Source organism: Sebastes fasciatus, chromosome 2 (genome assembly GCF_043250625.1).
Source record: "Sebastes fasciatus isolate fSebFas1 chromosome 2, fSebFas1.pri, whole genome shotgun sequence".
NCBI lineage: Eukaryota > Metazoa > Chordata > Actinopteri > Perciformes > Sebastidae > Sebastes > Sebastes fasciatus.
Window position 1 is genome coordinate 19188099 of NC_133796.1, and position 288358 is coordinate 19476456.

Sequence of the window (288358 nt, forward strand, 5' to 3'; positions counted from 1 at the left end):
ATATGCTGATAACTACTCAGCTGAAGCTCCATTTCAATGTGTCAAACATGGTGTATAGTGCTTAACTCCCATTCCACAGGCTCCGATTTCAATTGAGTTTATTGGCATTGTCAACCAGAGCATGCTTTTAATTTAACAATTTGGTAGTTGTGCAAGGACCATTTACTTCATGCAAGCAGTCCATTAGTAGAGGTTGAATGGGTGGGAGGAGACAGAGTACTGTGTGTGTGAGTGTGTGTTTGCAAGCTTGGTGGGTCCAAATGTTCCCAGAAGAGTATAAAACATAGCTTGTGTGACAGTTCTGGTTTCTGTATGTTGGGTTCAAGTTTGACAGTGATGATAAATAACACTGCAGAGGAGCCATTGGTAAGATCCCCATCTACACACTCCAGACTCAAAGTGCTGCTGAGCTGAGAAAAAAGAGTTAAAATGTTCTCTACTGGGAGATTAGTTTGTTTATACAGACGTAGGCAAAGTTGTTGGTAACGTTCCGTTAAAGAGAGAAAAACCCACAATGGTCACTGAAATAACTTGAAACTGACAAAAGTAATAATAAATAAAAATTCACTGAAAATTAACTAATGAAAATCAGATATTGTTTTTGAATTATGGTTCAGCAGAATCATTTAAAAAAACAAACTAATGAAACTGGCCTAGACAAAAATGATGGTAACATTAACTTAATATTTTGTTGCACAACCTTTTGAGGCAATCACTGCAATCAAGTGATTTCTGTAACTCTCAATGAGGCTTCTGCACCTGTTGACAGGTATTTTGGCCCACTCCTCGTGAGCAAACTGCTCCAGCTGTCTCAGGTTTGAAGGGTGCCTTCTCCAGACTGCATGTTTCAGCTCCTTCCACAGATGTTCAATAGGATTTAGATCCGGGCTCATAGAAGGCCACTTCAGAATAGTCCAATGTTTTGTTCTTAGCCATTCTTGGGTGTTTTTAGATGTGTTTTGGGTCATTATCCTGTTTGAGGACCCATGACCTGCAACTGAGACCAAGCTTTCTGACACTGGGCAGCACATTTCGCTCCAGAATGCCTTGATAGTCTTGAGATTTCATTGCACCCTGCACAGATTCAAGACACCCTGTGCCAGATGCAACAAAGCAGCCCCATAACATAACCGAGCCTCCTCCATGTTTCACATTAGGTACAGTGTTCTTTTCTTTGGATGCTTCATTTTTGCGTCTGTGAACATAGAGCTGATGTGACTTGCCAAAAAGCTCCAGTTTTGTCTCATCTGTCCAAAGGACATTCTCCCAGAAGCTTTGTGGCTTGTCAATATGCATTTTGGAAAATTCCAGTCTCGCTTTTTTATGATTTGGTGTCCTCCTCGGTTGTCTTCCATTAAGTCCACTTTGGCTCAAACAGTGACGGATGGTGCGATCTGACACTGATGTACCTTGACCTTGGAGTTCACCTCTAATCTCTTTGGAAGTTGTTCTGGGCTCTTTGGTTACCATTCGTATTATCCGTCTCTTCAATATGTCATAAATTTTCCTCTTGCGGCCACGTCCAGGGAGGTTGGCTACAGTCCCATGGACCTTAAACTTCTGAATAATATGTGCAGCTGTAGTCACAGGAACGTCAAGCTGCTTGGAGATGGTCTTATAGCCTTTACCTTTAACATGAAGGTCTATAATGTTCTTTCTGATCTCCTGAGACAACTCTCTCCTTAGCTTTCTGTGGTCCATGTTCAGTGTGGTACACACCATGATGCCAAACAGCACAGTGACTACTTTTCACCCTTTAAATAGGCAGACTGACTGATTACAAGTTTGAAGATACCTGTGATGCTAATTACAGGACACACCTTAGTTTAATATGTCCCTATGGTCAAATTATTTTACATCTTTTCTAGGGGTACCATCATTTTTGTCCAGGCCAGTTTCATTAGTTTGTTTTTTAAAATGATTCTGTTGAACCACAATTCAAAAACAATATCTGATTTTCATTAGTTAATTTTCAGTGAATTTTTATTTATTATTACTTTTGTCAGTTTCAAGTTATTTCAGTGACTATTGTGGGTTTTTCTCTCTTTAACGGAACGTTACCAACAACTTTGCCTACGTCTGTATGTATAAGAGTTTTGCTGATATACTTTTTGTGTTCAGCATTTTTCTACAAGATATTTATTCAGTTTGAGAGTGGTAAATAAAATCTAACAGCAAATAAAATCAGTCACTAAACTCTGGGCTAATAAAACACAAAAAAAAAACGTTTGGCTCAGGAAGGTGCACAAGATAAAAGACGACTGCCTACTGATAAGAATTGCTTTTGTAGCTATAAGCCAGTGGAGTGAAATAGTGTGGCCTGCCTCCGACAAGCCAGCACAATAAAGGTTTATTTATGGCTCTGTGTCAGGGTGTTAGGATTTAACCTGTTGGTCGTAGCTGAACCACAGTCGATGATGTGTCTAGTATTATTGAATGGGAAGATTACAGAGCCTCTCATAAACTTGCTTGATGTTGTTTACACTATCAACACGACTGGTTTCATTATAAGAATGTATAGTCGACTACACGACTATAAATATATCAAAATAGACAGCAGAATATAAAAATACCTAGAGACCATACTGTCTGCTTCTGTACCCATGCCAACCACACAGTCATGTAAGACACAGCGCAGCCCTGTACATCTGTCTGCTCACGTGGTTCACTGTGAACAGCTGAAGAGGAGAAGTGAAAGTCAAAGCGTAGACAGATTGAGAGTGAGACGGGCAACTCAGAGTCTCTCAGAGGAGAGACAGAGAGGGAGACAAACAGTCAGCAAGGTCAGTGACGGTCTGTCCATACTGTGCTGTAGATGCAGAGGCAGAAACAAGCTACTCTGTCTGATCTCAAATTAATAGTTATAATCACGCAGTAACACACACTCAAGGGAAACAGGAGGCAGAGTCAATGCAAGTGAAATAGGCATGGCAATGAAATGGCGCACATATTTCACACTAATGAAAGCAAATACTTCTTTTTTAATTTCATAACCACAACCTTATGGTGACTCTATTAGACTGATTCTGTGCAGAGTGAGAGACTGACTGCATCTACAATCGACAACAACAAACACAAGGCTTTCATCCAGGAGACCGTTGCTTGTGTCCCGTGCATTACATTTCACTTTCACTTTACAATCAGCTGTTCGTTTGTGTCCTGTGATCACAACGTCAAGTCACTTTTTCACTCTACAATCGTAGTAGTTTTAAGACAAACTATGTTGTTTTTCCCAAACCTAACTAAGTGGTTTTGTTGCCAAAAACTAAAGGACGCCAAAGGGCGTGACAAAGTGGCGGTATGTGACGAATTGGGATGAGAATGTGTTGTATATTGAAAACACTCTTGTCTGGCGAAAGGGTTGATAAGACCCAAGTACAAAACCTAGCATTTTCTTTGAACAGATTTTTGTCCTCATGAAGTTGAGGCCACAACCTTACAAGACAGATGGCTTAACTGGTAATATATCAAGACACATCTGGTCTCCTTAGGAGGCCGTGGACGAGGCAGGGTGGTCTACGGTTTTGGATGTTGATGAGATGCAACACACTGGAAATATATAACTATACATATTCTAATGAGCCTGTGGCATAGGAGGGGGTTTTCTGATCTAGACAGCCCACAAAAACCTGACTGAGTTGTCTTATTTCACAGTTGGTGGGTTGGTAGGTACTCCAGATACCCACATTTATGAGCACAAGCACTGAACAAGTGCATTTTTCATGATATGTCCCCTTTAAGCAGCTCATACATCTCATGCAAACACTGCTCTCACATGCTCGGCTACATGATCAGCATTTACAGGTGAATCTTGTGACTTCCGTGACAACACATGACTGCATATGACACACTGTAGGCCTCTGTGTCACATGTCAATTTATTCCGACATCTGATATACAGTAAGATGCAGCTTATATTGTGTTCATCTTTTCCTTTGGACACATGAAATTCCTGACAAAAATTAGTGGAAGAACTGCCGTTGCACAGCTGTGACTGTTGCTATGATCTTAAGCCTGAGACTGGGGGTGTTAATAATAACATATATATTTTCTCTGGTTGTGGAGTTGTAGAGAGAATGAGAGCATGTAGAAAGAAATCAAGTTATTTAAAGCTGTGTGTTGGTGGAGCAGAGCAACATGACCGCTCCTCCCAGACCGATTCACAACAGCTCCTTCCTTCATGGTTGGTGAGGTAGGAAAATAACTTCCTCCTCCTCCGTGGTGGTGGTAGGAGTAAAATATTAATAGGCTCCATCCAGCAGGAAGTCCTCAAAGCAGCAGGAGAAGCAGATACGAGTAGGAAAGAAAATACAACAGATAAACACCAAACCGCTGCACAAGTCCCAAGAGTTCCCTCTTCTTTGCAACACAAGCTCCTCTAATGTTTAGAGGAGTTGAAGAACAGTGACCAAGTAACGCTGAGATGACACACAGATAATGCCTGTGTATGAGAAGCACATGTTTTGCATGGTTTCTAAAGGAATCATATCAAAGCATAATCCGCCTTAATTTAAGTGAAAATTCAAATCAGCACCTTGATTCGTTTCACATTTTTAATACCCTCAAATTCTCATTCCCATAACGGATCGATTATTGAACACTATTCACTTATGTTTTCAATGTGAAGTAACAATGACATTTTGTTCTGATTTAACCCTTTGAACACTGCAATAGAAATAGTCCGCCAGTGCCTACATTGGTATTTTTGCTTATTGTGATCTTCAAATTCTTCATATCCCTAAAATATGTACAACCTTAACTAAAATGTTATATAGCCTAATTCAATAAACCATAATAATTGACAAAAGCATAGAAATTGTGTAAAAACAAAACAAAAAAATTCTGACATCTTTTTTCATAACATTTTACTTAATAAACACACAAAACACATTGATCCAAAAGATTTCTAAATGTGGAAACATGAACAAATATTTCTTAACACTCCATAAGTTATTTGAACTATGCACACTTTTTAGTTTTTGAGATATGCTCATTTTTATGAGCAGATTGAGTGCAAAGGCGTTTAGTTTTGTTATGTTCTGCATGTAATGTAACTTGACATCATCACGAGCGTACAACGTGATGACATAAAAGACAGAAGCTTCAGTTTTCTGCTGCAAAAAGAACGAATGTTCTAGCTGTTATGGTTTTTATTTTACATTGATTTAAAGCTACCGTGCATTTCAAGATTTGTTTTATTCATAAAACTATGTTTTTCTGTTTCCTAACCTTTGTCTTTTTTGCCTTTGATGAACTTGACTTCACTGAATTATTTTACCATTAAAAACAAGAAGAGATCTTTAGCATTATAGACATGAGCTAGTAGAAATCTCTGAACAAATTAATTCCCTTTCTCTATTTTTTCATCTGTACTGTATTCATACTCTGACCTTTCACATATAAATTTACATACGTTTGCATGAAAGATTTAGAGACTGCGTGTGACTCCAGCCTGCTCTAGAAAATACTCAGTGTGATACTGTATCAGCCATCATTTATTTAACAGCCTCCCAACCCCCAAATATCCCTTTACAATAGGAAGCTCTATGTGCTTCAGTCAACTCAAAGATAAACAACACAACTCATTAAACAGCATTAAATCATTTTATTTTACACCCTGAACCAGGCAAAACAACTTGACAACATACTTCTTTCAATAAATGTGGTTTTGTGCAACTCAATGAACTGAAATGCATCAAACTTTGAAAAATCTAACTTTTAAAAACAGATGATGCAATTCCCAGTGAGGCCACTCATGTACTAAATGTAGGCACTCATGTATAGCACATGACAAATGATGGCTTACATACGGGTGGTGTACTGAATGTCCTTGCAAACTAATAAGATAACTTTGCATCTGTGTCTACATCGTATTCCTTTAAAGTGACACCATTGGCACTTGGTTGTAGATTACAGTGATAGTTACAGAAAGGTCATCATTACAGTCACTGAAATATTCTTTATATCATGTAACATGTTTAGAAAACATCTTCCATGCTGTACACTTTAAAGGCGTCACTGTAAGGGCTTTTTTTTGGTTATAAGTATTATATTTTATTAATGAGAAAACAGGCCATAAAATGTAAAGAGCACTTGTGTTTTCTATCAGAGCTGGGTCAATTCATTTCTATCTTAAGAAAAAAAAAAGATGAAACAGATTAATACTGCCAATTCCCCTGATAACCTGCTAAATGTGTGATGTCTCGTTAATTAGCCAGTCGTTTTAATTCATCACTATTAGATATGTCTTATTTAATGAGGCGGACAAATTAAGGGACCTGGGTGGAAACAAAAAAGTCTTTACTTCCAAATCCATTACGCCATAAAACACAAAAACTCAGACATTTAACCAGCTAGAAACTGTCATACGTTATGTTGAATCTGATGTTTCCTGTTTACTGACACCAATAGAGATGCCTCAAAAAGCCTTAAAATCAGATGCTATGTGAATGCAGCCATACTGTAGGAGTGACGTAGGTAGTAACTGTAGCACATATTAAATAAACCCTTAACTAACGGATTATATACACATAACATAAACATGAAAAGACTCTTTTCTAATCGAGGCCTAACAGAACGAATCAGGGTGAGGAACAACCCAACATGTTAGTAACGCTTTTCTGCAGTAAGATGAACATGAGCTGAATTCATTTAATCTGGATTATTAGATATTTGGCTCTGATATGTGACTAATGAGGATAAAGTCCTGGCGATCTCTATTTAACCCTTCAGTGCAAACAAGACGTGTAAACCTTGGTAAATTCTGTTTGGCCTTGCATCCTGTTGAATAGCGGTGATGACTGAAAAGAACCAACTTGAAATGTTTGAAAACATGTTTTAGCAGTGTTGTAAGTACAGTACAGTATAAACTAATATCATTAAGAACATAAGGCCACATAAAGACACAAATAAAGGGAGATTTGAATTAAAACATATCTACTTCAAAAAGAATACGTATTTGGTCTCAGTTCATATCAAATCAAACAAAGTTCAGAAGCACATTAAATTCACATTATGCACTTGTGCAAGGGTTTTCTCTGTAAAACTAAAAACCACACTGGATTAAATGTTATAGGATGCTCTAATTTTATGGGTGGATAGAGGACGTACAAAGCACAGGACTGTATAGGTTGTGCTTCAAGTCACAAAGTTTTGTAACTTGAGGTATGCTCAGTGTTGAAAACATTTTGTCAGATTGATTAAAAAAAATAATGAAATCAGGTGGAATTGCATTGCGATGTTTTGTAGTTAGTAGTACATATATGTATAGGAGACAGGGTTGCTGTACTTAACAATAACCCTGCAGACATCCTCTTGCAGTGGCAGTGGCACAGCATTAGCATTCATCTTTCAAATCGATATAAAACTGATCATCTTGAAGAAGACTCTGGCTTTTTTCTCCTTCATTTTCTCTCTAGACCAGTAAATTGACTGAAGATGAACAGGAAATGTATTTTGAGGAGTCAAAGTTAAGGCTCTGATGAAGAAAATGTGAGCATCATAGACACAAACACTTGTTGTGCTGGACACATCATGAAGGTTCAGTGAGCACTTGTGGTCATAAGGGGATGTGCAGGGTAGTACTATATAGAAACATATTATACAGGCTCAAATTTCAAAATAATATTTAGTCTCAAAGTATTTCCAGTTCTATATACAAATAAGGCAAAAATGTCAGATGAGAGAAAGAGTGTCTTAGCCTACAATATCTTGCATTGCAGTTTTTGGCAATAGTAGTGGTTGTATGGAGGAGCCGAGCAAAAAACAAACAATGAACACAGGTATAAAAGTAAGAAAAAAGTCAGTGCTGCATATTGTGGTCGTGTGATGGAACTGAACGCACTAATTTCATGTCATATTATAAAACCAGAAGCAAAAGTGGTTGTACTGGTTTATCCCTGAGACTCTCTTGGGCTAAAAGCTCCTCCTATCTAAACAAGCTCTTATTTCCCACTCATGCATTAGTACACTGTAGGCTAACACAGAAATTAATAATTAAGACCACAGTGGGCTCTGCAAACATTTTTTTTGTGTTGTTACATACAATAAAACTGAAAAAGGAACACTTGAATATCAAACTCTCAATAATCTGGTTGAACATTTCCTTCTTCCCAAAAATACAAAAAAACAAACGTTTCTTTCTCCACAGTTGAGTGAGCAGGTGGTAAACCCGCAGTTCAAATGCAGGCTCCCCATTGGCTGCAGCACTATCTGGATCGACTGGAGTGATTTAACCAACTCTGAGTGTTAGCTTGAGTCCATTTGCTGCTTTTTGTTTTTCCTCTCCCCATCAGAACTCTGGCATACACTTAAACCACTTGGCCATGTGGCCCTGCCTCTTGGCTGGTTGTTGACGTCTGCCGGAGTCCTGCGTGTCCATGTAGTGACCGTACTCACTGATGGCGTCCTCAACCCGAGTGACGTACAGCCAGCTGACTAACACACCAAAAAACTGGAGACAGAAAGAGAGAGGAAAAGCTAAGTATAGGAAGGGAGGTCACCACTGGGTGCTTCTCATTTGTCTTAATGTCTCCTTGTTTCCTTCACTTCTGTCTTGTGTCTTAATCCCTCCCACGTTAGACACGAGGAAGAGACGCAAGGAGAGGAATCGCTTTTAGAGAAATGAGATGTCTTTTCCTCTGAAGCGTTATCTGAAGTCAGTTTTTGATGGCAAAGGTAGAGCTGGATCACCTGTGATCATAGACTGTATAAAATACGTACGTAGTCTAAGGAGACATCACCCGTAGGTTTCTGAAGAACCGTTGTGAAGCTCAATGTGGGTGACTCCAGCCGTCTCCATCTTGGCAGTGACGACACAGCCTCAGTCACGACAAATCCAAAGAGGTGGATTGTCGGTGGAGCTGAGGCGGGCAGACAGCTAGCAGCTAGCGACCTGAGACGGCACCCATCTGTCATTCAAAGCGACCGTGCCCTCAATTATGCCAAACTCTAAGCCTTAATATAATTTAAACGGGTGAGTTATATAAAACAGGGATATTAGCTATAGAGACCAAAACCGTTTTTTTCTACCAGGCTGTAAACATGTTTATTTCGGCTGTCAAGTTGGGCATTTTAACATGGGGGTCTATGGGGATTGACTCGCTTTTGGAGCCAGACTCAAGAGGCCATTTGAAGAACTGCAGTTTTTGGCTCTTCCACATTGGCTTCATTTCTCAGCACCGGAGGTTGCTGCTTGGTCTGCAGGTCTTAACAGCTCTGTATAACTTGGAGTCACCACTGCCACTGCAGTGGTGTAGTGACGTGCTCCAACATGCCAAAGGTGATTGTCAAATGTTTGCTTGTTTTCACTTAAATAACCAGCTTGACAAGCATCTGCACTATCATTAAAAACCTGTATTTTATATTTATATTGCAAAACTCAACTTGGTGGTTATATTGCACCTGAGTAGAATCTGTTATTTGTCCCGGTATAAAACTGACTACTAATAAAGTAGCGTGTCGGTCCAATAAAAGACTTCGGAGAAGGATGGTCTCTTGTGTTCTCGCTCAAGCCTCCCTGTTCCTCAATCGTCGCTCCTCCAAACAAAAATAAGTGAATTGGGACGTCCTTCACGATGGCGGGCCAGATTGATTTCCACAAAGAGTGAGGAGACATAAAATAAGGCAAATAAGAAGCACCCTACGTAAGGATGGGATGACAGCTTCTGCTCTCCTTTCCCAAACTCACAGCTCAGTGAAGTCCAACATGCTTATTAAAGTCAAGCACAATCTACATTCATAGCTGTCAGTGTGTGTCTGGATTTTGATGCAATATATGAGTTAAAATGAGATCTAAGAGAGCTTCTGCGTCCGTCACGCCCACATCCTCTAATGGATTTGTTAATAAAAAAGCTGGCTGTGGAGGGAAAGTGACAGATGTATAGTGGGAATGTATAATGTGTGTTTGGTGTCACAGTATCACAGTTTTTTAATGCAGAAAGTTTTGAAAAAAAACAAAAAAATAAGTACAGCAGACCTAAATGAAATGGACCAGCATGTAAAGAATTTTGTGAATACTGAACTGCATATTTTATCACTGCTGATGCAGTGGAGTTGTCAGATGTACCCAAGGTGAAGCAATTTACATTTTTCCGCCACTTAGTCAACGGCGTTGCTTGCCTGAATGTTTTATTTCAGGGTGCTGCTGATACTCCCGAACATACTGAAACTAAAGCTGCACTTGTTTAATCTCTGCCAGCTGTGAGAGTGTTTTTGGCAAATGTAACAAGCACAAAAGTTGTTTGGTGAAAGTCACAGGTACAAACAACACCTCTACCCTTTGAGTGTCGCAAAAAGTTCAGTTACAAGATGAAACAGGTCAGTTTTATATAACACGTGTTTGGGTAAGGAGATCAATACATTTGTGGGACAAGTGGGACATCTCAGTTGACTGTGTTGTGGGGACATAAATCTGCTTACACATAAATATTAATCTGTCTGGAGCCGCAAAACATTTGATCATTGTGATGAAGGTAACACAGTTTATAGTCTAGGTATATAAATTTAGTATATAAGTCCAATGCAGTGAGGGCCAAAGTGCAAATGTACGACGGAGTTTTAGGGCCACTTTGAGGGGGAAAAATCTGAGATTTCCAGAATAAAGTCGTAATATTACGAGAAAAAAATCGTAATACTACGGGAATAAAGTCATAACTTTATGATAGAAAAGTCAGAAGTTTACGAGAAAAAAAGTCGTAATATTACAAGAAAAAAAGAAAATAACACATAAAAATTACTACTTTAGAATATTATGACTTTATTCTCATAATATTACAACTTTTTTTCTCGTAAACCTATGACTTTATTCTTGTAATATTATGACTTTATTCTCGAACTCTGAGGTTTTTTTTTCTTCAATGTGGCCCTAATACTCTGTCGTACCATAGACCTACAACAATGATAAATAAAATTGAAGATGTAAACAAAAAAACAGTTATTAATTTCCACTAATCCACAGGAGAGGATCTAAAGAGCTGCATGTGACTCCGGAGCTGCAGGTTGGTGACCCCTGGGTTAGGGTTAGGGTTACGGTTAAGATGTAGTAGTTAAAGGGATAATTCAGGTGTTTTGAAGTGGGCTTGTATGAGGTACTTGAGGAAAACAGACAGGAGTACCAACACAGGAGCAAAGCAATGTACTGCTGTAGACGAGGACGGCAGAAAAACTTATTTTAGCCACCTAAAAGAAAGGCTCACCTTAAAAAATTTATATCCGTTTAAAGCTGAAGTAGGCGAGATTTGAGCAAATATGACTGTTTTATTTTTATAAAACGGTCGCTATATCCTGATGGTAGTACATGAAACAGGTAACCTGAAAAAAATTCATGTGCCTCTGTGTCCTCCGGTGCTCCTTTTATAATCATCATCCAGAAGAACTCATCAGAAATGGACATTTCACTAAAAAGAGTTGTCCTTCAATCACCACATACGGAACAATAAAACATGGAATGGACTTCATCCTCAATCCTGTCTCAATCCAATATCATAAGTCTTTTCTCTTCAGGCAGCCCAGTAAACCTTCCCATTTGTTCAGTTGATGGTAGTGTACTTTAACGTAACTGTGCACAGAGAGAGCTTTGCCTTTTAGTTCACTTATAAGGCTCTACACCGTAGTTGTTTTTCATCAGACTATATGTTCGTGATTTAGGTTTGAACCAAACACCAACAGACCACCTTTCCTCATATATGAGGAACAATTTGTGCTGAGCATCAGGAATATTAAACTGCCTTAAGCAATGTTTTGTGTCTATGTGTGTGTGTGTGCGTACCTGAGGTAGTAGGATCCCTAACAACAGTCCAGCCATGATCTTATAGTTGTCCATCAGCCAGTGGAAGAAAGCGTAAGTGCAGCCTCTGATATGGATGACTTGGATCAACTCCAAACGCTGCCAGACACAAATTACTGTTACTTCAGTTTTCACAGTTAGTAGTTAAAGTCAAACAAATGGTTATTAAAGTTGTTTTACTAGTTTAGTGAATTGCATGTGTCTAAAACAAGCAGCACATCATTGAACATATTCTGACTTATAATGCTACATTTCAAAATAAACATGTTTCACTTCATAAAATAACTGAAAAGGACCCGAACAGGGCCTGATCTCGACTCAGTCACTATAGTCGCTGTGTTGAATACACAACTATCTGACATTGCCACTTTAAAATTCAAAGCAAACTGCACTAAATATTTAAAACTGACATTAAAAGAGAGAAGCTCAGGAGATGAGAGGAGAGGAGGATCAGGAGATTTAACCTCTCTATCAACTTAATTCAGTCCAAAGGGGCTTTTTGGCATGGGAAACATACGTTTACAATACCTAGCAACTGTGACCTAAAAACAAAAATCAGATCCTCTCTCTAGGTTCCATGGTGGAAAGGAGGTCGTGTAGCTCTGGCTCTATCTATTTGGCGTGGAGAGGAGGTTGTGTTGCTCTGGGTATATCGATTTGGCGTGGAAAGTAAGTTGTGTTACTCTGGCTCTATCTATATGGCGTGGAGAGGAGGTCGTGTTGCTCTGGCTCTATCCATTTGGCGTGGAGAGGAGGTCGTGTTGCTTTGGCTCTATCTATTTGGCGTGGAGAGGAGGTTGTGTTGCTCTGGGTATATCGATTTGGCATGGAAAGGAAGTTGTGTTACTCTGGCTCTATCTATATGGCGTGGAGAGGAGGTCGAGTTGCTCTGGCTCTATCTATTTGGCGTGGAGAGGAGGTTGTGTTGCTCTGGGTATATCGATTTGGCGTGGAAAGGAAGTTGTGTTACTCTGGCTCTATCTATATGGCGTGGAGAGGAGGTTGTGTTGCTCTGGCTCTATCCATTTGGTGTGGAGAGGAGGTTGTGTTGCTCTGACTCTATCTATTTGGCGTGGAGAGTAGGTTGTGTTGCTCTGGCTCTATCTGTTTGGCGTGGAGAGGAGCTTGTGTTGCTCTGGCTCTATCTATTTGGCGTGGAGAGTAGGTTGTGTTGCTCTGGCTCTATCTGTTTGGCGTGGAGAGGAGGTTGTGTTGCTCTGGCTCTATCTATATGGTGTGGAGAGGAGGTTGTGTTGCTCTGGCTCTATCCATTTGGCGTGGAGAGGAGGTCGTGTTGCTCTGACTATCTATTTGGCGTGGAGAGGAGGTTGTGTTGCTCTGGCTCTATCTGTTTGGCGTGGAGAGGAGGTTGTGTTGCTCTAGCTCTATCTGTTTGGCGTGGAGAGGAGGTTGTGTTGCTCTAGCTCTATCTGTTTGGCGACGCCGGGAAGCTGCTTGACATCCTCCTGGATCCACCTTCTCACATATGTTCACATTATATGTATCATTTTTTGTCCTATGGATTGTCTATGTTGTATTTTCATTATGTTGTTACTCTGTACACACAACATCTATTTCATGTCTGTCCATCCTTGAAGGGGGATCCTTCTTCTGTTGCTCTTCCTGAGGTTTCTTCCATTTTTTTCCCGGTTAAAAGGTTTTTTTGAGGGGGGGAGTTTTTCCTTATCTTATGAGAAGGTCGCACTGTAACGGACAGAGGGTGTCGTATCCTGTACAGATTGTAAAGCCCCTTGAGGCAAATTTGTGATTTTGAGTTAGACAAATAAAATTAACTTGACTTGACTCATGACTCACTTTAATGAGACATCAGTCTTTTCTCAGTTCAGTCATGTAAGTGAGTCTTTGAGGTCTTACCGTTTTTGTCAACACCTGGTACCCACACAGAGTGTTGGCAACTTCATTAGGCTGGAGGGGAGAGAAGCAGAGAGAAGAGGTAGAAATAGTGTGTTAGATATATAACATCCTTCAGCCTCAAGAGGAGTCAACAGCAGACAGAAGAAGGCAGATTTTTGGTCGAAATTTAATTTTAGCGGTGTAAACGTCAAATAGACCACCAGGGAAACGCACACAATGACACACATCATAACTGCCTCTGTCATGCACACAAAAACACACAGATGACTGTCCTGAACCACAAGACTCCTGACTCACCAGAGAAACTGTGGGTGTGTGACACTGAGCTAGACACTGACCACTATACTGTTGACTGTTGAAAGCTCGGCTGTAATGTGTGTGTGTGTGTGTGTGTGTGTATATAAAAACTAAAAGTGTGTGTATGCGAGCAGGTGACTTTGAGCTCGTGGTTTTCCATATTCAAATATTCAAATATATTCATAAATTCAAATGAGACGAGACAAACTGCCGATCTCTCGTGGCCGTCTGGCAGAGGACGAAGAGGAAGGGAGGTGTGATCACCCTTTTTTAAGTCATTACACACATTTTATTAACCGTATTAATCAAATTTGTTTTAGATTTTCAACAAGTTACCACGGTATTATGATTAGTCAAAGGAATGGGAGGGTAACTCACAATACCAAACTGTCACTGACTGAAAAACGTTCTTCTATGATATATATCATCATGTGACAAAGATCAGTGTACAGTTATGAGCTTGACTGCAGCAGTAGTTGTCTCTGCTCGATACATTTCAGGGAATCAGGGGGGAAAACTTTCAACTCTTCTGTCTGAGAAGAAACGTGATGCTCGATCAAGTGGAGTTAATTGCCGCTTCGTGTTAATATGAACATACAGACCTGCAATTACAGAGATAATTACAAAGATTATATGGTAGAAAACAGAATTTTTGAGCTACCATCGCCTGATTTTGACCAGTCGTCGGAGCCGATACTAATGAGTCATTGATAATGTACAATGTATTGATGTGAACCTATATATCAACATTAGTGATGATCCGATACCATCTTTTCCACCGATTCCAATACTTGAACTTACGGTATTGGCCGATAGGAGTAACGATCAGATACCTGCGTGATTAAATAAATAGTTATTATTGTTATTATTATTATTTAACAGCTGTTTACTACCGGCCATGTATGGATGTGATATGATTACAATCCTTTGTTTTACGGCCTGGCTCAGTTAAAACCCTTTGTAAAACATGAAGAAATACATTTTCAATTTCCGATAAAACAAATTTATTTTTTCTGGATTAATAAATTGTCGATACCGAACAGAATTTTGGGCAGTATCGGACGCATTTCCGATACGGTGGCCTTCAGGTAACACAAAACCACGAAATGCTCTCTCTAGAGCCAGTGTTGGGTTTGTCCGTTCTGGGCTACTGTAGAAACATGTTGGACTCTGTGAAGAGGACCTGCTTCCTATTTAGATATAAAGGGCTCATTCTAAGCTAACAAAAACACAACGACTCTTATTTTAAAGTGATTATACACTAATGAAAACATAGTTATGAATATTATATTCCATTTCTGCTCATAGATCCCCCAAAATGTTACAAACCGTTCCTTTAATACTTCCAAGGCAAGAGTATTATGAATAAATTTCTGTTTCAAGAGCAACCGTCCTCAGTCAGGTGCAACAAGACATGCGTTCTGCTTCGGAGAGCTTCGGTCATCTACCATGTTCAACGTCTCCGGCATACGTGGTGGTATGTTTCACCAGTCTTTCTCATTCTTCACTTAACATATGTCAAATTTAATTAATTCATTCATAAAAGAGAACCACAATAACTCTAATATGATAATTCTAGTCTCAATATAGTTATATGGATGATAAGTAAGGGATAATGTACAGCGAGCCGGTCATTGTTGTGAAAGAATTCTCGACAGGGCGATGCTGCACACCGTGTTAGTGTGGGTTTTCTCCGGGTTCTCCGGCTTCCTCCCACAGTCAACAGACATGCATGTTACTGTAATTGTTGACTCTAAATTACCCATAGGTGTGATTGTGAGCGTGTCTCTATATGTCAGCCCTGTGATAGACTGACGACCAGGGTGTACCCCGCCTTCGCCTAATGTCAGCTGGGATCGGCTCCAGCCCCCCCGCGACCCTGAATAGGATAAGCGGTTACGGATAATGGATGAATGTTTCCTTTACAGGTAACAGTAATGAGCCACACTGCAAGAACATCTTATACTACAACAGTGGAACGGATTATCAATTAACCTCGTTGTCAAAAGTGACTCACAATAATGCAAAAAATATAACTGAATAGCTCATAGCAATACTGTTGTGATTGAATTTAATATTGAGAACACATACATAATAAAAGGAGTATATAGGAGCAGTGGTTTCATGAGTCCAGCTATGAGACAGACTTCATCAAACTGTTGTCCGTCTGACTAAAACGTTTCTGCTTGTTCTCTCTTTCCCTGTAAACTCTGGGGAGTGTAGGTGTATAAATTAAAGGGAGCACACACTCTGTTTTGTGTGGGAGAAAATTGCCTACGAGTGTGTCTGACATAGCAAAGGCTTAATCACCATCATAAGGATGATGAGATGTATTTTAAACGTACCTCCACACTTATACAGCTATTACCATAATGACATACAAACTGAACCGATTGTTCAGGACTTCACAGACTCATTATAAATAAATAGAGTCAGGAACTTTAGGTAAAGTTACAGACGCTAGTATCTAACCCTGATCTTCAAAATAGTTAACACACGTATACAGTACAAGTATGAGGTGTCCCTCTCAGCTCAGGGTGTTAATGACAGGTGTAGTAGTTAATGATACAGGGTAGAACAAAATCAGACATTAACTATCATAATGACCGCAATACATCTTTTTTTTTTTAGCACAAATTGCAGCAACTTCATAAAATATGCCACAAACATTCAATGGATTAGAATTGTGGCGCTTACAGTGACAGCATGGTACTAGCAGTAATAATAAAACATGTTATAACACCTGAATTGAAGCTGTAATAGTCATATATTTGCTGAAATGTAATGCAATAGTAATAGTTTAGCAGTAGTAGTGCAGAGAGGTAGAAATGGTTGTGATTGTTGTGGAATTTCTTATACACAGTTTAACTCATTCAGCAGGAAGGAAGAGGCGCAGGAACCCGATGATCTCTTATGGTGCCTTCAAATGGGGTCGTGTTTACCGCGTTTACGAGATGAGTCCATATGAACGCCCCTCCTGTGTGGTAGTCACGACCTCGTAAATGGAAAGTTTCTGAAAGCTCCGAGTTCATGACTTGTGACGTGTTTGTTTACGTTGTCAGAAACGGAGGAGGCCATGATGATAGTTATTTTTTCGGTGCATATTAAGTCAGTATATTGTAATTTTAGTTGTATATTGTTTTTCTGCGTAATTTTATAACATGTAAAATGTTGATATTCCCAACTGACTAATCTTTTCCCTCTGTCATTATGCCTTTGCATTTTCTGCATTATATTACCCACTTGCTTGCTAAATTGTCAGCCTCCGTGGCTTCTAGACGCCGACAGTAACGTTAATATTGCCGTTGCTTAGCAGCGATGTTCTCACGACTTAACCAATTGAACGCCAAGCATATCGTGTAGACGACTTCCCATGTTGTAAACACAAGCTCACGAGTTTCATTTGAAGGCACCAATACACAAAAGTTTTATTGAAGCTTGATCAAGGAAAATTGTCAGGTCTCCACCTTGAGGTTTCCTCTGTGTGAAGGCCTCACAACTGCCTGTCCCCCCCCCCCCCGGTGCTCAATGACTTAGCCTGCATAACATGCTTTGACTACAAGAGACTTCGCTTCTCTGTTAACTTGGTTGCCCCAGCAACAGGCTCCACTCCCTAACTGTAGAGCAGCTGCGCAGATAAGGTCTCACCATCAGACAGGATTACAACACGAGAGACACGCTGACCTCCGACCCAGGCGAGAGAGGATTAGATGGACAATTCCATCACAGTAACATTACCTGATACAACAGGAAACCCATAACAGTCAGGACATGCTACTGTATAACAGTAACAGCAGGAGGCAGATTATAGTAATGATAATACTAATAGTAATGGTAATGGTTATATACACCTACCTTTGTAGTAATGCAGCAGGTGTAAGGGACGCCGCAGGCCAATGGACCAGGTGCAGTACAGTTGTGGTACATGTTGACGGACCAGTCTGTGTACTGTTGACCTCCACAACACTTAAACTGCCACAGATGAGAAAGATGGCGGAGCAGAGACAAGCGCAGAAATTGGAAGAAGACAAAAAGAGAGATCAAGAGAGTGATGGAAGAGGATATGTAAGGAGAATAAGAGATAGAGAGAAGGGAGGCAGGGATGAGGGAGAGATAAAAAAGAAAGCAAACAACTTGATAAACAACATTTTTCAGATGCCAGTAATGTAACATTTTGGGATGAAATGAGCCATAATTAACAACAATTTGCATTAAATTATGAGTCTGTTTTATATATGTGTGTGTCTCTCTAACTTTGACAAAATCAGTGTGCAGGTGGTGGTAGAGCTGGGCGATATGGTTAAAATCAATATCATGATACTAGAATATACTGTAGTATAATATTATATTACAATATTATGATAACTTTTTTTCTGATATCAATATATCTCAATTTATTACATAACTTTGTTGAATCATCGATCGTGATTGGTCAATCACGTTTTCTTACGTCGTGTCATTTCTTTATAACAGACCCCGTCACTTTGTGTCAAAGTGCCGTATTGCCCTGTCGGGGTTTATTTCACAATAATGACCGGCTTGCTGTACATTATCCCTCACATATTATATTAAAATATCTGATATCAATATATATCTCAATATGGCAAATCAATCACAAACTTGTCACATGATAAAAAAATAATTATTATAATTTAAAACAACAACACATAATAAAACAACAGAAACAAAAATACATCTAAAAATACAGTTTTCAGAGGTTGTTATTCAGATTACATGCAAACAAATCAAGACTTTTGCAATTCAAGAAGCCTAAAGCCTCATTTGTCCTCTCACTCACATTAGAAATGAATTATTATTATTATTATTATTATTATTATTATTATTAATCAAATCAAAAAGTGTTCTACTAAAAAGCCTCTGCTACCTATCCTCCACAATCTCACTCTGAAAGCCTCACACACTGAAGTGTTTGCTCCTGAATCAATAACACTTGCAGCCCAAACCAACAAATTGATACCTGCACACAATAGTGTGACACCAACCAATTATTTCTCATTGCCCTCTATTTCAGCGATTACTGACAAACCCTGGAGAAAAGAAAATATTATGACTTCACGGGGAAAATAAAGGAGATTTGATAAGCTTTCTAGAGGACCTAATTATTATTGGTTTTGGCTGAGAGCTTTTGAGTCACATTGACTGAAGGCTGCTTCAAACAGCTTCATTATCAGTGTTGACTGAGCGTTGCAGGGTTTGAAGGCTGTTCAGGCGACCGTCCTGCAGGGTAATCGTGATAATATAAATGTTCATTTAATTACCATCAAAACATAACCTAAATAACCCTCGCATAGCAGCAGAAGCACTGGTGTAACAAATAGCATTAACGTGATGCAGCTTGTATTAATGTTATTAGTCACACTTGTGTTGTGAAAAGTCTATTAATAGGATAGATATGACGACCGTCTGAGACCAAATGATTTTCAATAATTTAATAAAATAATGTCCCAATTGATAGCACTCAAAATAAATTACACCGATCCTGTAATGCCCCATTCAGTATTAGATTTATATTTTCACGGGGGTAAACAGCGGCTGCATATCTGCCTCGGAGAGTAAACACTCGCAGAAACACCTGAAAGCCACACTATGAGCTCGGCTTCGTAGTCATTTACTGAGATAAATATTTGATTTGGGAGGCAGAAAGTTAGTTAGAAAGACAGTAAGAGAGAGAACAAATAGGACAAAAGGTCAGACAGTAAGAGAGGACGTGAATAAAGAGAGGATGAATAAATTAATACATATGAAGCTGCTCTTTGACATGATGCCAGTGTGCCAGGAAGTTACTTCCTCGTCTCGTTGGCGTGACTCCACAGAGCGCCGTTTATCCTGCACCGGGTCAGGACCCGAACGAGGGTCACGGGAAGGCAAAGCAATTATAATGTGATTAATGTCTGCAAGTGTTAGACGGTGTAGGTCCAAAAACATCAGCCGACAACTTCACACTAAGTTGCGTGCCGCTGTACCGTATAATGCAATGCTGCAGTAAATTCCATCTTTGGGGAGATTGATTTTAAATCCTCATGAGACAAACCTAAAGGACCAATCTCTCAAAACACCTGTCAAAACCAATGAGACTGCAGGGGACGACTGAAAAGACTATAGAAATTCTCCTTGTCACTTTCAGATTTATTACTGGATTAAACAACAATTTGTTTACTGAAGTTACAACACAAATCAGATTTCATGCATTCATCTTCATCTCCGTCTCACTCAAATACGGTTTCTGTTGGATCCCAATCTGGTGCCACAGATGAACCTTTCTTTACCTTTTTATCTTTTATTTTTCCGGTGGTTTTCTATTGTCTTTTTCACTGTTGGATGACAACCATTCGTCAGAGGTCAATTACTGGGAGACAGTCCCGAGAGTCAGTCGTGTCTCTGAGTCTGAAGGAGTGACTGATTTTGAAGCCAACTGCCTAACTGACTGATGACCGGCTGTTCGCTGGCAAACTGGTTGACTGAGTGTCTAACTGGGTGGCTAATTGGCCAGCTGACTGCTCAAAGTGTGGGTCGCAATACAGAAGTCAGCTCGCCATGTGCTCCCTGCATTCATTGATACATGGCATCCATTAAGCAATGTTGCAACAGATCTTTCATGCGTGATTAGATTAACATTACTTTAATAGTTTTCCAAAGAGTGTGAAACTTCTCATTTACTACCGTTCTACATCCAACTGAAAAAAGACAATTCAACTGGAGGGCTGCATACCAGAACATTGACTTCTTCCTTCTGAGTCTCTGATTTCTGTGTTTTTCCTTTTCCAAAACAAACCTTTTAACCACTAGCTGATGCTCTCTGCAGTTATGTTGGGAGCTGTCTTCTTTCCTTCACAACCCACTCAGTCCAAAAAACAAACCACAATAAAAAGCTTACTGAAGTTACAGTGTCCAAACTGAAAAGGGTACATTTTATACAATCCTAACCTTTATTACCAGTAATACGATTGGACGGATATATCGGCTATCGGATTTTTTTGGGGCGATTTTTGTCACTTTACTTTGCTAATTTAATGGTCTGCCTCCGAAGAACAAGAGCTGTACAGCGGACAGAGAGAGAGACACAGCGGGGGTAAAAACAGCGTGTACATTGACAATGAGTGTTAGTTGCTGCGCAGTGCTGCGTCGCTCGTGGCCAATTGGGACACGGTGTCATGGACATAATGTGAAAAAATAGATATTCAATAGTTAGAATGTTTTTTTTAAGAACGAATATTCATTCACACAACTTTTGGTAATTTTTGACAGCCCTATAATGAACCAGCAGAAAACAAAAGGGTCTCAATGCTACAACTGATCAACTGATCGATCAATTGTAGGGTTGAGACCCTTTAGTTGAGGATGGAAACTATGCAGGTAATCGCAGGTTCTGGTTACAAATACTGTATATTCAAAGAGCAGGCTGTTGAATTTTATAGTAAGGAATTTGTTTTAGATAGATAGATAGATAGACAGCTTTATTGATCCCCGTGGGGAAATTCGATTGCCACTAAGTCAGCGGACACCCAGGTATTTATAGGACTGGACAATTTCAATCGGCTGACCCTTGATTACCACTGGGGAGACCTCCTCCTTCTTCCTTCTAAAATCAATAATCAGCCCTTTGGTCTTCACTTGAGCATCAGAGACTACAAAAATGTCAACATTTTGCGAAAGAAGGATTCACTTAAAAATGATTTATAATGAAAATAGCCGTTTGGTGGGCACAGGACAACGTTTCTCTCAGCAGACAATACCAGCAGCGTGAGCGTACAGAGTGTCCTCTATTTCTCAAACCATCTGAACTGTAGAAAAAACACAATTCAATCTATTCCTGCAGACATTCCTCCACACGGTTTAATTTCCCTCCCTTGGGTTCATCTTTTGTCCCTCTCCTATTTCCTTTGTTTTCCCCGACAGGAGTGTGTCGCTCACACATTCCCTGCTTTATTCCTTACACAAATAAATAATCAGCACCTAAAAAAAACCCAAAGGAACCTGTGCACTGAAACAATCACAAGGTAATGCATTTGATAATTTGGTGGAAATGTATATTTTTGGTTGAATATGGATATATGGACATTTGTGCATATCTACAGTGTCTCGCAATAAATAAAAATAAAAAAATTCTTGCCAGTAAATGTATTTTAACAGCTGACACCACCTTCAACATGTAAGAGTTTGAGATTGTAGTATCTGTACTGCTAAAGAAGGGCGTTACTCCTGACTGCCTCATACTGATAAGCTAAAAAAAAATAAAAATCAGCCAACAGGCCAATGCTTCAGGACGGGGCATCATCATGATCATGAGCATCACATTACCAATGAGGTCCTGTTTACACAAGGATTTATGATGTCAAAATCTATCAATTTGTGCGAACAAGATGTAATTCAAGGCTTCAATTTCATTAAATCGTTCGCATGTTGTGGTTTATTTGTGCGCACAAGATAAGTGTAAAGAGAACTAGCATGACCGACCAGCCTTTCCCCCCGAAGCAAGAAGTGAATGCAGTGCACCTGCTTCATCCACCAGTAACCATGACGTTTTCCAGGGCCCTCCAATTGAATAACTATAAAGTCGATAGCATCCTCCAAGTCATCAATATAATCCACAGGCTCTTAATATCCTCATTATTTGGCATTTACTAACAATAATCTCTTGCAAAGCAAGTTGTCAGCATGTCTTGATAATTCATCCCCAAGCTAAAGTAAAGCTTAATTAAAAAAATCTATCTATAACTGCTTATCTACCACCAAGGACAAGTGTCTCAAGCAGGTGGCGGATGGAATGAATGACAAAATTATCTAAATATTTAAATTAATTTAATTTAATTTCTGCCCAATTAATCAAAATGTGGGAACGATTTAATTAAATTGAGGTAACAAATGATATCTCGCGAGTATGAATTAGTAAATCATAGCCTTGATATATATTTTTTTTCTCTTAATGGCCACTTCGTAATACTTAAATATAATAACACATTTTTTATTTATCTCTGCATATATCTCTGCTTACCAAAACAGTATACATTTAATAAATGTACTAAAATACATCTCAAATTTAATCATATTCTCAATTAGTATGTTTAAATAATACACATTTTAGGAATGTATTTTTAGAAATAGTACCAAAACCAATTTTACATTAGTAAAGGCATTATTTGTGGGAAATACACTTAAAGACAATTAAAAATGTTCTTAAAATCAGTGCACTTTTAGGTAAACTAAAATACAGTTTAAGTTAAATGTAGATTAAATCATACTTGCTGGAAATATGTTGTAAAATTACATAAAATACACTAATTAAATATTACTTTTAAAAGTAATAGAACATTTAGCAATGTATTCCAAAATAGTGCACTTTTAATACAGTAAGTATGATAATGTACTTGAGTTATATTGCTATGTTGATCTTCTTATTAGTAGTCCACTAAAAGTAGATTCACGTCATATTGATAACTTGTTGAATAAAATAATGTGGTTATAGAAATATACTGCAAGTATATCCACATAGTGGGAAAATATAGGACCAAACATTTACATGATAAGACGCCTTCAGAAGGTTTTATTAAACGCCTCCAATAACAGTCTATGTAGTTTCAACACATACTTGTCCACAAACTTGATGAATGCCAAAAATGATCATGCGACACTGAGATAGTAAGGCCCAGTAAGTATATTGTTGCAGTTCAAAAGGTACGTCATGTCTAATAAAATGGAAATGTCATGAAAATGTTTGATGTTGTATGAAATCCTTTAGGACTGGTTAGCTTACACTTTTAGCTTAACTATAGCTCTAAGTGTTAGAGATGCTTTATTGCAAAATCAATCTTCTGTTTTAAAAAGGACACAATGGACAAAATCAACCATTATGTAATCAAATCACTGACAGACTACTACTGCCACAGAATAAGTATGAACCTCCTCATACAATGATACATCGCTGGAGGATAATGGTCTATTACAAGCTCTTGTGAAGAAAAGAGGCAGCAACAGTGGGTCTAATACAACCTGACCAAACAATCTATCTGTTCCCACCAATGTGAAGCCAGCCTCCTATCTGATGGATGGACTCACTTTGAAGAACAAACGGATCAATCAGGGCTTCTGTAGGTGCAATAGCTGAAGCAGGTTTCAATAACAATCAGAGTGACTGATTTGTTCTTCACCTATCCATTTAAAGTAACTTTAATAACACCATACTTCAATTCTGTTCTTTTTGTGACGGGGAGGACATTTTCCCACCGGTTTATAAACTTGTGACAACACCGGTGTTACCGATTACACCAGACATATTACAAGAAAAGATGACGCTCAATATGTGTGGAGCGCTTACTTTGATCTTTAAGCGCTTACTTTGATCTTTAACGTTGGGTGGCTGTGTGTCTGGCCTCTCCGGTAGAGCTTTCATGGTGCTGCGTCGTGCATACTGGCTGTGACTGCTCCGTCCTCCGCATGGTGATGGTCATTAAAGTTATGGTTCCCTTATAGCATTGGGTTTGAATCTGAAGTATTGCCAAATACGCGCTTTTGCTTTTCGCTTCGACATCCGCCATCGTCTTATTTGTTAACTCTCTCTCGTCCTGTGTGAGTGAAATCTGACTCCTCCTACTCTGTGCTTAGACTCCGTACGTATACAGGCACTTTCACTTTCAGTTTGTAGCATCCGTCGTCCGACTATGTATTGAAAACACGCCGCTGATACACGAAAATGAACTAAATGGACTTTATTTCTGTAAAAAAAGCAAAACGACGATGGGTACGTAATGTAATCAGTGTGTGCCCGACCACCTTGTAACACAACTACCGCAGCAAGCCTGGTCGCTACCACGGCGTTGTCCGGTCTAAGAGTTGTCCATGTTTTCATCTTACAACTTTAATTTCATCAGTTACTGCCTGTGTAGGGCGTATTAATGTGTTTTGGTGTATTCTTCTACTTTCCTTTGTTTATTTTTATTGCATTTTCTGTAAATCCTTCATCATATACACATACAACTTGTTTCTGTATGCATTTTAACGTAAAGCACATTGAATTTACTTCTAATATTAAAAGATGTTGTGTAAATACAATTGCTTTGCCTAAATGCCACCAATGCCTCCTCCAAAATGAACTTATAAATATGCATGATCACTTTTGTGTCAAACAACCACACAGCGCTGAGGGAATGGAGTCAGTGTCTCTCCAAATGACTGAATGGCTTTGTTGTTTGCACTGCTGCAAGACCTCTTGATAATAAACCACAAAACCCTGATGTGACGGCGGTGACAACATTGAACGCTGTAAATTCTGATAAAAAAAAAATGGTCTGAAATATTTGAGCTCTGTGGCGTTATTGTGGATTCCCTGAAAATAGCAGTTTCTTGCAATAAGACATCGCAGTAGTTAATATTAGGATTACCTCATAATGTAATTGTGAGCACACAGAAGGCCCTCACTATCTTCCCAGGGTTGAATAAATTGGTGGAATAAATGTCAGGTTTCTGTTAAAATATGGAGGCAAAGTGGATGGAAAGGTCAGCTTGACATGAAGTTAATAAACGGATATAATATGACCTGTCGTTAAGCTACAGATTTGTGTTGTGGCTCCAGGATGAGATTTGGAGGTGCTCGTCAGATTGTCAATTTAGGAAAGTGTCACGGCCACAGCTTGTCTCATTGGCTGCCAGTCACAACACTAATGACTCTGTCAAGAAGGCGTGTCTTTTTGTGGAGACCATTATTGATGAGACATAATGGATGATAATGCTCATCTCTGGAGTATCTTTGTTTATTTTCTGTTTGCGTCTGTTTGTTTGCCTAAATGAACTGAAAATGACTCGAGGAGAGGACTGAGCTGGTCAAACCAGGCAAGTGCGAGCAATGCTTTGTGGACAAGTGGGGCGACGGCAGAAGGCGAGTCAAGCTGACCGAGGTTGAGTTTAAAGCTGGGGACACACCAAGCTGAAGAACTAGAGGGGACGAATGCCACCAGCTGCGTCGCCTCACGTTTACACACATTGATTAAACTTTACTAGGACATGGAAATAAAATATTGGAATTCTTACTTTGGGTGGTGTTCCCCTTTAAAGTTGCCGGTTTGCGGGTCGAGTTTGGGTGGTTAATTAACGCATATTTCTGCGGGTTGAGTGGTGTTGATCGGCTCTCATATCGGGACGGTTAGGTGCGGGTATTAAAAAACCATGACCCGTGCATCACTACTTGATAGGCTTTGAGTGTGAGCATCTCAGAATTGGCATATTTCAATATGTTTGGTTTAATAAATAGTCTAATCGTTTTGTTTGTATAACTGCTGGTGCATCCCCTTAGGACAGCTTCGACAACTCGTTCCGTTTTAGGAAATCATATGAATATGGTCAGGTGTAAGCTGGTTAGCTTTGAGTCTGCTGTTATCATTTAAATATGAAATAATATGGTTACAAATTGAATATGCTGCAAATAGCGTCAACCAAGATTTTCTTTGGGTGACTACAGCCCTAGACTGTGGCAACATTCAGGCCATTGTCTTTACAAACGCAGATAAATCCACAAAGTCCTTTATGTGTGGAAACAGCCTCAATCCCCACTACGGTTTTCTGATTGTTTCTTCCTCCAAGTCCTCCAGGAGAACACTTAAATCATTCCTATAGCAGCACACTTGCGCCAACCAGCAGCTTTACACCATGATAGGATAAATACTGTGGAAGAAGCCAAATGGCTTTCTACCATTACTGAGGCACTGTTTGTTGTTATCAGAGTAAGCAGGTCAGAGAGCCAGCGAGTTAAGATCTTCAAGAAATCACATCACAGGATAAACATTAAAAATCTGCTGCCAAAGCCAGCTGGCCTTCTTTTGTTTGGAGTGATAATGGAGTGGAACTGCTTATAAAGGTAATAAACTACTACAAGTTTGCCAAAGTTGATGAGAACCTCAAAATAAATATGGCAAAGTAATTTTTTTACTGAAATTTTGAACTGTACATGAATATCTTTTGATATCTCTCCAGCAACAACAACTATTCCTGGCAGCACTGAAACGACTGAGACAGATGGCAGAGTCTCTTCATCAATTAAGGGTGCTTTCACACTTTACCTGTTTGGTTCAGTAAAACAAACTCAGGTCTATTTGCCCAGTTAGTGCGGTTCATTTGGGCTGCTGTGAAAGCTGTCAATCGAACCCTGGTGCGGATTAAACAACCGAACCGAGACCGCTTAAAAAGGTAGGTCTCTGGTGCGGTTTGTTTGTGGTGTGAAAGCAAACAAACAACCACAGGATTTTAGCATGATTTCAAAAGCTAAACTACAAATAAATCCATCTGCTGGTCGTGAAATCTGTTAGGAAGCAATCTTATAATTGATCAGTATATATTAATAGGTCAAAAGCTACCGTTACTGGGTGAAGTGATCAAAGATTTGGCTGTTAAATGCCTGATGTTTCAAAAATATCAAAAATATAGTACATCATTAGAGACAGTCTACAACTACTATGGTTTATTGTTGATACTGTCAGCGGGGAACCACCTACCTAGCCAATATCACTTTATTCACTTTAAATTTGCAGTAAAATATTTGTATACAAGCATCCATTTGAAAAACTAGGTATATTAAATTGTTGTGCCTTGGGTAGGGGTCACATTGTTATTATTAAAATAACGATTATAGCATCTACAAGATAAGAGTTTAATGCTAAAAAACTCAGCAGGACTGTGTCAGTGCGATTTGATCAGATTTGATAGACAGTTACCTGGAAAAAAAGCCAACAACCCCACAACTGTAATCACACTTAGATTTGAATGATGTTAAATCTTGTTTGGTGCAGAGAAGCAAGTGACATCCCCTTTTTCCCAACTGAGCCCCGTCCTTCAAACCAGTGAGAAGAGACAAAAACACAGACAATAGAAATCTGTCATGTGTAATCGGGCTGCAACTAACGATTATTTTCATTGTCGATTAATCTGTCGATTATTTTCTCGATTAATCAATTAGTTGTTTGGTCTATAAAATGTCAGAAAATTGTGAAAAATGTCAATCAGTGTTTCCCAAAGCCCAAGATGACGTCCTCAAATGTCTTGTTTTGTCCACAACTCAAAGATATTCAGTTTACTGTCATAGAAGAGTAAAGAAACCAGAAAATATTCACATTTAAGAAGCTGGAATCCTAAAATTTGGCTTTATTTTCTTAAAAAATTACTCAAACCAATTCATTGATTATCAAAATAGTGACTAATCGATTTATCGTTGCAGCTCTAATGTGAACTAACCAGAACTGCTCTAACTTTGACAGAAAACACTGTGATCATGTAGGACCCCGTTGTTCATACTAAGAAACTAATATAAATGCTAGAATTGGACCGCCTTTGCAGACTGGACATCAAACATCAACTGAGGCAGGTGCTTGCTAAACAACCAAATTACCTTCCACACAACAAGAGCAAAGCAACAAGTAACTGCTTTTGGGCCTTCAAGCAGCCAAAATATCATTCAATCAAGACACATTGCTGCTCCGCTGGTAGTGTTGCTGGTCACTCTGCACATTCCTCAATAGCATGTGGCATGTAGCCTGCAGACTGACGGATCGTTTGTCTTTTCTCTTCTGTTAATCAGTGGGGTTTGCTGCAGGCTGCTTCTTAATTTCAATGTGAGATCAGTCTGCTGCCCCCCGGACACGGCATTGGTAAAAAGTTGGTAATGAGGTCTTCAGCTTCAGGCTGTGTTTGGCCCTGTTCACACCTGGTATTAACATGCGTCCTCAGTGATCGGATCACAAGTGGACAGCTTTAACTAGATCTGTTCACACCTGGCATTAGAATGTGTCTCCACATGCGTCTTCAGTGGCCACTTGTGATCCGATCTCACTTTCCCGCTCCATATGCAAATAAACACGTAGTAAACACATGGCTAATACAGCAGCCGCTGTGACGTAATATTACATGGATGTCAGTAGTAATATCCTCCATATTCGTGAATTCTGGTATATTGTATTAACATCAAAATAAAAGGTTACTGTCCCGGCGGTTCCCGGGGATCTCCGCGCCGCCAGTGCCAGTTCCTAGTCTACATGCAGTAGAGCACAGAGGCCGTTTCCTCACTGACAAGCGCCCGTGTCTGCCTGTTTATTCACCTGAGGGGCGCGGTGATCCAACAGAACAAGGCTGGACATCAGATGAGTAGGCGGTCCTTAATGCGGCCAGGATGCATTCGCGTACACACTGCTGAAAGAATGTGGTCATATGTGGCCCAGACCACCTCTGAATGTGGTCTGAAAGATCCGATCTCAATGCATCCTCAATGCGTCTTGAGTGTGTTCACACCTGTACTTAAAGCTGTCCACTTGTGATCGGATCACTGAGGACGCATGTTAATACCAGGTGTGAACAGGGCCTGTGTGGCTGTGATGTACTCTGGGAGCAGGTGCAGAGTGAGGGCTCTGCACAGCTCTCCGATTACTTTGGAAACAACTTGTTGGGATCATCCAAGATCACTACAAATCCTGACTCGACCCAACTTGTTATGCTAAACAGTTGTGTTGTGTGTAAAATATCTGATAAGCTCATACGGACCTTTCAATCCTGTCACCTGTTCAATGTGTCCTTATACAACGGTTTGAATGATATCTTACAAAAAGTTATTCCTCATTTTTCATGCGTTTTCCTACGAATACGCACATGTCAGTTTATGCTTGTTACATGCATACAGTCTTTTCCAAATAAACTTCGGTCTCACAGGAAACATCTTGGTCAGGTTTAGGCAACAAAAATATTTAGTTAGGTTTAGGAAAAGATCGTGATTTTACAATAACACAAGAGGTGGCGTAACTTAACTACAGAAGTTACGTCACAAATAAATCAACGCTGACTTCTAGTTTCACACGTGGTACGAACACCGGTCTCCTGGTCAAAAGTCTGGTGTTTCTTTGACCCACCCATCCACCCCGACCTCCTCCCCAAATGGAGTTTGTTGCTTTTTTTATACTTCTACCATGGTTTGTACTTCCTGGTTCACAATTACGTGGATTACATAAAAATTGATTTCATGGGATATATATGAATTACGGTGCATTACATTTCGTAGGTATAGCTACAAATGGTGTATGAGAACAGCCTGCCCTTGTTCAACAGGAATGTTCAAATGACAGAAAACTATGAGTGACGTAACCTTACCTTCTCCTGCACGAAGTCCATGATGTTTTTGAAGTCCAGGTCATCGTAGTAGTTCACTATGCCTCTTCGGATGTTGTTGTTCAGTACCTCCACCGTCTGTAACAGAAAAACAAACACAAGAGAAACAGTTTGTGTGTGTTAATGGGATAAAAGAGAGTCATGTTACCACATTTCCACGACAGCTGATCTACAATCAATGTGTCAGACCGGCAGCTCTACAGAGGAAATGCTCTGATTAGTCAAGGTGACTGATCCACTGAACTGGAATATTAAAATATGACAGTCTGACAGCTCACATCTGTCAGTCACAATCTGGTGCAGTGGGGTCACATTAGGTTAATGCACTAGTCCATCCAGAGGCTACAATAAATATTTGCAACTTGGAACTCCACTAAGTAGATTCATGAAGGGCTTTTTAGAGAACTAATCATTTATTTCACTTCACTCTTTGTTTGGGATACATTATTTACATTTCATTGGAGACGGGGGCTTACCCCCTTCAGGCTTGTCGATGCTCCGTCATTTCTCGCTTTAAACCAACGATTATTAAGGCTCGAGACTGTTCCCTCCCTTCATGAATGTCACAGAGATTAATTTCTTTTCTTCCTCCTTTGAACGTATCAGGTTTTCAAGGTAAATCTTTAGGGACAAGGCCGCCGCCACATTTAAACCACATTACAATAAGCAGATGTATTGGAGACTTGGAGTTAATCTACTGAGGAGTTTCCCTTTGAAACAGAAGATACTGGACCATTATTAAATAAGTCATCTTAAACAAAGTGTTCATGGAAATGAGGCGCCGAAGAGAAGAAGGCGTCTTTCTAGAAATCTACTTATACGGGAAATTAACTGAAATCTTATTCAAATGCATTGCCATATCTTTTTTAATCTCAAAGTAAATGTGACACCAGTAAAATAAAGATGTGACATATTAGAAGCTCGTTTTTTTAATTATATTTAAAAAAAAAAAAAAACTGCCATTAACACACTGAGATGTACAATTCTTGTTGAAAATTTGGATTTTCTTTTGGCAAAAAGGCATAAACATTAAAATGCACCACACAATATTACTGAAACAAGTTATTCCAAGACAGGCGATTATTATGTCTAATGTAATAGTCATGTAAATGAGATGATTGAAAGCATTAAAAAAGAGGTGTAAAGACAGACTGATAATCAAGCTTTTCCCCTCAGAGCCACATTAAGATATTCATGAATGACAAGACAACTGATAATGAATGAAATGTAATGAACATCTCTGTAGAGAACTGTCATAATCATACTCATTTGGCTCCGTAATCATGGATCACGGTCGCATGACCACATTAGCACCTCCTCACTCCTCAAGGTGTGATTTTTTTCCTTTGTAAAGTCTAATGACCCAATAAATCCATTCTTTACAGAATATACATAAAAGGTTTTCATCTGACAAATGTAATATGAGGCACTTTGATGCTTCATGCATCGTCGGTTGTAACATGATCTTCATGTAAATGAGATGAAGATAAAACCATTTAGAGAGACAAATTGCTAAATTTGGCTTTAGTTTTATTATGTTCACTCCTTTTACAAATGACTTCCATAATAAACACAAATGAAAGAGACAAAACAAGAAAAAAGTTCATGATGATGAGTAGTTATTCAACACACTGGGCTAATTTAGCTGCAGCAGGCGCATTACAATCTGATAAAGTCGGTTGGTGTAGAGCAGCAGGTCAGTGAACTGAGAGAGAGAGCGGCGTTGGTAGGAACAAAGCAGCGAATCAGAGAAATAAAATGTTATCTTTTGATTGTTTCATGGTGGTTACGATCTAAAACACAAATAATCACACAACTAACTCCGCACACCTCAGTAGAGCCCTGCGGGAAGTTACCGAGTTGCCGGATTTTGAATTAATGCAGCCAAAAGGCAGGCTGACCTCTCCCTAGTGTGTGTTCCTCGGTCAAACTGACACACTGATAGCAGCACACAACAGTCACTGCACACAGCAGAGGAGAGACAGAGGAACAGGGGAACTCACAGCGATGTAACAAACCCGTTCTCATCCGTCAAATACGGCCGCAAATCATCTAAAGGGGGACTTGTGCCCATCGATGTATAGCCTAATGCTTGTGCCTTGCTTGGTATCACAAGCCGACGGACGTGACAAAGGGGTGATATTTGAACACCTGAACAGGCTGCACACCCTGCGTGCTGTTATTGGCTGGGGGGTTACAACCCCACGTGGGGCCTAAAGGCTGTTGGCAGACGCCCAGAAGAGTCCAGACTAAAGCAAAATAAGAAGAAATGAGAAAATAGAGTCAGAGGGCTGCAGGGTCTGCAGAAACAGACACCACACACATCTAGTGGGGCATAAGTGGTGATTGAAAGGGATTATTTTTCTCTATCAGTCTATACATTGTTTTTTAGGAAATGGTTGCATATTATACCTATAAAGCAGTTTCATGCAGTTATGTGAGTTAGAGAATCATAAGAAAAAAATAATTTGATTTCACTCCTATAAAGAATCTACTAAAGGAGGTCACCTATTATAGGCACTATTTGTCTTGTGCTTACCAACAATTTTTGACGTGTACAGCAGTTGATAATAAAATAACATAAAGCTGCAACGATTAACTGATCAATTTTTTTTATTAATCGCCTACTATTTTGAAAATCAATTTGTTGAATTAATTAATTTATAATTTATTTAAATTAATTTATTTTATCATTTATTTTTATTTAAATTAATTTAATTATTTTTTGTTTGTTTTAATTTTTAATTGATTTTAATCAGTTTGAGTATTTTTTTTAAGAAAAGAAAAAGTCAAAATTCTCTGATTCTCGCTTCTTAAATGAATATATTCTGGTTTCTTTACTCCTCTATGACAATAAACTGAATATCTTTTGAGTTGTGGACAAAACAAGACATTTGAGGACGTCATCTTGGGCTTTGGGAAACACTGATCGACATTTATCACCATTTTCTGACATTTTATAGACCAAGCAACTAATCGATTAATCAAGAAAATAATCTACAGATTAATCGTCAATGAAAATAATACTTAATTGCAGCCCTAAAATAATACTGGCATTATGATTTGAGAATTTTGTCCACAAAATTTTAAGTAAAGTATATTTGTATGACAGTAAGTTGGAGTTTATAACATACACACTTGCTTTGCATTAAAAGGTGAATTACTGACCCTTCCTCCCTTAAAACAATCTAAAACTGATTCTCTACCAAAAAAGCACAGAAAAATGTCCATGTTTTGAGATCTTTGATGAGCGATGAGTTAGCACCATCACTGGTGACAAAGGAAGCACTTGTGAAGAGGCAGCAGGAATAGTTTGGCTTACATTAAAAGTAGATTTACAGCAGCGGAGTTCATTGTAGTTCCAATAACGCGGCAAATGAGAGTGTTTTTCACTGGCAGCCGGTCTAGACTCCACATTCAATGTGTCAGTCATTTAAAATGCCTAATCAATAGATAGCTTCCAGTCTTTATACGTCAGGGTTATTTAGGGTCTCTAGGTCACGTTAAAGTCGTTCATTCCTGTCTTTTTCCCCCCAAAGCATTGTTCATGATTGCAACCTGAGGAAGCAGCTGGTCTGGTCACCACAGCATAAAAACAACCAGTCATGCTGTGTTAGTATGCACGGGAACATTATTGGATATTATTGCAAGGAGGGAAATGAGATCCAAAACTGAAGACAGAGATAGGAAGCAAGACAATGGGAGAAACAAAGGAAGGATGCCAGAGGAGGTTTAGGAGAAAAGAGATATTAGAAGACAGAGAAGAAAGAAAGATACAGAAACACAAAGACGGGTCAGAGAAGCAGAACGTTTCATCAGCGTACTGATATCATTTAAATGATAAACAGATCAGTTCTGTGATTATACCGTCCTTATACCATTTACTGACTAGAAATATGAGAAGATTTAAATTTGGTGTAACTGAAGTCTCCATTTAATGAAAGATATTATATTATATCAGCTTATTAACTTGTCTAAAATATGCCATTTGGGTTTTATAAATGAGAATCATAATGACATAAATGTACTTTTATTTACTCTAACCCACTAAATCCTGCTATTTTCTATTAAGTGTAATGTAATGTAGTTGGTCATGGTTCATTCAGTCATTGTTCTGCCCTGAGTGCGTTTAAAATGCTGAAAAAAGACCAAGTTGACTGTTAAAAATGCGTTTGTATTGTTATTCTCAGAAAAGATTGTTGAGCCTGGAAAGCTGGAAAGATAGTGTAAACAGGAAGCGGGTAACAGGAAGTAGGAAGTATAGAGGAGACCTGAAAACAGAGAAAGAACATGGGTGCAGTTGTGTAGCTTCTCATGTTGAATCCAGTGTAATCCTGCATATGAATCCATAAGTGATATATGTTCTTTACATGTTTGAGAGTTGATATTGATGACTTTGATGGGCATTTTTCTAAGATTTGTACAAATGTAATAACTTTGTGTTAATGCTCATAAGACAACTTTACCGCTTATACTTACCTGTTACATACCTATTGAATTTATAAGTTAATGGTAGGTTGTTTATATTGACCTGTTTTTGTAATAGCAGTTCATTAAGTACATCTTTTGTATTTTCTTTTCTAGTTTCACTCCAATTCAATGTGTCATCCTGACTTGACCTGCTGTAAAAGAAGTCATTAAAGGGACTATTTGTAACTTTCAGAAATGCTTCTTAACAGCGACACCTGTGGCCGTGAAATCAACGAAAGTCAGCGTCGGGCTCGCGCTTGCTCGCTCTAAATATACCTGAACGAGCATCGCTCAAAACAGTGAGGCGACACACGTCAGCTAAAACCACAATATCACTCTATATTTCAGCTGCTTGGCAGTAATGTTAGCTGACCAGACGAAGGTCTCTCCATGAACATGATTTAGATCTGATCCTAGTGTTGGCTTTTCCTGCCTAAGTGCAGGCTGAAGCAGCGGGGCTCTGCAGCGTGTCTCCCTGCTCTCTCCGCCCGCAGCCGGAGAGCAGAGGAGACACCGGCACCCGGTCGGTAACGAGAAGACAACGTAAATCTCTGTAGAGCTCCGTCACTTCACAAGACACGGAAAACCTCTGTTGGTCTGGAGGAGCTGCAGCATTTATTTCTGCACAAACGTCCCCTGTGCATTCACTAGATATTCTCAGAGCTACTAACTCTTCTGCAGTGTGGAGTGAGCGCGCGTTCACGTCTAGATTTATTTTGATAATGATAATCAGTATGTCAGTGTCAGTTTACTGCTGCATAAAGCTCTGGTTGTTATCCTGCTTCCACACTACCTGCTGTGTGTTTCTAAATGTCAGGTTATAGATCGACACCTTGGGCGACTCACCTGGTTGCGGAACGCCAGCGCCAATATTCCTCCCAGCAGCTCCAGGATCAGACACACAGCCAGGGTGTACATGAACTGTTAACAAACAGGAAATAGAAAGGAAGAGTCATTACACACTTCAAATCTTAATATATATCCTTATCTTTTTGGAGCTACAGTTATCAACAAACTTAGACAGAATGAAATCAGGCTTTTCACCAATATGTCTCTGAACAGTTTGGATGCATACCAAGTCTTTTCTGCATCCGGCAACAACTGTAGTTGTTTAGTCCTACATTTGTAGTACTGTCTGTCTTCATTTATTCACCCCCTTTTCTTTGCACCCCTGCATTTGTCATTAGCATAAAAAGGAAAGCATAATGCCGCCATGCCCCGAGTAAACTGCTGTTTAACATGAAATGATTCTTGACAGCAAAAACTATTCTATACCTGCACATAACTGTAGAGACAAATTCATATGATGGCGCAAACTTTTACCCGTGTCCCGTCTACCGTATAAACATTAAAATGCACCAGATGATATTATGAAGAAAGTTATTCCAAGACAGGCGATTATTATGTCTAATGTAAAAGTCATGTAAATGAGATGATTGATAGCATTAAAAAAAGGAGAAAAGACGGACTGATGCTCAAGCATCTCAGTAGAGAACTGTCATAATCATACCCATTTGGCTCATAATCATGGATCACGGTCGCATGACCACATCAGCACCTCCTCACTCCTTTTTTTGAGTAAAAAGTCTAATGACCCAACAAATTAGTTCTGTGACTTCAATAACTATGAATAAAATGTTGACTTTACAGTTTAAAAGGTTTTCATCTGACAAAAACTATATGAGGCACTTTAATGCTTCATGCATTGTCAGTTGTAACATGATTTCCATGTAAATGAGATGAAGATAAAACCATTTAAAAAAAGAGGACAAACTGCCAAATTTGGCTCTAGTTTTATTATGTTCACTACTTTTACAAATGACTTCCAGAAAAAAACACAAATGTAAAGACAAAACATGAAAAAGTTCATGATGCGTTGTTATTCAACAGACTGCACTAATTCAGCTGCAGCAGGCGCTGATAATGAAAAGTTTAGCAGCAACAATGATGATGATGAAGGGTTCAGTGGCTCTCCTCATTTGGATGCAAATTTAAAGCAGTTTCATGCAGTTGTGCTTACCAACACTTTTTTATATTTATAGCAGCTGATGATAAACATATAATACTGAAATTATGATTTGAGAATTTTGGTCACAAAATTCAAACCACCCACTTTTATTCACAGATTAAACACAAATATTGTCCCTCATAAATATTATTGTGAGCTGTAGTTCACTCATGAACCCGTTTTATTAACAGCAACAAGCAGAGTATCACTTTACACTCACACGAGGAGGAAACTGTCTCTGATAGGGCACACTCATGGTCTAAAACCTCTGCTATAATAAATGCATGTGAAACTATGGGAGCATATCAGAATACACTGTAGAACCCACTCAAACACAATGTCACTAACATCGCAGGAAGACGCGTCACCATGAGACTTTAGGTAACCAGGGGTCCACCTACAACATGGTCACTTACATGATATGCAGGTGAAACATCTCATGCCCAGTCAAGTGATTTCTCACCCTCCATCTTCAACCTCTAATATACTGTTTCATTATAAGTGTTGCCAGGAAACAGCTTATCATTTTCTATCAGGTACTGCTGTTAGCCAACAAGACAAAAGGAAATTAACCCATTTAGTATATTTGAGTTTGCAGCATTGAAGTGGTCCATAGGAATCTGTTCACAGTGGGCTACCTCCGGGTCTGAGAAGTGAAGCCAATGTATAAGTGCCTTAAACTTGCATTATTTCTAATAGCTAGCAGGGGGCGACTCCTCTGGCTGCAAAAAGAAGTCAGATTGTATAGAAGTCTATGAGAAAATCTCAATCGCTAGTTTCAAGTCTTCTTCAATACAGCATGATGTTCATTTAGTAAATAATGGTCCCATTTAGAGTCAAATAGACCATAAAGCAGGGGATGCTTTAGTGCGTGGCTACCTTGTGATTGACAGGTCGCTACCACGGAGTTGTCCGGTCTGGGAGTTGTCCGTGTTTTCGTCTTAAAACGTTACCCTTTCACAGTATGTTTTCAGTTCATGAAAGTTAATTATAACATTTTTGGTTGCCTAAAAATGTCTTATTCAGCGTTCGGATGTACTTAACTCCACCTTCTCGTGTCACTGACGGTTGCAAATAACCAAGATGGCAACGGCCAAAAACCAAGATGGCACAAACCAATGGGTGACGTCACGGTGACTGCGTCCACTTCTTATATACAGTCTGTGGTTCTTCATCTGCACATTATCAGCCTTTTCCCATTTACAACACTTTCACACCTTGTTTTATATAGTGAAGCAACTATAACTAGTCTGAAGAACTGGCCATTAATACCAATTCACACCAGACAAGCACTGTGTTATACTGCAGCTATAGGTTTATGTTTTTTACAGATTTTATATTGTTTCAAACAGAGCTTTATTGGAACAAAAAATATTATAAATATTAACATAACTAATGCTGCTTTGTAAATTAGAAAATGAACACAGTGAAAGCACACATTTGCCTTAAAGTATGTCATTATAAAAAAACAAAGAATAGAGAACATTTACAGACAACTCCCAAGTATCCTGGAAGCCACTTTGTTTGTTAAAAAAAAGATAAATTACTTTGCTCACAGCACAACACTCACCACTTTCAGTAGGGTTAGATTATCCCTCAGTGAACCCAAGACTCCAATGAGTGAAACAATGAACATGATGATTCCCAGAAGGATCAGGATTATAGCCGGGGCCAAAAACACTCCCTCCAGTGTCTTGTAGCGTTGTCGCTCCACCTCAGCATAGATGCCAATGGCCAGGATGAAGCCGCCTATTAACTGGAAACACAACGGGGAGCAGTTAGGATTAGTCATCAGCTTGAACGTGATGGGAAACAAGCAGGTGTCCGAATTCATACAATTTCACACTCAGCAGACAGAAGCCAAAACTTAATGATTTCTTCACTTTGGTCCAGACTGAAATATCTCAACAATTATTAGATGGTGTGAATGATTAGAACTTTTCCCCAACTTTTAGTTTGGTTACTTTGCCACGGAATTAAACGGCCGCAGCTTGCTGAGCTCGGGAGCAGCCCCCGCAGCTTTTCATAGACATTACATTACACATTACAAGCATTCGTCTAAGTACATGACAGACACACACACACACACCCTCATTGCATTTTTGTCTCCAACATAATTTGATAATCAATTCAAGTCTGATTGTAGAATTGTTCAATGCTGTGAAGCAGATAATTGTCTAGACTGTGTATATACACACTTCTAACACTACGTCTTTGTGATTCTTTCTCTTTCAATCCTTCAGTTTTAGGTTTTCTGTATCCATAGATTTTTTAAACAGAATTATCTTGAACATCAAAACACTATATCAGTCTTCAATAACAACAGGTAGAAACGGTCTTTCTGTCTTCTCTTCTGTGCTCAAATGGCATCACAATTTCTTTTCAACAAAACTAGAAAGAACAATTTCGACGTTCTGAGAAAAGTACATTAATACTGTAATACTGTACAGTAAAATCGCCCCTATAATGATGGTGTCGTGGCTGTTCTGGTGTTCAAACAGCAGTGTAGCCTTCACTGATCTGTCTAATTTGGTTTTGTGCTACAGAAATAAAAGTAGTCTCAACAAGTATGGTATAGCTGCTAATGGATGCTAATTGCAGGCTTTCTTCTCAGTGCAGCCACAAGTGACTGAACATTAAGGTCTCTGTTTGATAAGCGTACTGGTTGGTTTTAATTAGCCTGGGTTGCATGGTGAGATATTCAGTATGAGTTTGCAGCTAAAGACCTGAAGAAAAACCTCTAAGCCGCAGCCGAGCAGCTACATACTGCTCCCGACTAACTGGAGGATACATCACATCAATACTCATTTACATAGAAATTTAAATTGTTAATCCGATCCTTTCTCAAAAGGTCAGTTTAATTAGATTGTAATAAACCCTTTCATTTAAGGACCACCATCTGGCAGATGTAATAATTGTTTCACACTGACGTTGTTAACACTGACAAGACAGATTGAGACAGAAGCTCGATTCTTCAGTCAAAAATAATTTGCTAACTATCCAGTCCAGTGTTTTGTGCCGCCGTTGCCCATCTTCATTAACATACATCAAAGCTGCATCTGCAATCCGCATTACATTAACATCTGGAAGCAGATAATTATGTAATCAGCAACAGCAACTGTCACTGCCTACCGGGGACGTTATGAGAGTGAAGAAAAGCTTTAAGGGTCAGTTCACCCAAATTACAGTCCTAATATTATCTAGCCATGCAGAGTTTTGGTTGCGTCTGAAATATCTGTTGGTGAGTGAATTTTAATTTGTGGTGCTCACAGTATTGTAAACAATGTCACACCTAGTCCGTATTTTTTGTATGCATTTTTTAAATCCTTCATCCGATAAAGGTTATGCACAGAAACCTTGCAGACTGAGACAGGTGCGTTTTATTATTCTATTTTTTGTGAAAATTTGCATTATAAGACAAATCTGATATAATTACGTGGGTGCAATGGGTAGCGCTTGTCCAAAACAGGGCTAATGAATGAATGACATTTGCCTATAGAGCACAATCACTGTCTACTCTTTCGTACAGCCTGTTTTGCCTGATTCTAAGCTGTTCTGCAATCACCTGCCACAATCTATCTTTAAATTCTGCATCTCTGAATTGTTTTATTTCTTAGTAAAGTGCTTTGTGCAGGGAGCACAGATTGTTTATCATGCCGTTTTGGATGATGACGTTTGCACAGACGGTGGCTTTGAGTGGTTAAACAACCCTCTTTTCCTTTTGACAGATGCGTATAAAAATGCAGAAAATCAAACCTGTTCCGAAAACGGACTAAAGTTGAGTAAGAGTCGATCATTTCAGACGAAAATTATGGACTTGGTGTGCAGAGGCCTTTACTCAGGATAATCCAAACACCTCGCTGTGAACCACACTCAATAGGATTACTTTTTACTTAAGACAGAATAGCAAGTTTGGATGATAACTGATCACTGATGAAACAGTCCGTCCATCTGCAACACAGCAGTTAACAGTGGCATGCAGTCTGCTAAAATGCAAGGACAAACTGTAAACTTTCTGTTAAGTACTATGTAAAGCACATTATCAACAGGCCGTGCACTCATACGCTCAAGTCTCATGATGCTTCATGGTTGCGGATGACTGTATTTCTACTCTTGATCTTAAAGGAGTTGTGAGGGCCGAAATGTTAACAAAAAAATTTAAAATTATGTTGAAGCAGGATGTTTGCAACAGCTTTTTTTTCTCCCTTTTAATGTATGCGTAGAAAATAAAAACGACATGAGAGCAAAGTTAAATGACCAAGTGTGTCCCTATAATGACTTGAGCTCTGGGCAAATCTAAAATTAAAAAGGCCACTTACAGATTCAATTACATGGCACATGAACAAATGTAGGACTGTAATGTGATCAGGCAGCTGAAGCAGTAACTGGCCAAACACCGATGACCCATTTATAGTACTGTAAATTATTATTATTTTTTTTATCCTTTAGGGAGGGTCAAGAGAGTCGGAAATTTACAACATCCACCTTTCATGTACAATCACACAAGTATACAGTCACCTGGAAGCTGCTAAACACAACACAGTTTATTAGAAACTTGGGTTTTATTTTCGTTCTGGCCATAATTTGTAATGGTTATGATTGATAACACGGTATGCATGAAAGTAACTGCTGGGCTCAAATAGGACCAAAGGAGCGACACAGACATGAGTGTTCAGATAGGTTGTAAACAAGCTGACAGTTTTGCAGCCGTTTGATTATCTAAACCACTTTATTTGTAGGTCAAACTGGGTACCTCAGCATGATGTTCATTTAGTAAATGATGGACCCATTTAGAGTCTAATAGACCACAAAGCAGGGGATGCTTTAGGGCGTTGCTACCTTGTGATGACAGGTCGCTACCACAGCGGTGTCCGGGCTGGGTGTTGTCAATGTTTTTGTCTTACAACTTTAACCCTTTCACAGTGTCTTTTCAGGTCCTGAAAGTTAATTATAACATTTTTGGTCGCCTGAAAACATCAGCGTTCGGTTGTACTTAGGTCCACCCTCTCATGCCACAGCCGGTTGCAAATTACCAAGATAGAGACGGCCAAAATGACGAACTCGAGGCTTCAAAATGGCAGTCCACCCGCAAATGGGTAACGTCACGGTGTATACGTCCACTTTTTTTATACAGTCTATCATTAACACTCCACACCAGCAGTCATTCAAAACAATTAAAAAAATTCAGTCTCCATTTTTTGATTGAAGCAAAGATGACTTCCAACACACGCACGCACTTCAGTAAAAAATGGAGACTGAATTTTTTTAATAAGTGGACGTATACACCGTGAAGTCACCCATTGGCGAGAAAGATGTTAGCTGTCGCAGACCGTTAGATCACAGCATGTTGCTACTGCAAACACCTCATTCTTTGACACGTTTGTTGCTAATGACTGTCTGCCTCCCCACGATTGATCTTCACAGCTTTTCCAAATTAAGACAGGCATGTCAGTGAAGAAGAGGAGAGGAGGAAGGAAGGAAGGAGGATGGAAAGAAAAGGAGTGTTTTTACATTAGTAGTCATCTGTGAGATCTGAAGATCCAAGTGCTGTTTATAATCCACCATAATGTCTTTCCCTTAAATGTCCCTGCTTGCTGTCTGTTATGGTATCTTGCTGCCGGCTGGTCGCATGCCCACCCTGAACTTCAATTCAGCCAAGAGGAGAGGGCGCACTTAGAGCCATAAACAGAGCCCCTTTCTAAATGTCTTTGTAAAGATGATCATGAGTGAGCTGCAGATGACTTAGTGATAATATCAGGGCATTAAGCCAAGGTTAAGTTGTATTATATAACCCATTACACTCTACTAAAACAATTTCACAGTGCTATTAGTGTGCTTGACTAACTGCATACATGGCATTGCTGAAACTCAGATAAAATCAACCAGGCTACAAGCTGCAGACAAAGGATTGAATGCACTTATACAAGGACTCACTGTAGGACTGTGACTTTGTCCTCAGAGCATCAGTGGTAAAATAGAATAATTGATATAATACTAGAAGATAGTAATCAACTAAATATGCATTGAAATGGTAGACTGGAAATACAGTATGTATCATGATTTCTTCTTTAAATTACAAAAAAATATGGCTTCATAAATAAATTCACAAATTGGTTTTGAGAAAGGCTTGTTTTGTTTTTTCCTGTCATGTCACATCTCTCAATTCAGTTGTCGGCTGCTTTACAATTTCACGCAAACTAATTTGAACAAGAATCATCAATGATTTAAAGATACCCAAGTTTAATTCAAACATGTGTAGCCAATGTGCATCATTAACAATGAAAGTCGAGCTGACAGACAAATAACCGTAGCTCATTGACTGTAACTTTTGTATTTTGTTTCCGACGACATGTGGAAGGATGCGAGGGAGGCTCTGAACACTGAGGATAGTGAATGACCAATCAGAGCTCATGTTACTTCTAAGTGGGTTTGTTGGCAATTATCAAATTTGAATGTGGCAAATCAAATACTTTCACATTATATAATGGGAACAGCAGTAGAAGCAGTAGAAAAATAGCATATGAGGTGAAATGCTGGGTCTTTAACAGTTGTATAGATTATGATCAGGAGTTAATCACATGCACATAGATATTTTTTAATAAAAGTGGCCTCATTATGTGTGTGGAGAATCCTGCAAAACGGCGATGTACGTCCCTGTGTGACTGGTGGCGGCTGCGCAGCCATCGGCCACTAATGGAGCCCAATTCCACCGATGACGATTTTGTTTGTACAAGTTTCTAAAAACGTCCCATCGGCATCAATTAATCAGCCAAACCAATTAATCAGTCAACCTCTACATTTAACGCCAGTAAAGGTTGCTGGTATGTCAAGGACTGAATATGTAGTGATTGCCTCACACAACAACAACTGTTGTTTAGTTAGTAAGGCACAAAGTCCCAAATTGACCCAGAGCACAGTGTAATTACAACTGCTGATGAGTGGTCAAAAGTCAAAGACCAGCGTTACACTGTGTGCATGTGTTTTAGTGTGTATCAGTATGAGCCACTGTCAAATGAAGTGTGCTCAACTCCCACTGGGTAAATAAAGGTTAAGAAAAGCAGATAACCTCCTACAGCAGACTGAAGTGAAATCAACCCACAGGAAGTTGCTGAGATCACAGATGTGTCTTCAAAACACAGAAACTCCAGTTGCTTCTGCATTAACATAACATAACATAACATAACATAACATAACATAACATAACATAACATAACATAACATGACATAACAACATCCGAGAATGAAAGTAAAACATGACCTTTGAAATAATCATCTTACAATTACTTCCTCATACTTTGCTTTTTTAGTAGTTTGTCTACTGTAACACGCTCGATCACACAGTACAAAGCTGGATTAGATTAAGTCATTGTCCTTGTGTGACTGAAATTTTCCACTGTGAGCAGGAAATAACTCCTGTACATTGTTCCCACAACATATGCTATTTTGCTTGGCTGTTTGCAGCGTCAGCAGCTGATTTCCAGCACATGGGCATCCTGTCCTGTGTATGAGAAACAGGTCATTTAATTAAAACAAGGAGGAATAAATAAAAATCTAAACGCAAGAAAGTAAGAGCCAATAATACTTGTACAGTTTCCTTTTTAGGTAGATTAAAAGATTAGTGGATTTTGAGAAAGCAAAGGTCTGAGGTTGAAAACATGCCACTGAAACGTTAATGGGCGACACAAACCTCCCAATAAATCACTACCAGAGAACTTGACCACTGCTGCCCATAACGCTGCCAGCATTTGTTGTTTCCACCTATAATAACAAGAACTGTGGGAACATCATGCAGTCAATTAAAAATATGTTTTAATTACTTCCTCACACCTGTTTAATGAAACATTATGGCAGACAACTGTTGGTGCTGATTTGAATAAAACACCATTTAATGCTGTATGTGTGAACATTTGCTACCGTCAACGTTTCCTGGAGGATGCGTCAATATGATCCAAACTGCTCTTTATTCTTGACTGTATCACGCTGAGATAAACCACATTCCTCAGAGACAGCGTGTGGAGAGAATGTCTCTTTAACATGACTGAATCAACAAGCTGTAGGAGCAAAGTAAATATAACTTGTTAATCTGTTTCACCTCTCCTATCAAGGCAGCATTCATTCTCCATAATAAACCCATTACGGACTCGCTCTGCCTCACCATCCCACTCTTTCTCCCCATGAATAAATGTTTCAGAAATGTCTCACAGAGGAAACAAATACGTGATTTTTCTTTCTACGGTAAGTGTTGTGTTAATCAGTCATCTGTCCTCACAAATGTGCCATGTTGTCTATGAGAGGGAGCAGCTGCGGGGTTTGGCTGTGTCGCACGAAAACCTTTATTCTTTAAAAAAACGGACATAATGTGAGCCATCAGAGGAGCTTGTTTCAGTTATAACAAGACATTTGTTGAAATAGGTGTCATCACCAGAAATTATACGTCTTTAAGTTAGTGCCTTTAAAAAATAAACTGATACAAGTAAATTATAATTATTAACGCATTTCACCCTTGTTTGGACAAATTGCAGCATTTTAGAACATAATAAAGCACTAAACCACAAAGATGTGTAACTGTTAGGCTGCAAAGGGTCTCTAACAATCAAATGTAGACCCTCTAAAGGTATTGATATGAAGATATTGGTATCATATGAAACTAGAAAACCTAAGGAATGGACCATGTCTAATAGCTTTTGGCGAGGAAAAACTGGCATGGCCACTTTCAAACGGTTTCCTTGACCTCAAGATATGTGAATGAAAATGGGTTCTATGGGTACCCACGAGTCTCCCCTTTACAGACATGCCCACTTTATGATAATCACATGAAGTTTGGGGCAAAGTCATAGTCAAGTCAGCACACTGACACACTGACAGCTGTTGTTGCCTGTTGGGCTGCAGTTTAACATGTTATGGTTTGAGCATATTTTTTATGCTAGATGCAGTACCTGTGAGGGTTTCTGGACAATATTTGTCATTATTTTGTTTTGTGAATTGATTTCCATTTGCATAAAGCAAGTATATTTGCTCACTCCCATGTTGATAAGAGTATTATAGAAACACAGCCGAGGCTTGTCTTCTTTTCGGTTTGTGCATCAAATTGAACAACAACTATCTAACATTTTGGCTAGTGCTTTAAAAGCTGAGCTGTTGTTGGTGGTTGTGGTTTATCCCTCCAGGTGGGCGTTCCCATAATAATAATAATAATAAAAAATGTGGCTTTTATAGCGCTTTTCAGGAACTCAAAGACGCTTAACAATATAAACGGGAAGCGGTGGGAGACAAACAGCAGACAAACGACACACAGGCGCACACTCATACACACACACACACAGACAAATGGGTAATGGTGGGGGATTAGGAGTAGGCGGAGGAGAAGAGATGGGTGTTGAGGCGGGACTGAAATAGTGAGAGGGATTCAGAGTCTCTGATGTCTTGTGGGAGGGACTTCCAGAGCCTGGGAGCTGCCGTGGAGAATGCTCTCCAGCTCTCCAGCCCACAGGGCCGTGACGTCCCGTGAAAACAATGAATACATCAGACCGGCAATACATCATCCAGATTTGGCTCGCATGACCACGCCCCCTTTTGGGGGAAAACAATCCTGTGTCCCTCATAGGCGGTTACAGCGTAAACAGAAGAACATGTTTCCAAAGTTCTACTTTAAACAAACCGGTAATAGTAATGACACTATGCTGAAGAGTTGCTGTGTAGTTGGTTTCACCAACAGCAAATCCAAAAACGTTGATCTCTGATTTTGTTCCCCTGCCGTGTCCTAAAAAATATATAATAGTGGGACTTTATGGATCCAAGCTATAGACCAGACCAGCATCGCATCATCGCCGACGCTGCGCTCCCGTTTGGGGAAAAAGAAACTCGCTGTCACAAGAGAGAAAATGACGTAAAGCTGTTGTGTAGTAGATTAACAGAGGCTTTCACATTGAGATTTGAGGCACATACGATACATGAATATTCACTGTCAGTGTTGTAAATCACTAAATGATGCCGGTGACAGTGACTTGCATGGCTAGCTAACATTAGCTTGAGTGTGAGGTTGCTGCAGTAATAGAGTCAATACATTAACGTCATAGCAGCATCAGACCTTCGTCTCCAACTACATCTCAGCCTATAGATCAAACAGATGTCTCAACGTGTTGTTGGTTATTTACAGACAACACATAGCCTAATATGATTCAATCAAATATGTATAGAAGTCTGGAAAAGCAATATCCGGCCACTGTGTGGGACGGGAGAAGACTGAAGGGACGATCAACCTTCATCTAGTAAAGTGGCAGTAGTCAGTATATTTTTGGCATCATTGGGCAAAAATTCTATAATAACCTTTCAGCATATTGTAATTCAAGTGTTCTGAGAGAAAACTAGACTTCTGCACCTCCTCATGGCTCTGTTTTCGAGCTAACGGCTGTTAGCCGCCGAGCTAACGCGCTCTGCTTGTGTAAACATAGCGGCGGTGGATGAGAGACGGCGGACAGAGCAGATTGAAAAGTTGCTTTGCTTCATGTTTAACCGTTTCATCGTGTTTATGCTTGTTGAACAGGTGTAATAACGTATCTTGGCTTTACACAAGTTTTATTGCACTTACAGCAACGAGCGTAGCGTCAACTCGTCTCTCCACCGCGGCCTCTCTGATCAGCTGTTCCGTGAATGCGCTGTGTGTGTGTTGATGTGTGTGGAGCTCCGACACAGAAGCTTGCAATTGGTTCAATTTCCGCGAGGGCAGACCAGATTTTACTGCACATGTGTTGAACACCAAGAGGCTGCAGCTTCAGCCCCGGAGCCGGTATGTACGTAGTACCTATTACGCCGTGATATCGCGATTCAGTTTTTCATCTCGACGATGCATATCGTCACGTTTTTATATCACGATATTTCGTGCCACGATATTTCGTCACACCCCTACCAATCACAGGTCATTTCATTGAGAGAGCGTTCCTATTGGCTGTGCTCCGGTCATGTGACTGGAACTTGGCGTTCCTTCAACAGATCCGTTGCGGCGTCACAAACTTTCTCATTTTACTGCTAAACCGCACACTACAAGATGATTCTGAAGACATTTGAGGCGAGAAATAGGCATTAACGTAACATAATATTGATTCATATTTGATCAGCGCTGCCTAGTTTGACCGTTTGATCGGAGTTCGCGAGTGATTAACAGCCGGCTCTCATAGACGGCAGCTGGACAGCGGACCTCAGATCAGCTCTTACTGCTTGTTTTCCTCCGGTATGTGAAATCTTGCAGATGCTGTTAGGAGCACTGGAGGACACCAGAGGACACAGAGGAACATGATTTTTATCAGGTTACCTGTTTCATGTACTACTGTCACGATATAGCGACCGTTTTATCAAAATAACTTTTTTTAATCATATTTGCTCCAATCTCGCCTACTTCAGCTTTAAGGTATCGTAAACACTCAGGTTGAGGCAAGGTCGCAAAATAATTATTGGACATGGACATGACTGACAAACAATCGTTTGTATATCAGAGATGAATGCGTACGAACTTTGTCAAAATTACAGTTCTGTTTTCTATCCCCTAAAAGGGGGCGCGGCATTGACTTTTTCGGTATGAAGTCTGATGTGTTAATGTTCTATCTCTTTAAAAAATAAAAGCGAACCAGAAAAAAAATAAGTTGAAAACTTCCCTGAATATGAAAACGTGATGCTATACCATGCAGTTATGTTGCTTGGTAAGATATCTGAACAATAGACCTGCAATTACTGGACCAACCCTGTCATTTAGAGCAATTTAATGCTTTTTCACTTCTCTTACATAATGTACTGAAATCTTTTGTTGCTGATCTGTCATCTTGTGGCCCACACACACATGACTCATGTCTGACCACAGCAGGACACGACCATAAAAATATATAGCCTATACTGTTCCTCTTTCTTTTTCTCTTTATCTGCTCTCTGTTGTGTTTACCCAGTAACGTTATGATTCAGGTGAGAGCAGGGTAAAGGTGCACAGAGGAAGGTGTGGCCACATAGCAGACAGACAAAGTGTCAAAGGTATGAGAGCCTGCAGAATCCCATTATACTCCACAGGTAACAACACACCTGTCGCTTCTAAAACTACACATCAAAACTGAACACTACAATCTGAAAACACAGGATGAAATGTCAGAAATGTTCTTGCAATGATCTATTCATACTTCTTTCTATGGAGCATTACAGCACACACACACACACCCTGTCTGTCTGTCTGTCTGTCTGCCTCCTCGAGCCTGGGTATATCTGTTAAAACACACTTTAGCACGCGGTTCTGGTTACTCACCCACCAGATGATGCCATACGCGAACAGGAGGAACTTGAGGAAGATGTAGGAGTAGCGGTGACAGTATCGGGTCTCGTCGTGTCGGGACATCGTGTCAGACTTCAGACTTCAGACTGAGGACAGTTTGACTACAGCGGCTCTCTCTGTGAGCTGTTGACACACTAACACACTTCCTGGTTGTCATCGTCACCACACCTGGGAGCGCACGCTGCTGGTGTGATGGATGGGTGGGGCGTTCACGGGCTGTGGGAAATTGATGATTACAGACAGAGAGGGAGTTTTACCATCTAGACATACCAGTATAAACTAGGGGTTTGCAACCAGCCCCTCTCCAGTGGCTCCCAGTGGATTTTTAAAAAAATTAGAGGAAATTAATAACAGTTTTTTTGTTTGAATTTTCATTTTTATTTATCATTGTTGTAGGTTTATGGTACGACTATTGGTACGAGTATTAGGGCCACATTGAGGGGAAAAAAGTTGTAATATTACGAGCATAAAGTCGTAGTATTATGAGAATAAAGTCATAATATTATAAAGTAGTAATTTTACGTGTTATTTTCTTTTTTCTCGTAAAGTTCTGATTTTATTCTCGTAACATTACGACTTTTTTTCTCGTAAAGTTATGACTTTATTCTCGTAAAATTATGACTTTCTTCTTGTAACATTACTTTTTTTCTCGTAAAGTTATGACTTTATTCTCGTTATATTACGACTTTTTTTCTCGTAAAGTTATGACTTTATTCTCGTAATATTACGACTTTTTTTCTTGTAAAGTTATGACTTTCTTTTCGTAAAATTATGAATTTCTTCTCGTAACATTACGACTTTTTTTCTCGTAAAGTTATGACTTTATTCTCGTTATATTACGACTTTTTTTCTCGTAAAGTTATGATTTTATTCTCGTAATATTACGACTTTTTTCTCGTAAAGTTATGATTTTATTTTCGTAATATTACGACTTTTTTTCTTGTAAAGTTATGACTTTCTTTTCGTAAAATTATGACTTTCTTCTCGTAACATTCCGACTTTTTTTCTCGTAAAGTTATGACTTTATTCTCGTAACATTACGACTTTTTTTCTTGTAAAGTTATGACTTTATTCTCGAAATCAGAGCTGTCCTGGGATCTGCTGTCTAGCTGCTGTCTATGAGAGCCGGCTGTCAATCACTCACGAACTCCGACCAAACGGTCAAACTAGGCAGCGCTGATCAAATATTAATCAATATTCTTTTACTGTAATGCCTATTTCTCTCCACAAATGTCTTCAGAAACATCTTGTAGTGTACTGTTTAGCTGTAAAATGAGAAAGTTTGTGACCCGGCAGCCACGTTGAGACCTCTTTGGGAACACCAAGTTCTGGTCACATGACCGGAGCACAGCCAATAGGAACGCTCTCTCTAAATGAAGTGGCCTGTGATTGGTCAAAGTCTCCCGTCACTGGCTAGATGTTCTAAAGCCTGTAAACAGAGCCATGAGGTGCAGAAGTCTAGTTATCTCTCAGAACACTTTTATTACAATATGCTGAAAGGTTATTATGGAATTTTCGCGCAGTGATGCCAAACATATACTGCCTACTGACACTTATATCGATTAGCTAACAATAACGACCGTTAGCTAGCAAGCTCCTGTCTGATGTTACAGAAGCAAACGTTTTGTAAAGATGTAGCTAACATGAACTTGAACAGTTGATAATGTGAAAAATGCTTAAAGGAAAATGTGATATGATAGTACTATTTTTTAATAATTACCTAATAATTGATTGAATCCCACCATATTGAAGGACAGACCGGTGATCCATGAACCGGAAGCAGTGACGTTAACGTATTTAAACAGTTTTTCACCCAAATCTTTGGGAAAAGAAAAGAAAAGAAAATCGTAGATCATACAATTTTGAATATAAAACGACTCATTGAAACCGGTTGAGAAATGTAGAAGTTATAGTGCTTCTTAGCCAGAGAAACGACAGCTCCCCCGTTCACTTGTATAGGGTTACAGACCAGCCTTGCAAGGTCCAATATGGCGCTCACGTTGACGTGCGAACCAGGAGTCAATGTGACGTCTATGTATATAAGTCTATGAGTTTACCCCGTTAAAACTTTTATAGGCTATGTTCATTGAGTTTTTCGAATGATTGATTGGTTGGATGATCGCTGAACAACATTGATCTGAATGCCTCAGGGGCATATCCAGGAATTACAGGCTCATTGCACTTTCTCCTCTTTTCCTTTATTAAAAAAAAATAAAAGTCTCATTAAGATTCGGTTATAAGTCTCTTTTTGAAAGATTTGGCCAATAAGACGGCATAAAAACAGTACAGCAACATAATGTAACACTGACTTTCCCTCCTCTACAGCTAGGTTACATGTGGATTCAGGAATTTGTCAAAAAGTGATAAATGATAAGCATGCTTTATTTATTTAAAAAGTTTAAAAAGAAAGTTTGTCTTGTGGTTATAAATGTGTATTTGTCTTTATACAAACAAAATACCAACTGACTTGTGTTGCCAATGAATATATATGTGAGATGCTGATACATTAATTTTAAAATGCATGGGCCTCAGATTAAGTGTGTAATCGTGGCAGACACATGAAAGGCATACACAATTTTATCTCTGCTTTATTAAGCAAGGTCTTTATAGCTTTCCTTGGTCTAATATAGCAACTAAGCAGCACATTATGGATTACACAGTAACAAACGTGTAACTTTGCCCCCTAGTGGTGAAGTACAGCAGAGAGACCATACAGGGTGTCAGGACTGGATCACCTCCAGGACACTGCCCTTGAATCCTTGAGAGAACTTGCCAAAATCTGGACTTTGGAGCCTCTGAAGTAGATCTTCTGAGTTTACTACCACTGCTTTTGTTTGAGGTCTCAATGCAGCGCCAACTTTGTTAAGCATCATTGATCACCACACACAGCTTAGAAACATAAAGCTGATCATCTTTAACTGTTAAATCAATTAAAGACTTCAAAATCACACATGCAAACTAACTTTTATTGTCTACACATCCCCATAAAAATGTATTTTTGAGAAGATTTTCAATGATAGGACTGCCCTTAAGCTAAAAGTGTGAACCACTTAATGAGTATACAGCTGTGGACCACATGGCCAACCATCGCCCTTAGTGTTTGCAGTGCGTCCAGCCTCATTGGCACTAGTCGACCCGTATCAGCAGCCATTCAGCCGATAAAGTGTGTTATAAGTGGGAGCTGTCTGAGAGGCTGATTAGTTTGGTTATTCCTTATTTCGTATTTCCTTTTTCACCTCCACCTTTCCTTGTCTTCATCCACAAGTAAAAGAGCTTTGCCTGATGAAACCAGCGCAAAGTAAAGCAATCTAGATCAGTTTCAGGTTTTATCAGAGATATTCTTAATTTGTATTCATGAGAATATCACAATACAGTTTAATCAGATTGAATTTGGCACAAACATGTCTGCTTTTGTTTGTCTTTCAGTGATGTTTTTCTGCACAAGGAACACAGACGGCTGACTATAGTATGTGCAAAAATGTTCATGCATGTCAGTGGTAAGATGTTTGAAATGTGCTCAGGTGCAACATTTAACAGAAGATGTGAGGAAGTGTTAGTCGATGCAGCTGTCTGTCTTTGTTTGTGCTAGTTCAGGGTAGACAGGATGTGTTTCAGTCCGTCCTCATTGGTGTTAGTACCTGGACAGTCACCACTCAGGCTTAGATTCACTCAGGAGACCACACATGTTATGTACACTTACACCAGCTTGGTAGAAACTGTTCATTCCCCTGCCTGTACCCTTCAACGTGCCCTTCGCCAGGCCCTGCTGGCCAATAAGGACTTGTGGTATGTGAAACTACACACATGCAGTGCGTACTGTACACACACGACAGAGAAAAGACAGAAGTCAGCAGGCTCTACCTCTATCTGCTCTTTGAACAGATAGAGTATTTCCCCTGAGAGGGAGGGAGAGTCACACAGAGCAGGAGAGAGCAGAGACACAAATGTGAGGACAATAACGGACAACAAAGGGGTACTTACTGTCGGTGAGAATAAAAGCAACAATGAGCAAGAAAATATATAATAGTAACTTACTGTTATTACTTTTCTCGTGCATTGTGTTACTTTTATTCTCACCTCTCACCTATCTGTCTTAGTAGAAGCCATTACACATTGAAAGCACAAAGCTAGCTACAACCTGCATCGTAGAGAAACACAATTAAAGTTACTGCAATGACCACACATCAGTACTTTGCAGAAATGTGAACATTGTAAAAGTACAGCAAGTATGAGTGTCCTTAGTGCAGCACCTTATGGTGATAAGCGGCCGAGTTTGAAAAAGTACATATTTACACTGTATATCTCTTTTTAAACACACGTGCATTGATGCAGTGCATGTGTTTGAAGAAATACCAGAACAATGGCAAGACTTTGACCAAGTTCCCTGTGTGTATTATGCCCTTTTGCATGCACTCAAATCATAATACTTTCATTTATTTTCCCATTATTTTTAAAAAACAGCAACACATAAACACTGACTCATACAATCTTTGTGGAGACATTTCAGTGTTTTGTCATGTTTCAGATGCCACAGCTCTAACTAGAAGGTGGAATGTAAGTACTATTTTGAGGTACTTGTACTTTACTTGATTATTTCCATTGTCTGCTACTTTATACTTCTACTTCACTACATTTCAGAGGGAAATAATGTACTTTTTACTCCATTACATTTATTTTTACTACTTACCTTGCAGATTCAGATAAGTTATGATGTATTCAAATAATTGTTTATTGATATTGGGAGGAAGTTCACAAACTTCCATGCAGCATATTAAGTAATTAAAATCAGCCCCACCTTTACCAGGTGCAACATTAAAGTGATGAACACATTAATGCTTCAATAATTATAACACAGTAATATATATTATTCTGATGAGGGCCATTCTATTTGATGAGTACGTTTTACTTTTGGTACTGTAAGTATATTTTGATGCTGAGGCTTTTGTACTTTTCCGTAAGTGAAATTTGGAATGCATGACTTTTGGGAGGGTGGTATTTCTACACTGTTGTATTGCTACTTTTAGTTAGAAGATCTGAGTACTTCTTCCACCACTGACTAGAAGTATACAGCAGTTTTTTAAATGTGTGAAAGCCAATAAATGCAAACACAGAGCTGTACTTTGCAGGTACTTCGGCATTGATTATGAGCCCCATTTTCAACTCTGTACAGTATCTCCCTCAGTTCATCTCAAACAAAGCACTGCATTTAATTCAAATATCAAGAAAATCACACATTGCAGCACCTCCTTGCTTTTTTTACGGAGAGTTTATTGAATGTGTGTGATCTGTGTAGCTCTCTTTAATATTTTTTTTTTCAAACCATGTCTTTATGTAGCTCTCTCCATTTCCCATCCAAACTGTCAGCCTCCTGCTGATTTGGTCTCTGTTTCAATCTACTCATCTCTCTCTTATGAAGTCGTGAACATGCCTTCATTTTCATTAATCTCTCTCTTTCTCTCTCTCTCTCTCTCTCTCTCTCTCTCTCTCTATCTCTGTAGATGGAGGTGGCGCAGCTCCACGCGCACAGTCTCGTGCCTGCCTGCCTGCCTGTCAGTGCGTCTCAGTCACTCTCAGCAGTTTGTACCATAATCAGCTAGTTAAACATTCCTGCAGAGAGAGAAAGAGTGTGTGCATGTGTGTGTCAGAGAGAGAGAGAGAGAGAGAGAGAGAGAGACAGAGAGAGAGAGAGAGTAAAGATGCCCTGATGGATTATTGGATGCACCTGGTTGTCCATTACGCAGAAGGAGTCTAATTTACGGACATTATGGATTGGACAAATTGATGTTAAAACTGACAGCTCAACAGCGAGAGGTAAGCCAGATGAAAGTAATAAACTGACAGAGATTTTGTCTTATTTTTTTGTACAGAACATCTTGCACTGGAGAATTCATCCCGTGTGTTGGAGGCTGTTGCGCACTGCAGCCAGAAACCAATCATTGTGTGTGTGTGCCAAATGCCCATGATGCATGTTGGCTGATGAATGTATTTGTATTAGAGACAGTTATTATATTTTCAATCAAATATGGGCTGAAACAAAGTTAATTTTAATTTCTTTTGTTAATTAAAACAAACTAACATGTGCTACTGTGAGATTAGGCTATCAGTAGATGTGGAAGTGGCCATAACAGTGATATGATGTATGATTATTAACTAAGGCGACTCTCAGTGAGCCAAATGCTCTCAAGGTGTAATTTAATACTTGCTTTAAAATCTGAAATGCATATGTTTCAGGGTTCAAAAACTTTAAAATATAATTAAATATCTGCTAACCAAATTGAACACACAGCAAGGCTTTTACAACAGTTTATAGCAAATTCCTAGTGTATACTTCTTACACCTGGCAATTAACTCGATTCTGATTCTGATTCTGATTCTGATTATATGAACTGCATGAGATTTATATTTTGGGTGACAGCCTTTAAGAAGGACATGGAAGATGGAAGATCACAGGAGGTTAAATGACTTACTGTAAATCTCTCATTAAGCATATATAAGGTTTGTGTCACCAGGTGAACAGGGAGAAGAATATGGACGTCGAGGGTGATATTCAGCACAAAGAAAGAGACATGGAGGGAACTTCACTGCCGTTTTCAGTGACCACCGACTGGCTGGAGGACGGAGGCAATGAGACGACTGGGAATCAGTTCCAGCAGCCGGACTGGCAGGTGAGAGATGTTACTGGTTGATGTTACTGGTTGATGTTACTGGTTGATGTTCCTGGTTGATGTGACTGGTTGATGTTACTGGTTGATGTTAGTGGTTGATGTTACTGGTTAATATTCCTGGTTGATGGTACTGGTTGATGTTACTGGTTGATGTTCCTGGTTGATGTTACTGGTTGATATTACTGGTTAATATTCCTGGTTGATGGTACTGGTTGATGTTACTGGTTGATGTTCCTGGTTGGTGTTACTGGTTGATGTTACTGGTTGATATTACTGGTTAATATTCCTGGTTGATGTTACTGGTTGATGTTACTGGTTAATATTCCTGGTTGATGTTACTGGTTGATGTTACTGGTTAATATTCCTGGTTGATGGTACTGGTTGATGTTACTGGTTGATGTTCCTGGTTGATGTTACTGGTTGATGTTCCTGGTTAATATTCCTGGTTGATGTTACTGGTTGATGTTACTGGTTAATATTCCTGGTTGATGGTACTGGTTGATGTGACAGGTTGATGTTCCTGGTTGACGTTCCTGGTTAATATTCCTGGTTGATGGTACTGGTTGATGTTCCTGGTTGACGTTCCTGGTTGACGTTCCTGGTTGATGTTCCTGGTTGATGTTCCTGGTTAATATTCCTGGTTGATGGTACTGGTTGATGTTCCTGGTTGACGTTCCTGGTTGACGTTACTGGTTGATGTTACTGGTTGATGTTCCTGGTTGATGTGACTGGTTGATGTTAGTGGTTGGTGTTACTGGTTGATGTTCCTGGTTGATGTTCCTGGTTGATGTTACTGGTTAATGTTCCTGGTTGATGGTACTGGTTGATGTCACTGGTTGATGTCACTGGTTGATGTCACTGGTTGATATTCCTGGTTGATGTTACTGGTTGATGTTACTGATTGATGTCACTGGTTGATGTCACTGGTTGATATTCCTGGTTGATGTTACTGGTTGATGTTACTGATTGACGTTACTGGTTGATGATCCTGGTTGACGTTACTGGTTGATGTCACCGGTTGATGTCACCGGTTGACGTCCCTGGTTGACGTTACTGGTTGACGTTCCTGGTTGATGTTCCTGGTTGATGTCACTGGTTGATGTCACTGGTTGATGTCACTGGTTGATGTCACTGGTTGACGTTACTGGTTGATGTTCCTGGTTGATGTTACTGGTTGATGTTACTGGTTGATGTTACTAGTTGATGTCACTGGTTGATGTCACTGGTTGACGTTTGTGGTTGATGTTACTGGTTGATGTTACTGGTTGACGTTACTGGTTGATTTCAGGGCCAACTTATTCTTACTGGGGAGGTTACATCCAGCAGAGCCTGGAAGCATTTAGAGGAAAATTTGATCAAATGAAACAGAATGAATGAAGAGTAGCATTCTCCTTTTGTCTTATTTTGTCTAAGTTGTTTTATAAGAACACTAATACAAACCAAACTAAACAAATGCATTCTTTTGTTTGTTTGTAGTGGTGATATATGTGGTCCTCAGGATGTTTGAAAAATGTAAAAAAAAAAAATCATCTGCCTGTGATCTAGTAGTATTAATATTTGTGTCTGGAAATTAGCTGAATCTGGTACAATATGTCTCTCCTCCGCTCCTCTCCTCTCCTCTCCTTTCCTCTACCTCTTTTTTCCTCTCCTCTCCTCTCCTCTTTCCTCTTTCCCCTTTCCTCTACCTCTTTTTTTCCTCCCATCCTCTCTCCTCCTCTCTCCTCTCCTCTCCTCTCCTCTTTCCTCTACCTCTTCCTCTCCTCTCCTCTCCTCTCCTCTCCTCTCCTCTCCTCTCCTCTCCTCTCCTCTCCTCTCCTCTCCTCTCCTCTCCTCTCTCAGGTGGCTCTGTGGGCTATAGCCTACTCCCTCATCATCCTGGTGTCCATCACTGGTAATGTCACAGTGATTTGGATTATTCTCGCTCACAGACGCATGAGGACTGTAACCAACTACTTCATCGTCAACCTGGCCTTCTCTGACGTTTCCATGGCAACCTTCAACACTCTTTTTAACTTCGTCTATGCGCTTCACAATGACTGGTACTTTGGCCTGGGCTACTGCCGATTTCAGAACTTCTTCCCCATCACAGCCATGTTTTCATCGATATACTCGATGGCTGCCATTGCAGTGGACAGGTAAGAAAGCTCTCTTATAAAATGTGCAAACACCATGAGCCTAATTTGAACTATTCAGTGTTTCTCAAAGCTAAATCACATTACAGTTGGGTGGATGCTCTCATCCAAAACTGCCGAAAATGAACCTAAGCACCAAGAAACTGTTTTGTAGCCGAAACTTGACACTAATGGGAGGACTAATCCTCATCTCCTGTAACCTCCCATTTAGGAGCTGCATTATGCAAACAGTAAAAAGTGGATGGATGACCACTTACTGAAACAGTCAACTCAGCAGTGTTGAAACCAAGTTGCATTTGCTAATAACCTACTTAAAGGTGGGGTTGGTAGTGTTGTTCAAAAACATTTGATCCCGACAGCAATCGATAAATCAAATGCTCTGACAAAAAAAAAAGAATCCAGTATCTCCGGCTACCTGCCTGTCTACATCCCTGCTCAACCCGTTGTCACTCCCAACTCATCAAATACCGCCGTTTTGTAAGTGCCCCTCAGCATAGGAAACCAATGCCCGGAGGCACCCTTTAGCAACAGTATGTGACGAACCGGGCTTTCAACTAACTCCAATGTAAACCCACCCGTGGCGTTATGCGATGGTCGGACAAGTGATGTAGTATTAATAGCGTGAGAGTCCATTCAAGGTGGGCGGGGTGGTGGATGGGTCGAACAAATACAAGACTTTCAACCAGGAGACCGGTGTTCGTGTTCTGTGTGAAACTAAAAGTAACGTTGACTTATTTTGTCATGTCAGTTTTTAGTCACGTGACTTGTCAGTATCGTCAGTCCTGTGAGTCCCGTGAGTCATTAGTCAGTCAAGTTAACGTCAACCACGACCGGTTCCTAACCCTGCCTAAATGGTTGTGTTGCCTAAACCTAATTTCCTGTGAAAACCGAAGTATATTTTGAAAAGACACTATTTATGTAACGAGTGAATATTGATACGCCATCCCTGGTCCGTCCAAAAGTAACACTAGAAGGCTACCCCGGTGGGCACTGACTAAGCGGCGGTATTTGACGACTTGGGTGTGAGAATGTGTTGCCCTGCCTGACTGCGTGCACTCACTGTGCGTTACCAGAGTCTTTCACAAACCGCTAGCTTGACAGCAGTGAGTACTAACAAAAGCCATGTTCATTGTTTACATTCATAATCATTTTGGGGGAGTGGCTTTGGAGGGAGGCCTGAAGCGACAGACTGTCGGTAAGTGCTGCCAACTTGGTGACTTTGTCGCTAGATTTCGGGACTTTTGGAGCTAGTGCTGCTAACTACTTTAATTGGAAAAGAGTTGACAACACTGGGCTCGGTGTTTTAGTTGGATAATTTTTAAAAACGAGCGTACTCTTGCTAGTTCCTCAACATTACCAACCCTACCTTTAACTGCTGCATCATTACACCATCTGCATTTTATATCTGTAATGTCTCTTTCTTTCTTTAAATGGTGGTGTATACATGTTGTAACATACTGGTTGATAAGTACAAAATATCCTCAACTACTCGTACTACCATGTATTTTGGTCTTTAATGGCAGATACGGGCTGGCCCACTACAATATTTTTCATCAGTTAATCAGTCAGTCAGGCTTTTGTCATTTGAGGTTGCACAGCAACTCCTTGTGAAATTACCATTCGTTCAGATACATGAGAATCACTTGATATCAGCAGCAGCAGAAACTGTACACTCAGTACAGAGGAAATGCTGAAGGAGATATGGGTCAACAAGCAGCAGTGATACAGATGTCATTAATGCTTATTGGAGCATGAACGGTCAGTCTGTTCTTAGTCTGGAGTGTCTAATGCAATACAACACAACATCCCTGCAATAAATACAGTATTAATGAAGCTGATGTTCAGTCTTAAGGCTGTGGGTAGACGTGGTGTTGTATAAAACTGCATTGCATTGATAGGTGTTTCTAATGTTTTGTCATACATGGAGTACAAAATGTTAATACAATTCAGTGGAATAAAACACCATCACTGATTAAATGTACACCTTTCTGACACAGTGTTCAACACAAACTGAACATTATAAACTTCACAAAGACAGGATTTATTGCTTTTAGGTGGAAGGACCCATATTCAGACTCAGGAGAATGCAAGTGGAAATTTCTTACCGAGGACTACCGAGCTAAGTACAAAAGAAAATGATTACTCTCAATGCAAAGCAGAAGCTGCAGAAAAAAACTAAAACAACTGAGAGGCTGAAAATACTCAGACTATCTGTTTGTCTACGGCAAAGTATACAACATATATAACTAGGCAATGAGCTACAACATACTGACGATCAGCCCACAACTTACATAGACTACTGATGAGGATCCTCCACGGGTGTGCTCTCAGCAGGAGTCCACTGACGACATTGCACACAGGTGTGCTACTCCACCCATGGAGAGCAATCAACTAGAGAGAGAGAGAAACAAAACACACCAGGCACAAAACATTCATACTAAAAGGAGAGTTAACAAATAAATAGAATACACACTCACACAGGGGCTCATGGGGGTGGGATTGTGACAATTAGACTGCATTTGATTAGTCGATTTGTTGATTTAATCGACAGATCAGGCACCCGATTCGACTGTTGTCAGGCCATTAAATAGGCATTATCAGTTGCTACTGTATAAGCACCATAGGTGTGGATCATTAGAGGCCTACTACGTTGTAAAAAGTGAAAGTGAAACTTAAAAGCAACACGTTCTAACACGTTGTAAAACTGAATGTAAGGCTTTTTTGGTTTTGGCAACAAAATTACAACTTCTTCTTCTCTTTGGTTTCACACAGGAAGCAAACTCCAGTCTCCTGGGTGAAAACCCTGTTTTGTTTTGTGTCCCATCCATCGTCCCCAACCTCCACCTCTTATGGAGTTTCACTCTATCTACTACAGCGCCTGACTTCTGCTCCTTTCAAAATTACTACGGTCGCTAGAGCTCGCTGTCGTCTTCTTTTAGAACTTCTTTCAGTGATCTATCATGTGAATAGATGATAAAACCTACTAGTGAGTGTAGAAGGCCCCTATTGACCCACATCTAGCGACTGATAACGCCTATTTAATGGCCTGACAACAGTTTAATCGGCTGGATCTGTAAGTTTTTCCACAAAGAATCTCACAAAAGCACCACTTTAAATCTTGTGTTTACCAGAGATGTGCTCATAAGTTCTTAGAAATCATTCAGCATGAAAAAGCATAAAAAACAATTAATTGACTAAAGAAATCTAAGTCGATTAAGACCAAAACGACCTAGCATTTCATTATTCTCTGCTTGCATGACATATTAATACGTGGCTCAGATGTAGTGATGAATTAGCCATATGCTAGTATCAGACCAGGTGTAACATCTGCTTATAGCTTGATTATTCCTCCTCATTACTTTCCAATTTGTGGCATCATTTTTCTTTAGTGTCACCATGCAGCTGCAGCAGCAAGCAGCAAACAATTAATCACATGTTAAACAGATAAACAATGAAACATAATCTGCATTCATAAAATGATTCTCTGCCACCTCCACTTCCCCTTTACAAGTGGGTGTGACATGTGACAACCAAAACAGGTTGATGAGTGAACTGAGATAGAAAATGAGAAGTGAGAGTTAAAGTTGTGTAATGTAAAAGACCTGAAAGTGTTTTACACAAGAGAGCCAGATTAACTGATCACATGATACAGCATTCTTCTCTCTTATTTACAGATTATTTGTGTCACTTGTACACTTTAGGGTTCACTTACATGGTGATAAATTCACTTTTTTTCTTTTCATTTATGCTCCACTTACTGAGCTAGTGCTGCTAACTACTTTCATTGGAAAATAGTTGGCAACACTGCGCTCGGTGTTTTAGTCAGATAATTTTTTGAATCTAGCGTACTCTTGCTAGTTCCTCAACATTACCAACCCTACCTTTAACTGCTGCATTGACTGTAATACAATACAACAGAATAAAATAAAAAAATGACAATGAAATCGCATTTTTAATGCAAATAATTTCATGTAAGATCACACAGTTTTCACTGTGATCTTGTGTTTCACTCGGTCCTGAATAATTCAAATGAATGATTCATAGTATTTTCCCTATAATGGTGATAATACTGAGTAATGTTGTTAAGCAAATGAATGTTGCATAAGATTCACGACTGATTGCCAGGCAGCACGGTTATTATTTTGTATTTATTATCATTATTCGTTACCACACAACTTCTTCTGCCATCAGTGGACAAACTATGTTGACACACCAGAGGGCACTATTTCTTTTCAATATAGTCCATTTTACATCTTCATGCATAAATGTTCTTGTTCTTGCACATCAGATATGCAAATAGACACAGTAGCTTTTGTCCATTATCAGTTATATGGCATATAAATGATCAGCAAGTCTTCAGTCGTTCACTCTTGAAAATTAATTCATTTGGTTAAAAGGATTCCTCTGATTCCATAAAACCAGATATATAGATCAGATATATTTCAAGTTTGATGATAAATGGTAATCGTTATACTCTTTGTAAGTTCATTGCATTTAGTTTCTGCCACACAGACGTGTAGGGAGGGATAAAATATTGTGATTTTATTACTTTGGCAGATGGCCAGGACAGAACCAGAGGCCGACAGATAGACACAAACATACAGTAAATAAATCAAATGCAGGTTTATTTATGAAGAAGCCTCTGCTTCTTTGCTATATAACTCTCAAACTACCCAGAGAAATAATTTACATACCACACTAAATATAGAGCTGGTCACTTTTTGCAGTGGGATCTTTCTGTGGAGGAGACCTTTCATTAAGCCGATCACCTCCACTAAAGCATTTCATTACCATTTCACTCAGAGTCAGTGCCTCCATTTTCAAATGAAAGCACCAATTGATTTTAAAGGTGATGGAGCCTTCATTCATCGTCAGTAGATTGAAGTACAGGATATTTAGCTATAAAGCTTTTTAGGTTGAGAATAACGCGTGTTCAGGATGATGGATGAAAAGGAAAGGCACCCCAGAGGAAACCACATTTTCTTTTTCATATAATTTAATATAAATACTGTGTATTGATAAATGATTTTGTTGGAAGAACAATCAACAAGAACTTTGTAATCACCTTGAGTGAAGAGATTTAAAATCCTTATTTCACAGCTAATGGTTCGATGGATGAGTGGCTAGATTTTCTCATTAAAAGAGAGCTTCACTTTTAACCATCCGTGGGACAAAAGCTCCTTTATAGAGTCTCTCTGGTTTCTTTACGCTTCTTGCTGTGGGTTAAACATCAGATTTATGTGTAAAAGATAGATATGAATGAACAAACCTTTTTATCTTCTTCCAGGTACATGGCCATCATCCACCCTCTGAAGCCCCGCCTCTCCTCCACCTCTACGAAGGTCGTGATCGCCGTCATTTGGATCGTAGCGATTTTACTGGCTTTCCCTCAGTGCTACTACAGCGTGACAATATTTTACTACCCCAGAACGGTGTGCTTGGTCGACTGGCCTGACGACTATGGAGGAACACATCAACTAAGGTTAAATAACAAGATTAATAATAAAAAACAAAACACATATAGACATGCAGACAGTGACATTTACAACAAGGCAGATTTGTAATATAAAACAAGTTATCAACATAAAGTTACTGTCTGTATGATTGATACACTTACTATTAAAGAGGACCTATTATGCTTTTGTGCTTTTTCCTTTCCTTTAGTGTGTTATATAGTTTTTGTGCATGTAAAAGGTCTGCAAAGTTACAAAGCCCAAAGTCCACGCCAAAGAGAGTTACTCTCTCCACAGAAACACTGCTCCTGAACTGCCTGAAACGCTTTGATTAAAGTCCCGCCTTTTATTACGTAACGTGGTGATGTCACCAAGTAACACATTTGCATAATACCTGACTAGCGGCTAGTTCGGCACGCCCTCAAACAAAGCTAGTTAGAGCGAAGCTGGAGTTTGGTTCGGTTGACCAATCATAACTGAGTGGGCCAGCTGACCAGTGCAGAATAAAGTAAAAAAATAAAATAAAGTATTTTTTAAAGCATGAAAAATGCATGAAAATGAGCATAATATGTCCTCTTTAAGGGATTCATAAGGTGACAATGCAAATCAGTACACAAGAAATTATTATAATGCCCAAATTTCTAAAAATGTGTGACAGTGAGGCTCACAGTGCTGAACTTATGTGAGTGTACATAATATGAATGGTACGGTCGGTATATATGGATGTTTTGTGTCCTCTGGTTTGTCTTTTTAGGACCCAACGTTTGATACCTTCTTTACTAAAAAATTCAAAACAAAAACTTTTTACTAATGACTTACTAACAGTTGTAATTGCAGGTTTGATTGACTTTTATAAAGGGTTAGGATGTTTTCCCCATTTTATAAGCTGTCAAGTCTTCACTTTGAAATGTTGGTAAGGCAGTAAATGGGGTTTGGTTTCGTAGTAAAGTAAGCTATTTTGGCAGAGGACCCTGCAATAAAACTTCACAATATATGAAACCATTAAACAATCAGCAACAATCTCTCTTTCTCTCTCTCTCTCCCCCTCCCTCTGTAGTTACCAGTTTGCAGTGATATTGCTGATCTACTTGCTCCCTCTACTGGTGATGCTGGTGACCTACAGTATAGTGGGCCAATCGTTGTGGGGCGGGCACATCCCTGGAGAGGCGACGGACCATTATCACAGCCAGATAACAGCCAAGAGAAAGGTCACACACTTTTTCTACTTTCATCAACTATAAAAAAAAAAGAAGAAAAGTGAGGGTGACACGTCAAAAGCCCGGACTGGCTTTTAACGTGTCACCCTCACTTTTTATAAAAATACTCAGATACTCAGAATACTCAGAACCTGGGCTAAGTTTAGCATATTGAACTGAACTATTAGACTAGAATTTAAAATCTGGCAATATTGGCCTACTTGTCCTCTCTCTGTGATGTCTCATAGGTGGTGAAGATGATGGTTGTCGTGGTGGTGACCTTTGCCCTGTGCTGGTTGCCCTACCACATCTACTTCATACTGGGATCATTTAACAGAGACATTTATAAACAACACTACATTCAACAGGTTAGCAGCTTCTTTTTTCCTTCTTATTAATTGTTTTTAATCTGATGCATTTATTTACTGGGCATCATGTTTCCTCTCTTTGTCAGGTGTATCTGTCCATATTCTGGCTGGCGATGAGTTCGACCATGTACAATCCTATCATTTACTGCTGTCTAAACCAAAGGTAAAAGACATATTCACACCCAGAAACTCCTCAAAACTCAACGCAGTAAACCAACTATCCCCTCTCTTTCTGCAGGTTTCGTGCTGGTTTCCGTCACGCATTTTCTTGGTGTCCCTTCATCAAAGTGTCGGAGGAGGACAGGATGGAGCTGCAGCACACGCACACCTTCAGAGTCACCATGACGCGCAGCCACCGCAAAGACAGTTCAATCGCACACACCTCCATCAAAATAAACAACACCTTTGGCACAAACGTGGCCATCAGCGCTGAGCTAAACACAGAGAGAGAGGCCTGCATGCAGCTAAAAAAACAGGCATCACTGAAAACATACAGCACGCACAACAAGAGGCCGGACGATACAAAATCCCCCGCTGCTAAACTGATGCAGTGACGACTGAATCAAATGACGATGGGGACATGCTCGATGGAAAAGCAACAGGGGTTTGTCTACAGCAACAGAGCTGATAATAAATAGACAATAAAAACAAAGGAGAGCCTGCTGACAAACAGAGTGGAGCAAACATTCATCCATGTGGAAAACCTTGAAACAAAGAGTTATTGGATCTGGCTTGAGACTAATTACCTTTTTCGTTAAAGAAGAATATAAAGGAATGTGAATATGTTGATGTATGTGCCAAAGTGGTCATATGAACATGTGAAAATAGTCATATATGAAGAAACTACACCTGCATACTGGACAACAAGATTGTTAATGGGAAAGTCCGTAGATAAATACATCCATCATTCATTTCTTTTACTGAAGCCCATGCTCCTTCCTCCTCCCACATCCTTTCTTCCATCACTGACTTTTTTTCTACTTCTCCTTTGGAGAAAAGCTGTTAACTGTGGATATAAACTGGAAAAACAAAGTTTGGAAACTTGTGTTTGGTGGATTATTTCTCTGTTGTTACAATGCTAATTGGCATTGTATTTTACATCGTTGGAAAGCCTGTTTATTTACCTTCGCAATGATGTCCAACTTGTAAGGATCATGCATTTGTGGGATGAGCAGCACAGCTGATTATGTGGGTAGCGCCCAAGAAAAATTTGCCAAAATGCTCCGTCAATGGTAAACAGTGTATTCTCCTGTTGGTGTTGACTCTTGTTTTGAGTTGTTTGGTGGATTAGATGATTGAACTCTCTATCAGTAACAAGGAACAAACAAGACATATTGGCTATTTTACACCTTATTCATTTAATACACCATCAGGAGCCTCAGTAGCGGGTGTGAAGATCCATACGCAGCCACAACAGCCTGGCACCTCCTCCTCATGCTGGTCACCAACCTGGTCACACGTTGCTGTGGGATGGCATTCCATTCCTCAACCAGGATTCATTGCAGGTCAGCCAGCGTGGTTGTGTTGGTCACTCTAATACGTACAGCACACCCAAGCTGATCCCACAAGTGTTGAATTGGGTTGAGGTCTGGACTCTTGGCAGGCCGTTCCATTCTCTCTACTCCCACATTGTGGAGGTAGTCTGTGATAACCCTGGCTCTGTGGGGGCGAGCGTTGTCATCTTGGAGGATGAAGTTAGGTCCCAGACTGTGGAGATATGGGATCGCCACTGGCTGCAGAATCTCATCCCGATATCTCACTGCATTGAGATGGCCTTCAATGATGACAAGCCTTGTTTTGCTAGTGAGGGAGATGCCGACCACCAAAAGCTGTTACTCGATCGGTGCAACAATCAGCATAGCGTTCTCCATGTCGTCTCCATACTTTGACCCTGCCATCCAACTTTCGCAGACAGAACCTGGACTCATCAATGAACATGACATTCCCCCACATGTTCAGGTTCCATTGTCTGTGTTGTCGACACCAGCGTAAACGGGCCTGACGGTGAAGGGCAGTCATTGCAGGCTTCCTGGTAGCCTTATGAGAATACACTGTTTACCGTTGGCAGAGCATTTTGGCAAATTTTTCTTGGGCGCTACCCACATAATCAGCTGTGCTGCTCATCCCACAAATGCATGATCCTTACAAGTTGGACATCATTGCGAAGGTAATTAAACAGGCTTTCCAATGATGTAAAATACAATGACCATTAGCATTGTAACAACAGAGAAATAATCCACCAAACACAAGTTTCCAAACTTTGTTTTTCCAGTATATTTGTGTAACTGTGTAGTTTTTGTGTGGTTACTGATTTTCAACACCATAGAATGGATGAACAGTCCACTGGCATCAGCACCAAGCCCTAATAATGTTCTTTTTGTGTGTTTTCTTCTTTTTATTGCCAAAGACATGGGACTTTTTTTTTTTAATTGGCTTTTTCTCAAAGGGGCATTTTCTATTTAATTTATTTTCTTCACCAATTATAATGCACAAAGTGATAATTAAAGCCATTCATTGGTAACTCAGTTTAACCTTGGCATTCAAAATTAGCACCAAAGTGCAGGTTAGCTCCTGTAGTTAGTGTAGGATCAGCCATATTGATGACCTTATTATAATGAAAGACTTTATGAAGGCAACATCTCTGCAGTTAACTGCAAAAGTGCAAATGTCAACTTAAAGGAACAGTGTGTAATCCACTGGCAGAAACATAATATAATATTGATAAGTATGTTTTCCTACCTGAAAATAAGAATCGTTGTGTTTTCGTGAGCTCAGAATAAACCGTTTATATCTATATATGGAGCGGGTGCTCTTCACGGAGTCCACCAGTAGCTTTAGAGAGGGCATTTCACATTTCTTACGTTTTCACGTCAGCCACCGTAGTTCTCCTACACGCTTGGCGCACGGGAGAAGTTTCAGTTGGTTGCAATCTGCAACCTCACGCTAACACAGTGGAGAACATGCAAACTCCGGGTTTGAACCCTCTTGCTGTGAGGTGCTAACCACTGCACCACCGTACTGGAACATACTCTTTTTCAAGCATACTAAATAGTAGTATGGGTACTGGAACGCACCATCCATCCATCTGCAACCGCTTATCCCAGTCGCGGGGGGGCTGGAGCCGATCCCAGCCGACATTGGGCGAAGGCAGGGTACACCCTGGACAGGTCGCCAGTCCATCGCAGGGCTGACACATAGAGACAGACAACCATTCACGCTCACACTCACACCTACGGGCAATTTAGAGTCCACAATTAACCTAACCTGCATATCTTTGGACTGTGGGATGAAACCGGAGAAAACCCACGCTAACACGGGGAGAACATGCAAACTCCACACAGAAGGGTCCCAAGCCGGATTCGAACCTGCAACCCTCTAGCTGTGAGGCGCCAGTGCTAACCACTGCACCACCGTACTGGAACATACTACATCTTTTTCTAGCATACTAAATAGTAGGATAGTATGGGTACTGGAACGCACAGATACTGTAATTCAACATTTTCTGAACACAAGACAGAACTTCCTGTGTCAAAGTCTCAGTAGCAGTGAGGGCGCCACCTCCTGCTGTGTCCAACATAAACATCAACGTTGACATTAACTGATTATTATACATTTTAGAAAGAAAAACCTTTTATTAATTGCATAGACTTTGCTGGATCTCCCTCCTTATTAGCTATATGGTGAGCATGTATCTGTTACTGTACAGTACTATTCCTTTAACATATCGGTCACATAGTGTGCATTCATACAGTGTGTTGTGACTTCACTGGTTCATACAACTGTGATTATTTTATGGTCAGTGTACAGTAGAGTCCAGATTAAAAAGTGCTGCTACTTAGAAGAATGCTATGTAAAATGTAATCTGTTGAGTATATTAATGTCAAATATGCTGATGAAGTGGAAATGTAAATATAGGATATGTGCGATGTTGTGCACACACAGTAGGATCATGATGTTGTAGATAATATAGCCTGTTTGCATTTCAGAATGGAGAGAAAACCTTGTGATTCCTTGTAACAACTTTTTGACTTTTAAAATACTCACAGTGACAAAGTGAAACATCTGTGTTTGTTGTCTACGCAAAACAGCAGGGTAGTTGTTTGTGGCCTAAATAAAAATCAATAATATGTTTAATAAATGTGTGTGCAATGGTCCCTCAGTTGTCCTCTACATATTGTAATATGTTACAGAAGGGTCAGAGGTCGGGTGCTGCAGTAGAGGAAGCAGGATCTGACCTGGTGTAGATGTAGTATTTTGCAAAAGGACACTTCAGAAGGCCTGATGCTGACAGAGCTTAAAGCTGCAGTGGGTGGAAAAGGGCAAATAGGATTAATTTTAAGCTATTTTTATAGAAAAAATCATGTGTCTCTGTGTCCTCCGGTGCTCCTAACGGCATCTGCAAGATTTCACAGACCGAAGGAAAACAACCAATCAGAACCGAGCTGGAGCCTGCTGTCTCTGAGCAGCTGTCAATCACTCGCAAACTCCGATCAAACGGTCAAACTAGGCAGCGCTGATCAAATATGACTCAATATTCTGTTACTGTAATGCCTATTTCTCGCCTCAAATGTTTTCAGAAACATCTTGTAGTGTACTGTATAGCTGTAAAATGAGAAAATGTGCTCCGGCTGGTGGGCGGTGCTTGGTATTTCATCAACTGATCTCAATATGGCTGCCGGGTAACAAACTTTTACTTTTAGGCATGACAGTAAAAAAATATTGATTCATATTAGATCAGCTCTGCCTAGTTCGACCGTTTGACCGGAGTTTGCGAGTGATTGACAGCTGCCTCCGTTGAATGAACAGCCAATAGGAAAGCTCTCTCTCTGAAATGACCTGTGATTGGCCAAAGTCTTCTGTCACGGGCTAGGTTTTTTAAAGCCTGAAAACAGAGCCATGAGGAGGTGCAGAAGTCTAGTTATCTCACAGAACACTTGAATTACGATATGCTTAAAGGTTATTATGGAATTTTTGCCCAATGATGCCAACAACTTTCTGCCTACTGAAGCTTTAAGTTCTACTAACAACACCACTAAACATCATCTATGCAAAAACTACAAGACTGGATTGACACAGGTTTGTCTTTATTTAGTGACTGATTGATTGACAGTGTTGGACAGATAGTTTGGGGTTTTGTGAACAGAAGCAAAGAGATTAAATTGTCTGTGTGATGTGGGGCTGGCTTTCAGACTTCTTTACTACACTGGAGAACATCTGAAGGCAGTAGGATAGTTTAGGACCTGCTGGAGAGGCTGGCCCTCTTTATCCTGGCAGTAATAAGAGTAGTAAGCTAAGTATTAGTCATTATAGGATTTCTTAACTGTACCAGTTTTGGATTGGTGCTAATCTGTCACCAAAAGCCAGAATCTTAACTGTAGTTAACAAATATGGCTGTAAAAAGTACTGTAGCATCTCACATCCTGGCACCACAACTGCTTATGACCTGTTAGCTACAGTGCCCTTATTTTAAAAGCTTTTTTTCCCTCTTATAGTCTAGGATTTGAAAAAAGGCCAGCCTCTACAATGAAAATATGTCTTTTAATGAGTATCATTAACAGCAATAATATGATCATTTGATTTTATTACAGAGAAAAATAAATATATTTTACTTTGCATGAATGGTGTTACTTGAATGAGCCGTACAGTAGTTCACTTAAACACCCTCCTGAGTCTTCAGGAGCATATTGAGTACAGTCACTGAGTACAGTGAAAAGCTTTATTTCCCCATAAAGCTTCAGCTACTGTAATAGTCTTATACAGTTTGACCATCGTTGGCATCTATGTTAGCACCGCATTCCTGTATCATGGCCGTTACTATAGTAACTGGTGAGTAGCCAGCACTTCTTAAGACAACAACTTATCAGTAGCTGTGATTTGAACCAACAACAGGATTTCTACTGAGTAAAATACAAGTGCACATTAGAGTAGAATAGGATTGCTGTCATAAATTAGACCAGATCTGCACATTTAGCAAGCATGTGACATCTCCTGCAGATCAAGAAGCATGGTTGAAGTCCCTCTTTTGTCACCTTTCTGCCCTGGCGTGGTTTATTAAACCCTCCACTATACAGGACAGGTACCGGCTGACGGTGACTTCCTCATTATTGCAACAGCAATATTTTTCAACATCGCCAAATACAAAAATAAAATAAATAGCAACAATGTATGTATAACATATTGTATCACATCTGGGTAAGATATTACAAATTTTAAAGCAAAAATATTCCCTTTCATCTCATTATTACACATTTATATATCACCTCATATCCCTTTTATGTCTTTGTCATAGAGACGGTGAGTAGCTTGCAGCAGACAGACTTTGGAAACTTTGGAATAAAACAGTGTTTTTACGTCCCTGCGTCCACTGAACATGTTGCAAGGATAAACGTTTCTCTGCAATGCTTTTGGAAATTGTCTTTCAGCTGTTGTGCTTGGTATATATTGTAACAGACTGCAGTTATTAGAGGACTCCTCCAGATGGCGATGATAGGCAGCTCATGGGAGCGTTACAGGAGTGTGTGGACTCTTTTTCTGACTTGCACATTTTGTACAGGACTTGAATGTGCGTGTTTTATCTCTATAGATAAGTTTAACCTCAGAAATCGTATGGGTATTGCTAGAACAGTTAATCAAACAATAACTACAACATAGTGCCTGACTCTCTACTCCCTAACACAGCAGAGAAAGCTATCTCCTCTCTCTGTCATGTCGACGAACTAAAGCAGCTACAGGAGCGTGACACGTTGACTGGACTGGTTGGATTCAGGAGTACAGGAGACAAGGGGAAAGGACAGAGAGGAAACACAGAGAGAAGCGGGGACATAACAGAAGAGATATTTCCTATTTATTGTTCAGCTCCTCTCTCAGCCGGCAGCCCACGGCTGTGATGAGTGCAGCTCCTTTCCCACTGCCGTCCTCCGACAGCAGGAAGTTGACGTTACACTGAGGAGCCAGTTCGTCTACCGTCTGGTGCATGATCCCGGAGAAACTAGACAAAAGATTTGACATAGTGTTAGACAGTGAAGTGATGAACATTGTACCAAATAGGAAAACGAGCCAGTGAAAATGCTATTTCTGTTATTTTTGCCAATAGATGCCCCAAAATGTTACACACTGTTCCTTTAATGGAGACTTTGAGACGGACACTGGCGTATAAGAAAGGAATTGGAGTGAGAGATTTCATTTAACTTAAGGTATCTCTCTTGTGTTGAGCAACAAATCCACACAGGATCGTATACATACAGTATTTAGTTGATAAGTAAAGCATGACTCAACATCTGCACACGATAATGCATGAGACATATACTCTACATGCCATGAACATTTCTTTTTGCTCAATTCGAATAAAAGGATCGAGTTACCACTTGAATGTACAACGATATATAACTGAACAGAGAAGCAAACCAGTCTGACAGAACCAGCTTCCTTCCATACTGCCATTTCTATTTTCAGATTTAGACAAGCAGGTAGCACACAACCTCTGTCATCAGCTGGAGTTATTTTCTGCCAAATGCTTTGGGAGGCTCAACAACAACACAGAGTTACATTTATCATGGGATGGGTGAGAACGAAACCTGTCATGACAACTTTAAAAGGGAGCAAACACAGAAACACTTATTTGTTGAGCTATAACGGCCTGCAGCTCTTCTCATCATTGTTGTCAAAAACTGGTTGAACCTGCCTTTGTCTGCACCTGCTTGTCTTCTGCATAGTAATTTCCACCCCAGGAATGACAAATACAATTGTCATGCAAATGAGGTTAAACAGAATAGCCTGGTCACCACATGCTACATCCTCTCTCCGTTTCTTAGGCACTTGAGTGGACAGTGAACAGTTTTTTCTGTCACTGATGAATTCAACTCACTGTGGATGTAGTTTGTAGAGTGTCCCGTCCACCGCTACAGTGATGTCCAGATGGTCCAGTCCTCGGTTCTCTCTGATCTTATCAACCACGGCCGCCATTCCTGCCCCACACAGCTGAGCTGCACGACGTGACACCGCCCCGCATACCTGCATATAACAATGAAAACCATTATCATTATTGCAACACTTAACAGACTGTTGGTGCCACAGTTTGCTCAGCAAGAAAACATAATATATCACTCCTCAAACATTGAAAACAAATATAACGTAACATGTCTGTTTCTGGTAACTCTTGTGTATAATCAGATACGCTTGCCTCTTTCACAAGACAAGCGTGATAATAACAATATATTGTGGGGCTCAGATTCTTTTACAATGTCCATTTTCTACACTCAGTTGCCAGTTTATGACGTACAAAAATGAATGCAGTCTAATACAACAGTCCTGTAATGAAGGTTATAATGTTCAGTTTCAGGAGTTGATTCACCTGTAGGGCTGCAACTAACGATTACCGAAACCAGTGAGAAGAGACAAAAACACAGACAATAGAAATCTGTCTTGTGTAATTGGGCTGCAACTAACGATTATTTGTATTGTCGATTAATCTCTCAATTACTTACTTGATTAATCGATTAGTTGTTTGGTCTATAAAATGTCAGAAAATGGTGAAAAATGTCCATCAGTGTTTCCCAAAGCCCAAGATGCAGCCTCAAATGTCTTGTTTTGTCCACAACTCAAACATATTCAGTTTACTGTCATAGAGGAGTAAAGAAACTAGAAAATATTCCCATTTAAGAAGCTGAAATCAGAGAATTTGGATGATTAATTTAATAGTTGTCAATTAATTGATTAATTGTTGCAGCTCTATTCAACTGTATTGTCAGTTTAGAGCTAGGTATGTGTACCTAATAAATTGGCTACTGAGTGTAAATTCTCTCCAAACTCTATCTGAGAAGCAATAAGGGTCAAGAGTTTGTGTTGATAAGCATGATTTTAATATAATTCAATATTTGTTATGCACACACAGATGTATCTCGCTATACCTCACCTCTTTAACTATGATACTGTCATCACAGGTGCTGTCCAGTCCTAAGTGTTGCAGGATGGATCTGACTTGCAGCAAAGCCAATCTGTCACTGGAGAAAGACAAAGAAATAAAGGCTGAGCGATTAGCGAAACAGAAATAAACTCAAGCAAAAATTCAACAGCAATTTTAAAGGATAAGAACATTAGTGGCCCAACAGGGAAATAAGCAAAGATGATTAGTTGCAGATGCTGTTCTATGAGGAGGTGCCAATGAGGTGCAGTCCAGTGGGACTGATGTTGTCACTTTCATAGTTTGTCCAGATGAGAGACAAAAGTCCACCTTACTTTTCACCTCCTTAAGTAGACACAAACCAAGTGCTCATTTTCTTACCTCTCTATCTGTGAGAGGAACTTTGTTTCGAAGATGCCTCGGGTCTTCAGTGTTTCAGAAATCTGTCCTCTGAACAGGAACCCTCTCTTGGTCATGTCTATCAGGATGTTTCGCACTATTTCGCCGAGATACATGCCGCTGCACATTTTCTCATATCTGTCAAACACATACAAGCACAAAACATGCACATGAATAGACATTTATGGGGATATTATTCCAGGAAATGAAGGGTTTCTGACTTGAAGAACTTGTGTTGAAGTGTGTGTATGAGGGTGATTTTAACCTTTGTTTGCCTGGATTGAGGGAGAAGTCGTCTACAACGCGGTCATACTCCGTCCTAATGTCGTCAAGACATCCGTTGTCTCCGAAAGCCCCCCACTCCATGTTGACACACATCCGCCCCTCATCTCCATCTAACATCTCGATGTTCCTCATCTCCTCCATGTAACATGCGTTACTACCAGTACCTACAATCAGACAGACATGTTAGATGGATAGAGAACAGTAAACTGAATATTTATCAAGTAAATATAAGATGAACTAACCGGCGATGAGTCCGATCTCACAGGTGGGTTCTTCGTAAGCGCAGGTCATCATGGTTCCCACGGTATCATTCACTACAGCCACCACATCCAGGTCAAATTCCTACAGAAGGAACACATAATAAGATTCATGGTCCACTTTCTTTACACACAGCGCCGTGTTTAACTGAATGATGATGCTTCATGTATCCTACCTCTCTCCTCTTAATTGCCTCCCTCAACAGACCCACCACATCTTCTCCTTCACAGTCTGTCGCCTTGAAGCCTTTGGTCCATGTCACCAGGATGCCCTGCGCACACACACACACACACACAATTGAAAATTATCATATCTTGTAGGATTTCATGGCCTGCTTGGGTCTCAGAAAATTCTAACAAAGCATTGCTAAATGCAAAAAACAACTTAAAAAGTTGATATTTTGGAGACATTTGGGGTTTCCTCTTAACGCTGGTTATATGTGTGCTTATCAGTGGACTCATTTAGCAGACACAGCTGATTTAAGACTCTCAGGAATTAAGAGAAAGTACAACATATCAGAGAGGAAGGAAGAGCTGCACACTCACAGCATCCAGGCTGGTCTGTCGGCAGGGGAACGAGAAGGTGAAGCCCAGAGGAAGACGAGTGTTCTTCATCCCCATGTAGTCCAGGAAGTCACTGATACACTGCACAATGTGGTCAAACAGCTGAAAGAAGAAACATATGACATTGTGTGAAACTACAGTATTTATATGTATTAAAAACGTTTGTCATACTTTTCTCCATTTTGAGCCTCCAGTACTTTTTTTTACCTCCAATATTATAAGGGGACATATCATGCTTATTCTCAGGTTCAAACTTGTATTTTGGGATTCTACTAAAACATGTTTACATGCTTTAATGTAAAAAAACATTGTTTTTCTCATATACTGTCTGTTTGAATATACCTTTCTTCACCTTCTGTCAGAAACGCTCTGTTGTAGCGCCTGTCTCTTTAAGCACCCTCCTGAAAAAGCTTGTGAGAAAAACATGTCGCACCTTTGCACAAGGCTATTGAATGGAGGCTGAGAGAAAAGAGGGTTAAAAGAGGAGATGTCACGGTGCCATATTGCATCAAAGATCTGGTCTGCACTTGCAGAAAAGGCTCACTAGCTGGCGCAGCTCCAGTTACACTGCACATGTGTCAGACCCGAGAGCTCAAGACCGTGTTCCAGCCTCCATTCAGTAGCCTCGGCTGGAACAAACCTTGGTCTATGTGGTATGACACATGCACAGTGTAACTGGAGCCGCGATGTTGGAGGGTTACAGTTCAAGAATGTGATGGTGTCCACTCAGGTGCTCTTTGGGGGCGCTCTCACTTTTTAATTACGTTCAAATGGATGGTGGCCAATAAATAATGACACCTTTCAACTAGAAAGCATTGTTTATGGTCTTTTATTAACGATCTTTTCGATAATTGCAGAATTGAAATTCTCACCCATAAAGTAGGCTGCTAGACAACGTCCCTGTGGATGTCTCAGTGAAACTAATCACTCATCCTCATGTTCTATGACTGGCGAGCCTTCGGCAAGTGCAAAAAAAAAGAAGATTTTACTGTGGATGTGTTGTTCCCCAATGATATGACGCAATATGGCGCCATCTCTTCTTTTAACCCTAGTTCTTCGAACCCTAGACACACCCTAGTTGAATCACATGTTTTCTGATCTACAGCCAACAGAAAACTGACTGGGTTGTCTTATTTCACAGTTTGTGGGTTGGTAGGCGCTCCAGATACCCAAATGTATGTGAATATTACAATATATATGTAACAAGCACTGAAAAAGTGAGTTTTTCATGATATGTCTCGTTTAAAAAAAGAATTACTCATAGGAAGTAAAAAATGAATCTCTTTGGTCTTTTCATGGATTTCATAGAACACATTAGTAATAGTAATTGCCCTCTATAAAACTACCTTCCCTATAACTAAACTGCGTTCTCAATTACGTTTCATGGGAAGTGTATTTTTCCCAGATTACGGTCGCAGTTTTAAACACGTGGTTAACGCTGTAAATTGAAATTAAACCAAACAAGAAATGCATTAAAACTACCTTGTTAGGTTTAGAAAATCATGGTTTGGCTTAAACTGACTAAGTTTGTTACGTTTTTAAGCGGTCTTCCACGGATGGCATGGTCATTACAAACGTATTTGCGATACGTCAAAAACAAACGTAACAACGAAATAAGATTCCTTTGAAATGTAATTCACAACACAGTTTCGTTGTATGGAAAGTTATTTTTAGGAGACAGGGCTGTATATGACTGTGGTTGCAGCCTTGTGGTTTACACATTTTAGAGGATTAATCATACAGAACGGTTATATAATTTGACTGATCTGCCTGTGACAGGGAAAGGTGGAATTTAGTGGACCCCTGTTAAATCTGTTGTTCATGTGTGTCACATACTTAACCAGGCAAGTTAGTACATGTATTCAGCAGTGGTCTGTAAGAGTAGTTGTTATCATTTGTACTGAATGACAAGTGTTGACCAATAAGCGGGTAAATCCACACTGAATCACATAGGTAAGAAAAGTGCTGCTCCATTGGTCAGTATGGATAATGTACTTCAGATCATACACACCCCCGTCAGTTATGTCACCGCAGATATGCCCTTTACAGCTAATGGAAAACACATGTTATGAGATCACTGGTTGAGGCCAGAGGAGCAACATGTTTGACTTTTAACTTGATGCATTGTGAAATAATTTGTCCACTACAGTACATAGGTTATATATACCATTTCGAGGACACACTGTATACTGGAATATGCGGTGAATAGTGAATAATTCACAAACCATTTCTCATTTCTACTATAACCTATGCTTTTCTGACTAATGTGAGGATTTAAACCACTCATTTAAAAGTCCCTGCACACCCCACACATCCTGAGAAATGTGAAATATCACCAAAACCACACACTAATAGAAAGATAAAGATCTCCCGTATGAGAGTGGGCACTTTGGTATTGACTTTAATTAGGCAAAATAAGTGAAAGCACCTGTGAAATTACAATAAAACAGTGCTATTTCTATTCTGGCTTTTGTGTATCTCAGGAGGAAGAGAGACACATGGCGGAGTGAGAGTGAGGATGAAAAGGCCAGAGGTGACAGACAGGATTAGCCTCAGCCGGTGCACAAGTTCAAATCTACATTTTAAAGACTGTCAACTCAATCAATTTCTATTTCGGTCTACCTCTTACCTATCGACCTTTTCTTTCCTGCATCTATCCTATCCACTTACCTCTGAGCATCACATCCCCGACCTCCGACCGGACTACCCTAATCTTTACAGCACCAACAATGTGACAGGAGGTTAAGTTCAATGTTTCTCACCCACCCTTCTTACTTTCGCTCGAATACATCGTCTGCATCATTTCAGTGGATCTCACCTCCTCTCCTGTGCCCTGCATCACTTCTAGAGGAATAGCATAGATCTTGTTGTGCATCTCCACTGATCTCCTCTTGCCAGAGCGAATCTTGACCAACAGAACTCTGAAGTTGGTTCCTCCTAAATCCAAAGCCAGGAAATCACCATTCTCTGGATAACAAGACAAGCAGGCAAACGGACAAAGAGACGGATTAATATATAATAAAAATAAATAAAACAGTAACCATATCAAACACACACTCACATAAGAGAAATGCCTTGTACAATGCTGCTGTGGCCTGTTTTTTTGTGTCACATTACAGGGCTACGGTTCTCAACTCTCACGTTAAAGAGGCCAAATAACAACTCTTCTGTTGCCCTCATTTGGCTGATTTATTCACTCTTTTCAACAAAATTAACAAAAACGTGATCAAGTCTAACATGAGGTCAAAGACTGTACCGATGCCCCATTCCATAAATTTACCACATTTGCTGAAAACAAAAAAAAAAAGAGACTCAGTCCCACCCCTTCCTTCCATCACAGGCACAGCAGATTATCACAATAGATCCAAAACAATCATTTCTCAGCATATTAAATTAGCAAATTAAGAGAATAGAAATTGTAATCAACACAAATAAATGTCTAACAGCAAAAGAATAGCTGAGGATGACAATATGAAAATCTAAATTTTTGATGCAATTTCAGTCATATGCTAAATCTGCAATTGCGCTTTGGTGCCCCATGTTAAACCATTGTTTGACTGCTTGGTTTACGTTCTCCTTCTAAAATGTTACGGTTGTTGTTATTGTTGGCCGCATTTGTATTCTCTTTTAATCTTTTTATGATTATGAAAACTTTTTGAATTTGAAAAAAAACAAAAAAACTATAATTGTTTAGCTTTGTTGTTGTTGTTCTGCTGCATGTCTTTTAGTGTGAAAGTTTATTGAGAGAAACAAAAAACAGTCAAATTCCTTGTATGTGTTCACATGCTTGGCCAATAAAGCTGACTCTGATAGAGCACAAGGTTGCAGCCATGACAGCAGACAATGCTTCAAATATGGATGTTGGTGCAAAGAAGCTACACATTATAAAACGTGGATGCTTCACACGCATCTTCAACCCGCGCCAGCAGAAGATCTATACAATCACCACAGTTTAAAGGTGGACCCCCAAGATAAGTGTCACCAATTCAGTATCCGACTAAATGTGAAATCAGGTCACAATCTGCCTTTCTGTTCCTGAGTTATGGTGTTGCATAATCGCCAGAAAAGTGTGTTTTTTCAGAACATTATGACATCACAGTGACCTTTGACCTTTTGGATATAAAATGACACCACTTCAGAATTTTATCTTATTAGACATTTTTGTTAAATTTTGTCATAATTAGCGTATGAATTCTTGAGTTATGGCCAAAACATGTCACAGTGACCTCTGACCACCAAAACCTAATCAGTTCATCCAGAGTTCCCTCATAGCGTTCCTGAGATATCGCCAGCTTGAATATGTATGTATATGCATGTGAGTGTGTGTGTGTTACCTGAGCCATCAGGAGTGCTGTTTACGAACGTTGGCAGCATTTTGACAGTAGCAGAGTCCTGAGTGCTCCTCGAAAGGCCATTTTGGATCTCTGTCCTCATTCTCTTCTTTACCTGGAGGAATTTAGGAATATCTTAAAGAGTGAAGTAACACACACACACACACACACACACACATATAAGAATACACACGCGTACTACAGTATCTGTCTGTCCTCACCTCCAGCAGTTGTTCTGTCGTCAGGCGGAATTCGGACAGCGTTTGGGCAATTTCTCGTGAGTGCTCTGCGAGTCTGTAGGCCACAGCTGTCACCATGGCAGCTCCTTTTGCACTGCCGCTCTCTGATAGGAGGAACCGAACGTCAGAGTCCGGGACCAAATGACGGACTGTCTTATGAAGACGACGGGCATATCTGAAATACACATAAGAGAGTTTAAGTCTTGAACTTTGAACATTTTTAATGAAAAATGTGGTCTTCTTTTGACAGTTTATATTACATACTGATATGTTACATGTATAATATAATGTAGGATGACCAGTAAGCCACCCAAAAGACTTGAAAGCAACTCTCAATGGGTTTTGTTGAAGCATTGAGATACACAATATCCTATTTAAGCACTGATAGAGCATGTAAAATAAACAGAAATGCATATATCTTGATGTTATCTTTATGTCACTCACTGTGGGTGCATCTTGTATAGAGATCCATCGATGCCTACAGTGGTTCGGAGACGTGCCACGCCTTTGTTCTCCTTTAGCCTCAGCAGGATGCCGGCCAGCGCAGAAGCAATCAGGTTGGCAGAGCGGAAAGACACAATGGCACAAACCTGAAAGAGGAGAGATATTCATCAAGCAGCACGTCCAAACTTAATGAACTGCAGAATAAGATAAGATATAAGATAAACAGAGCAGCTTTTATTTTAGGTAAACTATTTTCAGATTCTACAGCACAGATCTCAGATACGTTGACAAAAATGTATGGCAATGAAGCGGCATCTCTGAAAAGAGGGATTCGCAAGAGTGCTATTTCAGCTACAATACTCACATGCTGCACGGCGATGCAGTCGTCGTTTGAGGGCTCCACACCGAGTCTGATTAAAATCTCTCTGGCCTTGTTCAACCCCTCCTTACTCCTGAAAAGGAAAGACAGAGAAGCAATGATGGACTATAAATAAAGATCATTTCAAGTTTTATAATTTAGTTTAACTACTCAATTGAGAAAACGCATGAGGTTTACATGTAGTGTGACTTACTTCTCTATGGCTGAGATGTGTTTGGTCTCAAACTTCTCCTTAGTGAGGAGCTCAGGGGTGATCCTTCCCTCGAACAGCATGCCCTCTCTGGCCATCTTCACCAGGATGAGACGAACCAGCTCCCCCATGTACATCCCACTGACCATCTTCTCAAATCTACGACACAGTGAAAGAGAAAATGAGAGGCGGGTAAAACAAACACCCAGGAACTTCTGGTTAAATAGCCTGAGCTTTGGATAAATAGCACTATGACCTACTTGGTTGTTCTCTAATAGTTAAAGATGCCACTAGTTGAGTTTTTAGCAGCTGAACCTTTTCAGATGCTGCTCTTCTCATGGTGAGGATATACAAACATTGGCTCCCATGTGAGCCAACAAAGAGCATTGCCTTTATCTCTGCTAGTCATATAAACCACCGGATTCGACTGTTTTCAGGCCATTAAAGAGGCGTTATCGGTCACTATAGATGTGGGTCATTAGGGGCCTACTACGTTGTAAAAGTCAAAGCGAAACTTAAAAGCAACACGTTGTAAAACTGAATGAAACATTACGTTTTGAACACAAACAAAAAGGCTTCTTTAGGTTTAGGCAACAAAAACACTTGGTTAAGTTTAGGGAAAGACATAGTGTTTTAGCTTGAAATAACATAATACCATAACATTATAACATCATAATAATATGCTTCAAATGTAAAAACAAAACTTAATGCTTGTGAACACAATTACAATTACATGTAGTTGGTTTCACACAGGATGCGACACCCAGTCTCCTGGGTGAAAACTCTGTGTTTTGTGTCGGCTGTATTAACAGAGTGCACGACTTCTGTGACAACTTGTGTAAACAGCAAACATGCTGGATATTAAAGTAAAGATACATTCATGTGAAGATAAGGTTGGAGGTACATCACTGCTATCCTTAAAGTTTCTAGTAACTATATTTTGATTGTCAAATCATGTTAATCTTCTCTCTAACCAGAACAATAAACAACAGCTGGTTGAGTAACTGACAGTAAACCATCAGCTGATTCTGTGGTAGCTCATTTAGATTATCTCAGGGATGAACGAGGCTGTGCTAGTTTTGTTTTGACGTACAGCTGTTTGCCGGGGTTGAGAGAGCCTCGGTCTATCTCTCTGTCGAACTCTGTCCTGATGTCTTCCAGCATGCCGTCGTCTCCAAAGGCTCCCCACTCAGTGTTCACGCACATCCTGCCCTCGTCTCCCTCCACCAGGTCAATGTGACGCAGCTCCTCCATGTAGCATGCATTGGTGCCCGTACCTGATCACAGAGAAATACATACATATTTATTAGGGCTGCCCCCTCTTTTCAATTAGTCGACTAATCGATTGATTTGGTTTCAGTCGACCAAGATTTCTTTGATTTTTATGCTTTTTTCATGACTGACTGACTTATTTCTAAGAACTTATTCTGCACCACTAGAAAGTGGTACTTAAGTGTGATTCTTTGAGGAGAAACTCACTGTGGAGTTTTACAGATTTGTCGATTGAATCAACCAATCCATTAGTCTACGAAATAGTATGTTAGTCGACTAAGAATTTCTTTGGTCGAGGACAGCCCTAATCCTTACAGTTTAATGAATTTCCATTCTGCTTCTTTTGGTTCGGAGAGTATTAAATTCCATTTTACTTGTAAAGATGCCAAATATGATTCTAATTGGTCCCTTGACTATTCAAATGCACATTGTTGTAGTACGGATTAGGGCTGCAACTAACGATATCTTCATTGACAATTTGTCTGTCGATTATTTTCTTGATTATTCGATTAGTTGTTTGGTCTATAAATGTCAGAAAATGGTGCAAAATGTATATCAGTGTTTCCCAAAGCCCATAATGACATCCTCAAATGTCTTGTTTTGTCCACAACTCAAATATATTCAGTTTACTGTCATAGAGGAGTAAAGAAACTAGAAAATATTCACATTTAAGAAGCTGGAATCAGACTTTTTTTTCTTTAAACAATTACTCAAACCGATAAATCAAAATCAATTAATAGCTAATAATAATAATAATAATAATAATAATAATAATAAGCTCTCGTACCGATGATAATGCCGACTTCACAGCGCTGGTCATCGAAACCACAGGTCATCATCGTTCCCACAGTATCATTCACTACTGCCATGATGTCGGCCTCATAGTCCTGAGAGAAATGAAAGCACACGTCATGTTTGCTGTCAGCTGTGCCATTCTGCATCCCAGTTTGAATTAAACCAAATGCATTAGGATAAATAAGTTGATAACTTCAGACTGCTGTGTTGCAACAAATGAGACAAAAGATAAGACTCACTCCTCGCTTCTTAATAGCTTTGTTGAGCAGCTTGACAACGTCCATTCCCTCCACTCCACTGGCCTTGAAACGCTTTGTCCATGTCATCAGATAGCCCTGGAGACAACACAGAGAGGTACAGAGGGAAGTGAGAAAAGGAAAGGGATTAGATGCTTAATGGAGACTTGGTTTTATTGGGCAGTGCCTGGCACACGCATGATTGTGGATCAGGTCTCCATTAGGCTATAATGAACAACTGTAGCAGCTCATAATGTAAATGAACTGCATGGTAATTGGCAGATATTTGAATAAAAGATAAAACATGGAAAGTGTCACAAAGAAGTCAACTGCAACGACATCTACATCTGTTGATTAACTTTGTTTCACCTCATCTAGTTTGGTCTGCTGGCAGGGGAAGGAGAAGGTAAGTCCAACGGGGAGTTTCTTGTCTTTGATGCTGTGTTTTTCCATGAAGTCGCCGAGACACTCTGCCACATGGTCGAACAGCTGGAACAGAGGTAGAGAGAGGGAGAGGTCGTCTCAGGTTGAGCTGCAGAGACTCTGTGTGTGTGTGTGTGCACGTGTATTTCAGTATAAACATACTCTCGTCCCACTGCCGTGCATGATGTCTTCTGGTGTGTCATATATTTGACTCTCCATCTGAACGGTCTGTTTCTTCTCATGGCTCACTCTGACGCGGAGGATCCTGAAGTTACTGCCTCCCAAATCCAACGCAATGAAGTCGCCCTTCTCTGTCGAGACGGGAAGAAGTTGGAAGACGAGGGAGGGGACAAGAAGAGGAGAAGAAATGTAAATTTACAGTAAAAGGAAAGTGTTTTTGAGTTTCACTGAAGAACACACAGCTAATTACCATAGCTCTGCACAGGGACAGGACATGCATTATCAGTTCATCTCTCTTGTTAGTTTGGCAAACAAATACAGCTCTCACTATTATTCTACCGTGAATTAAAGTCACATAATATAACACGTGGAAGAAGCAGTGTATGGAAAGATAAAGCTGTTTCAGAGGGGTTTATCAGAAGTTATGTCTTGTCTTTAGGCTAAAGCTGTCAACTGTCAACTCCCACATATACAATATAGCAGTAAGTAAATAAACACATAGAAACCTCTGAATCTATCCTGTGTGGGTGAATTAACGTGGGGGCGGCACCACAGGGATATAAGTATACAGTATGTGTTGGGAATCTGGGGTGTGGATTCATTTTATTTATTTATATTTCTTTAATATATTTATATTTACTTTATTATTATTTATTTTATTTTATTATTTTATTTAAAATGTATTATAATTTTTTAAAACATATATATTTCATACTTATTATTTTTTATTTTTTTATATATTTTGTATTATTATTTTTTCTCCTCACTTGTTTTTGAATACTTTGTTGTTGTAATTATATGTATATATTACTTTATTTGTTATGGTTTAGGTTGTTGTAGTCATAAAAAGCATGATTAAAAAAATAGATTAATTATATAAATAAACAAATAAATGCATAGAAACTGAGGTTTGCAGTGTATATGTATTTTTTTATATGCAAGCATTATGTGTATGCTAGTGTGTATACTGTAGGTTTGCTTAAATCCTTTCTGCAAGATGAACTTCCTGTACAGTTATTGGTTAATGATTGCTCAACTCCAACAGACGCATTATGGCAGCCATATCAGCTAGTCAACAGCTTATCAGTAATGATAATGAGAAAATTAAACATTGTTTGCTTTTATTCAAACTGAAAGTGTTGTTTAAGCAATGACAAGTTGCGAGACAATCATTATGTCTTAAACATTGTAAGCAGTGATTTTCTCTAATAAATATGATCTGCATGAATGAACACTAATATGTTAAACTGTAAAAAGTGTGCTGTGTTGCTTCTGATGGTGTCTGTGACATGTGATTAGTTAAATCACATGAAATGCTGATGTATATCTAGTCCAGGGTCACTTGGCGGTAAGTAGTGACTATAGTTTATTCTTTCTGTCTGAATTGAGAACAGAATTGGCTTAAAGCTTTTCGATTAGATAAACTGCAGTAGTGTTTCACTGCTTTTCACTCCTCATTAGTAACGTGCCTCGGAGATCTCACTGACCTTTGATAAGAGTCGATAAAGCAGACAGTACCCCCTAACTCAGTGTAATTTCACATGACTATGATCTTGTGCCACAACTTTTTGTGCAGATCAGAATGCGAGGTCAGGTCAGTGGTGCAGACTGACTGATCATTTACCTGAGAGGAATGTAAATGCAGCAGAGATAACCAGTAAAACAAAATATAATAATATATTAATGCATTTCTTTTGAATTCTTTTCTAATTATTTTAAATTCTCTGCTGGTCGGTGGAAGCAGAGAGAACAGAGACATGGAATAACACTGTCATTGTTATTTGCCATGGCTGTTCATCGTTATCCGTGCACATTTTACTCTATAGTAGATGATGAAACATATTGTAGTGGCTCACAGTACGTTACCCGTCTTTACCAGCGATTCATCAGGTGAACACAACAAGCTTATTCCTGCTCTCTCTCTAACCAGACAGAATAATAATCCCATCCTCTGACAAACACAGCTACTGTAGCTCGGTCAAACTAAAGTAAAAATTGTATCAGGAAGCTGTAATGACTGAAATGCTCAATTGCCTCTTTGTCTCATATGTAAACTGACAATAAGGAGATCAAACTGACTGTAATGTAATAGAACCATTTATCTGTGAATTCATTCTTCACTCTGAACAAGCATTTCAGCACCCAACAGTGTAACTGCTGCGTCACAGAAGGAGTGATACCTAATCACTAATGAATCAGTTTACCGTCCTCAGGAGGCTGCTGGACAACGCATTTTAACCTTGTTCTTTTTTTAACGTTATGTTATACACAGTAAGTCTTTGTGTACATAAGGAAATATTTTTGATGTACGGTATCATTGATGAGAAAGATGAGAAAGTATGAGAATTACATGTACTTCAGTTACTAGTTAAAATCAGTTTTTCACATTATCATTTGTATTTCTTGAAAAAAGAAACACAAAAACAAAGATTATAATTTATTTTGTAATAATTCAGACTCAACGTATTGTGTTCGAGCATGTGTAACTTTAGGACTCTGACTTTCAGTGTCATTGCCTTCTCTAACAATGACAGTAGGATTAGTGCTGCTGTAATCTCTGATGTGTGTGTCTGGAGGTACAGCTCTCACGTTGTAGACTAAAGTAGATTCATTTTGTGCCAACCTCTGTTTGGAGCTTTGCCGCCATTATTATTCAGCTGACTAAGGTAATAAAAGCTGACAGACAGTCTCCTCCCAAAGTACAGCACGTACAAGAGTCGTTCATCAACATTCACCTGAGTGACAAGGGCAGAACGACTGCAGTAAATTAAGATTAGACAGCATGCTGCGTACAATGACATAATGACAGGGAGAGAGAGGGGATGAGCATTGTATATGTCACTCTACCATGAGGAAACAGTAGATTTGCCTTTTGAGTTCAGGTTGGATTAATGTAAGCAAGAGATGAGGAGTTAAAGGCACAGTATGGTACTTATTGTCACCCATTTCCTACAAAACAACATCTCTGCATAATACAATTATCCATCAGCAAGGTTTTATTTAACAGCTTCAATTATCATCAACAACTATGGGCAGATTTTAAGACAATGGGCCGCTGGGCACAGACATTCAAAAGGCCCCACCGCCTCTCCCTTTTTAGTCATTCATATCTCTCTGTGGTTATGTGTATCTTTGTAGTTATTTTGAGTCTCTTTAAAGTCATGTTGTGTCTCTTTGTAGTAATGTTGTGTATCTTTGTAGTTGTTATGTGTCTCTTTGTAGTCATTTTGTGTCTCTCTGAAGTTGTTTTGTGTCTATTTAAAGTAATGTTGTGTATCTTTGTAGTCATGTTGTGTCTCTTTGTAGTTGTTTTGTGTATCTTTAAAGTTGTTTTGTGTCTTTGTGGTCATTTTGTGTCTCTTTGTAGTTGTTTTGCGTCTCTTTAAAGTCATGTTGTGTCTCTTTGTAGTCGTGTTGTGTCTCTTTGTAGTCATGTTGTGTCTCTTTGTAGTCATGTTGTGTCTCTTTGTAGTCATGTTGTGTCTCTTTGTAGTTGTTCTATGTATCTTTTTAGTCATTTTGTGTATCTTTCTAGTTGTTTTGTGTATAGTATATTTGTAGTCATTGTGAGTCTCTTTGTAGTCATTTTGTGTCTCTTTGTGGTTGTTTTGTCCCTTTTCTTAGTCGTTGTAAGTCTCGTTGTGGGCTCTTTGTCTCTCTTTGCAGCTGTTTTGCATCTCTTTGTAGTTGTTTTGGTCTCTTCATAGTCTTTGTGTGTCTCTTTGTAGTCATTTTATGTTTCTTTGTGGTCATTTTGAATCTCCTCCTGACACTTTGGGCCCTGTGCCCGGTAGGCCCGTTCAGTAATCCATCCATGTCAACAACTGTCACATGTAATGCTGCTACTAATCTAATCCAACCACACACTCTGTTGTGGTTAGCACTGTTGACTCACGTCTATAAAGAAGCTTGGTTTAGATCCATGCAGCACCAGAACTGTCTGTGTAAAGCTTGCATGTTCACCATGTGTTACTGTGATAACATCTTGTTTCCTCCTACATACCAAAGACACGCAAGATCAGGTCAATTGAACACTTTTCATAAATATGAGGGACTTCCTGCCACGGGTGATTCCCTGTCTACTGAAAGCTGGGACAGCAACTAAAAATACAAACCTTTGCTCTCTCTTTCTATTCTGACTCAGTTAAATATCGCGTATAGTAAAATATTTTTAATGTAACTCCACCCGGACCTGAGTAGTGGTGGTGGCAAAATAGTCCTTCCTGTCTCTGTTGTGTAAATACCTTTATTATTTGGATATAGAAAAGGTAGACATGCCAGGAACTAGGAGACTGTGCAGCCTTTCCTTGGTTGTCCCTCATTTGTACAGTGATAAAATAGGCGCGTTGGGGTTCAGATAATCCAACCATGGTTAACATGTGGGTTAGAGGTAGGCTGCTAACCTGAGCCATCAGGGATTGACTGCACAAACGTTGGCAGCATCTTCAGCACAGCAGTGGTGTTGGTGTCCCGCCCCAGTCCTTTGACCAGCTCCCTCCGGAACCGCTGCGTGATTTCCTTTAACGTCTCATCAGAGAATCGCATGGAGTACAGGTACTTATCAATCTGAAAATAAACAGCAGACAAAAAAATGAGGCATTCATCATCAATCTGTTCAGTTCAGTTCAGTTTCATTGTCCCACTAGGGGAAATTAGGTTTGCTGCTACAATATACATCTGTATATATCTATAACCATCATAATACTATGAATATCCATGTGCCATATACTAACGTTGATACACACAGCACTATCCTCTGACGCTGGCTCAGTGACTGAGATTTACTGAATTCTGGTAATGACACAGTCTTTATTTTCTGTAAGATGATGATGATGCAGTGACTTACTCCCGACCCCATAATGTTTTTAGTCATCTGTGTTGGAAAAATACAAACATGTGCACATTCCTAAGGTCATGACAGGTGACACTCATTGCCCCTAAGGCCTATTTCTGTTTAGGTGAGGGTCACCTAGTCAACGAACTTGTAGAGCCTATTTGAGGATAAGTAACCCTAAAAAGGACAGAAGTGTCAGTCCGACAGACAATGGGAGATATACGACTGTGAGCCTGCAAGCGAGGGTATAAATGTCACGAAACTGAGAGACTCTGCGCTCTCAGCCTTGAACATTTATGTTGATGGTTGTTTGCCCACTTGCAAGTGTTTATTAAACCTTTAAAAGACTTTCTCTTGATTTTCGAGTCCTTCTTCACAGAAATTGCCTCCACATCATCCATGAAGATAATCCACTTCCTGAACTGACTGATCCCAGCTCTGCTTAACCCAGAAATGAATCAGGGCCACATAACAAAATTACTATTTCTATATTGCAACATAATGGAATTAAATTCTGGGCAGTTCTTTGATTACACAAATTATACTGGGGTCATATTGTACAGTCAATATCTCATAAAAAGCACAGCATCATCAGTGTGACACATAGCGAGACCAGGAAGTAGGATACTGCTCTCAGTGCTGTTATTAAGGCCTTCCTTGTGATTTTATTATGGGTTTGGCAGTGATGAGTCTCTGACAAATAAATAACAGAGGGGAAAAAACAGTCACAAACTGAGTGTCTGTTAAGCATATGGGTATTAGTCGTACCAAATCCACAGATAAAGAACAGCAAGATGTGCCTTAAAGCAAGTATCAGCACGTCTGGCACATACTCTATAACTTCCCAGTGTAAACTGTCGCTGATACGGCACACAACAGCCCGAGCTGTCTGGCTTCTCAGGAACAGGATGTTAAACAATTCTGGTGAAATCCATTGTTGCATCATACTCTTTAAATGAAGCAAAGACCTACTTTATTCACGAATGTTACACACCAAGAGCAGACTGTAACGGACACATGACTCTGGTTAAATGTCATGTTCATTATGACCTGCTCTGTACAATTACAGGGATTTTGAGCGAGATTCATAACTGGATTATGTTTAATAAGAATAACTAGATATGCTCACATGATTCGTTATCCACACACAAACAATGCTTGTGTGAACTGTGACGTCCATGTAATGATTTACTAGTATTACTCATTGTATAAGACATCAGAAAGGAATGTCCTAACTTCCTGTTTCATGAGTCTTACATTATTTCCTATACAGCTCTGGTCTCTGGTAACTAGTTCAGTTTGGGTGTGAGTGTACTTTGTGTGAGTGTGTTTTTGACATAAAGGTTACAATCAGTTTACATCATTGTACATAAAACCACATTTGGATTTTAGTGTCAGATAATAAGCACATATTGAAATAAAAAAAGATGTCTACGCAAAATAAAGAATATATTATAAATTAATTAATAATTATAAATAAAGGTAATCAATGTAATATACACAGGTATTGATATGACCATGTGTGCTAGCGCTGGGGTGGCCAAACTAAGCTGTGAATCTTCAAAAATAAACTAGAATATGGCTTGAGCGTATTTCTAATAAATTGCACTGTACACATCCTAGTTTAAACACTGGATGTCGACTTAATTTTGGGAAATCATCTGTCAATATTTGACCATTTCTGCCTGTTCTGTTTGTTACATCTTAATATAAGACTTACAGATTTACATCTTATCTTTACATTTGCATTGTAATCTTTTAAGTGGGCTCTTAGGCCATGAACAGAAACCAATATTTGGCCATTTCTTCCTGTTTTAACATGAGTTATTTACATATTTACACATAATGGCATTATACTATTTTGAGTGGGCACTTCGGCCATGCACTGTATTAGAATTTAAAAGTATTGAACTAATTCAATTTAAATTTAAGAGCAGCAGAGACAGAAATATTTTTGTAATATATGGACACCCCAATAAACTACTGTAATGTCAAATGTTCTGTAGTTATTTTGACAGAAATTTTATTTTCTATGGCACATGGGGTTTGCTGGTCTAGAAACACACAGATTTTCTTACAGTGTGAGTGGTTGAAAACAACACATTTACTATTGTTTGGCCCTTGACACCTTATATTTTTCTGTATATGGCCCATAACCAAAAGAGTTTGGCCATCGCTGTGCTAGAGCATGTTAATAAAGAGTGTGACAAGACTTTTCTGCCACTGTAAGGGGTCAATTTGTCTTTCATCGTGCATTAAATGGGCACTAACAAGTCGATTTGACACACATTAATGATCAGTTTAACATGTATTTCATGTTTGAATAGTATAAACAAGTTGTGAGTCCACATGGATAGAGAGTTACATACATGAGAACCTCACGGTCCAGCTGTTAACTACTCTGTAGGTGTTACATTCCTTATATTCTGCCTAAATGTGGAGTCTGCCTCTGGGATGAAAGCTCATTAGCACATGCTCTTGTTAAACAGGAGTCCACAGCTGACTAAATGTAACCTTTCTCACCTTCATAAGATCAGTATAATTCATTCACACGGTTAACCTGCTGGACCGCGCCCCAAACAAGCCCTGAGTTGTATATGCACTGAAGAGATATTTTAATAGCACGGGCATGTTGATGCTTGACAGCGCCCTCTCATCATGACGCTACAGCGTGCCCTCAGCATCTGTTATTCCAATCACACCATAAACACACACTCAAAGAACCACACGTCTCTCCACTTTCTTTTGCTACACACAAATACAACACCTTCTACTGCTCACTACTACCACACCAAATTCAGAATATGTTAGTATTTACAAGAACTATTCTGACAACAATTTAGAATTGAACTAGGCAGTTAATATACTACTTATAATATATACAGATATTTATAATAAACTAATGGATTTTAATAATTTTATTTATAAAAACTGCTTAAGTCTTGTTAAACATTTCTATAGAGCTGACATAAAGTACAAAGCGCCAAACCCACAAAGACTGAACTAATTAAAGTGGAGTATTTGAAAGTCAACTTGGTAAACATCCTGCTGATTTGTCCTCAGGTGACACTGTGCGCCTATATGGTACCAAACAGGAGAAAAATGCAAAGACAAAGCTTGTTACGGCTGCATTTGTATATGCATTTTTGTATGTGGTCTGTTTGACCCAGGTCTGCCGTCGAACCTGAGGAAATGAAAGCAGAGTTGGATACGAGCCACCGCACCACAAATATCTGCAGATTATGCACAGAACATCTCATGTTGGGAGTAAATGTGAAAACTATTTAATCTCATGGCTGAATAAGGAGTAGAAATCCAGAGTAAATAAGAAAGCTCTGCCTTTACTCTAAACTTTGCATGGTCCTGTACTGACACATTGACACTTCTCTTTAATTAACACCTTGTTAAAGTTACATTTATCGATATGTGTGATACTCACATTGGGAAAAAAGCATCGCTGTAATGTGAAATGGTTGCCAGGACTGGTGATTCCGTTGGGAATCAATACTTTAGTCTGCAGCTCACTGTTTTGTTTCACTGGTCCTTATGGTTGAGTTCATCCAGCTCTCTCCAACCCATATGTGTCAAATGATAGTGTGTCTGGGAAGCAGACAAACACCAAGGTAACCACACCCTAAATTAATGCTACAGGAAAATAACACTATTTTCTTTGCTTATCAAATTTCTCAGCATTAGCCTATATTAATAATCACTACATTGCAAACTTTTTAAAATTAAACTTACATTTGCCAACTTGTGTTGTTCAATGACGTGAAATCTTTCCTCATGATGTCCATGAAGCTTAAAGGGGGACTCCACTGCTTTCACACATCAGTGTCTGTTCACAGGTTTTGGGGAGTACTACTGCATGTGTGAAAAAAACATTGTATAAAGCCTTTTGTGGGAGCCATAGGGAGCTGCACGAAATCTGATGAATTGCCTCAAGTGATGTCACTTGAGTCAGCATCGGTTGGAGCTGAAAACTACAAGTTTGAGAATAAAATAATCTGGAGGTGTGAAGTTTGAAGAAGTGAGCTGTAGCCTGCTCAACCCTGCTTGAGGCTACATTAGCCTATAACACACCCAAATCTCGAACCGAATTGTCGGCAGTTAGAGTTGCATTATGGGTAACGTAGGCAGCCGAACTTGAGAAGGAAGAAAAATGCATGATATAAAAAAAAGGACAACTCTGATTCTGCTGCATCAATTTTGTCCATCGTGACTCAAACAATGTTATAGGAGTGCAAAGCTAAATCAGTGGAGTTCACTTTTAAAGTGTGAAATTCGATATCCAGAGCATTAACATAGCAGCAAACAACTATTTACTATGTAAACATATAGTGGAGTAATGTCTACCTGAGCAGAGAATGAAGCCACTCGCCCTCTGTGTGGGTTGTAATCAGAGCTTCTCTGTGCTTTGTTGACATAGGCCACGTGTGCCTTTTAGTGTGTATTCGTGCATGTGAGCGTGCCCCACTGGCTAGCTCATGACTGCTGCCCTGCTCTGATCTCATACAGCGGTTACAGCTGACGACGCCATCCCAACCGACGACGTCGTCCCAGAAGCGTAGAACCAAGCCCCCAGGAAGAGGGCCGGGCATGGAGCAAATTTTCGTAGTGGCCACAAAGCTGTACTACAACTTCTGTGTCTGTCACAAAATACTTTTTCCCCCCTAGACTGACATTGGGAAAGACGTCTGTAACTCAGCGGATAATTTTGAGGTGAAACAACTACCCAGTACGAATACATGAATAGCCCTTATTTAAATCATTAGATCCTAAAAGTTGTAAAATGCACTAATAGCTGAATCCAGAGTTATTTCACTTCCTCCGTTCATGTGAATGAGACCCAGACCAAGGCTGGAGCGAGGGTTGGGAGGCGGAGTTAAAGGAAACGCTACTGCGCCTGCTCTATGGGCCTAATGGATGCGGAAGATCGCCGGATGATCCGGGTACTTTATCACTCGGTTGTCGAGCCATTTTGGATTCATGCGCCACTGAGCAACTCTCATAGGAATGAACGGGCGCCCGCCTCCAACGCTGTATCCAGTTTTCTTTATACATCCATGCGTAGCATCCACTGTTAGCTCTGTCAGCTAACATGTTAGTCACAACATTTTATAAGTTTACATATATACAGTATAGCATATCAATGATTTACAGACAACTTTGTACCAAATTGTGGTCACAAACCACACAAATCTGAGTAACCGTCTCGAAACAGATTTTTATCTCTGTGAATGGAGAGATTAAGCATGTATTAGTTTAGTGCAGGTCATGTGCACCCCTCCAGCTGTCAGCTGATGTGAACACATCCATTCAGGTTATTTAAGCTGCCGACCCAGTCTGCTCATTGCCAACTGCTACTACACTGATGCCTGCCAGTGCTGCTACTCATTGCTCTTAATAGTTACTATATTTCTGTTCTGAGTTGTAATGAATCAATATGATGGAAACTGAACGTCCCAATGCAACACAATTGTATAACCATTACCACAATGTTTTCACTTATGGCGTGAGCGTTCTTGACTGTACTCTCAGTGAACCAACCAGTTTATATACAGTATGTGTGCACTCAGCGAACTTGGATTCTCAAATGTGCTCTTTATATACTAATTGAATGATAATGCATTTTTAAATAACAATGTGTTACTAGCCGACCAGGGGTGCCGAGTTACAAAGGGGAGGATCAACAACAGGCATTGTCCACATTTCTCCACATCGCACTGAGAGAAATCCACTGAACTCAGACTAAACTCAGTTTCTGCTGCAGGATAGAAATGAGCATCTATGACTCAGCACTCTGCAGCTAGAAACCATGCCTAAGCACTTTATTATAGCATGGCATCATCTGATCTCACGGCTCGGATGTCTGCTGTGGATTCTTACACCTCACATGAATACAGAAAATACTGTGCACAAGTATTTTTATTAGATTCATTAACCAAAATAGGAGTTCCCAGTTTTTCCACTAATGTGAAAGTGTCCTGAAAAGGTGACATGAGGCCTCTGTGTGTGTGTGTGTGTGTCTGTACGCATGAATCTGTAAAGGTCATGTTTTCCCCTCAACACACCTCTGTCACACAAGTTTCTCCAACACCGCCTGAAGCTAACATCGCACTCTCTCCTTCCTTCCCCTTTTCTTTCTCCTCCTCCCCCTCTTTTCTGTTTGCATTTCTCCTCTCAACAATGCCGCCTTGGTCTCCTTGTCACGGCGAGGTGGTTCAAGGAAGCACTGAAACCTGACTCCATTGTGCATGTACGTGCGCACGATGTTGTGCACACAGCCTCGTGTGCCATGTGGAAAAATACTGTCCTCTACGCTGCCCTCTTCCCGTCTTCCACCCCCCATGCACACACACACCCACACTGAACTACTGCGTTGGATGCCCGCTAACAGCCCTCAATGTACCAAAGAGTGCCGTCAAGGACACTGCAGTGGATTGAGTGAAGTGAGGACGCACTCAGCTGATTGCTAATACATACAGTTCATCTGAAAACACATTAGTGATGACATTATCTGTCTACTTTCACTTGCGGTTGCTTAAATCCAGAGCTGTATGTTTCACAATCGCACAACTAGAGAAGTTGATGTCGAGGCCTAGACGAACCCTGTTCTTTGAAAAGCTTCACAATAGCTACACACATGGAACAGTGTGTGAGTGTGTGTGGGTGTGTTTGTGTGTAAGCCTTCCTCCTGTCATCTACGGTCACATGGTTCAAAGCTGTCCTATTTTAGGGAGGCAGGGAGAGGAAGAGAGCAGGAGTAAAGAGGGAGGGATATGTGTTGTGTTACATCAGATCTTGGCTGCTGATAAATGTCTTTTACCTTTTACCGACCCTGGTTTGACTTTCACACATCTGGGAATGACAGCTTTGTGTGTCGCCTTGTGCGAATAAAGAATTAAACCTGCAGTAAGCAGAATATTTTTGGTATCATTGGGCAAAAATTCCATAATAACCTTTCAACATATTGTAATTCAAGTGTTCTGAGAGAAACCTAGACTTCTGCACCTCCTCACCTCCACAAACCTGTTTTCAGGCTTTAAAAAAAATCTAGTTTGTGACGGGAGACTTTGGCCAATCAGGTCATTTCAGGGAGAGAGAGAGAGAGCGTTCCTATTGGCTGTGCTCCGGCTGGTGGGCGGTGCTTGGTATTTCCTCAACTGATCTCAATATGGTTGCCAGGTCACAAACTTTCTAATTTTACAGCTAAACAGTACACTACAAGATGTTTCTGAAAACATTTGAGGAGAGAAATAGGCATTACAGTAACAGAATACTGATTCATATTTGATCAGCGCTGCCTAGTTTGACCGTTTGATCGGAGTTTGTGAGTGATTGACAACTGCTCAGAGACGGCAAGGCTCCAGCTCGGCTCTGATTGGTTGTTTTCCTCCGATCTGTGAAATCTTGCAGATGCCATTAGGAGCACCGGAGGACACAGAGGCACATGATTTTTTTTTCAGATTACCTGTTTCATGCACTACTGTCAGGATGTAGTGACCGCTTTATAAAAATAACTTTTTTTAAACCATATTTGCTCCATTTCTACCTACCGCTGCTTTAACTGAAGTGAGAAAGTGACTGCAGACAGAGAGAACACGAATGGAGGACGGAAGTGTGATAGCTGTGAACGTTTTCCATTTAAACAGGAAAAAGATCAGCATTTGTTTCATGTAGAATCTGCAGTTGGTGATGATGACATGTGACATCATCAGGAAGCGACTTTAAAGGGCCCCTGCACCATATGTTGACAGCACATGTGGAGACATGGCTCTGGAATAAATACACATTTACACAAAATGTGATCAAGACATAACCACTAGTGCAGGGAAATATCCAAACAAGGACTAATATAATGACACAAATGGGTCTGACTTCCTCTGACTCACTTTATGAGACAACGTTAGTTTACAGGATGGAGCTGTGTTTGTTGCCTGGCAACATTATTTCATGGCACATCCAGTCAAGAAGTTCTGAGAACTGTTGGGGTCTGAGTGACTGGAAAAGCTCCTTCGCAACACACACGCAGCGCTCTAAGGGCGACTAAAACTGGTCCAGTCAGTTTTATGAGTGGGGGCTGCTCAGCTGAGAAGTAATGAAAGAGACACATTCATGTCACTCCTCGCCTCTTTCACCTTGAACTTTTTCATATTCAAAAGTGCTTTAAAACCTACTAAAAGAAGCTACAATAATCAGCTTTTCTTTCTCATTTGCACACATATCAATTCTTTTCTCGTTCTTTTAGGTTAAACACACATTAATGCTACAGGATATTTTAACATTAAGACACACAGCATGCTGCTGCCACTTTTTTTAGTTCCTTTATCTCTTTTTTGGGGGGAAAAAGAAAGAAAACACACAGAATATACAGTATTCCTAGGATTATTATGGTGGTCATGATCATGTCAAAGGATCAGTTTTTACCAGACGGCTGCAAAATGATGAGACGCTGTACATTTACTGAATAACTAAATATTTTATCTTATTAAAAGGACTCTTGGCTCTTTTTCCTCTTTCTACTCTGTTGCGCTCTACTCAGAGAAATAAAATATCACTTTAACGAGAACATAAAAGAAACTCAACATATGGTCAAGTTCTTCCTTCTCGTCCCTCTGGTCATCTGTCCTTTCAACTTCCTCTCTCCTCCTCATCGCCACACCTCTCAAAGCTCAAGTAGCCTATGGCACAGCCGTGAGTCGTGTCTCTTTACACATCTTACTATAATACACAAATACACCCCTGTGCTGTTTGACACGTCTCACTGAGTCAGGGTAATTGACCTCACTGATTTGTCTCTCCCAACATGTTTTATTCACTTCCTTGAAGAGATGTATCACATAACAAACATTTCCTGATATGCACTGTACTAGAAACCTCCAGCCTTACAGCAAAGTTGTGATGATGACAGTGTGAGTTCACTCAATGACCTCTACAAACACATGCTCTCTTCTTCATCAGCCTCTTTCATTCATACAAACCCAATGTCAAAGATGGAGGCAGTAGAAACAAGAAACCACTCACCTTTTTGACCTGATCATCCTTGAGTTCAGTGAAGTAATAGGCTAGTAGCTGTGCCGCAATCATCCTGCTTCTGTTTCTCTCTCACACACACATGCAGACTCACTCAAACACACACACGCTCTCTCTCTGTCACGACCACCTACAGTCAGATGGAGACAAACCCTAAATAAAAAGGTAAAACAAAGGAACTCTGCTCTGGCTCTACTTCGTTCATACAATCTGTCACACGCCGCAAGAGCTATACAAATATCCTGAGTCCAATCCGGTGTGGTTTAAAATAGACAGAGCTTCTTCATGTGCGGCTAAGACTCTGCAGCTCTTCCCTCTCTGAGCATGTGAGTGAAGCCAGGAAGCATGAGTGAGACAGCAAGTTTAGCTGCAGGAGGCAGAGAGGGAGAGAAGCTGGGAGGGCCACAACATAAGTCCTGCCCACCATCTCTGAGCTCATTGGTTGGAGAGTGTAAGTGGCAATGGGAGGGGTTTAGTGCCACATCCTCTTCTCTGTGATTGGCTGGTCTGCTGACGCCTTGGAGGCAAATTCAGTGATGGAGGAGGAAGAAAGAGAAAGAGAGGGACTGCCTAATTAGGGAGGGTGAGAGGGGAGGGACAGAGAGAGAGGAAGAGGGAAGGAAGGTGAGCAGAGAATCAAGGAAGTAATAGAGCTACATGCCATACGGCATGTGTTCGTGAGAAAATGACTCCCACAGTCATATTAGTCAGAGCGTTTTATAGCTTTCCGTTGAACTGAATAGTCATTTGGCTCAGAGCCGGAGGAAAGGGAGGGGAAGAAATTAAGGGTTTTATTCACAGTGTTGGTAAAGTTCAGGAACATGTCAGTAGAGAGTTCAGGGAGCATCTTCAGTGCTGTTGCAGCATCTCCGTTTTTGCTCAAATTGGATCTGAATGTCGAGGAGGGTCATCCACACCTGAACCTATGCACCATGTTTATCATCTCTTCTGACTTTATTGTCTGTATGACGACGGGAGTGACAGGATTGTATATACTGGGACCAATGTGTAAACAAAAGTTAAAAATGTACTGAGTTGGACAAAACAAGCAATCTGAAGACATGCTTTCTCTCCGCATTTGTTTCTCCAGCCCGGCCTCATTCCCAGGGTATCAAATACCGACACTTTATCATGGCCGTTGGCGTTTGATACCGCCGCACAAAGCACCCTTCACCCGCATTCACCCACCTGTATGAGACACACCAGGCTTTCCATTAACTACAATGTAAACCCATCAGTGGCAACAGTAAACGTTCAGAGAAAGTGCAAAGGGGGTGTGGTGACATAATTTAAAGAGGGAGGGAAGGTGGTTTGTGTCCCACGTTCACAACATTCAGTTTAATTTTCACTTTACAAACGTAGTAGTTTTAAGCCCCTGTGCACCAACAATTTTAAGCCCAAAAGATATTTTTTCCGAAACCTAACTAAGTGGTTTTGTTGCCTAAACCTAAAGTGAAACCAAGGGGTGTGACAAAACGACAGTATGTGACCAGTTGGGATGAGAACATGTTGGTTTCTGTCGGCCTTTCTATGACTATTTCTCTTTTGCCACAACTCGCTCCATCTCTTTCGGGCCTTAGGGCCTCAGATCAGACATGTAGCTCTCCAGATGATCCAGGTATTTATCACAGCGCCTAATCCGTGCCTGATGTCATTCAGGGATCTTAATTTATTTTTGCATTTGGGGATGTTTACATTTCTATGTTATGTCTCTGTGGGTGAAGGCCTATGTTTGACATTTAAGAGCATGTAACATTTTGGGGGATCTATTAGCAGAAATGGAATATAATATTCATAACTATGTTTTCATTAGTGTATAATCACCTGAAACTAAGAATCGTTGTGTTTTTGTTAGCTTAGAATGAGCCCTTCATATCTACATAGGAAGCGGGTTCTCTTACGTAGTCCACATGTTGCTCTGCCATGTTTCTACAGTAGTTCTACAGAACGGACAAACCAAATACTGGCTCTAGTGAGAGTCATTTGCATATCTATGTTACCTGAAGGCCACCGTAGTTCTCTGACACGCTTGTGAAACTGTGGTAACATGAGCTGCAGAGTGCAAAACCGTAGTACTGCCAGCCACCGTCTGACTTCTGTTGCTCCTAAAGTAGTGTCATTATGGTAAGGATGGCCTCTGAGCGAGGCGAACCACGGTTTTGCACTCGGCAGTTCACATTACCGCAGTCTTAGAAAAAGAGGAGTGAGTGGAGGGGGATTCAGCTGGTTGCAATCTGCAACCACACCACTAGATGTCACCAAATCATCACACTGTACCTTTAAGTGTGTTGCACCTTCAAAAGGTTATTGCCTTTTATCACCTCAGGTGTGCTAATTGAAAATGTATGACCTCGCCTCCCTGTGAGACAACTGGTACTGTGTGACCGAAACCTTAGACATCAGGTGTTTGCAATAGAGATCAGTGTACAGATGCTTTGACTTCTTTTCATTTGTCTTTCTACCACTTAGTAGAATAATCCAAAAGCAGAATCGTGTTGATGACAAACAGCACCTGCTTTTCTATAATTCAGGTGGAAAGAAAGACCTGACTCACTCCACCATCCCGAGAGTCAGCACATCAGACAGCCACTTTCGCTCCACTGTCCTTTCAGACAGACGTGACGTCATTAATACAACAACAACAACAGCTGTCTGTTGTCTGGCCTCTCTAGAGAACAACCGCAGACAGACAGAGATGAACTGTAATCCTTTATACACTTAATATGTCGGCTGTGGAGTCAATTTCACCTTAATACCTCATCTGAAAGGCAGCAGTACGGCAAAGTGAGTCGCCATGACCGGTCCAAACCCGACTCCAAGACATTGTATACAGATGATGTTTGTAACTGACTCTGACCTCTGAATGCATTATGGAAAGGAAAACAAAATCAAGAACCTTAATGGAAACCAAAAAGTACTAATGTGGATTTCTTTCAAAAGGTATTTTCGTCAACTACTGAAGCAGCACTGACTGAACTTGTCACAGTGCTTACAGTACACAGTAAATCAATGTCACATCCAAAGGTAAACCAAATCTACAATGTCTGATTGCTCAGTATAACAGATATTTCTGGAGCAAATTTTTTCATGGTATTTCTGTTTTGTTACACAGAATATAGCACGGAAACCTGAATCTGTGCGGTTAATAGGGAACTTCATGCCCTTTCAGACCCTTTCAGTTTCAGTCTTAGGCAGTGACCTCATCTAGGATCCTAGTGGCCTGAAGCTCCAGTGAGCCTCTCAGGGCTGGCCTGGTGTATCCGGCACCTTCTTCCCGACCTCAACAGGGAGAAAAGGCCGTTATCCAGGTAATTGGGATCCTTAATGATTCTCCTTATTCTTGTAGCACCTAGTGTAAATATCCTTAAAGGCCCTGACACACCAAGCCGACGGCTTGTAGATCCGCCATCCTAGCGCTTCCGGTTTCCCTTTTTGAATGACGAATACAGACTACTGCGACCTGCTGGCAGGGGGTGTTATTTTATCTCACGCAGGCGCAGAACGTACATGTTAGTTGGCCGTCGGCTGTAGTCTTTGTGGTGCGTTTGAGTGCAACTTTTTGGCCAAGACAAAGGCGACGTGAGGTGACTCAATGGTTGGCTTTGAGGTTTGTATCAAGTCTGGAGGGAACTATGGAGTTAAACACTGAACTGTAGAGAGCAGTAACATGGTTTCCCTTGTGAAACTTGATCTGAACTGAAAATTGATGTAACGTCATGTCATCTACATTTAGTCACTTATCCACAGTAAGTAGAAAACATCCCCTCTTTAAGGTTCATCACCCACTGCTGTTTGTCATGTCAAACGTCCTCTTCTGTTTAAACAATTCAAAGGAAACATTTTGGTCATTGGGGTCCATGAAATCTGCTCTTAACCCTGTCATTTTTTCAACAGTGAAGGTTATTTCTCTCGGTCAAAGTATTAATTATATTAGTCCTAGTGTTTGTCTATACGCCATTTGCATATTGCTTTACTGTGAAATACTATCAAAATAGGAACTTTATACAGAAACATGCCACCTCAAATTTACACATGCCACCTTGGCAAACCCCTCAAAATGCTGAAAGGATTTTAAGATTTCAGGTTTAACCAGGAGAAAGTCAGTGAGAAACAAAGAGAGAGTCAAAAAGATATGGAAATCAAAATGTCTGCAGTGAGAAAGTCTGTTCCATCTACAGCTCTTTCTCGTGTAAGTCTAAAGTATAGGGCTATAACAATTAGCCACCTGTTAGCATTGTAAGGCTCACAGGAGCCAGTAAGCCTGCTAAATTTATACAACAGATCAATATATACAAGTGGACATTAGTCATTCTGCTCCAGCTAAAGGCTGAGGCACATGACAGTAAATTAACCACTAGCAAAACAAAGTACAGACAACAAGTCCAGTGGATCTCTGCAGCATGATGATACATGACAACACACATTTTCAAGATCTATAGTTGAAGTTTAACTACACGTTTGTGCTTTGTCTCCTCTTTCACTTCATCCATTTCCAATATTTTTGTAGCCTTTTTCTACAGACTCATTACAGATAATCCCAGCAGTGTTAGCTCCTCCAGATTATTATACTATCTGCATAATTAAATTACCTTCGTTGATACATTTTTCCCATGATCAAGCAGAGCCGGCATCCAGCAGTTGTCACCACAGTGATGTTTTGGGGCTTTGTGGTGTCTCATTTTTCCACGGTCCACTCCATATAGAGGTTCAAATGTTCCATTCATTGTATTTTTGAAGACAATAAATGGATGTTAAACTGTATGTTTAAAAAAAAAACAACAGAGAACAATCCTTCCAGAAAAAGGCCAGAGCCCGTCCCTGTGTAGGTCCTGAAGAACCAGCATCTCAACTCTGCCCATCTACTGGAGAACATTTCTGTATTTGTGTGTGCATGTGTGTGTCAAAGCTCTTATTGTTGGTATACAGGGGACACAAAGACACACACCCACATCCTCACAGAGCCTCCTTGAACACACACACACATAGAAAATGAATGTATAATATGACTCACACACCTTGCTCCCTGAGGAATGCTTATTCAGGAAGACTCTGAAAGATGTGAGGGGCATCTGGGGTTATTCAAACTAAAATGAAAGCTCAAATTGAAAAGGGATGCACAGCAATTGTGTATAAAAGGTACAAGGCAAGGCAGCTTTATTTGTAGAGCACATTTCAGCAACAGGGCAATTCAAAGTGCTTTACATAAACATTCAAGAACATTGTGACAAAGTGCAAAAGAACAATAAGACATAATTACAAAAGTTATAAAAACATAAAAACATTAAAGATTAGAAAATAAGAACAAGCTAAAAAGAAAAGCTAGGATAGAAGCTTAAATAGAATATAACACACCAGAGTAAAAGCTCTAGTGCAGTATAAGATCATTATCTGGTTTAATAAAAGGCAGCAGCAGCAAACAGGAAAGTTTGAAATTTTGATTTAAAAGAAGTCAGAGTTGGAGTTGGTCCTGCAGGTTTCTGGGAGCTTGTTCCAAATATTTGGTACATAAAAACTGAACGCTGCTTCTGCATGTTTATAACAGAGTGGAGGGAATTTGTATAGGACGAAAGGATGAAAAGAGATACAGAAGAGAGTGATACAAGCTCCTGTATCAGTCACGTCACTGTGTCGTGCTGCAGATTCAGCAGCCCAGCTGTGTTTGCTGCATTGAAGCTGCAGAGTTAGTGCACGTGTGGTTTAACTGTGAAGCTATTAGGTCACTACTAGGACAGTGAGGGATTACTGTGCTGTGTGTGTGTGTGTGTATGTGTGTGTATGTGTGTGTGTGTGTGTGTGTCGTAGCCCTCAACTGGTAGCATTCTAAAGTGTTAATCCCTGACAGATTAGCTACTGTTTTGCTCCTGTTACCACGCAGCCTTTCTCAATACATTTCCTTCCTCTTTTCTTTAATTCTTTCTTATTCGTTTCCTTCCTTCACTCTTTCTTTCTTGATACTTTGGTTTTGCTTTGCATGAGTTTTCCTTGGACTCTGCCGCTTTCTTCCTGCCTTCATCTTCAACACATCATCTAATCTGTCATGAAGGGATTAGCATAAATACACTGATCATTGCACTGCTCATTGTATTGGATTGTATCCAGTATTGTCAAATCAGTAGTTCGAGATTATGATGCAACACAACACAAACAATTTTATTTTCTGCCCTAGTACAGTTGATAAAATGTATAACCATCACATTCACAAAGACATACAGTGCACCTGACCTAGTTATTCAGTTATCAGACAGAGAAACAAAGAGACAGATGATCACAAGGACAGAGAGTCAGTCCAGAATGAGCAAACAGAGCGCTGGTTGTTTTTATTTTTGGGAAATGTGGTCGGCGGCATTCCAGTCCTCCTCCTGCCCTTCATCAATACAGAGATAGAGCTGACTAACACATGCACACACGCAGCCAGTCATTGTTGTGAAATAAACCAAGATCCCTGAAGGGGTTTATTTCACAACAATGACCCGCTAGCTGTACATTATCCCGCTTTTTACACAGCTACTTACTTAAGAAATCAATAATTTGACACAAAACGGTCCGCCAGAGTCTGACATCAGAACCGCGCCCATAGCAACGGTCCGTTATACATAGCAACGGTCTGCTATAAAGAAATACCAGACCACAGAACATCCGTGAATCTAGTATTCAACAAAGCTGTGTAATAAAAAACAATAATCTATTACGTTAGTGTGAAGGAATCATCTGGTTCAGAAATGAAGAACGTCACCAAATAACTGATGTAAATTACTGCAGTGTAAAAGTTGAATGGAAACACTTCATAGATTTAGTGTGGGTGGGTGCTGAAGTGATGGGACTGTTCAGTTCTTCAGAGAGAATCACACCACATGTACAGATCACATTTTGACAACTGAAGCTTATTATCAATCTACATTACAGTTGCAATGGTGCATGTTATTATGACAGCTGTATATACAGTATATCCTTAAGGTTTGGTCTCACATAAAGCGCCAACCATGAGTAGTTTGCAGTGTGTGATTTTTGATATGAGCGTTCTTTCTCAGCCCTGGTAACGAAGGCAGAGCGTCTAATCAGTGCACGGCTAACAATGGCATGTGATCATGCAGCTGTGGGTGTGACACTTTTCCCACAGCTGACTTGGGGATGATTGGAAAGTAGAAAGCTTCGGTTTGGAGCCCTCAAGAACCAAATATGTATGCTTGGCCTGTCATATATTTATTTTGAAATTCAGAGAGTGTAGTCCATCTCTAATACAGAGCCAACAATAAAATAAGGCTTTTTAAGGGACAAATAACAAAGGGGTTTTTGGGTCAACAAGCTTATCATTTTGTATAAATCCATTAGTTGAAATCCAGCTCTTTAAATATTACAAGGCAGTGGTTCCCAAACTTTTTAACGTAAAGGACCCCTAAAGCATCAATTAGACCCTCTGACCTTTGATAAGGTTTTGTCCCAGGCTCCCCCATCTAATGGGATTATTGCTTTTAGATGTTTTATTACAGAAAGTGTATGAAACCCATGACCAAAATAGTCATACATTCTGTCATTGTGTTGCTTATGGATGGAATTACAGTGAAATATATTATTCCCCTTTTTGCTGGTGACCCCCTGGGACCCCCTCAAGGACCCTTGACTGCACAATGCAGCACACATGGCTGTGTTCATGGGTGGGAATCCTGTGAGGGATCATGCAGTGAAAACGTCTGCATGTTTTATGCCCTTCCGGTGAGGCTCCCCCTTGCGGTCAGGTGAAAATAAGGTGTTGTTGAATCCATTTGTATCCATGGTGACACATGATGTCGGTCTGCAGCTCTCCCAACGACGAGACCACCAGTACTGAGGCACTGAGGCAATTTGGCATTCCAAATTATGAGAAAACATTTTGTAATTTTTTTCAGTCGTGTGAAGTTACATCTCCATCTTCTGTCTGGCCACAGCTGTGATGAGGGCGGCACCCTTCCCGCTGCCTTCCTCTGATGGCAGGAAGGTCGCGTTACACTGAGGAGCCAAAAGTCTGGCAGTCTCTTGGAGGACTGGAGAGAAACTAGAAACAGACGCAGAAGAAGAAAAAACTATTTAGCGTTTTATAAAGTAATTTGAAGAAGCAAAAAAAGGGGAAACAAGTGAAAAAACAACATTTAATTGAACTTTTTAAGTCGTTTTGTGCCTGTAGCGCACCATGACTACAACAGAAATAACTCACTGTGGATGTAGTTTGTAGAGTGTCCCGTCCACCCCTATAGTGATGTCCAGATGGTCCAGTCCTCGGTTCTCTCTGATCTTATCGACCACGGCCGCCATTCCTGCCCCACACAGCTGAGCTGCACGACGTGACACTGCCCCACATACCTGCATATAACAATGAAAACCATTATCATCATTGCAACACTTTACAGACTGTTGGTGCCACAGTTTTCTGAGCCACACAATATCATATCACTCCTCGACCAGTAGAAAGAAATCTTACTGAATCCCAAAGGTTGCAACAGAGGACAGGATTTTCTGGGACGTGTCAAAATTTAAACTCTTAACCTCTCTCTGGCTTTTGGGACAAATCTGAGACAAGAATTGGGCCAAAGGGTGGCAGATTATGATATTTTACATCTAAATGCTTAACTCTAGTTAACAAGGTTCAAAAGTTTAACATTAATGATGGTTGCATTGCATTTAGATCTCAACATGGCTGCCGGGTCACAAACTTTCTCATTTTACAGCTAAACAGTACACTACAAGATGTTTCTGGAAACATTTGAGGTGAGAAATAGGCATTACAGTAACAGAATATTGATTCATATTTGATCAGCGCTGCCTAGTTTGACCGTTTGATCGGAGTTTGCAAGTGATTGACAGCTGCTCAGAGACGGCAGACTCCTTCTCGGCTCTGATTGGTTGTTTTCCTCCAGTCTGTGAAATCTCGCGGATGTCATTAGGAACACCGGAGGACATAGGGGCACATGATTATTTTCAGATTACCTGTCTCATGCACTACTGTCAGGATATAGTGACCGTTTTATAAAAATAACTTTTTTTAATCATATTTGATCCAATCTCGCATACTTCAGCTTTAAGTCTTGTGAGATGTGGTCTGACTGTGGGAGGCTACTAAAGTAGTAAAATAGATTGTTATTAATGTCAAATTATCAAAGACAATTGCTTAAAATATCTGTTTGTGCCTCACAATTACAATATAACAATGATTATGTCCTTAAAATTGTATTTTACTTCAAAAACACGCACGTCTAAAAGTTGGTTGAAAGTCTGAAACTGCACTGAAACAGCTGTTTGTCTACAAACAGGTTTGCTCATTATTTTCTGTCTTCTACCTCTTTGACAATGATGCTGTCGTCACAAGTGCTGTCGAGCCCCAGCTGCTGGAGGATGGATCTGACCTGCAGTAGAGCCAGGCGGTCACTAGGGGGAGACAAAACATTTACACACATATTACATTAAAATACAACCACACATTTACATGCTTCCCTGGTGTGTGCGTGTTAGAAGGAGGTATCATTTGCAGATTTAAAAGGCATCATTGAATAGGGAACACAATTTTTATTCTGAGGGGTTGGAAATGATCTGAAAGAGACATGCATACATTTGCACATGCAGTCACAGTTTCTCCTACCTCTCTATTTGTGACAGGTATTTGGTCTGAAATATTCCAGGTGTTTTTAAAGCTTCAGTGACGCGTCCTCTGAACAGCAAACCTCCTCTGGTTAAATCCAGCAATACCTGACGAACAACTTCTCCTAAATACATCCCACTGGTCAGCTTTTCAAACCTGCACACTCACAAAGACACAAATCATTTGTTGTTAGATCCACAAAGACCACGTGATCGCCTGATCGAGTTACCGAACAGCTCAGTTTAAAACACACACAATCACTGCAGCAAAAGACACATACATGTGCATAAAAGTATGCAAGTAATAGGCCTAAACCAAGGTTATAATAGTATTGATTTTTCAATTAGTTTTTATTTTATGTTAGTTTTGACTTTTCAATTTAGTTTAGTTTAGTGTTTGCTAGTTTTAGTTTATTTTGAGTTTTCCAGAAAGGTTTAGTTTTAGTTTAACGAGTAGTTTTAGTTTGTTTTTGTTAGGGCCAGCTATAATGTCTCAGAAGTATGTAACTACATATACATACAAAACACATGGCTGGAGAACTGTGTAGGAATGGCCATAACGTTTAATGTTTAATCTTCACACTACTTTAGTGAAGCGATCGCGGCATATCGCCATCTCCTGGAAGGTCAAGTCCATTCAGTTTCTATGGTTCAATGTCACAAGAGTTGATGGAAATTCATGTCTTCTCCTTTTTTTCTGTAGTGATTTATTAGAGCTAAAAAACTAAAACTGATTTATTTTATTTTTATTAGTTTTTTACCCTGGCAAAATCGTTTCAATCTAGTTTTAATTTTTCTTGAAGGATTTAGTTTTTATATAGTTTCAGTTTACTAAACATATATTTTTTTGTTTTAGCCCTGGTCTAAACACACAAGCACACAACCACATGATTAACACAATCTTTAAAAATAAACATGTACACGTGTGAGAATGTCCTCATATATATGCAAATACACACAAATAAGTCACTGTGCTGAAATCCTGAGTCACAGGATACACACACATGCTGATCAAACATTACATTCAATGTGTGTGTTTGATGAGCATGGAGCATCAAGAGGTCAGCACACACACAGTGGGTGTTTCTAACCTTTGTTTTCCAGGGTTGAGAGAGTGTTGGTCGACCTCAACGTCGTAAGGTGTGATGATGTCATCCAGAGAGCCATCATCGCCCAGACCTCCCCACTCTGTGTTTATACACATCCTCGGTATCTCAGCCTCCCCCTTCTTTCTCTCTCTTTCCGTCCCATCATCCTGCTGGGAGCAGGAGCATCAAAAGATTAATTTAACATCACCTCAGCTCCCTGACAAACCAAACACTGTGAGTGTTTTATGACAGTTCTTCTACCTTAACCTGCGCTCCTTCAGGCGTCCCCTCTTTTCTCTCCACATTTCCTGTCTTTTGTTCAGTCTTCTCGATGTTCCTCAGCTCCTCCATGTAACAAACATTAGTGCCAGTTCCTGTCAAACACAGTCACATGGTCTCTGTGTTATATATAAAACATTACAATTACAATAAAGCAAGCATTCAGGATATGTTTGTTAAACTCAGTAGCAAGCACACACACAAACATGCATTTTATTACAGTACTTGTCAGAACCCTGATTGGTGAATGATTGTTTCCATCTTAACAATCATAACTACGACTAAGACTGACCACGACCCTAAACATAATTCAAGCCTTAAGATGGAAAGGGTTAAAAAACAAATTAACTAATAGATATCAGCATGAAACTTTCCCAGTAGATTACTTACATTAAGACCATTATTTTATAATTCAAGTTTTCTGATAATGTATGTTTAAATATGCAAATGAGGCATTATCTTATAAAATATGTGCTAATTTGCATACACTTCCAGAACAGAAACACACACGGTGAGTGAACATTGGAAATTTGAACATTGGTTGACGGCAGGTTCAAAATTATTGTTTCATTTTGTTGACATTGTTGAGTCAAAATTGTTTTACAGAGGGAATTTGGGGTATATATTTTTATCACTGAGGGGGTGGATGTGGCTCAGAGGGTGGAGCAGTTTGTTCATCAATCGGAAGGTCAACGTCTCGATCCCCGGCTCCTCCGGTTACATGTCGACGTGTCCTTGAGCAAGACACCTAACCCCAAATTGCTCCAGAAGGCTGTGCCATTGGAGTGTGAATGAGTATTTAGATTAGATCCTGATGGGCAGGTTGGCAGCCTCGGCCATCAGTGTATGAATGTGTGTGTGAATGGGTGAATGCTGACATGTAGTGTAAAGCACTTTGAGTGGTCGGAAGACTAGAAGGGCGTTATATGAATTTACCATCACTCCATAGATCAAAAAATAATGTCATCAGCCATAAAGAATCTGCTGTGTTTTTAGCTATAAAATGTTTTATAAATCAGGCTATGAATGATTTATGAACAAACCCCTCCGTAGAAACCTTCAGATTATAGATAGGAATGAAACTGGAAGGTTTGGTGTATTTAAGTGCTACTGAAGTGAAGATTTGAGTGTGAGAAAAACTTCCTTTTGAGAAAGAGGCATTTAAAGATTGTAAAATTCGAACAAAGATGCTAACTTTTGATAATTTTAGGAGAAATCTACAGACACAAATAGACAAAGTTTAGAAGAATATGTTTGTTTTTTCCACGAGTCTGAAAGACTTGCCAGTAGTTTCCTTGATTGGAATACAAAGACCAACGCCTGAAAATGCACATTAAGTTACTGCCAACTAGCCAAAATGTCATTTTGTCACTGTAAAAAATGCAAACACTCTGAAGGTCACATACCAGCAATCAGTCCAATTTCACACTGAGGGTCTTCATAGGCACAGCTCATCATGGTCCCCACTGTGTCATTGACTACTGCCATTACATCCAAGTCAAACTCCTATTGGTACAAACATACATGCAGTACATACAAGAACAGGCCTTTAGTACATGACTCAACATCCAAGAAATGTGCTCTAGCCTGCAATATATAATATATATTCATTTGTCATCATAATTTCCATTCATTTTGTGGTGCATCTTACATAAACAAATACGTACAAATAGGAAAGACTGCAACATAACTCTTTCCCCTCATCTGACAAAACCCAGGTCATCATCATTATTAACTCTATTCTGCTGTGTTTTGACTCACGTTGCGTCTCTTGATGGCGTCCCTCAGCATGCCAACAACATCATGTCCTTCACAGTTTGTGGCCTTGAAGCCTTTGGTCCAGCTCAACAACGTGCCCTAAGGAACAGACAAAGGTTACTTAAATTTGAGAGAGAGAGTTGTAACAAACTAAACATAACTGAATTCAGGCCCAAGAAGAACCACTCTGATTACCGTGTCAATAGCTGTCTGCTCGCAGGGGAAAGAGAAGGTGAAGCCTGCAGGAAGACGAGCGTTCTTCATCCCCATGTAGTCCAGGAAGTCCCCCACACACTGCGCTATATGATCAAACAACTAGAGACAGACAGAGAAAGATTTTGAATGAAAAATTATCAAGTGTGTACTTTCATGCAATGCCGCCTAAGAAAGCCTGTCAGAAGTGGAAGGTCATATTCATTCTCTTGAAATGTGTTTCTTTGCTCAGTAATTCAAATACTCATTAAAGGTGCAGTGAGGAGGATTTGGTGGAATCTAGCAGGATTATATTTTCCTAACCAATCAGAGACCAATGTATCCGCCTGAATCTAACGTTATTTTAAGTCAACACTGATGCGTAGCCACTAGTTTTGCCAGGGTTTTAAGAGTGGAGCAGAGCAAAGTTAAAACAAACTACGATGAAGGGCGATGCTGAGAAGACATGGCGTCTACGGTGCTAAGCTTGACAACGCTTCACAACAGCTCGACAACAACGTTAGTCCCGCCCCTGGCGCACTCATTGGCTGATTACTTTTTAGTCTCTATAAACAGATTCTGCATTCACATGTAGAATCTGTATATCTGTAGGCAATTGCACAAGATTTTGGTACTGGAAGCGTTCTGGTTTCCGTTTGTAGTATTTTATGTATTATGTGCAGTTTGTAGTTTCCGAGTAATATTGATGAATCACGTTCAAGCAGGTTTTGGTTGAATGCAGGTAAACAGTCCGTGTGGAGAGCAAAAGAAGCACGCAAGAACGCATTGGCCGAAATGCAATCTGGACACCCATCGGCTATCGTCTCATGATGATTTTGCTTTTTATTTGTTTAAAATGAGCGTGTCAACTGGCTACTTGTGAAACAATCCGGTTGTACACATCGTCTCTCAACTCCAGCCTCGCATCTCAGCGCACGGAAAAGGAAGTCTTGGCCGGATATCCGCAGGCTACCCCAGAAATATAGCTCCTTGCCCCCAGAGGCTTATCTGTCGTCAGACCAGCCAGCCAATGGGTTCAGAGATTGATTTGTTTTTCACCGTGAAGTCACTGTTTCATGTCACAATGTCAGACGACTCAGTCAACTCGAAGTCGGTGGACCGGGTGGATTCAAAGTCCTGGACCCAACAGTTTCATGTTATCTGTCTGCCACTGTAAGTCTTTCTGTCTGCATTATTTAGCACTATCACTACAACAAAATGTCCTCCTACCTCTTCTCCACTTCCCTGCATTATCTCCAGTGGTATGGTGTAGATCTTGCGGTAAAGTCGTGAGTTCTGTTGCAGACCTTTAAGGTAAGGTTTAAACTTCACCAGCAACACTCTGAAGTTTGATCCTCCCAGATCCAACGCAAGATACTTTCCATGCTCTGGAAAAACACACACAAAAATAATCTGTTTTTACATAATTCAGTTCAATTTATTCATGGGAAAAAATTTAAACAACTTTTAATTGTTCATTGTGTGTTTAAATTTAGTTTCTGACCTGTGCCATCAGGTGTATGGTACACAAAAGAAGGCAGCATCTTGATAGCAGAAGAGCCTTTACTCTTCAGCCCTGCCTCCAGCCCCGCCCTCATCCTGGTCTTCACCAGCTGGAGCGTCTCTCGGCTCAGTCTGAAGGGCGACAGCGTCTCATCCACCTGCGATACACGTAAGAGATACTGTATAATATCAAATATGATAACATTAAAGCTGCAGTTGGTAACTTTGGGCAAATGTGCTAAAAGTTATTTTTATAAAACTGTCACTATATCCTCATAGTAGTGCATGAGACAGGTAATCTGAAAGAAATCATGTTCCTCTGCCTCCTTTTAGTGCTCCTAATGGCATTTGCCAGACTTCTCCACGCCTGAAGGAAAACAACCAATTAGAGCTGAACAGTCTCTAACGCAGCTGTCAATCACTGCTCATGAAACTCATGAACTCTTTAGCTGTAAAATGAGAGGATTTGCTCTTGCCGGTGGGCGGTACTTAGTTTTGGCTATTTTGAACATGGTGCTTGGGTCACAAATTTTCTAATTTTACAGCTACACATTACACTAAAATATGTATCTGAAAACATTTTTGATCAGCGCTGCCTAGTTTGACCGTTTGATCGGAGTTCAAGTTGCAAGTTTCGCTTGCAGTGATTGACTGCTTTCATTGGTTGTTTTGGTTCCGGTGCGGTGAAATCTTTCAAATGCCATTAGGAGCACAGGAGGACACAGAGGAACATGATTTTTTTTCCCACAGATTATCTGTCTCATGCACTACTGTCAGGATATAGTGACATTTTTATGCACACAAAACAAACACACACAGCATCCTAACCTGTTGCCTTCGTGATGCCAGTCGTTGGGCGACTGCTGTCACCAGAGCGGCTCCTTTGCTGCTGCCACTGTCTGAGAGGACAAACCTGACTTGGCACTCAGGGTGCAGCCGCCGCACTACTTTATGGAGACGTTTAGCATACCTGAAATGGAAGGAGTATAATGTTTATCTGTATCAGCTGCAACAACATCACTACTATTGTATATTCCCCAATGTAGAAGTCTGGCACAGTGTGGCAAGTTGATTTAAAGGAACAGTGTGTAACATTTCGGGGATCTATTAGCAGAAATCAAATATTATATTCAAAACTGTGTTTTTGCCGTCTGACTTCCGTTGCTCCTAAAGTAGTGTTACTATGGTAAGGATGGCCTCTAAGCAAGGCGAACAGTGCCACAGTCTTGTAAAGGGAGGAGCGAGTGGAGGGACAATCAGTTGGTTGCAATCTGCAACCACACCACTAGATGCCACCAAATCCTACACACTGTGCCTTTAACAAATACGAATCCATAATTATATATATATAAATTAATATATAACAATTTAGATACCTACAAATGGTCAATGTGACCAGTGATAATTCAAGGTATCTGCTATTAAAATGTGACTAGAAAGCAGGATAATTCAAGATATTGTATCTCCAAATGAAAAAGGCCTGTTGATGTGCACTACTGGCATATGATTATTAGTGAATATTTCTATAATAACTTACTGTGGATGCGTCTTGTACACGGTTCCATCCACACCTACAGTAATCCTAAATGTCCTCAAATGTCGGTTTTGCTTAATTCGAGTCAAGATTGCAGCCAGTCCTGCAGCCACCAGATTTGAGGACCTGAAGGACACTACGGTGCTGACATGTTGAACAGCAACACAGTCGTCATCTGTTGGAGTCAAATCAAGACCCATGAGAATGTTCCTGGTGTTGTTCAGACCATTTTTGTACCTGAAATAGACAGACATGTATGGTATCACTTGTTTTTACTCAGAGGGACACAGACAGACAGACAGACAGACAGATACAGTAACTTACTCCTCCATGGCTGCTACATGTGCAGTGGTTATCCTCCCTTTAGTCTTCAGGGCATTAGACACATGTCCATCAAACAGCTTTCCCAGTTTAGCCATCTTTAACACAACCAGCCTCACTAACTCACCCAGATACATCCCACTGACCATCTTCTCTAGGCTACAAGGAGGGAAACAAGAAACAAAGGGGTTGGTATTGTGTCATACATGCTGTGCCATAACATTTCATATCATGAGAAAAGTCAAAGCCGCTCTCCTCACATTTGTTTTCCAGGGTTGTTGGAGGCTGCGTCCACATCTCTGTCAAACTCAGTGATGTAATCATCCAGAGCCCCGTCGTCTCCAAAGGCTCCCCACTCGGTGTTCACACACATCCGGCCCTCGTCTCCTTCCACCAGGTCAACGTGACGCAGCTCCTCCATGTAGCACGCATTGGTGCCAGTACCTAAACACACCAACATACAAGGACATCCAAATACTATTCAAAGAAACTTGTTCTGGTTACATTTATTTTCTATCTTTAAATGATCACATGTTAAATCTAACCTAACCTTAAAATTAAGTCATAATCATGAACTAACTATAAGATAACCCCCTAATATTTCCACTCAAAAAGTCCAGTCAAAATGGTTCAAACACAGAGAACAAAAGCATTCAGACAAAATAATCACTCCCTAACACACATGCATTAATACAGTGAACCACTAGAGGGAGCAACAGTTTAAAGGAACAGTGTGTAACATTTCAGGGGATCTATTGGCAGAAATGGAGTATAATATTCATAACTATGTTTGCATTAGTGTACAATCACCCGAAACTAAGAATCACTGTTTTTGTTAGCTTAGAATGAGCTCTTCATGTTGCTCCGCCATGTTTCTACAGTAGCCCAGAAAGGACAAATCAAACACTGGCTCTAGAGAGAGCCTTTCACATTTTTACTTAACCTGAAGGCCACCGTAGTTCTCCGACACGCTTGTGAAACTGCGGTAACGTGTCTGACTTCCGTTGCTCAAAAGTAGTGTTATTACGGTTGGATGGCCTCTGAGCGAGGCGAACGGTGCCACAGTTTTGCACTCATCTCAGCAGCTCATGTTACCACAGTTTTGGAAAGGGAGGAGTGAGTGGAGGAGTACTCAGTTGGTTTCAATCTACAACCACACCACTAGATGTTGCCAAATCCTACACACTGTACCTTTAACTAAAGGTGCAACAACTTTTTATTTATTATTTCATCATAGTAGGCCTAAATGTGTTCAATTTAAAACAAAAATTAATTCTAACTTTTAGGACATTTACAAAGGTCTCAATTCAATTCTATTGTAAGTTTTGAGACTGTTGTTTTGTTGGACTTCATTATATTGTGTTCTTTTTTTGTCCATCCCCCGTGTACAGTACATGCACAGATACATACACACATATCAAAACACAGTCTTAAGCTACAAAGCAGTATCCCGAGGTGTTTAGGTGTTTAACAGGTATAGTGAATAATGATATCTACTCTAAAGATGAATGTACTCACCAATGATGAGTCCTACTTCACAGTACTGGTCATCAAAACCGCAGGTCATCATGGTTGCTACAGTGTCGTTAACCATGGCTAACACCTCTACGTCCATACCCTGCAGAGTGAGCTAAGGTTAACATAACATCAACCAGTACAGTTTGTATACTGAATGAAGTGCAGTCAGATCTAAGTGATGAAAAGTGGGTAAGATAATCAGTAGAATGAGCTCAGTAACTTTACTGGCCTGTCTGATAAATGAAAAATAGTTAGTGGGTCATATACAGGTAAGTAATAGTAGCTTCTGTATACTGTAGTGAATACAGGCGTCCTACCCCAGTTCTGTCAATAGCCCCTCTGAGGGCCTGGACCACATCTTTACCCCGAAGGCCTCGAGCCTGGTAGTTCTTACTCCAGTTTAACAATAATCCCTACAGAGAAAGAAAGAAAACAGTAAAAAAGTAACATATACTGCAGGTGCAGGTCATGAAAACCAGATGGATGTAGAGCAGTGATTCTCAAAGTGGGGTCCAGGGACACCCAGGGGTCCTTGGCACTCTGTCAGGGGGTCCGCGGAATAATTTACTATAAATTATAAAATTGTGCTTTATCATTAAAAAGTGCATATCTACAGATGAGGACCACTTGCGCCAATAAAACAAACATATTGCCTCCATATACTCCCACCCATGTTAGCTTTGGGCCAATAGAAACTCTGATATGATTGTGACACACAGCAATAAGTTCATTATTTTTAAGTTGAAGCACTTACAGAAAGTCAGCTTTAGACTGTTAAGTTTAAATATCTGGATTTAGGACTACGCCAGTCTTGTTACTGTTGTGTCTGAAAGCTTTTAAGATCAATTACTTGAAATGTAGGCAATAAATGCTGTCAAGTAACTTTTTGAACATGTTAAGGTCTCAAAAGGGCGATTCATTTGGGAGAAAAAGAAAAAGAATGGTAAATGGACTTGGACTTATATAGCGCTTTTTAGTCTTCCGACCACTGAAAGCGCTTTACACTACATGTCAGTATTCACACATTCATACACTGATGGCAGAGGCTGCCAACTTTGCCCATTAGGATCTAATCTAAATATTTGGGGTTAAGTGTCTTGCTCAAGGACACAGCAACATGTGACCTGGAGCAGCAGGGGATCGAACCACCGACCTTCCGATTGGTGGACAACCTGCTCTACCCTCTGAGCCACAGCCGCAGAGAAACACTACAGTTTCAATAGGGACTTCACGGTGCTCGGGCCCTAATAAAATCCCCCTCTGTTTAAAGGTATATAAGTGGTATTAACATTCAATAGCATTGCAAAATTCAAATTGAAATGTGTTTCTGTTTATCATGAAACAGGTCTGAAGTATTTAGATTGAAACGTTTCAGAATACAAATAGCTCCTATGGCATCTAAGAGAACAAGTGTCAGTAAGCATATATGTTTAATTGGTGAACGATTAAGAGGGGGTCCTTGGAAACTTTTCTCCCCTGTAAGGAGTCCCTGGTCCCAGAAACTTTGAGAACCACTGACGTAGAGTGTCAGTACCTGATTTAAGGTGGACTGTTCACAGGGGAAAGAGAAAGTGAAGGCCAGAGGATGTTTCTCCTCCAAACTGATCTTCTTCTCATGCAGGAAGTCCTTCAGAGACTCTGAGACGTGATCAAATAGCTGCAGAGAGGGAGAGAAGACATGACGACAGTCAAGAAGAACGTTTGAAAATGTGTTACCTATTTAACCCCCTCCCTGTTGTTGAACCCTCCTCAAACCCCCTACTTCTGCTCCCATCCTTGTTCAAAACTCTTCACATTCCCTTGTTCCTCTCCTCCGTACCTCTGCTCCTCTCCCATTGAGTAGCTCCTTCGGTATGGGGTAGGTCTTCTCCACCATCTCCACTCCTCCCCTCCTGATGCCCATGCCCTCTCTCACTTTAACTTGGAGCACCTTAAACCTGGAGCCTCCAAGATCCAACGCCAGAAACTGTCCTTTCTCTGCAGGAGTGGAGAAAAGAGGCAAATGATCTGTATTATATGTTTCTTCAGAACACACTGACCTACACAGCAGCCTGAAAAAGTGTGTGAACCCTTAATGTGCATTACCTGATCCATCAGGAGTGGAGTGGACGTGTGTTGGCAGCATCTTCACCGCTGCTGCGGCGTTGCTTTCCCCTGAAAGGCCCTTCTTCATCTCAGCCTGGAAACGAGCCGAGATGTCACTTAACTGGTCGTCATGGAGACGCATGGCGTACAGAAACCTGTCCACCTAAAAACATTAAAGGAGAAACAGAGCAAACGGTCAGCAAACAGAGGCAAAGAGAAATGAGGCATACTGATTTATTCTGTGTTTTCTATCTTGCCAACAAAGTAATAACCGAAGAGGAGCAGCAGAACAAATGTGTTTGGACAAGACCACACTCTCTCAGCTTTGTTTATTCAACCCTCAAATTTGAGGTATATTCACATTATAGTTGTGAAGACTTGGACTTGATGGGAAGAGTTATCTGTCATCAGCAAATATATTGGTTTCTATCTTGAAGGTTTGCATGTGGCAAACATTTAAAATGTCACAAGATGTGTTACAGCATGTACTAAACTCAAATTCAGTACTCGTATCAAAAGCTCAAAGGTCATTTTGTGGTTAACAGTAACTTAATCCAGGGAGTGTCGCTTGAATGTGGGACACGTTGTCGGAGACTATGGACTTTTTACTGCCACAAGTGGTTGCAAAATTAAGGGTGTAAAAAAAGATAAAACTGCTGATCTTCTTAAGAAATTACAAAAAAAGTATGAATCAAACAGCTCTCCCACGCTCAGTCCCACCCTGTACACTCAGCCAAACAAGGTCACTCTAGCTGTGTGTCACACTGTATTTGTGTTTGAGTGTGAATGTGTGTAGTGCGAGTGGGCGTGTCAATATATTGTCCCTGGGACAGTTAGTGTTGATCCCATCTGCACTATCAGAGGAGTCGTGACGCTGCAAGGGAGAGTTGTTAATTATTACTCAGGAGAGACGAGAGGTGACACAGTAACTAATGATTACGGCACCTTGATCATCTTATCACAGTGTTATCTTTTGGATTTCATAAAGATAGTTGTGGGCATGTGATGTCAGCAACACGTCAGCCAGTCAAGTGCTGGATATAAATCTCAAGATTTGCCTTTTTTTTATCCTTTAATATCAATTTCTCATACTAATAAGTACGGCATTAGAGCAACAAATGAAGAGTACATATTTTATTTTTTTAATTAACAAAACTGAAGTCTAATAAATCTTTTGGATGAACTAGCCATGATTTGCATATATAATGTTTCTCAATAATTATGCCAGATAAATCAAAGTCATGAATACACTTTTTTGCAATGGAATTTAGCAAATTCTGCATATTACAATTTGACTGATTATGTTTTAAAAAGGACATTTCAGTTTGAATAGCAATCTCATAATACCTAGTCTGTAGCAGATTACATCTTGAAAGACGTCTCTTTAATGCTGAGGATTACTGCTGTTAAACAAAAGTTTAGTTAAAGTTGTGGAGTAGTTCTTACCTTCTTCGTGGGGTCCTCATGGAGTTTGGAGAAGAAGGAGCCAACAAGGTGAACAACAAGCATCTTGATGTGCAACAGACAACACCACAAACACTCTCCTAGCTGGTTTGCTGTGTTCCTCTGTCAGTGCACGATACAACTGCACGCACTCCAATGAAATGATGATGAAAAAGTAATTCACTGCGTGCACATATTCAAATACAGGTCCGTTTCTTCCCTCCTGATAGTCTTGTTTGGTTCTCACTAGCTGAGTCCACTGAGCAGAGACCAACCTCCGCTCAAACTCAATGATTAACAACAAGCCAAACCCCCTGATCACATCATTTCCTCCCATCTCTCACCGCCCAACTCTCTCTTCTTATTCTAGTTTCAGTAAGTCTCTCTGGTGACCTACAGTAGACCTTAACTGAAGTTCTGCAGAAACCTCGGGTCATCAAAATATTAGCAATGACTTAACTCAGCAAAGGTCAAGGAAATGAGGAAGTGACATTTTTTGTAATGCATTGCCTATGATCTAGTTTGGCCCCATAACTATGACAGTTGTTTGAAAAACATAACTAATCTATTAATTTAATGATACTGCTATCTAACACCAAAAACTGTATATTTTAGAAATGTCGAGCAGAAGGTGGATAAACAATTGAAGGAATGAGACAACAAGCAGCGGCCCGACTAGTCTTTACAAACTCATGCTGTGCAGCCAAACATTGTTCAAACTCCCAGAACATTATTTTACATTCTAGTGGAGATCCCAAAGTTTCCAAAGAGATTAAGGGATTAAACTCTATGAACCAGCCTACCATAATAACATAGTAAGGCTGGCTAACATCTCTGACCATAACCAGATCCTGAGGCCCAGTGAATACAAATTGTTGCCATCAAATCAGAGATATAGGGTTCCACAATTAGTTAGACTGAAGCACTCTTTTGTCGACCGGTCAATCCTAAAATGAAATATGGAGCTTAATCCCAGATCAAAAGTACGTTGAAGGGTCTTGAATATATTGTCTGTAGTGATTGTAATGCTATGTTAAATGTAGGGCTGCACAATTAATCAAATTTTTATCAAAATTGCAATATGGCCTACTGCAATTTTCAAATCTCAGGATGATCCTTGTTTCCGGTCTTCAATTTTTTTTGTCTTTGTTGATGTTGTAAATGGAGCGGCTGAGATCAAAGAACAATTTCAGAATTTATCTGACAATAAAGTAATATCATCATCATAAAGTAACTGTATACTGTACAGGCAGGTATGTCTATCACATCCATGTTTCATAATTCCAACTTGTGACTGATGTCCGTCTTCATTGACGCGGTTCGTTAGTGTTTAGTATAAAGTCTGTCATGACTTGAGATTGTTTCCTATAGTACACAAACTCATCAATACACTTCTAATTTAGTTCCAATCTTTACATTTGATTTCATCTCTTTGTTGGCTCTTGTGAAAGTCTTGATTGTATTATGCTAATTCATCAGTTAGTTTGTCATCATGTGTTTGTTCAGGATTCCCACTCTTTTTCCAGGACTTTTTCAGTGATGATCTAGCTGGAATGACAGACAGGGATCACGCCATACACTGATACTGTATGTTCCTCTCTGTGGAAGTCTGATTTAAAAGATGTGCAGTCTACGGCTATAACTCATTTGAGATATCATCTCTTACGTGCTTAGAAATTATGACAAATTGACTATAGAGTAATGCAAACACACCAGATATAGACAAAATAAGCGAGCAAGCAGGTCAACTGAATCAAACATGTTGACAAAATTGGAAAATTGGTTTCCCAGGTTTTCCAGGACACGCGGGAACCCTGTTTTGTATTTTGTTACTCCCCGGTGTGAGCTGCATAATACAACATAAACATGAAATCAAGACTGTTAAAACTAAGTACATTTTTAATTGACTAATGTCTTCACCCAACCAAGAATGATACATACTGATGCTGTTCTGAGGATTTACATTTGAGTATACTGAGCAAAATAAACACAGACTGATTCTAGACCTGCATAACACACACACAGTGCATGTTTCCTGGTCACAATGCTTTTACAACAGCAGTTACAGCACTGAGTGACTCTCCACTGAAACACTGTGGTAAAACATGTTACTTGTCAGGTAAGTTACTACTGTGGGCCCTTCAGGCAGGACGTCCCACAATAATCCACAACAATGGGTCTATTTCTTGTAAACCAAATCCAAGTGAGGTCAGTAAAGTTCGTTGTTGGGCTAATTGGACAGGTTTAAATTAGTTTCCAAGGGGGTTCAGTGAGTTATTTTATGCTCCCATTGAAATGGGTGAAAACAATGTGAGCTTTTAGCACAGTAAAAACAAGTAGATAACAAGAAAACCATTTAATGACCCAGTGTTCAGGTGTAAATCTCAGTCCAGATCAAATCACCATAATCAAACTCTGCTCTTGTGTTTGTTCAAACTACATTTTGGTGGTTTGATTTTCACGGCTCGAGTTAAAAGCTTTTTACGATCCCTCCGGGGCTGGAAACCGTGATTCATTTAAAACAAACCACCAGATATTATCCGAGGCTTGTATCAGTTACCCATCTCCATGGAAAACAGCACTGACCACGTACAACACAATATTGTTTTCCTCTTCATTTCTTCTTCTTTTTTCTTTTCCCTGCGTTGTTGTTGTCATTGGGATGTTCTGTATCGAGCGCTCTCTGATTGGTGGAATCCTGCTTATGATCTTTAGACCACTCCCTCTGCAGCTGCCGCAGCAAATCAGGAGTCAACAGCCCGTCTCTCACCAGGCGACTGGCCAGAGAGCTGTCCATCATCTCTCCTGAGCCTCTTTGTCCTCTCTGACCTCTACTATTGGTCAAATAATTACTGCTGGCACTTCCACTATTCCCACTTGTCAGTCCACGCCTGCTGCCCTGCTGCGTCTGTAGTGGGTCCGTGATGGTTGGGTCGGTGGCTCTGATGAGACGGGTGATATTTCGGACGCCCTGTTGAATGATATCATCAAGTTCCCGCTGGTTTTCCCGAACGGAGGCTGTGTCTGGAAACATGTCCATGAAACGGTAGCTGCAGAGACAAAAAAATGATGTTTTACTGTAAAGAAGAGGAAATATGATGATAATAATAAGCCTTGTTTCATCAGTCAAGGTCAAGTCAAATTCCCTGCACCATGATGAGAACGTCAAACAACAACTTACCATAATAATCCCATTTACATGACAGGTAGAAGTTGACATAGGGTTGGGCGATATGACGGTATATAACGTGGACGAGTAGAAACGTGTCCACCGGTAGAGATTTGGCAATACCGTTTCCCCCATGGTAGCTAATCTCGCGTGATTTCGCACTAAAACTAATCAAATGTGATGAAGTTATCTTAAACAGTTTCTTAATTGAATTTACAGAACAAACAGGGTATCGAGATATATACCGTTACCATGATATAAAATGACATATACAGTGATAGAGGATTTTGGCCATATCGCCCACCCCAAAGTGGAAATATTAAAAACATAAGGTTACCTTAACCAGAGGTACAGATCCAACACATCGTGAACAGCTTCCAGGTGAACCAGGTCTTTAATGTTTTTAGGAGCAGACAGAGGCCAGTTGACATGGCGACAGACCCAGTCAAATGTCAGGGGCTCGTCTCGACTGAACTGACGGGCAAACTGCAAAAGAAACAAGATTCAAATCAGTGCAACAAAGCTGAAAGTACAGGACAGTGTGCAAAGCTTAACAGACGAGCAAAGGAAAGGAAATATGTTGAAACGATGTTGTGAGCAGTATCATTAATGTTAATGGAAATACGGGATCATAATGAAGAAAAAAAATATAACACCAAAACTATGTCCAATTATTATTGCATTATTACTGTAATGAAATATTAATTCATTTACATCAATTGCTTCTTGACCACTCTACAAGCAAGAAAGAGTTTTCTTTGCACACATTAACAACACCAATATTAGAAGTTACAACTTGACCCTGCATCTGAAAAGTCACTTGTTAAAACAGTAATTTAATCCTGGACCTAATCTCGTTTTATCAGTGTGATATAGCCATAAAGTGAGAGAGCAAAAGTAAAGTACATTCCTTGGACCTTTTGATATTTTATTTTTTTACAACACTGAATCAGTTTCTGTTGTCTGATAAACAGAAAAAAATGTCTGATTGATGATTACAGATCAAATGTTTTGTTTGATCTTTCACTACGTCACCCCCGTCTGACCCCAATAAACACAGACACTGCAGTTTATATTATATAGTTTTACTTTCCCCTCAGTGCTGCTATTGCTCATCAACCCAACCTTCCTTATCTCCCTCCATTTACCTCCTTTCATCTCCTGCCTTCTTCCCATGTTTACTCCTGCTCATCCTTACCTTTAGGAAGGAGGTGCATACAAAAGGTTGTTTCCTGTTGATGGGAGCAGTGCAGAAGACGTAGCGTGACCTCAGGTTGAGCGGGATGTGCTGAATCATATCAGCCAGAAACTTGAAGTCGTCAATGTTGCAGACAAAATACATACCGTCCACCTGAGACAGGCTGACAAATATGTCCTGCGAGAGAGAGAGAGACGGAGGGAAAGAGGAGTGACAAAATGTATCAGAATGAGAAAATGAGGCTGTAAGAGATAAACCAGCGTTTTCTTGGCACTTATTAGCATTCTTACTGACAACGTACATCTCTTCATGAACAGCCCTGAGCCTTCAACCTCAAGGTGTACTTGACACTGAGTATAAAGCACTCATGGCCGTTATATTGTCCCACTTCTCCAACTCAACATAATAATGATTTCTCACACACTGTTGTTTTTTTAGATCACTGTTCATAACCAGTTCAAAGTTCCTCACAGTAACTTTAATGAAGGTAGGAGAATGAATAGATGGGTATACTCACAACAAGGTTTGACAGTGTAGCGTCAGGTAGATGATACGCAAACATCTCTATCTGCTCTGCTGTAGGATGGAGACCTGCAGTCTGAGACAGAAGAGGAGAGATAAACATCAGGAACATCATTTTTGCAGCATGTTCTACTGATGGGATACACAGTGAAGCTGGGTTTTTCAGGGTTTACCCAAGAGTGTGTGTGTTTGTGTGTAAATGATCACCTCTATGGGCTCTACGGAGTGGCTGAGTATTTCCTTCAGAACAGGCAGATCATCTCTGTGCATGGTGGTAACTTCTCCCTCTTTAAACTTGGAGGAGAACCTGGGAGATATAACAGGTTTAACAAATGTACTTGACAGAAACTACAATTGCTTGCTGATATTGTGTCTTCTGAAGGGGGATAATATGGGTGAAAAAGAGACTGACCTCCCTGCACGGCCAGATATCTGCAGAGCTTGTGATGTGCTGATGGTCTCCATTTGTTTCTCCCCTTTCTCATTAACATTAGGCTTTACCAGACTGTTGAAGATGATACGTTTTATACTCCTGGAGAGAGAGAGAGGGGAAGAAAGGCAGAAAAATGGATAAACATGATTAGATTAGAGTCTTTTTAAAGCCCCGGTGTGTAGGATTAAATCATTTCTGATCTTAGCAGCTTCTATTGGTGTATGTTGAACATGTGATGATGATATTTGTTGAAAGAAAAAGGGAAAATACTAATAATAGTAACACAGTGTGCATGATGGTACTTACAGGTTAAGGCCCATGCCAATAGCATCTGTAGCCACCAGTATGTTGCAGGGGTCATCAGGGTCATTGAACTTCTTGGCCTGTGACAGCTTGGTGCCTGTAAATCACACAACAACCAAGCTTGGTCTCTGTCACAGTCTGGAGCTTATTTACAGAAGTAAAAGCTCAAATAATGGTTGGTGAAATAATTATGCACAACAGAAATTTTTACTTTTCTTTGATTTTTTATGATGTTTTTGGACAAAAGTCGAGTTCAAACTGAAGCCAATGAACAGACTTTTCCCACACATGACCACCTCTTACTTTAATAAACATGCAGACGCTTCATGGATGGAAATACAAATTCATAGGAGGGGTAGAATTTTTTTTTTCATCCTCATCTTTGCAGCTAACCTTTAGTCTTCATATGGACTGAGGACCAGGTTGATATAATGGGCCTCATGCAGGAAGCCATATATGAACACATTTTTGTTCGTATGCACAATTTGTTTTTTGCAATGATACACAATGATTTCTGGGATTCAGCAATGTTTTCTTATTTTTGCTCATTTCTTAGGCGAAAGAAAATGTTATGAGAGTTCGAGAGCTCTCTTACTAAGATAAGAAAAAGACAGCTTTCACAGTCCATAATATGTTTGTCCAATGCAAGGATAAGTTAAATTTGAGGAACATAAAATGCATGGATATCATATAATCAATTTAGATTATTATATGTTTTAGAGTGATTGTAATGATTGGGTTATTCACTTTGTGGGCTAAATAAATACTATTGATCCACTGATCCTAATTAAGACAATAAAAACCTTTGGATGATATTGCGTGGCTTTCAAACTGCTCTTTGATGCTTCTCGATTACTTTGGTTAAGTTTATTTAACAGTAAAAAGTAACAGTAGTCATATAGTCTTATGTTTGTTTCAATGCATACGCTTTAAGAGAATGTTACTACATGAGGCCCAATGAGTCTTTTCTTTACACACAAACACACATCTATCTATACATCCTTCTAGGAACCACTCACCTGGAGGTAAACTCCCATAAATGACAGCACATTCAAGTCCTCTGATCTCAATCTGTCTGCTTATGGAGTAGATGTCATTTTTACTGAAGCAGACGATGCAATCTCCTGCACTCAAGTTGTCTAATGACTCCAGAGCCTGATCCAAGATTGTGAATGGAGTTAAACGCTCGTAGGTGTTGACCTTAAGAGAGAGAGAGAGAGAGAGAGAGGAATGGAGAGTGGTTACCCAAACACAATGATTAATAAAACATTGAATAACATGAGTGACACTCCTCTCTTCCTGCTCCACTACAGACTCACACTATTACAGACTCACCTCCACCTCCTCTCCGGTGGTGTACATCAGCTCTCTGATAAAGTTTATGGCTGCAGGTTCCCCGCACACATGGATCTCCTCTGCACAAAGACCTACAGACAGACAAAGATGTCAGCTGCTGAAAGTTGGAAACATCATCATTTAAAATAAATAACGACGAAAACCTGAAAAATTAATGTCCAAGAGATTCAGAAAAGTCTTTCATTGATTATCATGAATGTTACTATCGCAATTTCAAATATTAAGTATGAGCTGTATTAACTGAATAGTAAAAGAAAGTTTTAGATGATGCTCATTAGTCTTAGACCAAATGAGTCACAGGATGAGATAGAGAGACATGAAGTGTAGGAGGTCTTGTGTGTGTGTGATTGACTGCAAGTTTCTGAGTGTGTGTTACAAACCCAGCAGCGCTCTGGTCCAGGCCCAGCCCCTGGAAGGATCTCTCATCATTTGAACTTCATCGATTACAGCCACCTCATCTGAAGACAGACATACAAACGACTTATTAATTCTAGGCACAGGAGCTCATCCTCATCATCCAACTCTTCCATATTTTTTTCCAGCCATGGAGTTCTGTTGGGCCAAACTTATATGGAACTATTGAATCACACCTATCAAATAAATCAAATAAATGAAAATCGCGGGTCCAAATCATAAACAAATGACATGCTACGAGTAATCCGCCGCAGTACTAGGTATGCCTGGCGTAAGCAAGAGAGGCCCGCGCCAGCCGGCACAGAACGCATCGGCGCACAGCTGCAGGAGTACAAATCAAGCATAAGTGTGCTCGTGACTTAAAATGTCTGCTACCTGAAATATCATGAAAAACAAACAAATGAACAACTGGTTTTGCAAATCACAACTCAAACCCTTTCCCCATACAAAGGCAAGATTCCTTTCATCTTATTTTTTGAGATTAAAAGAGATGAGACTCCACTTTTCAGTCAATCAATCAATCAATCAATTTGAAAAGAAAAAAAAAAGTTTTCTTGTTATATTTATGCTATTAAACTGAAATGTTTGAATGTGTTGTGTTTACTCACAAGGTGTGATGACACTGCACATCTCAATGGTACAGGCCACATGACCAGCTGCTCGGCCATCCGGGTCCATGAAGGTCCTCTCCTCTCCCGTAACCAAGTCACATGGCACACCCTGCGAATACACACACGGGGCAATAATCAACAGCACGGTGAGGAAGAGATAAAAGATCTTAAAAATACACATAGAAATGGGGAATAGAAAAGACACACCAGACACAGTGAGATAAAGACATTTATCTTTCTCAGATTGAAGACTTTTTTTCACATATGTAGTAGTAATCCCCAAGTGTGTGTAAAAAGACTGATGTGTAAAATCACTAGGGTTTCGCTTTAGGGTGCTAAATGCGCGATTGGGAGCATTTCTATTGCCTCCGCACGGCTCTCAACATGACGACGACTGAACTGGTGGCTCACAGCTAACGGTGCTAACAGTGAAAACAACGGCTACACTGCTGACAGAGCTAACAGTGTTAACCCAGGGGGGGGAACCGGAGGGTGGTCAGTCAGGACGGCGTTATCAGCTGTAACCGCCATGTGAGCGCAGTGCAGAGCGGCGGTCGTGAGCGAGTTATTGGGGTACGCTCACATGCACTAATATGCACTAGAAGCATGCGCGGCCGGCCCGGCTTCAACAAAGCACAGAGAAGCTCAGATTACAGCACACACAGAGGGAGAACGACTTTATTCTCTGCTCAGGTAGACATTACTCCTCTATATCTTTACATAGACAATACCTGTTTACTGCTATATCAATGCTCTGGATATCGTGTAGAGAACCTTTAAACAAAACTGATAACAGAAGAAGACAAATACGTACGGCATTGTTGGTCTTCTCAAAGATCTCGTGGGCCAGTAGTTTCAGGGGGCCACAGTAGACTCCAGACTTAGCAGCCAGGTAGCGCTGGATGGCTTGGTAGGTTTTACCACTGTTAGTGGGACCAGCATGGAAGATCACCTTCCTCTGGATGGCACGAGCCTCAGGGTACCTGATGAACACAAAGTAACATTGTACATGTTATAACACATGAATGGAGATGGTGACTGAAACTACAGCCAGTATAGTGGAAGTAAAACCACTGCTGGTACCAGACTGTTAACTTCAATATCAGATGTATAAACAGCACATACAGGCCTCTGTAGTACGCACCAGTTAGCAGGGACTCTGAGGTCTGAGATCTTTCTCAGGTCATCCATACAGTCCAGCATAGGAAAGATTTGCTTGGAATGACGCATAAAGTACGGGTAGATGTCATCAACATGACCTGCAGAACAACAGAGGTTAGAGTTAATTAAAGGTTGAAATTAATTAATATTATCTCTTGACACAACTTCATCTTGAGGTTTAATTAAAAACCGACAAACCTGCTCCAGAGCAGATGTCACTGAGGATGATGTGCAGATCGGCGGGGAGTGATGTCATTTCCAGAACATGCTTCCTGAAGCTAATGAAGGCCTGGTGGAACAGACGAGCTGTGAACACACACAAGAAGACACATAAGGATCACCATATAAAGCCTGCTGGTTAGATTTCTGTCCGCATCATTTTGACATCAGCATCGAAAACTTCACAAGATCAAGACAGCTGCGGGTATTCAGCTGCCACAGCTGCTCTCCACAGACAGCAGGACCTCAGCTCTTGATAACGATTGGCTCAAATGTGTGACCAACATGTTTTATAGAAACTCTTCACTTTCTGTTTAATTGAAAATATTTGGAGCTTATTAGTCTTCATTTTTACTATGAAAGTGTATTGTTAAACCAGAGTAAAAGTGATCTGGTTGATGACAACATTCATCAGGCCAAATAAGTGCCATACATTAATTTCATAACAACTACAACATGTGGGACATGAAGGTTCTTAAAATAACCTTAGTAGACACTGATGTTGAGCCCGGACAGTCTGATTATACCTGTATGGTATATAGTGCAATAACTGTACCTTCAGCTTTATTTAAAAAAAAAAAAGGAAATGTGTGTCTCAACTTTTCCTTTTCTCTCTCTCCCCATGTATGTGAGGATAAATTGGCTATTAATTGATGTTTTGAATTTCTTTATTACGCAATGTGAATAAATGTTTTTACATTCAAATTATATGTGGTTAAGAATTTAGTAAATTGTCTGCATTTCTACAGAACTTTTATCCAAAGTGCTTTACAATTTGCCTCTAATTCAACCATTCACACGCCACACATATGACAACTAGAATTACCACCTCGTGGTTGTAATCCTCCGCCAACCAGTCAAGTTGCAGTTTAAATCCATGTCCGTCCAAAATGTCATCACTTCACATCATTTTATCCTATTAGACATTTGCCATTTGACCATTTGTGCTAGATCATGTAATACAATTCCCTCCAGGCGTTCCTGAGATAACGCTTTCACAAGAGTGAGATGGACGTGAGGTCACAGTGACCTTGACCGTTGACCACTAAAATCTAATCAATTCACCCTTGAGTCCAGGTGGACGTTTGTTCCAAATTTGAAGAAATTCCCCCCAGGCGTTCCTGAGATATCGCGTTCACAAGAGTGGACCGGACGGACGTACAACCTGAAAACATAATGCCTCCGGTCACGGCTGTTGCTGGCACGGAGACATAACAAGCCACCATTCCACTGGCCTTGGAAGCAATTTAGGGTTCAGTGTCTTGCTCAAGGGCACTTCGACCAACAGGCAGTAAGAGCCGGGGACCGAACCCCCAACCGTGCAATTAATGGTTTACCACCCGAGCCAAAGCTGCCTACTTAACAGCCAGCTCAAGTTAACTCAATAGTATGAGGGTTAAAGAATAAACACTGTCATGATTATCACTATATATAATATATAATGACATACAGTATTTTTAAACCCTGTGTTCTATCATCCACAACATTCATTAGAAGACAAGGTAATCAATAACATTTACACCGGTGTTAAAATGAGGTTTTTGAAATCAATAGACCATTTTACAGCTGTAAACTTTCAAAATGTGTCCCAGTTTATTTCATGTTGCAGTGTATGTGAATTAGAGCTGCAACGATTAATCAATTAATCGATTAGTTGTCAACTATTGAATTCATCGCCTTCAACTATTTTGATAATTGGTTTGAGTATTTATTTAAGAAAAAAAAAGGTCAAAATTCTCTGATTCCAGCTTCTTAAATGTGAATATATAATATGTGAATATTATATTTTCTGGTTTCTGGACAAAGGAGGACGGTCTGCAGGACAGATAATAATGCACAAAGTGCACTTTCATAGACTAAGCTACTGGAGTTACCCTGCACTATACTCATTTTTAACCGTCTCTTCTGCACTATATTCACTTTTTTAATAGTCCTGTATCACAGCGGTTACTCTGCACTATATTCAGTTTTAACAGTTTTCTTCATCTTCTTGTATTTTTATATCTGGTATATTTTTTTGTACTTTGTATTTTGCACTACTAACCTTTTACTGCCTTTTTACTAACATGTTTTGCACTATGGAACTGTGATGCTGGAAACTTGAATTTCCCTCGGGATCAATAAAGTTACTATCCATCCATCCATCCATCCATCCATCCATCCATCTATCCATCTATCTATCTATCTATTGTATCTATCTATCTGTCCATCTATCTAAAGTTACTATCTATCCATCTATCTATATATATATATTGACATCTCATAAAATATGTGAATGAATTTCTCACCATCCAGGCCATGGGATGCTGCCAGCTTCTGCATCTCCTTCTTCTTATAAAACCGGTTCACAACTTTCAGAAGTTCACCTGAATCAGAGAAACAATCAGAACATTACTTTTATGTCTATTATTAAGTACACAATACACATACTGTGTTCCAAATACTGGACATCTGAGACATATCAGGTAGCCTTGGCACACATGTGGAAAAACAACAACAAAAAAGCAACAGCATATGTTAATGATCACCTAGTAGTCTGAAGTTGTCCACACACCTCCAGGTCACTTACACAACTAGCTCTACTCACTTTTATCCAGTGGTTGTGTGAGCTCCAGTCCCACTCCTCCATCTGCAGAGGAGTCTGTCCTCAGAGACACGGGGACAAACAGAGACGTGTCCGGGGGTTTAGGAGAAGAGCTGTTAGATGATGAGACATTCCTGCTGGACACCACTGAACCAGCCGGATGTTGTCTGTGTAACAAACCAGAGCCAGAGGACGCATGACAGCTGCCCGCGGTGAGGCGAGCAGTCCGGCTGCTCATGTGGCGATGAAGCCGAGAAAACAGGTACACACACCTGTTTACTGACATCTCTACAGGTAGATTAAACCCACCTTCTGTGAGCTGCGTACTATGTGTCTGCTAGTGTCGCTGCATGCTGCTCAGCAGGTCTAAACATGTGAGTTACACAGCACTAACTCCACCAGAGGAGGTCAACACCAGGCTCTTCCTGGGTAACAACACGTTGGGAAGGACCAGTCGTTATATAGCTGCCCTCGAATGTGCCTGTGTTAATATTGGACATAAACGTATTTGTATTCAAGATGTAATGAGAGCAACTCGCTTAAAATGAGCCAATATTTATTAAATAAATTAACATGAGTGAAGATTGATTTTTTTCTAAACATTGTGCAGCAAAAAAAGCACATTATAAACAGGCAAATGAAGGGCACCTCTATGGCTGAACCCGAAGATCGTATATGCAACTTGGAGGATTGACTCTTAAAAAAAAAAGATTGTCTGCTTTGAGTAAAACCACATTTGAAGGTTTCCAAAGCCAAGAATTCATTTGAGTTAACTCTTCACAAAGGACTTTCTGTTTGTTGTTTACAAAACTTATACAGGATGCAGACTTTTAGGACTATTTATGTTTGGTAAATTAGCCTAGGCTCTAACATACAGATTTAAATGTAAAAGTAGCGATATATATATACGTATATATATAAATATATATATATATAATATATATTTAAAGAATTAAAAGAATTAAAGAATATTTATTTCTTATATATATATATACATATATATATAGTAGTCACATTATATATATATATATATCAACATTATATAGATATATACAGTATATAATGTTGATATATATATATATTATGTTGATATATATATATATATATATATATATATATATATATATATGTATATATATATATATATATATATACGTATATGTATATATATATATCTATATATAGATATATCTATATATAGATATAGATATATATACATATACATATATATATATAGACATATATATATGTCTATATATATACCTATACATATATAGGTATAGATAGATATAGATATATATATAGGTATATATAGATATATATAATGTTAATGTATATTTAAAGAAGGATGTCCAAGTCTTAAAGAAATCACCCCTTTTACATTTAAATCTGTATGTTGGAGCCTGGGCTAATTTACCAAACATAAATAAGCCTACAAGTCTGCATCCTGTACAATGATGGGGACAAACAGAGAGGTGACAGAGAGGTGATATATATAATATTATATTATATAATATAATAGATATAATATTGTACTAGGTACTAAAGGGTCTGATAGATAGCAATATTGAAAATTGGCAAAGTGACATTTTTGGGTCGTAAGACGAGGTATTTATTTACTGACTTTAATCTATATTGTTTTCTGATTTTTCTTGAATATATATATATAATATAATATACAATATAAAATATAAAAATACAATATGTATAGTGATGAGATGGCAGTTTTGCCAGATTATTGCACAAAGCTTCTGTCAGATAATTATATAATTATTGCAAAACATCATAAAATGATTGCACAGAGTGATCAGTCTATTAAGTACACAATACACATACTGTGTTCAAAATACTGGACATCTGAGACATATCAGGTAGTCTTGGCACACAGAAGAAAACCCCAGAAGCAACAGCATATGTTAATTATCACCTAGTTGTAATTGTGTTGTTGTTGCATCACTGTCGATTGTAATCAAGTGTAGTGGACTGAGCGCCTCCTTATCCTTATACACATAAATAGATGCTGTGACATTTTCCACTACAGATTTATGTGATTGTGTATAATTATCTTTTTGAGTATATTATGTGCTATGTATATCATGTGTCAGGTATCTGATGTTTAGTTCTTGTGGCCACTGTGTGTTGGTGTATTGTTGGTTTTGTCTGTGTTTAAAAACATAATAAAAATATTGTTTAAAAAATAGCCAAGGTTAGTTAATAAAAAGCCATGATGAAAATGAGTGTGTATCATTCTATATCCTCCTCTTTACTAGGCCTATCATTCAAGACAAATGTTAAAAAAAAATGTTTTTCTAAATTTAGCTACAGTATTTCCTATATCTGTCAGCAAGCCTATCGCCAGAATTATAAAAATACTGACGTCTTAACCCCAAATTCACCACAACATCCCACCCCACAGAACATTGCTTATGAAAGTTTGAGTTGTGACTACTATAGTAGTACTATGTGCAACGTTCATCAGCTGTATTTGAAGAAATACCTAAAATGTTTACAATGAGGGAATCAAGCAATTAAAGAAACCTCTCATATTTTCCCCACGTGGTAATCCTAAATAAATTGAAAAAGCCAGATCGTATTGAATGTGTGGGACTTGAAAAACTCAGTTGAAGGCTGTAGGTTTTTTCCACACGCACGTCAAGTTGGATAAATCACTTCTTTGTACATGATGTATTAACAATAAAGAACTGAAATCCTATGACTATATGTTGTTTTAAAGAAAGAGTGTTGTTTCAAAAGGTATTCTGTATAAATTTGCTTTATTCACGATTCATTTGGGCTATATATTTGGGTTTGGTGTATATACACACATTATCATACACACACACACACACACACGCACGCACATGTCGATGGCATGATTGGACATTGTGTAAAGATTAACATGCAGTAGATAAGACAGGGCAGAGAGTTTTGGCATTTAAGTGTTTCTTCGTTACCTTTGAAGGTATTTAAAGTTCACCAAACAAACCGCACCTGTACAGCATTTAGAGACAGAAAACATGTGTGACAGGCAGAAAGAAAGCATCACCTGCAAATAAATTACACCGTTCCCAAACAAAAGAAAACGGTAGATGTGGGTGTTCAGAGGTTTATGCAATGTAACATATAACAGCATGACTTGCACATGAAAGAGACAAAAAAGCAACTAAATATTGTACTTCTTAGCCAGTCCAATTAAAACAGGTAGTGATGTATAAATGACAGTATATTTTCCATTATAGACACAGGAGATCTCTGAGGTGACGTTTGTCCTTGAGTGATGTTTAGTTTCAGCTTCCTTTGAAACAAAGTTACGCATCAGAGGGGAAAGTGCAAAATTGTCCACAGATCAGAGCTTAAGGGCAAATTCAAGACCGGTAACATCACCAAACTGTGAGTGTGAGTGTCTTTAAAGCAGGACCTGAACTGCCAGTCTGAACGTCACAGTGGAATATTGTTGGATTTTACAGTATATTGATGCAGCATCCCTTCGTGTGCTTTCAATAGCAGACATGAGACATTTTTTTTAAATATTAGTATTCTACTTATACCAAACCAACAGGCTCAGAAAATGCTACAACCTGTGAAAAAGAAAAGTGAAACTGACAGTGAATCTGCTGATCGATGCTAGCATTGTTTCATTTCTCTATTGAATCATTGAAAAGGTAAATAGAAACCGCCTCTCATGTGGTAATGACAGGACATTCATTTTCAGGTACAAGTAGCCGGACAACTTTTTTTTAAGGTTTAAATATAAGATATTGAAGAAAATATATGTTTTACATCGACTGACGTGAGAGTCTGCTGACACCAGGTTCAGTTTACCTAAATTACAAATAAACAGATTTTATATAAACAGATTTTATATTTAGCCATACAGATTTAATTAATGTGTCCAAGTTTTGATATCTCTCTCCACAACTCTTCCTCCACCCAATGGAATTTAATCTGCGGTGCTCAAAGCATCTGCCTTTGGGAAAAAAAGTTTTTTATATTCTTCTCGATTAGTCATAAATAAACAAAAAACAAAAACGCTTCGTGCCAGAGAAATATCTCAACTTAAGAAAACCCTGGTAGCGTATCTCTATATCAGTTTGGAGGCGATCCTGTAGTAACCTGACGGACCTCATCAGTGAAAATTGCATCAATTATTCATCTTAACAAGAGACTGAAATGTTGTATTAAGCTCAAGAATCTTTAACAAGCAGTAAATTTGAATGTATGAAACTGCAACGATTAATTGATTAATCGATTTGTAGATCGACTGAAAGCTTATTGGCAACTTTTTTGATGGTCGATTAATTGTTTCTCTGGTTCTAGCTTATTCAATGTTGAGCATTTGTTGCATCTCTCTATTGTTTAATTGTAAATAGAATATTTTTGGACTGCTGGTCAGACAAAATAAGACATTTGTAGAGATCACCTTGGGCACTGGGAAAGTGTGATAGACCCATTTCACTTCTTACAGATTAAACGATTAATCGAGAATGTGCAGATTAATAGTTAATGAAATGAATCATTAGTTGCAGCTCTAAATGATTTATATATTAATCAAATTATTTGATGAAATAAATGATATTGAAACGATGTCCATCTTGAATCAAACACATTTCTTGTATGGAATGAAATGTGGACTGAAACTGGAAACATGCAAGAGTGGAAAATGTTTTCATTTTCACAAAACAGACATATTTAAAGATGAGAATAGAAGATTAAATTAATGTTAAGATGGACATTTGTTGCACTGAACCGACATTTGCATGGAAGAAGCAGCCTGTGGACTGTTGCAACATATTTAACAACAACTTGATTTCCCAGCTAGATAGCGGCGTCATCACAGCTTAAACTCATGTATGGTGAATAAACACAGCGTATGTTGACTCATAGCTTTGCCTCACATGTCCTTCGTTCAGGCTGATCCCCTCATGTAAATCACTGGCTAGCCCATCCCGACTGGAGACATATTGTAGGGGGGGGGTGTGGGAGAGAGGATGCCAGAGAAAATCCAGGATAAGTGCTGTCCAAATATGCAGACAAAAGAAGCTCCTGGTGCAGAAGAAAGAGATGAATGGTGTGGTGATCGTCTGTAGCCTTCTCCTCTTTGCTCCTGTTTTATTACACATTCAACAAACTGAGACTGTATGGCTTCACTTGTGTGTGCTTGTGTGTGTGTTTTCACTGTGAGACGCCCAGATCAAATAGGCTGCCTCACTGCTCCTTACTTGGGTCGGTTTGATTTGCACTCTTGCCTTTTAGCTTTCAGCCTTCTTGGATTGTAATGCTTGTGCGTTTGTATGCGAGTGTGTTTCAGTCCCGGGGGGGTGGGGGTTGGGGGGGAGAGTGAAGGTGGTCGGACAGCTCCCTTCTGAAGCTGCGGGGTGGTGATGGGGATGTCTGAAGGTATGTTATGTGTACTCATGTATACATTTCTCAGTCCAGGGAGATGGTGGGGCAGCCCTCGCACCTCTGGCTGTTCAGCAGTGAAGAGTTGGTGTGTGTCTGTGTGTATTTTCAGTTCATAGCTTCGCAATCACATCTCCGGCTGCTCTGCAGTAACTGGCTGGGTTCGGGGCTCGGGCGACTCGTAGCGCTGATGGAAGTTTCTTTTCCTTATCTTCTCCGGGGCTTTTCGCCACAAAACAATCTCCTAAACACAGAGGCAGAAGAATGAATGAATTAAAACATGCAGTAATCCCCAAAAAAAACATCTAGTCGCAGTGTTCACATTTAGTGTTTCTCACCAAAGCTCATTGCATCTAATGCCAAGCACACATTACACAAGAATCAAGCTGATTTTGGACCTGGCAAATGCAAACGCGAAGTATAAAGAAAGTAGTAGGATGGACCTCAGAAATGGAAGACCAACTTGTTGATTTGTGGCAACAACACAAGTGTTTATTTAACGTGTCTCCATGGCTTTATTCTTTTTCGTTATTCTTCACACACTATAGGAACAAAACTGTTAAATTTAACATAACATGTCGTTATGTGTGGGTCTCTCCCATTTTCAACATCTGTTAAGGTTTGAAAAATCTTTTAGTGTGGGCCAGCCTTAACAAATGTGTTACATGCATTTCCTTCCATATAAAACATCTGCAGAGACGCTATTTTAAATCCTGCATTGTTAACATCCATGTTTGTTTGGTAGCGGTGGTCTTCTTCTTTTCTTTTCTTGGCCGTTGCTACACTTCTTGGGGAGTTACCGCCACCAACTGTTGGTCAGCACGAAACCAACGACAGGCTGTTAATCGTGTCGTCAGTGTGCTAGCGAGTTTGGGTCTACGTGCTCTTGCAAGATACCAAAAAAAGGGGACCCACTTGCAAAAACATTAGCGCTACTAGTGGTCAAAAACTCCACAAGATACCTTTAAAGCATGATTGTTTACCATCTATGAATGAATCAACTTTGTAATCGGCTCGATATAGACAGACAAGTTTGTAGGAAAGACACAAGGATATTGATGTTACAAATGATCAAATATACAAAGTAGTCAGGGAGACAGTGTACACCTGTGTAGGTCAGATCAAATCTATGCAAATCTAATTTCACAAACGCTTCCTGCTGGCTTATTAAAATACAGCCCGTCTCCATGAGCGATGTGATCTATGCATGCAGAGCATCCTCTCTCGCTGAAATCGGCAGCTTTAATGGAAACTTTACAGCAGACAGACACAACTTGGATAATGCTCATTTTTTTCATGTGTCTCAGTGTGCTCCAGGGTGAAAGCAGATTGAAGTTCTTGCCGGTACTACTACGCCAACCTTCATCGCTTCATATTGTTCTTCTCTCACCCCCAGCTTCATGCATCCTTAAACACACATTTTTTAAACACCTGTAAGGTGTAGAAAGAAATTAGAAACACTTGATATCATATCAGCTAATTATTTATTTAAATGGTGTAAGTGCCACAGATTAATTTTGTGAATGTTGGCAAAACTTGCAAAATCATAACAATTTGTTTTGTTTTAAATTAGAAGAAAAATTACAACTAAATTCAACTACAACAGTTGAACAGTTTACAAGCACTGCGTGTGTGTTCAGGAAGTACAGATATGCACACACACACCGTTATGCCAGCAGAGTTACAGAAGATGCATAACTTGTTTGACCTGCTGTCCGTGTTATTGCAATAAAACTGAACATCATGAAACATCACGCCATATTTTTTCTGTCATTTTACTTGGGAGATTTTGGAAAAAGCAAACGACTGCCTGCCAAAAAACCCACAGCACTCGATATCAGACAGTCAGAAGTTGATGTTTGCCAGCATCAGGCCTACTTTCACCCCTGAGTGTGCTGCAGAAACAGCTACATCATCTCACTGATGTAGAATACTATTGCTGTGCGTGCAAGTGTGTTACCTGTTGTTTAAAGTATCTTCTGTCCTCTTCATCCACCAGCACCAGATTAAGGAAGTAGCGTACGGAGAACTTCTTGTTGACATCCCTCATGGTGGGTGTCAGGTCATACCCTGTAAGGGAACAGAAGAGGTGATATGCTGTCGCTCAATCTTTAAGTACAAATATGATATTTAAATGTTTTAATAAGAGGGAAACTGACACCATGGTGATATGATATGACTGACATCGTCTACTATATTCTTTGTAACTACAAGAGAAGCGAAGATAACGTACCTGCCAGGAACAGTCTGATGGGGATTGATTCTCCTTTAACTGGAGCTCCATCCATGATTTCATACTTTGCAACCGTCTCGGTCTCTGTGGTAGTACTGGGACCTAAAAAGGAGGACAAAAACCTACATTAAGTGATAGAATACAATAAAGTGGAGCAGAGGTGACAGAAGAGTAAACCAACTACAACATTTCACAGGTAGAGAAACCTCAAAAGGCGATGAACCACTAACATTAGCACAGAGTCATGCTGCTGGTCCTTTCACACGTACCCTCCCATGTGTCAGATCTGTGTTAGTTTCCTTTTACACGTGGCCACCTGGATTCTTACCTATGCCTGTTATCTCCTTCTTGATGAGCTGTAGCTCCATGTGTTGGATCTTGATCCTGACCAGCAGGAAGTAGATCTTCCCAACAATCACGTCCTTAAGGTGGTATCTAGCAAAGAGACACATCAAGAGAAGCTGCTCACACTGACTTAAGGCCAGGTCTTATTTGGATTTGGGGTTTGCTGAGGAAGAAATAAAGACTTCAAGTCAAGACAAGTTAAAGCTGTATTGGTCTTACTTGGATTTGTTGTATTCAAACTCGATGTGCAGGCAGTCTTCTATGCCGACCTCCATCTTGATCGAGTTGTTGACGTCTGGGTAGGTGGCTAACTGGTGGACAATCAGCTCGTACTCCTTCACTAAGTCAGACAGACGACGAACTATTGTCACCCTGAGGAAATACCTGGGACAAGAACACACAGACAACGCAACCTTTAAGAGTCAAACTGAAACAATGCTGAACATCTAAAGAGACTAAAGATATTCCACTGAATCAATCTGTGACAACCATATCCACTTTGCAGGAGAAATGAAATTGAATGGGAGAGCCTTTTCATTCTCCTTCACATGCTAATACTGCACATACCTAACTCAAATAACCATGAATTAGTCCTGGGCAATATGACGATATATATAAAACAATATAAAAATGTATATTTTTCACGATATAGGCTAGGCCTTTATTTATTTATTTTTTCTTTTCTCTTAATTTCACTTCAAACTGTGCTGTTCATTTTGCACTCAAATTCTTAAAATGGGAAAATGCTTAATTTGTCAAGTATTTAATTCACACAGGAGTATACAAAAATAGGCTTTACCATATGGTTATTCCATAAAGACTATTTATTCACTGATTTACCAGAAAATATGCTATATTGGGATATATATCGCTATCGAGATATGAAATTACCTTCAGTATATCGTGATGGAAGATTTTGGCCAAATCGCCCAGCCCTACCCTGAATGTGTTTTTATCATATTTTAACTAGTCAATGCAATTTTCATGTACTGTTGTCAGATTTGGTTCTGAGATATATTATTAGTAACATAGCTGCAACTAAAAACTACTTTAATTATCCATTCAATTTTGATTGACTGATCATAAAAGATATAAAACGACATTTTCAGAAGTTAAAATCACATCTTACAGTCGGTCACGCTGTTTGACAAACACTCATATAAAGTGTATAAATTACAGTATAAAGAAAATCGTAAAATGGTTATATTTGTGAACCTGTAGCCAGCAAAATGTTTGTTGATAACAAAAACGATTGATCAACAATCAATATACTTCCAGTAAATAAACAAATCAAATAATGAATAATTTCAGCACTACTGATATCAATATCAATACCAGCAATATCTGTATTGTTCCCTGTAGGGAATGTGTCTTACTGTCTGAGATGAACTAGAGAAAAGCTCCTGCAGACTGTTTACTGCCAGAAGGTTAAACATGGATACCCATCAACAACATCAGTGGGACTGAAACACATGATGTGTCATAAATACACCCCATGTGATTAATGTGAAAAACAGAACCTGCGGTTTGTCTTAATATGTCAAACTGTAATAAATATACCTTAGCCGGACATTGGCTCCAGTATAGGACTCATAGGGCTTCTCCACCTGCATGAACTCAAAGTCGTAGCTCCTGTTCTGGGTGAGTTCTCCGGGTAGAGCCAACTCTTTCACCAGATCCACAAACTCATGGGTGTTGCTCTTATCAGAGAACAGCTCTGAAATACAGCAGAGTGGTTTTAGAGTCATGGCGTATAATTCAACAAACTACAGAACGTTTTATACATTAGTTCAGTTTAGATTTCACACTCTTTCAAGACACTGCTCTCGTCACCCTCCTGCAAATACAGCTGGAGGAGGGTTTAGCTCCACTATGACAGGCTGCACATGACCACCACATGCTTTGTTAAACCTTTTAGCCACATGAGAAAGCCAACAGCCTACTGACAAGCAGTTTTCTAGCTATGCACTCAAGTAGCAGTTCAAATATTTCATGGAGCTTGTTGGTAATTTAGAAGTGTTAAACAGAAAGTCTCCATCAACACCATCCTACTAACATCATAATCATATATAACAATTAACTCTCCATACACTGTACACCCTCTTGCAAAAGACAGGAACCTAGAGATATAGAGTTAGAAATGCACCACTTCAATCACGCTCACCTATCTGTCCAACAAACTCGATGCGGATGCCCTGATGCTCCAGTCGCTTTCCTCCCTGCTTCACATTTAGATTCACCTGGAGATGAAATAATTGATGAGATCAAAGTATCACATGAACCAAAAGGCGTGTTTTGCAACGATAAATATAAATATATGTGACTTTGACAGAGAAAAAATTTAAAATATCCTCTCTTTAAAGAGCACAAAAATAGATCTGACAAGAGCTATCCCTTGTTATTACATTTATATTGGATGCTCATATATTACTTAATAAAGCTGATGCATTTGTGGATCTTAAACATAGATGCTTCACTTCCTCCCGAAGTCAGAGCAAGACGTTCACACACATAAAAGAAGCTTAATTTCCCACTGGGCTCAGTTAAAGAGAGGATCCCAGAATAGACCGGGGTATGGCCGAGCAGTCCATTATCTGCTGACTGAGTACTGTTAACTAAAACATTAAATGAATGCAAATTTAAATCATGCTTTGTGTAGGACCACCTCACTGAACCTTGTGGAGCTCTGCATCCCACTTTATGAATAATGTAAACTCAGTTTACCTTGCCAGACACAGACTCTCCATCATAGAACAGGTAGTGTTTCTCCACTTTCCCATCTTCTGTCTTCAACTCGGCCGTCTTTCTGTTCTCTGCATCGTTCAGCAGTACGTCGATCTCACATACCGGCCCAAACAAACCTCCTAGGAAACTCTGAAACCACAAAGCACAGCATACAACAGACAGTGTAAGAAACAATCAGACTATTTAAGAAAAGCAAAAGTTGACTAGTTGGTGGTTTGTCAGAATGATACACCGTCTAAGCCTTTATTCAGAGTAAATACGCTCTTTTCACAGCAGCTGTTTTACATGGGATTGCAGGGTAAACACTGGTGTAATTAATAACATTAATTATGGCCCTGATCCATTTATGTGGGCCAGGACCCTGGTAATGTGCTTCCTGTCTCACTGGAATGGCTGTGAAGCTAAATAGCACGAGACCATAATTAATGTAATTTATCAGTTACACCTGTGTTTACCCTGCAATTACATGTCAACATGTCTGCTGGGAAGAGGGTCTATTAGGAGGTACTGTGGACGGAGGAAAAGGTTCCTTGCTATATTAATAATGAAAAGCATGAACTGCACTTTTATATATTATTTGTTTTATTTTTTTGCAGACATGCCAAAGGTCATCATATCAAATGCAGAACATAACTGAGTGTCCGTGACAGGAAATATAAACATAGAAAGAGGACCCTTCACCCCATGTTGGTCTTGGTCACACAAAAGAAAAAGAAAAAAAAAATAATAATAATAATAAAATAATTTAAAAAAGTAAATAAATAGAAAATAAAATAAAAGAGAGAACAAATTATATCAAATTTAAATAATAGATTTAGCTTTAAAAAAAGAAAGAAAAAGGAAATTAAATTAATTGGACGTTAAATAAGAGTAAAATAGTAAAGACAATATATTGTTTTTTGTAGAAGGATTTGACTTTTTCAATTGTAAGCAATGTAAGACTTCCTGTATCCAGCTGTTATGTGTTAGAGAGGATGCAGAACTGCACATCTGCAGAGTGACAATTGACGTCTTGACCTCTTTTTATCTTTAAGGTTAATCTTTCTGGAAATACTGATAACTGACTGCTTCACAAAACAACGCCTAAACAACAAACAAAAAAAGTCAAATTCAGAGCCAAGACTGGCAAAACTATGATGATCACTATGATATGTGGTTATCTTGATTGAAGAGACTGAAACACGTCAGTCAGCCTGACATTGTAGGTTATTGTGATAACACTGCATTCTCTTTTACAGGCACTTTAAAACTACAACAGACCGACCCAAGACATACAGGTATATTAGAGTTTGTACATCTCTAAGGACTCTGATGACACACAATGACATTTGCAATAATCATAGACACCACAGAAGCTGCCAGCTTGTGGTGTGTACACATGAATAGGACTGATGGGTGTGTGTGCTCTGGACACAATCACAGTCTGAAGTTGAAGCCACAGCTACTCCCCTATCTGTTATTTCCACACCAACTCAATGACTTATCATTGAGCTGCACAGCCACATTACTCTCCTCTGAGCTGGCACAAAGTCACAAACACACACATGCTTCAGCATGCAGCAAAATCTGGAGGAATCAGCCCAATCATCAAGATGTCAGGAGGGACCAGACCAGTCACTGTCTCTGGACACACCAGTGGGATGCTTTTAATTCATTATAAAAGGATGCATTATGTCTCTTAAAAAGGGATGCATTGATGATATATAGGAGGATCTGTTAGAAACCAACCTAAACCAACCTTATGAGGAGCAAACAACACAGTAAAGGCAGCAACAGTGCATCAGTCAGTGGGTGTGAACCATGGATGTCAACTTGTACTTAACCAATTGAACACATTTTTTCCAACTAGCTTTTGCTTTTAAACATTAAAACATAATTTAAAGAGTTGTTGCTGTAATTCAAAATGCATATTATGTGTCATAAGGTTAGTTTACACCCGATAATAGAGACAGCAGAGAGACGGCCTGATGCTAACTCGACCAACACCAGACAGCTTTACTCTCCTGGTACATATTAAAACAGCTGCTGTCACAAGTAAACATGTGGATCCGTGTAAATGCTGGTGTTTTTAATGAATTAACAGCCTCAGTTTGTTTCCAGTGTGCTCTGAACAGCTGGTATTAACACTCACCATCTCGGCCGTGTAGACAGTAGAGCTAACAGCTAGCCTCGCTCCGTGCAGCCAGTCAGTCTGAACCAGGAGGTAGTAGAGGAGAGCGTCATGTGACCAGGTCATGTGTCACTGTGTGTGTGTGTGTGTGTGTGCAGTCACAGGTTCAACACACAACAGGCACACTAATACTACACACACTGTGTTATTAAGAACAAGTATGAAGTGAGTTTTTAATTGCAAATTGCTGGTTAATCCAGAAACAACTCCAGGATTCTTAATTATTTTGTTCCTGTCATTATTTCATATTATGATAATAGACACCTTAATTAGAGCCTGATAGCAATATTTGAGGGGGGAAATTATGTATTGTCTGATATTCCCTTTTTTTTTTTTTTTTTTTACATAATTACAATCATTTTTGATAGGATCCCTTCAATTTGATTAATACATTTTTTTTGACCGAAATGTGAGTTGAGCAAGTTTTTACTTGAGGCGTCTTTAAAGCACAGCGCACAGCATATGCACACTGTTCAGACAAGACTCCAACACAAACTACACGGAAGCACCAAAACCACAAAGTTATATCTAGTGAAGCCCGTCTGTTAAACAGTGTTGGCCGCGGTCGGAGGACGCGGAGGAGCCCGTAGCTTTGGAGTCTCTGCTGTACTCTGCTCCTCTGCTCCTCTGCCTGCCTGCCTTCACTCAGCTCGCTCGACTTCACGTGCATGCGCGCACACTCCACACTGCAGAAGAGTTAGTTTAGCTCTGAGAATATCTAGTGAATGTACAGTGGACGTTTGTGCAGAAATAACTGCTGCAGCTCCTCCAGACCAACAGAGGTTTCCCGTGTCTTGTGAAGTGACGGGGCTCCGCAGAGAGAAACGTTATCGTCTCTGACCGGGTGCCGGTGTCTTCCCTGTTTCCTCCGGCCGCGGTCGGGAGGCTGAAGCAGGAAAAGCGTACACTAGGATCAGCATTGATTCATGGAGAGACCTTCGTCTGGTCAGCTAACATTACTGCCAAGCAGCTGAAATATAGAGTGGTATTGTGGTTTTAGCTGACGTGTGTCACCTCACTGTTTTGAGCGATGCTCGTTTATGTCTATTAAGAGCGAGCAAGCGCGAGCCCGACGCTGACTTTCGTTGACTTAACGGCCACAGGTGTCGCTGTTAACAAGCAATTCTGATTCTTACAAACAGTCCCTTTAAAGTGAGGGAATGACAGTAATGTCTCCAACCAAAACATGCACATATATATCAGGATGTGCTGCGTCCTTGGTAATAATCAATTTGGATCTAAAATAAACAGTTTTCAATATGACTTTCCAAAGAAAGTAGTCTCTTGGCTCAACTTGCCTCGGTGAGGGGTAAGTTGATCCTCGGGAGAGGATAAGTTGAGCCATATGCGGTACGCCTGGTCTATCAATCATACCTGTCTATCACTGAGGTGAGGTTATCAAAGAACTCCCCCACATTGTGTCTAAAGGCAGTGGCTCTTCTGAGAGAGGTTGCTTCAGGAGTGTGGCAGGACAGATGGTGACGCACCCTTAAACGTAAACTAATCACATCCTAGAAAAGCTTAAAAGTTGATTAGCCTACATGATCATCTTTTTATTTATCCTTTATTGTACCATTGCAGTTCACAATGAGATTTACATAACAAGTTGAAGCTATAATCGAATTATATGTAATTATAAATGGCTCCACTTCCCCCAAGGCTTTTGGCTCAAATTACCCCACCCCGGGCATTTTAACAAGCATGTATCATCCAGCAGTTTAGAGCTAACGTCATGCTAACAGTATCATATTGTAACTTCCTAAAGCACTAACACGTGTGACTCAGAAGAATCATGACTCCTTTAACAAAAAAAAATCACTTTGAATGGCAAAAAGATGTGCTAACCCCTTGTCATATGGGCCTCTCTCCATCACAAGGTCAATAAAATCAATGACTCTTCAAATATGTGTGGTCACAAGACCAATTTTGACTATGGTTGCCTAGAAACAAGGTGTGGCTCAACTTCCCCACATCCTCAAATCACCCGACTCTCCTCTACTGAGTAGGACATTAATTTTACAGTTGGAAATTAAGCTTATCAGTGCTCTCTGGTGGACAAATATTGGAATCAGTCTGTTTAAGTAGTGGCTCACATCATTTGGTCATGCTGTTCAAAATACCTCTTACCCTTTAAAATAACTTTCACTAATAATTCCTTTTGGCGCTTTAATTCTGTTTTTTATTTGCAAAGATGTTTTAAATCAGGAACTTAGACAATACCTGTTGTAGGTAATTGTATTGGCTTTGTGCTGCTGTTGTCCTAGAAGTTTAATGTCCAATCTCATATTCATCTTTCATATCAGTAATAACACAACATACAATGCACACACCAATGTCCAGCACCAACTATGATTAGTAATGCACTGCATACATATTCTCTTTAGAAAAGTAGATATATAAAGTAAATTTAGTTTAAATGTTTATGCAAAAAACATTATTTCTAGGAAATTACACAGCTATAAAGCATCCAAAGATAATTTTATAAGGTAGTATAAAAGTGAAGGCTGGAGCAGGAGAGGGTAAACTCAATAAAACTAAAAAACTACCCAAAATATCATATTATATATAATAAACAGTCAACAGAACAGACAGCAGGACAGTTGATAAAGTCTACTGAAAACACAATTGATACTGTTGTTATAAATCCTTTATTGTTTTTCAAATGCAAATTAGACAATGCAGAGCATGTTGAAATGCACGCATGTGCACATTACATATATTGAATATGTTTCAGCTCACAGTGGTTAAGATTGCGTGAATCCGTTCCTGAGGGGCTTTGGGTTTGCACGATTCTCTTGTTCAACTTTGCAGAACAGAAGTTCCTAAAAGATGTTGCACAACCCTCCTGGATAAGTGTAAAGTTTCACAACATTTGAGACAAAGGGATCAAATAATTTAAATAAGTCTTTGTTTTGTGTGTCTTAAAGGAACACATGGCTCATCGCTCCAAAAAAAAATAATATATATTTGGAACCACAGCTGCACAGAGTGAGCAATGCACAGACGACATCTTATTGCACTGGTGTTACAATTATTTGAAAGTACATTTCAACTTACACATCTTTTCCACGAGAAAGCGTAAATACAGGTCGCTGCCAACTTTAACTAAATTAGAGTATATATATACTGTATATCTCATTTTTGCAGACCATTCTTTTGCTTTGGCAGCTATCTTTTTCATTGTTTACAGTTGTTCTTTTGCCCCTGAAGAGAGTGATTCCCACCAATAGCACTGAGAATATAAAATATACATTTGGCCTTTGTCAATCTCTGAGCAACCATGTTTTTACACCACCAGGTGGTGATGCAATATTTGTTTCACTATTTGAATAGACCAGGGGGGAAATAAAACAGATGCTAGCTTTGTGTATGTGTCTTAAAGGTGGATGGGTGTGAACAGACTAGAGCTGCAGGAGGTGGTCTTCTCTCAGCTCCTGCTCTGCTGGTTTTGACTCACCAACCAGAGGCCTGCTTGAGTCCCTCATGACCACACCTACAAGCAGAAAAAAACAAGGACAGGTCAGACTACATGGAGCAGAAAAAAGGGAGGAAAACTATTGAATCCATGCAACTCAAGATCGTTTCCAAAAAAATTACCTTTGTATGGCTTCTCGTCCTTCTCTGCCCAGGACTCGCCGGAGCCTGTCTCACCCAAGGTCCAGTCCGCCATGTATGTAGCTGCAGAGCCTTCATAACTTCCAGAACCCTCCTCAGTCACCACAGGTGACTCGCCCTCTTCACTCTTCATCGGCTTTCCCTCCTCCTCCGTCTCTAACTCAATGTCATCCTCCTCCCATGGATTCTCACCCTCAGGATTTGCCTCTAACTCCACGTCATCCTCCTCCCATGGACTCTCACCGCCCTCAGGCTCTGCCTCAGCATTCACGTCATCCTCCTCCCATGGATTTTCACCCTCCTCAGGCTCTGCCTCTCTGGAAACAGAATGAGTCACATGTTGAAAAATGTTGATGTCTGGTAAGTTGTAGCAATAAAGCAACACGACTTCACAAACTAAACATTAGACACTCCATAAGCTTTAAAGATCCCTGCAGACATGTTTTAAAGGAGCAGTGTGTAGGTTTTAGTGACATCTAGTGGTGAGGTTTCAGATTGCAACCAATTTCAACTTCTCCTGTCTGCCAAGCGTGTAGGAGAACTACGGTGGTCGATGTGAAAACACGAATGACCTTCTCTAGAGCCAGTTATTGTGTGTACGTGGGAAATGAGTGGTAAAGCAAGAGAGAGAGCGGCGGCAAATGTGTGTGAGCGAACCAGTGAGTTTAGCTTTGAGAATATCAAGTGAATGTATAGTGTGAGTTTCAATTTGTGCAGAAATAAATGCTACGGCTCCTCAAGACCAACAGAGGTTTCCCGTAACATTATCAACTCCAGCCCAAGCAGGAAAAGTTAACATAGTGATTTGTCTGTTCTGGGCTACTGTATAAACATGGTGGCCGGCTCTGTGAAGAGAGGACCTGCTCCCTATGTAGATATAAACGGCTCATTCTAGGTAATGAAAACACAACAATTCTTAGTTTCAGGTGATTATACACTAAAGAAATCATACTTATTAATATTATATTCCATTGCTGCCAATAGATCCCCCTAAATGTTACACACTGGTCCTTTAAGACATTTGAATATGATTACTTTATATAAGAATTTGTCTGTGATATGGTTTTTCAAGTTCAACTAACAAACTCTTAAAGGGACTTTTTTGTAAGAATCAGAAATTGCTTGTTAACAGCGACACCTGTGGCTGTTAAGTCAACGAAAGTCAGCATCCTGTTGCTCGCGCTTGTGCTCGCTCTACATAGACATGAACGAGCATTGCGCAAAACAGTGAGGCAACACACGTCAGCTTAAACCACAATATCACTCTATATTTCAGCTGCTTGGCAGTAATGTTAGCTGACCAGACGAAGGTCTCTCCATGAATCGATGCTGATAATGTGTTTTCCTGCTTAAGCCTCCCGACCGCGGTCAGAAGCAACAGGGGAGGCACCGCAGCCCCGGTCGGAGGCGATAACGCTACTCGCTCCGGAGCACAGTCTATTCACTCAGCAGCAGGAAACGACACGGGAAACCTCTGTTGGTCTGGAGGAGCATTTCTGCACAAACTTCCACTGTACATTCACTAGATATTCTCAGAGCTAAACTAACTCTTCTGTAGTTTGTAGTGTGCGCGCATGCACGTGAGAGGTGGAGCGAAAGAGCAAGTGAGAACGAGCGCAGTGTGTGAGTGAAGGCAAGCAGGCAGGCAGAGGAGCAGAGACTCCGGCCCTGGAGACCAAAGCTACGGTCTCCCCTGTGTCTTCTGACCGCGGTCGGGAAGCCGAAGCAGGAAGAGCCAACACTGTTTTGCAATACGGGCTTCACTAGATATAACTTTGCGGTTTTGGTGCTTCCTTGTAGTTTGTGTTGGAGTCTGAGTCTGAACAGCGTAGCCACACGCGAGCGTGCATGGGACACCGACCCGCAATGATTTATACGTGTAAGAAGTTACAAACAGTCCCTTTAACAGTACATTTACTCATTTTACACCTATCTATAAGTATGACAATAGCTTTATTTCGAAGACTTCCATGACGTACAATTGACATTTTATAGACCAAACGATTAATCAAGGAAATAATGTTAGTTGCAGCCCTACTGTACACATATCATACTGCACAGTGACAACTAAGAGTTGGGTGTTGCTTTGTTTATATTTTTTCATACTAATAATACTGTTCATGTTGAAGCTGTTTCTCCAAAAAAGGACAAAGGCACATTTACTGTTTTAAGCTTTTGGTTTTACTTTCAAGCAATCGTGAGGAGCAGGTAGAAGTGTTAGGAAACAGCAGCTAATTAATTGCAGGTGTGTATCAATTAGGCAGATGATTGGTGCCTTCAAACGGGGTCGTGTTTACCGTGTTCACGAGATGAGTCCATATGAACGCACCCCCTCTTGCAGTTAATATATTTTAATTTTAGTTGTATATTGTTTTTCTTCGTAATTTTATAATATGTCTGAGGAAAATGTTGATATTCCCAACTCATCTTTTTCCTCTGTCATTATACCTTTGCATTTCCTCCATTATGTTACCCGCTTGCTAAGTTGTCAGCCTCTGTGGCTTCTAGACGCCGACAGTAACGTTAATATTGCCGTTGCTTAGCAGCGGTGTTCTCATGACTTAACCACTTGAACGCCACACATATTGTGTACACAACTTCCCATGTTGTAAACACGAGCTCACGAGTTTCATTTGAAGGCACCAATACTCACAGCTTAAAGGCCTACACAGGTGTTTTCACTTATGTTGCCTGATGAGACCTCTTCTGAGGACTGCGTGGGCGTGTACAGATGTGCTTGATTGACACCTGTCTGACCTTCTTATTAGCTTTATGTTACACCTTGATCATTTTTATTGGTTCATAAAGTTTGGTGACCTCATGTAATGTCCTAACTGCAACAAGTAGAAGTCTAATTAGCCAGAGTAAGTGAGAATGCACAGCTTTTAAACAGTTTTTAGGATTAAATGTCAACATCCAATACCTCTTAACCTCATAACCTGCTACTGCTGATGGTTATAAAGTAAAAAAAAGAAAGCTTAAAACAGCAAAAATATCTCTGCTCCTTTTTGGAGTAACTCTAGAAATAACATCAACTTTAAAAAACATTACAGTTTCCAGCTGAATTACTGTATTCTTTTTACATGTAATCTGGTACTTGTCAGACATGAGTGGCAAATACGCAGATACAAAACAATAGACCAGAAGCAGCAGCCCACCAGGCGTCACAGCCCACTTCCTCTCTACATTTCCCTCCGACTTCCTGTTCAAGGCGAGGTGCAAAAGGGAGGCTGACGCTGAGGCCCTGGTGTTTTTAATCAAGCTCAAATGATGTCGGAGGCCAGATAACAACACAAACATACTCCTCATTTTCAAAGCTATCTCCTTGCCTCTTTTTTCCTTTAACTATCCTAAATCCTAAATAATTTATGTAATTGTTTAGAAGCTTCACAACCAAGCCATCTAATTCCCAGTAGGACTTTTAACCAATTTTATTGATCAGACCAAGTAAAACCACGTGATGTAGTAGCTCAGTGGAGTAGCATACAGTATACCAAAGCAGTCATCCACCTTTTCTATGCCTCTTCGTAGATATCTGATACAGAAAATATGCTTTAGAAGATGTGATATGAAGTAGTGTTCTATGACGGATTCAATATCAGCATTTTTCTTTGGGAACTCTTGCAATACGTCAGTGTTTTTATACAGTTATCTGGCAGTTTACATTATTATTTATGTGCAGACTAGCTGCAACACACTGTGCGATTTCTAGAACATTGCAGCTGGACTGCTGCTGGATAAAATATGATTTGTGGTATTCATTTTTTGAAAAGTTTCCTTTTTTTTTAATATTAGGTCATTAACGGTAGGCTCGATGTCGGTTCAGAGGAATCATAAAAGAGGAAACTGAGGGCTAAGATCGAGACTGTGATACAGGCTTTCTCAGCAGTCACATAAAACATAAACTCTTTCACATGTACCATATGTGCTAAACACAAACACACACGCAGCTCTTTACTGGCTCATTAACTCCAGAGTTTTAAAGTTCAAGTTGAACTCAATGAAACAATCTGGAGAGTCTAAATTAAAAGGATGGTTTGAATTAAAGGGGATATGAGCTCTGCAATCTATTCTTTTAGTTTATATAAAAACTTGCCATGATAAATATATTTTAATGTTTCAATTTAGCATGAAGCCCTCACATTAAATGTGGCTAATTTCCCCCTTTTTCCTACTGTACTCTTGTTCATGACGTCTGTACAAAAACAAAAATCTACCTTAAAATGATCTTTCAGTGTAGAGGAAAGACCAACATATCTCTCCTTAATTCCAAACTATGGGAAAGTAAAACGAAGTCATAGATCAACACCTACTGCTTTAAATTATGTTCGGTATACTCCTGCTTCAGACCTTTAGGTCTTTCTTACAGCAGCTCTAACCTCCCTGCCCTCTCTCTGTCTTTCTTTATCCTCCACGTTGTCTTCTATTTTGGCTTTTCTTGGCCACCTACCTCACACTTACTGTACACACACACACACACACACACACACACACACACACACACACACACACACACACACACACAGAGAGAGATAGACACAGACAGTAGTTGTGTTGCTGGAGTTGTGTCAAGGTAACAGATCCAATGCAGCATCAGCATTTCTATATTTACAGTGGACTATACTGTATTATCACAGTGATGGTTGTTTTGTTCTCATTTTAACATTGAAGTGAACTCACTTATACAAAGACACTCTCACCGTAGTCAGAGCAACTCACAGAGCAAATGAACCATCACATCCCAACATGATACTTACAGATAGCGTGCAGTTGAAGCAGGCAGTTTGGCCGGTAGGTCTGGAGTAAAAGCCATTTCTGGACCTTTTTGGGTCACACAGTTGGCCTGGTCGCCATCGGGGTTACATCTCACAAACTTATACACAGCAGTAGTAGGAGCTCCTAGAGAGAGACACAAAGAGAAAAGGTTTGATGTTCAGTTTGGGTATTTTTTTATGTGCAACAATTCACTTCAGTCAGAGTTTTCTTGGGCAACGTTTGGTTGCTCATCTGGATGATTTCAATATGAGAATTAGGGTGTTTCAGGAGATTACAACATTATTCTGCAACAGGGGGAAGTGACAGTTGGTCTATGGGCTTCAGCGCTTTTTATTCTCTTCAGTAATGTGTTATAAAAAAGTAACAGCATCACAGCTTTATCTCAACACATCGCAGCAGGTTGATCATGATGCTAAAACCTCAAAAGTGTTTCATTGCTTATCATCTGATCGGGGGGTGCTTGACTGTTCGATGATTGATGACTTAACCTGCACTTGCAATTTGCAAGTACTCTGTCAAAATCCCTATTTCCTGTTTTGCCGACACCGCTAGGCCCTTGGCATTGTTTAAATCTAAAAAAGTGTCATGGCTCTTGAAAAAAATCTTAAACACTGATGAAGTATTTTCACGTGTTTTTTAAAGAGTCGGTGTGACATTTCTGCATCACACTGATACTACTGCCGAAGGTAATCTACCACCATCTATCATACAGGCTGTTGATATCTGACAGTATCAATATCACTTAACTGGAAATGTAGGTGTTTTTAGATGGGTGTGTGACAAGTAGTTTGAAACTTGTGAGTGAAATGGAAAGTAAAACGGCAATAATAGGCCCAGTAGGCCTATAAACTGATGATAATCTGTTGATTGAGTGTAGTGTCAAGTGTGCATGTTATGTGACACTTATAATAAAATAAGGTGTCATTTTTATCATTTCATTTTTAACCTTAATTCTACTGAATACAATCTTGATTTGTTTGTCAGTGGGTAGAGCAGGTTGTCCTTTAACCACAAGGTTGGCGGTTCAATCCCCGGCTCCTACTGTCTGCATGTTGAAGTGTCCTTGAGCGAAACACTGAACCCCAAATTGCTCACAGCAGCCCTCTGCTCCCACAATACTTAGGGTTAAATGCAGAGGTCAAAATTCATGTATGTACCTGTATGTATTAGGGATGCACCGATCCGAGTTTTTCAGTCCCGATACCGATAGCGATACCTGGGCTTTGGGTACCGAGTACCGATCAGATACCAGTGTATAATTAATAATCTGTATGCCTCACTGTGTGGAAGTGAATGGGATCATTTTTTTTTATTTTTAAGCGACAACAGGCTTGACCTGAACATCACTTTCCTAACTTTGTAAAACGAAATGTAACAAATAAATACACAGATAACATAACAACATTTAGTGAATTGTTACTTATTATTATTAAATAATAAATAATATTATTTTAATAAGTATTATTTATAATACACATAAATGTGTATTTATCCGTGTCATAAATACACAGATAACATAACGTAAATTTAGTGAATTGTTATTTATTATTAAAATAATAAATCGTACACCAACAATTTGGCAAAACAAATCTGCAAAATGAACAGGAATTACAATTCAAGTGTAAACCTTTTTAATGCAGCAACAAATTAGTCAAAACTTTCAGAATATAATGTATACAGTTTATAAACATAGAATTATCGGCCCCATTGTCACCGATATCCGATCCAGCTATTTGCTATTTTGATTTAATATCTCTGCATCCCTAGTATATATGTATGTGACTATTCTAATAAAGTTTAAGTTAAGTTTAGCTGCTGATCTTAATTAGGCCTGTAATTGGCAAAACCCAATAATTACAGATAATAAGAACAGAGTCAAAGCAACAGGCTTTTCTTTACTTTTAAAAAGAAAGAAAAAAACATTTTTAGATTTAACCTGCATTAATATATTCCTTGGGAAATTAAATATAACATATAAACAATATATAGAAAACACATATCCCTAGAGTAATACTTTGGATATTGAGGGTTAATTAAAAGCCTATTAAGTAGAAGTCTATACTTGATTTAAAAACATTGAGTATTAGATATAATGCAGCAAAAGCATATCAAAGGATTGTTATTTCTTTCATGTATTAGGGTTTCCCCATGCAGTTTCCTTATGTCATGAGTCCAAAAAGCCCCTTCACACACTGTATCTAAAACCAGCCACAACGAAACTTCAGTAGGAAACTGAAACGCCTTTTACAGTTTCCTATTTGATATGAAGACCAGACAATGAGCTCCCACATACTTTCCCTCCTGAACCTCAAAGTGTGGACATTTGTTAAACCTCATCATAACATGTTATTTTAACAAGGAACAGATTAAAGTTGTATGTCTGCATTATACCATCAGCTCAGCAACAACATGTGAGTCATAGCTCCTTATGGTAACCCCACTATACTGACACACAAAGAGAGAGGCAAATAGGGGAACAGTTTCTAATAGTTTTGCTTGTCAAGCTGAGACCCCTGATGGGTCATCAGACCACAGTTTGGACCACATAGAGCTTAAACTATCAGGATGTTGACTTGTTTCCACTACAACAACCTGTCTAAATAAAGTCTATTGAGAGTCACAAAGTATTTTATTATAATAATAATAGTCGACTTACCCTGTCCATTATGTAAGGCGAGGCAGGAGAAAACCAAGAACAGAATAAACTTCATCCTTCAGCTTCTTTAACAAAAACGCACCAAGTAAATCTGAAGACACTCCTTCCTCAAATGAAATCTGTTGATCTGGTGTTGAAGTTGTTAAAGTGAGACAGACAAACTCCCCTAAAAGAGCTCAGCCCTCTCAGTCAGTGCGTCATGGTTTCCTGAAGAAGACTTCTGGTGCAGCAGAGAGAGAGAGAGAGAGAGAGAGAGAGAGAGAGAGAAAGTGGCTGAACATCCTCAGTGGAAACTTTTGCAATATAGCAGCCTCAAATATAGCAGATTATCAGGTCGGATACTGCGTAACATTTAGTGAGACTGGGGAAATACCAGAAGATTCAATCTGTGTTTTTCTGATAATAAGCGACCGACAGGAAGCGACAATTGGTGTTAATTGGCTGCTGCGGGCTCATTTTGTTGTGAGATAAGAAACGATAGTTACAGACAGCACCTCTGAGAGCTTCACACGAACACAGCAAAGATCACTTTCTAATGGTTGTTTTCAGCTCTTCAGTTCATGCAAAAAAACAATTTTATGCTCAACTTCCAGTGTGTGTGTGTGTGTGTGTGTGTGTGCGTGTGTGTGTGTGTGTATTATGCCTTTACTTTTACTTGTTGTCACCCAACTTTGTTTTCTTCTAGTTTCACAAGGCTAAACAGAAAAAGGAGAGAAATATAATCAATCAGCAGCAATTTACCACCATATTAAACCTGCAGTAGGCAGAATATTTATTGCATCATTGGGCAAAAATTCCATAATAAGCATAGGCATATTGTAATTTAAAGGGATTGTTTGTAGGAATCAGAAATTGGTTGTAACAGCGACACCTGTGACTGTTAAGTTAACGAATGTCAGCGTCCTGTTGCTCTCGCTGAATGTGAGCGAGCATCCGTCAAAACAGTGAGGCGACACACGTCAGCTAAAACCACAATATCACTCTATATTTCACCTGATTGGCAGTAATGTTAGCTGACCAGACGAAGGTCTCTCCATGAATCAATGCTGATCCTAGTGTTGGCTTTTCCTGCTTCAGCCTCCCGACCGCGGCCGGGGAGAACAGGGGAGACACCGGCACCCGGTCAGAGACCATAACATAACTCGCAGAAAATATGAATCAATATTTTGTCTTCTCTACATCTTGTAGTGTACTGTTTAGCTGTAAAATGAGAAAGTTTGTGACCCGACAGCCATGTTGAGATCTGTTGAGGAAATACCAAGCACCGCCCACCAGCCGGAGCAAACGTTCACATTTTACAGCTAAACAGTACACTACAAGATGTTTCTGAAAACATTTGAGGCGAGAAATAGGCATTACAGTAACAGAATATTGATTCATATTTGATCAACGCTGCACAGTTTGACCGTTTGATCGGAGTTTGTGAGTGATTGACAGCTGCTCAGAGACGAGAGGCTCCAGCTCCGCTCTGATTGGTTGTTTTCCCCCGGTCTGTGAAATCTCGCAGATGCCATTAGGAGCACCGGAGGACACAGAGGCACATGATTTGTTTTTCAGATTACCAGTCTCATGCACTACTGTCAGGATATAGTGACCGTTTTATAAAAATAACTTTTTTTTTAATCATATTTGCTCCAATTCTACCCACTGCTGCTTTAACTTCTGTAGGTAACACAGGGAAAAGTAATTATTATGTGGTAATGTACTAATAGCTGTCCTGGGAACACTGCAGGTCCCAAACCCCTGTTAGGGTTAAGATACTCACACCCCAAACTCCACAGCAGCAGACCATCTCCTCAGATACCTATAGCAGTGAATGTTTGGCTGGGTTTGTGTATCAGTGTTGCATGTGACATATTTTTACTTTAGTGCATGTTTTTATGTGTCTGTGCCTGTTTTTCCATTGTGTGTATTTATGTTTTTTATGCGTCTCTCTGCACATGTCTTGCAGATTTGTGTATGCATGCTTGTGTTTGTCGATGGTTGAATGTAATCAAGTGCATTTACTCAACTTCTGTACTTATTACAGTTTTGAGGTAAAGGTACATGCATTTCTTACTACGTTATGGCCTATTGTGCTAGAAATATTTGCTGCTACGTATTTATAGTTATATAGTTATAGCTATTACTGGTTACTTTGCGGAAAATAATTTTGCATATGAAATACATGATCAGTTAAAATATGATGTATTTTGTAGATTAAACTACCCAAACAGTGTATAAAAGTAGATAAATTAGCTCTCCCTCGACCACATTAAAAAGCTGCTTACACTTGAAATGCTGTATATTTCAGTAATATACAGATGATAAATATAACACTCCACCATGATGAGTAGTTTGCTTTTGATACTTTAAGTACATGTTGCTGCAAATACTTCTCTACTTTGACTGAAGTATAATGTTCAATGCATGACTTTAGTATTTTTACACTGTGATATTGCTACTTTTACTTTAGCAGAAGATTGAAATGTTTCCTCCGCTGCTCTCATGTTTGTGTATATCTTTCTGTTTCTCTTCCTGTGACATAAGACTCTGCTGGTAAACACAAGTTGAGACATTTCAAGTGTGGAGCACCTGGTATGTCCCGGCGCCTCGGGCAGATGAAGTGTATTCATCAGATATGCTCAATGATGACTCACAAGTTACTCAGGATACTCCTGTGGGCTGTCAGGAGCTGGAAGTGGAAGACATGGGAAAAAAGAGTTGTAACTCATGTTGCAAGAAGCATGTGATGCAATGAGCATGTGATTTTAAGGAAGTGTTAATGATGGTTAGATGATAGTTGTTTGTCACAATTTCATGAGGTGCTATCTCTCTACGGTCAGTTTCGAGCAGATTAAGAAAAAACGTAAAATATTTCTAATGCAGATGTTTTGGAAAGGAAATCAATATATTAAAAACACGGACTTTGATTGAATCGGTTGACTCTGTCAAAAGAACAGACAGACGAGTATAGTTTTTTCAAACTCCCTTTCTTTTCTGCTATCAAAAAAAGCAAAAAGACTTCAAAGTGAGCACCAGAAAACATCTGTAATGTTGGACTAGTAAAACCGTGTTATTCAATTTATATATAGTAAATAATATTCTCAATATTGGCTGTAGCTCAGTGGGTAGAGTGTGTTGTCCTTCAACTACTAGGCTACTAATAAATGTCAAAGTGTCCTTGAGCGAGACACCGAACCCCAAGTTGCTCCCCGGATGGAGGGATGGGTTAAATCAAAGAGGTCAGAGGTCAAGTTTCACGTATGTACCTGAATGTATATGACAAACCTAAATAAAGTTTAAGTTTAAACAGAGGAAGGGAGCGCCGCTTGGTTCTGGTGGCTCACACAACAGGTGCTCTTTAGTAAGGCAGGTAAAAGTACATGAAACAGAATCATGTAGGCCTACTACAAAAGTGGTCTTCTGCACCACTTGAGGACGATTTATCCAACAAGACGTCCTGGATTCTGTTGCAAAATGTAAGTTTAATTAGCTTGTGGTCTGTTTAGTGTATGACATAAAGCGTGGGCTGTGGCTCGAGTGGTATGGCATGTCATGTCATGAGGAGTTAGGTCATGTGATCACAATGAACATGGATAGACAACAAAACAAAAAAGGGACTGTTAACTTTAAGGTCATTTTATTATTTCTAAGTGGTAAAGCGTGGCTTGAACCTCAGTATTTCTTTAAATTACTCCCTCAGTGGTGTCATCATTAGAGAACAAAACCACTCTTTGTATACAGTAATAGAGACAGTATATTATATATTATGTATATTCTGTATTTGCTTCTTTCAACCCTTCATTGAAAATATCACCTTTATATTGAATTAAATATTCAAACCCATTTTTTTTTTAAAGCACGCTGGACCACAACAATATGTTGAAATGTCCGATTTATTAAACACAATGTGACACTCATCTTCTTGTATCTACTAACAACATACTGACACATTTTGTCCAAACTGGATCTAAATGGAAAACAAAGTTATGTAGGTTTTACCAGTTTGCCTACACAACATGCATTAGTATTGATGCACCTGCTGCTGAAGGTTCTGCAGGGTTATCTCCATGAACTCCTGAATTCTGTGTATTTGTTGACGAGTGTTGGTTTCATCAGTTACTTGATGAACGGTGGGAGGAACAAAGCTGATAACCTCTGTGGTTTTTGTGATAAATGTCACATTTGGTGAGCATTAGCAGTTTACTCTCACGCCACCTCAACCTCAGTGTTAATCACAGCTTTTCTTCACGCTACACAGGCCAAACTAACACTCAATCAGCACTGTTTTTAAGAGAGAAGCATTGACTGAAAGAAAAAAAAAGATTCTTATCATTAATTAATCTTAAATGTTTGGGTATTTCTCCATAGTATTATAGGATATGATTTGGGGGATAACAGGCTTGGACCCAAAATGCAGGTAAAGATGATGAGGCAGGAGTTCAATGATTTAATGAAAGAAAACTTATAAGAACAAAAGTGCAGCTGGTTCGGCAGGAAAGTTCAGACAAGCCAATCCAAAGGAATAAACTTGAAATACAAAAACACTGGAAATAACTCTCTCAAGGATGAAACACAACACATGAGAAGCGACGAGAGACTGACACAGAGCTAGGGAAACACACAGACTAAATAAATTAGGTAGACACAAAGGCGGGAAAATACAAAGGCAGGGAGCAATACTAGACATGACACACAAGAGGAGGGAGCTCATCAAAAATAAAACAGGAAACATGGAATGAATGAGATATAACAGAATAGCCAGAACCCTAGAAACCGAAAGACTCTAGACGTATTGAAACTAATAATATAAGCCACAAAGAGATAGAAACACAAGATAGTGTCTTAACAAAAAGGAAAAGTCCAGCGGCCTCTGGTCACAGCTCCAGATCGTGACGCCGTCTCTCTTTTTTAAAAGTCCCCTTTCCTCTTTTACATTTGATTCATTTCCGTGAGTAGGTTGTGTGAACACACGCACATTACAACCAACTGTGGTTTATGATGTTTGGACGACCTTCTTTTGGTTCAGCCTGACCTAGTGACCTGTTTGTGTGTGTGTGTGTGTACTTGTACATGAGGACCAATTTGAGTTTTAGACCTTCAGCGTGAGGACATTTTGGTCCTCACTTTCGTACAGACCTTCAACCGCCTGTTATGTTTGAGGGTCAGGACTTGGTTTTAAGGTTCAGGTTAGAATTAGGTTTAGGTTAGGGTTAGGCTAAGGGTTGTGGTCAGGCATTTAGTTAAGATGGTTACGGTTAGGTTTAGAGGCTAGGGAATGCATTATGTCAATGAGTGTCCTCACAAAGATAGAAGTACCCGGTTGTGTGTGTGTACACGTTACTGTCAGCATTCTGTCAAATATTTGTTGAGTTCTTGTTCAACAGAGACAGAGGTGGCTCTGCGGGCTGAATACTGCATTCCTCTCATTGACTGTCGTTGCTGTGGTCTTCCTACTCCTCTTCCTCTTCTTATTCCTCCTCCTCTTCGTCCTCTTCACGCCTATTTATTGTCTGTCTGAGACAAGAAGCGAAGAAGTCCCAGAGAGAGAGGGAGAGAACTGTTTGTTTCAGCTGACACATTGATACGATGCTGCAGGAAGTGGTAACATCAGTTGCTATCATTTTCCTTCAGGAAATGACACACTAGCTTGCCCAGCCTCGTCGCCACACACACGCACATGTACGCACGCACACACACACACACACACACACACAGACACACGTACGCATCACATCGTCACATACTGGAAGTGACATATTTATGAGGCACATATACCCACTTACACACATCGCTGCACACTCAGCATGTCTCCAGTCTGCGTTTCTCTTCTCTCCTCCAGTTGTGGGGGTAGTAAGTAAAGGTAGTAACACCACAGCATAGAAGTACTCTGTTACAAGTCAAAGTCCTGCATTCAAAACTTTACTTGAGTAAAGTACAAAAGTATCAAAAGTAAAATACTTGAGAATGGCCCATGTCAGAATAATATATATTATATTATTGGATTAGAACATTAATATTGCAGCTGGTTATAGTGTGGCAAATCAAGTCATTTATTAGTTGGTTCAGTATTTTTATTCAGTATTATTAATACAAAATATTAATCTGTAAAGTAACTAAAGATGTCAGATAAATGTAGTGCAGTAAAGAGTACAATATTTTCCTCAGAGATGTAGTGGAGTAGAAGTATAAAGTAGCAGAAAATGGAAATACTCAAGTGAAGTACCCTTACCAAAAAGAAGTTTATTCAGGTGTGCTATTAGCGTACTTATTTTAAACCTAAAATAAGAGAGTATACTTTCAGTTTAATTTTTATGTACTGAGATATGATATGATCAAAGATATACTTAACAAAAGTATACATAAGTATACTTGGCTCATACTGACAAGTATACAGTAAAGTCTAAGTACACTTGGTCATAAGCCTACTTGTACTTAATCTTTTGATCGAGATATACTTAAGAAAAGTATAATTAAGTATTTTTGCCTTATAGGCTTACAGAAAAGTATACTTGGCCTGTAGTTGTGCTTACTTTTTGATAATGTAGCCTATTAAAGTGTGTGAGTAAATGTACTTAGTTACATTACATCAAGGCTCTCCTCAATACTCGAGCAAACTAAAACTCTACAATGCCTCTACAACCACTAATATCTGTGATATTATGTTTGATATAAATATGTGTTTCCATGCAACAGGCAGTCTGTCACTGCATCTATAAAAGTCAGCTTTTATAGTCAGCTTGGTTTCCATTCCCACCCCTGTCACATTATGTGGGATTCAAGTCTGTTGTCTGAGTTTATGGCCTTAGAGACAGCGCTATTTTCACACTCTCACAAACACACATATATGCAAACACAACAGGATCATTTCACAAGGACTGCTGCAGGCCAAAGACTTGTGAGGGGAAGCGGAGCAGTGACTGATAACCACAATATGCTATGATAGCAGTTTTTCTAAAGAAACACGCTAAATGTATGACTACAGGTAATCGGGTAACTGTGTGCGTCACGCTCAGCAAACTGCTTGTGTTGTAGGATGATTATATTATTATTACTATATAGTTTATTTAACAAGTTAATCTCATTGAGATCAAGATCTGTTCTGTAAGAGAAGCTCGAATACAGAAGAAACAATCACAGACTTCTCTAAAAAGGTCCAAAATTAAAAGTTTAAATTCATCCAGTGGGACGAGACATTCAAGTTTTAAAATGATTTTATGTTAAACTCACTTCATGTCTGTGCTTAACTCTGTGAATTGTATCCATCGCTACAAAGTCACACTGGCCCAGAAAAACTTCTACAAAAACACTTTCCCTCAGCGATCATCGCCCTGAATAAGTTAAAATAACCTGTTAGCACTGTTCTAGTCAACCATAGTTTTAACAGTTTTAGTCCTATTTTACGTATGTGTGTGTGTTTTTAAAAGTTTGTTTGATGTTGAGTTTCTTTGTGACAGATAATATCTATCTATCGATCTATCAAAGGTTTTTCTGCACATCTGTAGTTATTCTTGGCAGTTGATAAAAATGAATCATACAGGGAAACTTTCTGTATTAGTTCACATGCTGAGGCTTAGACATGCCAATATGAATATGAATGTATTGTGAATCTGTTTGTGTACGCGGTGTAAGGGTGGATTTTCCGGTAAGCTCTGTTTGTTTGCCAAAAGAGTTTACTGGAAAATAATTCACAGCATATTAGTTTCAGGTGTGATGTGCTGAGCAGGTATGTCAATACACGTTTTGACAAGCATCAGAAAGGTTGCCTGGGATTTTACAGGTCCGCAAATTTCATAGTAATTACGTGATAATTAGCAGGTGACCTATTTGAAATTTCTTTGGAATTACTGCCAAATTACCACAATATTTACTTCAAAATTGATAAAAAATGACTTTATTATAAACATTATTTAATAATTATCCGCTAAAATAGCATCTAATGGTTAAAATAGGGCCCTTAGGCTTGAGGAGCGGCTGTGTGCTGCTCTTCATCGGAGGTGGAAAACCAAAACTAATAGAAGACACTTCTGATCAGGAACAAATCTCACCATTGTGTGACTTATTGTCTACACAAATGTGATGTAATGTGATGATTCAGAGATTTTATTAAGAAATTTCAAATAAGTTACTTGCTAATTATTATCTATTTATCAGCAGATAAGGAAAGAAAGCATATCAATTAACTTTGTATTCTTTTCCTGGAAATGTATTAAATAAATTACCAGCTATTGGGAAATAGCAAAATATAATTATTAAATAATGTTTATAACAAAGTCATTTTTTATCAATTTTGAGGTAAATATTGGGGTAATTTGACAGTAATTCCAAAGAGGTTACTTGCTAATTATCACCTAATTACCATGAAATTTGCTGAACTGTAAAGTCTTACCAGATTATTTGATGAAATGAATCTGTAAAACTGATGTCAGGGCTCGCTTTTGTCACACATTTATAATGTTTTGATGGAGAAACTACTGTAATAAAGGCTTAATGTAGCTACAGTATGTTTCTCCATTCATTAATGTGTTTTCCTTTGACATCTATAGAACTCACTACAAGATTAAACATTTGTTTAACCTTAGGACACTTGGACTCTGATGGTGATCACCTGTCACCATAATATCACCAGACTTGACAAAGTATCAATGAATCAGAGACACCGTCTGTCCTGCAACGGTACAGCTTCACCACAAAGTCATGATTCCCTCGAAGAGGAAGCAGCATAGAGTAGGTCGAAGTTGCATTGCCTCAAGATTAGTTGGAAATTGGTCATGCATTAGCTCACACATCTGGCCTCTGTTACACTCCCCCTTTTAAAAACATGCAACTGAATCTGAAATTCTCGACAAACTCTAATCCAACATTTAGAAATCCTCACGTGAAAAGCTATCAAGTTTAAATGTCCCTTTGTCTCTGCCGGCTGTAACCGAGAATGTCGTTTTTAATAACCTACACAATGTGCAGATAAATGTACGTAACTATAACAATATGGGAAACATGCAGGACACAACTGTGGGAGACAAACAATATGAAGACATAAGATGTAAACTGAGATATACTGGAACTTTTATAGAACATCATCACATCGTCACAGTCAGTTTAAGAGATCATTTTGTTTTAATAGACATCATTTATGACACATTTCTCTGCATTAAGTGATTTAATAGACTGGAAAAAAGGTTCTTAAACTCATCTGAGCCCCAAACTGAGATAATTTTAGCCTTTTACTTCGGGACCCATCAACTTCTGTTATATGGAGATGTACCAGAGAAAACACTGGGGAGACATTTTACACCCAGCGTCTCTTTGCAAATAAAAAGCACATATTGTTATTGTGACATAAGTGTGTATTACTTCATTGGTTTATAACAATTACATACAGTATCTGCTGGACATAACACAGAATGACATTGTGATTCCTCAGAGACGGGAAGAAAATACACAGGTTCAACTGGATGAAGCCGGCATCATGCAGATTATTATATCTCATAAACCAACATTATTAAGTCCACTTAATGGCCGTCACTGGAACGGTCGTTTCTGACAGTTCAGACAATTGTTCTGACTATTTGCAGAACGAGTATCTCAGTTATAAGGCGCAACAACAACAACAACCTGTCAGTAGTACAAACTGGATCAGCTCAACTATCTGTACCTTTGGCTGCCTATCGTTATTACCATGGTTACAATAACCCTGGTTACAGTAGGCCTTAACATTTGTTTTACCGTCAGAGACGGAGAAGACAAGAAAAGTAGCTGAAGTAACAGAATTAGTGTGCTAAAGTGCTTTACACAAAATAAAGCCACATTAAATAAAAACAAGTATGAATAACAATAGAAAACAAATATGAATCAGACTAGGGTCACAAAATTAATTAATTATGTACATATCAGCCACAAGGATGATAAAGGGACTGTCTAGTCCAAGCAGCTACTTTTTTGTTTCAAAGGGAGTGTCTGACATTTTAGCGATAGACCTACAAATATTCCTTCACACCACTCTGGTTGGGAAAAAAGCATCGATGTAAAGAGAAAAACAGGTCTGGGTCAATTCATAATCAATTCAAAGTGCTGAACTATTCTCAATGATCTCATAGTACTACAAGAGAGACATTTTCATATTAGCATGGAAGAGACTATATTTACTGTGCAATTTGAATCAAAAGTCAATTGACCACACATTTTACTTCACAGAGGAGAGCACATATGTACAGCGTGTAATGGGTTCAAAGGTTTTGTGAAAGCAGCATGCCCACTGAAAACAAAAGGCCATCACCAAAACAAGTAAGTAAGTCAGTCAGTCAGTCAGTCTGCCAGTTTCCACTGACTGTAAAGGTGGTACATTTAGACTGACTGGCTCATCTGGATGGATTTAACACTATTAGTCAACCAAAAAGTCAGTCGGTGAACAGTGGCGTCCTTCAGTTGTTTACAACCATCTTAGCTTTGAGGCGGTTGATTTTGAGAGGGAGCAGGCAGACCATCTCCGCACTCAGCTCCAGCTCCGTCCCCACAGTGGCGGCTGCCTCAGGGTGGGCCTCACAGTACTGCACCACGTATCTAGACAACAGGTGGAAGGTCATCAACACATTATACAGATAAACAACATAGCGAAATCCTTTCTATTCCACCAAATACATCTGTCTTTCTATTTTCCTTTTGCTTCTACATTAAAGCTGGAGTGCGGGACTTTATCATATATAAAAAAAAATTGCCATTGCCAAACAAGTTCACTAAATGCTGATTAATTCTATCGCTACCAGCTCTTCGTATTTCACTGTATACCGGAGTTGTGGTGTCTGTGGCAACTTTCAACAAGTATGCCTGCAGCTGAGTTTGTTACATCGTCCCCACAGGAGAGCTCTCTTCAAGTCTTCCCATGCAGTTTTTTTACTTTTAATAAGGGCTGTAAAAGTTTACGCAATAATAACGTTTTACCGCAAATTAGTTTTAACGCCACTAATTTCTTTAACACATTAATCGAACACAACAATTGATCTTTCAGAGGTTGTATTGGGCTCAGTTACCAGTGAAGATACTGGTATCATATGAAACTAGAAAACCTAAACTATGTCTACTAGCTTGTCGAGAAGGAGGCTAAAGAGCGCTCCAAACTTGCGCTAAATTTTGGCGATGAAAAACTGTCATGGCCATTTTCAGAGGGGTCCCTTGACCTCTGAGCTCAAGATATGTGAATGGGTTCTATGGGTACCCATGAGTCTCCCCTTTACAGACATGCCCACTTTATGATAATCACATGCAGTTTGGGGCAAGTCATAGTCAAGTCAGACAGCTGTTGTTGGGCTTGAGTTTGCCATGTTATGATTTGAGCCTATTTTTTATGCTAAATGCAGTACCTGTGAGGGTTTCTGGACAATATTTGTCATTGTTTTGTGTTGTCAATTAATTTCCAATAATACATAGATATACACACATAAAGAAAGCATATTTGCCCACTCCAATGTTGAGTATTAAATACTTGACAAATCTCCCTTTAAGGTACATTTTGAACAGATAAAAAAATGTGTGATTAATTTGCGATTAATCACGATTAACTATGGAGAACCATGCGATTGATCGCGATTAAATATTTTAATTGATTGACAGCCCTACTTTCGTCCTTTCTCTGAATGACACATTTATTTTTTATCTGGAGCATCCACTCTAGAAACATAGCTTCTGCTATACTTCCAGCTGCTGCTCGGTCACTATGGTATCTCCCATATAGTAATTTACTCTCACTGTTAGAGGGGGGAGACAAATGTTCTGCACTCCAGCTTTAACGTCAACCTGATACTGTCATTATGTAGGGTACTCCTGTGGAGAGCACATTTTTCAATATGCAACCCAGAAAGTGTTTAGATGTATCACCATAAGTTAACAACCACATCTTCTTACTTGTAGTGTTCCAGAGACTTGTCGAGGTTTTCCAGCTGAACAGAGGGTGTAGAGCTGATCAGCCGGCTGTAGAGTCGGGCCACTCTGAAGCGGGCCACCAGCGCCGGTCTGAGCACCTCCTCCTCCAGGTGCTCCGGAGGCTTCCCCTCGGGAGAACACAGAGAGTCTATGAACATCTGGAAGTATCTGGAGAGAAGAACAGAGGATTTAAAGTCATTCAGATTGAATAAATGTAGATGCACAGACACATACGGGTCGTCCACACACGTCCACACACACACACACACACACACACACACACACACACACACACACACACACACACACACACACACACACACACACACACACACACACACACACACACACACACACACACACACACACACACACACACACACACACACACACACACACACACACACACACACACACACACACACACACACACTCACTTGGCAGAGGCAGAGCAGAGATGGTTGAATTTCTTAACGGTGTGGTTATCTAGAGACTGTGTATCAGCTTGTCTGTTGGCCAGCGTCAGTTTCAGTTTCAGGTCCATCATTTCATTGTAGATCTCAGCCAACTCAAACATCATCTGTCTGCGTATCATTAGGTAATACTGGGCGTTCAAGTCTGTAGAGAAACAGAAAGTCAGATTTAATCAATCCTTGCATGGACATGCGGGCTGAACATTGACAAGTTATTTTGTTTCATCTTTTTTTTTTACTGTAATCAAGAACAAAGTTATCGCAGTACCATTGCAGATTGGCTCTAGCATGTCCACTCTGCGTTTGTGCATTTTGCAGCGCCGCTCCAGATCCTCTTCAAAGAAAGCCAGTGCCCTGAACAGAGCACTGTGGTCCTGCAAGATCTCTATGTGGTCCGTCACATAACCGTCCATCACAAAGTACTCCTTGGCCTGCAAAACGATGGACAGTTTTAGTTGAAACTATACACTGTGGGTTCAACGCTTGGGTTTTTTTGAGTCCAGCTTCTTAAATGTGAATATTTTCTGGTTTCTTTACTCGTCTGTGACAGAAAACTGAATATCTTTGAGTTGTGGACAAAACAAGACTTTTGAGGACGTCATCGTGGGGTTTGGGAAACATTGATCAATATTTTCTGACATTTTATAGACCAGACAAAAAATCGATTAATCGAAAAAATAGTCTACAGGTTAATCGACAATGAAAATAATCATTAGTAGCAGCCCTACAATGTACATGAGGTGAATATGTAAGACGACAATATAATGAGGACTTTAGGAACAGTAAAGTGGTACTAGACAGTACAGTTGAGACCATCTGAAGCCATCTGCTCGGTACATTCACTGATGTTTCAAGTCCAGTCAAGTTTGTTTATACAGCCCAATATCAATATAATATCTCAATGGGCTTCACAGCCCACAAACTGCGCTGGGAGGTGAATATAAATATGAGTTCATAAGCATCTGTTTGATTGAGTAGCCTGATTTATTTATGTATTTTTATTAAATTACTTTTAATAATCAGTTATCTGCTGGTATGGCAGTATCTACAATAACTCAGCCACATGGGATTCTTTAACTGTGCTCCACATATGTGTCAGTCTGTTTACTTGTATAAGAGTGTCTAAATTGATGATATGAGTCTGTCCAACCCAGGTTTCAGTGTGTGTTTTCACGCTGTGCATACCTGTGTGACATAATTCTGTCCCACCAGAAAAACAGCTCTGGCCTCAGTGAAGTCCAATGGTAACAAACAGCGCACCTGGAAAACAGAAAGCAGAGAGTTTGGTGTCATCTGCTAAAATAGTTAGAGTATTTATTTGCAGAATACTGCCCTCTGGAGATACAATAATCTTAAATCTGTATTTATTGTCTGGATTATGGATTTGGAATGATACTATCACATGAAAACCTTGTATCACTAAAACACTCCAAAAATAGCTACTGTTATAAGGTATTATCAATCAAATTAAGCATTTTCTGCTGCTGCTGACAGAGTAACACTAATAATTATTATAAAAACCATTAGTAGAAGCATCAGACACAGTATACAAACCTTCTCTTCCAGGCTAGCAATGGAGTCAAAGGTGTCTTCAGAGCCAAACAGCAGAGCGCTCTTTCTGCCCTTCTCTTCTTCTTCCTCCTCACGTCTCCTCGCTCCCTTCAACTCTTCTTGACGATCAGTATCCAGCTCCCCAATGCTGTCCTGGTCACAAACACACGTGCGAGCACATTTTAAGACAATACTACTATGTATGTATGTACCTTGGCTTGTCTACTGATATAGTTGAGGTTTTTGTTGGCGGTGCTCTTTCCTTCAGCCATGGTGGCCATCACTGTTTGTAGAGGCTAAGCCTAAGACTTATAGCCACTGAGGGGCTGCATAGACGGGCTTATAATTGACGTGTTCGCCGTATCATCGCTTAGTAGTGTCTTGTGAAATAGTCCAACTTCCGTTCTTGCTTCTGCTGGAATATTTATTTCTCAATATTATGTGTCTTCAATGAGCTACATGTTAACAATCATAACCAGCGAATACAACCAGAGTTCACCTGTTTGTACTCCTCCTACATCTAAAAACACCTGTCACCTGAACAGAGAGGCGAAGTCCCTCCCCTTCCGGCGGACCCCAGGGCACCTTATTTCGGAAAAAATATGTACGGTAGTCTACGGAGAGAGACAAATCATTTTTGATCCTGTTTGAATTGCACCATGAATCAACACGTAACATGTTTGTCAATGTTAAAACATAATTTTGCAAGTCAAAAAAAGTCACAGTTTGTCGTAGGTTTGTCGTAGTATCATTTAGATTTGCGTGAAACCGCTCAGTGAACTACATCTCTCTTCTCGCACAATAAAAGTCACCACTAGCTAGCGAGCTAACTTAGCAATGACCAGACACAAATGAAACATTCTCTTAACTGATGTGTTTTATCTAGTGACTCCTGGTCTTTTTATCAGCAAACATCATATGTGTTGATTCATGACGCAATTCAAACTGGATCAAACAACATTTGTCTCTTGCCATTGACTACCGTTCATATTTTTTCCGAAATAAGGCCCCATGGTTGTCCACCTCGCCTCTCTATGATGGTTCCCTACCTTTGTAGAAAAACCCAATACAAGGGCGCTACCTACTGGTCCATTTCTGTCATACATACACTAAACTCCAGAAATGGCTCCTACACTGTTCACATGAGAGGTGTGGACTTGAGTATAGAGGTTTTCTAAACAGCCACACATGAACGTCCACACACATACAACCATGTCGTACCTCCAGCAGCTTCTTGGAGTCCTGCAGGAGGTTGAGACAGTATTTGATCCAACATCTCGCAATGTCTGCTCTCTTCTGCCTGAGCTGCTCTCTGCGCTCACTCTCTGTCTCACCTGGGTCACACAATTGGAGAAAAAGATGTTAGGATATGCCGGAGGAGAGGCAAGGAATGATAGATATATCCGGATGGAGTGAGAGGGAAGGAGGACATAACTGAGGAAGGACTGGTCATGCATATTCGCACATGCCTGACTCATTGTAGTTGATTAGGACTATAGAGTACAAAGGAAATAATCAAATAATCATGCTTATTTTTATATATATGTTAATTAAAGGTTTAGATTGATACTTACTCTCCTGTGCAGCGGCCTCAGAAGGAACCTCTCCTGCCAAACCTGATATGACAGTAGCTGCTGCGAGGCAATGTCTGCCTTCCATGTATCGGCCCTACAAATTACACACACACACACATTTTAGAGTGACAGTGCCTAGCGAACAACTAGAGCAGATCTTATATAATATATAGGATTATTACAACCAAACTTCTCGCCATTTAATCAAAATGATTTGACTGCATATCAAGTCTGTGAAAAATGCAACCACAAAACTGTGTAAACGCAAGGCAGAACAGATTTATTTCTTTAGATAGATTAAACCATTTTGGATGATAACATGCCAATAAGATGTGAGGTTTTAAATTAAGTGTTTTCAATCAATTGAAATAGGGCTGTCAAAGTGAACGCAATATAACGCTTAACGCAAATTTGTGTTAACGCCACTAATTTCTTTAATGCATTAACACAAATTGTGATTTTTAAGTTTTAGCGGGCTTAGTTTTAAAGCTAGAGTGAAGATAATGGCATCATATGAAACTAGAAAAACCTAAGGAATCTATTGGTATCAACCATGTCTACTAGCTTGTCATGAAGGAGGATAAATAACACTCCACACTTGTAAAAACTAGTATTGCTATTTTCAAAGGGGTCCCTTGACCTCTGACCTCAAGATATGTGAATGAAATTGGGTTCTATAGGTACCCACAAGTCTCCCCTCTACAGACATGCCCACTTTATGATAATCACATGCAGTTTGGGGCAAGTCATAGTCAAGTCAGCAAACTGACAGCTGTTGTCGCCTGTTGGGCTTGCCATGTTATGATTTGAGCATATTTTTTATCCTAAATGCATGGAAAATATTTGTCATTGTTTTGTGTTGTTACTTGATTTCCAATAATAAATATATACAAACATTTGCCTAAAGCAGGCATATTTGTCCACTCCCATGTTGAGAAGAGCATTAAATACTTGACAAATCTCCCTTTAAGGTACATTTTGAACAGATAAAAAAATATGTGATTAATTGCAATTAAACATTTTGATCGACTGAGCCCTAAATCGAAATCAATGTGGGCCCTACTGTACCTCAGTGATGTAATACTGGGATAGTGTAGCAGCGTTCAGAGCCCACTCCATCGGACTGAACTGATTTAACTGCAGCTGTCTCTGCAGGGTGCTGTGGCAGTAGGTAGCAGCACGCTCATTTTCACCTGGGAGAAAAAAAACACTATAGTTATTATTACTATTATCAAGCAAAGCAATACATTAACATAATAAGCGTCGTTATATTCACATATATAAATATGAATCCAGATCAGAAGCGGACTTCAGAAATGCCTCAAAAAATTGATGAATATGATTCAACTTCAAAAGACTACTCATTAGATAAAAATGGATGTTATTGAATTATACAGAATTTTAAGTTAAGATCATCCTTTATCAGTCCCACAGCAAGGACATTTGCATTGTTACAGCAGCAAAGAGGACAGTGCAAAGAACAAGAGGCATCCGTAAAAAACAGAACAAGATGTAATACATAGTAAGTAAACATTAGATATAGTAATAAGTAAATAGTAAGAAAGCTAAAAGAACTATACTAAAGAACTCCTCTTTTTCTTTTAAAATATGATTGAGTACATTCTACATACGTTTTTAAGTATTTCATTTACACAATCCAATAAAGATTTACTGTTGTACTAATTCGACTGAAACAAGATCAGACTTACCCAGGTTTTTATAGACTTGAGCAAGGTAGTACATGGTGTGGGTGTAGGCCAACTCAAACCTGAGACATGAAAGTTACAGAAAGAGTGAAAGGGAGCATAAAGGGAATATGGGGAAGGCAGAGCATAATAGAGGAAGATACAAATCAAAACCAGGGTTTGCTGTATGAATGACCACTATCATGCAAACTTTGGGACAATATTAATATAAACAGATGAGAAGTCTTGTGTACATGTTTGTGTGGATCTTCCGTATATGGATGTTGGAGTTTACAAGTTACCTCTTAGTCCTTTCCTGATGTGTCAGCAGTTTCTCCTCAGTAGTGAAGTACTCTGTCATATCAGTGGGTGGACTCCCATCCTGAAAAACACAACAACCATGGCTCCATAATCTTGTCCTCTGCTGTTGCAAGAAACTAATACCCGTCAGTCAGTTTGTCTTTTGAATGCTGGTGTCAACATAGTTCCTGCAAGTGACACATTTACTGCCAACAATCAGGCCACATACTTAAAGGTGCAGTGTGCAGGATTTGGCGACATTTAGTGGGGTCCGTGGCAATTTCTTAGAGGGTCCGCGAAATAATGTGCTAGAAATTATAAAATTGTGCTGTATCATTAAAAAGTCTACAAATGGTGACCATTTGCGCAAAACAAGCATATTGCGTCCATATACTCCAACCGACGTTAGCTTTGGGCCAATAGAAACTCTGATATGATTGTGACACCGCAATAAGTTCATTATTTTTAAGTTGAAGCACTTACTGAATGTCAGCTTGAGACTGGTAAGTTTAAATATCTGGATTTAGGACAATGTATAGTTCATTTTCTGAAAGCTTTTATGATCAATTACTTGAAAAGCATGCTGTCAAGTTGAGTCCAAATGCAATTTGAACAACATTACCCTCTGTTTAAAAGGTATAAGTATTAACATGATTCAAATTGATATGTGTTTCTGTTTATCCCTATGAAACAGGTATAAAAAGGGACTGTTTGTAACTTCTTACATGTTTAAATCATTGCGGGTCGGTGTCCCATGCGCGCTCGCGTGTGGCTACGCTGTTCAGACAAAACTCCAACACAAACTACACGGAAGCACCAAAACCGCAAAGTTCTATCTAGTGAAGCCCGTCTTGCAAAATGGTGTTGGTCGCGGTCGGAGGACGCGGGGGAGACCGTAGCTTTGGTCTCCAGGACCGGAGTCTCTGCTGTACTCTGCTCCTCTGCCTGCCTTCACTCACTCACTGCGCTCATTCTCGCTCTTTCGCTCGACTCTTACTTGCATGCGCGCACACTACATACTGCAGAAGAGTTAGTAGCTCTGAGAATATCTAGTGGATGTTCAGTGGACGTTTGTGCAGAAATAAATGCTGCAGCTCCTCCAGACCAACAGAGGTTTGCCGTGTCTTGTGAAGACACGGCAAACCTCAGCAGCGAGTAATGTTATCGCCTCCGAACAAAACTCCGGTGTCTCCCCTGTTCCTTCTGACCGCCGTCGGGAGGCTGAGGCAGGAAAAGCCAACAATAGGATCAGCATTGATTCATGGAAAGACCTTTGTCTGGTCAGCTAACATTACTGCCAAGCAGGTGAAATATAGAGTGATGTTGTGGTTTTAGCTGACGTGTGTCGCCTCACTGTTTTGAGCGATGCTCGTTGATGTCTATGTAGACACGCGCGAGCCCGACGCTGACTTTCGTTGACTTAACGGCCACAGGTGTCGCTGTTAACAAGCATTTCTGATTCTTACAAACAGTCCCTTTAAGTATTTAGGTTGAAAAGTTTTAGAATACAAATAGTTCCAATGGCATCTAATACAAATGGTAGTAAGCATATGTTTAATCAGTGTTATGATTATGAGGGGTGCTAGGAAGATTTCCTCCCCTGTAAGGGGGTCCCTGGCTCCAAAAGGTTTAGAGAACCCCTGCACTACGGTGCATGCTGTCAAGTTTATCATGATCGCCAGATGATAGACGAGTAGAGTGACAATGAAGGAGCTAGATAACATAGAAGTGATGGTTTTCTTCAGCCATAGTCTCTCCTGCACTGTCATCAACTAATGTACTAGCAGCTTGAAGTAAACAGTCACACAGACAGGACACCTGCCTCACCTCCTTCATATAACGTTGGTACGTGGATTCTGCCGTTTCTAGGAATCCCTGAGCCGTCTCCATCTCATCCCGTTCTGCCCACAGGATACCCAGCTGGTTCTGATAACACAAACACATCATCACATGAGCGAGTCATCAGCATCACCTGATCTCCTGCTACAGTAGAATCATTATGTACTCTGTTTGGAAGGCTTTATAATGAACCTGATGGACTCCTTGTTAATTACAAATCATTAATACACATGAAAGCTGTAATGTATGTAAAAGCTTTCCCACAACGCTCATTCCCCGGCGTTATTGATCATGACAATTTATGATCAACTTTATAACGGTCAGTTAGCTCTATACAGCATTCAGGGTAACGGTTGCGTTAACGGTCAGTTATCTAACGGTCAGTTAGCTCTCTACAGTATTACTTAGGCAACGGTTAAGTTAACGGTCAGTTAACTAACGGTCAGTTAGCTCTACAGCATCATTATGGTTAACGGTTAAGTTAACGGTCACTTAACTAACGGTCAGTCAGCTCCACAGCATCATTAATGGTAACGGTTAAGTTAACGGTCAGTTAACTGACGGTCAGTTATCTCTACAGCATCATTAAGGGTAACGGTTAAGTTAACGGTCAGTTAACTAACGGTCTGTTATCTCTACAGCATCATTAAGGGTAACGGTTAAGTTAACGGTCAGTTAGCTCTATAACATCATTAAGGGTAACGGTTAAGTTAACGGTCACTTAACTAACGGTCAGTTAGCTCTACAGCATCATTAAGGGTAACGGTTAAGTTAACGGTCAGTTAACTGACGGTCAGTTATCTCTACAGCATCATTAAGGGTAACGGTTAAGTTAACGGTCAGTTAGCTCTATAACATCATTAAGGGTAACGGTTAAGTTAACGGTCACTTAACTAACGATCAGTTAGCTCTACAGCATCATTAAGGGTAACGGTTAAGTTAACGGTCAGTTAACTAACGGTCAGTTAGCTCTACAGCATCATTAAGGGTAACGGTTAAGTTAACGGTCAGTTAGCTCTATAACATCATTAAGGGTAACGGTTAAGTTAACGGTCAGTTAACTAACGGTCAGTTAGCTCTACAGCATCATTAAGGGTAACGGTTAAGTTAACGGTCAGTTAACTAACGGTCAGTTAGCTCTACAGCATCATTAAGGGTAACGGTTAAGTTAACGGTCAGTTAGCTCTATAACATCATTAAGGGTAACGGTAAGTTAACGGTTATAAGTTAACGTCATCGTTACCCTGACGTGGTTTAACAGAGACACATTCTCTGTCGACACTCCGCATCTCTCCAGCAGCTTCATACAGTTCATCAGATGCTCCTGCCCGGCTGACAGCTCCTCTGTGTCAATGTGGTTGACGCCCAGATAGTACTCCACAGCCCCGAGTTTAGCGGCCCTCAGCCCGGCCGGTGAGTCTCCACTGAAGTCTCCCTGACCGAACAACCCGTCCTCCCTCTGCCCGTCCTCCGGCGGCTCTGCCACCGGCCGCTGCTCGCCGCTCTCGCCGCTGCTGCTGCTGCCGCTCTCCTCCTCTCCTTCGCCGGCCTCGAAGCTCTTGAGCGAGCAGTATATCTCTCTGAGGAGCTCCCTGGCCTTGTATTTGGAGCGGAACGGGTCGTTCTCAGGGTCATTTCGTGACTCTACGACAGTGAGGTTTTGGGCGTTGGTGAATTTGTCGCAAACAGCTCTCCACTCATCGCTCCTCGCGGTCGCCATGTTGCTCTGCTTCTTCTTCTTCTTGTTCCTCGGTGTTTATCTGCGGTTGGTTTAGAGGTGCATTACCGCCACCATCTGGACTACTGCAGTGTGGAACAGGAGCTTGTGCAGAAACAAAATAAAAAATAAAAAATAATAATAAGAAGGAAAAAAATTAAATAAAATAATAATAAAAAATTAAATACAAAATACAAATGATAATAATAATAATAATAATCCATTTTGGTCTTCTTCCTCTTTTGTCGTTTAACTCGCACAACTGGTTTGTTTTTGTTGCATTACTGCCATCTCCTGGAAGTAGTTAGGCTATCTCCATAGAAACAGTTCCTATGGTTATCTGTTTATGTTCCTCTTACAGTATTTACATCACTGTATTTCTCCCAAAACATCCAATCATCACAAACATGTATTTCAGCTTCATTTAAATGTCATTTACTTGAATCTGTATGTGTCTCCAGTATATCTGTTATGTTGTATATGTGGTGAAATGTAATCAATTGATTGCCTACATATCTATTATTCAACGTTGCATTGCATTGTGGGATATGAGTGAAACGATTCTGTGTATATGACAAAAAAAAAGTGTTTCACCAAGAAGTGAAAGTCAATTGTTTGTTCCATTGCTACATCAGCGGCCAGCAGCAAAGCTACACTGTTAAGAATTTCCCAGTAAAATAACAGTAAAGAACTGGCAGCAGGGTTGCCTTTATGTTACTGTAAAATCAACATTATTATACTGTTGCTGAAATTTACAGCTTTGTACTGTTAATGAAAAATACAGTTTGAACTGGTTGTTTTTTATTAATTTCACAGTATTTTACAGTTAATTTACTGTTTAAAGATACATTATATAGCTGTTTTTCACCTTTCTTTTACATTATCTTACTGATTTTGTTTTAATGCACTATTTAGGTTGTATTTAATAAACATTATTTTTATTCTTAGCAGGTTACAGACATAGGAATAGTCACACTAAATAGAATTAAAGACACTTGTTAGGAAAAAGGCTATAATAGACTTGTTGACACTTTTCCCTAAATGTCTGTCTATAGCTGGCTACCAGCACAGAATGCAAACCATAACAACATGTGAGTGAAGAACAGAGCTAATTCACTGATTTTACAATCATGTACAATGTACAAGCCTCACATGTGCAGATCAGGTCCCAGAATTAAAACAATACTGCATGAAACTGTTATTGATGATACTTTAGACGTGCTGTTTTTTAAGAATGCATTATAGTTCAGTTAAAAAACGGCCTATGAGCGTAATTTAACAGGTTTTCTTTTGTATTAACAGTAAAACACTGTTTTTAGCAATAACAGGTTAATACTGTTGAAATCCTGCTTTAAATGAACAGCAATTGTTTACAGTGTACGCTACCGCCATTTTGGACTGAAAGCAACTACCAGACACCAATAAAACGTCCGCCTACAAAGTGTCTTACAAAAGTAAAAGTAAATCATTTCTATTCTTTTGTCACATCCTACCAAAATGGCCTGTGTTTAACAATAAAATATGAATATAAGAAGCGTTTTCAGTCCAAAATGGCGGCAGCGGCTGTTGTCAGAGTTTTGTCTCTTTGCTTCTATACTCTCTGCTTTGACATCTTCTCATGAGTTCTTCTGTAAATGTGTGAATGTCTTCAGGTGGTGCTCCTTCCTGTGTCTGTTTCACTGCTCATGATGACCTTTCTTCACCTGAACTGATATGTCTCTACATGAAAATGTAAACTTCTCTATACTCTAAATGTTTGATGAATATTTGTATATATGTGTGTTGTTGTTTCTCTTCCACTGCACTGGTCTTATAGTATAGAATAGAAATATATATAGAAATATTCATAACAATTGTGCATTTTGCAATAAAACTAACACATCTGGCACAGATGCAGGTTTATGTGTTATAAAAATAAATATATGTCGGGTTACTACAAATTTGGCCCTGGGAGCCATGGCGAATAGGTGCTAAATATTCCAAAATGTTGAAGAAAACTGATTTTATGAGTCTTGATGATTTCCAAGGTGTTCAAGCTGATTATACCAGATATCAGAAGATCACAGACATGTTTCTTCCATTTTTATTTTTAAGGGTGCTTTCAAAAGCTTTTAACCTGAGAAAAACATGAAAACCAAATAAAAGGATTATGAGCACTTCAGAGTCAAACTTCACCCCCTTGCCTTCATGATAGAATGACAACCATATACTGTATATACACCTATAGAATGGCACAATTTGAAAAAAATGGCTGTCACGGCCCTCAGGGGCAAAATTTGCAGCGCCCCGATATCTATATCTTTTCATAACATATAAAATTACATCTGTGCCAAATATGTTGCTTTAATCGCAAAATGAACCATTGTTATGCTTAACTGCCCCGCTAATAATACTTGTGTAGTTTTAGTTAAGTAAAAATGCAGGATTTTTACCTCATTAAGGTTTTTGTTTTTTTTAACTTTGTATTACTACTTTTACCTAGGTAAAGGATCTGAATCATACTTCAACCACTGGTTTTGACAACATTGATTGACTCCTATTTGTTTAATGTTAAGTATGCTAAAAATGGTGGCGAAATAAACCTTTTAATATATTCATCCAGCTCTCAGCTATTGTTTTCACATAAAAACCAGGGTATATACATAACACATGAAACAACCAATTATTTCCTGCTCATTTGATTTGTACTTTCTAACTTTGTTGAAAAGATGTGTTTAGTGTTAGTGCATTAGGTTGCAGAGCAAAGTGTTGAGTGTAAACACGGCGTAGCGGCCTCCTTGACATTTACATGGTGAAATATCTGATACTGTAAAGATCAACTGATCCCTAACAATTAACATGGAACAGGACAAACAAGAATCAAATGAGAACTGCAACTACAACGCTGAACTTAATGAAAAACAATCAAATAAATCACTCACTTGCTGAATTGTGTTGACGTTGGTTATAGCCAGTTTATTTGAACAAACCCAGACATTCAAATCATTAATCAGGGAAATGTAATGTGAATTATACAATGACAATAAATTAATGTGAATGACATATGACAACAACACACAGTACATTTGGTCAGCACTGACAGAAGCAGCTTGTCTTATTTATTATACCGTCATAAAACCATGCCACTCTATTTTCACAACAAACAAAAAGCTTAGCTTTCTGTGTGTCCTCTGCATTTAAATAAAGGTCAATGAATGACAATCCATATGCTTTGCAAGTGATAATTTGCCATGGTGTGGACATATTTGCACAAACTAAACTCAGGCTAAGTTCTCTATTAAATATCATTAATATTTAAATTACTAAGCAGGTAAGAAAGTTAAACAATATTAATGGTGATGACCTAAAATGAGATGATTGGTGAATAATGATTGCTTTAGCCTAGTTTGAAAGTGTTTAACAGTCAGTGTGCAAGGCTGGTTAGCTGAGTGTACATTCAGCCACATTATATTTTTGTGCGTTTAAATTGATTATAGCAGAAATCTAAAAAGAAAAAAAAACTTAATTCATGGAGGAAAAGCATCTGCTTTGTTTCTGTTTGTGTGGTAAAAAGTGACTAAAACTTGAGGAGGATCAATCATAGTAACATCAGGTTAAAAATGGTTCAAGTGCCACAGTTTCAATGATTTGGTAAGTTTGTGTTTAGATGCATTAGTTTTGATGTCCAGGTTCGCTGTTGGAGTAGCATGGTGCCACGTTCTGCATCTGCCACTAAGATTTCCTCTTCTTCTCCATGCTGTAACAACATAGAAAACAGTAAGAGTGAATACAATTCTGTTTTATTTATCTTAATTTTAAAGATTATTTCAGTTATTTTGAACCTATATCTTATTATCCTAAATCTCAGTATCATATTAAGCGCTGAAGGCATGTCACTCTGAGTGTCACTTTGATAACAATGCTCAATGATGAAATGATGAACTGGGTCAAAAGTCATGGTGGCAAAATAAGGACCAGGTTGAAAATAACTGGAAAGACAACTGTTTTCATCATCATCATCATCATCATCATCATCACAAATAACATGAAAAAAAGAAAAAAGGATAACATGACACAAACCTGAACACACAAGCTGCATGACAAAGTAAATGGCATAAATAGTAGCCCGCTAAGCCGCCTTCATAACATCACTAATATTTCTTAAGCATTGCATAGAAGCTAAAGTGGAATTATGACCAACAGGATGGGATTTTTCTATGGACACTAGACCAACTAGAAATATATAATTTTTTCTGCCCAACAGCGTTTCATGATACATGACTCGTTCACAATGAAAACAAAATCACAGCTTAGAATATTGTTTATGTAGAGATCATCTTTAAAGGTCCAGTGTGTAGGATCTGGCGGTATCTAGTGGTGAGTTGAGGAGATGGCAACCAACTGAAGCCTCTCCCCTGTGCCAAGCGCGTTGGAGAGCTACGGTGCGTAGAGAGTGTGTGTACGTGGGAAGTGAGTGTTGAAGCAAGAGAGAGAGAGCGGCGGCGGCGACGACAGGTGCGAGTAACATTATCAACCCCGGTTCAAGCAGGAAAAGTTAACAGAGTTTGGTTTGTCTGTTCTGGGCTACTGTTGAAACATTGCGGCGCAACATGGCGGATTCCGTAGAGAGGACCCGCTCCCTATGTAGCTATAAACAGCTCATTCTAACGTAACAAAAACACACTTCTTAGTTTCAGGTGATTGTGCACTAACAAAAACATACTTATTAATATTATATTTTATTTCTGACAATAGATCCGCCTAAATGTTACACACTGGTCCTTTAAAGTTATCATTCATTCTTTTGGTACCCTTTCCTCCTTGGTATAGTTGAAGACTGTATTTGTTTTCCTCTTCTTGTCCCCTGGCTAATGGACTCTAGATGTGCCGTGAGGGCACAGAAAGGCCCTCTTCTCTCTGGCATGTGTGTTTGGACATTACATAATTACATGGGGAGAGCATGCATGTTTCATGTTAATGCGTGATCAGCGCATGGCTGTTTGCCAATTGGTCAGAATGATGGTAGCTTTGAATAAGTTAAGTAAGCTGACCAATGAAAAAGGGTTTCTTTGTCTTGGAGAAAAGTAAATAACCTGACATGTGTTAAGGTATTATGTCTCCTAATGGAAATTATCTTCTTTAACTTCAACATCAGTGTTTTGTGTGTGTTTACTCAAAATGTTTGAAGTGTTACAGAACGATTCTCCAATACACTTACTTGTATTTGATGAGACGACTTCCCTGGATTAGCTGTGCTGTCTCATTGGTCACATGGCAAGCAAACAGTAGCCAGTTGCGTGGCTGCACCTTGTAGGCGAACCTCATGAAGAGCAGTGAATAGCAGGACAGAGCTGAGAGGAGGGAGAAAACACACAGGCAATAGTTTATTACAGCACTGTCTTCTTATAAACCACCTACTGCTGTGCACAAATGTGTCATACATATGGATATTAAGCATCTAAATTATATTTATATCAATAAATATAAAGTGACTAACAAGAATTGCCGCTGTACTTTAAAGAATATCTTATTTCTAAGTAACCTTGAGATAAAGTAGAAATGACAAACCTAACCCTAACAAAGTTAACTAGTAAAGGATGGGGGTATTGTGTGTGCTCTTCATGTGTACATCTGGGTTTATCAGTACATGTGTACATGTGTGTGTGTCATACCGAAGGTCATCCTGCCGCTGATAATCTCAGGGCTCTTCTTCATATCTGCGATGGCGGCTATAGGAAGACCCCAGTTGGCTATGGGACCCCAGAAATGCTGTACAGGCACACAGAAAATACGTGGGAGAAAAAAACATGACAGTAAAGATTTGAAAACGATGCATCTATATTAGGTACAAGACAAACAGGAAGATAGACATAAACCAGACATATAATAACAGATGGACAGAGAGTTTGAGTACTTACCGTGCTGTTGAACAGGTTTTATTTTTCAGGGCCACATAAAAGAGAAGAGAACATACATACAGATAAGTCATACTGATATGAGCTAGGGGACCTGAGAAAATAGGCCACAGGTCTGTTTCAGGCAATTCACAAATAAACTAGTACAATAAAGAGCTCAAGTCCTGCTGGGAGTAAAATCACCTGCTTTATCTTGAGATAACATTTTACTACCTAGATGAAAATATTTAAATACGTTTACAGTCAACTGTCTACCACAGTATTCATAGCACATGCTAAAGGTAGACTTATTGGTGTATTCTGTACACAATGACAAAACAAACACACAAAAAGTGCATTGCTCTGTCAGAAAGCCAAAGAAACACCAGAGCTGGTGCCAAAGGCCATACATAATATGTGCCCCACACACATATGCATTTGTTGGACTTTCAACTGGATTTTCAAGCTGTTACAGACAAAGCTCTTCAAGAAATATAACCCATAGATAATGAAGTTGACCAATGTAAACAAAGATGGCCTCTTGCATCACGGTGTGAAGTGAGAAATAGACTGCTGTATTCATTGATGGTTTTCATTAAGAATGTTATGACAACAAAAAACTATCCTTTAGTACAGATACACAGAATTATTCCACAAGGCAGGCTGCTGCAGGTTGTTTACTTTACCAAGATCCAAAACCAAATCAGGTCAAAGTACAGCAAATACACAGAGAATGGAATTCACTCCCAAATCATTTTACACAACAACATGATATATATGGTTTTAAAAAAACACTAAAAGAGCATTACTTAACAAGAAACTTTAGTAATTAATACGTATTCTTGGGTGTGTAAGGGTATTATGGGCATTCCATGTTGTCACCATGTAAACTATGTGGACACCAGGAAGAATAGCTGCTGCTATGCAAAAGCTAATGGGGATCTTAATAAACAAACAAACAAACAAACGGTGTCATAACTTAAGTCTTTACTCTAAAACCCAAGCTGCTAATCTGTGGCAAGTGCACACACCACCACCACCACCACCAGGACATCAGATACACATTAACCAACACCTTGACAGCATGTCAAGAGGTCATCAAAGTGGTTCTCTCTGCTTGCATCTGGCTCTAAAGTTAGATTTGACACATCATTTTAAAGCACAACCCATGTTCAGAGCCTCTCACAAGTTACGACCCACTTTCAAGGACCCCACTTTAAATGTAGTTTAGTTAAAACAATTTTATAAAACAAGTTCATCCACATTCATCTCTCTATTTACAGCCAGCCTCCTAAACGGGGGGAACAGGTAAACTGAGTGCTATCCTACAATTGTCCTTGAAAACTAGCTGAGAACAGACAGAAACGATATCAATTAAACACATATTAACACACACATTGTTGAAAATAGTCATGGGGTTATATTAGAATAACAATCTGGACAAATAAGGACAGTAAAGTCAGCCGGATGTTATAAACATTAGCTAACGTCATGGAGCTGAAGTCTCTTTAGCATGAGAGCTAATAATAGAAACATCTATCATACAAACCTCATCAGATAGTCCCTGAAGTCTTTGCTCCTCAGGTGGTCGACAGCTTTCCGTGCCAGTGTCCCTGCCATGGTTAAACGTTGAGCTGCTGTCTGATTTGGTTGAGAAGGAGAAACACTCTTCGTGTTGAAGGGCGACTGAGAACCACTGAAAGCTCAGAGGACGACTGGTACACTTTACGACCATAACATTGGCGCTTTACGACACTGTCGCAATTACGCAGCGCAACCACTAGTGATGGGAATTAGGGTCTCTTTTAAGTGAGCCGGTTCATTTGGCTTAGCTCACCAAGAAGAACCGGCTCTTTCGGCTCCCAAACGGCTCTTCGTTTTACCACTTCTGCCTTTTATAATTCAGCCAAATTTAGCGCTGTTTTGACCTATGATTAGTATTTGTGCACATATATCACTTAAAGGGACTGTTTGTAACTTTTTAAGCGTATAAATGTAGCGGGTCGGCACACATGCGTGCTCGCGTGTGGCCGGAGCCTCGTCTCCGCTGCCTGCTTACCCTCATGGTACGTGTCCACAGGGGCGTTTTTTATCGCGAGGCGACGCGACGCGACGCTTCCCAACATTGGACGCTTGGTGGGCTGTCCCTAGAAACAAGGCACTCGGCTCCTGATTGGACGAACGCTTTCCCGCTGTTGGCTGCTGCTTCAAACCGGAACCAGTATGGAGGCTCGTTTGGAAACTTTCTTCTCTTATTTCACGAAAATAGTTCACCGAAATGTGTTTCTGAAAACATTTGAGGCGAGAAATAAGCCATGCAGTTGCTGAATATGTCTTTATTTTGGATCGACAACGTTTATTTTAAAAGATCTTTGGGAGTTTCGAGAGGCGGCGAGTCGCGTCGGACGCCCGTGATTTGCATAAAGTAGCCAGGACTTCAACTTTATGCAAATGAGGAGCGGGCTTCCTGCACGCCTAGTCTCTCGAATCGCGACGCCACGCTACCGGAATGCATTGCGCGGGTGCTTGCATAGACAATGAATGGGGAGCGTGGAAAGCACGGAGCCTGTGGACACCTACCATTACTCAGACAGATCGCGCGTTCTCGCGTACTCGCTCCACCTCTACTAGACATGAACGCGCGCTCGCTCCACACTGCAGAAGAGTTAGTTTAGCTCTGAGAATATCTAGTGAATGCACAGGGGACGTTTGTGCAGAAATAAATGCTGCAGCTCCTCCAGACCAACAGAGGTTTTCCGTGTCTTGTGAAGTGACGGGGCTCCTCCACGTGTTACGTTGTCGTCTCGTTACCGACCGGGTACCGGTGTATCTACGGCTGCCGGCTGCAGTCGGGAGGCGATAACGTAACTCGTTGAGGAGCCCCACTGCCTGAGCCTGCGCTGAGGCAGGATAAGCAAACACAGTATCAGCAGTGATTCATGGAGAGACCTTTGTCTGGTCAGCTAACATTACTGCCAAGCAGCTGAAATATAGAGTGATGTTGTGGTTTTAGCTGACGTGTGTCGCCTCACTGTTTTGAGCGATGCTCGTTCAGGTATATTTAGAGCGAGCAAGCGCGAGCTCGACGCTGACTTTCGTTGATTTCAAGGCCACAGGTGTCGCTGTTAAGCAGCATTTCTGAAAGTTACAAATAGTCCCTTTAAGTTATTCAATATAATAATACTAAACCGTGTAATTTCCAGAATAACATAATTTTACATGCTGCTTCGTTTCCGACCGTCATTCATCTTGTCTGCTATTCGCGCATCACACTCCTCTCTCTCTTTCTCTCCTCTTCCTCCTGCTCTGTACCTGTAGACCGCCAGTGCGCCGTGCACCCCCGTCCCTCCCTGCTTGATCGTATGATCCTTGTCTGTCATCACCTGATTGGTTGCACGGACGTCATTAACACAACATTCAGTCACAGTCAGTGACTGCCTTGAATTAAGTAAAGAAAAAGGAAGAAAAAAAAAACCGGCTCTTGGACAGGAGCTGGCTCTTATCGTTCACTTAAAAGAGCCGGTTTAAAGAGCCGGCTCTTTAAGCCGGCTCTTTAAACCGGCTCGTTCGCGACCGACACATCACTAGCAACCACAGCATGGAGAACCATGTGGGAACCACCATAGAACCAAAGCATCTGCCTGCATTGAAAAAAAAAGATGAGATTAGATCAGAAATTTGTTATGAAGCAGTACACCAATAAGATTAAGGCTTTAAGACAGATGGGAAGAAGGAGTGTAGTTACCCTGCACCATACTCATTTTTCACAGTCTCTTCTGCACTAAATTCACTTTTTTTAATAGTCCTGTATCACAGCGGTTACTCTGCACTATATTCAGTTTTAACAGTTTTCTTCATCTCCTTGTATTTTTATATCTGGTATATTTTTTTGTACTTTGTACTTTGCACTTCTAACTTTTTTACTGCCTTTTTACTAACATGTTTTGCACTATTGAACTGTGATGCTGGAAACTTGAATTTCCCTCGGGATCAATAAAGTTACTATCTATCTATCTATCTATCTATCTATCTATCTATCTATCTATCTATCTATCTATCTATCTATGTTGAACAAAGGGAGCAATGTGCAGGATGAAACCAATGTTGTTGTTGTTATTGTTGTTTTACTTTCTTCCTTTACAACAAAGCAATACAAAAAAACAGCCCCAAAAAAACGTCCATATTTTACACCACTGGTTCCCAACCTGGGTGTCCCAACCACAGTCTATATAGTCTATGGTTTGGATCCCCACTAGAGGGCGCCAAAGCTTCACGCCCTGACACTTGATTTTAAGGTATAAGGACAGTGAAGACCTGAACACATATTCACAGAGCCATCCCTCTCTAGTAAACAGCCTCATCCTGCATTAGAAAAGTACACAGTTAAAACAACCAAAGAGCTTCTCCCTTTGGTGCAGGAATGTGACTACCATGCGATTGTAATCTCTGATCATGCTCCCCTTAAACTGAAGCTTAATCTACCAACCTCAAAAAATGCTTACAGACCATGGCGACTCAACCCACTTTTACTTTCAGATAAAACATTTTCAGATTTTATCTCATCACAGATTGATTTTTTTTTAGAAATTAATCAAACACCAATGATTTCATCATCAACAGTATGGGAAGCACTTAAGGCATATTTGAGGGGCCAAATTATTTCTTATAACGCACATCTACGGAAAACCAGAAATTTTCGTGCTAATGAATTGATGACTCAGATTGGTAATCTTGACTCACAATTGGCAACATCCCCATCAGCCGATGGCATTAAAGAACGTTTACTCCTCCAAAAAGAATTTGATTTATTAACCACACAAAAAGCTGAGAACCTCCTGATTAGATCTCATCATACATACTACGAGCATGGTGATAAAACAGGGAGGATCCTTGCACACCAACTTCGCCAAAAAGCAGCAAGGCAATCCCTGAGATCCGGGATGAGTCTGGAATGGTCTGTATAGATCACTCTGACATTAACTCACGCTTTTTGAGGTTTTATCATAACTTGTATACATCTGAATCGTTGAAAGATGATTACTTGATTAAATCATTTCTTCAAAGTGTTGAGATCCCTCATATAGACCCTGTGACAGCTGCCGAGCTAGAGTCTCCGTTTTCAATTGGAGAAATTGAGATGGCCATCAGGAGTATGCAATGTGGAAAATCCCCTGGCCCAGACGGGTATCCATCGGAATTCTTTAAGAAATTTTCAAATCAATTGACTCCAATTTTAAACTCTGTATATAACGACTCCCTGTCAGCTGGCTCACTGCCTGAAACATTACGACAAGCTATCATATCACTTATTCTGAAAAAAGGCAAAAATCAACAGGAATGTGGTTCCTACCGTCCTATTTCCTTGATCAATGTGGACAGCAAAATCCTGGCAAAAATGATTGCTCGCCGTCTTGAAACAGTCCTCCCAACCATAATCTCTCCTGACCAGACGGGCTTTGTAAAAAATCGACTGCCCTCTTTCAACATCAGGCGCTTATACGATATAATTTATGGTCCCTCTCCACCCAACGAACCGGAAGTGGTGATATCTCTAGATGCCGAAAAGGCTTTTGATCGGGTGGAGTGGGACTATTTATTTTGTACTCTTGAGAGATTCGGATTTGGACCAAATTTTTTGTCGTGGATTAAAATTCTATATAGTTCACCAATGGCAGCAGTGCGTACTAATAATAATATATCACCTCCTTTTCAACTAACACGAGGGACGAGACAGGGGTGTCCTCTGTCCCCCCTTCTTTTTGTGATTACGATTGAGCTGTTGGCTATAGCTTTGCGTAGCAATAAGGATATTAAAGGTATTACAAGGGCAGGGTTGGAACATAACGTCTCGCTATACGCAGACGATATGCTACTCTATCTGTCTGACCCACCCTCCTCTCTTCCTGCAGCTCTTAATCTCTTAATTGAATTTGGCAAAGTTTCTGGCTATAAAGTAAATACACAAAAAAGTGAATTGATGCCCATAAATTTGGCAGCAAGAGACTCCCTGTTTATTCGTACTGTGCCGTTTAAAGTGTGCATGGACAAAATTAAATATCTTGGTGTGTGGGTCACATACAATTTTAAAGACCTCTTCTCAGCAAACTTCCCTCCTTTCCTGTCCTCTCTCAAGGAGGATATTAATCGTTGGGATCTGCTACCCTTATCTCTGGCAGGTAGAATTAACGCTATAAAGATGAACTTATTGCCTAAACTTCTTTATATGTTTCAGTCTATACCAGTCTTCTTAACTAAAACATTTTTCATTTCCCTGGATAGAAAGCTTTCTTCTTTCATTTGGAGTAAGAAGAATCCACGTATACGCAAAGCTATACTACAGAGACCTCGGCAGCAGGGAGGGCTTAGTCTGCCAAACTTTCAGTTCTACTATTGGGCAGCAAATATCAAATTTATTTCCTATTGGATGGAAGGAACTGAAGTAACAGCTGTGCCTGAATGGCTAATACTAGAGAGAGACTCTTGTAAGAACACCTCATTACTTGCCTTATTATGCTCTAGCCTGCCATACTCAGAGCCTATTACTAAATATACTTCTAACCCAGTTGTTATTCATTCTTTAAAAATGTGGAAACAATTCAGACAATCCTTCGAGATCTGTACATTTTCAATACTGGCTCCCATTGTAAATAACCATGCATTCCTGCCACCTTTGACGGATGCCTTATTCAGTGGTTGGCAGAGAAATGGGATTTGTTCATTTAAAGACATGTTCATAAATGGCTCATTTGCCTCTTTTGAGCAGATTGTTCAGAAATTCAATATTCCCAGGTTACACTTTTTCAGATACCTACAAATTCGCAGCTTCATGTCTTCAAATATCATTCAATTCCCTACACAGCCGCTAAACACGCTCCTAGACTCAATCAATGACATCACATCATCCAGAAAGGGAAAGATAGGTGACATATATTCCTTATTAATGAGAGAAAATATGACAAGTCTTAACTCCCTTAAAAATCAGTGGGAGGGGGACCTTGGTATTGTTATTTCAGATACTATCTGGTCAAAGATGATGAGGGGAATATACTCATCTTCCATATGTATGAGACATACTGTCATGCAGTTTAAAATTTTCCACCGACTGCACTAGACCAAAGTTAAACTATCCCAATTCAAATCCGATATAGACCCCATGTGTGACCGCTGCAAGCAGAACCAGGCCACTCTAATTCACATGTTTTGGGATTGTCCTAAACTATCTAATTTTTGGCAATTCATTTTCAATATGCTTTCCAAAACTACCGATAAATTCTTAGAACCATCAGCCTGTCTTGCTTTGTTTGGGGTGGTACCACAAAATTTTACGTTAAACAACAATAAACTAAACCTTCTATCTTTTGCTATGCTGGTGGCCAGACGACAAATTTTGATTAGATGGAAGGATTGCAACCCTCCAACATTTGCACAATGGCTCAGAGACATGTTATATTTTATTAAGTTGGAGAAAATTAGGTATACTATCAAAGGGTCAGCCGAGAGATATATACCAGTCCAAACATATTTGTGCAATGGATTGTAAGAGTTGAATTAGCAAAATGTATAAATAAACTCTGTTTAAAAAAAAAAAACAACCAAAGAGCTAATAGAACAATGGCCAAGCATCAGGGAGAAGAAAACACTGAATTTGTCAAAAAGAAGCTTATTATTAAGTATGTATGCTGGTTAAATAATAATAAAAAAAACATACATAGTAGAGTACAAATACATAATAGCCTACAGTCAGAGAATTGTAATAAAAGTTCCTAAAAATAACAGGAAAACTAATTGCTGATGCAAAATTCACAGGAAATAATCTGCAAAATTCGTCCAAATAGCTCGTTTTGCACAAACTTCCTGCAGTTATTGCATTGTCTATTTGGGTTAATTGTACACTTTATATCAGTCTGTACTGTTATGCATTGAATATGTCACTTAATCAAGGGTCGTCAGTTTACTCAATGAAAGAAAAGGGGTTCCTTAAACCTGCAGGAGGCAGTATATTTTTGGCATCATTGGGCAAAACTTCCATAATAACCTTTCAGCATATTGTAATTCAATAGACCTTTGCACCTCCTCATGTCTCTGTTTTCAGGCTTTAAAAATCTAGCCTGTGACGGAAGACTTTGGCCAATCACAGGTCATTTCAGAGAGAAAGTGTTCCTATTGGCTGTGCTCTGGCTGGTGGGCGGTGCTTGGTATTTCTTTAACAGATCTCAACGTGGCTGCTGGGTCACAAACTTCCAAATTTTATAGCTAAACAGTACACTACAAGATGTTTCTGAAAACATTTGAGGCGAGAAATAGGCATTACAGTAACATAATATTGATTCATATTAGATCAGCGCTGCCTAGTTTGACCGTTTGATCAGAGTTCACGAGTGATTGAGAGCTGCTCAGAGACGGCAGACTCCAGCTCGGCTCTGATTGGCTGTTTTCCTCCGGTCTGTGAAATCTTGCAGATGCCATTAGGAACACCGGAGGACACAGAGGAACATGATTTTTTTCAGATTACCTGCTTCATGCACAACTGTCAGGATATAGTGAGCTTTTTATAAAAATAACCTTCTTTTAATCATATTTACTCCATTTATACCCTCTGCTGCTTTAATATTCTCTTTGTTATATTTCTCTGCATGCTTATAAAATATTTCAATAGCTTTTAAAATTATAATCTTCTTTTTATGGTGACTATACAGCATTTAACATCTGTCCAGGGACTACAGATGAAAAACAGCCTCTGATGTATTTACAACAATGTTTTCATGGTATGTCTCAGTTGTATAAACCAATAAATACATATATGAAAATAATTTCAACCCATAAACCTACATAAAAAAGTAAAATCTATATGAATAAAGGAGTACAAGCTCTTGAATGAATGAGTGTCGTTTTTGTATTGGATGAGACATTACACTGATACTGTTTTATATTATGGGATGAAGATAACTTCATTGTAAGGTTTGCACTATTTTCCTGTTGAACCATCAGCAATAGCATGATATTTAAGACAATAGAACATTTAGCCTTACATAACAATGAGGAGTACAAAAGGGTCAATTGTTCATACCAAAAGACGTTTCATAAAAATAACTTTTTTTAACCATATTTGTTCCATTTCTACCCACTGCAGCTTTAAGGGAAGAAGGTTGCTGTTTTAGGTCACTATTTGTTCTTCATTTTGTTCTTCCCATTCGCAGTCTGTGAGAGGAAAACCAGAACCATGTAAAAGTTATTCTCAAATGGTCTTCAGTACACGACGTATAGGCCTAGCTGGTGTAAAGTGGTGGATATATCACAAGCCATTGGAGTCCATTAAGTCCACTCAAATCCATTTATTAATGTTCATGTTCAAGTCCAAATTTAAATGTAAAATTAAATCCACATTCCCCACATGAATTACGTAGATACACATTAACCTCCACACTGCAAACCACAAGACAGGCTACAACATTTTCTTTTAGATAAAACTCTATACCCAATACCAATAAATAAACAAGTGGAAACACATTATTTTCAGAGAAAATGTGAATACATTTCCAGTCATTAACAGATAATAATAATACAATACACACAATGTAATACCGTAAAAAACAAAACAATGAAAAGAAAAGAAATACAATAAAAAGGTAGTACACTGCATATCCCAGAGAAACCAGATGACACACGTGCACTAAAGCAATAAAAGTCCAGATTATGTGTTCATCTTAAAAAAGAAAAGCACAGACGATACAAAGTGGAAGCGGTAATGAAGCTGAGGTGTTCTGACGCCGACTATAGGCAGAGAGGGGAAGAACTCCACAGCACAAAGCGCAGTGGCATTTCATCCTGAATCAACTGTTTTAAAGGGACTGTTTGTAAGAATCAGAAATTGATTGTAACAGCGACACCTGTGGCCATTTAGTCAACGAAAGTCAGCATCCTGTTGCTCGCGCTCGCCCGTCTGCACGCGCTAACTGAATGTGAACGAGCATCTGTCAAAACAGTGAGGCGAAACACATCAGCTAAAACCACAATATCCTTCTATATTTCACCTGCTTGGCAGTAATGTTAGCTGACCTGCAGTGTGTAGTGTGTGCGCATGCACGTGTAAAGGTGGAGCGAGCTGAGCAAATAACGAGCGCGTTGTGTGAGTGAAGGCAAGCAGGCAGGAGGAGCAGAGTACAGCAGAGACTCCGGCCCTGGAGACCATAGCTAGACCGCGGCCAACACTGTTTAACAGACGGGCTTCACTAAATATAACGGTTTTGGTGCTTCCGTGTAGTTCGTGTTGGAGTCTCTGAACAGCGTAGCCACACTCGAGCTCGCATAGGCCACCGACCCTGATTGATTTATACGTGTAAGAAGTTACAAACAGTCCATTTAATCCACTTTGTAATACCTGCAGTAGAATTTACCTTGGTGAAACCAATGACCCAACTATGTTTAATCTGCCAACCAAAAGGAATCAACAATGTGGTTTAAGTTTCAATCTTTGCTCTGAATTCATTTGCTGGCCACATCTCTGCATGACCAAGATTGAAATCCACTTATTTTAATGTAATAAACTTTGAGTATACAAAATACAGAATAGACAAAGCAACCCATGGCAGCTATCCCCAGCTTTTGGATGTAGGTTTATGTCGTGAATATCAGTGTCCACCATTGGGCCGCACTTCTTCATAGTTCTTGACCAACTGGGAGATCCTGATGACTTTAATGTCTGCTGGTTTCGTATCATAGTCTGACCACAGGTACTCTGGAGACAGCACCTTGGTTGGTTTGTTGTACAGCAGGTACCTGCAGGACGGAGAGACAGGCAGATAAGCTATGTATATTATGTATCTATGAGTCTAAGAAATACTCAAGATGATAAACATGATACAGTCGAATCATTATTTAGATTTTTAGTATTTTAAGAAAACAGGAGGAAAAGCACTGAAAATGAGAGAATAAATTGTGACACAGTACTTGTTGAGGTGACTCTCTTCCTGCCACACAGCTTCAATCTTATTCTTGGCGTCCTCCTCCGACTGCATGTAACAGTATCTGATGAAATAAAATAATGTGTTTTTAATGTTTTTAAAATAATAAATAAAAAAAAAAACTTGGTAAATTAGTTGTGGCATTAATCTCAAAAACCTATAGGGGGCTTGCACAATAGGTGACAAAAGACAGAAGGTTTTTAACATTAAGCTACACCAGATATTTAAGGGCAAAGGGATTTACCCGTCCAGTATTTAAATGTCTACAGTATTGTCAGCTCTCGCCAGTGGTGGAAGAAGTACTAAGATCTTTTACTGAGGCAAAAGTAGCAATACCACAGTGTAGAAATACTCTGTTACAAGTAAAAGTCCTGCATTTTTACTTTTAAAAGTACAAAAATATTAGCATGAAAATATACTTAAAGTACCAAAAGCAAAGTATTTATTATGATATTTCATTGCCTATGGGACTTCCCAACTATCCAAGCTTTCTGGATAGAGGTTTTGGATATTCTTTCGGTAACATTTCATTTTACAGGTCTGCAAATTTCATGGTAATTAGGTGATAATTAGCAAGTAACCGATTTGAAATTTGTTTGGAATTACTGCCAATATTTACCTAAAAATTCATCAAAAATTACTTTGTTTGGCTGTCTTGACTCTGGACTTTTATTATTATTATTTTATATCTATAAACATTATTTGATACTTATATTCTGCTATTTCCCAATAAGCAGTAATAAATAGCTGGTAATTTATTTAATCCATTTCCAGGAAAAGAATAGAAAGTTAATTGATATGTTTTATTTCCATGTCTGCTGGTAAATAGATAATAATTACAAATAGCTTCTTTGAAATTTCTTAAAAAACTCCCTGAATCATTACATTAACTACCAGGTTACATTTATGTAGACAATAAGTCCCACAATTGGAAGATTTGTTCCTGATCAGAAGTGTCTTCTATTAGTTTTGTTTTTCCACCTCTGATGAAGAGCAGCGCACAGCCGCTTCTCAAGCCTGAGGGCCCTATTTTAACCATTATATGCTATTTCAGCATATAATTATTAAATCATGTTTATAATAAAGTAATTTTGAATCAATTTTGAGGTAAATATTGGGATCATTTTGCAGTAGTTTCAAAGAAATTTCAAATAGGTTACTTGCTAATTATCACCTAATTACCATGAAATTTGCGGACCTGTAAAATTAAGTGTTACCATTCTTTCATATGTTACAGGTGTAAGATTGACAGTATGCCCTAAACTATGTATCCTTGAAAATTTATAATAAGTATGCTTGTTTAATTTTTTTTTTAAAAGTACTCAATATGCAGAATGGCCCATTTCAGAATAATATATGTATGTATCGTTGGATTATAATTATTGATGCATTAATGTACTCATCACTTTAATGTGGCAGTCGGCAAAGGTGGAGCTCATTTGAATTACTGTACATATTGCTGGGTTGCTTAACCTTTAATAATATATTAGGTGATTTAAAATGTGTATTAATAATTTAAATATGCAAGGTAAGCTATCATATAAAAGTAGTCCAGTAAAAAGTACAGTACAGTATGTAGTGGATTAGATGTATGAAATAGAATGGAAATACTTAAAAATAATTTAATTTTAGTTACTTGACTAGCTTGTACATGTCCTCCAGGTATCCACCCCAGACAGCAGCAGTGTAATAGTAGTCTCCTTCATCAGCAGGAATGAAGGCCTTGGACTCGATACGACGCTCATACGGAAACTCATTCCTTCCTTGCTGAGGGAGAAAAAATTAAAAAGGGATTCAAATTGATGAGAAGCTACGGCTGATTGTGAGGGAAGTTAATGTTGTGGCTGACCAGGAAATGAGACAATATCATTCAAAAATGAACTGCATACCACATAGTATAATAGGTGAATCAATTAAAACATACAATGTTAGGACAAAAAAAAACATTATATTTGAGTTAAGATAAGTACAGACTTCCATTATCTTGAAATGAATATAGTGTAGTAAAAGAGTAAAACCTTGTAGTAGCCACGGTGAAGCACAGCAGACAGCCGACTGAAAGACTCGGCTCCAAAACGGTTGTAGAAGACACTATCGATGTCCATCATATAAAGATAGTCTGTTTCATTACGTATCTGAAAACATTACAGTTGAGATGTGAGCCTGAATGCACCATGGATAGACTCAACTGGATGACCAATAAATAATATTATGATAATATTATATTAACAAGTCAAAATTGAGCTATGACGATTTGAAAGCATCCGCTACTGTAAACAGACAAAAAAAAGCTACAATAGCTTTCTTGCTGTTTGCGTTTCAAGTCTTACCTGTTTGTCAATGGTGATGGTGGCCCATTTCATCCTGCCAAGTACTACGTCCTGCCAGCGGGTGACACTGGGGACGGTGACAACTGAGATTTTCCGGCCCTTACCCAGTTTAATCTGACAAACACAGACAAACAGACAATATTTGTTTACACATGTACTGGTGTACATTTCTGGGTTTTGGTCTCTTCAGAGGAATAGTTAGTAATTCTCCTTTAAAGTGGTTTCATCAAACCAGACAGGCATCAGATCTAGAAACCTGATATAGATGGCGCATGATCTGTGATCCAGGAACCAGCCAGGTATCAGATCTAGAAACCTGATATAGATGGCACATGATCTGTGATTCATGAAACAGCTACTCACTTTGGGGACATCTTTTTCGTTGTCTGTGAAGATGTAGTAAGTGACCCTGAAGTCAACAAGAAAGTACTTTTCAGCCGACGTCAGGAAGCCCTGCAGGAAACGTGTGTATCTGTTTGGATGGAAGGAAGCAAACCAGAAGGATTATTGATTAGTTAAAGACAAGAAAAGGCAACTCAAGACTAATATGTATGTGAAGTAGCTTTACATTTTCAGGTTTACACGCTTTTATATTTCAGCCTGAAGGAGTAGGTCAGGTCAAACTTCACTCCCATAATATCCTGTAAGAACATCCTGTGTACCTACTTGCCAACTGCAAACACCACCACAGCAACTCTTGGGTCCATTTTTTTATAGATGGCATCGATAACCACCGGATCGAAGGTTCCCTCCCAAACCAGAGGAGCATTCCAGTTTGTCACTGAGTTCACATCAGTGCGTCTGGAGGGAACAGATAAATTCTGGATTCAAACTATATTTATAATGTAGTTTAGCTATGATAAGTAGTTTGGTACTCGGGCACGGTTCGTCGATCCATACTCGAGACCACCTTGGTTTGGAGTACGGTTCATCTGTACTCGGGTACGGTTCGCTTCAGGTGTGAAAGCCAACCGTGCCGAAACATGGAGGTAAGTAACGTTAGCAATCAGTGAGTAGTATTGAAAGGGCAGACTTTTTCGCCGATTTCATCCTCTGAACTGTACGACCATGATTGATAAAGCATAAACATGCACATTGTTGGGTTTCACCCAAAAAGTCTTGGGTCTAATCTTTAAATTTGTGATAAGAGTGCCAAGTGAGATGTTCACCATCGATTATTCTAATAAAAGGTTGCCATGTAATCTGTAATAGCTTACCCATGCTGTGTACTTGGCTGAGCACATTTCACCCTAGAAAAAAAGAGCAAAGATCAAATAACAGGCAAACAACAAGGAACAATACCAGAGGACCAGATACTGTACATCGTTGTAGTACAGTACGTTTTGTGTACTTTTAGCCACTACTGGCTAATTGGTTAGTGTTGTTTAGACATGTGCTCCAAACAAACGTTATACAAAATAGTTCCAATACATGTCCATCTGTGTCTAAATAATCTCTAAATTGAGACATAAACAGCACACAGTGTCGTTTGGTACACACAAAACACCCCAGTATGTCATATGAAACACAATAGAGCAGTCAAAAACTGTTTGCTTCTTCCAATTGGTAGCCAGTAGTGGCTAAAAGTATAGGATTTTAGTTACTACATTTAAGTCGAAAACTGTTTGCTCCTTCTATCAGCAGCCCTGTGGTCACTGGTATGTTGCCTATATTAGGCCAGCCCCTGCCTACCCCATACCTCCCTAGTGCTTTGAGGCACATTACACCTTACAAAATAATATACCATAAATAAAATACATGGCTCCTACAATCGTCATCTTATGGTGTCAAAAGAACTGTTGTTTCTAAACTCCTGATGAGCCACCCGAATGCTAGAGGGATGTTATTGTTGTGAGGCAAATGTGCTAACCACTGAGCTTGTACTGCCCTAATAATATCCAATAATATTTCAATCTGCTGTGTGCACTACAGAAAGCTTTTAGTTATTGTTGATTACAGTTGATTACAGATGTACTGTAGTCCCTGTCTGAGGCATAAAACAGTGATAATGACAAACCAGCAGCAGAGGTGCAGCAACTTTTACATGCTGTAACGGCAAGAACCAGTAAGGCTGGAAAATCTTGTCTCATCTTGTTGACAAAGATTTTATGAGGATTCTGGCACCGTTTATTATTTGCTTTTAAGAGCAGAGGAGTTTAGGTAAATGTTTTACAACAGGGCAAGGAGGATGTGAACCAGTCAGAGCTGTGCAGCTGTTCTTCTCTGTTAGTGGAAAGAAAAGAGGATTCTCACCCAGTTTGCATTGTTAGGTCTCCGATCTTCCAGCTGCTTTTTGGGCAAACGCTTAAAAAGGAAACACAGAATATTTATTCATAATATGACACAATTTAACTAATACAATTTACAACAGATGAATAATGAAAGAGGAGCACGGTTTCATGAAATTCCTTCAGTATGAATCTTCCTGGATCTGTTGGGCAGTGACGGGATGTGCAATTTCATTGCGACAGTTTTACATTAACTCCAGCCAGTGGTTTTGTCCAATGTGACTGGAGGGTGTTTTTTTTTTTTAATTAAAATCCATCACTCACTCCACTCTGACCAACTGCCTCACTGAAATTAAAACTTCCTCAATTTAAACAATGATAAATCAGACATGATCATCACCAGCCTCACATTCCCCTAACAACTTCTGCCTCACCATCTAAAACTCCACTCTGTCTCCCTCCCCACACATCCGCAACCTCAGTGTCACTTTTCGCTTGCAGTATCACATACTTAAGCCGTGGGCACACTGCCCGCATGAGGCTCGAGTGGCGTCTGCGTCGCGTGGTGGCTGCGTGATGCCGGAGTCTGGTGTTCACACTAGACGCCTGTTGCAGCGTGTCCGCTGCCTGTCCGCTGTGTTTCTGCTGCTGCTGTCAGCCCTTTCTTTCTGCATAGAGTTTGCCTTTTAATGGCCGTAACATATTCTACAGATAGACATGTAAACTGCAGTAAAGTCTTGCAGGTATGAAGTTAATATACAGTCACTAGATCCCTTTCACTGTCTGTGACATATTCTACAGATGTCTAGACATGTAAACTGTATTATGTAGCTGATATGATGTCAATATACTGTCAATAGATCACCTTCACTGTCTGTTGCTGCTGGGACACGCAGCCGAGACGCGAGCGGCTCGCGTGTAAAATAGGCGAGCCTTCTATTCTATAAAATAGACGCGCGTCTGACGCACGCGTGAGACACGCGTCTCATGCGGGCAGTGTGTCCACTCTAACCTGTTAACATGGACGCCGAAATAAAAAACAACACGCCACGCTGCCGGCACGCGCGTCTCATGCGGGCAGTGTGTCCACCACTTTAAGGTTGTGAATTAAACAAAAACACTTGCTTAGGATTATAGGCAACAAAATTATTTAGTTAGGTTTAGGAAAAAACAACACAGTTGGGCTTAAAATGACTAAGTTTTTACAGTGAAAATGTGACTGAATGTTGTGAACACGGGACACAAATGATCAGCTGATTGTAACGCGAAAGCAAAACTTAACACACGCAGCACGAACAGCCGTCTCCTTGATGAAAGCCTTGTGTTTGTTTGATCCATCCACCTCCGCTCCCACCCACCCCATGTGTCTTTTTGTATATATATATATACAAGCCAAACTACCCATGTTAGGGACAAGAATGGTAACATCTGTACATCAGAGCGCGAACAAGCAGCCAGATGGGTTCAACACTTCCAGGAAGTGCTCAACCTCCCTGAGCCAGAACAACCAGCTAACATCACAACAACAGACAATATCCTGGACATTAACATCAGCCCTCCTGACTTTGCAGAGGTTAAAACCGCCATCCTAAGCCTAAAGGGTGGCAAGGCATGTGGCATAGACGCTATCCATGCTAAGATGCTGAAGACCGACATTCTCACGTCAACACGAGTTCTGACGGACCTTTTCCAAAACATCTGGAATAGTGACACCATCCCTGAAAACTGGTCCAAAGGTCTCATTGTCAAAATCCCCAAGAAAGGCAATACCAAAAACTGCGACAACTGGCAAGGAATCACCCTTCTATCAATTCCAAGCAAGGTGTTCTGCAGAATCCTTCTTAACAGGATGGAGACAGCCATTGACACCAGACTTAGACAGGAGCAAGCGGGCTTCAGGAAGGGAAGAGGATGTACGGACCAGATCTTCGCTCTGCGAAACATTCTTGAGCGGTGCTTGGAATGGAACACACCACTTTATATGGATGCCTCAGACGAATATGTCAGATCTTTTGGCCAAACAAAATCTCCAACCACCAATTGTACAAAAACAACGGTAGCCGGAGCGTCACCAAGGAAATTACACACAGACGTCTGAGATGGCTAGGCCATGTGCTGACAATGGAGCAGGACCGGATCCCGAGAGTCGCCCTAAGATGGACACCACCAGGCAAAAGAAAACCCGGGAGGCCCAAATCCACCTGGTGCAGAACTGTGATACAGGAGCTGGACAAGATGAACCTGTCATGGGGAGAGGCCCAACATGCTGCCAAGGACCGAATGCATTGGAGAGAGCTCATTGAAGCCTTATGTCCCATAGGGGATGAAGAGGAGTGAGTGAGTGAGTGAGTGAGTGATACAGTTATTGATTTTAATTGATTAATTCATTTAGATTTCTTATCAATGACTAGAAAAACTTGACACAGACTGAGCTGCATCTCAAATTAATCTTCGGGTTCCCAGCTTTTAGATGATGTACACCATGTGACATCTACTGTTGACTTTTGATCTAACCCTGAACATCCCCGGTCCCCCAGCCCTAGCCCTCTAAAAAGAGTGCGAGATGGAAAAGGAATCGATATGAAGCAATGATACCACAGTATTGATCCGCTCATCCCTACCTTTTGTCACCACCACTCAAGCACCGGACCTGGGGCGACAGAGTCTTCTCCTCAGCTGTCCCTTCCCACTGGAACTCACTCCCCAAGCATATCCGAGAGTGCACCGACCTGTCCACATTCAAATCAATAATCAAAGCCACCGTTAGAGAACTGCTTTTAATGTGTAATTAATGTGTGTTTTATATAGAGTGATGTTTTTCTTTATGACAATTTTTACTCATGTCAAGTGTCTTTGAGTTTTTATGAAAAGCGCTCTATAAATAAAATGTATCATTATCATTATCATCCATCTATTTATCCATCCATCCATCCATCCATCCATCCATTATCTGTAACCACTTATCCTATTCAGGCTTTTTATTATTATTATTATTATTATTATTATTATTATTATTATTATTAATAATAATAATAATAATAATAACCCTTTGTTGAGTTACCAGTTCAGTGGGTTTAACCCCTTTGCTGGAATTTATTTTCATGCTCTGCATGCATTTGAACTGATACGTCTTCTCTGTCTCACAGCGACCTTACCTGAAGGATGATGTAAGATGATCTGAGAAGATATAGGAAGCCCTGTGAAAACACACAGATACGAGTTAACCAGAGAACAGCCAGTAAAAACAAATACAGTGGTAGTTACAGCTTTAAAAAACAAGTACGTTTTGTCCTGTATATAGTGTGTTGTTAGTTTCATTGGTCTGTCAGTCATTTTGAACACTTGTAAACACACAGTTGGCTCTGAGCAGCGGTTACTGAACATCCACTGTTTGCTGATGATAACATCACGTTCCTCTTTATGATCTGAGCAAAACCACCACGTTCATTTATGTGCAGAAGAGAAGGCTGCACTGCTGTGTGAAACTTGAGAACAATCCACACTCAGAGTCAACAAATAAATAGTTATATAAGAAAGCTGTTGTCATTAACACGAGTGCTCCACACCCATTTGTTTGAATTATTCTGTATGTTATCTCATGATGTTATCCTTTCAGCCTGAATCAATATGAGCCTGCATGACCTTTTGCAATGTTTTCCATTCCTTCTCGAAAAATATTTAATGTCAAAATATGTTGATTTTAAGGTCCTACATCCTGTCATGCAGGTGATTATGACGAAGAAGGGAAAGGACACAATCTTAACAGGAGATAGGTGTATCGTCCCAGCCCTACACTGTAAATGTAGCAGCGTCATCATGCAGAAACCTACGTCAGGTCACAATGTGGGAAAAATATTTTAGAAGGACTTGAAGGGAAAATAGCATTTTGATGCTAAAACATACTTTGACCAAAATGTGAATGTTGGGATTTGAATACATGAAGAACACTACTGGGAAGATACGGGATGAAAGAAAAACCTAAAAAATAGAAGGATGCTGAGAGAGATTTTGACCCTCTCCTCTCTGGTAAAACAATAGAGCGATTGTGGAGCTGGTTTATCAGGTCTGACGGGAGTGCTTGCCTGGTAATTCTTAGTTTCTCTAAAATTTAGGAGAGGTCTCAACACTGGCTCCCTGTCTCTCAGAGAATTTATTTCTTATTTCCTGCTGGTTTACAAAGCACTAAATGGTTTAGGGCCAAAATACATTTCTGATCTTCTGCTACATTATGAACCATCCAGACCTCTCAGGTCATCTGGATCAGGTCTGCTTAGTGTCCCCAGAGTCAGAACTAAACATGCAGAAGCAACGTTCAGTTTTTATGCACCAAATATCTGGAACAAGCTCCCAGAAAACTACAGGACTGCTCCAACTCTTAGGCCCTGTTCACACCTGGCATTACCATGCGTCCTCAGTGATCGGATCACAAGTGGACAGCTCTAAGTACAGGTGGGAACGCACTCAAGACGCATTGAGGACGCATTGAGATCCGATCTTTCAGACCACATTCAGAGGTGGTCTGGGCCACATATGGCCACATTTTTTAGCAGTGTGTATGCGGATGGACTTGCATTTATATAGCGCTTTTCTAGTCTTCCGACCACTCAAAGCTCTTTACACTACATGTCAGTATTCACCCATTCACACACACATTCATACACTGATGGCAGAGGCTGCTAAGGAGCCAACTTTGCCCATTAGGATCTGATCTAAATACTCATTCTGGTGAGATAGCCTACATATGAATGATGAACTGCTGTGGTCTTATCTTGTATGTTTTTGTTTCTTTTTTCTTTTATTGCTATGGACCCTCCTGTGTGTCTGAAATAAAGTTTGAATTGAATACACATATTATCCAAATTGGTTAAATATTGTGCTATTTCCAGGACTTATATATGAGGTAAGATTTTTACTGAGTAAGGATAACACACATAGTGATTACACACTAGACCTGCAAGGTTTATCAAGGGAATAAAAGCTAAAACCTTAAACATCAGCAAAAGATTGTAGCTGTCTTAAATGTTTGTTTTTAAATACCTAATATAATTTGTGTGAATTAAATGACCAAAACACGCTTTAGGAAGGAAATTACATCTATAGATGTCTGTTATATAGCCTACTGTAATAAAAACAACTGTAAAATAACTGTAATAAAAATGACTATGCCTTCGGGAGCAATTTGGGGTTAAGTGTCTTGCTCAAGGACACATCGACATGTGACCCGGGGATCGAACCACCGACCTTCCGATTAATGGACAACCTACTCTACCTTCTGAGCCGCCCCAAATGTGTCCTGGGCCACATTAATGACCGCCTACTCAACTGATGTCCTGCTGGGATCTGCAGGATCACTGGGCTCCTCAGGTGAACAGAGAGGCAGATGCTCGCCTTGCAGTATGGAAATATTTATTTAAAGTATATCTTATTCATAAGCTACATATCTACTATATCTACTATATCTAACTGCCTGGGAACAGCAGGTGTCTTTGTTTTGTTCCACTGCTTTGCATAGAGCTCTCTAACCTTGTCCTAACTTGCTCTGATAAACATTGGCTTTCTGCCTCTGCTGATGTTGCTGGAGATAGGAGGGAGTGTTCAGTTTTGGTGTTATGATAATAAGAAAATTCTTATTTTATTTATATATATATTTAGAAATAAAGACATTTTTATTACAGTTATTTTACAGTTTTTTTTATTAGAGTAGGCTATATAACAGACATCTATAGATGTAATTTCCTTCCTAAAGCGTGTTTTGGTCATTTAATTTGATGTTTTTTTTATTAAAGGTAACATAAATTATATTAGGTATTTAACAACAAACAACAACTCTATTCTTTCTTTTTGTCATTATTATTATTGTTATTTCTTTTCTTGGTTTTGTTTCGGTTTTGAATGTTGAGGTTGTTTTCTCTCTAGTGTATTTGGTGGGTTTGTCTGTAAGCTCATCTACTTAAAAGTTGGTTTATAGACTGTTGTAATTACGAACAGTGGATTGCAAACAGCCTTGAAAAAAGGGAAAAAATAAAGTATAAATAAATAAATAAAAACAAGCATTTAGGACAACTACAATCTTTTGCTGATGTTTAAGGTTTTAGCTTGTATTCCCTTCATAAACCTTGAAGGTCTAGTATAGTGTGTAATCGCTATGTTTGTTATCCTTTAACTCAGTAAAAATCTTACTTCATATAAGTCCTGGAAATAGCACAATATTTAACCAATTTGGATAATATGTTTATTCAATTCAAACTTTATTTCAGACACACAGGAGGGTCCATAGCAATAAAAGAAAAAAGAAAAGAAAAACATACAAGATAAGACCACAGCAGTTCATCATTCCATTCATGTGTAAGCTATCTCACCAGTGTTTTCTGAGCCTGGATGAGTTTCTGAGTGCAGCTCTTTGCTCTGGCTGGTTAAAGCCTGTATGATGCTGTTCTTTGACTCATCCGAGCAACAAATAAAATGATTTATCAAATGTCTTAAAAGTGCCTCACATGTAGGAATGCCGAAGGACACAAACCGTTGACTGGCACTATGCAATCTGGGAACCCGAAGCAACAACCTCATTGCATCATTCTAAGCCACTACTTTTCCTGTACACTGTAAACAATTGCTGTTAATTTACAGCAGGATTTCAACAGTATTAACCTGTTATTGCTAACAAAAGAAAACCTGTTAAATTACGCTCATAGGCCGCTTTTTAACTGAACTATAATGCATTCGTAAAAAACAGCCCTTTACTGCTAATCAACTGTCTAAAGTATCATCAGTAACAGTTTCATGCAGTATTTTTTTAATTCTGGGACCTGATCTGCACATGTGAGGCTTGTACATTGTACATGATTGTAAAATCAGTGAATTAGCTCTGTTCTTCACTCACATGTTGTTCTGGTTTGCATTCTGTGCTTGTAGCCAGCTATAGACAGACATTTAGGGAAAAGTGTCAACAAGTCTATTATAGCCTTTTTCCTAACAAGTGCCTTTAATTGTATTTAGTGTGACTATTCCTATGTCTGTAACCTAAGTCTATTCATCTAGGCAAAAAATAATATTTATTCAAATGTATGTAAAAAATATAACCTAAATAGTGCATTAAAACAAATCAGTAAGATAATGTAAAATAATGGGGGAAAAACAGCTATTTAATGTATCTTTAAACAGTAAATTAACTGTAAAATACTGTGAAATTAATAAAAACAAATTCATTAACAGTATAAAGCTGTAAATTTCAGCGACAGTATAATAATGTTAATTTTACAGTAACATAAAGGCAACCCTGCTGCCAGTTCTTTACTGTTATTTTACTGGGAAATTCTTAACAGTGTAGCTGAACCAAAGATGAGCTGTGTACAAAGGCGAGCAGAAATGCTCTAAATAATGAACATTTTACATTTACAGAACACATACTGAACTAACGAAGCAGCATATTTGCCTGAGCATATAGTTTACAGAACTGTCGATAGATATCTCTGTCATCATTCCAATCATCAGTGAGAAAATGGCCAAGGTGTTTTATTTCCTTGCATGTCGTGAGAGGAATATCGCACAAGAAACACAGGAAGAACTCGATTTTTTTAATTTTCTCTACTTTTGACTATCATCAAATTACTCTTTTGGGCATTAAATTAAAATTTAAATCTTTGAATTTAAATTATATATATATACATATACATATATACACACATATATATTAATTTCCATGAGTCATATTTACAAATTATATTAAAAGCCTTAACCATGCAGAATTTATAGCTATAAGATATAAAAAAATAAATTTAGAATTTCAGAACTGTAGTTTTTTCCCCTTAAATTTTTGTTTTACCTTTTATTCCCTTAATAATAAGTTGCAGTGTATTAAAGAATAAAAAACAGTAAAAGTCTTACCCCAAAAAGACGAGAAGAAGGCATGCAACAGTGACCACCGTCTTGATCCTGCCGATGTAGCGCAACATATTAACTCTCTGGATGATTTACAAATAATGATGAAATTATTTATACGTATCTGTTACTGCAACAACAGAAAAAAACACAGAAAAGAGACTAAACTAAACTAAGACTGGATACTCATTTGCAATGTAACCTAAGAGGAAGTATTAGATGTTTTCATTCAGTTTTGTTCAACCCTGTGGGTGGACACTAAAGGCTGTGAGCTGTCAGCAGAAACCTCTCTGAGTGCCATAAACATGTCATAAGCTGATGGACAGTGCAGGTGCACCTTGTAACTGTCTCATTGTTTCTTAGTTGTATGTAGTCCAAATCTTTGTTCAACTGGAACTTCAACTGGATTGCTTTATGCAAATGAATGTACATATTTATTATTTGAAATCAATTAGCAAAACAGAACAATGACAAATATTGTCCAGAAACCCTCACAAGTACTGCATTTAGCATAACAAATATGCTCAAATCATAACATGTTAAACTGCAGCCCAACAGGCAACAACAGCTGTTAGTGTGTCAGTGTCCTGACTTGACTAGGACTTGCCCCAAACTGCATGTGATTACCATAAAGTGGGCATGTCTGTAAAGGAGAGACTCGTGGGTACCCATAGAACCCATTTTCATTCACATATCTTGAGGTCAGAGGTCAAGAGACCCCTCTGAAAATGGCAATGACACAAAGCATCTAACCAGATGTGCAAAAAGCAGTGAAGTGCAGAATGTTTGAATGTGTATATTTGTGTGTATGTGGAAGCATGTCAGTGGTGCATGTATGCATGTATCTGTAACACGAAATGTAAAAAAAAATAACAAGAAAAGGTCAGATTTTGAAAGAAATTTCTGTTGTTCATAATGGTAACAATAAACATAGTAAGAGAAAAGAAATAAGTAAGTCCAAAGTGGGTGATGGACCTTGAATTCCACAATGGGAAACATTAGGTTACCTTTAATGCATTTGATGTACTTCCAGCCATGCTAGTATTGTAGAGGAAACATGTGGAGTCTGAACCAGTTCAGTTACATAAAGCTACTGTTTGCTATAAAAACTGTGCTATAAAAAGTTAACAAGCTCGGCAGGTCAATGTTTCAGCCTATTTGATAACTCATTCAACCACGACCAAGGCAAGGCAAGGCAGCTTTATTTGTAGAGCACATTTCAGCAACAGGGCAATTCAAAGTGCTTTCGATAAACATTCAAGAACATTGCGACAAAGTGCAAAACAACATAAAAAGACATAATTAAAACAGTTATAAAAACATAAAAACCAACATACCTAACTACATAGATCAAATCTCATCTAATTTTTCATGTTAAATTATTCTCTAGTATCGGGTATACAAATATTTAGCTAACAGTCTCTATACATTAAGAAAGCTCAAGCTAAGCCACCTTATCTTCTGACGGTGTGACACTATTAGCAGTTATGTCTCTGTCTCTCAGACTGGAGAAGTTAATGTTCACCTGTAACTTAAATAGGGAACCAAAAGTTTATTGTCATCTTTTTTTGCTGGCGGCACATCTGTTTGTGTTTGGACTGGGCTATTTGTGACACAGAGACTGGCTTGAAGTCGGCTGGGACCCTTGACACAGGGACTGGTGAGACGTCGGCTGGGACCCTTGACACAGGGACTGGCGAGACGTCGGCTGGGCCACAGGGCAGCTGAGGCTCCAGATCTCTGGGCAGCTTAGGGGATCGGCGTCTCCGAGACCAACGCAAAATGCGGGCAGTGGCTGTTGTCAAAAAAACACTGGAGTTTTGTCTCTTTGCTTCTATACTCTTTGGTAGTACTAGAGATCCTCAATTTCAGTTCCAATCTCTGACTACTACATTGCTACTACCTGTAATGCAAATGGCCCTCCCCGACTGACTAAGTACTGACTGACAGTCGTGAGTTAATGCGTTCTTTGTTTCATAGTTTTGGACACTTTTCTACTTTTATAACAGGGAGTCATTTTCTACGTTCTGCCTGTGAGAAACTTGCCGCATTGAAAACAGGATTAACACATAGGGCTGAATGTTTGTGGCATTTTGACAGTTTGGTTTTGCCCTGAGCCTGAAATTCACTAGAAGCCCGTCTAGCTCATTGCTGGCAAGCTGAAACACATACAATTCTAATTACTTTGAATAAGGTGTTGTGGTCTAAGGCAGATCATAGATGTTGGCTGACACTTAATGGATGGAACTGTCTATCTCTCCTGGTAAAAGAGTAAAGATTTTATGACAGCCTCAAACATTGCTATCAAAGTGCTGATACCCTACACGGGATACGACAGGACCCGGATCTCTGTGTGGGGGGGCATGTTTGTCAGTTTCCGCGTCCGTGTGTATATGAACATATGTTCACGAATATTTCTATTCATAAATCCGTGTTCCCATGTCCATCTGTGTCAGATCATGCATCCTATATGAACATTGTGTATTTTATTGATTCAACTGGACATGTATTATGTGTCCATTGAAAAAAAATGTTTTTCTTACATTAATTTTTGTTCTAATTCTCTCGCATTTTCCTAGAAATTTTCAGCAGTGCTGTGCTGGGCCTATTACTCAAGAATTTAATTTATTGCCCATTCATGTGAGTAGTGAAGCCCATGGGCCTCCTGAGGGATTCCACTCCGTGGTCATCCACCTGGGGTCCTGCACTCGCCGCCTGAGATCTCCTGCTTTGCTCCTGTCCAACCCTCTGTTCTTCAGATCCCTGGCCACTTGCCTCTGGATGAGCATATTTTTTTTATACTAAATGCAGTACCTATGAGGGTTTCTGGACAATATTTGTCATTGTTTTGTTTTGTTAATTGATTTCTCTGTATATGTACATTTGCATAAAGCAGCATATTTGCCCACTCCCATGTTGATAAGATTAAATACTTGACAAATCTCCCTTTAAGGTACATTTCAAACAGATAAAAGTATGATTAATTTGCGATTAATCATAATTAAATATTTTAATCGAGTCACAGTCATAGTAAAAACAAGTTGCCAACTAACCTCAATTTACATAATTTTTTTTCTTCTGTGTTCTTTGAAAAAAGAACACAGAACATGTGATTTATAGAGCAGATTTGTATGCTGTAGCAGAAAAAAACATGCAATTTAATTTCAACTGGACTTTAAGTGTAAAGACAACTACTTATTATAGCAACCCAATGGCTGCTTAATACAATAGGTCCTCAAAAGTCATCTCACTTTAAAACAGCAAACTTAAAGAACAGGACACAGTGTGCCATCTGCTGGGAAGTTAATATCGTTACTGTTTTGATGTTGACTGCAATAAATGTGTTTAAAGGACAGTATGGATTCTTCTATGATGAGTTTATCAAATGATAAAATGAAAATGTTTTAAGTTGAGCTTTCATCAGCACAACTCTAATGTTTACAATAATTATTCTCATGGGGCATAGTATTATGGAGGACCACAAGAGTCATGGAAATAGCAATAAAGCATTTAATTGATTAGTAATGATAGAAAAACTAATATAAATGGCAAATGAAGTTGCCCTTATAAATGCCTGATTAAAACCTGTATTCTTAATTAAATTGTCATGTATTCCTCTTTTAAACTGCATTTTCAAATTTCATTATTTATTTATAAATTCATCAATGTTTTTTTAAATGACGTACTTATTGACTGTTTTATGTTTTTTTTGTAAATCCCTTTTCAATTTGAAATATTTGTAGATGGAATAATATTTCATTTGTAAATTATTTTTATAATTATTTTTATTGCCCATTAAAAAGTCAAATGATAACTTTATAATTTAGTCCATTTATTCATAGATTAATACATTAATTTGTAAACAAATTCATCAAGCCTATTTTTACTGTACAATTAGTTATTAATCAATTAAATGCTTTATTACTTTTTTTACTGCTTTCTTTTTCCGTGACATTTGTGATCCTCCATATCGTAGAATTAATTCTTTGTCAAATAAAAAAATAGATTTTATTATCAATGTCACATCTTGCCTTTTAGTTCTTCTATAGTGTAGAATTTGCAATAATGTATTTTGGACAGTAAGATAAGATAAAAGACATTCCTTTATTAGTCCCAAAGTGGGGGAATTTGCAGTGTACAGCAGCAAAGGGGATAGTGCAGAAACAAGAAGCAGCAGTAAAAACAAAGATCAAGATACAAAACAGTGCAAAAATTAAAACAAAAGTAGACAGACATATAAAATATGAACAGTTTAAATGGAAGGATTATAAAAATAGGAACAATATAAACAAGGGGAATAATAAAAATTGAAACAATATATACAGTATTAACAATAAACAGACTAGTAGCGTCTAAATTAAAGCAGCATTGAGTAGAATTGGAGCAAATATGATTAAAAAAGGTTATTTTTATAAAAAGGTCACTATATCCTGACAGTCGTGCATGAGACAGGAAATCTGAAAAAAATTATGTGCCTCTGTGTCCTCAGATGCTCCTAACGGCATCTGCCGAAACAACCAATCAGTGCCGAGCTGGAGTCTGCTGTCCAGCTGCCGTCTCTGAGCAGCTGTCAATCACTCGCAAACTCCGATCAAACGGTGAAACTAGGCAGCGCTGATCAAATATGAATCAATATTCTTTTTGTTACTGTAATGCCTATTTCTCGCCTCAAATGTTCATGTTGCAGTGTACTGTTTAAAGGGACTGTTTGTAACTTCTTACACGTATAAATCACCCGGGTCGGTGTCCCATGTGCGCTCGCATGTGGCTACGCTGTTCAGACTCAGACTCCAACACAAACTACACAGAAGCACCAAAACCTCAAAGTTATATCTAGTGAAGCCCGTCTTGCAAAACAGTGTTGGCCGCGGTCGGAGGACGCTGGTGAGACCGTAGCTTTGGTCTCCAGGGCCGGAGTCTCCGCTGTACTCTGCTGTCCTCTGCCTGCCTTCACTCACAGCTCGCTCCACCTCACGAGCATGCGTGCACTCTACACACTGCAGGAGAGTTAGTTTAGCTCTGAGAATATCTAGTGAATGTACAGTGGACGTTTGTGCAGAAATAACTGCTGCAGCTCCTCCAGACCAACAGAGGTTTTCCGTGTCTTGTGAAGTGACGGGGCTCCGCAGCGAGAAACGTTATCGTCTCCGACCGGGTGCCGGTGTCTTCCTTGTTCCCTCCGACCGCGGTCGGGAGGCTGAGGCAGGAAAAGCCAACACTAGGATCAGCAAACAGTCCCTTTAACTGTAATATGAGAAAGTTTGTGACCCGGCAGCCATTATGAGATAAGTTGAAGAAATACCAAACACCGCCCACCAGCCGGAGCACAGCCAATAGGAATGCTCTCTCTCTGAAATGACCTGTGAGTGGCCAAAGTATCCCATCACGGGCTAGATATTTTAAAGCCTGAAAACAGAGCCATGAGGAGGAGCAGAGGTCTAGTTTGCTCTCAGAACACTTGAATTACAATATGCTGAAAAGGTTATTATAAAGTTTTTGCCCAATGATGCCAGAGCATCTGGATACTGCAGGTTTAATGTTACTAAAGATGTCTTACAGCACATATAGTGTATGTGTAATGTGTTATTAACTTGTATACCTGTATAACCAGGTGTGAGAAGATGACCCCTCCCCCCTCTCTCAATTCAATTCAATTCAATTCAATTCAATTAAAATGGCTTTATTGGCATGACGTAACACTGTACATATTGCAAAAGCATATTCAAACTAGAAAATGATGGAAATGAAATCTCTGAAATGACCTGTGATTGGCCAAAGTCTCCAGTTACAGGCTAGATATTTTAAAGCCTGAAAACAGAGCCATGAGGAGGTGCAGAAGTCTATTTTTCTCTCAGAACACTTGAATCACAATATGCTGAAAAGTTATTATTATAAAGTTGTTGCCCAATGATGCCAAAAAACATTCTGCCTACTGCAGCTCTAATGACCTTGCTCTTTATATATGTATGTGTATCTATCACTTCTATTTCTATGTCTATGCCTCGTGAGCGCGCTTCACTTCCTTCCTCCGGACACGCGCACCCTTTACGCGTTCCTTTCCATCCGCGCGCCCGCCGGTCAGCCTGCGTGTCTCACTGAGGGGTAACAACAAGGACGAAGAAATGCCGTCAAAAATCATCTTTGACGACGATTATCAAGCCATGGAGGACGCTGTGGACACCGTGGAGGAGGCTGCAACCCGGAAGGTGAGCAGCAGGGTGTACATGATCATAGATATCTGGTGTTAGCGGGTCTCTTCTCATGGCTGCTCCATGTTTGACAACATGTGGCTAGCTAGCTCCTCGGCTAACCGGCCACACAACTGTTACCATACAAACCAAACCAACGTATGATTGACAGGTTACTGTAGCGACACTATAGTAGTTAAACGTCATTAACATGGTGTGATCAACAGCGGTGTGACTTAAGAAAGTGATCCACTGTTAAGTTAATGTTTAGCATACATGTGTTAGCTTAGCCTAGCTAGGAGAACACGTGGCATGCCCATGTGTTAAATGACCTATAGATGACGACGTGATGACGTAGTATACAGCTGGGCTCGTCAGCTGGTAGTCAAGTACACAACAACAACCTGATCATTATGTTTCTGTGCCTTCATCTAGATGTTTTTTGGTCTTCCTTATTTGAGGATTTGTGATAAATACTGTATCAATAACAAACTTAAAGTGTCTTTCAAGATATTATATATAATTTACCCAGTAAAACTTGTGTTAGAAAGATTCAAGCTGGATATTGATTACAAGTGTGATTTCTGTTGACTTGAAAAAAAGACTTTCCCATCTATTCTTTCATTGTATAAATACAAGAAGGTTCTGGATGGATGTAGTCAACTTTCTAGAAAAGAAACTTCAGATTAATGTTTAAATAAATATGTTTGATGTAATGATATGAAGACAAAATGGTCAGGAACCAAGACAAATGTTTATTAGTTTATTTATTTTGCACAATTTAAGACTATACAACATTAAAAAAAAAAGAATAAATAATAATATACAGTGCAGGAAGAGGCAAAAAACACACTGGGCTTATCTGAAGCCTCCATCCAGAGACAAGATTAATATAAAGAAATAATATGACTACATAATAAAGAAATAATATGACTACATATAAAGAAATATGACTACATATGTCATATGACATGGTCAACTGTCCTGCAATTTATAAAAGCACTTTTTAAAATAATTGTAACAAATAGAACGTGGTGTTTTTTTAACTACTTCGGTATATTATACTGGCCAAAGCTTTATGAAGCTTTGGGGCATGTTTTTCATGTCTCATGTGTGCAATAAAAGTTCAATTTAATCTGTAATACTTTTTTTTTTTCAGAAGTGCTGCATTAAATGTTGAAGTTATTGTGCAATATGTTACAGTAAAATAAGGAATGAGTACATTGTCCAAACCGATAAATATAAAATAGTTTTGCTGGTACTAAATAATAATGTACCTTATTGGAGTAGTGTAGGACCCGTGTCCACTGAGGGCTCATGTGTTTTAACTTCCTGGTTGGTATTTATGTTATTCACCTCTCTTCTTATCCCACTAATGTGCCTTTCACATAGTTTAGCTGCAAAACTGTCAAACTGAGTGAAGCGATATCTGAAGTACCAGTGACATTTGAAACTTCGGACGTCACATGGTATTCTTAATTTGAGACTAACTCCTACACAATGTATTGAAACCGTGTGCTTCACAGGAGTGAAATAAGCTTTGATATCTTCGGCCCATCCCTTACTATACCTCACATAACAGATACAAGTTGACAGTGGAATTGCAATATTATGAGATAACTGCAAACTAGATTTTAATCAAGCTGCCAACATTTTTCTTTTTTATAAAGTTGAGTTGCTGCACAGTATTTACGGGGTTAACTGAAACCTATTTGCCTTTTATTGTTTCAAAAAAAAGAACAAGACCAAAGAGGGCAAGAAGCTGAAGAAGAAGAAGCAGTTGGAGGACCTGGAAGAGCAGGAGGACCCAGACTGTGAACCTCCAGCACCAAAGAAGAAAAAAAAAAAAGACAAGCTGGCAATGGACCAAGTGAACGGCCACATAGTTGAGGTCATAGACTTGAACGGCAACATTGATGGTGTAGAAACACCAAAGAAGATTAAGAAGAACGCTGACGGAGACACAGAGGTCAGTGCTGTGTTTGTTTGAATACGTAGTTACCAGTTCGGTTGATTTCCTTACCAAAAAAGGCCTAGTTTTGGAACTAAATGGACAACCAACTGTATTTATTATCCATCAAATTGTTTAGTGAGACATAGATGATCTGTCCTGGTAAACGGTGAAAAGGCCATAAAGGTCATACTCTTCCCCTTCTATAACATCGTCTCTGCTCTTCTCTTTGGGCTTAGAAAAAAAAGAAGAAGCAAAAGAAAATAGAGGCAGAAACCAACGGACATTCCACCCAAAACACCCCTGTTCAGACGCCTGTTCAGACGCCCATCCCGACACCAGCCCAGTCAAGTGCAGACTCCGCGAGCGACAGCGAAAAAGAAACGGTACGACTCGCAGACTGATTGTGTTCAGGAGAAGTTGAAAGTTTGTGTTGTTATTTTCTGTATGATAACTCCGTTTGTGGTAATTTAAATAAGTGGTGAAGTGTGATTTTTGTTGGAATAGTTCAAGAGAAATCAAGATGACCACCATGGGCGCTGTTACTAAATCCTTCTTTCTAGGTGTTACATTTTTGTTATATTATATTGGTGCATTTTATTTTGTTATATTGGGAAATGTCCTGTAATCTTTGATGTGCTCTTTTGACCTTAAAGGAACAGTGTGTCACATTTCGAGGGATCTATTAGCAGAAAATGAATATAATATTCATAACTATGTTTTCATTAGTGTGTAATCACCTGAATCTAAGAATTGTTGTGTTTTCGTTAGCTTAGAATGAGTCCTTCATATTTACATAGGGAGCGGGTCCTCTTCACGAAGTCCGTCATTTCGCTCTGCCATGTTTCTACAGTAGCACAGAACGGACAAAACAAACACTAGCTCTAGAGAGAGCCTTTCACTTATTTCCGTTACCTGAGGGCCACCGTAGTTCTCCGACAAGCTTGTGAAGCTGCTGCAACGTGACCCGCAGAGTGCAAAACCGTGTTACCGCCAGTCGCCGTCTGACTTCCCTTAGTAGTGTTATTATGGTAAGGATGGCCTCTGAGCGAGGTGAACGGCGTTTCCACGGTTTTGCACTCCGTGGCTCACGGTACAACAGTCTTGGAAAGGGAGGAGTGAGTGGAGGGGTACTCAGTTGGTTGGAATCTGCAAACACACCATTATATGCCACTAAATCCTACACACTGTACCTTTAAGCTTGACTGCTCTTGTAACTTTTAGGATAAAAGTAGAGGCATAGAAATGTGGTTAGAATTTGTTCACAAGAGTGGGCTGGCAAGCAATGTGGAAAGCTCCCAGAAGATGTTGGAATTATTTTTAAATTAAGTGACAAAACAACCATGAACTCACTGCAAAGCAAATACTTTCACTACTCGGCATGTTTTCAAGCATTTAAAAGTTTCACAAATTATGTAAACTTATTCTATTTAATTTAGTTTGCTTGTTATGTTCATATAACATTAACCTTGACTTTTCAGTCTTTGCCTTGACGTTTTTGGGTTGTTTTCTTGAACAGACACGTTTCAAAGTCAGCTGTAAGGTAAGATAACAGTACAACTTATAGTCTAACTCTGTTTATTTGTTTAGGAGGAGACACAAGAGCAGAAGGAAGGGGCCTTCTCCAACTTCAGGATCTCCCAAGTCACCATTGATAAACTAAAAGGTAAACATCATATTTACATTTTTTATACCTTAGTTTTTACCACTGTGACTTCAGACCAGTGAAAAAAAATCAGACACATTTGCTGCTCTACCAAAACAAAAAAGCAGCTGCGCAGACATCTTTAATGTATCGACTTCACTTTATAACATATGTATTGTGGCTGAACAACTGTTTTTTTATTGAATACACATGATGGACATGTTTCAGCTTTTGAGTAGTTATCTGATCTATATAGTGTGTTCATAAAAATAATGAACATTTGAATTTGAAAATTTAGTGATCACCATTATGGACTGAAATAAGTGCATTAATTCATGTTGGACTCAACTCTTTTCGTACTGAAAATGTAATTTGGAGCGTTAACTGAGCTTTGGTGCTGCTGGGATGCTCAATAACAAATTGCCATGGATCTTCTGCCTCTCTCCATCTCCTGTCATTCCAATTCTTCCCCCTTTTCACTCTCTGTCACCTCTCTTTCTATCATTTTCTCAGCTCGGGGAGTCTCTTACCTGTTTGACATTCAGGTGAAGACATTTAATCCCATATATGATGGAGAGGACGTAATTGCCCAAGCCCGAACAGGAACAGGAAAGACTTTCTCATTTGCCCTCCCGTTGGTGGAGAAGCTCCAGAAGGAGTCAGGGGCGTTCATCAGAGGCCGGGCTCCCAAGGTGCACACACATACGCTTTCACACTGATCACTAAAAACTAGTATCAGCCAGAGTCCCAGTATCAGTATGACCTCTGAGTGTGTTTGTATATGACTGAGCCTCTTTTCTGTCTGTAGGTCCTGGTGTTAACTCCAACCAGAGAGTTGGCTATCCAGGTCGCTAAGGACTTCAAAGACATCACCAAGAAACTGTCTCTCACCTGTTTCTATGGAGGCAGCTCATACAACCCACAGCGTGAGTCTTATGCTAAAACACAAATGTTTTCTAATTCTGAAATAGTTTAAATCATTACAAGAGTCTATTTATTTACATTGATGGGTTTAATGTTATTATAAAGTATTTTTCAGGTTAACTATTTCACTACCAGCTCATTATTTGTTTTTCTTTGTTTTTTGATGTGGTTTCTGTGTACTTTATACATTGATATTAATAATAAATCTCTCCACTCCTCTCCTCCTGTCTAGTCGAAGCTATCCGTAATGGTATCGACATTTTGGTCGGCACCCCTGGGCGCATCAAAGACCACCTCCAGAACAATAAACTCGACCTCTCTAAACTGGAACACGTTGTTCTGGATGAAGTCGACCAAATGTTGGACATGGGATTTGCAGAACAAGTTGAAGAGATTTTGGGCTCATCGTATGAGAAAGGTAAAGTAAATTGTTTTTATTTATTAGTTTATTTGACAGGAACGATACATGTAAGTATTGTTACATTTAGATAAAATGAAACTGAAACGATATAAGACTTCTAGCCGTAGCTAATTTGTAGTCCATGTCCCTGGTAAACCTAAAACACACATACACACTAAAGGCTAAAACACATATACACTCTAAAATACAAAAAACAATGCAAACATAAAAAAACAAATAAAAGGTAATATATAGACAAATAATTGAAACGACGACTAATTGTGAAAATATTTCCTGATAATCTTTTAGGATTGTGTATAAAGGCATTCTTGTTTTCTGTGTGTGTTCATATTTATGTATGTGTATAAGGTGCAGTGTTAGGATTGTGGTTTGTGTATCATATATACGTTAAAGTAGATTAAGAGATCGATATAGTGTGTTTTCCTGATTCTAGCAGCTTTCTCTCATCAACTTCTCACAGAACTTCATCTGAATTTGTTTTCATGTTGTGGGTTTTTGTTTTGGAAGCCCCTGGCTGTGTCCTATGCTGCAGTACCACTCTCCGCCTTAACTGTTGTGATGTGCAAACGGGGGCGCTGTTTTCCAAAAAAAAAAAAACAGCTTTATTAAATGCTGTTTAATAAGTGACATCTGGTTGCAAATATAAAATTAACTATCAGAGAAATCCCATAAATTCAAGTATAGGGGACATCAGATTACTGCCTACCAAGTACATTTCAAAATTAATACATTTTTGCATTTTTAATTAAGAAAAAAATAATTTTAAGTTCCATGTTCTGTCATCTATAATTCCATAACTTCCTGATGTTTTAGATTTTTTGCCGTGGTATTGTTTCAGTATCGGTATTGAGATAATTAGGCACGGTATCGTATCAAAGTCATAATTTTGGTATTGTGACAACACTATTGCGGTCAAGTATATAAAAATAGGAAAATGTGTGTGTGCTCCTCTCCAGACTCTGACGGCAACCCACAGACTCTTCTGTTTTCGGCCACCACCCCCCCTTGGGTCTACGACGTTGCCAAGAAATACATGAGACCAGGCTGCACACATGTTGATCTGATCGGCAAGAAAACACAGAGAGCTGCAACAACTGTAGAAGTAAGTACGAGTGACTGTGTATGTGTGTGCGTGTGAGTGAGTGTGAGAGAGTTGGCAGAGGTGAAAGAGGTGATTGGTGCAATTTAACAAGCGTTAAAGCGTTCTAAGTTCTTACGCTTAGATCTGTAAGCAGGGACAGTTACAGTAATTGAGACTGTAAAATACGCTTGCATATATCTCCATCAGGAAAACCCAGAAAGTTAATTTGCAGTAAAAATTGCTGTATTTATCCTCATCAACACCAGTGGAATTGTAATCAAGTTAAAGTCTGCCAGCTGGATTAATAAAAATGTCTCTTCTCCTTCTGTTTCTCTCTCTGTCCTTTCCTCTGTAGCATCTGGCCATAGCGTCTCACTGGTCACAGCGTGCAGCCGTGATCGGCGACGTGATCCAGGTCTATAGCGGCAGCCACGGCAAGACCATTGTGTTCTGTGAGACAAAGAAAGACGTCAACGAACTTTCCATGAATGCAGCCATCAAACAGGTACATTCACATACACATGTAACAGTTTATGAATAGCCAACTCATACAGCGGCATACATTACACCTTTAATTTATAAAATGATCAACTGACATTTCATTCATTTGTTAACCAGTGCAGCTGCCTTACCTCTTAAAACGTATGTTTTCTACTTTTATTTTTGAGTGTTTAATGTGTCAGTTCAACGATACTAGAGATGCACCGATCGAAACCAGCTGGTTTTCAGCTGATTGGCCATGACCGGTGGATGGCCCGGTCAGTGTCATATTTCGGATTTTTTGCCGGTCACATTTACACACGGTGCCGCTGCTGCCACATGATAGTTTTACGTCGGCACACAGCGGCACAGACAGTAACGTCACAGCTACACGAACACACACACACACACACACGTCGTCGATGTCACAACTGCAAGTCCACAATAAGCGGTGAGGGAACAACCTTAAAAACATTTGAAACAACTAACTTAATCAGACACTTGTATTGTAATTTATTCCCATGCATGCTGCTCATAGTAATCGCAGTGAGCGGCTTGTCTGCCGACGAACTAAACAGCTAACATTAACGTAGGTTCCATTGAGTTCCAATATGATGCGTTTAAGATCTAATTTAAATATAACTATCATGATTTATACAAATATAATCTAGTAAAATGTAGTTTTTGGCATCTGTAGAATATGTCACAGACAGTGAAGGTTATCTATTGACTGTATATTGACATCATACCAGCAACATTACTATAGTTTCAATGTCTTTCTGTAGAATATGTTACGGAGATGAAAAAAAGTAAAGACTTATTTTTAAATCAACACTTCCTGCTTTCATTTCAAAATAAATGCCCTCAAGCATTTTTTCTGTGGACTGAATTCCTTCATTTGTTAACACAAGCCTTTTATTCTGAAAAATCTGCCAGACAGTGTTGTAGAACATGCAGTGACTTGGAGAGCTCCATGGATGAATATAGTACGGTGTTTTAATTGTGGATTATTACTATTATTTACAAATTACCACACGTTTCTTTACATTTCTCTGTCTAAAATAAATTTAAAGGATATTTATAATGAAATGAAATGGCCATTATGAAAGGCAAACTCTATGTAGAAAGAAAAGGGCTGCAGCAGCAGATACGCAGCTGAAATGCAGTGCGTGAACCACGCAGCTGCCAGGCGACGGCAACGCAGCCGCCACGCGCTCCTGACGTTCCCAGTGTGGACGAAGCGTTAGAAATGGAAAGAAGTGGCTTTGAAGAAGCAAGAAAATGTGCAGTGTTCATTTCTTATTTTATTTTGTTTGTATGTTATCAGAGCTGCCAGGTCCTCCATGGAGATATTCCTCAAAAACAGAGGGAGATGACGCTGAAGGGCTTCAGGACCGGGGCTTTTGAGGTTCTGGTTGCCACCAACGTTGCAGCCCGTGGATTAGACATCCCTGAAGTCGACCTGGTGGTCCAGTGTGCTCCACCCAAGGTGTGACGCATTACCAGTAATCAACAAGAATTTCACAACATGAGTATATCTTTGCATTTATCAGATGTGCCATTTGTTTGCTATTGATGTTATATTTTAGATTTATAAATATGTTCTGATCTTGAGGTGCAGATTCCATTCACATAAGACAATACATTTAAAAATTGGCATTTGCAAACTTCACATTGAGTTGAATTGCAAAAAGAAACAGCTGCAGAACACTTATGTGCACAGGTTAGTCGATGAAAAATTAAAAAGGAACTCTTAGTGGATGAATGTTTACTGCACACTTTTCTATTAACAGTGTTGCATAAAATATGAATCATAAAGGCCTGTCACTGAAAATGTTTCTGTGTCTGTGGTTGGTGTCAGGATGTGGAGTCATACATTCATCGTTCGGGACGTACGGGCCGAGCAGGCAGGACTGGAGTCTGCATCTGTTTCTACCAGAGGAAAGAGGAGGACCAGCTGTACTACGTAGAAAACAAAGCAGTAGGTGTCCTTTTTAAATTCAGTCAAAGCAGAAGAAGACAGAGGGGCAAAGAAGAGCATCAAGTTGAGGTGTTTGAGTAGTTATGCAAAAATAAAAAAACAAGGCTTTCAGTCACATCTGGGCTACACATGGGTTGGAAATGGACAAGAGGGAAGGGGAGAGTCAAAAGTAGTGAAGACAGAAAAGAAGAGGAGTGAGAGTGTTTCATTAGAAAGGCAAGAGATGAGGAAGGTGCTGCTGCGCTACATAGACAACCAGACTTGAAGTCACCTTATCCCTGTAGTCGGAAATAGTGTTTAAAATTCCACATTTTATTGACAAAGAAATGCAATCTGTGTGACTACTTCAGATGTTTCTATATTGGATATCAACCAAATGACATTATATTTGGTATTATTCCAGGGTATCACATTCAAACGAGTTGGCGTTCCCACTGCCAACGATATCATCAAGTCATCAAGCAAGGATGCTGTCAGGTAGGTCATTCTGGAGAGTGAGAGCCAAGTGCACCATATATATTTTGTTTTGGAAGTATGAAACTATTGTGATTGATTCCTATTTGAAACTTTGGACTGTGTCAGCCACATCATTTGGTTGTCCATGTGTCCATACAAACAGTTGGAAAATATGTTTTCACTCTTCTCCCGATTGGCTTTGGTAATTAATTTGATTAGCTCATCCAATCATCTGCCAAGTATTTTTTGAAAGTGCCTGCCCTTTTCTAAACAGTTTCCAACGACGGCTTCTCAGATGGTTCTGTGTAACAAACCATCTGGCGGGTCAGGTTAAATAAACATATCATTTCTTAAAAGATTTGTATATTATATACATTGCCAATAGAGTGAAAAGAGGCAGAATCATGTTTTGAGTGGAGTATCCCTTTTTAATTTTGTAAGACCGTGATATAAAAAAAAAAAAATACTGTGATATCAATTTTAGGGGGTATCGCCCACCCCTACCTGACGGTGAGCATTTAAGTGTCGGATTGTTAAGACTTTGTTTCTGTATTGTGTCCAGGTTTCTGGACTCTGTTCCAGTTACAGCCATCGCGTACTTCAAAGAGTCGGCTGAGAAGCTGATCGAGGAGAGAGGAGCAGTCGATGCTCTAGCTGCTGCCCTGGCACATATTTCTGGAGCCACAAATCTAGAGCAGAGGTCGCTGCTCAACTCTGATGCTGTGAGTTTGATTTTATTCTCGTCATTAACAACCTATACTTAACACACAAATATACAGTATTCACCAAAGAAGAAGAAGAAAACCAAAAGACACAAAGTTATATACACACAAACTCATACAGTATAAGAATACATCTGGACACACTACTGTATAACAGAGGCCACTGCTCTGCACTGAAAACAGACAAGACGAGGTAGCTTCATGTGCTTGTTTAGAGCTGCAGTGTTAACTGAAACAACATCTGCAGGATGATTCAAACTGCAACAGCCATTGAACACACAGCTGACATGTTATCCATGTTACGCACTAAAAAGATGTGGTGCTTGTCCTCCATATTAGATTCTGTCATGAATTTGTTGATGCTGTATAACCCTAATTCCACCTAACTTATTGTTTCTGTTTGTTTTTGCAGGGTTTCACCACTGTGCAGCTGGTGTGTTCTCAAGAGATGCATAATCTGGGTTACGCCTGGAGATCCATCAAAGAACAGCTGGGAGAAGAGTTCGAGACCCACGTTCACAGAATGACCTTCCTCAAAGGCAAAACGGTACGTAAACGCACATTTACTGTATGTACATATGTGAGGTGCTGCTGGGGATTATATACGCGTCAAACCAATTATATTTGTTACATTTCCTGTTTTTTCAAATCCAGATCTTGTTGTATTTTAGTACTGGAGCCATTGTGGAACTTCAGCTTCCCAGATTCTGCTTTTATCCTCTAGGTTAAGAATAGGGGTTTGAGTAATCTCTGTACTAGGAAGAGTATATTTGATTTGGTGTATACAGATATAAATTTGAGCATGGATGTAGGCTCAAATTTTGACAGCCAAAGAATACTCTTGTTAGATCCCACTTGGATCAGCAATGTCTTGTAAAAAGAGATCCCCACAGACGCCTCTCTAAATGAAAGTAATATACTTGGCAAATGAAAAAGTAAATGGGAAACCAGGTGGTAAATCAAAATGCACATTCTTGTTTAGTTTATATGTGAATTCAGCTACTACAGCCATACTAGACATGGTACATAACTAATTATCCACAGCAAGGAAACAGCATCTGTTGGCAAAGAGTAAATGTGTGAACCCTTTCTGTAGGTGTGACCATGCCTGTTGTGGCTCTTCTCCTGTTAGCAGAGCACGTAGATAGACTGACTCCAGAAACACTCACCATCTCTCCTTTATTGTTTTCATAACAGGGAGTTTGTTTTGATGTCCCCGTTGACAAAGTCAAGGAAGTTCAGGTGAGAACAACTGCGAAAGCTCACATCTGTTCACGGTGTTTTGGACTATTTATAATGTCTTCAAGATTAAATTGGTGAAGATAAATAATCCAAAGTAAAATATGAATATCTTGAGCTCTAACTAACTGACTATGGTAATCCTACTAACATCCTTTTCCTTGATCCTTCAACAGGACGGCTGGAAGGACGGTCGCCGGTGGCAATTGACTGTAGCCACAGAGCTCCCAGAGCTGGAGGAGAAGCAGTTCAGTAACCGTGGCGACAGAAGCTCTGGTGGTGGTGGAGGAGGAGGGTTCAGAGGTGGAAGGGGGCGGAGTTTCGGGGGAAATGGTGGCCGTAGTAACGGGTTCCGTGGCGGTGGCGGTGGCTATGGCAACAACAGAGGAGGACACAAACGCAACTTCAGTCAAGCTTTTGATTATTGAAGTGCCAACCTGTGGACTGATAGGACTGACTGCCTCTCAGTGGAGCTGGCAGGGGTTTTTATTGGCTGTCAATGGGGTGGGGGATTGACGTATCTCCTTCATGAAGCTGAATTGGGAGCTTTCAAATATAATAACAGGAGTTTCATATACAATACATTAAATGACTAATCTTCCCCTCTGAAAATTGTACCATATATTAACACAGGACAACTGGCAGCCTTTTTTAGGTGACACATTAGTTGAAACTCGTGAATTTTTGACTACCTAAATTAGTGCATAATTGGGTTGCTATGTCTGGAATTACAGGATCAAAAGAATTGGCTAATCAACCTGTAGTAAGAATTCAACATTATGGGATGACGTGAAATGAAATAAATGACGTTTGAATGCATCATCCATTGAGTTTTATGTAAGGCGTTACTCTTTTTTTTGTACTGGGTATTTGGGGAACGGTAACAGCAATCAGACTTGAAGGCACCTCATTCTGACCTAACAACTTGTAAACATGCTACTTGTTACATGACCACACTAGATAACTCTGTGAGAGTGTCATGTGGGAGGCACTGTGTTTCTGCTCTGCACCCACAGAGAACAGCGGTGAAAAGGGTGTTAAACTTTACAGTTGTGTTCAGTGTTGGGTCGCTGCCTTACCCTCAGCTGAAACTCTCTCCCCAAAGATATATTGGATGATTGCTTTGCAATTGCCTCTATTTAATAACTGTATCTACTGCTTCCATTCATTTGAATGAAATGACTTTCATTAAAAAAAGGTCAACTCAGGTTGTGTTTTTTCTTTTTAAAGGGGTGTGAAATAAGCATATTTACAAGCACAAATGTTGGTGAGCATAGATTTCAGTGTGAACTGATTTCGGGAGCCTGATACTTTTAACTTCAGCTGGCCTTCAAGAAGATGTACACATTTCTGTCTCAACAATTAGAAAAAACATAAGCATCCAATCAAAGTGAAAACAATATTCTTTTTACTCATATATGCATTGTTAATGCAATGAGAAAGATGAATATCAGCTGCTGATTGAGTATATTTATTTATGATGTATTTAGTTATGTCTTTGACAATACAAAGAAATTGTCCACATTTTTATTTTAATCTATTCTGTAGTTTTCCAGGGAGTTTACGTGAATCTGCAAGAAAATGCTATCCCTTTGTAAAGTGCATTTGTATACATAATTACACTGATACCATCTTGATACAATATTAAAAAGGAAACACATTAAATTACACCAGAAACTATTAAAAGTATAAAATATATGGGGTTTAACAGTAAAATATTTAAGTATTTCATGTGCAAAAATCACATTTAAACATCTTTAAAGGACTGGCACTGTTTCTTTGGAGCAACACATTCAAGTATTTGACTTTTTTTTTTAACCTGAGTTGACAAGGAGCTCAGATATACATTTTTCTTGGACAAATGAAAATTATTTTTCTTCCATCTACATCTAGCTCATTATTGTGATTCATACAAAAACTGATTTTGATGCAGGCACATAAGAACACAAATTAATAATCACCAATTTAAACAGATTTTTTTGGTAAGCTTCCTGATAATTATGTAAAGTGTATCTACCACAAGGATTCTTTTTTCAATCTGCCGATAAGGACGTTGAATTAGTCTGTGGACCCGATGCATTCAACCACACTTTAAATAAAATAAATACAAATCTTAAGAGCAAATACACTGAAATAAAAACACTTGATCATTAAAAACTCTCCTATCTGAGATCCCATAGTGTTAAACCTGAGCTCATGTCTCAATAATTTGATTGGCAGCCCTTAGGTGGTGAGAGGTCTGCTGGTTGGGTGCCACTGTGCGATGCCAGTGTGTGCTGGTTGTTGGGTTTCACTGGTTACAGTTGGTTGTTATGGACTACAGATCTTCACTGGTAATTTGAAGTCCACTGATGCTGGGGTTCTCCTGAATAAAGGCATCATCATCATCCTCCACCTAGGTGACAGGAAGGCACACACACAAAGAAAGATCTCATTGAAGAGTAAATGAACAGACTCATCCTAACCGAGAGTTTTTATATTGTTATGATGTCTGGCTTTAAATGTTACTCATTTTTCTTTGACCATGTTTGTTGTTGCATCTAGCGTCTTTGAGTTCCAGAAAAGCGCTATATAAGTTGAATTTATTATTATTATTAGATTTCTTGTATACAGTCTATGGTAAAGAGTGCTCCAGGAATGAGTCCTAAAACCAAGGCCTATTGAAAGAGGCTGGGACACGGGTCCTGAGCTATGGGATATGACACACGCGCAATGTAACTGGAGCGGCGGTCGTGCGTTGCTACTGGCTCGATTTCGGCGAGTGCAGTTCCGATTTTACTGCGCGTGTGTTGTACCCCAAAGACATGATGCGTTGATGATGCGTGACAGTTCCTCTTTTCACCCTTCTTACCTAAAACACGTAAATGAGTTAGCATTTTAGCACTTCCGGTTCACACGTCTGGAAGTCAATGTTTTTTTTTTAATGGGTTTTTAGTTAGATACCTGAAATAAGGTCTGTGGTTAACACAAGCTTAGGAGATTTAAACGTTTTGTTCTACGACATAAATACGTCCATAAATATCCCACTCATGAATTTTGAAGCCTTTATGTGTCTTAAAAAAGGCGATTGCCAACAAGTGGCTAATTTAAACTACTAAACGTCATCACGCCGACTCATCCGCCTTTACAGCCTCGTTGTGTATACTCGTGTTCATGCAACCGTGGTGTAGTTGGTCTATAGTCTAACGTTAGCTTTTTACTTCTGGCGATTGCATTCACACTTCAAAATAATAAAGTGGTGTTAATTTGTGAAGATTATCTTGCTGAACTAAACGTGTAAGTATCATAAACGTGTGTTTGCCACAGAGCTTATTTTCTGCAATAGTTCAAAACCCAATGGAAACATCCCATCAGCTTTTTGTCGAGGGAACCAGAGCAATGCTCACTTCCTGGTTGGCCTACAAAAATATGTCATACCTGGAACCCTCTATATGCGTGAATGTGTTTCGAGTGTTGTTGTTGCTTACATCTTCTCTCTCTTTGTAGTCCTTCTCTGTGCTGCGATAGGACACCACGTGGATCAGAGTGTAGACTCTGCAAACAGAGAGGCACCAAGATGAAACACGTAGAACAAGTAGAAAATATGGGAAATGAAAATGAGGAAATTGATGTACAGTAGTTCCAAAAACAACAGGAGATGGCATTATAATTCTCCATTAAGGCAGGAATTTCTGAATCAAAAGTTTCCTGCTCATGGTAGGGGAAAATATCCAGTACCAGTTTAAAAACTTTGGTATTTCTTTGCCACAGAATCAAACCTCCAGTATCGGAAAGTTAAGATGTTTTCCTGCTTAGTTTTCAAGGTCAGTCTGTGAGTTAGCTTAGAGGCTGTCAATTACAAGTCTGATATTACAGCTGCAATAAAGTAAAAACTGAATGTGAATGAGAATATTGTGGGTGTGTGGCACATACGCAAGTTTGTGTGTTAGTGTACCTGTGATACAACATGGCCATAAACTGGATAAGGAGAAGAATAGCAAAAGAGAACAGGAACATCAAACTGAGAGGCTCCACCTGTCAACACAAAATGACAATAATGGTGATTACTTTTGCTGGAGTGTGGTGACAAACATTCAAAAAGATGCCACAGTTCTATCTCTATCTCTGCCACACATGCATATAGGACTGTGTGTCTGTCTTGTCTGTCTGCGTGTCTGTCCCAACCTTGAGGGGTTCTCCAGATTCAGTTCCGTTTGGATAGTATTTAGGGATCTTGATGCTGAGGACATCACTTCCAATGGCCTGTAGGAAGAAGGTAGCTACCACCCACAGGATATTGACGATGAAATACAGGAAGACTGCCTGTGGGGAGGAAGGAGAATTTAATAGTTAATACTCATACTAAGATCTAAAATGTCTTTGCACATTGTCATTGGCCTGGCAATACGATACGTATCATGATACAGAGGTTACGAATCAATATATTAGGATACATTGCGATACTGTAAGCAAGTTGATATATTGCGATTTTTCAAAATCTAATTTTAGCAAAACTGTTATATAAAAAGTTTACTCTTTTATGCAGTCACAACAGCATTTGCATTTATGACAGTCCCTGTAACATCTAACATCATGGCACTACTTTTTGTGCAATCTGAGTCAATCTCAGCCACTGTCTGCCGCAAAGCTTTGCCTGTAAGCTGTTAATTAAAAGTCGATACAGTGTTTTTGAGAATCGATACAGTATCACAAAACATAATATTGCGATACTCAAGTGTATCCATATTTTCTTACATCCCTAGCTACAGGAGTTTAGGGCCAATTTATCCCATATTCACCCTCCCAACAATCGGAAGAGAAATCTGGTCTGGGACCTTATTTGGTATTATCTTCTGGTAATGTGAGGGGTTCAGAGGTCCAGTCTTAAACCTTCCGAGCTGTCTGCTTATGTTTTTTGCAAAGCATTACTAAAGCAAGTTGTTGCAGTTGAGTCTCCATTTCGTTTACATCTGCTTCCCCATGAGATCACCTGAGATCTCATGAAGTGTATTGCTCCCTCTGGCACGATGAGCTTAATAATATCCTGTACTAGTGTGTGATGCGTCATTATTTTCAAATCTTGTAGTGTGTGCATATTTGAAATTAGAGAGAAGAACATCTGTGAAGTTTCTCCTTATGTGTATGATGTAACCCGATTACAAAATCGGTTAGGATTTTAAAACTCCTGTAGTCTGAGATTGGCTAGAGCATGACTGATAAATCAGCTGTTGCACTTGAAATGCCAAGATATATCTGAGGTAATTTAGAAAGTGTCATCATTACATACTGTTGTTTGTCCAAAAGACCTCACTGACAAATTGTTTTTCAAATGTAATCTCACGCTCACTACATCTTGGAATTCTTTGATAACTAAACATTTATCATAAGTGTATGTTATGTTTATGCTTGTCCTTGGTCTCTCCCTTTCTGTACTAGACCCCTCAGTAGGCTTGCCACTACCAATACAGACTGTTTTAATGAATAAACTGTCCTAATACATTAGCAGTATTTCAAGGTCCAAACAAAATGAAGATGCACAATTCATGTGAGACAGAATTTGTGCCAGAAACAAAAAAAGACACATTTGCATAAACAGTAAATGCAGATAGCAGACCTTGTTGCGTAGTGACTTCAGTTCTCTGGTGACGTCCTCCAGATGTGCTTTAGTGTCAACAATAGGCTTCAGGTAGCGATCGAGTAACTTGTTCCAGAAGTCTTGCTCACCCTAAATACACACACACAAATGCATGCACACAAATATTTTATTAGGATTTATTTGAATAAAGGCAAAATTGGAACTAAATGGGTCAGTTGTCCAACTTAATGGCTCCATAGGCAATATCAATTTTATCTGACTGAGGCCATCACAAACATGATCATGAAATAATATTAAAAAAAAATAGATTTACCTTCATTAACATAATCAGTGAAAAGTAAAACTGCCAAAGCATTTACATCTACCTGGCTTTGACACCTTACCCTCAGCATCTTACCTCATCAAGTCTTTGCACTTGCGGGGCGGTGAGTGTTTTCTTGATTGCATTGGTTACTCTCTTCTCTAATTTCTCCATCCGACTGATTCTGAGGATACGCCGAGACTGTAAGATAGAGAAAGTCATTGACTCACTGATTCAATAATTCCTCTTCTCCTCCTCTTGTTTTTTAAGTTTTGTTTACATAAAATGAAAAGCCTCTGAAATAGAAGCATTCGAATGTGATATGATAAAATTATACATTGTATTTATAATGGATGTGTTATGATGGATATTGTTGAAAAAAGAGAACTGAAATTATTTTAAACCAAATCAATTGCTTATGTGCTATTATAATATATTATTATTATTGTTATTATTACATGCTCTTCCAGTGCATATTGTAATTCCTCCAGCTTGCTTTCTGACAGGACATCTTCAGGCCCCACTGTACTTAGCGCTCCATTAAGAGTGTCTGTTAACATTAAGACCAACTCCTCGCACACATCATCCTCATTTTTGTTACGGAGTGTGTATCTGGGGACAAAAAAGAAAAAACACAAAACAAATAACTGTGATTACGATTGCAATTGTAGAGTTTTAGCTGATACAACAGTAAAGTTTCTTACAATTATTGCTTGTACACATACCTGCAAGTAAACAACACACACACATAAACATAGAGGGAATATTATACAGTATTTCACTATCAATTAAATCTTTGGATACAAGTTTAAAAGTGTCCATGGGCTTGTCTAAAGCCCATGTGATAACATAATTTACAATACGTACAGACACATGTATATAAATGGATACAAACTTGTTTATTAACCTGTTTTCAGTGATATTCACTGTTCATTTTGTTCAAACTTTGCCACAGTTTTTGTGGATATTGTGACAAAAGCCTGGTGATTAAGAACATACAAAAATGTAAACTTCTCTGTATAATGTTTATTATATACCGTATTTGTTCTTGTAGATTTCTCTTCAGGTTGAAATAAGTCAGCTTCTTCAAAAACTCTTCTTTCACCGGCAGTACCCAGTCTACACACACACACACACACACACACACACACACACACACGCACACCAATAACGTCATTATAGTATGCTATACATACTCTGTTTGAAATTGTATGAAATACAGTACGTAATTACAAATACACTGTTAAAGTGCTTCTTACCGCTGACTGGAAGCTCCTCTGTTTCCTCTAGGTCAGCCGTCATTAGGTCATCGTCATCCTCATTATCCTCCTCCTCGGATACAGATACGCTCCTTTTGATGACACTGTCATAACTGCACACAGGCGCACACACATTTTTGTGAATTTTGGGTAGTATGGATTTCACAATTCAAGTGTATATGTGCTTTTGTCCTTCTACAAGGATAATCTAAATCTAAGTCAGCAGTATGTAGAAGTGAGTTTGTGTGCATGGGTGTGTTAATAATCTTATGAGCGTCAGTTTGGCCAAATGACTAAACAGTTGATTAACTTAATGGCAGTACAAGTTTCTGATGTATTGAAATATTTCGTGACCAAATAAGTTATTGATAATCAGAAGAGAAGAAAGAAAAGACAAATAAATACCTGCTACTGGAAGCAGAGTCATTGACTTTTACCGCCTTCTCGTTCGGTTTGTCAGTTGAAGGTTTCTTAGCTCTTTCGTCAGCTTCTTCTTTGGTTGTGTCGATTTTGGCTTGAGGCTCCAACTTTGCAGCTGCCTGTTGAGTTATTGAGTCCTGGTTGGTGATTGTAAGGGGAGGGGCTTGCTGTGCAGTCTGGCCTGTGATCTGTCGAAGCATCAGATTCTCTGCTTCCTCTGTTATCTGTAAAGCAACAGGATAGAATTAATGGATCCGTCCATCGATTCATCCACTGGAAGGCTTGCCTCTAGCTGTTTGGTTACAGTACCGTTAGCTTCATGTCCCAGCAGCAGAGTTTACAGTTTCTATCACACAGAATATTATGGTTCTTCTTCACTTCCTCTTCGTCCCTGACAGACAGACAGACAGACAGACAGAATGATGGGACAGTGAGAAAAAACATGGATGTATAAAGAGAACTGAATACAGCGTTGGAGGCGGGCTCCTGTTCATTCCTTTGAGAGTTGCTCAGTGGCATATGAAGCCAAAACGGCTAGACTGTCAAGTGATAAAGTACCCGGATCATCCGGCGATCTGCCGCATAAAGTACCCGTATTACCGGCGATCTTCCGCATCCATTGGGCCCATAGAGCAGGTGCAGTAACGTTTCCTTTAACCCCGCCTCCCAGCCCTCGTTCCAGCCCCGGTCTGGGTCTCATTAATATGAATGGAGGAAGGAAAGTAATTCGGCTATTAGCGCATTTTACAACTTTTTAGGAACTAATGATTTAAATAAGGGCAATTCAAGTGTCCATACTAGGAAGTTGATTTACCTAAAAAAAAATTATCCGCCGAGTTACAGACGTCTCTTTCCTGATGTAAGTCTATAGGAAAAAGTATTTTTGGGCACAATGGCATCACATGATCGTCATGGAAGTTGTAGTACCTCCGTTTGGCCACTACAAAAATTTGCTTCACTGCCCGTCGCTGTTCCTGGGGGCTTGATAATAAGACCTGGATACAGCCTTTTTTCCAATTTCTTTTTTCCAGTGGCCACTCACGGTATATCAGCGAAAAATCCCCCTGCAGCCCAAAAAGCATTTTACCCATAAACCACCATTGTAAAACTATTGACAGGACACCTCAAACTGCAAACAAGGTATTTCTATTATGAATTTTTGATCCATAGAGGTTTTATATTTGTGAGCAATTCTCATTGGACTGAATAGGCGCCATCGTAGTTTTTTTTATTATACATCCATAGAAAAAACATGTACCCATTAAAATACAGTAATTACAGTGAGTGATTATTGGGAATGCAGATTGGCATAAATGAAAACAAATTAATTCCTTGCTGTTTCCACTTGGATGGATTAAAAACGTGAATCATTGATCAACAATTGCCTGATCCCACCACGAAAATAGATAGATGACTGGATGGATTTCATCATCTTAAATTCTACATAACTGTACATCACATATTAATATATACCCTTAGCCCACCTTTTTGTGGTTTTTAGTTGGTTTGCTATATATTTCAGGTATTGGACTGTAGATACTTTATTTCTTGCCTCTTTAAATTTCAAGTCTCAGGTTAATTGTGTCTTTGACATTAACAATTCATATTTCCATTTTTCATGTTTTATGTTTTTCATATTCCTGTGTGCTTCTTCACTAGTAGTACTTCTGTAGTACTTCAGTATTAGCTTATATGTGCCATACAAGATGTTGATTGATTAAATGATTTCTGTATCACAATATGTAATCAGGATGTCGATTCTCAAGAGTTATCAATGTGTGAATGATTCCCTCTTTGGAGTTTGCGTGCATGCTGACCAGAGACCAACTTCACAATATTGAATGAATTGGTTTTAGTAACACAATCACCATTATTGCTACTCATGCTACCGGTAGGAACTACTACTTTGTCTTCTACTGTTTTTACTGCTTATGCTCCTCCTAATACTACTTTTACATGACACCTTACATACAGTTATCTTTACTATTACAACTAACACCATTAGTGCTCAAATCAGAAGTCAGGCAATCAACTAGGCTAATAGATTGACTTTGGCTTAATTGATAATTAATTGTAAATTAGGGGGGGGGGGGGGGGGGGGGGGGGTTCTGGCCGCTTAATGTCATTGTAAATTAAGAATTAAGTAATTAGAATATGAATCATCAATGCAAATGATTGTTTGCAGCTGAAAGTACCACTCCTCCTTCTAAAAATGATCAGTGCATTACTTGGTTTCCCTTGTGCCCCAGGACACAACGTGCATGTTAACCAGTGAGTAGATGGTCAGTAGGAGGTATCCACTGGGGATACAGATGAAATACATCAGACCATAGATAATCATCCCTGGGGGAGAAAAACACATAACATAACTGAACATAAAACTTTTAAACATAACGTAACGTAACATTACATAAAACTGTTAACATATTATAACTAAATAATGTTAAAAATAATATAATATAACCATACCACATTCCTCTGGGTGTAGTAGAGCTGTCACTAAGTACATGATTGCCATAGAAACCAAAAACAAGCCAGTGGGGGTCAGGAAGGTGCCCTGAATCACCATATCACCTAAAAGGGGAACATGGTGTGTGTATGTTCATTTAGGGGTTTAAAATAAATTGACTAAATCATGATTTGAAAAAAAAAAGAAATGTCACAGTAAAAAACAAGTCACAAAGAGTTTTTACCCACCAATGATAGAAAAGAAGGATGCAGTCATGAGGAAGGCGTACAGCACACTCATAATGGCAGCGATGGTTATTTGGGTATTGGACTTGGTTGTAAAACAGATAATGATGTAGAAGACCGGAGGAATGCATGCGACGATGATGGAAAGTGTTCCAACCATTTTGAAGACAAATTGGAAAGCACCTGGCAGGAAAAGACATAGAAAGAGAGAGGGGAATAAGTAAAGAGCAGATGCATGTAGATGGATTTTATTACAAAGATTATTAATACAGATCTGCAGGGTATCCTAGTAGTAGTCACCAATACAGTTTATGATAACGTCTGTTTTGATTTAGGCCAAGTCCATGGTTGTTTCATATATAGATAAGGGCTGTCCCGAACATTGTTTTTTGGGCTTCGAAGCTTCGGGGAGAAATATTCAAAGATATTCGAAGCCTCGCGACGCAGCACAGTAGGCGGACATGTTCTTCTGTCTGTCTGTCTGTCTCCATCTCCCCCTTTTCAGCGTCGGGACAGTGCCGCTGCCGCACTACTGTACACACACACACACACTCCTTTACACACAATAAATAGCAATGTCCATCTGACAATAACTAATAATAATAAATGTTGAATATGAATACTGAATAATGTTGTGGGATTATTCCTTATTTCATGGGCTATTTGGGGATTTCCACTCTATCATTACAAACTTCTATCTTCTATCGTCACGTGACAAAGTAACTTGTAAAGTTCTTCTTCGCTGCTCTAAAACAGTAGTTGCCAGTGGCAGCCATGATACATCCTGGACGACAGCACAGTGAGGCTACTGTTTTGGAGCGGCCAAGAAGAATTGATTTCCCTTTAAACAAGTTGATTTTATTCTGGGGGTGATGAATTATTTTATCGGATCGGTGCCTACTCGCAGATACCCGATACATGTAGATGTACCGATTTTGTAACGCATTTCTGAGACTGGTATCGGTATTGGAACAACTCCATACAATTTATGACCCAAATTTTACAATGTGACTGCTCCCACGACCCATATTTACAAACCAACCAATCAGAATATGACATGAAATGAAGCAGAATGAACAAGTAAGCTAGCGTAACTTGTTAATTGTCATCTATGAACAGCTACACCAAAAACAGTTATTTTTCAGTCTCTAATTTCATGTAAATGCATAAAGGCTCTGACCTGAGTGATGCATCCAACCCTCACTGAGTCATACAAAGTATGACAAGGGGAAACAGAAGGAGATGAGAGAAGCAGGGACACAGTGGTATAGAAGAAAATGTTTGCCCTACTGCAGTCATTAGACAACCCCCAGGAAGGAAGGGTTTGTAGAGTAATAAACTAGACCTGAACCTACCTGCTATCATGAGAGTCACAGAGGCTGGACCCAGGATAGAGGAACTAACGGTGAACATCTGGTAGAAGATGTAAAGCCTGGAGATGGACGAGTTTCTCTTCACTGTCTCTGCACCACTGTGATTTAAGGCACAACCACATAAAAGTTAATACTGATACAATGTATATGTCATAGTGTCATAGTAGATAGCTGATTGAGGATGTAAAGCGTGTAGATATCACTCTGAAACACCAGAAAGAAAATAGAATCTAATCGGAACATAGCAATTTTTAATTCAAGTGTTTTTATGCCTTCGCACCGGCAACAGCCGCAACCGGAGACATTATGTTTTTGGGTTGTCCATCCGTACGTACAGACGTCCGTCCGACCGGTCCATTCTCATGAATGCGATATCTCAGGAAAGCCTTGAGGGAATTTCTTCAAATTTTGCACAAACATCCCCTTGCAATCATGGACGACCTGATTCGATTTTGGTGGTCAAAGGTCAAGGTCACTGTGACCTCACAAAACACATTTTTGGCCATAATTCAATAATTCAAATGCCAAATATGCTAATTTCACACAAATGTCTAATAGGATAAAATGATGAAGTGATGACATTTTGGACAGACAAGGATGAGAACTGCAACTTGACTGGTTGGCGGACATATAGAACCGTGAAGTGGTAATTTTAGTTTAAATCAGTTAAGTGACAACGTACCTGGCAAAGGATGTAAAATCCACTATTGATAATAATAAATAACACTAACCTGTGCAGAAGGTCCAGTGTATTAGCCAGTGTAGATGGTCCCCATCGCCTCCTCTGGTTGTAGAACTCTTTGAACTCCTGTGGTGAATTAGTGTATGCATCTGATGCAGCATTGTATTCGACACGCCACCCTTGTTGCAGCAATAAAGTACACAGCCAACGATCCTCCCCTAGAAACATATACACGCACACACAAGACACAAAAGAAATGTGAGAAAGCGAGGTGCACTAGGTCTGTGTATTGGCAAGAATCTGGCGATACGATACATATCATGATACAGGGGTTACAATCCAAAACATTGCGATATATTGCGAGTGTAAGCAAGGCAATATATGTGATTTCTTAAAATTAAATGTTATAAAATCTGTCATAGTATAAAGAACATACCACCATATGCATAAAATCTGAGTTAAAAAAGTTAACTTTTTTATGCAATCAGAACAGTGGGATCTGTATTTGCATTTATCGCAGTCCCTGGAACATCCAACATCACAGTACTACTTTTTGTGCAATCTGAGCCCCTGTTGGCCACACAATTTGGTGTGTAAACTTTCAATTAAAAATACATAATGTTTTTGAGAATCAATACAGTATCACCAAACATAATATCACAATATTTACCTACTCCCCTAACGTGCACAGTCAAAGAAGAACGGTAAAGAAACAAAACTAGGCAAGGTAAAAATGGTTTGTGCACTTCCCAACCAACCTTGATCATATTGCACATATTCCGAAGCTCTGCTTGCAGTTGTTGTGTATCTCTTCAATACATTGTCATCCATTAATGCCGATCCTCTAAAGAGACTGAAACATCCTGGACTGCACAGCACAGAGCCAAACACATGCTCTGAGGTCTTCTGTAGCCAGTGGCCTACTGCATACTCAAACTTCTGGTACCAAACCATGGGACCTGGGATGGCAGGCGAGCAGAGATTCACAGAGACAAATTGATAGAGAAAAATGAAAAAAGGAAGACAAAAAGAGGACAAGTGAAATGAGAGACAGTCCTCAGCAGTTAATATTCACAAATGCTCATTTCTTAAATTATCTCTTTCCACTCAGTCACGTTGAGGGTTATAGAAGCTGGAGTATGCTGGACAGGACCAGTCCATCACACACAGACATTTAACGAGCCCCACTCCTACCTTTTGACAAATTAGCTTCATAAAACTTACTGACTTATTTTTGGACTGTATGAAACTACACCCAGAAAGCACCAGTGCCGGGAACTGAACCAGGACCTTTTTAATGGATAATAACTCTGCTATACAAATAAGCATTTCCAATTATGAACTATACTATGTAATGGAGTTTGTCACCTGAGCAACCAACTCATGAAGTCATGGATGAAATTTGCAAGGTCCGGATGAAAAATATGGTGTTACAATAATTCATGCGACGTAAAACGGATAGATAGACACCAAATAGCTCCTGATTGAAGGATTTTTATTGCTGTGTGTTTCGAGCATCAGGCTCTTCCTAATGGCCGGGACAGACAGGGCGTGTGAGCAGTGCGTGACGGCTGCCTCGCTGAACTGCTGCGTGTCCCACGCGTGTGGTTTCCACACCAGCCTCGTTTCTGCTGTTTCACAATAGCCATTTCATTTCATTATAAATGTCATTTATATTTATTTTAGACAGAAAAAGGTTAAGAAGCGTGTGCTCATTTGTAAATATTAGTAATAATTTACAATTAGCTGGTACTCTATTCATTCATGAAGCCCTGCAAGTCACTGCATTTCTTACAACACTGTCCTGTAAATATTTCAGAATAAAAGCCTTGTGTTAACAAATGAAGGAATTCTGTCCACAGAAAAAAAGGCTTTTATTTTGAAACCAAAGCAGGGAGTGTTGATTTAAAAATAAATCTTTACTTTTTTCATGTCTGTGACATATTCTACAGATACAGACATTGAAAGTGTAGTAATGTTGCTGGTATGATTTCAATATACTGTCAAAAGATTGGTTGCTGCTGTGAACCGCTTGCGGTAAAAATAGGCGAGACCTCAAATCTCTAGAAGAGATGTAGCTGACACGCAGCCGAGCCGCGCGGCTCACGCGGGCAGTGTAGCCGCTCTAACCTGTTAACATGGGCGGCGAAATAAAAACAACAGCTTCCGCAGCCAGCACGCGCTGCTGACATTCCCTCTGTGGCCTGGCCGTAAGTCTGAGGAAGAGCCTGGTGCTCAAAACGACACATCAATAACTCTTTAAACGGGAGCTATTTGGCGTGTGGATATCTGTTTTATTCTGTCTGTCTTTTCTTTGATCCAGCACCCATCCTATTGGACACTTAGGTGTGCATGTTTTATTGTTTCTTATTGTTACAATCATTCATCCCATGCCTTGATGTGATATTTACCATTTAAGGGCATGGATTTGGGTGGCTTTCTCTCTGCAATTGGGTTACAAATTCTGGCTAGTAGATACTTTGCTACTGTGTTGAATGGATCCAGTGGAAACGCCTACATAACCCCAGCTCATGTCATTGTGGTTACTCTGTATTGGCTCTACGTGCCAGCTGCACAGGGCAAGCAACTTAAAGTAAGTCAATGTCTTAGTCTTGAAGCCAACTTGAACCTTGTTTGATCAAACTACTATACCTTCTGCTATAGAGGCCAAAACAATGTCTCCTTACCCATACCAGTAGGATGGATCCTACCACATGCTGCACCCACGTTGTCATACATCCTCAATCTGTCAATGCAAATATGTTTTTTTAATTACCATGTTTAAAAATGTTTTATATATATAGTAATAACTGAAAAACAATTGTGATTTGTCTGTCACTGACCTGTCTACAAGCAGAATCACAGCTTTAGGTTGGAAGTCAGTGTCTCCATCCAGAGCCAGGATGTAAGTGTTGTCATCTGAGATGTTTTTTCTCCTGTAGTCGTTGTCATACTGAGGCAACAGATAAATCTCTCCATACATAGAGACCATACTGTCTCTGCATGGGTTATTCTGGCGCTGGACAAAACAGAATAGATATTATACATATTGAAATATTTTATACACGTACTGCCAAAATACTAATATGTACACTTTTTACACAGAAGGCAGAAAAGTCTTACTGTGATCTTCTGGGGGTTCTTGACGATGTAGCCCTTCCAGCCGAGTAGATAGTACATATACATAATCTGAAAGTCATATACAGTAAGGTATAGTGTGAAAATCCAAGACTGGCTCTTAAAGACATGGGTGCAATTTAAATAGTGAATTTGTCCCACAGAAACTTCAACAGAGGTGACTTGTCAATTATTCATTTGATTCATCTGAGAGTCATGATGAAATAGTGTTTAAAAGAACCATAATACAAATAGAAAAGACAGTATGATTATATCTGCAATATTATAGAGCATATCTCAAATTATAACTAAACCTTTTCCTAGAGATATTCCCAGTACAATAAGAAAAGTTTGATTAAAAGTCTTCCAGTATTAATACATCTATTATAGACAAAGCCTAAGCTCATTATCAGTATTCGTCATATGTGTATTTAGTCATTCATTTTGCAATACTAAGTAGAGCTGCAAATAGTCAATTAATTGATTAGTAGGTTGACAGAATTTATTACAGACTATTCTGATAATTGATTAATTATTTTCAGTAATTTTTCAAGAAAATGGGTTCAGCATCTGAAATGTGAGGATTTGCTCTGCTATATATGTGATAGTAAATTGAAAATCTTTGTGTTTTGGACAAAACAAGCAATTTGAAGACAATACCTTGGACCCTGGGAGAATGTGATGGGCATTTTTCACCATTTTTGACATTTCATAGACTAAGCAATTAATCGAGACAACGAGCAATAAGCAATGAAAAGAATCCGAGTTGGAGAGCATCTTCTCCAATCAAAAGGGACACCTGTGCAATGAGTGGATGTGGATTTAGGGTATGACAGCCATACGGTGTGTATGAGGAGTGGGTGATGGGTCCATTCTGATTGGACAACATGAACATTGCTATTTCTCAGAAATTACTAGGCAAGCCTGTACATTTCATTAGAGGACTCAGAGATGTCTTTTACTAAAGCCCTGAATCTTATTCATGCAGTTTTAACTGGGAACTACTGTTGGCCACTGAATAGCATCTTGTACCATGACACCTTTAAGACCTAAACCCCGTTACTACACCATACCTGGGACCATCTTTTCTTGTTCCTGATGAGATTTTTGTCTTTTAGGTGAACATAGAGCATGTTGCCATCTGGCATTACAAACATCAGCCTGCCACCGTAGGGAGTCATAATGATCGACACCTCATCTGGTTCTTTGCTGGTAAACACCCTGAATGGATGGATAGATAGATGGTTGGTTAAAAAGAAAGAAAGATGGATGGATGGATAGATGGATGGCAGGTTAGATAGAAGGATAGATAAATGATACTGGATCAATGGATAATCTCACCTATAAACCTCTATGACAACATGGATCAAGTCAGTGACGTAAGAGTTAACCAGCCTCTTTCCTGTTGCCTTCTCAGTCATGTAGGCATCGTCTACATAAATGTGACACTCAAAGTTAAAACAGTCCTTATGGTCCTCTTTTGGATCACCTCGATAGCGGTCCAACCTGAAACGACAACAAACAACTGTAACAATACTGCAAAAGCCTCTTCAATTCACTATTTTTCTCTTTTGTACAAACCGTCAAAGCATGAAAGGAAATAGATAGAAGAATACAATTTCAAATGTGAAAAAGCACAAATGTTTTTTAAGCCCTTGAGTATCTGAAGTAATACGCAAATTAAGTGGATACGTTTAATTCATGATTAACATTTTAAAGAGCAACATAACACCAGGCTGAAAAGATGTTTCATTGTCTCTCTGGTTGAAAATTCACCTCTGATCACACACACAACAATGATGTCATGGTGTACTGACAAACCGTGGAGTACACTTCTGCATCAGTGCAGCAAGGTGAGAAGTTAAACCATGTCATACTAGCTTGTCGTGAAGGAGGCTAAATGAAGCTCCAAAGTTGCGCTAACTTTTGGCTAGGAAAAACTAGCATGGCAATTTTCAAATGGGTCCCTTGACCTCTGACCTCAAGATATGTGAATGAAAATGGGATCTGTGGGTACCCAGGAGTCTCCTCTTTACAGACATGCCCACTTTATTATAATCACATGCAGTTTGGGGCAAGTCACAATCAAGTCAGCACACTGACACACTGACAGCTGTTGTTGCCTGTTTGAGCATATTTTTTATTCTAAATGCAGTACCTGTGAGGGTTTCTGGACAATATTTGTCATTGTTTTGTGTTGTTAATAATAAATATATAAAAAATTTGCATAAAGCAGCATATTTGCCCACTCACATGTTGATAAGAGTATTAAATACTTGACAAATCTCCCTTTAAGGTATATTTTGAATAGATACAAAATGTGCGATTAACGCAATTAACTATGAACAATCATGCGATTAGTCGCAAATACATATTTTAATCCATTGACAGCCCTAAATTTAACCCATGTTGTGTATTTGAGGTGTCTGCTGTGACAGTGTCTCTAACCTGAACATGGAGGTGAGAATTTTCAGCATCTCATCATAGGTCTCATGCCACATGGTGGCACAAAGATAGATCACACAGCTCTGTATGTCATCGTGGCTGTAGAGGAGAAGGGAAGGGAGAGGTTTTCAGCAGAAGCTTTAAACATTTCATGTTGTGACCATGCACATGTCTCAACAGTCTAAGAAACAAGCTTTGATCTGTTATGGCGACTTGTGACTCTTACAGCGCCATTGGTGCCAATGATTTCATACAATAACCACATGCGCAGATACAACTAACTTTGTAATGCAAGAAAATTTGTTTCCAATGTTTTTTAGTTGATTCTAAATCATCACATTTTCTCTTAGAGCATGCATTCAACTTCAAAAGCACATCTTCTACTCATGATGACATATTTTAAATTGATTATGCCTTGCATCTGCATCTCCCGTACAACAGATGTCTGTGATATTGGGATATTTCCATATGCCTGTTTAAAATATGACCACAATAAAATAAAATACCAAATAAAATAATCAGGGAAACTCTCTTCTCAGACTGCTCTCACCTTTCTTGGTTTCGTGCTCGTGGCAGCTTCATCTTGGTGTTGAGTAGCAGAGACAGGTCAATGAAAGCGGATTCATAGAGTCGACGAACAAAGAGCTGAGACGTTCTCTCTATACGCTGGACCTAAGACAGGGTGAACCATGGAGGCATTTAGGTGTATGTCTTTCTGCCTGATCTTACCATAAGAGGTTCCTGGGTTATTGAAATGTTTTGGCCAGATTTTCAGATGTCCACATTTTCTGCTGCTACCCTAATATAACGGTGTGATTGTTTTTTTGTTTCTTGTACTTTACATTTAAAAGCTTCAACAGCAACATCTCTTTCCAGACAGCGTCCCTAGACCTCGCTGTGAACAGGCACCTTTACGGCACTGGTTTTGCGGCCCAGGAAACTCACAGACCTATTGCATGAATTGTAAATCTTCTCACATCATGCTACTCAGCCAATCAAATCTGTGCATTCTGATAAGCATTGCGACTCATGTCAGTGAGTGAGATACACACACACGGGAGAGACGAGACAACAGTCGGAGAAATAAGTGGTGGGCTCTACAAAGAGAAAAGTAAACAGCTTTTTATCCAGAATGGACAGACTCTTACATGTTAATTCTTCCCACGGACAGTTCAAAACCGGTATGTCTCTTTAATGTTAAGAAACCGTGGCGATTATTAAAAGCGGTGACGTCTATTTCGAAGTGGAGGCTGGCATCTTCCATCCCCTTTTCCAACCTCAACATGTATAAACTCGCTTTGGCGCTTCACGTCTTCCGCTCTCTCCAGGCTCTTTCTTCGTTCTCTGCTTCCCTCCAGATACAAAAACACACACTCCATACGCACATCCATGCTCATACTCCACACACACTCACCCAGGAGAGCGTGTCTGTGGGACGGAGAGAGCTGCGGGAGAAGCGCCAAAGCGAGTCTCATGCCAGCAGCTTAAAAAAATGACAAACAATACTTATACTCGATGTTGGCGATATAGTCCGTTACTACATCCTATGTAGAACAAGCAGCAATACATTGAGTTTATTTGGTTTATCTCTCAACCCTAGACTCTTCTTTTTCTGTAAAATAGTAGTTTCAATAAAAACTGTTCTTTGGCTCATCAACATTAACAAGGACATTGTTTCTGGAGAGATATGTTGCTGCTGACTTTTTAAAATGTAATTTTTCAATGCTGTAAGCAACACAAATTAAATTACATCCACCTCCATTGTATTGGGGTGGCGGCAGAAATCTCTGAGAGAGGGATATCTTTTTTCATAATTTAGGTGAACTAACCCTTTAAGGAGCTTATTGTAAATGAAGGGCATGGAGGCGTTTGTGTGTGTGTGTGTGTGTGTGTGTGTGAGAGTGTGTGTGTGTATAACGATACCTTGATCTTCCATACATAGTAGGTACATGTGACGAAGCCTGACCACATACACACTCCCTCCAGTGCCAGCATTGAAAAAGGCCATTGCAAGTAGTAGCTGTCAAACAAATAGTCCGTAAACATTTTGGGCAAAATATACATAGATTGAATGTGTATATAGATGCCCGTACATAGTTTACTTTGCGTCATATGCAATTTCAGGACATTTTACTCACATCAAGCAGATTTATAAATCACAGAAGGTACATGAATTGTAAGGAGCACAATGGCTCACATACACACAAGTATACGCAGTTTAAACCTGATAAAAACACACAAACATGTACCTGTTGAGTGAAGTTCGACAAATGCTCCTTGTGATTTCCAGTAAAACCACAGGGGTTGTGTTCTTATGGCTCAAGTAGGCCAAGCTTTCACAAAACTCTGCAATGGAAACATAGCTAAATGTTTCAGGATATTGGTAATAAGTGAAATCACACAGAGCCTCCCAGGCCAGTACACATTTGCAGAGTAACTTGTAAGATTTCTCACAATTCACCACTAGCAGGTATGTTTCCGCTTTCTGATATATGACTTAGATAACTAAATTAAACTAACTTGGATCAAACAGAAGTACATTTGAGCAGAGCACAAGCAATTGTTAAAAGGATAAACTCACCTGTGATGCTCCCATGCTGCGCTCCGTCCAATTCCTGTGCCTGGGTCATGAAAAGTATCAATCCCAACAGAAGCACTGCAGGTCCCGTGCAGCATACTGGCAGCGCAAAACTCATTCTGACAGCATGAATCTTACAGGCCACCACACCAAACCAGTGGCAGGCTGCTGAGCAGAAGGCCTGAGGCAGGAGGCAAGGGGAATATTTATTAAGCCAACTGCAAATTACTGTCAGGAGCACAAAATTCAGTTTAGATGGTTACTTTAGACTGCACTTGTAAATGAGCGCCAGTAAGATCTGATTCTGATCACTGATTGAGTTAAACCTGCTGGAATTATTGAGAATCAACGTGGGGGATTTTTAGTAGTTCTTAAAAGTTTGAACCAGCTTTGACTAGATTAGAACAGGAAATAAATCTAAAGGAATAATACATATTCAATCAGGAGGCCATTAAGAGAAAAAAGGGTAAAATCAAGTTAAAAATAAAAGGCTATTGCATTGTCTCGCTCAGTGTGTGCCCCCTAAAACAGTGTCAGAGATTCTACATCTACTTTTATCAGACGTTGAACTTTATGCACAATTTTGTCTGCTGCAGTGGTCGGTCTGCATTGTATACATTTCTTCCTTCACTTATTTTGAACCTCTAAATAATGTTTATTGCATCAGCTCAAACACACATTTTTGCTACTTCTCTTAAATTTGACTTGTGCAAAACCTAGAGTAGATATAGATAAATGCAATTTGACCATTTAACGCCTAAAGACGGGCTGCAAACCCTGAGTGAATAGACCGCAATGGGAGCAGAGGAAGAGACCCATGACTCATATGCATAGTCCATACATACCTACTTCCTGTCTCTAAATGTTTCTGTCTGTTTTTCTGTCTTCCTTCTACCTACCTGTAAGAAAAACAGCACCAATCCTACTTGCAGTAATTCCCAGTCCTTATCCTGCAAGTTAAAGTCCGACCAGATGATGGATTTCTCAATAAGCACATGGTAGAACAGGTATACCCCTCCTACAACAGAATACATGGTATCACTGGATGTAAAAGAGACAATCGAACAAATACAAGTATGTATAATATACAATATAAAAAAGAGCATTGAGTGTAGGCCTGCACGATATGAGGAAAATCAGCGATGTGCGATTACATTGTTCAATATTGCGATGACGATATGACTTGCGATGAATAAACAAATATTGTGCATATTAGCTATACATATGCATACATTTTAAGTATAACTAAGCTAAATTTTGTTTCTAGAGCAGCAACAGTAATGTTTACAACAGCAAAGTCACTATATAATAGGGGTGGAACAGTACGTGTATTTGACCAAAACCGTTTGGTACAGAACGTTCAGTTCTGTCCGCGACATCCTCTCAGTACGCCGTTACCCATATGATGTAGCGGTCTAGTAGGTCATGACAGTCAAGCCAACAGCCTTAAGATGGAACATTACATTTACATTAGACATTTGTGATTTTATTTTTGTAATTTATTTTTTCTTATTGACAATATGTCAGTATTTGAGTGCCTTAACTGTTATAATAAACAATATGACCAATGTGCCACTGTTGAATGAGTGGGAGATAAAAAGCTACGTTTTGCAGACGCTCCCTCTTTATGAGAGCCACACAGTGAGCATCTCTCTGATGCACTGACACAAGCAGTGACGGATTGGAAACTGGAGAGGGGCAACAGCACAATCACTGTTATGTGTTTTATATTTATTAATTATTTTTAAATAACACAGTGGTACAGAAATCCAACCGTATTCCTCTCCAAATACTGCACTTTTTGAGTGGAAAACGAATCTTTCAATTAATAGCTGATAATCAGGGAATTGAGACATACTGTATGTTATACTGTTTTTTTTAGTATAGTTCTGGTTTAGCTTATGCTTCAATTTATGGCCTGCCAGTTGATGGCCTTAGTCTATAATTTCATCATATTTATATGAAAACAACAAAACTGCATTTTTTATTTGTACTAATTACTGTGGAAGACCTATTCTTTCAATTGAGATTTGTCAATGAAGAAGTGTTTTATGATCTTTATGCAAGCCAAATTTTTGTTAAGGCAAACATTTGAACCCAAAACCGTGACCCCAAAACCGTGATATGAACCGTTCCACCCCTACTATATAGACTTATTAATATCTCACTGGAAAAAATCTTGCATGTTAATAAACGATGTGAATCACTGCAGGTTCTATGTCTCAGCCAGCAGATACGTTTACAAGTAAGAAATTAGGTAAACTAACCTAAACAGTTAGACTACATAACCTACTGCAAGCTTTTGTTTTGCAAGAAACCCATTGAGATTCAAGTAAATATGAGGAAATTAGGCTGTTGTACAGAGAGGAATAAAAGTGTTTTGTTGAGCAGAATAGAAAGAATAGCTTTACAAAATTGAAAACAACAACTGAAGTCTTCATCACAGCTGGAGAACATCCTCTGCAAACCATCTGCACCTCTAACATCACAGAAATCTGTTTGAACTCCTGTGTAAATGCTGGAAATGAGATGACGAGAAAGCGCGGAAAAACACAGGGATATCGGCGTTGATGATACATTTCAAGAGCCTGTGTTATTTTGTCAGCATGTTTTGTTGTATGTTGTATGTTGATACATTGATGGCAGATAATTACCTGTCACTATTATCCTCAGAATACTGCTGATGACAAACACAAAGTCCCTGAAACCGTCCAATTCTGACAGCGTATCCTGCAGGGAGACAGAAAGAGATGGAAAGAGTCTCACTGATCATGTCAAGTCAATAACATTATACATAAATATATACTAAAAATGGCCCAAAACAGTTGCAATTAAGATAACATTTTATATTTTAAGGCTAGGGGTCAGTGGTGGATTTCAGGTTTTTAAATAATCAACTGGTAGTCTGAGTGGGATGAATGGATGGAGTAAACTCCAGTTTGGTTGCTGATTTAAAAAAAAAAAAAAGGTAGTTCTGTAGTTTGGAGGTTGGTACAGTGAAGACAGGGCAATTGAAACACATTATTGAAAAACACTATACCTGCATGCGATTAGTAGCTTGCAGTGGATTTTCCCACCAGCAGAGGGAGATGAGGAATGATGAGAAAATTCCAAGTGCAACGTAGATAAAGCAGTCGGCGCTCTGTCGATCCACGTATGATGTAACACGAACATAGTAGTCAACCCCCAGGAGGCAGTAACCTGTTAGTCAGTTAGTTAGTTAGTTAATTTATTAAATAGTTAAGCAGTTTGTTAGTAGCTCTGTTTCTCTGTCTATCATGACAGTGAGTTTGAATGCAAGCTAATTACTTCAAAAGTACAATATTGAAGTAATTGTCAATTATAAAAATAAAAACGATACTACTCAGTCATCAAACCGGTCTCCTAGATTTACATTTATAAACAAAACCAATTTGCAATAGCAAACACACCTTGAACGAAACATAATGCAGACCGGATTACGTTTTCTACTAACATAATGAGGAAATGTTGTCGATTATCATATCTGGCAAGGGTCAAATGTTCACTGACAACATATTTCTTTTGTTTCCCGCAAATATCTGTTCTCACGCTACAATATCCGCTGTGACTACAGCATTATTAAACTTTTTTATGGTTAGACCTGAGTTTATAGGCACTGTCAAAAGGAAAAAATGTTTTTAATATTTAACCAAAACCAGGATCTTTCCCTAACCTTAACCAACGTGTTTCAGTTGCATAAACATAACCACAGATGGGTGTCAGGATGTGAACCCTGGACTCTGGTGTCCAAGTTCTGCATTTTGTACGCCCACTTTCCACCCGACCACCAGTTTTCAAACATATTTTCTAAACAATGTGAGCTGCTGAGGTGTTTTTCCTGAAGCTTGTAACCTACATGCAACTTGTATTTGATTGCTCAAATTACAACTTGTCAGTGTTGTCATGCCAGTTAGTAAATCTTACATAATTCATCTGAGACAGTCACAATGAGGGTGGCAGGTTTACTGAACCAGACATTGCATGGAAAAACAAGTGAAAGAGCTGACTTGACAGATAATTAGAGACACCTCAGTTCAGTCAAACCCTGAAGACACGCACTATAACTGAAATGTGTTCAAAACAAGCAGGAGAAACGGAGCAAAACAATCAGTATGACATTTAGTATTGCACATGTTCCTCTCGCTGCTTCACCCCCTTTCTAGTTCTAATGATGAAAAGACATGTCAGCATTGCTATTAAAAAAACAACCTCCTATGAGCGTGTTTTCTGTGAAGTGATACTAGTATCATGTTTAAAAAGAGAGACAGGCTGACAGACAGACAGTGTTGCAGATAGACAGTAAATATAAAGAGAGTTACCAGCAATTGTGAGAATGAGGGAGCAGATTGGGAACAGGATTTTCCAATTCTCTCTCTGTAGTCTGAATACTATCTGCAGAATGGCAGAAACAATACAGACTCCTCCACTGATGAAGAGATTAGTCAACACATCAAACTCGGGCATAACGACTAGCACCAGGATTGCAGTACCAAGAGAGACCAGACACTCAATGGCACAAATCTGGAAAAGACGCAAAAACACACATTACGTTTACATACTTGGGTGGTTGAAAGTGTCAAATTTAAGCATTAAGATTTAGATTGACATTCATCATTTTTGTAAAACCATGCTGCCACTGTCCAGGATTGGCTTAACAATCAGGAAAACAAACTAGTCTCTTTTCATATGATAGGTGGATTTACTGAATGCAATGATAGTGGCAGTGAGGAACTTGCATGTTTCCTGTGTGCAATCATTTTTGAAAAACACAAGAAGCATGAATCTCACTGTGCACAAAAAGGCCTATCCTAATCAAACCATATTGTGTGTCTCAAAACCGTATGACACATTGACATACTATGGTCAAGATCTGCTAATTGCACATGCATTTGTAAGATAAAAAACAGCCTTTATGTTTTTAAAAGATGTGTATTGTCATGTCATAGGTTTAGTAAAGCTGAATATTAGTGTGGACCCATTTTAAAGTATTCCCTAAATTGTCTTCCTCATAAAGATTAATAATCTGAGCAGCTGAGTAGAGTCATAAATAATTAATGCAAACAAATACTGCTGTAATATCCTTGTAATATTGCTACTATGTAAGGTTGTAAATGAGGATTTATGATATACATTTTTCCACTATCTTATTCATTGTCATTACATGCAAAGCAGATTACACAATAAATGAGTATGCTTAAACAAACGTACAAATGACAAGGTCTTCATGTTGGGATGTACAAAGCTCTTGAAGGCACATCTCCACAGTGATTTCATAAACACCAGGAAGTTGGGCCAGACCAGGCAGAAAACCAACATCAGCATGTAGAACTGTTTTTCCTTTGCGCTTCGCAAGGAAGTTGGACTGGACATCGTTGACAACACCAAGAGAGAGCCCTGATTGAACAGAGACCAAGAGTATACTCGTTATACAATTCATGAACATTTCTCTCTTTGTTAAGATTGAGATTGTAGAGAGACCCTAAAAGAGCATTTGACTTTTTCACTGTCCTTTGTTTTGAGTGCAGTTACAGTAAAGTCCTGTGTACAGCATCCCGTAAAGGCTACTGTAAATATAAAGACGATTTACTGGCAACCGTTTCCTGATTACCTTTTTAAGGACCCTTCATGGATTATTGTCGTCACTTACTCTTCACCATAAGGAAGTTCATCAGGTTGAACAATAATCAGTTTGCTTTTTTTATTCATTCATTCATTCATTCAACTTTTATTTATACTTTAGAGATCATTGAGGGGCGATCCTCATTTACAATGACATCAAGTCAATTACAAAAACAAAGAAAAGGAAAACAAAACAACGACAAGCAGATATACAAACAGAGAAGAGGCAATACCATTATAACATTTGTAAAAGCCATTACAAGTTTTCATTTAGGGAAAAATAATTAAAGTACAGCTATGTAAAAATGTAAAAAAAAAAAAAAGTATTTTGCAATTACGACTTTGATTACATAGGAAAACAGAGACAGTGATATTTAGAGAATGCATTGTTTTATGACTGATCATGGTCTTGTGATTTACCACCAAGAAAGGACAAGGCTAAAGGAGGGAGATGAGAAATTGAAAGGGAACAGAGGCAGAAGCAGAGGGGCAGACAATGCAAACGCATGCACATACTGCAGGGTTAAAGATTGATAGAGAGCAAATGAATATGACATCTGCAAAGAGGAAGACAGAGATACACAAAGAGACAGGGAGATACAGAGAGAGATAAAACACCAAAAAGACAGAGTTGGGTACAAAGGGATACTCCAGTGCTCTGAGCCCTACCCTGCCATAAATAGCACTATGTTGTTCATGTTTCTTTGTGGACAGTCAGGCAGAGACAGATAAGACACTCAAGCTTTTGTGAACTATTAAAGTTGTGACGAAGAACTGTACCAAAAAACTAATTTGGGATTTAAAATAATTACCGTTTTTGCTGTTTATGACTGATTAATATAACATTACTGCAGTTTATATACATTTCTGACAGTATTCCATTTTCTAGTTACCAAGGGTTGGTTAAATATTTCCCTGTCAGATGTAGGCTACAGGGAGCAATAAAGAAATCGACTAGATCAAAAGCATATATTACAGTTAAGTCTTTTGTTCAACCACAATAAGAGTTTAAAAAAAAAAAAAAAAGAAGCCATAACAACCATTTCTAATCTGCCAAAATGTTAGACACAGGAGCAGCTTCAAACACTGCTGCCAGTAAGCGTTGTGTATACAACAGATCCTGTAATGCATATGCAGCAGTAGACAGTATGACTGAAGAGAACAATAAAAGAGCAGCATCTACACAAACCATGCTGTCCTAATGTTATGGCTGATCGGTGTATGTTTTTTAGTCTGCTTGTGTGAGAAAAGGCTTTACTCTGACGTTTGTCAAAGAATATTATAAAGATGAAATATGAGCATCAAAAAGATTTTAAGCTTGGGGCTTCCCATTTAGTGCCAGGAACCCTATGGTAAAGCTTCTTCCTCATTGCCTCAACACCAATGATGAATACATGACTAACCTTAAATAGATGAATTGATAGACAGACAGATAATCCTACCTTAGCGATAACGGCACTGGCCAAGACAGCTAACCCCACGATAACAGCCACCAGGTACTGGGCCATTTGGAAACATCTTCTCTTAGATTCCTCCTCGGCTCCGTATGGGTTCAGCTGGAATGGATCCCATGTATCCCTGAGACACACATGAACACACATTTATAGATTAACTTCAGTTCTCATCCCAGTTATCTTATGTATTAAGGCCAGAATTAGGCTTGTCGTGGTAGTCGGTGCGACTGGTGTTACACGTTGGTCGGGCACACACCGATTACATTATGTACCCACCGTCGCTACCGTCGTTTTGCTTTTGTTTTTTACAGAAATAAAACCCATTTAGTTCATTTTGGCGTATCAGTGGCGTGTTACCAATAGCCAGTTGGACGACGGACACTACAATCTGACAGTGAATGCAACTTAAGGAGTCTCAGCTCAGAGTAGCAGGAGTCAGATTTCACACACACGGGACGAGAGAGAGAGTTGACAGACCGAGAGATGGCGGAGGATTTGGTGTCGAAGCGAAAAGCAAAAGCGCCTATTTGGCAATATTTCAGATTCAAATCCAATGCTATAAGGGAACCGTAATGTTAATGAGGCAATCGCCGCGAGGAGGACGGAGCATTCACAGCTGGTGTGCGCAGCGCAGCGGTGCCAGGTGGAAACCACGGCCCCGCAGCAAAAGCTGAACCGGAGAGATCAGACACACAGCCACCCGATGGTAAAGATCAAAGTAAGCATGCTACACATTTTGTCGGTCATCTTTTCTTGTAAAATGTCTGGTGCAATCAGTAACACCGGTGTTGTCACAAGTTTATTAACCGGTGGGAAAATGTCCTCACCATCACATCCCTAGCCAGAATCCATCCCAACTCACTTGAACCACTGAATTATAAACTGATGAAACTTTGAAACATGTTTTAGAGCGCTTTCACAAGCCAACATTAAGTCTGTTTTAATCACACTCTGGTGCGGCTCAACCCCTGGTGCGGTTCGTTTTGGCGGTTGTGTACGCAGTAATCGTACTCTGGTGCAAACAAAACAACCAATTCGAGACCGCCTGCGAGAGGTGGTCTCAGACCGTTTCCAAGCAAACCAAAACGCAGGCTGCCTGTGTGGGCATTTGTTGAGATGGACACAGGTAAATGACATATTAACATGAGTGGGAGAGGAATGACCTGGACTTCTGCAGAAGTCTGACGTTTGTTTGATCAGGGCCAAAGAGAACATGAAGAATACGCTAAATAAAGTCCACAAAATCAGTGACATTATTTGAGATGTACTAGAGGAGAATATCTCGAATGACATGACTTTAATGACTTAAGGCAATCATGCACACAGTAGATCAGTGCCGAGTCGAGGTTGAAAAAACTTTGACAGCAAAATATCAATGTCTGTGATTCTCTGCACAGAAGTGGCAGCTCTTGAGATGAAAAAGATAAATTCGCTCCTTTATACACACCCCTGAGCAAATTATTTTTTGAATTAGTCTGCTTTGATTTGTATCAAAAGTATCAATTTTATTCTGATTCAGATGAGCCAAACGGACTATGGCTTGTGAAAGGAAACGCCCTTAATTACAAGATTTAGTCTGTATCTATGTGAAACTAAAGGTAGAGGTCAGAGAGGGTTTGATATACGGGAAAGTCATAAATAAGAGGGCACTTTGGCCTGTAACAAGGAAGTTAATGATACCAAATAAAGGTATTTATTATCGTATAATAATTGAAATGATTGGCTGGTGCAGGTCATGATCAGGGTGTGGACTTGGATCCTGGTTACATCTTCAGATGATTCAATAGATAATTATGATTCCTTTATTAGTCTATCAATACAAATAACAGACAGTACATTTCCTCAGAAGGGTCAGAATCATTTGGTGTAATTTGAGTTGACATTTGAGTTTCTATCCGCCTCTGTGCCATCCCCCACTGCTGTCTGATTAATGTCAAGTACAGAATAATTATCAGGGTGTGTTTTGTCTTACTTGAATTGATAACACTTTGTGATCTTTGACTTTGCCATAGCAACTATCAAAGTACCAGCCAGTCCAAGTGAACCTGCTCTGCAGTATGTCCTCAGTCACCCTGGCAGAAGGTGCATTCGGGAGATTACGGTGTACGTGTGTGCGCACAGTGACACACTCTTTTCTTTAATGAGATATATAAATACTGTATGTAGTCAAGTCATTACATAAACAGCCATGAAAAGCTGCTGATTTTAGAAGAGCAAAGACACTTTTTATCAAGGAACTTTCAGCCGTCTGAAAATCACAATTATTATCTGTGAAATGTTTAGGGAAAGACAATCTTTAATTTTAATAATCAATACCAATTATACTGTGTTATCACACAATTCTATAATCACATATAAGTACAAAGACACAGTATCTCGTTACAGAGAACTACTGAGAACTGTAACACACAATACAAGTGTTACTGAATCCATTTAACAGGCAGGAATGTCATTAAAGAAATGGATTTTTGGTATCTATTTTTTACCATTAAGTTTGTCCTGCTGCTAAATGCTCCCTAGCATCATACCATTAATGGAATTTATTTGTTTTCCCAGCTACTGTTATTTGTCTGCCCAGCTCTACATTAAGACTTGTTTACTGGTCACTTCCCCTAACGCTTGGGAGAAATCTGAAGACTAGCTAAAACCTACAAGGAATACGATAAACCACACACACAAAGATTGGATCCACCAACTTGCACAGATTTTGAGTCTTTGACAGGGAGGAGCATAAACCTTATGACTGAGTAAATGCCCTACTCGACAACACACTGAACCAGTGGTCAGTGTGTTGTTTGACCCACTTGTAGCGTGTTCTTGTACTAAAGCAAACATGGACGGCAATGCAGTGACATTTACACTGAAAAGGCCAAAACGATTGGAAAAACACTGTTTGGGTGAGATCCTCTATTTCAGTTGTTCAGTACACTCTTATACCACAAACATTTTTACTCGCCATTCTTCTTTTTTCTAAGTTTATTTACCGGTATGTCTCCCTTGGGCAACACACAAGTGACATCATGTCTGCCGCAAATATAAAACATTTAAAACAAAGTCTGTATGACTGAATGACTGACAGTGAAGACTCCAGATGAGAATCTTTACCACACAATATATGATTTTATCTGATGACAGTCAACACCAAGTAACCAGGTCCAATGTGTTCCCATCTTTTGTCACGCCCAAATGATATTCATAATTGACTCAACAGTCATAATACTTGTCCCTGCCTGACTGTGTTGGAATACATTCCTTTACTTTTACAGGAAAACTGAATAACGATTATTTATTATTCAGTTACGCTTTTCTCATACAAATCTGTAAAAGTAGTTCTGCCATACTGTATGTCTATTATGAGAGAATATTTTATTCTAAGCCACTGCACATCTCAGAACGCAGATTGGTTCAATTTACCTAGATTTTAATTGTTGACCCTCTGGTGATCTTACAACACACTTGTTTAACTCATCACAGTTTCATAACACTTTATGTAGTCATTTGTTAGTATTCTCAGACTTTACACTAATTGACGCACAGTATTTGCTTTTTTAAAGTTCAGATTTTTTTTAAATCATGGTTTGTTGTTGAAAATGTAAGTTGTTTTCCTATAAAACATCCTCCTAATTATATAGAGGATAGCAGCACATAAATTAAGTGTAATTTAAAATAATCTAAACCCAGAAACAACCTGATTGTTTTGACCTCAGAGATACCAACATGCAGAATGTGATTAAAACTGTGCAGTACGTATTTAACATTTTAAATAGAGCAGCACTCCCCTAACAGCAGTCAGTATCTGCGGGGATGATATCAGCCACAGCAATAAAGAGAAGCACAGCAGTGCACAAGGGAAATTAACTGTTTCCTCAAACTGTAAATTATACCAAATAAAAACCTACTAATACAATACTTTATGTTATATCACTGGGCGCACAATTTAATGATAATATCCATTACCAATATCTGTCTTGCTTACAATTAACACCCTAACAATGATGAAGAGGTTAATAGATTTTGATGATCGTGTGCCTACGGACTGGAAGTGGAATAGCTGACTCGTTCAAAACTGAATGGTGTGTTGAATGTATTTCTTTCTAAATCGGTCTGACTAATACAGACAATCAAAACTTGATGGCATGATACATTTAGCTTCTGTCGTTGTGTTAGTTAAAGGATTACCTGCGTTGTCTTTAAATGAATAAGGAAATAAATTCACTGTGAAATTTTTCTCTTTTACTTCAAGTTAGTTGTTGTGGTTGAGCACATATTGAAGCCAATCGTAAATTGTAACCATTACCTTTTCCTTACAACTATTGTACACAAATGATAGCAGTGCAAAATGTTTCCATCTGGACAGACCACTGGTCATTTCTGATTCTCGGGTTGTAAACAAATCTTTGTATTATGAATGAATGATGCACCATGAACAGATACCAGCAGCATCTGAATTTGTGCAGGAACATTTGTAATAATGTAATTTTCACTTAGATATTCAAACATTAAGTGAGTTTCATCCATAAAAAATTCAAAGCATAAAAAACGTCTAATTGTCTTAAAAAATCTTAGTTCTGACTAAAACTAGGAAGAACAAGACAACCGAATAGTCGACTAATCGACTAAGAGGGGACAGCCCTAGTTCACCCTCAATAACCTTTATCAGTTTTCGCTGGATTTGTGGGGCAGTACAGGATACAGCTTTCTGATGTGGTATTTTAACTTTGGGATCTAATAATCAGAGCTGTAACAATTAATAGGTAAGGTGATTGACAGAAAATGAATCGGCTTTAGTTATTTTGTGAATTTAACTATTTTGATAATTGATTAATTGTCAAAAGTCATTGATCAAGCAAGAATACAAAACATTCCCTTGATCCAACCCTTTCTTTGTTTTCAGTAATCTATACAGTGTCTAACTTTCTGTGTAGGCCCTGCTTACTTCCTGTATAAATACCAATACAAACAGGAATACAGATATTATTGTGACTAAGGCTGTCAAAGTTAATGCGATAATAACGAGTTAACGCAAACTTGTTTTAACGCCACTAATTTTGATAACGCATTAACGCAATTTGTTATTTTTAGATTGTAGCGGGCTCAGTTTTAAAGCGAGACTGGCATCATATAAAACTAAAACCCTGTCAACTATGTCATACTAGCTTGTCGGGAGGGAGGCTAAATAACGCGCCAAACTTACACTAAATTTTGGCAAGGAAAAACTGACATGGCCATTTTCAAAGGGGTTCCTTGACCTCTGACCTCAGGATATGTGAATGAAAATGGGTTCTATGGGTACCCACGAGTCTCCCCTTTACAGGCATGCCCACTTTATGATAATCACATGCAGTTTGGGGCAAGTCATAGTCAAGTCAGTACACTGACACACTGAGTTTGCCATGTTATGATTTGAGCATATTTTGTATGCTAAATGCAATACCTGTGAGGGTTTCTGGACAATATTTGTCATAGTTTTGTGTTGTTTATTGATTTCCAATAATAAATATATGCATACATTTGCATAAAGCAGCATATTTGCTCACTAGTATTAAATACTTGACAAATCACCCTTTGTGCGATTAATTTGCGATTAATCGTGATTAAATATTTACAGCCCTAATTGTGACATAAACAAATACAGATTTGTGTTACACCCATAATAATGAATATTTCCACAGGATATTCCTACAGCAAGCTATCGTGCTTCCACATCTCAGAACAAATTTGTTTAAGCCTACCAAAAAGCCTCATAAAGATAACATGGGTCACAAGAATAAAAGTAGCCCCCAGAGAAAAAGATGGATTTCTGCTGCCTAAAATGAAAGTGTTGGCAAGATACTTTTTATGTCATATTTGTGATCAGACTGGCTAATTAAGATTGAACTTTGGTAGCTGGGCTCAGTCGTCTGCCGTCCACATAAATGTGATATGTATTTAAATACATTTCTTGTCACATATGATGCAATGTCTCTAAACTGTAACAACATTATATACCATAAATAAATCAGAAGTGAAACGTGATGACCTTCAAAAAGCAACACGCACTGTAGTGTAGTTTTTACCTGTGTCTTCCTTCTCGTTTCTTTCCTCTGTGTCTCAGATCCTCCATTTTGGTGGCCAATGAAGAGTCTGTGTGTCAAGGAGGACAAATATTATCTGATGGATTGCCTACAGTATAATATGTATATTAAAGTGAAACATTAACACAAGACAAAGAATAGATTTTTTAAAATTATGGTCAGCATTATTCTCATTAAATCATGTTTAAATATAAGAAAGCTAAGAAATGTTACCTTGATATATTCAATTCTTCTGTTGACTGGGTCTTTATCCTCAAGTCTTCCGCAGTCCACCTTTCTCTCTCTTCACACGCGCTCTACCTTCAGTTCACCTCCAACTCACAAAACTTCCTCCAAACTTAAATATCAGCAAACTTTTATCCACAGGAAAGAAGTTTCAGTCAGTATAAGTATAATGAAATTATGTGAAATCCCACATACGTATTTTTAAACTACTCTCATTTTGAAAAGTTTTTAATTGTCGAGTCGACTGGAAACCAAATGTGTCAAAGTCTCCGTCAATCTGTTCGTCCTTTTGTTGTGTGTCTGCGTTATCACTAGCTTATGAAAGAGACACCCATATAGACAGTCAGGTCCAGCCCTCCCAGGTGTGTTCGTGTGTGAGTGTGTTCGTGTGTGTGTGTGTGTGCGTGTGTGTGTGTGTGTGTGTGTTCTGGTGATCATACTTTATGAAAGCAAACCAGAGTGCATTTATGGGTTTGACTGAAAGGAAACCATGAGTGTACTGTAACCACCCAAAGAGTAAGGTACAAGATTTCTATTAAAGCGTGTGTGTGAGTGTGTGTGTGTGTGTGTGACTAATCAAAGTTTATCAGTGACCAAAATTTCAAGTTGTATATCCAGTTTTTATGAGGCAATAAAAAGGTACAAGGATCATTTCCAATGAAACACGCACATACAGACGTGGACGCCAGACTGTCTCTCTCTTTCTCTCTCTTTAATTAACTAAAGCCAAAACAACAGAAAAATTGTGCAAACATTACTATGAATTTGTTTTTATCCCATAATATAAAACAGTATCGGTGTAAGGTCTCATCCATACTCCTTTATCCATATAGATTTGACCTTTTTATGTTGGTTTAACTATTGAAATTATTTTCAAATATGTATTTATTGGTTTTCTGGGACAGCCCATTAAAACATTGTTGTAAATGCATCAGAGGCTGTTTTTTTATTGTAGTCCCTGGACAGATGTTACATATAGTCACCATAAAAAGAAGATTATAATTTTAAAAGCTATTGAAATATTTTATAAGCATGCAGAGAAATACAACAAAGAGAATATTAATGCTACTAAAGATGTCTCACAGTACATATAGTATTTATTAACTTATTCTGTGATGAAATGGCTGTGGCCTGTGTGGTTTTCACATAACTTCCTAACAACTCAACATAACTTACAGTATCTTCCTGTGCTGTAGGCTACGTGGCCTGTATAACAAGGTGTGAGAAGATGTCACACTTGGCCTTCCCTTTCAAAAATAAGATGCAGAAAAGTAGGTTTTCTCTTTAAACGGTGTTCAATTGAATATGATTCATATTGGCTTCCTGGACACCAACTGAAAGAAGGTGCTCCGAGAAATTAGTTTTTCATTGTTTTTAGTGTCATGGCTTCACCCTCCAATGAATTAACTTGCCATTTCAAGCAGCTACCTGATGGTAATGATGTCAGTCTAACGGCTGTCTCACGTCTCACGCACGTCACACACGCGTCTCAGTTGAGTCTCTTCTAGAGAATAGAGGTCTCGCCTATTTTTTACGCGTGCCGCACACGCTTCACAGCAACAACAAACGTAAAGACTTATTTTTAAATCAACACTTCCTGCTTTAATTTAAAAATAAAAACCCTCAAGCGTTTTTTCTGTGGACAGAATTCCTTCATTTGTTAACACAAGGCTTTTATTCTGAAATATGTGCCGGGCAGTGTTGTAGAACATGCAGTGACTTGGAGAGCTCCATGAATGAATATATTATGGAGTTTTAATTGTCAATTATTACTATTATTTACAAATTACCACACGTTTCTTAACCTTTCTCTGTCTAAAATAAATATAAATTACATTTATAATGACATGAAATGGCCATTAAAAGGCTATGTAGAAAGAAAGGGCTGACAGCAGCAGCTGCAGGAGCTGACACGCAGCTGGTGTGAAAAATGCTTGTAATGAAAATGCTGTATGGAGGGTGCACTGGTGTTATTTTGGGGGTCTCACATAAATGTTTTACTCTGCGAGTGCCATCAGCTATACACAAAAAAATCCTTTTAATGTGCCATCCCTATACAGTATATGACTTCAAGATGTCCAGTATTGTGTATTGGATTGAGCTTTGTACATTGGTGTACATATGAAATGTTTTTGTAAGCATTGATGATCAATGGCCCAATGGAAGCATGAGATGGCAAGTTTTATCTTTTCTTTATCTCACTCTGGTTGTAAAGCTAATGACCCAGCCAGCACCATGGGAACCCGTACTCTGTTGTTGTTGTTATAACCTAACCTAAACCCAGTTTCATGGTTTTACACTTTCACAATGGGCCTGTTTGCCATAGTGTTCAACATTAATGTCACTTTTTGTAAACACGGTCAGGTTGTATCTTATGGGCTGTAAATTTTTCTAACATGTAATAAATAATTTTGGCTGGGTGTCAAAAGCATTATAGGTGCTATTGATAGTCAAATAGTGATAGTCGCATTCTCCCTTCCTCCGTTCCACTGCATTCACTTCACAACAAGTCGTTGCCAGGCACTTACCATAAATCTCAGCCATTTATCCGTTTTTTTTACATTAACTGACGACCCAGAGATAACACGTGATACCAATGTAATTTTACTATTGGCTCACAAGCCTTGTTAGAAGTGGCAACCAAATGTCAGATATCTTCCACAGAGATAAACAAAGCATTTATTTTGGACCTGCCAAAATGTTTGTAATTAATTTGCAGGAAGAGCCATACTTTTATACTTTACATGCTGTTATCAATAAGACCCTTAACAATTGCTCTAGCACAAAAACAACACAAAGCTTTAATCAGTTTGTGTCAAGTGCTGACCTTGTTGGCCAGTACAAGTTTAGTGTGTGACTGTTACCACTGGGTGTCAGTACAGGGCTTTGATTTTAGCCGATGCTTATGCTTGAATGATTTTTCAGTTTTCCGTGGTGTGTGTGTGTAAGCAAACAGACTATGCACAAGAGTTTTTTGTTTGTGAACATGCTTCATATGTGTCTTAAGTAGTGTGTGTACATTTTGCACAAGTCTGTATGTGAATGTTAGTGTGTGTGTTTGCATCTGTGAAGCTATGTGCCTGCATGTTAATGTGTCTGTGTGCATTTGTGTCGTCGTGTATGTGTGTGGTGTGGGCTCAAAAGAATGTCTCTGTCAGGTTGTGGACTCTCATTAAGATGCTCTGCCAGTGCATAATAAGCTGGCCATATGGTCAGCATGGCGGTGGTATCTCCCCCCACCTTCAGGTGGTTGGGTTTGAGAACAGTAATAACACACAGCAACCAGAGAGCAAGGCAGGAGAGAGAGCAGATTTTATGGGTTTAATTTGAAGAAGCGAGATAATTTGCAAGCTTAAACGTTCCAAAAAAAAGATCTCTTACAGTATTGTTCATAAAAGGAGAAGAAAGAAGTTGTGTCAGACATGAGATTGGTGTCTTATCATTTCTCAGTAGCAGTGATCCCAGCTTGACAGTCCTGCTCCGTGATCTGTGAAATGTTGTCGACATCACAATGGTAATGTCACTGAGGGCATTGTTACAGCTATTCACAGCTGATGCCTCTCAGATCTACAGAAAGGTCAGTAGCGAGGTACCCATCCCTGGCTCTGATTTGGACATACTGAAATGTTCAGTGCCAAACTATAATTAGTAGCCATATGGGCTGTGTGTGGAGAGTAGATACACATGGAGAGGCTACTGTATGTTGTCTCTCACTATTTATCGGCTGTTTAGAGCCTGTAAAATGACACGGGAGGAGTGGGGTCATGAATTAAATGATAAACTAAACTCCTTAAATTGGCCGGGAATATCTGGTGGGAGCCACTATCATCTTCATTACCTTAAAGATATCATAGTTTAATTAATTTAAAATTTTAATTGTGAATCAAGTGGCTCCCTGTAATGTGAAAAGGTTTCTGGTACAGGCGTTGTCACTGCCCATTCTGCAGCTGTACCACTTTCAGCTCATTGTTTCTGGTGTGAGTCCCCCTTATATAAGACTCAGGGCAGCTCACAAGCTCACACTAGCCGATTGTACAAAACCTGTCCTGAGTGAAATGGTGGAGAGCTGCAGTAAATGAGGGGCTGGTGGAAAAAAAGGTTCCACATCCAACAAGCCTAGGGGACCGACCGGTAGATATTCTTCTCAGCAGTCAGCCAGACAGAGAACCGCAGTGGGAGGTCCATGTTGCTTTCACTCTGTCTGTTTGATGTGTAAATAATATCAGGCAATAATTTGGTACATTATCCATAAGAACTTGATATAACGGGGCTTTTTGCTGTGAATTTGTTTTGGACTTCTTCTTCTTCCCTCTAGCAGTCGAAAAATTATTGCTGTGAAAATACCATTGATGTGTACTGGAGAAAAACATTTAGCTTCCAAGTGTTTCAGCAGATACATTCAGACGCCAGAGAAGATTGTAATGCCACTGAGCAGGATGAATGTGAAGGGGAATATTGCTGATCGGTACTTTAAGGAAAGAGTTTTTGAAAATTATGCACAGCAAGAGCTCTATACAGGCCTGAGGGCAGTGATCTGCACTAATTGTGCCGAAAGAATATATTTAGGTCAGAATCAATTGACGTAAGCCCCCCCTCAGTCCAATACACACACACACACACACACACACACACACACACACACACACACACACACACACACACACACACACACACACACACACACACACACACACATAGTTGATTCTTCTATTAGCCACCCCTGTGACAAACTGTGTTTTGCACTTGTAGTGTCTAAATTAGGGCTGTCAATCAGTTGAAATATTTAATCATGATTAATTGTCCATGATTAATCACACATTTTTTATCTGTTCAAAATGTACCGTAAAGGGAATTTGTCATGTATTTAATACTCTTATCAACATAGGAGTGGACAAATATGCTTGCTTTATGCAAATGTATGTATATATTTATTATTGGAAATCAATTAACAACACAAAACAATGACAAATATTGTCCAGAAACCCTCACAGGTACTGCATTTAGCATACAAAATATGCTCAAATCATAACACGGCAAACTGCAGCCCAACAGGCAACAACAGCTGTTAGTCTGCTGACTTGACTATGACTTGCCCCCAAACTGCATGTGATTAAGTGGGCATGTCTGTAAAGGGGAGACTCGTGGGTACCCATAGAATCAATTTTCATCACATATCTTGAGGTCATAGTCTTGTCTCCCAACTCTCTATCGTCTCGTGTGTAAAATATGACACCTGCTACTCTGAGCTGAGACTATATGGAGCAGATGCATTCACGGTCAGTTTGTAGCGTCCGTCGTCTGACTTTGTATTGATAACACGGCACTGATACGTCAAAATGAACTAAATGGGTTTCATTTCTGTAAAAAAGGCAAAACGACGGTGGGTGCGTAATGTAATCGGTGTGTGCCCGACCACCGTGTAACACCGGTATCACCGACTACCCGACAAGCGTAACGTGGGCTTCAGAATAAAGTCGTGCTTTCGGTGTTAACTTTGTAAAACTCATCTTTACATCCATGAACAATACAATAATGATATCCCTTTTGTGTTCTTCTGTCCTGTGTCTCCTCAGCGTCTTTCACTGTCTCTACCGTTGTATCTGTGTAACTCAGCCGAGCCAACCAACCTTGTGACGTCACAGGCTGGAGTACTGCAACATGGCGGCGCTCTTGCCATTAAGTTAGTTATGGAGTTAAAATGGAGCTTCTTTTTTCTTTTGAATGCTTACGTTTGTCTCTCCTCTGCTCAATACAGTACTGGGGACAGCGCCACGCGCCCTATGCAAATAGCCTAAACATGTCTGTCTCTGACAGCTTTTAAAAATAAATCACATTACGTACAGCGTGCCGTGAGGTTTAAATGTAATAAATACATCTCTTGACAACGCACAACAAACAGCACCGTCCATGGTACTGAAATAACAACGCTATGTTTCAGAACCATTTGCCTTGGTTTGTCAATAGCGTGGTATTGCAATATTGCGGATATTGCGACAGCCCTAGTTTGAACAAAAATAGTTGAAACTGGTTAAATCCAGTTTCTCCTGACCTTTCAGTTGATGTACACAGGTGTCACATTTTTACTACCATCTCCCGCTGAAAATGGAACAATGTGCAGTTTGATGTCTGAGGTCTGCCAAAACAATTGCAGAGCAACTATATATAGACATATTACTATAGAACACACAGACGTTGTTCGAGCAGATACTGAAAACAGGAAGAGTGCTTTTAGGGTAAATGTTGAGAAACATCAAATTCATCAAAGTGTTTTAGATCTGCTTTCTGCAAATGTGGCTGTATGTCATCTGAAACAAAATGAGGATCAGGACAGTCTGCTTTTAAAAAAGAAATGCCTTTGATCTGGCATGGCTTTACTTGACTTAAAATGACACTTGTTAGACTCCCAAATCCCAAATATAGGAGAGGAATTGGTCGACAGATTGACAGAATAAAATTGACACAATCCTAATAATAGAATTGCAATGAAGATGTGCTGTGACATCTTCATTACTAAATGCTATTTTCTGTGCAATTTATGGTTGCAGGCTGGGGAGCAAAAATAGATGGATGATTTTTATACAAGGATCAGCATCACACTTCTCAACCTGCTCCACAAGATGAGTCTGGTGGGAGAAGTTTCTGGTGTGCACATGATGAAGTTCTACTGTAGATGAGGCGTATCTCCTTGCAAATAAAATACAGTATTCACTGAGTTAATCTTTGCATGTAAACTATTAATTAAAAATAGATACAGTGTTTTTGAGAATCGATACAGTATCACAAAACATAATATCATGAAATTCGATTTTAATCTATATTTTCGTACACCCCTATTAGATACACTTTTGAACTCAGTGCAACTCGAGTAAACACCAGTACAAATTGCAACCTCAAAAATGATCCAAGCAATCAATCAACACTTTTCTGGTTCATGCTGTTTATTTTGTATGTGTTGTTAAATTGCCAGGCAGAAAATAAATGTACACGTGCTGTCTGGAAATGCAGAACGTTCTTTTTGTTCGGTCTAAAAAAGTCCGTGCTGTGGCTCTGTAATTCACCTTGACCAAAGCCCAAAATACACATGATTAAATTTCTCCGCTCAATGGCACACTAGACAGTGTTTTCCCCCTCCTATGATCTGTTTTCAAAGTCAAGAAAGAAAAGAGGAGTCTAATTCTCTGAGAGACCATAAATCAGCCGTTAATCACAAAATAGGCTCTTAACCAGAGCAGGAAACTGACCCTTTTATTCCCCAGACACAGTGGCTGATGGCTCACACAAATACTAGACACTGTCAGACAGTCAGACTGAATCTGAGAAAAGATTAGCGTCTGACTGTTTAGTAGAGATAAACACATTTTACTGACTGTCTTAAATAGCTCTTGTTCATTAATTTAATTAATTCCATAATGATTTTTAACATGTATCCACCTGTATCTTGTAATGTGTGGAAACATCGGTTGACAATACTGTGCTATTGAGAAATGTTAATTGGATTTATGGGATCGTTCCAGTCCTGGTTGAAAATGCCATTGTGGTCTCACTTCCTCACTTCACACTCAATTATACGGGCGACAAGGTCAGGTGATACAGCGGGTCATTCAGTGATTGCAGGTTTGGTAGTTCAAACTCTGACTCCTAACTACACGTCGGAGTGTCCTTGAGCAAAACACTGTACCCAGTCTGCTCTGAATGAGCAGGTCAATGGCATCACCGTTTTTGTAAGGGAGAACTGCACTCTTGAAGTAGTGATTTACACGGAAGTCCCACACAGGCTTTGAATTTAATGTGCAACTCATCATTATTGACTTCAGACTTGCCTCAGACATTACTCAGACTTGATAGTAAATTACCAATGAGTCCAAAGATTTCAAAGTCAGCTTCAGCAACACAGGGGCAAAGTTATTTTCATTTTCAGCACAGACCACTAATGTACCACAGCAATTTAACAGAGTGGTGTTAAAGGTGCTAAATTCGATATCCCGAGCATTAATATAGCATCAAACAACTATTTGCTTTGTAAAGATATAGAGGATTAATGTCTACCTGATCAGAGAATGAAGTCTCTCTCCCTCTGTGTGTGTTGCAATCTGAGCTTCTCTGTGCTTTGTTGACATCACCAGGCCGGCCACGCATGCCTTTTAGTGCATGTTCATGCATGTGAGCGTGCCCCACTGGCTAGCTCACGGCCGCTGCTCTGCACTGCTTTCATACGGCGGTTACACCTGATAATGGCGTCCCGAGCGATGGCGACAGCGCAGAAGCATAGCACCCACCCTCAGGTAAACACTGTTATCTCTGTCAACACTTTCGCTGTTATTTGCAGTGTTAGCACCGTTAGCTACGAGCCGCCGGCTTGCTGAAATGCTCCCAATCCTGTATTTAGCACCTTTAAGCAATATATTTTTACATGGCTTTGTCTGATGGTCAATCATGGCGTTCTACGGTCTGTTATTTCTTTATAGCAGACTGTTGTAATGTATAACAGACCGTTGCTATGGACACAATTCTAAACTCGGACTCTGGAGGACAGTTTTTGTATCAAATTATTGATTTCTTAAGTAAGTAGCCGTGCAATAAGCAGGATAATGTACAGCGAGCCGGTCATTGTTGTGAAATAAACCCCGACAGGGTGATGCGGCAGAGGGGTGGACCCCGACGCGAAAATACGTAAGGTTCCTAAAAAGAGGACAGGTCAGTATTTTCAGCAGCTCTGAGCCAGATGCCTTTGCAATGCTCTATCTGTACTGTTAGAAGTGTTAGATAGGCTTCTTAGCTAATTATGTACTGTATATATATAGGCCTATGTTGAACACATTTTTGTTCTGTAACAGATGGTATTTGTGTCAAGTTGTCTCAAGTTATCAGACAGGATAGATTTGCACCTCATGTAGTGTTTCTACCACGTTTTCCACTGATACTGATGATATTGGTGGTTAAACCACCAGTATTGTAAGTATACCAAGACAAATTATAACAAGTTTAAAATAAGAAAGAATCTGGTGAGTTTCCTCTACTTTTGCACCACTGATAAGTGTATTGGACTTTTTTTGGAACTAAAAAAGTATTACTAAAATGAATAGCGTAGATGAAGGGCAGACTTTCTTCAGGTAAATTGCGCCATTGCCTTCATATAATAGATGTCGTTCTGGACAGTGGACATTTTCTTCTCGCTGATCAAACAAAAGGGAAATGCAAGAGAGCTTAGACAGAAAGACAGTGATTTTAATGTGACATACATTTTATTTATATCCACTTTAATCAAGAGAGCAGAGCGGCTGGACATTTAATTTCAGAGAGAAATATAAAACAAATATTTTACCTCAGGAAAAAGAGACAGGCGATGCATTGAAATAAGGATACATTGATAGAAAGAGATGGAAACTGTGTGTGTCCTGAAGGACTGCCAGCAATGGTACTACAACATTATGGAGGTACGATTAAAAAAAATTCTGCTTCTCTTTCTTATAGCACAATAGTAGATGTATGTGTGTGTATCTGTGATGTTAGCGGTCATTATTTACATCGAGCTTCTGGAAGAAATGCTGTACCAGTGTGTAACAGTCAGGGGATCTATTGGCCGAAATGGAATATAATATTAATGAGTAGTAAGTTTTCTGTAGAGTATAAATCACCTGAAAATAAGGAATTATTGTGTTTTCGTTACCTTAGAATGAGCCGTTTATATCTACATAGGGAGCGGGTCCTCTCCACCATGTCCTCTCCGCCATGTTGCACCGCCATGTTTCAACAGTAGCCCAGAATGAACAAATCAAACACTGTTTAACTTTTCCTGCTTGGGCTGGAGTCGATAACGTTCCTTGCTCCCGTCGCCGCTGCTCTCTCTCTCTCTCTCGTTTCACAATTCACTTCCCACGTACATACCCACTCTACTGCTCTACTGGCTCTAGGGAGGGCGATCAGCGTTTTCGCTTCAGCCACCGTAGCTCTCCAACACGCTTGGCACACGGGAGAAGCTTCAGTTGGTTGCAATCTCCTCACCTCACCGCTTGATACCGCCAGATCCTACACACTGGACCTTTTTAAAGGAGCTCACAGAGAACTACATCTTCTCTTCTCTCTCAGCATGAAGCGAGGTTCCACTTAATTTACTGTAAACCGGCTCATTGCTGCAACATACCATTAGAAACAATGCAAATGTTTAATTAACCATCTTAGTCAACACACATTATATATAATTCAATACCAGTAGGGCTGTCACAATAACCGCAATATTGACAAGCCAACTGCAGGGGATGGCAAGCAACCGCCACAACCGCTATGTTCACCTTTCTTCTTTTTAGAATTCTTTGCAATGGGATTGCCACATTTTTACCCTTTGCTGCAAACGGCAGCAGCGTGATGATGTGCTGAGCATCTATTCTGCGCTGAACGCTGCATTTTTGGTGTTTTTTTCTGGTTGCCAGACTTGTGTTGAAAAATGTTCAACCTTGGGTAAAACTCCACAAAGATCAACCATCACATCCCACATGTAGCTACAAGTGCTGAACAACAACAATGGAGGAAAAATTAATACATTTAGACTGGCGGGTCCGTTGTGCTTCGACCTTCCCTTCATCCAGAGCAAGTACTCTACCTTGTGCCGTCATTTTGATTTACCGTATCATAGCAACCAGACGCAACCAAAGCGCAGCTGAAAAAAATGCTGCACCTCATTTAGCCCTTCTTCGATCTGCATTTAACAATAAACAAGTATTTAATTTGTTTTAAAACTGTCATCTTTGTCATTAAAAAAAATATATATATACCTAATAATAGCCTAACAATAAAGCTTATTTATACAGTACAAAAATCTGGATAAATACCGTATCTCTTGTTAAAATGTTATAGGTTTAAGCCTACAACAGCTTAACGTGTGACTCAGACACTGAGAACAGAGGACATGAACTATGCTTTTTACATCAAAGGCCTTGCAAATGTCATATGGCGCTGTGTGTACAGTCGATGAACTCCACTGATCAAGTCATGAACAAGCTCTGAGCGCTGCCCCGGTCTTTTTGCGTCTATTCTGACTATCATTTGCAATTCTATCAAATCCCAAAGAGACATATTCCACTTTCTGTTTACCTCAGGACAGAATCACATTAAAATATTGTTGGTGTCCTGCAGAGAGCGATGCTGGAGGTGGGGATGTGCTAGTGTATGTGTGTGTGTGTGTAAGTGTGTAACAGCTGTATTGAAGAACAACAAGCCAGATGGCATCAGCTTCTTTGTTCTGCTTTGTTTTCTTGCACACTCACCTGTGTGTGTCTGTTTGTCTTTCCTCCTCTCGTTCTGCCTTTGAGTTTGGAATCAGGTTTTGTTTTTAGCATACATTTAGATAAAGTTGTATATTCCTTTTCATGAATTTTGATCAGTGATTTTATAGGACTTGTGATGTACAAATTACGATGTTCATGTTGCACATCCTAACCTATCTGTCTTTGTGACACAAAGAAACATGACAAGGGGTTGGGTAAATACATTTTCATTTCAACAAACTCAAGAGGCGGGTACATTTTGATGAAGTTAGTCATAGCTGGAGTCGGAACATTTAAAAAAAAATATATATATTCCATCAAATTTATAAAAATATTTTCAACAAAGGATGTTTGTATCTGTTAAATAGGATAAAATGTCAACTGTTGTAGAAAAGCATAATTATTTCACCTTGGTCATGAATAACTGCAGAGAGTCAGCACTACTCTGTGTTATAGAGGTTAATGGATCTTATAGATCTATTATAATTGACATTATACAGAATGATTACCAGTGAAAAGAAATGTCACTTTTCACTTTTTATTGACATATTGTATTCATATACTCTCACCTACTGTCTGTTGCCCACTGGCTCACATTTTCTGTCTGTCTCTGTCACTCGACAAACTTTCCATGCTTTTTTTTTAAAGTGATAGAGCTACACAAAGAACACTGTGTTACTTGTGCTTTTATTTTTTTCACCATTACTTAATTCAGTATGTCTTTTTCAATTTCATAAGCAGTAAATCTCTGACTTTTGTCACTGCACTGTTACCTGCTGCAGTCACGTAAACACATTGCAAGTAATGACTTTAGGTTGTAATCTTCTTGAAGCCTTTCAGCGCCTGTTTTTAACTTATTCTAGTCTTGGATTAAAAATGTTTTAATGCAATTGCTCATGAGAGAAACGGTAAATAAAGACTTTAGTGTCTTGTCCTTTTAAGAACAAGAAATGTAATTTGTTTTGGGCTAGTTTCCTTGCTATTTTCAGCTTTACTCATGCACAGTAGGCATGTCACGGTGAGGAAAATTTCCCAACGGTTAATAAACAACACCGGTGTTATCGAATATGCCGGGCATTTTACAAGAAAAGATGACGCTCAATATATGTAGAGTGCTTACTTTAATCTTTAACGTTGAATGGCTGTGTGTCTGGCCTCTCTGGTCGAGCTATCGCTGCGGGGCCGCAGGTTTCCACCCGGTGCAACACCTGCTGTGATCGCCCCGTCCTCCGCAAGGCAATTGCCTCATTAACATTATGGTTTCCTGTTAAGGTCGACCAGCTTAGTCAGGCTCTTCTCTTAAATCACGCTGTTGGCCAGTTATAGTTACAGACTCTCTCTCGAACCTCCCTACACTTGTCTTTTGAGTTTAATTAATTTTCCAAAAAGGAGACAAAACGCACAATAAACAAAGTTAAAGATGAATTTGACTGATTTAAAAAAAAAAAAAAAATCTATAGATATCGCGATAATATCGTTATCACCCACTGTAAGTGCCATTTACAAGTGCCAAGTTTATGTTTATTGTTTTGATAATATTATTTGCTGAAGTTCAATGAGAAATATATTTCAGTTAAATATGAGAGAATATTGTGACTATATATGGTGTGATTCCTTCCTGTATATTGACCACTGTTAATTTGAGTTTCATCCTGTGCAGCTTCCGTACACACGTGATTTAGTGACAGGAAGTGAACTTTGTTGTGAAATGACTTTTATTGCAAAAAGGTTCAGTTGTGAATAAACAAGTTACCGGCGGAGCAACACGGTTGTTTTACCGTTGGCGTTGGCGTTGGCATTGGCGTTGGCGTTGGCGTTGGCGTTGTCGTTGGCGTTGCCGTTGGCGTTGCCGTTGCCGTTGCTACCGGGCCGACTGAACGCGTAAAACATTGTGATGTCGTCCTTAGAGTGTGGTTATTGACAGAAAGTAAGTTAAGATGAAGATAGAAGTATGAAGACTAAAGATAGCCACTACACTCACAATAGCCTGCTTGTTTTTAGACTTTGGAAAGAAACTAGAGCACCCACAGGAAAACTTGCGCAGAGAATATTGAAACTCCAAAAAGAAAGGTCCCAGGACCCTCCTTCTGTGAGGTGACAGTGATAACCATTGAGCCACTGTGCTGCCCGGCAGCAATATTGGATAAAAAAAACAAAAGGAAAAAACAGTTTTCTCAATTTTTTAAAATTCCACTTGGGGTTTGCTTTGTTTTAGAAAATCAAACTTGCTCAGCAGAGAATTAACAAAAGAAGGAATGAAGAAATGGATGGTTGGATGACGGGTGGAGGGTTGACAGAAGCAGAGGGAAATGAAAAGGGAGTGAGGAAGGGAGGGAGGTAGACGATGAGACAGATGAGAAGGAGAGAGAGATAATGAGGCAGAGGGAGAGAGAGGAGTTGTGCCAGCAAACAGAGAAAATCAAATGGAGAAAATTAAAGAGGTAGCAAGAATTGAAAGGATGAAGGGAGAGAAGGAGGAATTAAGAGCAGGTGATAAGGAATGGACAAGAGGACTAATTGAAAGCAAGTGAGGGAGAAAAGTATAGACTTGGGTTAGTGGAAAAGGTGTTTGAGAGACAAAGCGAGACTGTGTGAGAGGGAGATAGGGTAGCAAAACAAATTAAGAGAGGAGGGGAAAAAGGAATGGGAGGCTGAAAGAATGGCAGAACAAAAAGAGTGAAATCAGATGGAAAAGCCTCTCTTGTTCATCCAGGCTGAAAGTTGAATCACAGTTACAAGCTTCTGGCTTCAGACAACCGTGTTTTGTATATGCGTGCATGTTTTTCATTAGGCAATGATACAGGAACAGAAGCATTGTACCATATGTTCATATCGTTCTGTCTTGTACTTCACTGGAGTGAGCCCAAATCACATATTTATTGGCCTGTATATATTCTTGAAGAACTTGGCTCGTGTGTGAAGGTAAATCGTGACTGATAATTGTACCCAATAAACAAGTGTAGATAGAATATTTGCAAAGAAATCAAGTCAACAAAAAATGTCCTCTTATTGTAAGAGTAACTACAGTTACTGCTTTTATTGTTGTAGTCAGAGTAACGTGACGTCATATCCGTTCTGTATCCGTAACTCAAAACAAACAGTAGCCGGCCGGCTGTAGCGAGCAGAAACCGGCAGATACGACAGAGCAGAAAATGACGGAGGGTCTGCGTGGATACGACCTGCACCCTCACATTTTAAATCCAAAGTGGTAAACACTACACATACAGTAAAGTATGGAAACATTTGGGTTTCACACATTGACAGGAAAAGCAGAGCTAGACATCATGCCTAAGGCTGCAACTAACTCTGTCGTGGACAGGAAACGTTATTGTATTGCGGTAACGTGCGGTCAAGCCAGCCGTCACTCTCCTCTCTGTGGTCACATTGGCTGACGCTACAACTGTAGAACACCCATATACTGACATTTATGTTAAATGCATTCAAACGGCCCCGATGATGCTGACCATGGATGTATAAAGAGAACTAAGCTGACGGGAGAGCTAGCAACGGACTTGGAGAAGTTAGCGGAAGTATACATGTGTGACTACGTCACAAAATAAGGTGTTAACAAAGGGAAGTGTATACAAAATACATACTGTATATATAAATAGGATTGATTGAATTATATTAACCAGAAGTATAAAACATTACATGTCCCTTATAAATTAGAAAATACCACAAATTTGTGAGGGAAATGTCTTTATTCTTTGATTTTTGGGTTTCTGGAATTTGTTTTTATAAATAATGCCTGACAATGACTGATATATTTGACTTCAGGACATCTCTGACTACATACATGCTGAAAATCAAACATTTTTACTGTATTCATTTAAATATTTTCCAAAGTAAAAGTCCCTAGAAGTGTATGATTCAACTCTATCCCATGGTCTAGTGTTAAAAAAGTTAACAAAAATGGCAATAAATCATAATATAGAATCGCAATACTTGTAGAATCGCAATACATATCGAATCGGCACCCAAATATCGTGATAGTATCGAATCGGGAGATAGGTGAATCGTCCCAGCCCTATACTGAAAACACAGTCCGCGCTTCTACAGTAGCCAGGTGATGAAATGCATGTGGAAGGACTGAATGTAGGGGGAGGTTTGTGCTCTGTTGCAGTTTTAATTATTCAAGGGCCTTTTTGTATTAACATAATTCATTTCTGACCACTTGCAGTCAGCTGATGTGGCGCTTGCATTTGCAAACGATCTCATCTGTCATAATGATTCTCACAGAAAAGCACAATGAGGTGTCAGGGAATGATATATAGGATAGGGCACAGGTCCACTATACAAAGGCTGGCACTCCTGCCAGACACAGCCGCCACACAATAGGGGTTTGTAGCTGATGCTGAGGCAGGAGACCAGGCACTGTGCACAGGCCCAGATGTCCACTCCTAAGTACTGTTTTTTGAGCACAGCAAAACATCTGTAAGGTTAGATTTATGATGACAGGTTTCAGAGTTATGATCACATTTATTTAGGCAATGAGAGCTTATAAAGAAAAAGATTGGAACCAGATTTAGATGTTTTGCAGTAGAATATTATCCAAGTTTCTTCTTTCGGTTGATATATAGTATAAGCAACACAAATTACACATAACAATTTGAGCTGTACAGTTTACCTGCAACTTTATCTGCAGTACAGTAAATTCCTAATCATGGCCTCTCACCAGCCTCTCTCTCCTCCACAGTTGCCAGCTGGTCTGCAAAATCTGTGAGCTGCAATGCCACGTCAACATACTGAAAAATATGGAAAACACTGTATATTAAAGATACTACTTAGGTAACAATCTGTCCCTGTTTGCGTCAAGGTCTTACATAACTGAAATCAAAGTGAAGAATCTTGTAGTGAGTGATGTGTGTAAAAATGTGTGGGCAAAGTCTTGATAAACTAAGAAAGGATTTTATTTAAGTTTGGAAATTTGACCGTTGCGTGGTGTACTCCACCCATCCACCTCTAACAGTGAGATGTGACTCTACTCTCAGCATGAAGATGAACGATGTGATGAAGACACGATGAACGATGGAAATGACTGGATGATTATAAAGATGACAGAAGGATGAAACATGGCTTGAGGGAAAGTTAGGTCAAGGTCTTTCGTGATATTTTTGGGAAGCAATGGCACAGGTGCAAAGCGCAGTCAACCGCAGAGATCACACAGGGCACGGCGTCTATGTCTGGTATTTCTGAGGCCAGAGGCATGTGGTTCACCTGTGATGCAGGTAGAAACTAAGTGGGATTTTGAGGAATAACTTTGTCAGTGGGTGTCTTACTGTGGGGTCTGGCATGAATCCATCACGTCTTTAAAAGCAGTTCACTGCTTTTATAGACGCCATGAGGTAATGACTGGTAAAGACGAAGAGTGTCATTTTTTAAGTAGAATCCAATTTTACTGAAGAATTTATGAGCGTAATATACATAGATCATGTATAAAAGGGGTTTATGTGATTTTATGTGACCCTCTCAACGCTCGAAATTAAGGATGTCCCATTGTCCCGGGGACAATAAAAATAGCACCTGGGACACAAAGATACGGTGTCTGGGACAATTCTGGAACAGTAGAGAAACTTATCATTACAAATGAAATCATTACCTTTATGCGTCATGGTTGTTACCGACTTGTTAGCCTTATCGGTAAAGTAGAGGATGTAAACCTCGTAGAGTAGGGCTGCACAATTAATCGAATATTAATCGTGATCACGATTTTGGCTTTCCACTATTAAAGGGACTATTTGTAACTTTCAGAAATGCTTGTTAACAGCGATACCTGTGGCCGTTAAGTCAACGAAAGTCAGCGTCGGGCTCGCGCTTGTGCTCGCTCTAAATAGACATGAACGAGCATCGCTCAAAACAGTGAGGCGACAGATGTCAGCTAAAACCACAATATCACTCTATATTTCACCTGTTTGGCAGTAATGTTAGCTGACCAGACAAAGGTCTCTCCATGAATCACTGCTGATCCTAGTGTTGGCTTTTCCTGCCTTATCCCCACCGCTTCAGCCTCCGGGGCTGAAGTCTCCGGGGCAAAGGCAGCGGGGCTCCGCAGCGAGAAACGTTGTTGTCTCCAACCGCAGCCGGAGGGAACAGTGAAAACACCGGCACCCGGTCGGAGGCGATAATGTAACTCGCTGCGGAGCTCCGTCGATTCACAAGACACGGGAAACCTCTGTTGGTCTGGAGGAGCTGCAGCTTTTATTTCTGCACAAACGTCCACTGTACATTCACTAGATATTCTATGAATGAATGATGATCTATATAACTAATGAATTGAATTGAATTGAATTGAATTTAATATTCATTTAAATACACCCCTGTAAAGTGTCGTGACTGCATCTTGCACGGTACCGCCGCTATCACGGTGACAAAATCTGTCCACCAGTCTTAATTTTTACAGCATGCACCATTACTTACAAATACATATGTTGGACACTGAAAATAAAACCAGACACATGGAAAATAGAGCAGGTGATTTTTAAATGTATTGAAAAGTACATTTGTGTGTTTATGTGTGAGAGGACAGGAAAAGGGGAAAAGGGTTGAGGGTGTGATGAGTGTGTGTGTTATTTATGGATGTGTCAGTTTCAGCTTTAGAAATGTCAGAGTCATTCCCCCTCATGTTAGTATTTTGTGCTGTAAGCGTGGCAGCTGATGCAGCTCTGTGCCTTTAATGATTGGAGGCAACAAAATGTTCAGGATTGGCATCTGCTAATGTCAACAAGACCCGGTGAGTGAAATGGTAAACAGAATGACCTTTTTAGTTTTCCAACTGATAGTAGACTAAATCTTCTACTCTCAAGCTTGAGGTTTTTAACCCAAACAAGCCTGAAAAAAAGAATGATGCTTGCTGGCTACGATCTCTCAACTTGTGGTTGTGCCTCTGAACAAGGAGTTTGAATCTTACCAAAACCTGTACTGCTCAGTAACCAGCAGCAAAAGACTGTGCGTGTACTGGAAAGGTGTATAATTGAGAGTACGTTTCTATACATGATTTATTTATTGGTACTTTTAAAACATAGCGTATTTGTAATGATCTATAATTAAAATAAACAGAACAGATGAATTCACTTCCATTATATTTTATTAATACAATAGTAGCAACAAATGGAAGAGATGTGTCAACTGGAAAGTTATATTTGCCAACATATTTCCCAGCATTGCAAAGAACCAACAAGAAAAGAAACAAACGTGTGTCTGTAGCAGCATGTTACTGCTATTCTACCCGCTTTCCTCACTGATTCCATGACTTTAGTTTTTGGTTTTGTTGTAGAGTTCGGGTATCCCAGTGTCGGCAAAAGACGGCAAGATGGTTTGATGTACCTCGGCTCCAAAGTGTGCACCATAGTGCGAAAGCCCTGGTTCTGCTGGTCGGATGGTATCCATCTGCGGTTGCTCACGCTCAGCCGTCCACATCTGTTACTTTTCACCATCCAGTTGGTTCAGGCGTAAGGAACATACAGTCTTAGGAGATTGTTACAGGAAATCATAGTGTTGAGAGTTACAGTAGGTTTTACATTTCTGATTATTGACTTTTCTGTATGAAGACAATCTTTCAACAGAGAACCGCAATGCATCTAAGAATCAATTTTCCCTACCCCTATAAATAATGGTATACAGTATGTCATTTTATAATGCGATGAAACAACATGCATTGTGATATACAGCAGAATAACCACATGGGAATTACTGTTTTGGCAAAACCAGCAAAGTAAATACCTGACATATCAACTGATATAAAACAGACAGATATTACAGTATAAACAATATGGAAATATTTCTTACAGGGTGGACTACCAAGTGGGCTAAACCAGCAACAGCCCCAGGGCCCCAGACCCCTAGGAGCCCATGTCAATAGCTGTTTTCAAATTTGTTACAAATATGCATCAATAAAGTACAGTATGAATTAAGGTGGGTCCTGCATCATTACCGGTTACCAAGCCAAGTCCCTATGGACTGAGCTACTGCCGCCCCCTGAATAGGTTAATCCAGTCATGCTGACACTTGTAGAGCTGCAACTAAGAATAACTTTATTGATTAAACTCAAAGATATTCAGTTTACAGTCATATAAAATAGAGAATATCAGCAAATCCGTACATTGGAGAAGCTGGGACCGGTCATGCTTGGCGTTTTTGCCAGCCGATTATACTGTTGTCAGGCTATTAAATAGGCGTTATCAGTCGCTATAAGCCCCATAGATATGGGTTAATAAGAGCCTACTACACCCACTGGTAGGTTTTATCATCTATTCACATGTTACATCCCCGAAATGAGGTATAAAAGTACATGTCAGCGACCTCTATTGACTGTAGTAATTATGACATCTATGGTGCTTATAGCGACTGATAACGGGTATTTAATGGCCTGATAAAGTTGAATCGGGTGATTTTTGCAACTGTTTTGATAATTGATTAATTAACATATCATATGTTTTTTGCTGTATATGTCGTTATATTGTCTGAGTTTAGAAAAGACCTCTTTTTTAACCACTCTCCTATGGTAAAAATGCACTATTACACAGGTTTGACGCACCACTTCTTCACTTGTTGTGTCCCTCTCTCTGGCTCTCGCTAAGTTTCTCTGGAATAGACAGAAAATAATTGAGTTGTGGTCTGCTAACTGTCTTTCACAGTGTAATTCAATCTATGTGCCGTCCAATTACAATAATGCGTAATCTGATTTCAGCTACTGTGGGCATTATAAATTTATTATTACAGTAATGCAACACCTGGAAAGCCTCTCTCTGTGTGTGTGCCTGTGTGGGTGAGAAAGAGAGGGAGAGAGGGAGAGAGAGAAGCAGGCTTACAAACACATTAAGAGAGAGAAAGAGGTGTATACAGGGATGCATGCAGACAGTGAGAGAGCGAGAGAGTTTTTGTACTTGTGGAAGAGAACTTGATTAATTTCATTGGACCTGACCCCCCCGAACAAATCCAATATAGCTGTCTGCTAGCTACTTCTACAGCAATCCCAACGGTGTGTGTGTTTGTGTCTATATGTGTTTATGTGTGTGTGTGTGTGCACGTGCATTTTTCTTTGTGTCTTTGTGCGCCTGTAAGTTTGTCTTTGTTTGGGTGTGTGTGTTTTTGTTGGTCTGCCTGGCAGTGTGTGTGTGTGTGTGTGTCTATTCAGTTAGTAGCCAATAGGTCAAAGCGTGGGTCAAGGTGACTTAGTGAATCAAAACAAGCTAATTAGCTGCTAACCTAATTAGCTTGTCTAACAACGCAGGTAAGAAAAAAAAAGAAGAGAAAAAGAGGCAACATCCACCCCTCTCTATTCCTCCCTCCTCCCATTCTCTAATGAAATATGTGTCTCCTCTCTCTCCTTTCTTCTCCTTATCATAATCAGTCTCTTCTGGGCATAGACTCAGAGTTTAACCTCCTCAAAGTCAATTTACCTTCCTATTTCTCTCTCTCTCTCCTCTTTGCCTCTCTGTTGTCTCTCTCTCTACTCCTGTCCTCAGCACACCCCCATTTTTCTCTGCCTCACTTTTTTTTCTCTCTCCTGTCTCTTGTCTCCCCTACAACTTCCCCTGCCCTCTGTCTCACTCTGTGGGGGAGCTGCTCTCCCCCCGGGGTCCAAGTGGAGGTGATGCGATGCTAAATCTCTTTCCCCCTGTTGTCCTGCTCCTGTGGAATTTTATTAATGACCGAGTACTGAGAGAACGCCAAACTAATTTAGAGGTAGTAGTTGTTAAGTAGTAGTAACAGTTGCTTCTGCACCATTGAAATAATTCACTTTTGCTGGTATGAAATACTGAATCAACCAAGTTTAGCTGGTTTAATAAATGGATTTCCACTCTAATTAATAATTATATAGTATAACAAACATGACAAATGTCAGCTTTTAAAAGAAAAAAAGAAGATTACGTTTAATTTTTCATGGCAAGAGCACCGCCATGTTGGAGTACTCTAGCGGGTTCTATGGGTACCCACAAGTCTCCCCTTTACAGACATGCCCACTTTATGATAATCACATGCAGTTTGGGGCAAGTCATAGTCAAGTCAGCACACTGACACACTGACAGCTGTTGTTAGCTGTTGGGCTTGAGTTTGCCATGTTATGTTTTGAGCATATCTTTTATACTAAATGCAGTACCTGTGAAGGTTTCTGGACAATATTTGTCATTGTTTTGTGTTAATAATTGATTTCCATAATAACTATATACATACATTTATGTAAAGCAGAATATTTGCTCACTCCCATGTTGATAAGAGTGTTAAATACTTGACAAATCTTCTTTTAAGGTACATTTTGAACAGATAATAAATGTGTGATTAATTGGGATTAAATACTTTAATTGATTGACAGTCCTAATTATTATTTTGATTATTATTCATGTATCTATTTTTTTCTATTTAAATTTATATTTTTCGATTATATTTTAGATTATTACACGGCTGTGTTTAATACTCGATTTTGATTGGTCGTTCTGTGGTCTGTAATTTCTGTATAACAGACCGTTGCTATGTATAGCAGACCGTTGCTATGGGCGCAGTTCAGATGTCGGACTCTGGCGGACCGTTTTTGTGTCAAAATATTGATTTCTTCAGTAAGTAGCCGTGTAATAATTGGGATAATGTACAGCTAGCGGGTCATTGTTGTTAAAGAATCCCCTTCAGGGCGATGCTGCACTCTTTCACAACAATGACTGGCTCGCTGTACATTATCCCTTACATATACAATTCATGACATTTTCATTTCTTGCGTACTTCTTGTATTGAAAATGAAAAACAGTTGGTCATAAAAAAAAAGAATTGTGCAAACCTCCCCATCATAACACGTACACACCATAAAACAACACGGCATATTTTACCACCTCTCAACACGTATGCCTTAACCACCAGGAGGGGGAGAGAGGGAGGCAGCGAGGGAGAGGGGGAAGGAAAGAAAGTGAGGGAGGTAGAGTGTCTGCAAAGATTAATTTACAATATTTGATTTCGTTGTTTGAGCTTCATCGGAGTCATGAAGCTGCAGCATCCAATCAAGACTCAGTCAACATTCAAAGGGTGGCTTTTTATTATCTTAGATTATATATATTCTTTTACTTCATTTTGAAATATTATGTACACGTGAGATTGGGGGATATAGAGGAAGAAGGGAGGATGAAAGACAAGTGTGAGGAAGAAAGGAAAGACACGGCGGCGAGGCTCGTGCGCTTAAATGAATTCCAGTCAGACAAGTGCCAATATGAGAAAGGTTCATTGTGGATTCCACAGAGCATTAAAAGATATTGGAGATCCTGTAAATATCTGTGCTGTGCTACATTACTTTTCATTAACTTTGTTACCCACTGCACTGCGAAATCTATTTTGGATTTTTGGAGAGGTGCAAATAAAGGTCTCTGAGCCACCAGCGATACTCAGGAAGGTGACTGCTCCATCATGCATAGGCAAACACACCTCTTTTCCTGTTCGTAACATTTAAAGGCTGTAGATTAGAGATGGAGTTAGATAAAAAAAAAGTCTAGCTACAAAGTGAAGGTTCCCTTGCAGTAGAAATCGTGACAAGTAGGGCATTAAATAAGGGTATTCACCATCCTCTCATCATCTCACCTTTCATAGACAAAGTGTTTAGATCTGTTAGGAGATGCCTTCTGGAAAAGCCCAGTCACATATGAACTCTCAGCCCTCCCTTTTTTCTCCAATATCTGAACAAGGCATCATGTGTTTACTGTATTTAGACCATGGTGTGAGGGAAAGCAGAACACAGTAATGTGACTGAGGGTGCTTTCACATCAGGGACCCGGATCCGAGTACACTTGATCCCAAAGTGCAGTTCGTTTGACTAGTGTGAACGCTCCGTACCGTACTCGGGCACGGTTTGTCAACCCGTACTCGAGTCCACTTGAAAAGGTGGTCTCCAGTACAGTTCATGTGTACTCAGGTACGGTTTGCATCAGGTGTGAAAGCCAGCCGTACCGAAACACGGAAGTGAACTGCTATTTAATAAGAGTACCGTTAGCAGTCAGCGAGTAGTTTTGAAAGGGCAGGCTTGTTTCACAGCGCTGGTCTCCTCCAAAATCTGTATATGCTTGTAGCATGCATCGATCATCTAAACTGCATAGCCAAGCGTGATAATGCAGAAAGGCAGGCGAGAGGGTTCTTAAAATATAAACCCTAGTAGGCGAGGGGGTTGGGCGACGTTTGTTATTTTGTTTAGCTAATTTAATGGTCTGTCTCCGAAGAACGAGAGCCGCTCAGCTGTTCAGCAGGCAGAGAGAGAGAGACAGCAGGGGGAACAACGTGTAGAGCCAGCATTTCACACCAAACTCTGTGAATTAAGTGTTCATTTCGACCAAACCAGAATTGGTGATTGTTGGAAAGACTAACAACGACGGTTTTGGTGAGTTTTATTTTGTTTCTGTCAAGTTTGAATGAAGTGTTTTACGATCTCCACATAAACAAATACACATGGATGATGACGCAAGTGTACTCGGGTACGGAACAACATTACTAATGTGAAAGCTGAGCGGTGGTGGAGTGGAGAGGGGGGGCATTCGTACTCGGTCACGGTACGAATCAATCTTACCTAATATGAAAATGCCCTAAGCTAATTCATATTTTAGTCATAATTCTTTGGCAGCCTTTTTTTAACCAGCATCTCACTCAGTACAGACATGCCAGTCACCGTGGTAATGCTGTTTTAATAGTCGTTTACGGATATCAAACTTGGAGTTTTTTAGGCCATGAAGGCACCAGTCATGTTTTAGGCACATGGTTACCTCTGAGGCTGACCTGCTTTGAACAAATGGTTTAATTTAGAAGGCTGTCATACTTTATGCACACGGGCCATTAGTCCAAACCAGCAGGGACCTTTTACAGGCCCCTTGTGCAGATAGAAACAAACTTTTGACCTTATTATAAGCAGACATAATTGTAAACCCGGCTGTGGCTCAGAGGGTAGAGCAGGTTGTCCACCAATCGGAAGGTCGGTGGTTCGATCCCCGGCTGCTCCGGGTCACATGTCGATGTGTCCTTGAGCAAGACACTTAACCCCAAATTGCTCCCGGAGGCATAGCCATCGGTGTGTGAATGAGTATTTAGATTAAATCCTGATGGGCAAAGTTGGCACCTTAGTAGCCTCTGCCATCAGTGTATGAATGTGTGTGTGAATGGGTGAATACTGACATGTAGTGTAAAGCGCTTTGAGTGGTCGGAAGACTAGAAAAGCGCTATATAAGTCCAAGTCCATTTACCAAGTCCATTTAATAGAAAAAAAAAAAATTCGACAATTTAGTTGAGTTGAACTTTAAAGGTACGATCTGGCCAGAATTTTAGTTTAAAACATTCAAAAAATAAACTAACATTATCAACAGAATGTGAAGAGGTTAAAGTGTTGAGGTTATATCAAAGTCGTCTGGTGTATTGTGTTGCAGAGATATCTACTGAAATGAGCGTGCTAACCAGCTAGCCCCGGCCCATCCTGTCTTATAATACCACTTGTATCTCGAAAGGCGACAGTGAGTCACTGTAGCGTCCATTCTGCCCTCAGTCCAACATGAGAGGACGACAAAGTAGAGCTGCCCCGAGGGCTTGTCAGTCACATTGAAGGTACATGTAGTACAGTGCTTTGCCCGAATGCATCCATAGATCGGCACATATACTTTTGAGCCGCATGTTTCTTGTGAGACTCGCATGAACTGTGTCGCTTCATGTCGTATTCCTCCTGTGTGAAATTGAAAAATAACTGGTAAATTTCACAAAAAACAACAGTCTTTGTTGTAGCTGCTCTTCCTTTTCTTTGTGGTAGTTTCCCTCATATTCCGCTTAAATCTGCATAGCTTGTGACTTTGCGGTGACCCGCAATTTTCTCTGTTGGGCATGGCAAAGACGGTGTAATGTTAACCTGAACTTGACCCACGTGTGCACAGTTTGATTGACAGGAAACACAACCCTGTGATGACAACCTTCCTTGCATTCTTCACAGCCATTGGATAAAAGCCAGATTTTAAAGAAGCATCTGTCCTGCAGTGGTTTGACTTTTAAAAACTAGAGCCAATGAAAATGTGGGACAGTGTCTCAATATGTGGGACGTGGGACAAGTGATGAAAATGTTATGCAGTCCCTCATAAAGTGGGACACCTGGTCACCCTACGTGCAGCCTTTGCATTTAACTACATTTAATTTATGTTTCACAAAACAAACATTTTTGTTGGGCTGTACTTAATACTGAAACATTCTTCTCATTGAGTAGGTAGTTGTAAAGCAGCTAAAAAGGAGTTCTGAAGCAATTATTAAAAAGATAATAATAACATTTTTCATGTGAAAGAAGATTTTATCAAAAGCTGTTTCATAAATTTGTATGATTGAATTTGTGCTCATTCAAAAACAGTGTAATGAAATACTGAATGACTTTAAAACAGCTCAGTTATTTTTTTTGATAACAAAGAGGTCTTTGTTTCCCAGCACAAAAGGGGAATAAATAACAGCAACAACTAAAAATTGTAAATTTACAGACACTTTTCAACCCTAATTGTAACCCCACCACTGCTAACACAAACACACACTCACATACACACCCTTCCTGATAATTTCTTTTCATTCAGCTCAACGCTAACCTGTAAAAAGGTCAATATACCATCACAACCCCTCTATCAAATACTTTGGAGCACAGCTCTTTTCTATATTATGAAAACATGCCTCTTATCTTTCCACTGAATGCCTCTTTGTATGACCTTGTGCATCATTACAATGGTGATTTCTTACCCATTGACTATCCGTTTCATATGAAAGTGTAAATTGCTCTCTAATAAAGAGAAAGAGATCAGAGAGGAACATGATTGTGGTGGGCTCCAAAGGAGGTTAAGGAGGTTAGTTAGCCGTGTCTCATATTGATCACTATGATGGTGTATCGACCCACGTGAGATTATACTTTTTAATCTACTAAAAGACTGTTTTCAGATCCACTGTAACTCAGGTCTCCACATCTAACCTCGCAAATCCTCCTTTAGCGAGGGATGGCAGGCTGAGATAATGAGACAATGAGATAATCATCGCTCTGTGAAAGCAGTCAAGCTGAATATTTTATGTTTAAGTGTCAGCATGACTCTGCTAGAACAATGAAAAACCTGCAAAGCAATTTAATTCTCTTTATTAAATCATACTGTGATTTTGTGACACTGTGTTATTTTTTCTAAATTGGATTATCCTAACGCATTGAGACTCAGTCTCTAATAGGCAACATAAGGTTGTTGCATATGACGGTGTTCTTAATCCAGGTTTTGTCATTTGAAAAGTTTTTTGTATCAGCGTGTTGAGTATTTCAAACTTTTAATTTATAAAGCTAAAATGTCAAGCCTTCAATAATCCCAGCTTCACAAATTAATTTTCTCTGTTTCATATCATTTTAAATGAAATTGTATGTTTTGTAATTTGTTTTATGTGGGAGGGAATTTATGGACTAAAAGATTACTCCCAAAAATAATTGATAGGTTAATTGATATTGAAAGATAATTGGTTTGTAGTTAGTAGTTAATAGTTGCAACCCGAATTGCAATGAACAAGTAATAAATGAGCAAACTAATGCTAGAACACACCATAGAGAGTACGTGACGTTACCAGACATGGAGGTCGCCATAATCACTTCCATCGTCCCATCTGGCAATCGTGTAGTCACTTAGAAGAAGCAATCCTTTCTAAGGGGCTATGTGAAGTTAACTAACCAAACACAGTTTTCAGAATAAAATGTGACAAAAACATCTTTTATACAAACCTGTCCACAGACAGCTGTCCTTTGAGGATCTTGTGATGGTTTAAAACAGGACCAGGCGACTCTATGCCTTGAAGCTTTGTTTAGTGTGACGTTACTTTCCTGTGGAGTGACATGTGTCAGGAAACTTGATTTCTGGACATATTTCAGGATCCCGTTTATTGTACGGATCATTGACAGCTCCAATAGCCTTTACTTTTATAAGATAATCATTTGTTTATCTTCCAGAATTGCAGCTCTGGCCATTAACCCTCTAAACACACTCAACATATAATGTAATGTTCTGACGTCCTATATGCCACTAAATGCTAAAGTACAATTAATGATACAAAGTCACATATTGTAAACTCTTCTTGCAGCATTGTGACACAGTACTTGGCTGATGTTAGGGCGGTTCATATTGCAGCATTACCATTAGTGTGGATGTACACAGGCTGTATTCAAAACCACATACTATACGATCAGAACGTACTGATACTGTACTGACGTACTGGCCAAAATGTAGAATGTATTATGCAGTATGCAAACAAAAGTAAAATCTACAGTATGCCAAAAAACCTGGATGTCATACTGATTTGAAAAAAATCTCCAGTGTGCATCGGACCAGTTTACCTGGCCTACTGTATCCCACAATGCAAAGCGCTGGAACAGTACAGGCTATGGTTACAACAACAACAACAACAGCAGCCAAAAACTGCACTTTTTAAAAATTTTCGTAGCTATTTCATCACTAAATTCACTTCTGAAACTTTTTGAGGCGAGAAATCAACTGTTTCGATTTTGAATATTGGCAGTTTTACGATATTAGATGGCGAATCAAACATTTGCGCCAACGTTTTTGGAGTTTAGAAGCTCCACAAACTGCCGTGACAGCAAGCCAGCGTCTGCTGGGGTCGCTACCTCGCCAGCCGGGCAGTCACACTCTTAGACAAGGGGCTTTTATTTCCTTGTTGACAGACGGTTTGTTTAAATATCACAAAACAGTTGTCCATTATAAAGTTAATGGGAACCTGTGTTTATCTGTCTTTTTGGAGTTGACAAGCTCCACAGTCGTCCGCGGGCGTAGCTCACTTGAGACCCGGCCAGTGATGCTCACAGACCGGCTACAGAGCAGCAGAGTGGCGAGGGGAGAGACGAGGGAAAGAGCAGTCTCTGACGGGGCAGAGATATACCTGCTGAGACAACATGACCCTTTTTAACATCACTCCACTGATTTATCGCTGTAGCTGAAAAAGCAATTTGAGTCTATTTTGTCTTGCAGTCTTTTATATTTACATTACCGTCTCCCCTCGTTGATGATCCTGTTTGTCTTACTTCACTATGAGCTGTTTGAATAAGTTGTTTAAAGGGTGGTGGAGCTAAACCATGCAGTATCTTATAAAGTAAAAAAGTAAAGTAAAATGTCAAAGCTCAATAAGTTGTATTTTTCGATGATATTGCAATAGTTTTTTTTTTTTGTCCAGTGCTTTAAGAGCTTGTTTGAAAGCTAAAGTCTGGCTAAGCATACTGCAAAGTAAATTGCTTTAACTGTTTCATACGGCATACTACTGAAATATGCAGTATGCATGTGTATACTGTATACTCCGTTCCTCATTAGTATGTAGTAAGCGGTTTTCAAATACAGCCACAGACTCTTAATGACTCCAGCCACTTTTGGTAGTGATATTATCAAAGCTGAAAGTGTCATCATGAACTTACCAGGATTTTGTTTAGCGTTTTAGTGAGTTATCAACAAGTCTTTCAAAGGGTCAGCAGCACATTAACATAACTCTCTTTCAATTAGTGTATTTTTTATTTATTCTCATCTCTAACTCTCTTTTCTCTTTCTCTCTCTCTCTCTGTCTTTCTCTCTCTGTCAGTCATACACGCATGTATGCACACTCAAACAAACACACACACATACCCTTTGCTGCATTTTCCTTATCTTCCAAAAACAAAGCCTGGGCATGCAGAGTTGTTATTAACTTTTCATAATGACTTCAAACAACTGATGTGTCTTTACTGTTAATATCTCATTCCACATTCAGATGTCGTGTCTTAAGTTTATTTATGAAGTCTGTGTTCATTAAAGGAGGCCTATCCCTATCGCTAAGAGGCTTTGCCAGTCTCTTCCTCTCGAACATTAGGTTCTCGTTTGAAAGTTTTGTTTGTGACATCCACAGAAGAAGTAGAGTAGCTAGCATGAGCAACCCCAGAAAGTTAAACATGATCAACAGAGAATACATGGAGAAAGACATCACTCTGTGCTGACTAATATCTGATCTAAAGGATTTGCAGAGCATAAACATTACAGCAGTGACAGCTTATCACCATAAATTATGCCAAAAGAGAAAAACACTCGGGGATTACCACACTTGGGTAAATAAATTCCACTTCTAACATCAGGAATAAACTAACATGCGTGCACAAGTCAGGCAGACATGCTGCAGCCGGATAGGTAGACAGATGATCAAAGAGACAGTCAGACAGGCATACAGATATGCCCCGTTCAATACGACTTGACAATGTGTGCAACCTCAGTGGAGGGTCAATAGCTTTTCATGGATTGGAAATTAACTTCATTTAATGAGATGTGTGTGTGTGTGTGTTGGGGGTTAGCAAGTATTAGAGACAGCGAGAGCAGCGGGGCGTGATGGGAGGCACCTATAGGGAGAAAACGGAGATAGAGGGAGGAAGAGAGAGACCTCAACAGATACAGGTTGAGGCGATGAAGAGGAAGAATGAGAGACGGACCGAATACAAGTAAAAAGAGGAATATATAAAGAGAGGGGTGGAAGAAGGAAGCCAAGACAACAAGCGAGTGACAGAGATCAATAGAGAGAAGTGGGCAGCGTAGAGGAAGAGTGTGAGAGGCTGAAGAGATGAAAGGCTGTGTGCTGATTTGTTCCCTAACTGGAGAATTGAAATTGATCTCTGAGACCAGTGTGTGTGTCAGTGGCTGTCATGTCAGGAAGTGTGTATACAAGCATGCAGATGCACGGTTGCGTATACCTATATGAACTTTGTGTGGTGTGTGCCCGTGTTCATGCAGGCGTTATTAGAGAGAGGGAGAGACAGGTCATCAGGCTGATCGACTTAAACAGGCAGAGACGGAGCAGCACACACATCTTGACTTTGGTCAGATACTATTTAATAAGGGTCAGATATTTTCAAATGGCTATTACTGCAGGGTCACATGCTATTTGATTGAGTTTCATATACTTAAAGTGCAAGGTCAAACATTTTAAACTCTGGCTGAACTTCATTTCCTCTAAAGAACCTTCAAGGTGAAGAGAAAGAAGTTGATCTGAGTCGCTATCTACATGTAGTAATCTAACCCTTTCTCTGAGCTGTTGAGGAGCAGTGTTGGGCAAGTTACTGGTGAAGTGTTATTAGGGCTGCCCCAAATACCATTTTTTAGGCTTTGAAGCTTCGGTGAGAAATATTCGGAGGTATTTGAAGCTTCGAGGCTACGCACGACCGTTCACTGTGTTTACCTTCATTAAATCGTCTGAAAACTACACCAGGGTGCTACAGTATAACCATACACAGTGACCTCTACACACATCAGACTGCTCGGTTCTAATTCGATTTTCTTCTTTTTTACGAAGGAGACGTCCAGTTACCAGGGCGCATCATAGCCTCTTTTCCAACTATGAGACCAGCGATGTTACTGGCTGAGAGGACACCCACTGATCTATTTCCACCTTCACCCAGCTGTTTTGCACGCTGCGCTGCTACAAATACATGAACCAAAATATAAGGTGTGCATGGAGATGCCCATACTGTCCGTGCGCGTAATAGACCTATCACCTTGCGCTTGGTATTTATTATTCAAATTTGAAATGAGGGTGCAATGCATGTCTCTTTGTCTACATCAAGTCACGGTCACACATGCGCCCGAGGTGATTTTCGCCTGGAAATAACACAGTAATGCAGCATTGCTTAAATTAATAACTGTAACGTACTGTTTTGGAAATTGTATTTTACACTACTCGTTACTGGGGAAAGTAATATCACAGTGAAGTGTTACTGAGTAACGCGTTACTGCCCAACACTGTTGAGGAGACATCATTTTGTTAAAGCTGTGTATCTTGATTTTGTGTGTGTGTGTTTGAGTGTCTGCACTAAATATCATACCACAATCATGAATCATAATCATAAATCAAAATCCTCAATCATCTGCAGGGTTAAAGTTATTATAATATAATGATGGTACAAATGCCTCCAGTATAAAAGAAATCATTGGGTAAGGCATTGAAATTACTGAAGGTATTCATTCATGGGCATAAATTGCTTTCCACAACACAGAGCACCTGGTGTTTATTAAGCCAGAATAAATTTGGAGGCAGATGTTTATTTCGCAAAGCAGATGATTAATTGAGTAATTCTATTATAAATCTAGTCTGAAACACCGGTGTTCACGTCCTGACCTGCATTCTGTTGTATATTTTGATAAAACATACATGCATTTCTTGTCATCTGTCAATAATCCATGAACCAGATGCAGCTAGACTTCCCCTTCTGTTATATAGGAAAACAAAATTATGTTCATGTAAAAACACAGTTTACTTTTTAGAGCAACCCCAGGTGGCTGAGGTACACTACATATGCATTGTTAGAAGATTTTCCTGTGTTGTTTTACCCACTCTTTACCAGTCTCTGTCACACGCACAAGTTTTACAGATGGCTTTCTATAATATTTTGTATAGTGGCCCATAGTATTTTACTGATCTGACTTGGCATATTTAGCGCAGCACCCCTGCGCCACTGCATCGCTCCCTGAAAACGTCATATTATACAGTTATAGTACAGTTTTTAGCTGTTGTAAAAGTTCAGAAAATTGCTTATGCTCGGCAGTGCCTCTTTGCCGAAGACGACACACATTACACAGGACAAGACACTTAATTACACAGGACATAAACCAGCATATGATGACGAAACACAAAATGACCCTGCCCGTACTGTTAAGCTGTGTGTATTTCTTGTAATCAAAATACAAATTGGGAGCAGACTGTAATCTATAGAACTACTCAATGGTATGTGCCCACCAATCTAATGGCTCTCTCACTGTATAAACATTCAAGTCTACTTGACAGACATGAGGAGCAGGATATTAATCTCCCCCGTCGGTGTGTCTCTACTGATGACTTCTGAGCTATCATTTCCCCCCAGGGATGCCAGGATCCTTTCAGACCTGTACAAAAGAGGTGTTGATCACAAGTGGTATCACCAGTATTCTGTGCAGACAGTTTAATCACAGTATGATTTGTTTCCCATATCATTGGGAACACAGGGACACTGTTAATCTGCTCACTGCTTCCTCGTCTGCTCCCTGTCCTCAGACAGAGAACTCAACATGCAAACATGAATATAGCTTCACAAATGAATATGTCAAACAGAATCTACCATATTCATATATTCTATGGAAAACACCATGTAACACAGTTTATACCCAACAACTTAT

The 288358-nt window shown here is 39.5% G+C and overlaps 12 protein-coding genes across 13 annotated transcripts; 2 read left to right on the forward strand and 10 right to left on the reverse strand.

Moving 5' to 3' along the window:
* Window positions 1-5586: 5586 nt before the first annotated feature.
* Window positions 5587-49105, reverse strand: tspan15 (tetraspanin 15). Its single transcript, XM_074613197.1, has 8 exons — window positions 48867-49105; window positions 38157-38342; window positions 35425-35499; window positions 30091-30186; window positions 17812-17928; window positions 13660-13710; window positions 11767-11883; window positions 5587-8451 (listed from the first exon to the last, which is right to left on the reverse strand). Exons 1-8 carry the CDS (start codon window positions 48954-48956, stop codon window positions 8290-8292), a joined length of 894 nt encoding a protein of 297 aa, XP_074469298.1. The 5' UTR covers window positions 48957-49105; the 3' UTR covers window positions 5587-8289.
* Window positions 49106-54228: 5123 nt separating this feature from the next.
* tacr2 (tachykinin receptor 2) lies at window positions 54229-65433 on the forward strand. Of its 2 annotated transcripts, none has more exons than XM_074613064.1 (8): window positions 54229-54704; window positions 55403-55558; window positions 57398-57693; window positions 62978-63172; window positions 64201-64351; window positions 64588-64707; window positions 64794-64870; window positions 64946-65433. In XM_074613064.1, exons 1-8 carry the CDS (start codon window positions 54675-54677, stop codon window positions 65259-65261), a joined length of 1341 nt encoding a protein of 446 aa, XP_074469165.1. In that variant the 5' UTR covers window positions 54229-54674; the 3' UTR covers window positions 65262-65433. The 2 variants fall into 2 exon arrangements, with proteins under 2 accessions (XP_074469165.1, XP_074469175.1); XM_074613074.1 differs by having other exon boundaries at window positions 54234-54704; window positions 55389-55558.
* Window positions 65434-69774: 4341 nt separating this feature from the next.
* On the reverse strand, window positions 69775-97859 carry hk1 (hexokinase 1). Its single transcript, XM_074613092.1, has 21 exons — window positions 97462-97859; window positions 88004-88166; window positions 83583-83731; window positions 83367-83486; window positions 83001-83096; window positions 82754-82853; window positions 81788-81971; window positions 80698-80853; window positions 80490-80577; window positions 80126-80271; window positions 79664-79856; window positions 79446-79557; window positions 77930-78078; window positions 75094-75213; window positions 74724-74819; window positions 74533-74632; window positions 74271-74454; window positions 73988-74143; window positions 73619-73706; window positions 72572-72717; window positions 69775-71695 (listed from the first exon to the last, which is right to left on the reverse strand). Exons 1-21 carry the CDS (start codon window positions 97522-97524, stop codon window positions 71548-71550), a joined length of 2757 nt encoding a protein of 918 aa, XP_074469193.1. The 5' UTR covers window positions 97525-97859; the 3' UTR covers window positions 69775-71547.
* Window positions 97860-104424: 6565 nt separating this feature from the next.
* Window positions 104425-119059, reverse strand: LOC141754175 (hexokinase HKDC1-like). Its single transcript, XM_074613081.1, has 21 exons — window positions 118801-119059; window positions 117355-117517; window positions 117089-117246; window positions 116804-116926; window positions 115587-115682; window positions 115270-115369; window positions 114012-114195; window positions 113755-113910; window positions 113434-113667; window positions 112725-112866; window positions 111898-112054; window positions 111624-111781; window positions 110397-110516; window positions 110205-110300; window positions 109850-109949; window positions 108468-108538; window positions 108168-108331; window positions 107078-107233; window positions 106779-106866; window positions 105659-105804; window positions 104425-105499 (listed from the first exon to the last, which is right to left on the reverse strand). Exons 1-21 carry the CDS (start codon window positions 118861-118863, stop codon window positions 105364-105366), a joined length of 2811 nt encoding a protein of 936 aa, XP_074469182.1. The 5' UTR covers window positions 118864-119059; the 3' UTR covers window positions 104425-105363.
* A 1619-nt stretch (window positions 119060-120678) lies between these two features.
* Window positions 120679-131200, reverse strand: supv3l1 (SUV3-like helicase). The gene is made up of 16 exons (XM_074613105.1): window positions 130771-131200; window positions 130472-130549; window positions 128163-128270; window positions 127948-128062; window positions 127618-127786; window positions 126801-126912; window positions 126159-126236; window positions 125758-125849; window positions 125442-125622; window positions 124426-124519; window positions 124099-124218; window positions 123894-123993; window positions 123682-123762; window positions 123165-123341; window positions 122304-122452; window positions 120679-121847 (listed from the first exon to the last, which is right to left on the reverse strand). Exons 1-16 carry the CDS (start codon window positions 131051-131053, stop codon window positions 121412-121414), a joined length of 2373 nt encoding a protein of 790 aa, XP_074469206.1. The 5' UTR covers window positions 131054-131200; the 3' UTR covers window positions 120679-121411.
* A 2324-nt stretch (window positions 131201-133524) lies between these two features.
* vps26a (VPS26, retromer complex component A) lies at window positions 133525-143753 on the reverse strand. The gene is made up of 9 exons (XM_074613117.1): window positions 143622-143753; window positions 141470-141619; window positions 140910-140985; window positions 140306-140462; window positions 138965-139129; window positions 138729-138835; window positions 138401-138502; window positions 138128-138237; window positions 133525-136411 (listed from the first exon to the last, which is right to left on the reverse strand). The coding sequence occupies exons 1-9, from the start codon at window positions 143724-143726 to the stop codon at window positions 136295-136297; spliced, it is 1089 nt and encodes a 362-aa protein (XP_074469218.1). The 5' UTR covers window positions 143727-143753; the 3' UTR covers window positions 133525-136294.
* Window positions 143754-146289: 2536 nt separating this feature from the next.
* On the reverse strand, window positions 146290-154868 carry srgn (serglycin). Its single transcript, XM_074613127.1, has 4 exons — window positions 154708-154868; window positions 152033-152174; window positions 147258-147592; window positions 146290-147153 (listed from the first exon to the last, which is right to left on the reverse strand). The coding sequence occupies exons 1-4, from the start codon at window positions 154760-154762 to the stop codon at window positions 147062-147064; spliced, it is 624 nt and encodes a 207-aa protein (XP_074469228.1). The 5' UTR covers window positions 154763-154868; the 3' UTR covers window positions 146290-147061.
* An 8919-nt stretch (window positions 154869-163787) lies between these two features.
* kifbp (kinesin family binding protein) lies at window positions 163788-175788 on the reverse strand. Its single transcript, XM_074613141.1, has 13 exons — window positions 175271-175788; window positions 174016-174114; window positions 172191-172270; window positions 171913-171971; window positions 171272-171396; window positions 170204-170297; window positions 169851-169963; window positions 168633-168782; window positions 168264-168338; window positions 167347-167509; window positions 167043-167223; window positions 166588-166773; window positions 163788-165249 (listed from the first exon to the last, which is right to left on the reverse strand). Exons 1-13 carry the CDS (start codon window positions 175745-175747, stop codon window positions 165111-165113), a joined length of 1941 nt encoding a protein of 646 aa, XP_074469242.1. The 5' UTR covers window positions 175748-175788; the 3' UTR covers window positions 163788-165110.
* Window positions 175789-178673: 2885 nt separating this feature from the next.
* On the reverse strand, window positions 178674-183356 carry mpc1 (mitochondrial pyruvate carrier 1). Its single transcript, XM_074613155.1, has 4 exons — window positions 183163-183356; window positions 181396-181492; window positions 180942-181074; window positions 178674-179480 (listed from the first exon to the last, which is right to left on the reverse strand). Exons 1-4 carry the CDS (start codon window positions 183235-183237, stop codon window positions 179456-179458), a joined length of 330 nt encoding a protein of 109 aa, XP_074469256.1. The 5' UTR covers window positions 183238-183356; the 3' UTR covers window positions 178674-179455.
* A 7578-nt stretch (window positions 183357-190934) lies between these two features.
* LOC141754232 (globoside alpha-1,3-N-acetylgalactosaminyltransferase 1-like) lies at window positions 190935-205245 on the reverse strand. Its single transcript, XM_074613166.1, has 12 exons — window positions 205021-205245; window positions 200292-200333; window positions 199758-199865; window positions 197162-197212; window positions 196126-196158; window positions 195575-195709; window positions 195272-195380; window positions 194909-195022; window positions 194597-194713; window positions 194215-194345; window positions 192565-192642; window positions 190935-192393 (listed from the first exon to the last, which is right to left on the reverse strand). Exons 1-12 carry the CDS (start codon window positions 205086-205088, stop codon window positions 192246-192248), a joined length of 1134 nt encoding a protein of 377 aa, XP_074469267.1. The 5' UTR covers window positions 205089-205245; the 3' UTR covers window positions 190935-192245.
* A 5813-nt stretch (window positions 205246-211058) lies between these two features.
* On the forward strand, window positions 211059-223309 carry ddx21 (DEAD (Asp-Glu-Ala-Asp) box helicase 21). The gene is made up of 16 exons (XM_074613186.1): window positions 211059-211220; window positions 212941-213171; window positions 213393-213539; window positions 214744-214819; window positions 215312-215490; window positions 215607-215724; window positions 215955-216140; window positions 217100-217245; window positions 217580-217729; window positions 219032-219193; window positions 219566-219685; window positions 220089-220162; window positions 220704-220863; window positions 221276-221410; window positions 222061-222105; window positions 222279-223309. The coding sequence occupies exons 1-16, from the start codon at window positions 211137-211139 to the stop codon at window positions 222528-222530; spliced, it is 2265 nt and encodes a 754-aa protein (XP_074469287.1). The 5' UTR covers window positions 211059-211136; the 3' UTR covers window positions 222531-223309.
* A 251-nt stretch (window positions 223310-223560) lies between these two features.
* chs1 (chitin synthase 1) lies at window positions 223561-256257 on the reverse strand. Its single transcript, XM_074613174.1, has 35 exons — window positions 255928-256257; window positions 255697-255763; window positions 249629-249764; window positions 247776-247961; window positions 246887-247088; window positions 245587-245747; window positions 245201-245276; window positions 243446-243564; window positions 242550-242727; window positions 242218-242314; window positions 241892-241988; window positions 240519-240640; window positions 239972-240067; window positions 238865-239029; window positions 238597-238744; window positions 237530-237595; window positions 237250-237425; window positions 237094-237152; window positions 235165-235365; window positions 234456-234624; window positions 233707-233822; window positions 232355-232534; window positions 232127-232231; window positions 231886-232000; window positions 229967-230048; window positions 229643-229881; window positions 229238-229350; window positions 229016-229097; window positions 228437-228590; window positions 228075-228179; window positions 227696-227806; window positions 226267-226404; window positions 226037-226116; window positions 225570-225636; window positions 223561-224497 (listed from the first exon to the last, which is right to left on the reverse strand). Exons 2-35 carry the CDS (start codon window positions 255741-255743, stop codon window positions 224420-224422), a joined length of 4266 nt encoding a protein of 1421 aa, XP_074469275.1. The 5' UTR covers window positions 255744-255763; window positions 255928-256257; the 3' UTR covers window positions 223561-224419.
* Between the last annotated feature and the right edge of the window lie 32101 nt (window positions 256258-288358).

Bases quoted from the DNA above. Each gene is read 5' to 3' on its own strand.
- tspan15 (XM_074613197.1), bottom strand. From the start codon at position 48,956: ATGTCCCGACACGACGAGACCCGATACTGTCACCGCTACTCCTACATC. The intron at 35,500-38,156 runs GTGAGTGTTGTG...GTTTGTTAACAG, and splicing joins ATCTAACCCTACTGAAAGTG to TTCATGTACACCCTGGCTGT. The intron at 30,187-35,424 runs GTGAGTCGCCCA...TTTCTGTTACAG, and splicing joins CGCTGGCGTTCCGCAACCAG to ACGGTGGAGGTACTGAACAA.
- tacr2 (XM_074613064.1), top strand. From the start codon at position 54,675: ATGTTAAAACTGACAGCTCAACAGCGAGAG. The intron at 54,705-55,402 runs GTAAGCCAGATG...TTGTGTCACCAG, and splicing joins TGACAGCTCAACAGCGAGAG to GTGAACAGGGAGAAGAATAT. The intron at 64,871-64,945 runs GTAAAAGACATA...CTCTTTCTGCAG, and splicing joins TACTGCTGTCTAAACCAAAG to GTTTCGTGCTGGTTTCCGTC.
- hk1 (XM_074613092.1), bottom strand. From the start codon at position 97,524: ATGATTGCGGCACAGCTACTAGCCTATTACTTCACTGAACTCAAGGAT. The intron at 83,487-83,582 runs GTATGTTTATAC...CCTCTGTTCCAG, and splicing joins TGCACGGCAGTGGGACGAGA to CTGTTCGACCATGTGGCAGA. The intron at 75,214-77,929 runs GTGAGATCCACT...TTCTTCTTTCAG, and splicing joins TGCAGGGCACAGGAGAGGAG to CTGTTTGACCACATTGTGCA.
- LOC141754175 (XM_074613081.1), bottom strand. From the start codon at position 118,863: ATGCTTGTTGTTCACCTTGTTGGCTCCTTCTTCTCCAAACTCCATGAG. The intron at 107,234-108,167 runs GTTAGAAACACC...GTGAGTGTGCAG, and splicing joins CTCAACCCTGGAAAACAAAG to GTTTGAAAAGCTGACCAGTG. The intron at 105,500-105,658 runs GTGAGTTATTTC...GTCTGTTTCTAG, and splicing joins CTCTACAAACTACATCCACA to TTTCTCTCCAGTCCTCCAAG.
- supv3l1 (XM_074613105.1), bottom strand. From the start codon at position 131,053: ATGTCAGTAAACAGGTGTGTGTACCTGTTTTCTCGGCTTCATCGCCAC. The intron at 126,237-126,800 runs GTGAGTAAACAC...GTCTGTCTTCAG, and splicing joins GTGCAGTGTCATCACACCTT to ATGAGGTGGCTGTAATCGAT. The intron at 121,848-122,303 runs GTAACCTTATGT...TTGTCTCTGCAG, and splicing joins GATCTGTACCTCTGGTTAAG to CTACCGTTTCATGGACATGT.
- vps26a (XM_074613117.1), bottom strand. From the start codon at position 143,726: ATGACCTGGTCACATGACGCTCTCCTCTACTACCTCCTGGTTCAGACT. The intron at 140,463-140,909 runs GTGAGCGTGATT...GCTGTATTTCAG, and splicing joins CGAGTTTGTTGGACAGATAG to AGCTGTTCTCTGATAAGAGC. The intron at 138,238-138,400 runs GTACGTTATCTT...GTTCCCTTACAG, and splicing joins CATCAGACTGTTCCTGGCAG to GGTATGACCTGACACCCACC.
- srgn (XM_074613127.1), bottom strand. From the start codon at position 154,762: ATGAAGTTTATTCTGTTCTTGGTTTTCTCCTGCCTCGCCTTACATAAT. The intron at 152,175-154,707 runs GTAAGTCGACTA...GTCTCTCTCTAG, and splicing joins CGCCTTACATAATGGACAGG to GAGCTCCTACTACTGCTGTG. The intron at 147,154-147,257 runs GTAATTTTTTTG...TTCTGCTTGTAG, and splicing joins GGACGAGAAGCCATACAAAG to GTGTGGTCATGAGGGACTCA.
- kifbp (XM_074613141.1), bottom strand. From the start codon at position 175,747: ATGGCGACCGCGAGGAGCGATGAGTGGAGAGCTGTTTGCGACAAATTC. The intron at 171,972-172,190 runs GTAACTTGTAAA...TTCATGTCTCAG, and splicing joins CATCAGGAAAGGACTAAGAG to GTTTGAGTTGGCCTACACCC. The intron at 170,298-171,271 runs GTACAGTAGGGC...TGTAATTTGTAG, and splicing joins CCCAGTATTACATCACTGAG to GGCCGATACATGGAAGGCAG.
- mpc1 (XM_074613155.1), bottom strand. From the start codon at position 183,237: ATGGCAGGGACACTGGCACGGAAAGCTGTCGACCACCTGAGGAGCAAA. The intron at 181,493-183,162 runs GTATGATAGATG...GTGCCTGTACAG, and splicing joins GGGACTATCTGATGAGGTTT to CATTTCTGGGGTCCCATAGC. The intron at 181,075-181,395 runs GTATGACACACA...CCCTCCTCTCAG, and splicing joins CAGCGGCAGGATGACCTTCG to CTCTGTCCTGCTATTCACTG.
- LOC141754232 (XM_074613166.1), bottom strand. From the start codon at position 205,088: ATGTTGCGCTACATCGGCAGGATCAAGACGGTGGTCACTGTTGCATGC. The intron at 196,159-197,161 runs GTGAGAATCCTC...CTTTTTTTCTAG, and splicing joins GACCTAACAATGCAAACTGG to GGTGAAATGTGCTCAGCCAA. The intron at 195,023-195,271 runs GTGAGTAGCTGT...TGTGTTTGTCAG, and splicing joins ACGAAAAAGATGTCCCCAAA to ATTAAACTGGGTAAGGGCCG.
- ddx21 (XM_074613186.1), top strand. From the start codon at position 211,137: ATGCCGTCAAAAATCATCTTTGACGACGATTATCAAGCCATGGAGGAC. The intron at 213,172-213,392 runs GTCAGTGCTGTG...CTTTGGGCTTAG, and splicing joins ACGCTGACGGAGACACAGAG to AAAAAAAAGAAGAAGCAAAA. The intron at 222,106-222,278 runs GTGAGAACAACT...ATCCTTCAACAG, and splicing joins ACAAAGTCAAGGAAGTTCAG to GACGGCTGGAAGGACGGTCG.
- chs1 (XM_074613174.1), bottom strand. From the start codon at position 255,743: ATGGAGGATCTGAGACACAGAGGAAAGAAACGAGAAGGAAGACACAG. The intron at 237,426-237,529 runs GTAAGACTTTTC...TGTTTTGTCCAG, and splicing joins AGAACCCCCAGAAGATCACA to CGCCAGAATAACCCATGCAG. The intron at 226,405-227,695 runs GTCTGCTATCTG...TCCTCCCCACAG, and splicing joins TGAAGTCACTACGCAACAAG to GCAGTCTTCCTGTATTTCAT.